At 38.2% G+C, this 288,358-nt stretch overlaps 1 protein-coding gene and 2 long non-coding RNA genes across 3 annotated transcripts; 1 reads left to right on the top strand and 2 right to left on the bottom strand.

The window, feature by feature from the left end:
• Nucleotides 1-57,531: 57,531 nt before the first annotated feature.
• LOC131684390 (uncharacterized) lies at nt 57,532-208,374 on the bottom strand. Its single transcript, XM_058967236.1, has 3 exons — nt 206,773-208,374; nt 72,496-72,797; nt 57,532-59,889 (listed from the first exon to the last, which is right to left on the bottom strand). Exons 1-3 carry the CDS (start codon nt 207,485-207,487, stop codon nt 58,348-58,350), a joined length of 2,559 nt encoding a protein of 852 aa, XP_058823219.1. The 5' UTR covers nt 207,488-208,374; the 3' UTR covers nt 57,532-58,347.
• Nucleotides 80,008-86,243, top strand: LOC131684391 (uncharacterized). The gene is made up of 4 exons (XR_009304648.1): nt 80,008-80,462; nt 80,520-80,860; nt 85,685-85,966; nt 86,024-86,243. It is a non-coding gene; the product is annotated as an uncharacterized LOC131684391 (long non-coding RNA).
• LOC131684392 (uncharacterized) lies at nt 84,098-84,546 on the bottom strand. Its single transcript, XR_009304649.1, has 2 exons — nt 84,413-84,546; nt 84,098-84,353 (listed from the first exon to the last, which is right to left on the bottom strand). It is a non-coding gene; the product is annotated as an uncharacterized LOC131684392 (long non-coding RNA).
• Nucleotides 208,375-288,358: the final 79,984 nt, after the last annotated feature.

The following is a 288,358-nucleotide window of genomic DNA, read 5'->3' as shown; positions in this document are numbered from 1 at the left end:
AGCAAGAAACGACCCACAAAAGGGAACATCATTGGTTAACCCAGGGGAATCCAGGAAGAGGAGAAATCTAGCCTCCCCTAAATTGCCTCGTAAGGGTGCCAAGGTGTCGTCCCCTCAGAGTGCGCCAACTACAATCAATAAATCCAACGGAAGTGATGCACTACAGCTGAAGCAATTTGCTCCAGGACTTGGAAATATTGATTCTAACAAAGAGTACCCACCACTTCCAGGGACACCAAAAACCCCAAGTGTCCCCTTTTTTCAAACAGATACTCAGTCCAGTAGCGGATCAATGAAATTTTCTGAAATAGTGGACTTAATTTTCACAGCTTTCAATGTTACTGATCCTCTTAAAAGCCTTCTGATAGTTTTCTCCCTATAGTGCAAACATTTTTGAAGCAGTTGACTACTAAATGGCCCCTCCTTGCAGCGATCGTATCCTTCGATGGCTAAGTCATCGAACGAGGTCACCGATTCGATCACTGTCCTACAGTGGAATTGCAGAAGTATCCTCCCGAAAATCGATTCCTTCAAATTTTTACTAAACAATTTAAAATGTGATGCTGTCGCATTATGTGAAACTTGGTTAACTTCCGATATAAATCTCAACTTCCACGACTTTAATATAATTCGTCTGGATCGAGAAAACCCCTATGGAGGAGTACTTTTGGGGATCAAAAAGCGCTATTCTTTCAACCGAATTAACCTCCCTTCGACACCAGGCATTGAAATTGTCGCTTGTCAAGTTTTAATCAAAGGTAAAGACCTTTGCATTGCTTCCATCTACATTCCTCCCAGAGCCTCGGTAGGGCACCGAACGCTTTGTAATATCACGGAATCCTTACCGGCGCCGCGGCTAGTTCTGGGAGACTTTAACTCGCACGGTACGGTATGGGGCTGTCTTCATGATGATAATAGATCAACATTAATCCAAGATCTTTGCGACAATTTCCTACACCAAAAGCACGCGCAAGCGCGTTGGATTTATCGCTTTGCTCGACATCGCTACAGTTAGATTGCATGTGGAAGGTGATCCCTGATCCCCACGGTAGCGATCATTTGCCTATCGTGATTTCAATTGCTAACGGTTCAAGACCATCGAAAACAATCAATGCCTCGTATGACCTCACACGGAACATTGATTGGAAGAGTTACGCGACCGCGATATCCGTTAAAATCGAATCCACTCAAGAACTTCCTCCGGAGGAAGAGTACAGGTTTTTGGCTGGCTTGATTCTCGACAGTGCGAATCAAGCTCAGACTAAACCAGTACCCAGCGCGAATACCCATGGACGGTCTCCCACACTGTGGTGGGATAAAGAGTGCTCAGAGCTGTACGCGGAGAAGTCCACTGCATATAAGGCCTTCCGGGAAGACGGGTTACCCGCTAGCTATCAACAGTACGCGTCGTTAGAAAAGCGAATGAAGAGTCTAACGCAGTTATTGGCGCCGGTTCGTCGACGGGTTAACGAGAGAAACAGCGATGAGCACTCTTTGGGGTACGGCTCGACGTATGCGTAACCGTAATAGTACCAACGAGAACGTGGAATATTCAAACCGTTGGATATTCGCTTTCGCCAAGAAGATCTGTCCGGACTCTGTCTCGGTACAGAAAACGTGCCGCGCCGCGTCTCCTCCCGATACCGCGAACGAAACACCGTTTTCGATGGTGGAGTTTTCACTTGCTCTCCTATCATGCAACAATAACGCCCCAGGGTTAGACAGAATCAAATTCAACTTGCTGAAGAATCTGCCTGACACTGCAAAAAGGCGCTTGCTGAACTTATTTAACAAGTTTCTTGAGGGTAACATTGTCCCTCATGACTGGAGGCAAGTGAAGGTCATCGCCTTTCAAAAACCAGGAAAACCAACCTCCGACCACAACTCGTATCGGCCGATTGCAATGCTGTCCTGTATTCGGAAGTTGTTCGAGAAAATGATCTTGTTTCGCCTCGACAATTGGGTTGAAGCAAATGGCTTACTGTCAGATACACAATTTGGCTTCCGCAAAGGCAAAGGGACGAACGATTGCCTTGCGTTGCTTTCTACAGAAATCCAAATGGCCTATGCTAACAAAAAGCAAATGGCTTCAGTCTTCTTGGATATTAAGGGGGCTTTTGACTCAGTTTCTATCAACATTCTGTCAGAGAAGCTGCACCAGCATGGTCTTTCACCAATTTTAAATAACTTTTTGGTAAACCTGTTGTCTGAAAAGCACATGCACTTTTCGCATGGCGATTTAACAACACCGCGATTTAGCTACATGGGTCTTCCCCAGGGCTCATGTCTAAGTCCCCTGCTCTACAATTTTTACGTGAATGACATTGACGATTGTCTTGCCAATTCATGCACGCTAAGGCAACTTGCAGACGACGGGGTGGTCTCTGTTACAGGGCCCAAAGCTGCCGACTTGCAAGGACCATTACAAAATACCTTGGACAATTTGTCTGCTTGGGCTCTTCAGCTGGGTATTGAGTTCTCCACGGAGAAAACTGAGTTGGTTGTTTTTTCTAGGAAGCGTGAGCCGGCGCAACTCCAGCTTCTATTAATGGGTGCAACGATCAACCAGGTTTTCACATTTAAATATCTCGGGGTCTGGTTCGACTCTAAAGGTACCTGGGATGTCACATTAGGTATCTGAAACAGAAATGCCAACAAAGGATCAATTTTCTCCGAACAATAACTGGAACATGGTGGGGTGCTCACCCAGGAGACCTGATCAGGTTGTACCAAACAACGATATTGTCGGTGATGGAGTACGGGTGTTTCTGTTTCCGCTCCGCTGCGAACATACACTTCATCAAACTGGAGAGAATCCAGTATCGTTGCTTGCGCATTGCCTTGGGTTGCATGCATTCGACCCATACGATGAGTCTCGAAGTGCTGGCGGGCGTTCTTCCGCTAAAAAATCGATTTTGGGAACTCTCATATCGATTGCTCATCCGATGCGACATTCTGAACCCGTTGGTGATTGAAAACTTCGAGAGGCTCGTCGAGCTTAATTCTCAAACCCGATTTATGTCCTTGTACTTCGACTACATGGCACAGAGCATTAATCCTTCTACGTATACTCCCAACCGTATTCGTTTCCTAGATACTTCTGATTCTACTGTATTCTTCGACACATCCATGAAGGAAGAGATTCGTGGAATCCCGGACCATATACGCCCTCAAGTGATCCCCAATATATTTTATAATAAATTCCGAGAAGTCGACTGTGACAAAATGTTCTACACTGACGGATCAAATCTCGATGGGTCCACTGGCTTCGATATCTTCAACAATACTATCACCGCTTCATTCAAGCTCAATGATCCCGCTTCAGTTTACGTCGCAGAGTTAGCTGCAATTCAGTACACCCTTGGGATCATCGACACTCTGCCCACAGATCACTACTTCATCATTTCGGACAGCCTCAGCTATATCGAGGCTCTTCGTGCGGTAAAGCCTAAAAAGCAATTCCCGTATTTTCTGGGGAAGATACAGGAGTCCTTGTGTACGTTATCTGAAAAATCTTATCAGATTACCTTTGTTTGGGTCCCCTCTCATTGTTCTATCCCGGGCAATGAAAAGGCCGACTCATTAGCAAAGGTGGGCGCATTAAATGGTGACATATACGAAAGACCAATCTGCTTCAACGAATTTTTTAGTATTTGTCGTCAGAGGACACTCAACAGTTGGCAAACCTCGTGGAGCAATGGTGAACTTGGACGATGGCTACATTCGATTATCCCAAAGGTATCAACGAAGCCTTGGTTCAGGGGGATGGATGTGGGTCGGGATTTTATTCGTGTAATGTCCCGACTTATGTCCAACCACTACACCTTAGATGCACATTTGCGGCGTATTGGGCTTGCGGAGAGTAGTCTGTGCGCTTGTGACGAGGGCTATCATGACATCGAGCACGTTGTCTGGGTATGCGCCGGGTATTTGGACGCCAGGTCTCAGTTAAAGGATTCCCTTCGGGCCCGAGGTAGACCACCCAATGTCCCAGTCCGAGATATGCTGGCAAATCGGGATTTCCCCTATATGTCCCTTATTTATACTTTCATAAAAACGATAAATATCCCAATTTAGCCCCTCTCTTTTTATTTCTCGTTTTTAGAAGTTTCCTCTTGCCGTGTGGAACCGATAAGCTCCAGACTGCCACTATGTAACCGCCGTCGCTCTTATCACTACGGAATCTGAAGCGAGAGCGACTCGAGGTCCGAAGGATTCCCTTTGAAGGATTCCCCGCGGGTCCGAAGAATACCATCCGCCAATCCGACCTACTAGACTGAGGCGCAAATTTGTTTCGCTGATCTCCCGTTTGCCCGAAAGTTGCAAGTTTTGCTCTTCTCTACCGGTCACCATCTACGCCTTCTCTCCCCTGTCCTTGATACAACTACTTCTACACCGATTTTGGAAATGACCAAGCATAAGTATCCGATAAAAAATCAAATTTGTATTCCGTATTCCTAGTTTTAAGATAGTTGTAATTTCTACTCTTTGTTAAAACTATTGTCCCCCATCTTGTAAATAGAATTGTATCCCTAGTTTTAAAACATCTGTGAAATTTTTCATAAATATTTGTTCCCCCTTTTGTGTATCAAACTATATTGTTAGTTTTAAGATAACTGTAAATATTTCCTAAAAAACTATTACTATTGAATTCCTTGTTTTAAAATTTTTCATAAAAAAAAATCTTTTGCCCCCTCTCTTACATAAAGAATTTTTTTTCTAGTCTTAATATAGCTGTAAATTTTTTCTCTTTTATAAAAAAAATATTTCAACATTGTAACCTCCTAGTTTTAAGATATTCAAAATGTAAAAACAAAAGAATTCGGCACCGCCAAGCTAACGCATTTGTGCCTATCAAATAAACGAAATGAATAAAAAAAAACATGCGTTTAATTAATTGTGCTCTAGGAGTTGATTTTAGTGATTTGATGTGTTAGGAATACTTTTTTTGAAATGTAAGCCTCCTGTGATTAATCCACCTAAAAGTGAGATAGAAAATTTATTTCTACCAACTTTCGAGATAGAGGCATGATGTCAATGACAAAGTTGTAGGAAATTTTACTATGAGAAAACTTGCTAAACACGCAAACTCTCCAAAATATAACATTTTGGTGTTAAGATAAAGCGCGTTGTTCGTGGAAGGCATCCAAAAAATATTTTTTTCATTATAACTTTTTTCTGAGATTTTTGCAATTCTTCAAATGTTCCAAGAAGTTGTTGGAATTGAGAAACCACAGATATTTGTCGAAGGCGTCTACATTTTTTATTTGAAAACTTAAGAGTTATTGAATAAAGTAGTTTAAAAATACCGCCATTTTGAACGTCAATTATCAGGAGATGTGGAAATATGTGGAAGACATTTTGATTCTTTGAGAAAGACAATGAAAAGTACTGTAAGAAAAAACTCTAGTCGCTATTGGCATCAACTGGCCTGTATGTAGAAATTACTTTCCAGCAATGCATGTTTTATATTTTGTAACATAATAAAAAGGACTTTTTCAACATAACTTTTTTGGTGATTTTTTCTATTTGTCAAATGTTCTAAAATATCATTGGAAATATCAAAGCAATGGTCAATGGTCCAACTAACGGAGGTCCAACTAAATAGCGGTCCAGGAAAAAAGTGAACAACCAGCGAATCACGACTGTACTAAAAGATGCGCAAATTTTTTTGACTGTAGTAAAAACCATAACAAAAAGGTTTTCATGCAACGATTACGTGGTCAGAATTTCCATTCATTCTTTTGTTTTTCAAATTGCTTTTAATCCTTCAAAATGCATGTTTAGGCACACATTGCGTGATTAAATATTTGAAAGCAACTTTCACTTAGTTGTAATATATATGAAAAAATATTGTTCTAAAGTTTTTCTGGCAAGTCTGGTCCTAAAATGCATCTATGAATACGTAATCGTTTCGTGAGAACGTCATCTAATACTTTTGGTTTATGGTTCTTACTCCTGCAAATACTGTCTAAATTTGTGCACGTTTTTTAGTACATTAGCATTCGAAATTATGTTAATTTTTGAATAATTCGTAACTTTTAGATTACAGAAACTGAGAGTTTTTGGATTCATATGTGTGCTTTGATACTTGCAATGATTTTTTTGAACATTTGACAAATAGAAAATATCACCAAAAAAAGTCCTACTTATTTTGTCACAAAATACAAAACATGCATTGCTGAAAAGTAATTTCTACATACAGGCCAGTTGATGCCCGTTGTGACTAGGATTTCTTCTTATAGTACTTTTGACTGTCTTTCTCATAGAATCGAAATATCTTCCACATATTTCCACATCTTCTAGTAATTGACGTTCAAAATGGCGGTATTTTTAAGCTACTTTATTCAATAACTCTTAAGTTTTCAAATAAAAAATGTTGACGTCTTCGATAAATATCTGTAGTTTTTCAATTCCAATAACTTTTTAGAACATTTAAAGAATTGAAAAAATTCTCAGAAAAAAGTTATAATGAAAAAAATATCTTTTGGGTGCCTTCCACGAACAACGCGCTTTATCTCAACACCATTACATTTCGGAGAGTTTGTATGTTTAGCAAGTTTTCTCATAGTAAAATTTCCTACAACTTTGTCATTGACATCGTGCCTGTATCTCGAAAGTTGGTAGAAATAAATTTTCTATCTCACTTTTAGGTGGATTAATCACATTTCAGTATACATTACAAAAAAGTATTCCTAACACACCAAATCACATTCTATGTATCAGTCAACTCCTAGAGCATAATTAATTAAACGCACGTTTCGGTACCATTGCGACCACTGTGCATTGTCCTCAATATGGAGCTGCTAGTTTTCAATATATTTCGATTAATCGATTAATAGCAAATAGGTTATTTTTCACATAATTGCTAACTGTAATTATTTTCTATAACTTTACTGCATAAAGCTAATTTCTAGTTAAACTAGGGGATTTTTTCAACAAAAATCAAAAAATGAGCCTATTATATATCTTAGAAGGTATTCATGGAAATGGCATTGCGAAATACTTTGCTCTAGAACCACTACTACAGAATAAATAAGTGAACCAGACTAGTGAAATATTGGCATGGACAGTTTCCAGTACACTGCACAAATAAGACTCTCAAATTACCAAATCTTCAGCATAAGTGCCACTCATTTGGTAATCTAATCGTTGTACAGTCTATTATTTCTGCTGAAGATGAAACTGGCGAATTACCCAAAATCTACTACCCCAGAAAACTGGTTCAATTTCCACCTGGACGGAAATTAAATCATTCTCAATTACAATTTTCCATACACGACGCGAGGAGATCAATTTACCACATCCGTCCGCATCCATCCAACGACTCGACCATGGCGCTTGGCCTTAAAAGCGCCAAGATCGATCGACTGGCACACACCCAAACGCGGCCACAGTTTCAAGACCTCGGATCTGCATCATCATCATCATCATCAGCAACAGATTCATCATCATCATCTCTTCGCCAACGACCAATAGTGTTCGGTGAACTATTTTTAAATGGTCATAATCATCGAGCCGTGGTGCAGTGTTGGGGAGAATTAAGGTCACCGAAGCACCACCCGATAATTTCGGTCGTCCCTCAATAGAAACTGGGCCCTCACTGAAATCGAATTTGTGCTGCACCGTGGTTTCAGGGGTACTTCCACTCTACCGACTGCTTCGAAGACTCGCATGGTTGTGGTTTTTCTTTTAATTTCATTTCTGCGGCGGCTGACCAACTGTGCGCCACGACGGTTCACCTAAATTCGAAAAGAAAGTGAATTGATTTAGGCCCCGGGTCGGTCCGAAAACCATCCGCCGGACCGAACCGACCATAAACTTGCGGGACTAACGGTACATCGACAAATTTTAGCGCACGTTTAGCCCGGCTCCAAATCAGGCGGGGTGGGGCGGTTTAGTTTTGTTCCACGTGCATTACAGGGGTTATCGGTGGTGCTGCTTTGGTGCGGTTTCCTAATCAACTTTTCTGGAACTTAGCGGCGCTGGCGAAAATCTCGGCGATCGATTGGTGCGAGACTGTTGCCGTTCAGTCGGAATGCTCGGTACTAAAAGTGTTAAGTCAGGTTTTTGGACGTGGTGTTCGAAAACAATTAATGGGCACATGTGGTGGAGATTTGGCGAAATTATCTCTCAATTGAGACTAATTTTGGACGGTCAAACTGACGATAATACCACGATTTAGAAACAATACGCAACGGGCATAGTGGTCAGTAAATCACGGTAAATGAACGGTGAATTTATTGGATTTTTTTTTAGTTCGTCGATTGTTAGATTTAGTTTCTATTAGACATTATACGAATCACGCGTTTGACCTTCGCACCGAAACACTGCGATAGAGTGTATTTGGCGCTCGGAGCAAAAAGATAAATTTGCCGCGCTTTTTATTTGCAACTTATCAGAAAAGTTCGATTATCTCTCACCTGTCAAATACCAGAAAGTGAATGTCTAAAGCGACAGCCACTCAAGTAGAAAAATAACAAAACCGATTGTTTGCCAATTAGTTAATTTCAACAGAAAAATAAGAAATTTAACCTTAAAAAAGGCAAACTAAAATTGTGACTTCAATAACCATCGCTTTTACGACCCAACGAAATCAAAAACCTATTTTTATCGTTTTATCGATGAGAGAATCGAAAGCCCGAAAACGCTCGATCATTTGTATTCCAAATTCACTTGAACTAGAGAACTGTAACTAGCCGGGCCTCTTAAACCCCTAATGTGATGAGGGTTAATTAACCCTTCTGAAGGCAAGCTAAAATCCTAACTCTCAAAAACAAGCCAGGCCCCTAAGACTCGGTAAAATCTTATCCCCCAAAAGTACACAAAACCCAAAGAATTTCGTTAAATTTTATTAATAGTAATGAATGATTTTTCTACTTTAATCAATTAAATAATGTAATGTCGGCTAACAGCTACTTTCGTCCGCGTCCCTTATCACTTTTTTTATTAGGTGATTCATCAACAATGCTAAAGGTCGAACACGAACTTATTGCGACACATTCAACAGGGCATAACATTTTTTCCATTGGGTAAAAATCAACCAAATTTTGCACACTTTCTCATTGATGTGTATTGTTTATATGCTGTCAAACTCGAAGTCGTGTTTTTCGATTCAACGAAAATGGAGGTGAACCAACGCGAGTCGAGAGAACAAATTCTTTCCAAACACCTGGAATTTCCTGACCTGTCGCACCGACAGTTGGGAAAAATGTTGAACATTCACCATTCAACCGTCTCCAGAGTGTTGAAGCGGTTCCAGGAGCGGTTGACGTTGGACCACGGCAAAGGAGCTGGAAGAAAACCGGCACCGGAGAACAAAAAGACGGAGGGAAAGGTGAAGCGGATGATTAAAGCAAATCCCAACGTCTCAAGCCGTGATTTGGCTAAAAAGATCGGCATGTCGCAGAGCTACGTCCAGAATGCAAAGAAGAGAGCTGGACTACATACATACAAGGTACAGAACTTCCCAAACCGCGATGAGCGGCAACAATCGACGGCTAAAACTCGGGCACGGAAGCTCTACGAGAAGCTACTGACGAAACGTATATAAAAGCCGATTTTAAGTAAATTCCGGGGTGGGAGTTTTTCACCGGCAAGAGCAAGTTCTATGTGGACGACAAATTTAAGAAGAAGAAAATGTCGAAGTTCGCCTCCAAATATCTCATTTGGCAGGCCATCTACTCTTGCGGACTGAGGAGTGAGCCTTTCGTGGCAAAGGGCACAGTAAATGGCGAGATCTACAAATCTCGTGCCTCGGAAAGCGCCTTTTGCCGTTCTTGCAGAAGCACGACGAAGCTCCGCTATTTTGGCCAGATTTGGCATCATGCCACTATTCTAAAAGTGTCCTGGGGTGGTATGAGGCCAATTCTGTCTATTTTGTTCCAAAGGGTATGAATCCGCCAAACTGTCCGGAGCTGCGCCAGGTAGAGCAGTACTGGGCAATGATGAAGCGGGAACTTCGGAAGAGCAAGAAGTCAGTCAAAGACGAGAAGGACATGTTAAGAAAATGGAAAAAAAACTGAGAAACTGGTACCGGATGACACTGTAAAGACTTTGATGGAGGGCATCAAGTGAAAATGCGTTCAATTTTACACTCAAGGCTCCATCGATTAACTTTTCTTTTGATTTTTGAAGTAAATATATGTATAAAACTACCCTAAAATTTTGGTTTGATTTTAAACATTATAAGAAAATTGGCATGACATTTTCGGTGTCGCAATAATTTCGTGTTCGCCCTTTATCTTTGAAAATGAGCCACCTTGATTATGCTACTATTTTTTCCGTTATTGTTTTATTGCAAAGAAGTCTTTATTTTATTGTTTTCAAAATTGCGTATATTTGTAGTATGAAATTCTAAATGTTCGTTAATTTGAAGGTATTGAAAGGGAACACGTATCCATCGGGTGGTGCCAATCTAGCTGACATTTCTTTGGACTGATCAAGTTAATTTCTATGTTTGCTTAGTGTTTATTTGATTAACTAGGGAACTAATTCACAGGGCATTAAATGTGCATATGGAAAACGCATGGTCTTGTCTAAGTCACGGTGTCTTTGTCGAACAACTTTATTAAAAAAAAATTCGGCATCCGTAAAACTTCGGGATATGAAAGAATGGACTTTTTCCTTTTATTTGAAAGTAAAATTTATCGGGGGTCTAGAAAAAACTTTTATTTTAAAGTTTTTTGATTGAAAACTTAAGTTTTTTGATAAATTTAAATCGCATTTTTGCTACTAATTGGTACTATAGAATAATACTAAAAGTGAGAATCTGATGAACAATTCCACTGTCTACAACTTCGTAGAATGCAATGAATCGATATAAAATCACCCGAGAAAGTTATTAAAATTTTATCAGTCTTCAGTGTGCGCGGGGCCCATGATATAAAAAATGTTGGGTTTAAATGAACAGTAAATTCAAATAAATTTCAATGTATACAAAGTCCCATTCTCAGCAGAAAAACTATATTTTCAGATTTCTCCGAGTCTTGGGCGAAAATGACACTTTATGAACAAGGTGGTGTGGAAAGGTGTTGACCAAATTTACTCGATAATCTAACATCTTGTTGATTAATGTAGAAACGGATTATATCATGCCTTTTTCTTTTCAGTTCTCGCTCTAGGGGATAGCTAATGTAAACTAGATAGACCCTTCTTCCTGATCCTATCCTGCCTGGTAAAACACAATTGGATTAAATTTAAAGCTCTATATTTGAATGAACTAAAGTAGACAGTTGGAGTCATTGTAATAAACTACGGATTTTATTGTAATTTTAGGTTGAGAATCCTGTTTGTCTTTATCAACATTAAAAGAAAGATGATTGAAAAAGAAAAAAAGCTCTTCGAGTTTTGGATCCATGTTTGTTATCTTTTGGGGTAGATTCATTTCATCAGAATTTGTAATGCAGGTTTTTGCTTGTCCTCAAATTTTATTTCCAAATCGAACACACTTCACACAATCTTAGAAAAAAGAACAAAACCATGTTTCATAATTTCTTTGAAGAAGAAATTCCGGAGTCGTTACTCGTTGTAGACGGATCAGAAAATGAACAAGAAAGTATCAGGCTGGACCATACATTCAGTAAATTCTCAAAGTAATACAAGTCTGTTTATAGAAGATTTCCCTCATAATATGGGATAAGAGCAAAGACAACATATCAAGAAGACAGAGCTACCAGTTCAGTTCAGAATATCGAGACATTAACAGCAACACGTCTTTCGGGTAAAGGTGATACCTTTTATATCTACTTTTATATTGAGATCGCTATCTTCGTACAATAGACAAAACTTTTATTTCTTATTTACTATTGCGATTTCTGTTCAATGTACAGCCGTTCCCAAAAGTTAACAAACTTGAACATAAATCTCATCGAAATATATTTCTTTCCTTCATGAAACTGTCAATCAGGATTCTCAATCGAAATCAAATCAAATGACTGAATATCTAATCGAGTTTGATCAAATATAAAGTTAAAATTTAGGCCAAATATATCCCACAGGATGGTAACGAGCAAAAAGGTTGATTCAAGATTACATCAAGCATACTCCAGAATGAGTGAAGAAAAAAAAGAAGAAACAAATATATTTGCGACAGAAAAAAACTGTTTCATTCCGCTGCATTACCCAGCATCTTTCAAAAGAGTCTTAATTTCGTTCAAATTTTATCTACTCTTCTCTATATCTCTATGCTCCTAAAATATCATTGGTGCGCATAAAACGGTGGAATTATGCTTTTTACGCTTAAAGGTAGGACTAGTAGGCTAGCATGCAGGTTCTTTTGAGAACACTGTTAAAATAAGGCAATCCATTTTTTTACAAATAAAAATGTTTTTGGAATCAAGCTTCTTAACCAATAGGCCCCGTGCGAATCTAGAAACTTTGATAAAAATTTAATAGCTTTCTCTGGCGATTTTAGATTGCGATATAGTTTTCTACAAAGTTGTACACAATGGAATTGTCCATCAGATTCTCACTTTTGGTAATATTTGAATGTCTAAAGTACTACCTAGGGGCAAAAATGAGAACCAGTTTCATTGAAAACCCCAAGTTTTCAAACAAAAAACCTTTAAAATAAAAAGTTGTTCTGGAGCAGACCTGTGCGCCGCCGCGCCACGCCGCCGCCGCCGGTAATTTTTAACGTTCGCCGACGCCGAACGGTAGATTGGCGGCGCGCCTCCGTTGCATTTTTCCCGCGCCGACAATTCGCGAGCTCTAAAATTATTGGCTCATAATTTTATCCACAAATCTAGGAACATTGTCTATGGACCGAATATACGACGTTAACTGATTCATGATTTATCACATCTTGATCATTATTTGGTATTAGTGGTCGTCAATTGGATTACAAAATTAAAATAATCTTGATATTTTCTCGAAAACCATTACACGACACTCGTTATATAATTCAAAGATCCATTCTTGCTTCGTCAACTGGTTATGATTGTGAGCATATAAGTTTCAATTCACCATTCGTGTGCGTGAAATGGTCCACAAATTAAAAAAAAAACTTCCACTTTCAAGATATATGTGCCTGAAATTTACGATTATGTGCCTGATCCTAATCTTTGCACCTAATCAATTTCACTGGAACGCAGTGTAATATTCATTGATTTTTAACCGATTCTTAATTCCTAATATGCTACACACGATTCACCAGTCGAGCTCGTGAAACTGTTCATGATGTAATTCATGAAGTAATTAATTTTCCACATAATCTTATTATACTTACGTAAACATTTGAGTATAATGTCATCTTTTTTTGCGTGAACTAGTTTTGTGAAAACACAAAAATTATTTTCAATGCGTGGTTTATTTATAATTGATTGAATCGTTACCTATTTTAAAAAAAATTTCCCGAAGAATAGTTGAGCAAAGTGATCTTGACTTTTCGCGACGCTGGTGCACAGATATGGCGATGCAGAGGGTAAGAATGTATGCAATGGATTAGAATTTGTTGGTCCCCGGAACTGCTGGAGAAATTGGCGGGGTGCAGGTGCTACGAAAACTAGAGATACGCTCAGGCCATTTTCAATCAGACTTGTTTAGTGATTAGTTTCAACCTAACAGGAGCTAACACGTCAAGTCGTGAAATGATTATGATTGATAGTAACTGTATATTTAGGTTTCGTCAGGGTGTAGATCTGTATGATTGCAGCACATCGAGCATACTTTGCACTCAAGATAGAAGCAGATCGTACGTTGTAAGAAAATGTAGTACCAGGGAATCGTATTCCTTATCATTGTGGCGATTTTGTACTTACAAGAAGTAAAAGTAAACACCAGCCTGGAAAATGAGATAATGTGTCTACCTTGAAAGGTCCTTACACGATCATTAAAAGTGCCTTTTTGTGCGCAGTAATGCCAATAATAACGCCTCGTGTTAGGGTACCTGATATCTGAGGGATTCTAAAAGAGCGATGGTAAACAACCCAGGGACAGCTTGATAGATAGTGCTTGTTTCATATATGCACCACCGATTTAATGGTGGCGCTAGTATGCCTTCTCTGTATGAGTACCACGAACAACCACGCTTTTCCAGAGAAAAGCGTGTTTCGTTACGTATGTTATGAATGCCGTCAATGCGGCTAAATCAACATTTAGAAAAAGCTTATTCCAAAATGTGAATAAAGAAAACTATTATTAGAGAATAAATTTATCCCTAACTGAAGAACGTTAGCAAAGTTACATAAATCTTATTAATATTTAGCTGGAAGTCTGTTTTTAACAACCGACTCTCTTCCTTCCTAAACATGTTTTGGTTTCCTTGTTGTGTGAAGTTTGAAATCGTTAAATCATTAGTGCTTTTTATCTCGAGAATTGTAAATGAAAAACATTTTGGCCAATGAAAGTACATCACCACCAAGCTTAACAATTCGTTTCGAATAGAATTTGTGTTTTTATCAGAATTCTAGCAGCAAATAAAAATGGTAGAAATGCTTAAATTGATTATTTTCCACAGATATGGAAAACAATAAATGGGATGCGCCTTTTTCAAATTTTGCTCCATTCGAGCCGTCATGACATCACCAAATCACCCCCAAAATTTGCTTATGAATTCAATATATGGGAGCAGTCAATTGTCCCCGGGCTTACGGTAAAGATGACTAAATAGAAACAAAAAACAATGAAACGACAACAACAATTAATTTCCTCAAACAACACAAAAACTGTTTTACCGTTGCTTAATTTCCCAAATATAGAACAATAAATAATTATTATGGGTCATTGAAATACAGTCGTTACTCTACATTCTTCAAATTTGTCCATTGCAATCATTATTTCATGCGAAGTCGTAGTATGCGACATCGACAATTTTTCTATTTCGTTCTTCAAATTTCACAACTGTAAAAATAGTTCCACCTTTCATTTATTATCTTGCATTTGGCAAGCAGGGTGGGCACTATTGGAGCTTCAGTTGAAAAAAATTGATATGGTTGCGAGAATTACATTTTGAGCAATTTGTTCAACAGATGTCGCTAGTACATCGCGGGCGATGATTTTTTTAGATTTTCTTTAAGCTGTAACGTTTGTTTGTATGTTCTGTGAAGTCTGTTACAATAGAAACCGAAAATTTGGGAAAGGAATTGTACAGTCAAGAATTTTTTTTAGTTACATAGGCGTGAATATTCGTCACGCCGACACACGCCGGCGCACCGCCGCCGGTAGGGTCCAACGGCGTGACGCCGCCAACGCCGCCGCCGCCGGCCAAAAATGTCGCTTACGCCGCCGCCGATTAAAAATGCATCGGCGCACACCTCTATTCTGGAGCCCCCGACAGAATATTTTAATTTTACTTTCAAATGAAAGGGAAAAGCCCATTCTATCACATGTTGAAGTTTTAGCGATGCCGATTTTTTCGAATAAAATTGTTCTACTAAATACACCGTGTAAGTGGGATGATGACTCCAATCAGGCCCCTGCTCAAGGGGAAGGTTTAGGGGGTTCAAACCCCTTCCATGAGGGTTTTGAAGTACTTTTAAAAAATTCTTAAGTTCTTGTTCAGGTAAAAAAATATACTGCGAGACGTTTTCACACATAAAATGTCATTTGAGTTGAGTTATTCCAGGAAGAAGTCAGTGCAGAAACCATGAACGAAACCTTGCAAGGGTGGCTGGAAGGGGATGTATCTTAAGTTGGTCTGTTTCTCTGGATCGTTTCACGTTTCGACATATTTAGATATTAGCAGCAGTTGCATGTTGACCAGTTACACAGTAAAGGTTAGTCAGCGGCCTACCATCGGGACCTAGGGAGGAAAATCACGAAGTTGGCGAAAATCGGGATATCGTTGTTTGGAGAAATTCCACCGCCAATGATCGCTCCATCAGAGTGGCTGACAGATAAATGGCTCGCGAAAATGGACATCGGTGTCGAGAGAAATATCGTCGCCAAAGAACTCTCAGCAACAGTGAACAGACAAATATGAACGAGTAGCGCCAGGAAGGATAAGACTCCCTGCGAAAGAGGTTTCAAAGATACGTAAATCATTATGATCGACATCTCCGTATCTTTGTCGTGTCTTTTGAAAATTCCTTCTCGATAACAAACATTGACCCAATTTGTTGTGCTGCGTTGATTGGTGCACAAGACTCGGCCTTCCAGGGCTCGGAAAAAATCTTCAAAGTTTGAGGGTTTCGATGCCTTTCTTTTACAAGAATCGTACAAAAATCAAAACCCTCCCCATAGGAATTTTCAGCGCACGGCCCTGACTTCAATCGTGTATGAGATTTGAAAGATAACAATTCGCGAGAAGGACCGAAAACCAGTTACCAATTCTCTTCAGGCATAATAACACGAAGAACAAATGTTTAATTATCCTGTTCATTGGTTTGGTTTTTGTCTATTAAATCATGTGCATTATAAAACGCCAACCTATTCCCGGCCCGGAGGGCCGAGTGTCATATCCCATTCGACTTAGTGCGTCGAGATCGGAAAAAGTCTGTATGTGTGTATGTGTGTGTATGTATGTGCGTATGAGTCAAAAAATGTCACTCATTTTTCTCTGAGATGGCTGGACCGATTTGCCCAAACTTAGTCTCAAATGAAAGGTGCAATCTTCCCATCGGCTGCTATTGAAATTTGCATCGATCGGAAGTCTGGTTCCGGAATTACGCGTTTAAGAGTGCGGCCACACAGAAATTTCCCATATAAACTATAGGAAAAATTAAAAATAGAATTTTTATTTTTGATGCCAAATGTCTTTAAGGTGCATAAAACGTCGAGATTTGATGCAAACTCAAAAAAAAATTTGACGAAAATTCACTTTTTTAGATTTTGGTTCATTTTTTTGCCTTTCTCATATAGAAAGGTTATTTTTGCCTTTCTCATATATTCTCATTTTTTTTGACTGGCATAAGGTTTCTGGATTTTAACAGGTGCGTGGTTGATGGTATACGGAGAGGGGTTACTCCCCCTCCTCTCTACTGTTCACTCCCCTCCCTTTAAAATCCCCTTAAATCACCCCTCAGACCACCACCCCACCCAGCCCTCATACTCCCTCCCCTCTCAACCCCGTCATCTTTAAACCACCACTATATCACAAAGCATGTAAAATTAAGCTGGGGCGTCGTTCATTCGAGGGATTTCGCCCTCCTCACACGCCCACCACCGCATGACAAAATGAGTTAGCGAACAGATAACATTGAACTAATGCTGATTAGGCTAATTAAGTATGATATTTTTACATTTGAGGGATTCCATGAGGAACCGGCCGACGGCAAAATATGACCATCTTAGATTCGAACGAAACTTTGCAGGTGTGTTCGGTGTATGAATCTCCATGATATTCTCTGGCAATTGGAATATTTTGATACAAGAGCAATTTTTCAAAAGGGCGTAAACGTTTCTACGTGTATAAATTTCAAATTTTTTTTGTTCGTTCACTGTATTATATACAGCAAAACTATCTGAGAACGAGTTACAGGGTATAAATACTTCTATCCAAAAAAAATATACACTGAAAAAAATGTTGTCATTTTTCAAAAAAACAAAAATTTATGTTAAAAATTTAAATTGCGAAAAAACCCATTTTTTTAAATTTTTCTGTTTTGTCTACGAAAACCTAAAGAGAAAAGAAACATTTTGAATGTGATTGCATGATGGAGAACTTATCGGTAGAAAAGTTTTCCTAACAATAACTTCATACATGTTTTAAAATTTCATACTAATTGACATACAAAATTGTAATTTTATCACAGAATATGATTCTAAGAATCATTTAAAATCAAAATGTATTTAACAAAAATCTTACAAAATCCGATAGTTTTCGAGATATTTGGAATTTTGCTCCATCAAAAACAATTAATTCCTGTAATTATGCTCTTTTCAAAAGTTTTTCGCGTTACCCCATCATAAAATGTCAAAAATCTAATGTTTATTGTTTTAAATCGAAATGCTCATAACAAAAAATTTCTGAAATGTAGTATTTCTCGAGATATTTTAACTTTTGTTTCAACAACACAATTATTTTGTTTTATTACGATCTTTTCATAAATTATTCGCGTTTCTCCATCAACAATAATAGGTTTTTAAAAAGGCCCATAAACTTTCCTACAACTTTTCCTTTGACATCAAGGCGATATTGTAAACCATTTGAAAGCTACATGAAAGTAACCAAAATATTATTTAACCATAGGGTCTGATGATTAAACTATATAGTTGAATCATATTTTGGTTGCTTTCATGTAACTTTCAAAAGATTTACAATATCGCCTTGATGTCAAAGAAAAAGTTGCAGGAAAGTTTATGGGCCTTTTTAAAAACCTATTATTGTTGATGGAGAAAGGCGAATAACTTATGAAAAGGTCGTAATAAAAAAAAATTGTGTTGTTAAAACTAAAGTTAAAATATCTCGAGAACTACTACATTTCAGAAAATTTTTGTTATGAGCATCTCGATTTAAAATGGCGTATAGAACCATATTCAAAAAGAAAATTGTATTTTTGACTGCAAATAGTATAAATTATAAAAATATGTCAAAAGTTGTTGTAAAGAAAACTTTTTTATTGAAAGCTTCTCCATGATCCAAATACACTGAAAAAGTTGCATTTACGTTTTTAAAACGATAAACATTAGATTTTTGAGATTTTATGATTGGGTAACGCGAATAACTTTTAAAAAGAGCATAATTACACGAATTAATTGTTTTTGATGGAACAAAATTTCAAATATCTCGAAAACTATCACATTTTGGAAGATTTTTGTTAAATGCATTTTGATTTTAAATTATGCTTATAATTATATTCTGTAATAAAATTACAGTTTTGTATGTCAATTAGTAGGAAATGTAAAAACATGTTTGAAGTTATTGTTAGAAAAACTTTTTTACCAATTTTTTCTCCATCATGCAATCACCTTCAAAATGTTTTCTTTCTCTTTAGGTTTTTGTTGACAAAATATAAAAATTTAAAAAAATGGGTTTTTTCGCAATTTAATTTTTTAACAGAAATTTTTATTTTGTTGAAAAATGACACAACATTTTTTCCAGTATATAATTTTTTCGGACAGAAGTATTCATTCCCTGTAACTCGTTCTCAGATAGTTTTGCTGTATAAAATACGGTAATCGAACAAAAAAAAATTGAAATTCATACGCGTGGGAACGTTTACGCCCTTTTGAAAAGTTGCTCTTGTGTCAAAATAATCTTATTACCTGTGGAAAATGTTTAGTCTTCCATGCCGGTGAAATGTGTCAAGTTTCATCGGAATCTAAGATGGTCGGTCACGATTTTAAAGATTTTCGGACGGATCTTCGTGGAATTCCTCATTTCTTATAAAAGAAATGTATAGAATTCTAATCTACCTAATTTTAAATGAAAGGCCTATCACCCAGACAGAACGCTATTAATTTGTTTTTGATTCTGATGTTTGGTTTCCAAGATATGAATGTTTGAAAGTGTAAAAATGGTGTTTTTTGCAGTTTTTTAAATTATCTGCCGAAATTGACGACATAAATAAACACTTTATATGACTTTGGACATACGAATACCTTTCGAACGAGCTATAGATTGTTGAAATCGGACTATTATCAAAAGAGATATTTGTCATTAAATATGGATGAAAGATTTTTATCATTTCCCATAGCCACAAATAAGATCAAAATCATGCAATCTATTTTTAACGCCAAAACGGCTAATTTTAGGTCAATAGTATCTTCGGAAAATTTAATGAGTGCAATATGGCCTTGCTTTTAGAATTTTTTTGCTGATAAATCCACCTACGAGTGAGATATTTTCATAAATTTTCTTGGAAGTGATTGTATTGAAATGATGTCTTCAGCAAATTTGTAGCTCTTACTTTTGCGAATAACTTTACTGAAGACATGAAATATCTGTTTTGAATACTTTAAAAGTTATGGCTTGTTGTTTGTGGATTACCCTTTGTCGCCTATTTATTGTTCAATATAGTAGTATAGCATTTAAATTCGCCAAATATGATTTCGATAAAACGATTTTCGTATTTCCTTTTTCTATCTACAATCGCTAAAAATAACCGCCGAACAATTCCAAGTTGTCTACATGGAATTTGATCACTTATCGATGCAAAAAAATTCATTTGCGTGAACCTGATGACTGCAAAGTTTCTAAATTATAAACATCGGATCGATCTGAAACATATCTTGGAAAATGAAAAGCTATATAAATAACTCCAAGCAACGGAGTAGCCAAGAGAAGGCTTCAGGATTCAACCGCACCCCATGCCCCCCACCCAAAAAAAATAATTGGATTGATGAGAATAATTCATTGATGCTGACTGACTTCATTCAATATTACAATAATAATTATCAAATCAGTACATTGATAACCTATCGTTTTAAACATCATGAGAACTTTTGAAAAGTTGTGGGAATGAAATCCTGACTGATCTATTGGTCTTGATCTAGCAGTTGTCTAATCGCATCAATATCAAATACCTGCCTGAAAACATTCCAATAGACACTCATTCCAGAGATCTGAAATCAATCATAATCCTCAGATATCCTATCATGTTAAGCTCTCTTTTGAATGGATGTACTGTTATATGGATTAGGGTTTTTTTTAAATAGGAAGCGAAGTTGGAAACACAGAAATATGAAACATAGAACTGCTCACCTAAAAATTGCACAGCATTCAACATTTGCTGAACAGGCCTAGTGATGTCTGATTTTTGCAAATAATCGAGTATCCATTAATCGAATAATTTTTGAGAGCTTGATTAATTCATTCGAATAATCGACCAAGATAATCGATTAAAATCAATAATCGATTACTTTGTAAATCTTAGTTTGTCAACCAAAAAAAAACAAGGTCATTGGATACATTTTGAAAAATTTGGAGAAGTCTTGTCATATTTTTTGTTCTGCGACTTCCATTTTCAACGCTCACCCTTCATTCATTATGCTTGAGCTTGAGCTTGTTCTTGTGCGACCACCCCTGGCTGCTACTCCGTTATCGATCTGGACTAGCTGAAGTTGCACAGAGAATAAGTTAATGATGCTTGGGAGTAGCGAAACATCTTTCAATGTGCAACTCCTGGTAATCCTAATCCTGATCAATACCGGCGCCGGCCAGGCCCGAACGTAGATCGCGGAAAGAAAGGGGGAAGGAATGGTTAGTCCGGTACTTGCTTTTGCTAGAGGCCGTATATACTACTGCGCACTCCACAAGTATCACGGGAGGAGGATATTTTTTTGTTAGTAAGAGTATAGAAGTTGGATCTACTTCTTCTTTACCGACGCCAGAGAGGTGATTCCTCTATCTGGACTAAATATCGATCCATCAGTTTCATGGACCGCGGACCAACGGCTTACTTCCCTTCCGAAGGAAGACGTAACCACAAATTTTTTCAACGACCTCTGCTGGAATTGAACCCATACAAATTGGAATGAGTGGCGGTCACGCTTACCACTCAACCACCGGCGCCGTCCGCTCACCCTTCATTCATTATGCTCTCGATTAATTGATAGCAGCTACTCGATTTGCTCGATTATACCGCAATTAATCGATTATTTGCGTTAATCGAATAAAAAAGGCGTAGAGTTGAGACGAAAACGTAATATGATTAATAACGAGGATAACACTTTCCGAAAGTAGAGTAAAACTTATGAAAAATGTCGTTTTCCGTTCGACTCTAGCACTGCCCATAAAAGCATAAGAGTCCCATATGGATTTTTGTCAAAAATGAGTTATCTGTTGGATTGTATTCTGTTTTACCACGGAATCAACAATGCACAAAAAAGATTATCAGGTTTGTTTGGAAAATATCGAAAAAATACCAAAACATGGTTGTCCCATCCATAAGGTTCAACGAAAATGTAAATCTTCAACAGCGTTTTTCTCGGCTTGCTGTTTTTCAATATGGGACTCTTATGCTTTTATGGGCAGAGCAGGTCCTGATAAATTTTTATGAGCTTTTAATTTTTGTTGTGTTATGAATAGGTAAAATAAATGTTCGCAAACAGTAATTTAAGGTCAAGATTACATCATTTTGCAACCGCCAATTTCGGAGGTTTAGTATAATCGATGAATTTTACAAACGTTGAACAGCACATCATCTGATAAAATACCTTTGACGTTATATTCTCCAGGAAGTATTTATGAAGAATTTACTCTTCAAACAAATCTAGTTTAAGACTTTCATATCTTCAGCAAAATTTTGGGGAGTACTATTAAAAACCACTTTGTTGAAGACATGAAGGCTCTGTGTGTTCAGGGTATCAAGATATTTTAGGCTATTTGTACCTTTAAAATAAATTATTATGATTTTACTGTTTGTGATCTTCTACTATTTATAAACAATAAATTTTACATTTTACCCAAAGCTTGAGTTTGTGAAGCTCACAATAAAAAGTTGTTTAAGAGAAAAAATAGATTAAGGAACATTTCGTAAACATCATTTTAAAACTCGATATACTCCCTACACGTAGTATACATTCCTGCAATAAAGTTGTTTTAAATGATAGTCTTAACAAATTCGCTAAAGAAATGAGCTCTGTTACTATTTTTTGAAAAAATTATTCCTAAAATTTTTAGACTTCAAATATGACGGTTTCGGAATTATGCTATTTGGTCAGTTCAATTTTCACCAAACCCCCACCAAACCGAATTTCTAGCTACGCCGCTGACCCTAAGTAAGTAGAAACAAACTCGTTCTACACTCATCCACAAGAAACTTCTTCGAATACTGCCTATCTATTATAGTACAGTGAAGATCCCAGATTTAGTCCACTCCCGATTTTGGAGGATATTTTTTTCAATTGCATCGAACTACACCGTTTTTTTGTAGTTTTCAAGAGGTTATTTTATCGACTTCTTCCAAAATTTTGGTGAATAATAAAAGTAATTAAAGCTACTTCTGTTGAACTTAATATGATAGTTTATGTTATTAATGTCATTGTACAAGTACTTAAAGTATTTAAAGTACATAAAAGCGGCACTTAAAACATTTTGCGTATTTAAAGTACAAAAGATCTGTACTTAACAACTTTCCAGTAATTAAATTATGGTCAATTTTTCAAGTACTTTTTAAATATTGGCGGTATATAATGTGCTTTATGGTACTTAACGGTACGTATTGAAGATTCAGTGCTTGCCCCTCGGGCCCCCCTTTGAAATAAAAAGTTTTAGTTCCGGCTTATATGAAAATTTCTTATGTGACCGGACGATTCATTCTACATTTCCGGATCCATAGAACCGATCCGTACGAAGTTTCATAGCAGTCTATAGGAATATTATACCTTTCGTTTGCGACTAAGTTTGTGAAAATTGGCCCAACCATCTGAGAAACTGATGTAAGTTTTTTAATTTTGAAAGATTGCCATTTTTCCGTGCACTTCCAGAACCGTCTATGGCAGTCAATGTGGCCAACAAGATGTCGATCGGCCGTCAGGAACCTAGAACTGCAAATGCAAGATGTTTGGTTCCGATTTTAACAAAAAAATCATTTTTGCATTCATGGCGGTATCGGTTTGAATTGGAGTTTTCTCTGTGACCACACTCCGCAACCCGTAACTCCGCAACCGGAAGTCGGATCGCGATAATATATTTAATAACAGTTTTTAGGAACGCAACACCGTTCATTTGAGACTAAGTTTGGTCAAATTTCTTGCTCCTGTGACTCACTCATCTCGATAGATCACCACGGTAAGAATGAAAGTAACAGCTTCTTTTCTTCTTCCGACATGTCACACAATATGATAGGAACTGTTTTTGTCATACTCAGCATACTGAGTAGATATCGTGGACGGTGTCTTTGGTAGTTCGAAATAGTAATCTTTCTCAACATTCTTTCATTAATTTGTTCAAACCAAACAAAATACAAATTTGTTAAGAGTCACCGAAAAAACATGTTTTATCTTAAATTTATTTTTGAAAAAAAAATCGGATGTGCTTTTGCCCCTAGCTCCCCCTCTGGCTACATGCTTGAGTGGAACCTAGAAATAGATAAATATTATAGGGATTGGAACCTATTAGTAAGCAATTTCTACCCATTTTATGGGTACTACACCACTACCGATTTCCTGGGTATATCCAGTTTACCGTGAAGGATGCAACCATTCGCGCAATGACAGCTACTAATGTCTTAATCCGAACAAAACTCAGGATTAAATTCTAGTATAATACCATGTGACGGTATCAACTAGACTAAACGGAAACTCCACCAAAAGCGCCAGAGTACCACGCTACGGCCCTGACTGTTTTGCACGAAAATCTAAATAAACTCGTTGATAATGAGTAAATAACACTTCATTTTTTTGTGATTTTGGTGCCAGAACAAAATTAGTATTAAATTACAGTTTTACTAATTTGGGTTATACGAAGCATGAATCTTCAGTAAAATATAATATTTCTTGAAATCAGCATGAAATTAATCCAACATTAAACGAAACGACTGTTAATTTTCACTCTCAATATTTTCACCAGCAAAGATCAAAATCATTAAACCTCTATACCCTGACCTCTAAATTATGTTCAGCCAATGATTCGTGCTGACCCCTATGAACAAATCTTTTGTGTCTTATCTTTCCGCCGATGAGATCACTATCATTCCGGAAAGTCCAATTCAACGAGATTCATTTCATTTCGAGTTGCTATTTTTTGTTGCTACAAAGCCGGCTCTTACACACTCGGTAATTTCTGGCGTGTGTTTTTTTTTACTTCACCATGAACGGTTCACCTTCTTCGACAGCAAATTATTAAATGCTTATTGTTATTTATGAAATTCGTTTCCGAAAAAGCGATAAATTTCCACGCGAGCACAGGTACGTACACGTAGTTGACCTCGATTTTACGAATGCGCGCTTCGATCCATCCCAACTGTCAGTCCGGTGCGGAGGCCATCCGCGAGTAGCCCCGGCACAGCGCGCGGGATCCGTTTATGTGAAACGAAGCCGGAAGGTATGAGAGTGAAGAAGCTTCTGCCACAATGCTGCAGCAGCAGCAGCAGCAATAAACAAAAAAACACGAACAAGAAAATTATGATAAATTACATTATCGAAAAATGTAGCTTGAGGCCTGCGAAAACCGCGCCTTGGCCCATTATTGGTGGCCAGTTCTTGGCATGTTTGGAGTTTCAACTGCGCTTACGTCTCGACAGTTTTCATTTGTGCGGGATGCTTTATGCAGAGGAAAATTCCCTGTAATAGCAGTTATCGTGACAATACAGTTTTATTGATGATTAATTTCACCTAATAGAAAACTACTTTTGTAATGGTGCAAAATTATGAAGTTTGCATATCTTTTACAGTATATGCCGTATCTGTGTGAATTGCAGCGATTTTATTTCAAAATACATTTCCAAACGCATACATATGCAGAAAACTACCAATCGCAATCAGTTCGCTGGAATCACCCAATTCAGCACATGTCTTCCAATCACTCACGCATCCATTGAACGACTTCGAACTCCGACGCATTGATTGAAGTTTATGGCGTGTGGAACGCGTTTGACCTATTTGCCATTTAATTGTGAACGCACCGCAGTCGCACACCCGAAACGCATCAATAAAAGCGACATGGCAGCCAGCGGTGCAGATAGGTACGCATGTTTCCCTGTCTCATCAAGAAAGCCGTACGTACACAGCAGCATGCCTAGATACAAACTCTACACGCTCTAGATCTTTAATTGCTAGCAACAGAAGCAGCAGCATTGAGTGACTAGAGTGGCACTGCGCTGCTGCTGCCGGTGCTGCTTCTGCTGGCTGTTGGATTGGATGAGTACAAGACGACGAACCCCCTTTTGCCCAGATAGGTGGTGTTCACTTTAATATACAGCTAATTAATCGTGGCTTTCTGCCTTCTCCAGCTTATTTTGTAGAAAACGTGGAAAGAGCAAAAACATGAGGGGGGCTTCGTTAGCATCTGACGATATCGGGGAAACTGTTTACATCAGAATCACTGTCATCATGGACGTGTTGTCGTGGATTAGATTAATTAATTTAGTGATAATGCTTTGATCATTTCAAGCACATTTGCTGAATGAGTGATTGCGAGGAAAATGAGATTTAATCCTACTTTATTTTTTGTACTGAAACATTCCGGAGCTCGTGATACTGTGTTGCATGTAATGCGATGAGTTACGAATGCTTCGGAACGGAAAAGATGGGTTAAAGTTAGTAATTATCATTATTTATTAATTATCCAGTGATAAATTTTGTAAAGTAGGAAAAACGCCTTTTCAGTAACATTTATTATTGTAATCTCTTCTCAAAAAGTTAATGTTGCTAGATGAGAACATTGGATCACACTGGATCGGTTGAGAAGTTATAAATTCGTTGGTTAATATTTGTAGGCATAATATTTCAACAAGATCTTCTTAATTCTTTGCTAGAGGAGGGCAAACTCTGCATTTGAGTTTTCAGATTTTATAACGATTTTAGAAAAAGTAGCGTAGAGTTTTTAAAGAGTCATTATTCTAACTTTGAAAAACGAAAGTTGTTGTTGAAATATGTGTGTTTTTATTTAACAGTAAAAAGATGTCTTGGTAAGATGCGAGATACGAAGCATAAACGCACTGAAGTAGAATCTAGAGGCAGATCACTCTATGAATACCGGCACGTAGCCAGAGGGGGGGGGGGGGGGGGGGTAATTTTTAAAAAATAAATTTAAAAAACCTGTTTTAATCCACCTAGAGGTGCAATTGTGCCTTTCTCATTTCTCCAAACTATGATTCAAAAGCTTGTTCGTACAATATAACATTATGGAAATGTCTTTAATTCTTATTACACTTGGTAAGTATATATAAGAGCACCTTTTTGCATTCATCGCGGTATCGGTTTGAATCGGAGTTTTCTATGTGATCGCACTCCACAACCCGTAACTCCGGAGTCGGAAGTCGGATGGAGATGGAATTTAATATCAGTTTCCGGGGACGCAACACCTTTCATTTGAGACTAAGTTGATCAAATCGTTCTAGCCATTTTCGAGAAACCAATATAACCGTTATTCTGAATTTGGATGCTTCCGGATCCGTCGATGGTGGCCAGTGTGACCAAAGAGACTTTGAATGACTGTTGGTGACCCAGATCTACAAATTCAACAGTTGTGTTTACATTTTGGAAAAAAATTCACCTTTTTACATTCATCGCAGAATTCGTTAGAATCGGGATTTGCTGCATGATCGTACGTATCACCCACAAAATTCAACAGCAGCTGATGGACCATTCATTTAAAATCAAGTTTGTCAAAATCGGTTCAGAAAATTCCGAGATACCGATGTGGACAAATCAACAAATTTTGTTTTGTAACCATACTCTTCAACTCGTAATCCGGAACAAGATGTCGGTTGAAAATGAAATTCAATAGCAGCCTATGGGAATAGTATACCTTTCATTTGAATCTTAGTTTGTAAAAATCGGTTCAGCCATCTCTGAGAAACCGATGTGGACATTTTGTTAACAAATCCGCACATACACATACATAAATACATACATACATGCATACATACATACATACATACATACATACATACATACATACATACATACATACATACATACATACATACATTCATACACACATACATACACACAGATATTTTGCGGGCACACAGACAGCAGTGATACGCTTATCGCCAACCGCAGCCAACAAGCTTATGTCGACCGGTAAGATCAAAATCGGGTGGTCGGTGTACTCGTTGCGATTGATCCCTAGAGCCACTAAACAAATGGAGAGGTGTTTCAGATGCCTGGGTTTGACCATCAGGCAAGAAACTGTAGAGGCCCCGACAGATCTGATCTGTGCAGAAAATGTGGGGAGAAGGGACACATTGCTAGAGACTGCACAAAGCGACCGAAGTGCTTTCTCTACACAAATGAGGTCGGAAAAGACCACATAACGGGAGGTTTCTTATGCCCAGAGTACAAAAAGGCAAAGGCAGGCCAATAATGATGGAGGTTACCCAGCACAATCTCAATCATTGTGACATTACACAGCAACTGTTGTGGCAGTCAACAAAAGAAATGAAGTGCGACGTTGCAATTATTGCAGAGCCGTATCGTGTCCCTCCCGATAACGGTAACTGGGTGGTGAATAGTGCAGGGATGGCGGCAATCCAAGTGATGGGGGGTTTCCCTGTTCAAGAAGTGGTGGATAGCACACACGAAGGTTTCGTGATCGCCAGGATAAACGGCGTATTCGTGTGTAGCTGTTATGCTCCTCCACGGTGGACACCAGAGCAATACAACCGGATGCTGGACGCATTAACCGACTCGTTAGTCGGGCGAACGCCGGTTGTTATAGGAGGAGATTTCAACGCTTGGGTCGTGGAGTGGGGTAGCAGGCTGACCAACGCACGAGGTTACAGCTTATTGGAAGCACTGGCGAAGCTGGACGTACAGCTGTGCAATGAAGGTTCCGCTAGCACATTCCGTAAAGACGGTCGGGAATCCATCATCGACGTAACATTCTGCAGCGCGTCGCTGATGGATGACATGAATTGGCGAGTTAGTGAGCAGTACACACATAGTGATCACCAAGCCATCCACTACACCATTGATCGGCGAAATCGTACGGTGACGCAGAGAGTGAGGACTGGCGAGTGGTAGTGGAAAATAAAGGAATTCGACAAGGACCTTTTTGTGGAAGCACTTCGTGCTGACAGCGCCACTCCAATTCCGAGTGCCGATGAGCTGTCGGAAACAATAGCTAGGGCATGCGATATAACAATGCCGAGGAAAATGGAGCCGAGGAACTACCGGCATCCGGCGTACTGGTGGAACGAAAGGCTAAGCATCCTCCGGGCTACTTGCTTAAAAGCCAGAAGACGCGTTCAGAGACCAAGATCTGAGGCAGTCAGAGAAGAGTGTAAGGTAACATTCCGGGCGGCCAGGGCCGCTTTTAAACGTGAGATAGTGCTAAGCAAGTCCACCTGCTATAAGGAGCTGTGCAGAGAAGTAGACGCTAACCCCTGGGGCAATGCTTACCGTGTCGTTATGGCCAGGATCAAGGGTCCAATGACGCCAGTCGAAATGTGCGGCGACAAGCTGAAAATTATCGTGGAGGGCCTTTTCCCGAAGCACGACCCAACCGCATGGGCGCCTACACCGTACGCTGATGCAGATGGTGGAAATGCAGGTGACAATCGGGTTTCCAACGACGAGCTCCTTATATTGGCAAAAGGGCTGAAAGCGGAGAAAGCTCCCGGACCGGATGGTATCCCCAACGTGGCACTGAAGACTGCGATCCTGGCGTTTCCGGACATGTTCAGGATAGTCCTACAGAAATGCCTGGACAATGACTACTTCCCGAATAGATGGAAGATCCAGAAGCTGGTGTTACTGCCAAAACCAGGGAAACCACCAGGAGATCCAGCATCGTATCGGCCTATATGCCTGCTGGATACTCTCGGTAAACTCCTGGAAAGAGTCATCCTCAACAGGCTGACGACCTACGCTGAAAATGAGAACGGACTATCGCAGAGACAGTTCGGGTTCCGGAAAGGAATATCAACGGTAGACGCCATCCGCATCATCATCGCGAACGCGGAGAAAGCATTGAAGCAAAAGAGAAGGGGTAATCGCTACTGCGCCGTGGTAACGATAGACGTGAAGAACGCGTTCAACAGTGCTAGCTGGGGAGCCATCGCCGTAGCGCTGCATAGAATGCGGGTTCCGGACTATCTGTGCAAGGTTCTGAAAAGTTACTTTCAGAACCGAGTACTGGTCTACGAAACGAACACGGGGCAGAGGTCGATTAGGGTAGCGGCGGGAGTACCTCAGGGCTCCATACTCAGCCCAACGCTCTGGAATATTATGTACAACGGAGTGTTAACACTGGAACTGCCCAGGGGAGTGGAGATCGTCGACTTTGCAGATGATGTTGTCCTGACGATAACGGGCGAGACCCTTGAGGAGGTGGAGATGCTGACGGCAGAGACAATAGGCATCGTGGAAAGCTGGATGGTTAACGTCAGGTTGCAGCTGGCTCACCACAAGACTGAGGTAGTGCAAATCCAGCGTCTCGAGACCAGCGTCGGGGGACAATCTATTCCATCGATGAGCGCGCTGAAGCACCTGGGTGTGATGGTTGACGATCAGTTGAATTACAACTGCCATGTCGACTATGTATGTGAGACGGCTGCGAGGACAACTAGCGCATTGGCAAGGATCATGCCGAATCACGGAGGGGCAAGAAGCAGCACGAGACGTCTCCTGGCGAATGTCTCATCCTCAATCCTGAGATATGGCGTACCGGCCTGGGCTGCTGCGCTGAACTCAAAGCTGCTGTGCTTAACTCAAAGCGGAACCGGACGAAGTTGACAAGCACTTTTCGCCTAATGGCTGTTCGTGTCGCAAGTGCGTACAGAACGATATCGTCGGAGGCGGTATGCGTAATTGCCGGGATGATTCCCATCTGCATCACTCTGGCTGAGGACGTAGAATGCTACCAGCGCAGAAACGAACGTAATGCAAGGAGACTGGTTCGAGCGGACTCGTTGGCTAAGTGGTAGCAAGAGTGGGATTACGCGGAGAAAGGAAGGTGGACCCACCGACTCATCCCAAATGGGTACATACACACCAAAAAAATCTGAATTTAATCGTTGACGTAATTGTAAACATGACTAAAATCAACAAACCGTAATTTACGAAATGACGGAACATTACCGTGTTCCATTTAATTTTACATGAAACATATACTTTACATGCGCAATGACATAAAATTACACTTCCTACCATTCAGAACAAACGCTGTATGTGGAGTAAAATTACATGATTTACGAAATTAAACGTCATGTAAAATTAAAATCAAACGTAAAACTAAGTTATTTTTGATGCTCGTATATGTCAGGGCGTAAATTTACATTATTATTTCTAGGTGTGTAGGAAGCATGGAGAGGTGAACATCCATCTGACGCAGTTTTCGTCCGGGCATGGATGCTTCCGGAAATACCTACATCGGTTTGGACACGCTTCGTCACCCCTTTGCCCGGAGTGTGTGAACGTGCAAGAGACACCGGAACACGTGGTCTTCGAATGCCCCAGATTCGAAGAAGTCCGAAGGGGTATGCTTGATATAACAGTGGATAATATCGTCGAAGAGATGTGCCGCGACGAGCATATCTGGAACGCTGTCAACAGAGTTGTTACGAGTATACTTTCCGAGCTGCAAAGGAAGTGGCGAAGAGACCAACAAAGTAACGACATTGGTTAGAACGCCGCAGTAGAACCACAAATAGGGTTTCGGGAGAAATTCCGCTGCCGGGAAGCTCACCGACGGTGTAGACTGGGTCAACCGCCGGGGACCAGTTGAGTAGTACGCGATGTAGCACCGGACTCGGGTCGTTGGGGCGCCAACGAACCGGACGTCAGGCTCCACCGGAATCGCCGGACCGACCTCGACACTCTACCGGGTAGCTCGTGAGTAGACTAGATCCACCGTCGGGGATTAGACCGAGTAGACCGCGTCGAATAGCCAGAAGTGGGTCGTTGGGGCGCCAGTGAACCGGAAGCTACGCTCTACTCGGAATCGCTGGATGGACCTCAGCATCTGCTGGCTGGCCGTTGAGTAGGATAGGTCCACCGCCGGGGACTAGACCGAGTAGACGAGGCGGGGAGCTTAATGGCTCACAGAAACGTACATCAGTATCAGGAGCGGTCTGCCGCCGGGGAATTCACGATAGGGCTGATTCGGCGCCGTGGACTACCCGACAGAATCGTGACGACGAAAAGGGGAGCTAATTGGCTCACGAAACAAACACCGGTAACGAAAGAAATTCCGTTGTCGGGGAACTCTCAATTGGAGCAGGATAAGCGGTAAAGCTGGAAGATTTTAGTAGAGCTAAATGACTCAAGAAAGCAGGTATCAGTGTCAGGGGAAATTCCTCCATCGGGGAACCATAGGTCGGAGTAGGATGAGTTCACCGTTGAGCACTATCCAAGCGGATCGTGATAAGGCCGGGAGCTGAATGACTCACGGAAACATGAGCTGAATGGCTCAGGGAATCAGCACCTAAACGGCTCACCACAGGGACGAGAAATAAACGGCGACGTAATGGATGGACACAAGAAGCAGGAGAGGAAACCGAGAGTTAAATCAAAGCTCATAGGTCGTGCCACTCCATGAACCAAGCGAGGCTCCGAGATAGAGCAGCAGAAAGAGGAGCGACGAAAGCGCAACAAACCCTCCTCCCCCACGAAGTAATACGATGACGTAGTTCCGTGGGGAAGAAGGGCGTAAAAAGTAAGGAATGTTTTTAGTGGTTAGGCACGAACGTGAGTCGTGAGTCCCACACAGTGCCAATACACTACAGGCCAGGCTTTTGAAGCTTTTTTAACCTTACCATAAAAAAAACTCTCGGCGAACTGAGTCGAATGTTATATGAGACTCGGCCCTCCGGGCCTCGGTTAAAAAGTCGGTTTTTGGAGCAATTGCGTAACCTTTCTATATGAGAAAGGCAAAAGAATAATATTTAATTAGCTTAATCATCATGAGTTCAATGTTATCTTCATGTGATTATATTTTGAAATGTTGGTGGAATGGGTTTGAAAGTGGAGGGAATGGGGGGTTAGTAGAGTGGGAGTGGAGGATGCGTCAGAAATCCTTCATCTTACTTCGGTATATGGGGTGGATGAAGGAGATACGGGCGTGAAGGTGGTCCAAGGGGAGGGGAGTGATGAAGGTGGGAGGTGTAAGGGCAAGGCGGGGGGAGGGGCGGCGACGCAATGCTCAACTGCATATTATAAATTGTGTGAGTTTAAATGACACACACATACACACACAGACATTTGCCGATCTCGACGAACTGAATCGAATGGTGTATGACACTCGGCCCTCCGGGCCTCTGTTAAAAAGTCGATTTTTACAGTGATTGCATAGCCTTTCTTTATATGAGAAAGGCAAAACGTGTTTTTCGGCGAATTTTCGAAACATTTATAGCTCATTTGGTTTGAATAAACTGTTGAGAAAAAGTTGAAGGAGGCTATTTCCAACCACCAAAGACAACGGTCACGAAATTCAGTGTGCTTTATTCTATTGCTAGAGCCTGTGCGAAGCGAACGACAAAAATAGTTATTTTTATATTGTGTGGCTTTTCTGAAGAACAAAAGGAACTGTTACTGTAATTCTTGCTGTAGTAATCTATCGAGATGATGGAGTAGCAGAAACAAGAAGTGGTGCTCCGACCAAATACGGTGATTATAAAATTATTGATGACTCGCGCAGGACCGAGCATTCACATTATGAACATTTTTTGAAGGTGTAAATGGAGGTTAAACTTTCGGAAGCCGCCTTTATTGAGTTCTACCATATCATGCATCCAGCGCTCATAGCGCTAAACATATTAGTCCAGACAAAACCATTCATTTCGAACAACTCAAACATCATGCTTGGGTGTGTCAATACTATAATTAAGATCCTCTTGTATATGGACGCTGAGAAAATGAATGTTCCGCTAAAAGATCGGACGCCGCTTACTTGCAAATTCATGTCACATTTGGAAGAAATAAAATCCATTCCGAAGAGCACGTGTAGAAACTACCTCCCGATATTTCAAATAATGTTTATGTGGTGAGAAGGACGGATGGCCGATCTATTTCCTCCTACCTGGCCATGCAGTACAAAACATAATGCAATAATACCTTTACACAGAGAATTGTTTGTACATATCAAGGTCAAACAATTACGTGCCAGTTCAGTGAATAAAACGGCACATTACGGTCTACCCTGCTTAGAAACATCTGAATGTAAACAATTGCAAAATTTGTGGTAGCTGCTCAGGTAATATTGACAACAGCAAAAGCTGCGTCAAGTGCCTCAAAATCTACAACCAGTACCATCATTGAGAAAGTTCACACTTGTAAGGACAAGAAGCAAGGAAGAAATCAGATATTCGCGAATATAGAAGCAGAATTTCCGTATTAAATCAATGCATACTGTGTACTTTGTACTCTTAGTATAAACACCAGGCAACACATTCAAAATACTGCCGAGAAAACAGTTTTTGCTTCGCGTCATTTCAACGCAATATCATTTTTCTTGACGTACTAACACACTGATAACACTAGTTTACAAAATAAAAATCTGAACTTCAATATTCGTACACCATTCCTGATGAAAAAATGCGTGCTGAATCCGAAAATTAAACTTGCTTTTGTGAAAGTGAATATGGTAACTTGTGTGTACATAGTGCAGGAAGCAATCGCTTAAATTTGTGAGAAATACTTTGCTTTTCGTTGAAAACTTTGTGGGCGCTAATCGCTAATCGGAATATCATTCAGATAAGTATAGTGTGTAGTCATACAGACTATTATTGTTCTGTGATTTTCGGATTTCATTTCGCTGCATCGGCTGGCTTTGTACGTTTCCCAGCAGCGAGGTGACGCAGTGTTATATTTTTTTTGTTTTGTCCCGCTTCTCCAGCTGTTGTTTAATTTGCCTATAATGAGTGGCCTGTGTGCAAAATGTACGGGCACGGTGAGTCTCGCCGAAGGTCTTGTACTATGCCTTTTTTGCGGCGATAAATACCATCAAAAATGTTCCGGGTTAACAAAGGCCATGGTAAATTGGGTGGCTGATAATGCAAGTCTTTGCTACAAATGTGCAAAATGTTTATCAACCCAGTCTTCTGGTGTGCAGGATGTCAGTTCGATAATCATTGAGTTGGATAAGAAAATGGAACAATTCGCTTCCATTTCTGAATCTCTCACTGATGCCCGAAAAAACATCGATGCACAGATAAACATCGCAGTAGAAAACGGAATAGAAAAACTGATCAGGTCTTTCAACAACTCTCTCGAGAGTAAATTGGCTGGCTTGGAAAACAGTGTTGCCAAAAAGTTGGAAGATTTTAAAAGTTGTTTTAATGAAAATGTTAAGCGTGAAATTGAATTAGTTGGAATGAACAGAAAGAGGAATTTTAGTAATACGAAGGTTCATTCTGAATCGGACGGGAATCCCAGTAGAAAACGAAAAATTTTGACGAATAAAGAAGATGAACCGATGTTAATTGAAATAGACGATGATGGAAATAATGACGAGGTTTTTGATAAAAATAGTAGAATTACTTATGCGAATGTTTTGTCGGGAGCTACAGGGACGAATAAAATTAGAACTAGAAGTCAAACGAAACGTAAGGCTCGCCCGGTCATTGTGATTAAACCAGTCGAGCCGTTGCAATCGAGTGACGACACGAGGAATGAATTAAAAAATAAATTAGATCCAAAGGTGCACAAAATTAGCAACTTTAAAAACGGTAAAGATGGCTCGATTATTGTGGAGTGTGCAACTCGGGATAATATTGAGTCGGTGAAAGAAAACATTCTAAGCAATCTGGGTGAAAAGTATAATGCTGTTATACCGATACCCGGTAAACCGAAGATAAAAATAATGGGGATGAGTGATCGATACTCTGAAGAAGTCTTCATTGACTTATTGAAGAGTCAGAATGAGGGTATTCCGTTTGAATATGTTAAAGTTGTTGCCAATTTCCAAAATCCACGCTTCAAATATAACAAATACAATGTTATAATTGAAGTTGATAAGGACACTTATAGCAGCCTGATGTCAGCCCGTGCGGTAAACATTGGTTGGGATAGGTGTTCTGTTTTTGAGGCCTTTAACGTGCTGCGCTGCTTCAACTGTGGAGAATATGGTCATAAGAGCACGGGATGCGTGAATAAAGAAACATGCTCCAGATGTAATGGAGCACATAGAACATCTGAATGCTCGTCAACGGATTTTAAATGCGTTAATTGTATTAAAAAGAATAATGAACGTAAAATGAATTTGGACGTAAATCATGCGGCATTTAGTAAGCAGTGTTCAGTATATCGGAGACTGCTAGAATTGAAAAAAAGCAACGTTTGGTCAAGTGAATAGCAACTAACAAACGAGAGGTTGTCTGAAACATTGTATTTAAATATAGCTGGGTTATCTACAAACTTTGTCGCAATGCGACATCTTGTAGAAAACAAACGTCCATTGTTGGTTTTAATATCAGAAACACATATTGTTGATGCTGATGCATTTGATCAGTATAGCATTCCGGGTTTTAAACTTGCTTTTTGCCTATCTCATTCCAGACATACCGGTGGAGTTGCTATTTACGCCAAAGAATCGATTAAATTCAACGTTCGGTTAAACGAAGCAGTTGATAATAATTGGTTCTTGGGTATATCAGTTGAAAGAGGCATGCAGATGGGAAATTTTGCAGTAGTATACCATTCTCCTAGTTCAAGCGATCGACGGTTTTTAGAAATTTTAGAAAACTGGTGGGAGAATTTCGTTGACTTAAGTAAACTTAATGTAATTTCGGGCGATTTCAATATTGATTGGCTCAATGATCAAAATTCGAATCAGTTGAAGCAGTTGGCAGAGTTTTTCAATTTCAAGCAAACGGTTAGTGAGTTTACAAGAATTTCCAGACACAGTAGAACATTGATAGATCACGTGTATTCCAATTTTGATGGGGTTCATTCGTATGTAGAGGCCGATTGTAAAATTTCAGACCATGAGACAATTTCAATTTTACTGGAGAATGAACCTAACCATGAAGAGGAGAAAGTTAAAATCAAGTGCTGGAAAAGATATTCGAAACAAGCTATGTCTCAACTGGTTTCGAGAAGCATGGACTTTACGGAATTGAATGGAAATTTGGATAACAAGGCAGCTGTTCTAACTGTTAAAAGAGTGTACAAATAGTTTAGTTTCTCAAAAGTTTGTTAATTCAAATAAATCGAACAGCTGGTACTCTTTAGATCTTTTGCGTCTTAAACGTAAAAGGGATAAAAAGTACAAGAAATTTTGCAGAACTAATAGTGAACGTCTTTGGAATGGGTACACACACGCGCGAAATATTTATTCACGGGCCTTGAAGAAGACCAAATGTGAATATATTCAAAGGAAGATCGATCAACATCAAAACAACAGCAAAGAGTTATGGAAAATCCTAAAGAATTTAATTGAACCTAAACGTAGTTCCTCGCAGTCCATAACTTTTAACGGGATAGAAGAACAATCTGAACAAATAATAGCTGAAAAATTGAACAGTTATTTCGTTAACAGTATCCAACTGATCAATCAAAGTATTGAGCTGGTCAGTGAACCTGTGGAAATAACACAGCCGATTAATACTAACTGTAGATTTGACGGATTTCACCCAATCACTTTTGAACAATTGAAAGATATTTGTTTTTCTTTGGGAAAATCGGCTGGTATCGATAATGTCAATGCAAAAGTGATACAGGATTGCTTTCATGTCATCGGACACGATCTGCTGGATCTTGTAAATGAATCGCTACAAACTGGGCACGTGCCGACAGTTTGGAAGGAGTCACTTGTGATTCCTATTCCCAAAGTTACTGGGACGGATAAAGCCGAAGAGTACCGCCCCATTAACATGTTGCACACATTAGAGAAAATTTTAGAACTTGTTGTTAAGGGCCAGCTGATGAGTTATTTGAATAATAATAATTTGCTAATTCCGGAGCAATCGGGATACCGAGAGGGACACTCTTGCGAAACCGCTTTGAATCTAGTGTTAGCAAAATGGAAAGAGAAAATCGAGGTTAAAGAAACTATATTTGCTGTATTTTTGGATCTGAAACGCGCTTTTGAGACAATTTCGAGACCTTTACTTTTGAAAACTTTAGAGCGATTTGGTATCGGAGGGATAGCACATAAGTGGTTTGAAAACTATCTATGTGATAGAACTCAGAAAACTAGTTTTAACGATTTTGTATCTAGTCCTCTCGACAATCCTCTTGGAGTGCCGCAAGGTAGTGTCTTGGGTCCTATTTTATTTATTATGTATATAAATGACATGAGGCGAGTTTTACGATTTTGTGACCTAAATTTGTTTGCTGACGACACTGTTCTGTTCATTGCAGCTAAGGATATAGATGAAGCCGTGGCGCATTTGAACGAAGATTTGCATTCCCTTGCTCGTTGGTTAAAATTTAAACAATTAAAGTTAAATGTTGCTAAAACTAAATATATGATTATCTCTTCGGCTAATACTAGGCCTGACGTTAACGTTAAAATAAATGGTGAGACTATTGATCGCGTTAGTGAATTAAAATATCTTGGAATAATCATTGATGATAAGTTAACCTTTAAGTCTCACATCGACAATGTCATCAAAAAGATTGCTAAAAAGTATGGTATATTGTGTCGTCTGAAAAATGATTTAACAATTAGTAGTAAAATTTTATTATATAAATCTATTGTTTCACCACATATTGACTTCTGCCCGTCCATTTTGTTTCTTGCCAATCAAACACAAATATTGAGGTTACAGCGATTGCAAAATAGAATCATGCGATTAATTTTAAAATGTAACAGATACACTTCCTCTAGTTTCATGCTAAGCGCATTACAATGGCTCTCTGTGAAGCAAAGAATTTATTACTTAACAATGGTGTTCATTTTTAAAATTATTAATGGAATGCTACCTCGATATTTGTGTGATCGAATTGAAAGAGGAAGTGATGTGCATAGGTACAACACTAGAAACGCGTCTGATGCAAGAACACCTAACTTTTTATTTAGTAGATCACAGAACTCCTTGTTGTACAAAGGAATAAGTTTTTTCAATTCGATGCCTAGACATATTAAACGTGCGGCAACATTAGCGGAGTTCAAAACACTATGTATTTCACACGTAAAATCTGCTTTGTAGACAGATTTGTTGAATTTTCATATTTTGGAGTTATTTGAATAACTATGTAATACCACGAAGATTGTATTTTTTTTTCTCTTCTATTATTTGCATTTAGTCACACGAAGTTATTATATTCGCTATGATGATGATGGATTTTTGTTAATTGTTTATTATAGTTTTTAAAAATAATGAGATGTCTACAGAAGTCTGAGCCACGCGCGCGATAAACAGATAGAGACTAACTTGAAATCGAACATGGTGACCAGTACTAAGAGCTCATCGGGTTGAATTGAAGCTTTTAGACTTTTGTTGTGATCAGGGTCTGATTTGATGATGGAGTTGCTTTGCTGGCTTTGCTCGACAATAGAGTTAATCTCGGTTATTGCTGCCATAGCGGCAATAACGGAGTTGGTTCGTTGAGTGGGGGGCTTGGTGATTTCTTCTGATAAAACAAGATATCGGGTTCAATTCCTGATCAATCCAGGGTATTCCCGGAAAGGAATATCCCTGGGTTGCCTTGGGTTAGTGGTACGCAAGTTTCAATAAAGGGGCCTGATGTGGATGATATAACTCGATTAGACTCTGCACTGCCACTAGGCTCGTCACTTCTCACCTTAGCAGGTGGTAGTACCGATGTCTTGGTCAGGCGGGAGGAGTCTTACAGAGAATTATCAGAAATGGAAGCTATTGGGTTCAATTCTCGATTCTATCAAGTATCTTCCCGGAATGGAAATTTTCTTGATGGACCCTGGTTGTTGATGGAATATTCGAAATATATCTGGTTACGTTCTTTTGAAGGAAAGGCTATGTCTGTAAATTGAACCAGTCCGTTTTTTTTGTTAACTGGTCTTGTCATGATTTAAAATATTAATTATCTTCTAGATAACTCGTTCAGCTCACACCTTTGTGGGGGTATGAGGTGGGACCATCATCATCATCATCAAAAATGCGGTCCAAAAAATATACAGTAGAACAGTCTTCGAGTTACAGTGAAAAAATGTATTTTACCTTTAAAATAAAAAATATGCTCAGTAAAATCCAAATATCTTCAGTTGTAGTGCATTGACATGAAATATTATTATGTTGAATTTAAGGTACTTGAATACACTTTTGATCGTCAGAACATTTTGTTTTAAAGCGACTACTGGTTCTGACGTTATTTACGAAACTTTTGAACTTTTTCTCAATTCTTCGTCATTTTTTGAAGAAAAATGAGCGTGTGGTCAATATTTTCTGCAAGAGAAAGCAATCCTAAAAATTATATTTTATGGGAAATTAAAGCCTACTAATAACCAATGAAAACAAGCACTTATTAGTTTGAATCCGATGAAAATTGCGACAGTTATTAAATTTTTTGTAAAATGACAATTTTTGTGTTTCTCTAGGTTAACTTATTGAACCGTCTCGATTCCAATTTTTTTAGGGGTTGTTTAATAATTGAGAGTGACTCTCTGTCAGAATTCTGTTAAACAAGTAAATGGAAAAATTTTGAAAGAATTTAATGTGGGGTAATATTCGAACTCGGTTATCCAAATGATTAAAGACTTCTGATAACAATAATTTCAGGCTCAATGAAATTATAAGTCATCAAATTATTGGTATGCAATACTGCGTGTAATATTTGTAGTGTATTGTATGTGTATTACATAAAATAACACTGTTATGATTCAAAATTCGTTGTAAACTAAACCCGCACACGTAAAAATTCATATTTTGAAACGCTAGCTGCTCAACTGGGTTTTGTATAATGTTAATACAAACAATACGAATTCGTAGAAATATGTGATACTGCATACGTCAAGTATTAAAAATTTAAAAATTTGTAAAACTTTTAATTTTTTTTCCTTCCTAGAACATCTAGCAGTTCGTGTTTTGAAATTATGCAGAACATTGAACAAGACTTATTTTCGGTTTAAAATCTCAAAATCTGAACTTCAGAATGATTTTAAGAACGTAGAATATTTTGAAATTGCACTTGGATGTTTTACGCAATATATTGTAGTATGTTGAAGTTTTGTGAACCAGTACAGTAAAATCGGTACATCGTAGAAGCCAATGTGAATTCAAAATAATTTCAAATTATAAAAATCTAGACGTTTTAATAAGGTAAAATAAATTGTTAGTAGAACAAAACGTGACGAAATAGGTCATCATTCGTGAAGCTAGTGCCCGAATTTAACATTTTGCACCGTCATAAGCTTCCGATGTATGTATCAAGGCGTTGTGGAGCGTGTAGTTTACAACTTATTTTGTACATATACGATTCTGTATGACAATGTAAATATTATGCGTATTTTTAATTCCAAATTTTTGATGACATTACTCCACTGAACCTGAAATTATTGTTATCAGAAGTCTGAATCATTTGAATAAACAAATTCGAATATTACCCTACATTAAATTCTCTCAACATTCTTCAATTTACATGTTTAACGGAATTTTGACAGAGATTATCTCATATATTATGAAACAAACCCTAGAAAACAAATGGAATCTAGACGGTTCAATAAGTTGACCCAGAAAAACTCAAAAATCTCCATTCCACAAAAAATTTAATAACTTCCACAATTTTCATCCGATTTAAACTAATAAGTGCTTATTTTCCCATAAAAATATATTTTTTTCGGATTGCTTCCCGAAAATATTGACCACCTGCTCATTTTACTTCAAAAAATGACGAAAAATTAAGAAAAAGTTCGGTATTAGGTATAGGTGCTATAGTGTTTTTGTATTTCAATAGCACACTATTGAAAAACAAGCACAAATGAATAGATCTCGGAAAACGTGAAAACTCCCATACATCAGTCAATCTATCTCCGGTAGAGCCGTCAATAGGGAGCACATTAGTAACTCAAACGAACACGAAAAATTATAAATAAATATGCCGCGTGCCTGTTTGAATCAGTTGTTGCTTTTTTACCAGACAACTAACATCGTGCCTATAGCGTCTCGTACGGCAGATTTGAGCACCCAGCACACTACGCTTCTATGAATGACGTCATCCTCGACTATTTGAAGAGTATCATTCCTCGAGCGAGATCATTCTCCCGTCGAACGTCGGATCGTAAAGAACAGCAGTAGCAATCAGGCATGTTGACAATGCGTTGCGATGAGTACTGCATTTGATCATTGCTACCGCTGGGGATGGGGCTGGGGACGACGATAGGTCTAGGCATCCAGCGGCCAAGCGCTCGTGATGTCTCCTTTCCATAGCTCTGATTGGCTGTATTGATTTTGCCGAAGCCGTCATCCTCGGATATATAACTTTCAGCAATGCTCAGGCGAGCTCAATCTTTGGTCGAATGTCGGAGTGGAGACGATAGCAGTAGCCTACAGATATATTTAGGGACCATCCATAAATGACGTAGCATTTTTGGAGTGATTTAAAACACCCCCCTCCCCCATCGTAGCATTTCGTCACAAACCTCTAAATACCCCCTGGTAATTACGTAGCTTGACGGTAACCCTGCCCTTCTTGTCACTGTATTTTTTTTTAAATTCTTTTCTATTCCCCTTTAAAAAAGCTACGTAGCATGACATGACCCCCTACCCCCTGTCGTCACACATTATCACAAAATACAAAACTTCCCTCTCCCCCATATATTGCTACGTCATTTATGGATGATCCCTTAATGTATTTACACCGGCACACTCTCTTGCTCATTTCGATTTATTTAGGTACTCGTTCCGCATAACAGATTAAAATTTGTGCGTATCGAAAATGTTGACCGCTAGTTAGCTCGACCCATATCGTAACCCTACCCATTGGGGCCGTACACAAATGACGTAGCTTTTTTTCGGCGAAATTAGACCCCTTCGTCCCCCTCGTAGCATTTTGTCTCAATATTCCCCCTCGTGACACATCGTCACAAATTTGCTTCACCCCAATATTCTAAAATATTTAAAATATGTGCTCGTTTCGTGGCATCAAATAACTCAATTGATGTTCGACAACCCGGTTGTCAACGACTACTGGACAAAATGAATACTTTGTCCGACCATATCCGTGAAGAGAGTAAACTTGTGATATTTCGATGATTGTATCGATTTAGTGGGCTGTTTTCGGCAAATTTAAAACTAAGAAAAATGGAAGCAATGAAATTGAGCGACCGAAAATAAAAGTCGCAAGGACAGAACATGCTTCGTAGAACCCGTTTCTAGTATATTAGGGTATGAAAATCGGATATAAACTTCAAGCATAAAAATAGGACTGGGACATTCCTTTGTAAGAGTCGGGTAAAAAACCTTCAGTAAAAAACCAGAAAAAATACATGCGATTCTTACAAAGCAGTTTTTGCAGAGCAGACTTTTAATCTTGAACATCAAGATATACGGATGCTCCTACTAGCGATTTATTTATTTTGAAATGATTTTTATACTGGAGGTTCATCCTCGCCGAGTTTTACAGGTGAGAACTTTTTAAGCGATTCTTATGATGAAGCATTTCTGTCCGATTTTTATGCTTGAAGTTTATTTCCGATTTTTATATTCTAATATGTTTGAAACGGGTTTTGCGAAGCATGTTCTATCCTTGCGATTTTTGTATGCGGTCGCCTAATTGAAAGATAGGTATTCTAGAGCGCATCAGTTATAAACATAACACGGAAAACTAGGACTAGGAAGGCTCATATGGCCATGATCGAAAGGAAATGTGAAGAATCAATTGCCTTCTGCTGGTAGGAGTTGGGCTTTCCACCCAACTTTACCGCATGGTCGTTGATAGAACATAACTCATCATCATGGTTTACCGCCGACACCGCGAATTATATTGCACACTACATTTTCAATGTCGCCGTGGTCGTGTCCTGCACACATCTCTTTAATTTGTTTATTCATAAACAAACTAATTACTGAGCAGATTAATGTCAACATATTTAACGAATTGACAAAAGTTTTGCAAAAGTTTCACGGGAAACGGATTATTTGCTGTAATTTAAAAACAGTAAACCCTAAAAGAAACCATCTTCGGCAAAGGAGAAGTATGTTCGATGTGTTTTCTTCCATGAGTCGGAAGCAAGGAATGCTGAAATTATCAAGCTCATATTTATAGTTTCTAGTTATTTTGGTGGTCATCAATGTTACATTTAATAATTAAATACTCAGTGCTAAGTGATTTTTTTTCGATTAGTAAACAATTTCGGAGTAGTTTCCCTCAGTTGATTAAATTCTGGGTAGTTTCCATTAATGGATCAAATCATTGAAATATATATTTTGCATTGTCCAGAAAACCCATTAATTCCGAAGTAAAACCTTCGAATATTCACAGATAATATTGGCTTAATCTAGGTAATATTATCGAGTTTCAACGGTTTTTCAAGATTGCTAAAAGTCAAAGAGCTAAGGTTCTTATTCTTCTTTGTAGCGAAATCAGTAGTTTTTTTAATACACTTTACATTTTGACTTTTGCCATAGTTTCAGAGATCTAGAAATTCTTCTGAACTAGAAAAATCAATCAGTGATATTTTTAATTCTTAGTTCCACTGATATAAAAAGTATCAATTTCAGAATAAATAGGATCAGTGAATGAATCTACTTAAATAGATAAATAAATAGTTATTCTCAGTTGTCTGATCATATTGTCGAAGATAGTCTTAAACCCATTCCCCACGAGAGTCAAACGAAAAAATACATTTTTTTTTCTCGGGGTTTTTACGATTATAACAGGATCCGTACCATTCAAATTGAAAAATTTCAAAAAGTTGAGTTAACGCAAACTAAGAGAGAAGTCACAGAACTAGGAGCAAGATGCCTGAGCATGAAAATAGGAGTGGAACCTATTTTCCGCATCTACAAATCGACTGCTTGATTAGAAGATTTAAAGCAAATTTGACATTCACTTTATTCGAACATTCTGTGCAACGGTAAACTTGAATTTCACACTGGTATATTCCTATCCATGGAGATAACCTTGACGTTTTTTTTCGTCCTTCATCACGGCGGAACACGATTTGATTAGCAAATGCGTGTAAAGTTTCGTGGAACGGTTTTTTAGATATTTTTCTAACATATGTTTAGGATTTTAACAGACAACATATGCTTAGAATTTTTAGTGCTTTTTCACTAAGAACTACATTTATGAAATAATTTTTTAGACTCTCCCAAAACAAAAACCTGGCTACGGGCGTGTAGGAATGTATAACAAATTTGCATCAAATTAGAAAAAAATGCATTTAATCTTTAATTAACAAACGTCCACTTTGTTCGACGTTTTGTTGAATGTAGGGCTAGTTCAAAGGTCTTAGTATAAAGGTACGCAAAGAGTGTGCAGAGTGTGAATCCTAAAAAATGTCTACCTATCGAGCAAAATTAGAGCTTTACTGCTGTGGTACGAGAGATGGATTCCAATTGTGCTCGAAAGGTAGACTTATTTGAATTCACGCTACTGTTCTCTATAAACTTTGGGCTAGTTTTTTGTAGGGTTTTGACGTCTTACACGCAACTCAAAATGCATTGCACACAACGCAAAGTATATTATGAATTTCTCTTTTGTTGGAAAAAATGCAGTTAATTTTGAGGTTTTTAAAAATATATCACAAGTGTTCTGCCCCTAGAGCGGAATGCATATTTAAGTCTATTGATTCAAATTCAGAAATTTTCATATGTTTAGGAAGAAATCGATTAAAGTTAGCTTTTTCATCGAAATTTAAAATATATCAAAATATTCATACATATTCTGTTGGTATCCTTGTGTCTATCAGGTGCAGATCCAGAAAAGAATTTTGGTTTGGAATGAATTTGAATTTGATACTAATTTAAAATTGAAACAAATTTAAAATTTTTCAACAATTTGAAAATTTTCGGGGAACGGATCCGGATCTCCATGACCCTCTCCCTAGGTACATCTCAGTTTGCTCTACTCCGCTCGTCAGTAGAGCTGAAAGTTTTTTTTTTAAATTTTTAGTTGTTTTACATATTGTCGTAATATTCATGGCCAGCGGATGACGTGGGTAGTTTGGGTATCCGAAAATATACGAGTGGGTAGTTACTTGAAATTTTGAACAAACCTATAATTAAATAACTTAAATTAGTTCATTGTCAAACTTTGAGCGCGTCGTAGCGCCCACTGCTGCTTCCTTAGCCGCAATCGGAGAAGATTTCCTCCTTCCAAAGAAGCACCGTTTTTGCGAATGGATACACTGGACTAGGGCCAGAGACCCTGGGCTCTAGCGGACCTCTCGCTCAGGATAGACAAAAAATCATCTAAATGGATTGCAAGGGGCCAACACAATATACTTTGATTTCAAGTGATGTCAAATTCGGCCTTATTGAGGAACAAAACGAGACCAGAAGTATTTTTTTCCAGTTCTTTACATCAGGAAGATTATACTGCTCTCGTTCATGTTCATAATAATACTGTTATAGGTTCGGTCGTCTAAGAAATAAAGAATGATTCTTGTGAAATACAATCGATTTGCGACGTTCAGAAGTTCATTTCTATTGCCATATTTTGCTTGATTTTCTAAGATTCTCACTCCAAATTTCACCGCATACAGGGCGCCAACACTTATTGGCTGTGGCTGTGTGGCCCACTTATTTGCCATAAATCCGATTAGAACTCGTGGCACAAAACGGCGAATAGATAGATGAACCTTGTCAACAAAAAGATAGTTAAGGAAAGCAGAGTTCTATTAGTTGTGACTGATGTTGAATGCAATCGTTTACAGTCTTCACTGGCTAAAGTATGGCATCCTACAAATATTGCCAACCTCTTGCTTCAGCAGATTCGTGCAAACCAAATTTATCTCGGTGACCACGACGTCGATCTCAGCTTCTGTTATAGGTACTTATACGCAGTATGCCTTAAGACTAGCTACCAAGTAGGGCTTATCAGGGAGAAATCTTATTTCGGTCACAGTCGAATTTCGTTATGTAATCCTTTTTTCTATTTTTTTCTTCGTTGCGGAAGAAAAATACGGAGGCCAGGACCATAGATATTATTTCCAGCCAAGGAATCGATTTTATTTCAACATCCGTTTGAGCGTGAGGAGGATTATTAGCTATGGAAAGCAATTTTCGAACGGGCCCAGAGAACAGAAACAGAAATGAAGAAATCGGAAATAGGGATGAAAGAGTTCAAATCGAGTGAGCTTGATTGGATAAGAAGTGGTTTAAACCTACTGCTGCATGTTACATATGGCTTCAGAATAATATTGAGTTTTGTTTGAAATGTCCTACTTCAGCGCAAGTGTGTTGAATTTTACTTTACTTGGATTATTGCTTGGTTGCCCTGGTCAGAGGATCAGGCGCGCTAGTATTATACAGTAAGTAAGAATCGGTTGCGAAGTTAGTTCTAACAGAAGGTCAAGTTCCGCAACGTAATGTAGTATCAAGACTTTGCTTGGATTATCGCTTTGTGGGGGTATGTTTCTTTCTAATTTCCTGTTATAAATAAATTTGTGATTAGTAAATTAAACCCGATATTTTATTTATGGTTAGTTGTCCAGTATCCACTCGCACTGAGGGCCTATCACCGACGCCAGAGAGGTAACTCCACTATTAGTACCCAATAAATCGACCCATCAACAGAAAAGACCGAGCCCAACGCCTGACGTGAGCAGAGATTTTTCACCTCCGCAAATTGCAACAACCTGGCTGGGATAGAACCCAGATTTACAGCCCTAACACAATCGAACAATTCCTTCTTGAATCTGTTACTATATCTCATATTATTCACAAAATTGTTGTTTAAGCAATCACAAATATTTACTTACGACTACTTCACTTGACCTCAGGTTTATTATACTACCACTGCATCTCCAGCGATAACATTAAAAAACTCCACTATCAATAACGGGGCCACCCTGGCGCGGATACCTTACGCATCTCGTATCGATACACGGCGAGCCGGCATTGATCTTGCATCTCGAGAGGTAACACGGATGTGCACTGCTGAAGTCTTCCTACCTTAAACCCTTCGCGATCAGATCCGTGCAGAGTCCGTGGATCGCATCGAGGTCGTTGGTGCGTGCATTGACGGTACTTCAGGTGGGCAATAAAAGATGTGTACACTTTGCTGTACACCTTCCACCCGGGTCTACCTCTTCCCCAGTCAGTGTCATCCATTGATGGTTATGTATTGTTTTTATTTTTAATTTGGCGTCCGAGAAAGGGAGGAATTTCACCGCCGCAATGAATGGCATTATGTGTTGCACGTCAATGTTGTGTGCTTGTTATCTTTCGTTCCTCCTCTGAGTACCGGCGGAGGTAATTTATTTAAGATTTAATTTGGGATTTTGACTGACCCCTCCTCTGTTGTTGTTTTCGAGCTATACCTGCGTTAGGTGCAGATAGGGGATGAGTTTACTGTGGAGCTGTATATGTGTAGTTAATTAAAGCAATTATCGACTCGTCAGGTTTGAAAATGAGACCAACTATAGATGCGATGGTGCTCCTAGAATGAACGGGACAAATCTACCTGTGGGGAATGTGTTTCTTAAATTGGTTGATAGTTATTTATTTACGGGAAACCAGCTATCTAGAGAATCGTGATATGTCTATATTATTATTTCTTTAACGAAAATGCCTTCAATGGCGTCACCAGGGGGAGGGTCCTGGGGGTCCGGACCCCTCCGAAATTTTTTAACCTGTTCAAAAGTTTTAAAATAATTTCAATTTTTATTTCGTTCTAAACTAAAAATGATTCCAAATCAGATTCAACCACAAAAAATGATTTTAATTAAATGAAGTTATTACACATTACATATTGCACAATGAATAATTCAAAATCGAAATTTTGGACCCTCACCGAAATATTTTTCTGGATCCGCCCCTGAGTTCCTTAAATGTTTACAAAGTACAGTGTTTTGATCTGAACGGGAAACCGAAACAAGAGCGCATTTTCTCGAAATCTCATTTCGGAAACATATAGATATACAATATCAAAACAAACCTATCCAATATATTGACGTTATTATAGGCTTTTTTAAGGAATCTTGTTAACACAAATATCTTCAAATCTGCTGTTTTATTTTATTTTTGCCAAGTGAAAAATAAACTGGAGGTGGTGCATCGCTGTATCGTCATTTTGCTAGTATTTCTAGACTAAAATTTACCATAATTGATCTAATATACTCTGAAGCTTGCCGTTTCATTCCGCCGAAAAAGTTAACCTTAAAAATACATTTTTTTTTCGGCTTTCTAGAAGGGCGATCCTCCCTAGCAAGTTTTACCTGTGGGTCTGGTAATAGTTAGTTCAACCTTTCGCAATTGTCGGTAAAGCACGAAATAAACAATATTATTAGTCATGAACAATTAACACAAACCTAGCATGTGGAATGTCTAAATGACTAATTTAAAAAAGCTTTCCGTTTTAACGATCATGCTATTCACCTGCTGCTTCAAGTCTGTCGCCTTGCGTCTCCATTATAAAGCAATCAAATAGAATAGCAACCATATTCTCCTTCGTTGATCTGTACTGATGTCAAAGCTTAATGCTATAAACTGAAGTTAACGAAATGAGAGCTTTTCTGCTCTTCCGAAGAAAGCTTTTGAAACCTTGTAACCGATGCAGAAAAGTTTTAACTCAGTAGCTTTTGCGAGGATAAACTTCTTATAGCAAACTTCAGTTTGGATAGATTCATTGCTATAAACGTGGTTTGCAAGACGGATAAGTTGAACACGGGCAAAACCGCCGAAATATATGATTTACATACGGAAAATATACGCTAAAAATTAATTTTTCATAGGGTGACATTAAACACGATACACAGTGCCTTGGAAAAAAATGTTCATATCGCTGGAACAATGGATGGTTTTTTCCAATACGTTTATTTGACATGGCATTTGCAAGAGCTTTTTACGCAGGAGGTTCTTTTTTTATATAGCATGTTACAATAAATTCCTAAGACTAACATATTATCATAATAGTTATTTGTCTAAAATTGACACTGTAATCTTTATCATCACTTTAAGGCCATCCCCAATAAACAAAAACTATACATGAACTTTAACCCATATACCTACACGGTTAAATAAAACAACCTGCAGAATAAGTTCTTTTAACTTACTTTTGAGTTGTGCGTCGCTTTCGCACTTATTAGTGTTGTCAAAAACAAAACGAGAGATTCGACTCAGTCGAGGTCTTCCGTGGAGGAACGTACTTTTGAGTTGTTTGGGGTATACTCAAAATTAGGTAAATTCAACTTAAATTTGAGTATAAAAAACCAATCAATGAGTTGTAATTTTTACCGTGGTTAAATGGAAACTACCTTCAACACGGTTTACCTAATTTTAAGTTCCCCCACGATACCACGAGATTGAGTCAAAGGAACTCAATTTTAGGTAGTTTTTCGTTTCTGTGTAGTGCAACGATTCGTTGCGTTGCGTGCAATGTTTTTGCGTTGCGTGCAATGTTGTTTGCGTTGCGTGTAAGACGTCAAAACTCTACAGAAAAACTAGCCCTTCATTTAACAAAACGTCGAACAAAGTGGATCAGCGTAGGACGTTAGTTAAACAAACTTTTCTGCGAGGGAGTGCAAAGCTGATGCAAAAATGGAAATTAAATGCATTTTTTCTAATTTGATGCAAATTTGTTATACATTCTTAGAGTGATCTGCCTCTAGATTGAGACAGTGGGATACTAATTATTTACACAATTAATTTCCAAATTGTTATCAATGATAACACGGCGCTACAAAATGAAAAAAATAATGAACTTTTAACCCTAAAACGTTGCACCTGCGTTTTCCACCCTAGAACGTTGCCCTGTAGTACAACCCCATGCATTTGATTGCAATTTTTGCAGGTGAAAATGCAAACAAAAGAAATGTATAATACATCATTTCCTTCGTTTTTTAATTGCGAAAACAGCTGTGTAAGTGAATGTACGGAATTTTTAGAATCAGTGATACATAAATTACATAAAGAGAAGTGAAAAAATCGCAGTTTTTTCTCAAACATTACTATAACTTTGCGAATAGGTGGGCAAAGTTGTATAATCGTGCAACATGAGGCCAATCTACGTCGCCATTCACCTCTGATACAGAACTCCTATCCCTTACCTCCCAGCGGTGCCAACCGGGGTACAGAGTACAGACCACCTTTTGTCCTTTTTGCTTAAACTCGGGACTGGGTCGGGTTCTATCACTAACCACTGTCAATTTGTTCACTTGGACAGGATGACGGATTCGAGTCTGTCTCAGTTTCGTTTCGAGCGGGAATGGCATTAGTGAAGATCGTCTAGGATCTGTGGTCGTATGTTGACAGGGAAGGGGGATAATCAACGCGCGCGTGAAACTGTTAGTGTATCCGTTTTGCAGAGTGAATCTTTCGGTACAGTTAATGGTTATGTTGGGCAGCTCAAAATTATTTCTTCGTTTTCTGCTGTAAGTTCGGTTTGTATAAAATCTACGATTAATATTTTTTCTCAATAATAGTTGTTCGGAAATCAGCCCCAATGACGTGTATTTCACAAACAATCCGATTTGGAAAATATGAAACACTTTCCTTGATTTATAACATCTCGAGCTATCATAACTCTGTCTGTTCAACGTGTCACTCGGTAGTTTTCAACCCATTAAATATATCGTAGAAAAGAAATAGCGATTTTTTTTAATGCTTTCGCAATTAATAGTGATACGGCCCATTACGCAGATGAGATTAGCTTTCCTAGGCAATACTCCCACTGTCGGCTGTGTGGAGTTCAAATTTGCTTTGGTTAGAAAACAGGATACTCTCGGTAACCGGCTACCCAGAATTTAAAAAGAACCAAAAACTAAATAAGATCTATTCTTTTTAGAGTGATGGTGTACTCGAAAACCAACTAAACTACAACCTAATAAACCATGTTTTACAGCTCGCATCGCTTGCTTGGAGCGAATCCTAGACCTTATATCCTTCCAAACGACCAACTCCGCGACACCTATGGAAGAGTCTGATGAGTCGTCTACCTTCCGTTAAGTAGGTGGAGCATCAACACTTCCGTTCTATCTTATCCTTTATCCTTCCCCGCGAACGATGGTGATGGGGGCGGCCGGCAATGATGGCTATTGTGCTGTTGAGGTTTTAATATGGGTCGGATTGGTATGAATTCCTACTTACCACTTCCTAAGCAACTCTTATTAGTTAATCAGCAGTCAAACATGATGAAGTCAGTGTGCAATCCGCCAAATTCATCGTCACAACGCAAACATTACTATAACTTTGCGAATTTTCAACCGATTTGAAAAAAATCCAATGATTCCAAAAGTTTTAAAAATGGTCTAGAAACGGTACAAAATGGAAGTTTAAAAAGTTTAAAGTTTAAAAATCGGGTATCGGAAAATACCACGAAATGAAATTGGAAATTGAAATGAAAAAAAAAAAATTCTGGCCAGTAATACATATAAACACTCATAGTAATAGACTCGCGGATGATAAAATCGCGAAACTGGCAACTAGAGAAACAAGCATGTTAAACTGGCATCACCCAAAAATGTGCAAGCTCGAACGTGCTCGATTGTTTTCGATCATGTGTTTTTATCAATTTGTTTTTTTCAAGAGGTTCAAAAGAGAAGTTATACGTTTGATACTGAGCAACAAGAAATTAAGAAAAGTAAAAAAAATCCAATTTCTTCAAAAACCCAAAGTTGATGAAAAAGAGCGTAAGTAAAACGCTTTTTATGTAGTTAGGTAGAACACAATAAATATCTTTCTAAATAACATTATAAAATACTAATATGGACATGACAAGTGAAGCCTACTGTGAATATACATATTTTAAATAAAATCGCAAAACTTGTTCTGCTTGTTTGCATTCTATGACGTAATGCTTGCTTGGCTCCGGATTTTGACAGTTTGTTTGGCTCGATAAAAGTACCTTCGCTGGTCTATTGCTATTGGCGATTTCGCTTGAACCCGAAACTGAGTCAGGTTCTAACCCCAACTGCTGTCAGGTCATACATTTTGACAGCAGTTGGGGTTAGAAACTGGCTCGGTTTCGCTTCAAACAAAAACCACATATGAGTGTCTGTAGTAATTGGTAAGACGCAACGTTACTGTTACAGCAGTTACTGTGCGCAAATTATACTTACGAGCCATTGTTTTGAAAAACTATAAAAAATAAAGAATAAAACAATAAAAAATCAGCGAAAATGAGAACGATTTTCTGTCTACTTCAAAATTAAATTAAATTGAACAAATGATTAAAAACGATTATATAATACTAATAGTTACATACGTAGTAAAACAATCAGTATTTAAACTGGTATTGTCACAAGTCACATTTCCACTGACAGCACGAAACCTGACGAAACGCTAACGGCAACCGTACACTGGGGTACAAATGTACCCCACACCAACTTTGACACCTGCTTCCGCGAAAGCTATAAGCAAACTAGCTATACGACCTTTTCCTACTCTTACTAGGAACTCTAAATTGAATTAGGGTCTCAGGTCGGTAAATGCCGAATTCTCGTCTTCACACGGCTCCAAAGAAGGCGTGGGGTACATTTGTACCCCAGTGCAACATTCTCGCGTTAATGTGGTCTGTTAAAGGTTGTAGGTCTGGTCAAATACAACACAAAGTTACGTTTGATCAATTTATTACATCCAAAATTTTTGTTGCTGTTATTGTTGTTGTTTATTAACGACATTTTACACCGAAGAGGAGCGTTCATGTCGGAAGGATTTTTGTTTTTCAAATTTAACAATTCAGTAAAGATCACAGTTCAAAACAATACACGATCAAAAAAATCTACAGCATTTTATATAAGTTCGTTTTCTAGAGAGAGCTTAGAATATTCTTTTCTGTCGTTGCCTAAATCCAATCGCAGACTCGTCGAATCGATGTAGTGCATCCTTCCAGCTTCATGGTACCTCCTGCAGTGGAAGATCACATGACGGACGTCAACAGTTACCCCGTAGCAGTCGCAAACTGGTGGAGCTTCTTTTTTCAGCAGGAACTTGTGCGTTGGTCGAGTATGTCCAATTCGGAATCGTAGCCGCGGTCAGTCCAATTCACCATGTCAAATTTGATTTCATGAAGCTTGACTTCAGTGGACACTGAAAAGATATAATCAATGGAGCAATGCCCCTGGCTTCTCCAGTGAGTCGATCTGCTTCTTCATTACCGCGGATTCCAGCGTGACCCGGACTCCAGCACAGCTTGATTGGACGGTTTCGAAGCTTGTTCTCATTCTCCTGGATCCACGAGTGCTGGGATGTGCCAGCTTCGATTTCTGATAGACAGCTAACCGAAACTGACATTATTAGCAGGTCTCTGGACGTGTGATACGCAGTTAGCGCTGATCTTATTGCAAAAGCCTCGGCGGAGAAGACACTGCATTGCAGCGGAAGGCCAACCGATTATTGGTAGTGTTCTCCATATACTCCCACGCCTACTGTGTTATTGTTTTTGTAACCATCGGTATAGACGACAATTGAGCGACTTAAGCGATCTGTCAGGATCCCCTGGAGAACTGGACGAACAATTTCCGAAGGGTCTCCAGCTTTTACGTGCTTTTTTACGTTCAACACGATCTGGTGTTTGGGTTCGTACCACTTCCGAGCGGTTAACCGCGTGCGAGGACAAATTTTGGGAAGGGGCGCTCCAACTATCTCGGTCAAACGACCGGAGGCTCGATGCACCAAGGAAAGATCAGCTTTATCTTTCCTTTTTTCTATCATGCGGATAGCCAATCGTACTGTGGTTTGGAGAACGAGTAGATCGAACGGATGAGTACCTGCTTCAGCCATAATGGCTAGAAGTGGGCTCGTGGCATATGCTCCGAATGCGAACCTTATCAGCTTGTTGTATGCAGGTGCGAGAGTTTGGATGACGCCATCGCCTCCTCTGCTTACGAGTCCTATGCCGTAGAGCAGTCGAGAGGTAACAATTGCTGATCCGATTTGCAGTAGAGACGCACAATGACCACGAAGTAACGTTGCACCGACCATCTTCAGGATACGCAACATGGATTCGCACGCCTTCTTCGGCATTTTACAATGCGCTTTAAAGTTGAGCGATCAGTCGAGAGTAACACGGAGGATTTTCTGCAGCGTTTGTGTCGGAACAGCTACACTATCTACCTTTATCGTTTGCGTGGGTTCACGGCGTGCATTCGGGCTGCAATAGAAGATGCTGGATTTCGTTGCAGATATCGTAAATCCGACTTTCACTGCTGACTGAAGTTTTCGAGCAAGATCTTTACGGAATTCGGAACCACGCGAAAGATAGGTTGAATAACCTCGAGAAACAGTGTAACCGAGCGCTCTGAACCCTGTGGCACACCATTTCCCAGTGGATGTGCTGGATGCCATATCTCCAGTTGGTGTCGTATGCCTTAGACAAATCTAGCGAAGCTATTAGGCAGTGCTCGTCACGATCCGGTAGTGACCTCTCCAACGCCGCAAAGTATGTGTCAGTGCCCCAGCCAGACTTAAAGGCACGTTTTTTTAAGACGCCCGTTCGACTCTAGTTCGGTGGTCAACCATCGGTTGACTATTCGCTCAAAAACCTTCGCCATTCGTTCCGTTAAAGTTATTGGACGGAAGGCAGCTGAATCCGCGTCACTCGAGTTTGACCTTGGAATTGGTACAATTATTCCAGTTCGCTAACAGGGTGGGAATACGCTACTGCGCCATATCCTGCTACAGTCGTGATTCGCTGGGCCACAACTCTGTCCAACTAACGAATTTGATTCGTTAGTTGGACCGACTGACAGATGTCAAAAAGTCTCCATAGGAGACGTTAGTAGTGTAATTGAATCTATTCACATCTCTAATAATTGTCAGATTGATTATCAAAGTAAATTTGACATAAGATTTTGACATTCAGATGCTTTTTAGTTGGACAATGGTCCAACTAGCGGATGTCCAACTAAAAAGCGGTGCAGTTAAAAAATGTCCAACCAGCGAATCACGACTGTATAGAGCTCTGTCGAGCGCCCACAGCAACTCATTTAGAATGAAGTCAGAATTGTAAATATCATCGGTATCTGGCGACAATTTTATGCGGATTCGTTCGACCTTTTCCTTCTCTTTCTGGAAGAATGACGAATAGCTGGAGGTTGCGGATATTTTGCTGTAGTGTTGTGCCAGTTCTTCAGCTATTTATTCTGGCTTATTCGTGTAGCCACCGGACCGTTTAATGACAGTTGGGTGATGCTGACGTTTCGCTCTCAACGTATTCATTGTGTGCCACATATCCGACGTAGTTGAACTTGGTGATATCTTCGCGACCAAGTCTTCCCATGATTTTTCTTTGGTGTCATGGATAGACTTTCTCGCTGCCGCCTGTGATTATTGGAAGTTTTTCAGCGCATCCTCTTTTCGAGGGTTTTCTGCTAGTATACGCTTCATTGCTCTAAGTTCTTTTCTCTGTTTTTGATAGCTGCTTTCACCTCCGGAAATCACCACGGAACCGCTTTTGAACCGACTCTACCGGTAGTGCGAGGTATCGCGGTGTTTGCTGCTCTAATCAACCAGTCAGCGAAATAGTCGATTGATATTTCGACGACCGGTCGAATAGCGTTGGGGGTCAATCGCTCGGTCGTAAATCCATTTCGGTCTTTTCGTCGGGATAGTCGACAGCCCGGGAATGGAAGCGAGAATGCGAAAGTTATCACTGCTGTGGGTGTCCGGAAGTGTTTGCCAAACAAATTTCGAAGCCACCGATTCGGAGCAGATCGAGAGGTCAATAGCCGAAGTGATACCAGTAGCTGGATCGACCCGAGGTTGCGATCCGTTGTTGAGGATGAGTAATCTTTCCGATAACGTTTTTTCGGCGATGAAGTGGCCTAGTGCGGTAGATTTCGTGGAACCCCAGCAAGTATGGTGCGCGTTAAAGTCGCCTAGTATAAGCACTGGACTTGGAAGCTTTTCGAGAAAGTCACCCAGCTGTTCTTGACACGGTTGAGTTTTGGAAGAGACGCAGATCGACACCACCGTCATTCGTTGTGGCAGTTGGATCCGAACTGGGATTGCTAGTATACTGGCATCAATTTCGATTTGCTCAAACGGAACACCATCCCGGATGGCAAGACCTACGCCGTGTTGCCAGTATCGACAGCTACCGGTTTTCAGCAGAAGGGTGTAGTTGTTGCCGATGAAATTTGCTGGAACTACTCGGTTGTCCAATTTAGTTTCCTGAAGCGCTATCAGGCTCGGTCCGTACTCACAGATCAGCTCTTTAATGGCGTTTTCGCTCTAATCCGAAATTGAGTCAGGTTCTAACCCCAACCGCTGTCAGTTCATACATTTTGACAGCAGTTGGGGTTACAAACTGACTCAGTTTCAAGCAAAAACGACATAAGCTTGCTGATGTTGGTTCGCAGGCCTCGGATGTTCCATCGAAGTGGGAAGCATCTGCTGCCTCGAATGGCGAAAGTCGCTGATTAATATGTTGATGGCGAAGATGATAGCCTGCGAGTTCTCGCTGGCGTGTTGCGTTGGTACCAGAACGTGGCCGTGCTGATTTCAACAGGGATATCGGTGTCTGCTGTTGTTGTGAAGTATCTTCGCCGGCGGAAAGCCAGGATGAGAATTGCGAGGACTGTATATCCGGGAGGTAGGGACAGTCCTCTTCCCCTCGGTCGATCCCTTCATGATAAAGTGGGGAAGCTACTTTCTTCACTTCTTCTCCAAACCGGTTACTGCTGGTCACATCTGTAACGGTAGAAACTGCAACACAATTCGCTCGGAGATGAATTGAAATTGGACTGACCTCTGGGACATCTAGCCCCACAGTGCCAGCCGCTGTCGAAACTACTACACGATTGCTTCCAGAACTACCGACAGCGACTGGCACTTGGGAAAGACTTTGTGTAGTTTGTTTGTTTGCTTCGACGCTGCAGTTATGGTGATAGTTGTTCCATCTCGAAACAAATATCTCTATGGGCCTTCTCCGGACGATAGCAAGTGGTGATGTGGAAGGAGCGTTCTTTCTGGAAAGGCTAGATCGACTTTCCGAAGACATATTTCAAGATTGAATCAACAACTGCTGAAGATCTGATAAATAAATAAACATCATCATAAACAAAACAACATCTTGCTTTTTCCTATAGTTTATTTTCCAGTTTTCCTTGATTTAGACATTTAATAATATCAACTATTAATAAATATAGTCATCCATATTTGTGTAATTTGTAATCTTTTCATTTAGTATAATTTCACAGTTCTGCAAATTTAAGTCCTTCCGTTCAATACATGTTATAAAGATTCATAATTCGGTTTTCTCCGACGGTCCCAAAAGGTAGATATTTCCAAAACATAAACAATCATGCTGCATGACGATCGTTTTGGTACTAGCGCCTGGATTAGCTTCTATGTACGTACATAAAACAACTTGTACAAATTGCGAATGTTTTGTTTCAGTGAAGGATGTATCTTTTCCACTATATTAACTATGTCCTACGATTACTCAAGAAACTTGAATCTCCCTATCTTTGTTTGACCCCGTTTGTGAGATGTGAAGGCTAATCACTTGGCTCCTACAACATGTACTAATAAGCCCCATTAACAATTAACTACTGGTCTTCTTTCTAAGGAAAGTATTCCGTAAACACTAACCAATATTGTTAGTACAATAAATTATTTGGTATAAGGTTTTCTTTCCTGTCTCTGTGCTCTGGAAGGGAAACAGTTTATACAAATAACAGTTTTAGTAAAGACACATGATTTCCGTATTAACCTGTGGTAGAACCCTGTACCCTACCGTGTAAGGCGGAACTACTAAAAATAATTTGCAGAATAAACGTTTAATTTTTGTTATGATTTCTACCTCTACTCATTTACATCAAACAACACAGAAATAAAGCTAAATCACTAGATCTTTGCTTATGGGCTCAGTACAGGATATTCAGACCTAGGCTTTTACTGACTTGGTCGGTGGTTGATGGTCTTGGAATTCCACGTAACCGGATTCATCACTGAGGTCCGAATCGGAATCGATCGCCTGTAGGTGATTTATCAGTTCTGTATTAACGGCAGCAACCGTCGATTTTAGTCGGCGTGGTGGGATACTTCCGTTGCAAGTTGAGGACGGTTTTGTCCTACCGACTGTCTCGGTGTACGAGTCCAAAGGTTCCTCTTCATGGACAATCATGGAGGTGACGGGGAGAAGAAAACTCGTTTTCACACCAGGAGCTGGGAAGGTAATGCTACGTTTAAATACGTTATTATCGAGACGATGTCTGCTTAGAGGAGTTTTCTCGCCAATCGGTTCATGGATCACTTGATGCTCGGCGAGTTGCTCGAAGCTTCGAACCCTTTCGAGAACGGAACAAGGTTTTATGAGGATGGTCGCTGCGGACTCGTCGGTGTTGGTAGTCACGGTACTGGAAGTTTCACAGCCACTAGAAATGGAACCTTCATCACTGTCCGAGTTACCGGTGATCTTGTTTGTTACGCAGAGTAACGATGGAGGAGCAGTATCGTCACCACCACTGGGGGTTTCCTGGAGCAAACTCATCAAATCAGCTTTCTCGCCGGCGATAAAACTATTTGCCGATTCGGCTGCACTACGAAGCATTTCGAGTACTTCGTTCTGATTGAAGAACACATCGTCTTCCGATTCTTCATGTTCAGGATCCTCCTGGTGGTAAGTGTCAAGGTCGTCCAAACTTAGGGCTAGTCTAGCATCATCTAATCTTCTTCCCGTTTCAGCTTCTTCTTTCAGCTGAAGACAACTCAGGTCATGCATGCTGGAGGCTACCTTTGGGCTTAGTTTCATATCAAAATAAGATATAAGCTCCGACGACAAAGGTTCTTTGGAATTATAATTGTAGTTACGTAGCAGTGTCTCGAAATCTTCCTCTGAAGAATTCGAATCACGTATCTTACTTCTTGTACCTTGACTATCCGTAGTTGCTTCCCCAGCTTCAGTCACTTGTTCCTCGTCTTCCTCCTGTTTAATTGTATCCAATATCGAATCCATCGACTTGTTCATTGGGCTATCCTGTACTATATTTTCATTATTCAACGGTACTTTGGCTTCGACGGCTTTGGGCGACTTGAACGAATTTCTCAACCGGCTCCTCCGGATCGAGTGTCCCCGACGGCACCTTCGCCTACCCAGAGTCGTAGATGGAAACAGTGCATCCTCTTTACAGCACGCTCTGAATTCTTCACCCACAGCTCCAGGACCTTTGGAAGCTTTGCTCGAAGTACCCCCAAGTGGCATGTCGTCCTCATCTTCTTCACCGATCATTTCCTCGATTGCCATTAATTTCGGAGCCGATTTGGACCGCTCCAGTGGGGGCCGATAGTTGTTGGCACCGACACTCAGCATGATCTTGCGCCGAGGCATACTCGGATTGTCGTACACACTGTTAGCCAAACTGAGCCGTGCATTCTGCCGATTCAGTTTGTCCCGTTTGAACTCCTGCAGGGCTTTGGTTAGGTTTTCCTAAAACAAAACAAAAGAGAAACAAGTGGTTAAAATTAGTTGGTTGGAGTGTGAAGATCGTTTGAGGCACTATGTACTGTGTCAAAAAAGCTTCCGTTGGATCGATAGGTTGATATTTAATAGTTTATGTATGTATGTCTTGATATTCTGAAGTAAGGGACCATTCATAAATTACGTAACGCGAAAATTGCCCAAAGCTGACTCCCCTCCCCCCATGTAACAAATTGTCACAAATTTCTTTATCTCCCCCCCCCCTCCCCTATTACGTAACAAATTCTTCGAAAAAAAAAAATGTTCTGTAAAAACATGTTACGCAACGACCTAGCTTACTCCCCCTCCTCCGTATGTGACGTTAGCTCTGAGCACCGAACGGAAGGAAAAATGCGGTCAGAATGGATGTTCTAATAACGATCAGGAGCACAAGCGTGTAGTGAAAGCGTTTAGGCGGTATCCCAATGCTTCGGTCAGGGATGTGGCCAAACAGTTGAATCTGTACAAGTCTTTCATTCAGAGAGCCTAGGACCGGGAGGGGCTGCATACGAACAAAGTCCAGAAGGATCCAAATCATGACGAACGGATAAATACGGTGGGAAAGTCACGGGTCCGGAAACTGCACACCCAGATGCTGACGAAGCCTCATTTTCTCATCGTGGATGATGAGACTTACGTTAAGGCGAACTTCCGGTAGCTTCCGCGGGTACTCTTCTTCACCGCCTAGCACAATTTTGATGTTTCGGAGAAAGTAAGAAAACAGAAATTTTCCAAGTTCACCAATAAATTAATGATTTGGTACACGATCTGCTCATGTGGCAAACGGAATGCGCCGTTGGTGACTACCGGGGGACTATAAACGGGCAGATCAACCTCCTCCGTTGAAGCAACATGGAAGCCCTACGATCTTCTGGTCGGATCTAGCTCGTGCCACTATTCAAATGTTGTTCTGGAGTAGCATGAAGCTTTCGTAGCCAAGGACATGACATCTGAGGAAGACATGAAGAAAAAGTAGGCTTCCGTACAGAAGAAACTGCAGCCAGATGTTGTACAGAACTTAATGAGTGGTGTTAAGCATAAGATGAGAGCGTACGGTTATGATTTTGAAGTTGAATGACATAAATATGCCAAAAGCATCTTGGGGATCCTTCAGTGTATAGGTTAATATGTCTGTTGAATTCAATCAGAAAACTGTTCAAGAGAGTAGTTCTGCATAGTCCAACATGCATTTCGGCTTCCGGAAAGGCAGGTTTTTCAACCAAACGGCTGTGGCAAGCGGAACTAGGTACAGCGATTCCGAATCGAGGAAACGACTGGTTCGATGACGAATGTAAACAGTTAATAGAGGAGAAGAAGGCAGCACGGGCGAGGATGCTGCAGAACGGAACGAGACAGAATGTGGAGCGATACAAACAAGCACGGAACAGGCACACCTCGGTCCTCCGGAGAAAGAAGCGCCAACAGGAGGAACGAGATCGCGAAGCGATGGAACAACTGGTCGGTGTTAAGTCAGACCGGACTAAGTCGCAAATTATAAAAAAATGAGATTGCATTCTATGAAGAATTTCTTTGGCCACCTTCCACTTTTTCCGGAATAAGCATGAATTGTTACAAAAAAAATTTTCAAATTGTAATGTAAAAGATGCTGCGATTCAAACTTTAAACTTGTTTTCTCTAGAAATCAACACAATGTTACTTAGTCCGGTCTGACTTAACACCGACCAACTGTACCGCGTAAACGAAACACGGAAGTTCTGAGTGAAGCAGAACAGTTCGCCAAAGGCTACGGCAAACCGATATGTACACGACACTAACACGATTAGTCAAAGTGACGAATGGATCGGGTGATGTGTGTTGTTTGAGTATCAGAGACACTCTCGAGTCCCTTTAAATCTCGAAGAGGGTTACGGCAATGTGATGTTCTATCGTGTCTGCTGTTCAACGTTGCGTTAAAAGGTGTAATAAGGAGAGCGGAGATAGACACGAGTGGCACGATCTTCAGGAAGTCCGTTCAGCTTCTTGGCTTCGCCGATGACATTGACATAATGGCACGGAACTTTAAGCGATGTCGGAAACGTAACTGAAGGCTGTAGCCAGCAGGATTGGACTTGCCATCAACGTTTCGACGCACATGAGAGGAAGAGTTTCAGAGACGACAATGTGAACCTCCCATCCCGAGTTCGGATTGACGGCGACGAAATCGAGATGGTCGACGAATTCGTGTATTTGGGCTCACTGGTAACCGCCGACAATAATACCAGCAGAGAAATTCAGAGATGGATCAGGGCGGGAAATCGTGCCTACTTTGAACTCCGGAGGACGCTCCGATCGAACAAAATTCGCCGCCGCACGAAGTTGATTATCTACAAGACGCTGATTAGACCGGTGGTCTTCTACGGCCACGAGACCTAGACTATGCTCGTGGAGGACCAACGCGCCCTTGGAGTTTTCGAACGAAAGGTGTTGCGTACTATCTATGGTGGCGTGCAGATGGAAGACGGAACGTGGCGCAGACGAATGAACCATGAGTTGCATCAGCTGCTGGAAGAACCATCCATCGTGAATACCGCAAACTTATGACGTTTGCGGTGGACTGGACACGTCGTAAGAATATCGGACGACGACCCGGTGAAGATGGTACTTGAGGGCGACCCTACAGGAACAAGAAGACGGGGCGCACAGCTAGCACGGTGGATCGACCAGATAGAGGACGACAGTGATGTTAATTGATGAAAAATCTATTGATCAACAATGAGTTACTCTTATGGCGTTTTCGTTTTTTCTTGGTGCTACACCGGTGTAGTGCAAAGAAAGAGATAGACTGATTACACCCAAGTTTGAATGAGTGTAGCACCGACTACACCGGTGTAGTGCACTGTCAAAAACGAATATGCCATTAGTTACGAACCAGAAGAGCTTCAATTTGGCTTGTACCCTTTAGCGGTTTCATTTTGTAGTAGGCGAGTAGTAAGCAACGACATAACAGTTTGTTTTATTTCTTCATTTTCATGCCTTAGATTATCAAAGCTCTATACAATATTCATTCGGTATTGAATGGCAGCATGCCAACAACAAATTGATTAGCTTCACGAGTGAGAATTTAGCGTCGATGAATCAAAAAATTTAATTCGTAATTGTAATTCGCCAAATATCAAGATCAACTTATTATGACTTTTAAACAGTTTGTACTCACAACTATCGTAGACGTTGTGTAGATATAATTAAGGAGTGTGTTTATTTATTTCCCGTCCATCTAAAATCCAAAAATTGATACCATGTTTTTGCATGAGAACTTCTTAAACGAGTGTCTTGTGATGGATATATTTATTGGAACAAGCTTTATATCGAATCAGGAATCAGAACATCTCGATTCAAATTATGTGTTCAGAGATTTCTTGTTTTTATAATATGGACAGCGCAGCTCTGGGTCTACAATAACCTTGTAATAATTTAATATCGATATGTTGCTTCTTGAATATTAGCGCGAAAAAGCATATTCCCACATCGGCCTCCCCGTGTTTCTCAGTATAAAACTTTCCTTTGCCGCTTAGGTAATCGGTGTTATGTGAGATCTATACTAAACTTTGAATGCCCGGGTATTTAAAATATTAATGAATTAATGAGAAAGAACTCAGATGTACGCTACAACTTAGTACACCATCTCCTACTGCACGAATTTCTTCTGCCGAGGAATCGACAAAATGAAATCCCGTAGCTATAAACATTCAATACATGCTTCATTATAATAAATCTCGGATGTCTGATAGTTTCAGGAGATGGTGATTTAGGCGAAGTTATGGGGAAATGAAGAGCTGCTCAGCGATGGAGATATTAGCATGGAATACATCCAGCAGGTGGCGTTAATGTGCACATAATTTTTATTTAATTTTGTGTTAACATCATACTAATTTCGAATGTTGGTTTCTTTGGTTGAGGTCGAAGGCTGTCCGCTGAGTACATAACTGCTGCTAAATCAAAAGTGTATGTGTCTATTTGTTTATTGAATACTATTTATTTCCATCTCTTGAAATGAATTATATTAAATTATATATCATTATATTCCGTTAGTACAATATCTACTACTTTTGGTAGTAAATCTCCATTCATTTTCAAAACCATTATATCTTTTATGGATACTTCGTTTAACCGCATCCGGGAGTCTGAGAGTTCATATTTCAGTTGACTGAAAAGTCGTTCAACAGTTACCTGAGTTGACGGCGCTGATAGCACAACTCTGGCTAATCGAAACAATCGGGGACTGGTGTATTTTCGTTTGTTCCAATATTGAACTATATCAAACGGTGATGTATCCAGATGACCTGCATTGGAAAGTGTGGGTTCGATAGATGATGGTTTATAGGACGATGATTTAGAGTTTTCTTCAAGGCGCACTGCTTCACGAGAATTGGAAAAAGGTACTGTTGTACAGATAGCTATTTTTTCACGAGATTCCAGCTTCATTAAGTCTATCAATAACGAGTCCGTTTGCGATTGGTTTTGAACGATCGTCGCGTGTTGTTCATTGAAGAAATCAGATATATAGTTTTCAACAAAGTTGTTTGACTGGTCAATTTCGTGAATACTATCTATTTGTTCATTTTCCACACCAGCAATATCATCAAGTCTTCTGTTTAGGGCCAACAAAAAATTCTGAAACCGTTCAGATTAGTATATTTCATTAAAACAGTACGTAGAAAACCAAACCTGAGCTTCGATTTTGTCTGCAGCATTTATCCTGCCTGATCCAGCGAAATTAAATCTTGGATCTAAGTATAGACAAGCTTTGAATGTCGGATTATCTTTCAGTTTATCAATTCGTCGTACCATTGCAGCTAAGAGCTTTACAGCTAGAACATTACTACAATCTGTAAATGAGCTCAGTTTTGCTTGGCACACGAGCCAGTCAGCATAAAACTGTGATAGCGTCACGTGGTCCTTTTGAACCCGCATCGTAAATTCGAACATAGGTTCAAATGCATCGCAAAACCTTGTAATAAACTTCCAGTGGAGTGATAAATCTATAAATTATTTAATTATATTAATTAAAAAATATTCAAATAAGTAAATGTTATCATATTCTACTGAAACATTAAAACCATAATAAACTTACTAAATGAAGTATCTTGACGTTGCAAAATCGATAAGAAGGGCATTTCCTTCAGCGATTTTAAATATTTAAGAAGAATGTACCATACATTCCATCTTGTCTCAACCACTTTCGGCGGAAGCGGAATTTTATGCAACACAAAAAGTTGTCTATACTCTTTATGCCGCATGGTGATGCAAACCTTATTTTTGCAAGCCGACTTTTATACAATCGGACCACATCCCAAACAGCCAACTGCGCCGTATGCGCTCCGCATCGTACGCTGTTCAGAACGCCCAAATCGACGCTATTTTCTTCGTCAGCACTTTGGTTAAAACTGTAATTGGTAGTACCTTCTTGTTCATTATCAAAATCGTCGCCAATCTCTTGCAAATTTTCATCATTCCAATCGCCTTCGTCTTCATCACTCAGCGTCCGCTCATCATCACTCTCCTTTTCAGCTTTACACGAGCCATCGATAGCTGACTTCAAAATATCCGATTCCTGCGATAGCATTGAGCTCAAAGGTTCGCTTGTATATTTTGAGTTACTCTCCATCGTTAGTTTTAGCAGTTTTACGGCCGCACACATATTTGCGCCATTATCATGAGCTATTGTTAACAACTGTTTTGAAGATAACCCATAGACCAACATTACCTCTTCCATAACAATTTTTAAATTTTCCTTGGTCTGCCGTTGAATCATTTCTTGCACAGCTAAATATTAAGATATATATCACATTGTATTTACATTCAAATTACTTAAATATGTTTACGATAAACTTGTGAAATCTAGAACATATGTTCCGAATTCTCATCACTACTAACCGAGTTGACGAATTTGAACATGATCTTCTTCATCCATGAACTGTACGTTTACTCCGAAAACCGAGCGAGAGCGTCTAGAGGCTGAGTCAATTTTCAAGTTAACTATTTTGCCATTCATTTCCGCTTTTAGAATACTTCTCATCAATTCAGCAGCCCTTCGAATTACGTGCTTGTTCATGCGTACACCGGCTGCGTCCCAAAGTGGTCCCGCAAGTAGCTTCATTCCCTGCCAGTCAGGATAGCGCAATGGCAAATTGAAGCTTGTAGCGAGTTGTAATATTCCAAGGAAAATATTTTTCTTGGTTGTCTCAACTAACAGTTTTTGTTTTATTTTTTTGGTTGGCGGTTCACTGTAAGTTTTGAGGTTACTTCAGTTTGTTTCTTCTCTGGACTGTACTCCAAACCAAGCTGCCTTGCGACTTCGGCATGATGCGTATTTACGTGGCGTTTAAAGTTTCCTGCGTTGAAAACCGTTTGGACGTATCCACATTTCCGGTCCTCATCGTCAGCAGCAATACAGCGGAATTTACAACCTTCACCGTTCCTTACTTCTTCTATTATCTTCAATATTTTGTTTTTCTGGGAATAACGAAATGACTTCATCCTGCTGTCTGAATGTCTCAGTCGAGTCTGATGATGCTGAGATTATTTTTTTGATTCAATTTTCATCTGCTACAGGGTTCAACATTGAGTGAATCATAGTAGTCTTTAAGACGAAACGAATCAGTTACATCATTAATAGTGTCAAATTATCGAATCTGTGCAACGAACAGGATTTTTTTCGCTGTTATAATTTTCAACAACATCGCGGTTACTAAGGAACCTATATAATCGAAGATTTTTTGAAGGTGTTGGAAAAGGGTGACTCCGATCGTTAAAAATGCATTAATGAACGTTCAATCTGATGAGATTTGTCTTCACTGCTCCAGAGTGTTGAAGCGGTTCCAGGAGCGGTTGACGTTGGACCACAGCAAAGGAGCTGGAAGAAAACCGGGACTGGCGAAAGGTGAAGCGGATGATTAAAGCAAATCCCAACGTTTCAAGCCGTGATTTGGCTAAAAAGATCAACATGTCGCAGAGCTACGTCCAGAATGCAAAGAAGAGAGCTGGACTACATACATAGAAGGCACAGAACTTCCCAAACCGCGATGAGCGGCAACAATCGACGGCTAAAACTCGGGCACGGAAGTTCTACGAGAAGATGCTGACAAAATATGGCTGCTGTGTGATGGACGACGAAACGTATATAAAAGCCGATTTTAAGCAAATTCCGGGCTTGGAGTTTTTCACCGGCAAGAGCAAGTTCTATGTGGATGACAAATTTAAGAAGAAGAAAATGTCGAAGTTCGCCTCCAAATATCTCATTTGGCAGGCCATCTGCTCTTGCGGACTGAGGAGTGAGCCTTTCGTGACAAAGGGCACAATAAATGGCGAGATCTACAAATCTGAGTGCCTCGAGAAGCGCCTTTTGCCGTTCTTGCAGCAGCACGACGAAGCTCCGCTATTTTGGCCAGATTTGGCATCATGCCACTATTCTAGAAGTGTCCTGGAGTGGTATGAGGCCAATTCTGTCCATTTTTCTCCAAATTACATGAATCCGCCAAACTGTCCGAAGCTGCGCCCGGTGGAGCAGTACTGGGCAATGATGAAGCGGGAACTTCGGAAGAGCAAGAAGACAGTCAAAGACGAGAAGGACATGTTAAGAAAATGGAAAAAACTGAGAAACTGGTACCGGATGACACTGTAAAGACTTTGATGGAGGGCATCAAGCGAAAATGCGTTCAATTTTACACTTAAGGCTCCATCGATTAACTTTTCTTTTGATTTTTGAAGTAAATATATGTATAAAACTACCCTAAAATTTTGGTTTGATTTTAAACATTATAAGAAAATTGGCATGACATTTTCGGTGTCGCAATAATTTCGTGTTCGAACTTTAGTGGGATTCAAATGATGATCATGGCCCTAACACCCATTTCGGTATTCGCTATAGGCGATTATAATCCAACGTGTTTGGTATCTTCTAGTTGCTGTACAACAAATGCTGATATTGAAATGTGTAGTGCTGTAATCGAATGTGGTTAGAGTAGCACAAATAAATCTTCAGCATAAACGTACAGCAACCATCACCTTCTGATGATTTCAAAAGGGTTGCATCATACCGTGGCAGAAATGTGGTTTCCCCTCATAATCGGCAGTGATGCAAATGCACACCACAAAATTTGGGGCAGCTCAGATGTCAATCTGAGAGGCACCGAATTAATGGAATACTTAAGTAGTACAAATCTGCACATTCTTAATGCAGGAAACCGCCCAACATTTGCACGAGCTGGCAGAAAGGACGTGTTAGATGTAACTCTCTGCTCTGACGGTATAACGCATGAGCTGGCAAACTGGCTCGTAACAAACGAGCTCGAACCGTCGTTATCTGATCATAAGTACATCGTCTTTGATCATTTAAACGTCTCACTAGATATCGTCACATATCGTAATCCCAACTCAACAAACTGGGACCTCTACGAAGAGGGCTTGGCGACTTGATTTCATGGGTATCTTCCGACGATTGAATCTCCAAGTGACTTGGATGAGGTCGTGGATAAAACAAGCTCATTTATAGTAGCAGCATACCAAGAGGCTTGAGCGCTTCGAGGTTTGCGTGCCTTGGTGGGATACCGAACTTGTTCGACTGAAAAAGTTATGTAGAAGAGCTTGGAATCGCAAACGCAGGGACGGGTCGGAGGCATTTAAGTTGGCTCGCAAAGCATACAGAAATGCCCTTCGATCCTCTGAGCGAAGTGGTTGGAAAAGCCTCTGCACAAATGTCTCAAGTCTCAACGAGACTAGTAAATTAAATAGGTTACTTTCGAAATCGAAAAATTTTCATGTCAGTTTAATTAGAACTGCTAATGGTGAATACTCGTCTGACGAAGACGTAGTACTCAACTGTCTTATTGACACACATATTCCAGGCTGTACGGAGCCATCACTAACGACTGCCCTTGTGTTCTTTACAGGTAGTTCTGATTCTTGGGTATTTGTTCGTAGAATTATGACAACCGAATCGATCAAATTGGCGATTGAAAGTTTTGCTCCGGAAAAGTTTCCAGGAAAAGATGGAATCATTCCAGTTCTACTTCAAAGAGGATTTGAGCAATTCAAGATTTTTGAAAAATGTTCTTACTTATAGTCTTGCAACAGGTTACATTCCTTCAACGTGGCGGGAAATAACTGTAAAATTCATTCCCAAAGGCCGCCTCACTTATGAGGAGACAAAGAGCTTTAGACCGATCAGTCTGATCTCCTTCCTTCTGAAATCAGTAAACGTTTAGTTGACCACTACATTCGGAATGTTAGCTTGGGCGAGCACCCGCTGCATGTAATGCAACATACATATCAGCGGGGAAAGTCTACCAACACCCTATTACACAATATTGTCTACAACGTTGAAAAAGCTTTTTCACAAAAGCAATCAAGTTTAGAAGATTTTCTCGATATTGAAGGTGCTTTTGACAACGTATCTTTCGAATCCATTTTGGAAGCAGTACGAGATCATGGAGTACCTTCATATATCACGAACTGGATACACGCAATGCTTAGCAACCGACATCTGTGCTCATCGTTAAGACAAATAGAGATAAGGAAACTGAGTGTCTGCGGATGTCCTCAAGGTGGTGTGCTGTCACCACTTCTACGGAACCTTGTCGCCGATGGCTTGTTGAGGAAACTTAATGCGCTTAGGTTTCCGACGTATGGTTTCGCCGATGATTATCACATAATGATCACCGGTATTTGCATTAACACACTTTTTGATTTGATGCAACAAGCCTCATGTATTGTTGAGCAATGGTGTTTTCAGGTTGGACTATCAGTTAATCCAAATAAAACTTCAATGGTGCTTTTCACGCAACGAAGGATTACAACCGGAGCTCGTCCATTGCAGTTCTTTGACTCTGACATTATTATCGCAGATCAAGTTAAGTACGTTATGGTAATTCTTGACTCAAAACTTAATTGGACAGCTCCCAAGCCCAAGTACATTCAGTGGATCTACACAACAATTGTTAGACCAATACTGGCATACGGGTGCCTTGTTTGGTGGCAGAAGGGAAGTCATGACAATCCAATCAGAGTTAAACCATCTTCAGAGGCTGGTCTTGATGGCGATGGTGCGTTCTCGACAACACCTACTGCTGCTCTAGAAGCACTCGTGAATATAAAACCACTGCATGTGTTTCTGAAACAAAAAGCACTTTCTTGTGCATACCGTCTTAAAGTTACTGGGCTTTGGAACAGCAACCCAATAGATCGTGCACCTAAACACTCAAGAAAGTGGCCCCAAATGGTTACTTGGGATGAGTATACTAGCTCCCAGTTACCTTACACTCACATGTAGTTTTCCATTTAGAACTTTCAATGTAAGAATTCCTCTTCGCGAGAAATGGCTTTCTGGTTGGATGGAGCGACAACTTGAAGAATACGTAGTTTGTTATACTGACGGTTCTTTGTTGGAGGGCTGAGCCGGTGCCGGTGTCTATTGTCATGAAATGAGATTAAACCAATGTCATTCGCTTGGTAGATACTGTACCGTATTCCAAGCAGAAATCTTTGTGATTCTGTGTGGCGTACAATCAGCACTTCAACAGGGAATTTGCGGTGAAAGAATCTATTTTTGCTCTGACCGCCAGGCTGACCTGAAAGCACTTAGTTCAGCAGATTCGAGATCGAAATTATTGCGATTATGTCTCAAATCTAAGAACTTTGCATTTTAAATGCTATCTACCTTCTATGGGTACCCGGTCATTCCGGTATTACTGGAATCGAATAAGCGGACGAATTGGCTAGAGCTGTCACTGCAACTGACTTCGTTGGTCCAGAACCAGTTCTACCACTGTCGATAACTTGGATAAAGCACGAGATTCGCTCTTGGACTGCATCCGAACATGCCAACCATTGGCGTAGCTTGCAAACTTGCGTTCAAACAAAGACTTTTCTGCCGGATGTGAGTAGGAAAATGTTAATGAATTTGTTGCATTTTTCCAAGCACAACTGCAGTATTCTAGTCAGGGCACTGACTAGACACTGCAACTCAATTATCACAAGGCCACTATTCAGCGCGCTGAGTATTATTCATATGATCTTTGTGAAGCCGATTACGGAGCATCATATCATTTGATATGCAACTTCCCTGTAGTAATTGGATTTTTGGTTCTCCATACATAGATGAACCTATGTACAGTGAGCTGAAACTGAAGGAAATGCTATTGTTCCTAACCCAGTGTGGCAAAGAGCTATAGTTTTAGCCGTATTTGAATGACAGCATCCCCTGATATATCCGCTCGCTGCTTAAAATCTTTCCCATCAGGAAATGGTGAAAAGACGATTCTTGGTAAGGCACAAATCTCCGATAAACATGCGGAACGTACCATTTGAGCCAGACGCTACTGATTCCTGATGATAGCGCAAAGGAGCCGAAGGGCTCAGCTAATTAGAAAGTCTGAATTTTGTCGCCAAAGATTGTCCTCGCAGGGGAAGAGAAGTAATTTTTGAACCACAGCTAGGGGACCATTCATAAATTACGTAACGCTTTTAGGGGGGGGGGGAGTACGACAAGTTGCGACATGTTGTGACATAGGGGAGAGGGGGAGTAAGCTAGATCGTTATGTAACATGTTTTCACCGAAGAAAAAATGTTTTTCAAGGAATTTGTTACGTGATAGAGGAGGGGGATGGAGAAATTTGTGACAATTTGTTACAAAGGGGGGAGGGGGAGTCGATTTTGGGCAATTTTTGCGTTACGTAATTTATGAATGGTCCTTAGCTTTCCTACTGCCATACATGAAATTGCCATGTTGTGTGGATGGTCGAAAACTGGTAGTGTGCCAACACCGTTCTCAATCAAAATGGTCTAGATTCAATATTAAAAGAGGAACCCTATATAATTTTCCGCTTTATGTAAAACCAAACTAAAGTAAATCACTGACTGACAGACCATCGTTCTCTCAGAGCTCATTTGGTCGAGTTGGGAAAGACACAAGAAAGTGCCTGCAGGAAATACCATCGAGCGAAAGAAACATCCAGACAACTGCTAAGCGACTGCCCAGTTCTCGCGAAAATCGAAAGGGAACCTTTGGTAAAGGAGTTTCAGAACCTGAAGAGATCAGAGAGACTTCCTCCAATAAAAATTCATGTAGTGAACAGTCGTTGTTATAAATCAAATCACGATATCTGACAATCCTGAAAACACTTTCAGGCAGTCCTGTAGTATCCCCAACAACTTTTGATATCTATTTTATCCAATCACGAACTGATTCGAGATTGATTCAACAGCTATGACAGAGCTGGCGGATTGTGTCCTATGGTAAAACGTGAAAAGTTTCGGCTGAATCGAAGATGCTCGACTACGATTTTTAACAAGATTGAATCAATCTTAGTGGGATTGCTAACTAGCAACGAAGCGAGCACATTATTAATTTATTGAATGCTGTCTCGAAAACTACAAATTATGCCGATTTAATTAGAAATTCAGATATGAATCGAGAGCTTTGTATCCATTTGATTGTAATTCAATCTGCGAATTCAAAGTTTCATCAAGGACGTCAACTCGACACTTGTCTCGTCTGATTGTACATGCAAATTTTTACTGTCAACGGTCGATTTACAGAAAATCACGAATAGAAGCGATAATTTACAAAAAAGGAATTACCTTCAGCACGGTGCTAATCTCCTGCGCGACCGACTCTTTGGAACAGATGACCGCATGGCAGCGGAACTCGTGCTTCAGCTTTCGACCCTCGTGCCGATAGATCCAGCAGAAGACTCGTGGGTAGTTCTTTGGCGCACAGCAGTAGGTTATCCGGTGGGACCAGTACTCGGTGAGACCGTGCTGCCTGGTGGTAGCTTTCAGCCCCGAAGGACACAGACACAGCTTCATCATTACGTCCGGTTTACTGTTTTGGGTGTAGTTTCGCCACAGCGTGGCCAACGGTTTCTCCACGCAGCCTTCGCCTGGAAGTAAAGGAAGGAAAAATTACGCATTAAGTTAATGAAATGAATTTTATCGACGATTCGAATCTCAAAAAATATATGAAAATTTCTTTGTTAGATTATCTCCTGACTGAACAAAATATGGTTTTCATCGGACCCTTCGAATTCCGCCTAGCCCAATTCAAACAGTATGATAGATGTAGATGGATGGAAAGCATGGCAATCGATCAAATGGTCCCAATCTCATCCTGTCCCGCAGGTTGGCATTCGTTTTATTTCACATTATTTTTTTTATCGAGCGGCAGATGGTGGCAATCGAGGACAAACAGCGTAACCGTAACCATTAGCTAATAGGCCACAGATGCAGATCGTGTTTTGACTTCTATCTGTTCGCCTTTCAAACCACTTCAATGATTGCGATTACAATTTAGCCGCGACGCAAATGTAAATCAAGCCCTAATCGATCAGATTTGCTATTTTCTTCAACTTCCCTCCGCCTCCCGCCACCGCGTACGGCATCCATTAAAACCGTGCGCAAATTTTATGGATCACAGCCAGTCGTCATCGTCGATTGTGGCAGAAATTAATTCAACTACCGGCAACGCACCTTCCGCAAGCCAGCAGTGCGGCCACGGGTGACGCAGTTTCCGCGCGGGAGTGAAAGGCTTTTTCCACTCTGTTTGATCGGTGTGCCAGGCCGGCCGGGCTAATGGATGAATCGGTTGGAATAATTCAGTAGTGATTGTAATTGATATGCGCTGATGGCGATTAGCTTTTCGTTGAATGGGATCGTTTTCTAAATTGGGTAGCTTCCATTAGATCTGCCGGTGCGGTGCGGTAACAGCCGTGTAGCATCGTCATGCAATGACTGTGAATTATTGGAATGTGCGAAGAAAGCAACTCCAGTGCTAGAAAGAACTGCACGCTTCGGCAATAAAAACATGAAACCTGCATCAGCAGTTGCTTCGTAGCCTAAACTTGCTGGTAAGGAACCAACGAATGCTTTAAAAATATTTCATATAATTACAGCCGTGGGCAGCCGTGCTAGATATTTAAAAAACTAACAATAGAATCGACGCTTTGTCATGTGTATGTTATATGTTTGAATCGTTTTGCTACTTTCCAATTGGATAATTCAATCCTGTCCTATTTATATGAAATTATTAAATCTCTCCAGAGTGAAATTTTGGTTTGGAAAATACCAAATAATTCTACGGAAGCCAATTTAACATTAGGGCATTTTTTAAAATCCAACACAATGACACCATTTTAAGTTCATCGTAGTGCAAGGTGAAAGAATATCCATTTTCAAAATTAGCTTTATGTGACAAACAGTGAACATAAAACATTGAGTTTTTGGATCAAGATATTTTTTGGGATATAGGCGGTGGTCAGCTATTTTCGTCCGCGTCCCTTATCACCAATTTTTATAAAATGATTCAACAGCAGTGCTATCTTTGAAAATGAACCACCTTAGTTATGCAACTATTTTTTTCCGATCTTTTTTAAATGCAAATAATTAAGCAATCTTGATTTCGTTATATTCTAAATTGCAAATATTTTGTCGTATTTAATTTTAAATGTACTTTCATTTGATGGCATTGTTAGGGAACACGTATCCGCCGGTTGATGTCAATCGAGCTGACATTTCTTTAGGCTGAGCAAACTAATTTATTTGTTTGTTTAGTGTTTATTTGATCAACTAGGAAACAAATCCACTGGGTCTTTAATGCGTGTGGGAAATACGCATGGTCTTGTCTGAGTGAATGACTTTTGAATTATGTATGAGGGTGGAGAATTGACAATTCGCAAGATCAATTCAAATCTAATTACCAATTTGCGGCAATCAATTCAACACAAAAAACAAATGTTTTATGGTCATATACAATGGTTTACTTTTAGTCCATTAACTCATCAGTCAATTATACTGAGCTAAGAATAAGTACGTACTATTTGGACTCCTCAAGTAGTCTGGCTGGAAATGAGAGTCATCAGTCTGCAATCTACGAAGTATATCATGCTTACGCAACGCAACGCAACGCAAGATATTTTTTTTTTTGGGATATATTCGAGGACTTCTATGTATATAAGGCTTTTCTTGTTCTCAAGTCATATTTTGTTTTCAAAAATAATACATTTCGCATAATCTAGGATCAATTTAGTAACGATTTCTCGCATAATTGATAGGAAATGGCCGTAAAATGCAACTGCCACAATATACTTTGCGGAGAAACTTTGAATAAATCGTTTCACACTAACCACTAATTTGGACAGTTACTGCTGTGGTTTGCGTTCAATTAGAAACGGTGTGTCCCAACATTTCGTCTTGAACGGAATTATAATAGCTGACTTAAACGATCATAACCTAAATTATGCGACGTATGGTCCTTTCTAAAACATAAATGTAAGCAAACCCTTATAACCAAGCAATACCTTCCGATGAATGGTAGTTCCTTCGAACCTGTCGGTAAAGATTACAAACTTGAACCAAAAGCACAAATAGTTTTCTGTTTCTGAAAATTAGGATGTTTGACATCCCAATTTTCAGAAGGTCAATTAGAAATGTCAACGAAGAACTTGTAATGAATCCCGTAAAATATTTTTATGCCACTAAACCCAATTATTTTTTTGATAATGAAATAAGTGCCAGACAATTTATTTCCAAACCACTAGGACTCGTGTGAAACTATCTTAGATATAAATCTTGAACAACTTTTCCGGGTATTTTCAGATCAATTTTTAGTTGTCAACAAACTGTAACTGTTAGATTTATTCCAAAAGGGGGGCGCTCAAGCTATGAAGAAGCCATGAGTTTTAGGCCTAACAGCTTAAGCTCTTTCCTTCTGAAAGCTTTGGAACGTCACTGCGACAGGCTGAGATACGGAAGTTGAGTATTTGCGGTTGTCCTCAGGGCGGCGTTCTGTCACCTTTGTTATGGAACTTGGTAGCTGACGGCTTGTTGAAGAAACTCAATGAGCTTGGATTTCCAACCTACGGGTTCGCTGACGATTACCAAATACTAACGGCACTACTGGATTTTGCATCGGAACAATCTTTGACTTAATGCAACAGGCATTAAGAGCTGTCGAACAGTGGTGTCGACAAGTTAAACTATTAGTTAACCCAAGCAAAATTTCAATGGTTCTTTTCACGAAGAAGCGAATAACAACCGGGGTTCGTCCCTTGCAGTTCTTTGATTCTGAGCTACTGTGTGCAGATCAAGCCAAATACGTTGGAGTCATATTGGATTCCAAACTGAATTGGTCTGCTCACATTGAGTTCAGAGTCAAGAAAGCGTGCATGGCCTCCGAGCAGTGCAGACGAACTTTTGGAAAGACCTGGGGTCTCAAACCTACATACATCTATTGGATTCACACGACAATTGTACGTCCAATACTGTCATACGGATGCCCTGTGCGGAGGCAGAGGGGAGAGGTGGTGACAGTCCAGTCAAAGCTAAACCATCTGCAAAGAATGGCGCTCATGGCGTTGACTGGTGAAAGCACCACGACTCCGACTGCTGCTCCTGAGGCACTTCTGTATATCAAACCATCAAACATACACCTCAAACAAGAAGCATTATCATGTGCATACAGACTGCAGGTTACTGGGCTTTGGAACAGTAATCATGTTGATCTTGCTACTAGTCATACACGATTGTGGTCACAAATGGTTACATGGGGTGAAGATATTCTTGCTCCCAGCGATACTACACTCACATGTAGTTTTCCGTACAGGACATTCCATGTGAAGATTCCTTCACGAGCGGAATGGTTGTCGGGCTATAAGGAAAGACAACAGCACACGCAAGTGGTCTGTTACACTGACGGTTCTCTGATGGAGGGACGTGCTGGTGCTGGTGTCTACTGTCGTGAAATGAGATTGGAACAATCTCACTCACTAGGTAGATACTGTATTGTATCCATGCAGAAATCTTTGCGATTATGTGCGGGGTACAATCGACCCTTCAACTGAGTTTATCTGGCAGAGTTATAAACTTCTGCTCCGATAGTCAGGCTGCAATCAAGGCCCTTAGCTCAGACAAATCCCGGTCCAAGCTAGCGATCGCGTGCCGAACCCAAATCGAAGAACTAACCATTGTCAACACTATCTACCTTGTCTGGGTGCCCGGACATTGCGGTATTACTGGAAATGAATGGGCTGACGAATTGGCCAGGGCAGGTTCAGCGATTGACTTCGTTGGTCCTGAGCCCGCGCTGCCAATTTCGACAAGTTGGATAAGGGAAAAAATACGGTCCTGGGCTTCGTCCGAGCACCGCAATTATTGGAGAAATCTACAAACGTGTCGCCAAACAAAGGCGATTCTAGAACAACCATGCCCAGTGGTTTTGAAAAATCTGCTACATTTTTCGAAGCTCCACTGCGGCATGCTGACCAGCGCTTTAACCGACCAATGCAAACTCAATTATCACATGGCAACTATTCAGCGCGCTGAGTCTTTTTCATGTGATCTTTGTGAATCCGACTACGGAACCTCATATCATCTGATATGCAACTGTCCAGCGGTAGCGCAATTGCGATTTCGAGTCTTCAGCCGTCCTTATATAGACGAAACCATGTTTGGACGACTGAAACTCAGAGACATACTAAAGTTTCTTATCCAATGCGGTAAATAGCTTTAGGCTTATTCGCAGGCAAGTTGAACTACTTGTGAGTTTAACTTACCTGTTGTTTATTTTTCTTTTGTGCTGTTTTTTTTTCGCCCTTCCAATTCTACTTCCCCACACCTCCTTGTCCTTTCCTTCCGCTCAGGAAATGATGAAAGCACATGGCAAGGCACAAATCTCCAACTGCATACGGGGAACGTGCCACTTAAGCCAATATATTCTGATTCCTGATAAACAATTTTTCCGGGTGATTTCAGATCAATTTTTAGTTGTCAACAAACTTGTAGACAATTAAATTATTTCTACCAAATTCTCACTTTTAGTGTTGTTTGAATGTCTAAAGCACTATCTAGGGACAGAAATATGAACTAGCTCCAGTAGTAAAACAAATATTGTTACGAGAAAAACTTAAAAAAAAGTTGCTCTGGACCCCCCGACGGCTTATTTTGATCTTAGTATCAAATGAAAGAGGAAAGCCCATTCTTTCATATTCCGAAGTTTCAGAGATGCTAATTTTTTTTTGCATAAAGCTGTTCTAATAAATACACCGTGATTAATTCTGATGACATCAGATAGTCACTAAAACTGATGAAAGTTTGAAAAGTTCTTAGTAGAAGCAAAAACTAAAAATCCAACAAATTTGTTCCCATTTATAAAAGGACTATAGTATAACGCCGAATCATTAATTGTGAATTTGATTTTTATTTATTTACGAATAACAATTTACTTTAGTTACAACAATGAGTCAAGAGTTCAAAGTAAAGCCGTGTGGTGTCCGGCGGGCTGAAATCTTTTTGCACTATTTCAACCAAGAATAGAACCTCTGGGAACTGCTCCCATATCGTAAGAGGCGACTAACAACATGCTAGGAGTTCCTAGGCCGACGTTTTGCTCCGTACCGAAGACTTAATCTGGACGGACCTTAAGATTTTCCATATTACCCTCTTTCCAGTCTGTATTTAGTGAATCACTGACATATACTCACCTTTTCTGATTCGCCTTTCTTGATTGTGTACCAACGTTTTAAGTTTCTTCTGGCGGTTGTATATTAGCCGTAAATGACGAAATCTAATTCTACACTAAGTAACAGAATATATTAATATACCGGCACTTCCACGCCAAGGTTTAACTTCCAAAGCTTTGGTTTAAAAACCGTTTTTAAAAAATGGAAACTTTCATGTAGGAAATTTATTGAATTGGCCTAAGATGGAGCTGTCGAATTTCACAAAAAGCTTTTTATGTTGCAAGTGATCTGTAGTTGTGTTAAATTAGGTATTTTTCTATTATATTTGGAACCGTCTACCGACAAATCTACATTTACGAATACCTCCAAAAGTGACTCCTTGAGGTCTCATGAAGGCCTGACACTAGCTTTATGATACTTTTGCTTTTCTAAACAGTAATAAAAATCTCAACATTCAAGAACTTCACTTTGTCAGAAAATGTAGGGCCATCGGAAGCTAAAACTTCGTAAAATCGCACTCCTGGTCCTTTTTTCAGTGCAGTACTCTACGTCACTCGTTCAAATTTGCACCGCTCTTATGGTAGTCGGTATTTGCTAGTATTACTGTTCTCCCATCCATTCTGGTAGTCAAACGGTGGGATAGCAAAATTCTTACAAGTTTCCTATCTCATGCCTCCACGCGAGTCTAAGTCTATTGATGACATTTGGTCCTTAGACCGCAGAATGAGAGGGTGCGAACAGAATGAGAGGGTGCGAACAGATCTAGTCGAGAAAACATTGCCGTAAAAATGAATAGTTGATCGGAAATTAGCCCCAATACGACTAATCTGACTAGTATCTATGAACACGGGTCAATACGTATTGAAAATTCGCCGCGTCTGTTTTTATGAACCTAATTTAAAGCTCCGTTATTGCTAACAAGCCCGTGCATCAGGTTAACAATCCTTTATATTCCCCTTCAGTGTTCGGTATTATCGCTCGTATACTTGTATTCCACAAACAATCCGATATGGAAAATAAGAAATACTTTCCTTGATTTATAACATCTCTCGCTATTTTTGCCTGTATAATGTGTTATCACTCGGTAGTTTTCAAGCCAATAAATATATCGTAGAGAAGAAGTAGCGAATTCTGTCCAAATACTGTTGCAATAAATAGTGATCCGGCCCATTACGCGGATAAGATTAGCTTTTCTAGGCAATACTCCCACGGTCGGCCGTGTGGAGTTCAAATTGCTTTTGTTTAGGGAACATAGTATACTCTCGGTAGCCGGCTGCCCAGAGTTTAAAAATAACCAAAAACTAAACAAGATCATCTCTTTTTCGAGTGATCGTGCACTCGAAGACTAACTAAACAACTACCTAATAAAACATGCTTTACAGGTCGCATCGTTTGCTTGGAGCGAATCCTAGACCTGATACCCTTCCAAACCACCAACTCCGCGACACCTATGGAAGAGTCTGATGAATCGTCGTCCTTCCGTTAAGTAGGTGGAGCATCAACACTTCCCGTCTACCTTATCCTTTATCCTTCCCCGTGAACGATGGAGATGGGGGCGGCCGGCAATGATGGCTATCATGCTGTTGAGGTTTTAATATGGGTCGGATTGGTATGAATTCCTACTTTGTAACCTCCGAGTCCGGTTACATTAACTGCTTCCAATATATACGTGCACAATTGGATTAAAAACACATGTAAATAAATCTATTGATGAATCTTATCCTCTATTCCTTAGCTAAACATAAAATTATTTATAGTATTAAACTAGCTTAAACACTAATATTAACATTTCCTATTCCAACATGGTGTCAGAATTTGTCCCATTAAATAAACGCAAATGAATTAAAACAAATGAATTAAATTTATATTAAATTACTTAAGACTATGAATATACCCTATTATTGAATTTAAAATCAAATTTGAACTTGCTATAAAATGTTCCCATACCCCTTGACGCCATAATCCTAACTCTTTGACATTTCCCTGAGTCCCACTACGCAACGGATATTCTCCTGTCATTCGGCACCGACTTTCACATTCAGGACATCAATAAAGATAAATACGGATGGAAGCGATGGATCAGGCCTCATTTTCGTAACAAAAGTTAAGAAATATAAAGTGTGCATATTAAAATTAAAATAATCATTCCAGTGACAAAAGTGACACGTGAAAGCAGAAGCCGACCGACCGACAACCCTGCACTGGGAGAGTTCGATTGTGTGCACGGTGGCCCCAGCTTTACAAAGTCGACCAGTTGGCCCAATCCGGGTGTGGACCTAGCCCGACCGGTTTCTTTCGTCGACGACGAAACAATCGATCCTGCGACCAACATCGAGGAAAGATTTCTGCTGCTGTAGCTGCTGCCGCTGGAGGGCGGTTTGATTTATGTTGCGCCAAATCGAGCAATCGTCGTGACAAGCAGATGGAGACGCCGTTTGCTACTCCACCGACATTGGAGGAATATTGAGGCCGGAAGTAATGGCACAGAAACCGTAAGCGCGTGTAAATCTTTTCCTTTTATTCTTTTCCTTCCTAAAAAAACAAAATTTCTTATTAAAATATTAAATGAATAAAATGGCCTTGTCTTATTATGCATGTATGAACATATTTGTTTAAAATCTGTACTGCCAGAGCCTTTTTCACAAAATATTTTCGGTTGGTTCTGCAGTTAGGGAAGACAGTCCGCAATTCTTCCGGAGCCAATTGCCCCCGCCGGGCAAACAATAGTGATTAGTTACAAATGGCGCCCAACGTGGGGCAATTGGCTCCGGAAGAATTGCGGACTGTCTTCCCTAACTGCAGAACCAACGGCCGGTGGTACGCATTGTCATGTACCATTTTAGAGCTGGCCCTGCGAAAAGGTGAACCGCCGACTCAAACAACTCAGTCTCAGAAACATGTTCGGCCATGGACAATGCTTGCACTATTTCAAGAAACTCGTTAAGTTTCAAACCTTGATCTTCCCCATCGTACTTGTTCATCGCCCATTTAGAAACGGGTAAGCTATGGCGGAAAGAGGTGCCTTGCCCAGCCTGATTGTACGACGCATGGTTTGGATTGGAATATTGTTGAAAGCTAGAGCTTGGAAAGTTTGCCCAAATGTTGGCATTATTTAATGTGGTGCCAGATGTTGGCACTGTAGGATTATTTAGAATATGATTATATCCATATGGTCCATATGTTGGGGAGGGGTTTGGGTAGTTTGGTCGCGGGTTGGCAGAAACCGCATCTGGCTGATGAAATGATAAGTTTTGTGTTTGGTTAGATATAAGATGGCCGCCAAAATCGGCTGGTTTCAAAATGACTTTACTTTCAGGAAATGAGACTTGATTCGGAGTGAAAAGTTGATTTTTGTGAGGGGGGATTAACGATTGGTTTCAATTGGGGAAAATTGTTATGCAAAGAACTATTGTGCTGGGCTTCTTCATTGTCCAGATACCTAACTGCCGTCTGAGTTGCTATATGTCGTTGGTTACTTCGATCGGATAATTCCTTCTCAAGATATGTAATGCGAACTTGAAGAGAACGAATCCACTTAATTATTTGTGGGTTAACTCCAGCCTGATCATTTGGTTCTGTATCCGAATTATCCTCAACTGTATCCAGTAGCTCATCGTTATCTACTTGTTCTTGTTCCTCCTCAATAATGTCCTCGGTTGCAAAGAATTCGAGCCATATGTCTTCGTTTACCTCGACGATATAGTCGTGGTAACGGAGACATTCGAGCAGCACGTGCAATTGCTCCGTGAGATAGCACGACGCCTAACACAAGCAAATTTATCTATAAATTTGGAAAAATCCCAATTCGGGGTGTCAGAAATACCATTCTTAGGATATCTCCTAGGTACAGAAGGTCTACGTACGAACCCGGATAAAATCAGGCCGATCGTAGAGTACGCAAGACCAGATACTGTTACCAAACTTAGGAGATTCCTAGGAATGGCAAATTATTATCGGCGTTTTATTCCTCAGTTTAGTGGTGTTACGTCCGCCCTTACCGATTTATTAAAAACAAAAACTAAGAAAATCTGCTGGACCGATGATGCTGAAATGGCATTCTGTGCCATCAAAGAGCTGTTAGTAACAACTCCTATTCTTGGCAGCCCAAACTTCACCGATCAATTTACAATTCAAACCGATGCCAGTGACGTAGCTGTCGCTGGCATCCTTACTCAGCAACAAGAGGGAGTAGAGAAAGTAATTTCATATTTCTCGCACAAGCTTTCGACTCCGCAGAGAAATTACCATGCTGCGGAGAAGGAGGCTTTGGCCGCCTTATTAGCCATAGATGCATTCAGATGCTACATTGAGGGGTATCACTTTACCTTAGTCACTGATTCATCTGCGCTAACCCACATTTTGAAAACGAAGTGGAAAGTAGGGTCCCGCTGTAGTAGGTGGAGCTTGGACCTGCAGCAGTACGATATGACGGTGGTGCACAGAAAGGGTAAAGACAATGTTGTCCCAGACGCCCTATCACGCAGTACTGCTATTGTCCAAGATTCACCTGCTCCGTCGTGGCACTCGAAGCTAATAGAGAAGGTATTAAAGCAACCCGATCAGTTCGTCGACTTCAAGATAGATGAAGGCCAATTGTTAAAATTTGTGACTGCGAAAAGCGAGCCATTTGACTGTCGGTTTGAATGGAAACAAGTACCCAAACCTGACACCATACCCTCTATTCTCATAGAAAACCATGACAAGGTTCTCCATATCGGGTTTAAGAAAACATTGAATCGTATTCAGAAGCGCTACTATTGGCCAAAAATGGCCGCAACTATACGTGCGTATGTTCAAGGTTGCCAAACATGTAAGGAGGTGAAACCCTCTTACGTACCGGTCATACCAGAAATGGGAAAGATTCGGGAAGCATCCCGTCCATGGCAAATCATTTCAATAGATTTCATTGGTCCGCTTCCCCGTAGTCGCAAAGGTCACCAGCATATGCTAGTGGTGACGGATTATTTTTCTAAATGGGTGATGATTCACCCCATGAGGAAAATTGAAAGCTCGTTGATGTGTAATGTGCTCCGAGACCAGTGGTTCTTTCGGAACTCTGTCCCGGAAATTATCATTACAGACAACGGCAGTACGTTTACCTCCAAAGAGTTTAAGACGATGCTGGATCGCTTCGGAATTACCCATTGGTCCAGGTACCATTCCCAAGCGAACCCAGTTGAGCGCGTAAACCGGACTATAAACGCCGCTATACGTACCTACGTTAAAGACGATCAACGCTTGTGGGACACTAAGCTCTCGGAAATTGAGCTTATACTCAACACAAGTATACACTCGTCCACAGGGTTTACACCGTACTACATAACACACGGTCAAGAATTATCGGAGGATGGTTCAGACCATCGCCTTTTCCGGCATGATCAAATTTTGGCCGACGAAGTGAGAGAAACTAGACGAAAACAAAGGTTCACAAGTATTTACGAAAAGGTCATCCAAAATCTGACCAAAGCCCATGAATCTTCTCGTAAACAATATAATCTTCGGCACCGGCAATTTGCCAAAGCATTTACGGCCGGCCAATTAGTCTTTAGAAGGAACATGAAACTTTCAAACGCGGGAGAGTACTATAACGCAAAATATGGGCAGCAATATCTTCCATGCAAAATTCTATCCAAAATAGGAACCAGTTCTTATGAACTAGAAGATCTTGCTGGGAAAAATCTTGGGATCTGGCCAGCAGCCCACTTAAAACCAGGTTGAATAAAAACACGCACATTTACACTATTTATATTTTAAAAACACATCGATTTTGTCCCAGATCGGTAAAACTAAATAAACATATCGCCGAATATTTATATAATTAACGACGTGCCGCACTTGCCGAAGCAGCAAGCCACTGCACAAGTTTGGAACATTGGCTGGCACTTCTGAGTGACCACCGTAAGTGTATCCAAAATGATTTCGAACGTGCGGCAACATTATCGAGCGCTGAAGATGCATGCACGAAACAGAGCCGTCAGAAATACCCTGGAAAAAAGGACATAAAACATAATTCTTAAATTCTAATGCATGATTAAACAGCTTACCTGTGAAATAAACAACCATCCTCGATTCACGCTTTGAAGAAAATATGATTGTTGACATCTCAGCTCGTTGACAGCTCAAGCAGTTGACCTAACGGGTGATACAAAAGTATTCCCATAAACACCCAGTTGGTATAATTTACCCTCGAATATTTTCTATGTTTTCTTCCAAATGAAATAGGGTAAAGCAGATAATAGCGGTACCATATATTTATCAGATTGTGCAACATGAAACCACAAACTGAACCTGACTTATAAATTAGGGCGCCCTAGAAATTATTAAGATATTTGTGCATAAGTGTGTGAGTGGAAATCATGAATCAGAAGGGAAGCTTGCATGAATGATAGTGTATGAATGAGCGATGCAAATGGTTAGTGGGTAGACTGATCGAGGAAGAATGAGAAAGAGTATGATTGTGAAAGACATGAATGAGAGTATGTAAAGGGAAGGAAAGGAAGAGAAACAATTGTTATTAAATTTGTTTTTGTCTTTGGCGAATGGCTTTAGACAGTATCGGGATAGAAGAAAGACGGTATTAGAGTTTTGTCTTGTCTTCTACGAATTACATAACCTATTTTGTCTGGGCGGCAGCTGTTGACTTTTTATTCTGGAAGAGCATGGGGATGGCAAATGCTTATTTTTTCTGACGGACCCTGAGATAGCTAATTCACATTTCCAAATATGACCAAAATCACAAAAGTAGGCTGAGGCATGGCGAGTCTCACCGTTGGAGATTCACATAAATTGGAAGAAAAGAGCTCCCTAACGGGAAAAATCATTGTTTCAAATTAACTAGTATCTCCGAGGGAAGTAGGCCCATAGTTAAGGTCAATCTCTATATCTGTTTCGAGATTAAAGATTACAAATATTATTACTTATTTTTTTTTTGCTTAATCTATAAAACAATTATTGCTTCGGCATGGCGAGTCTCACCGCATAAGAATCCCATAATGATCTGGAAGAAAAGAGCTCCGTGCTACGGAAAAATCATTGTTTCAAATTAATTGGAAACTTTAGGGGAAGTAGGCCCATGCCAATGAGTCATTAAAAAAAACCTTGTTTTTTTTCATCCCGACTCCGGGAGGATTGTAACCTCCGAGTCCGGTTACATTAACTGCTTCCAATATATACGTGCACAATTGGATTAAAAACACATGTAAATAAATCTATTGATGAATCTTATCCTCTATTCCTTAGCTAAACATAAAATTATTTATAGTATTAAACTAGCTTAAACACTAATATTAACATTTCCTATTCCAACATGGTGTCAGAATTTGTCCCATTAAATAAACGCAAATGAATTAAAACAAATGAATTAAATTTATATTAAATTACTTAAGACTATGAATATACCCTATTATTGAATTTAAAATCAAATTTGAACTTGCTATAAAATGTTCCCATACCCCTTGACGCCATAATCCTAACTCTTTGACATTTCCCTGAGTCCCACTACGCAACGGATATTCTCCTGTCATTCGGCACCGACTTTCACATTCAGGACATCAATAAAGATAAATACGGATGGAAGCGATGGATCAGGCCTCATTTTCGTAACAAAAGTTAAGAAATATAAAGTGTGCATATTAAAATTAAAATAATCATTCCAGTGACAAAAGTGACACGTGAAAGCAGAAGCCGACCGACCGACAACCCTGCACTGGGAGAGTTCGATTGTGTGCACGGTGGCCCCAGCTTTACAAAGTCGACCAGTTGGCCCAATCCGGGTGTGGACCTAGCCCGACCGGTTTCTTTCGTCGACGACGAAACAATCGATCCTGCGACCAACATCGAGGAAAGATTTCTGCTGCTGTAGCTGCTGCCGCTGGAGGGCGGTTTGATTTATATTGCGCCAAATCGAGCAATCGTCGTGACAAGCAGATGGAGACGCCGTTTGCTACTCCACCGACATTGGAGGAATATTGAGGCCGGAAGTAATGGCACAGAAACCGTAAGCGCGTGTAAATCTTTTCCTTTTATTCTTTTCCTTCCTAAAAAAACAAAATTTCTTATTAAAATATTAAATGAATAAAATGGCCTTGTCTTATTATGCATGTATGAACATATTTGTTTAAAATCTTTACTGCCAGAGCCTTTTTCACAAAATATTTTCGGTTGGTTCTGCAGTTAGGGAAGACAGTCCGCAATTCTTCCGGAGCCAATTGCCCCCGCCGGGCAAACAATAGTGATTAGTTACAACTTACCACTTCCTAAGCAACTCTTATTAGATAATCAGCAGTCAAACATGATGAAGTCAGTGTGCAATCCGCCAAAATCATCGTCACAACGCAACGCAACGCAACGCAACGCAACAATGAGTCAAGAGTTCAAAGTACTTAAGGGCTAACCGACTAGGGTGCACGACGTTAGGCATAAATACGTTAGGCATAATGCACGATTGACATAATGTACCTTAGGCATAATGAACGATAGGCATAATTCACAAAAATATAATCGCAAATCTTTCATTATTGTAGGATTCTCAATCTTAAACTCGTTTTGTCGGCTTAGAAAAAACTATGCTTGCTGTACCATGCCTTTTAACGAGAGACAGCAAAAATACCGTCGGTTCTCATGGTAAAGAGGGACAGTCTGTCTTTGCCTTGAGATATGTTGGTAGACTTGAGCGATTCGTAGTAATGCTGCCTAAGCTCGACTCCTGCCAGTAGAAGACAAAAGATTAGTACGTAAGGTTTCAAGCCACTTCTAGTTTTCCGATCTGTATATTTCACATCCTTGCTCTCACTTGAGTACTATGGCTCTAAATTTTCATAACTCTCCATACTTACTAATCTGTAGCTAATTGAAGGTCGTTAAAGGTCGTTAAAAAGAAACTGTGACTACATATTAGTCGAAATAAAAAAGGCTATTAATACATTTGTATCAAAATATTGAAATTGTGAGAAAAACTAACGACTGTTGGTGGGGTTATGTTTGGCTTCCAGTCTTTGAAGTATTTACCAAACGAAACATTTACTTTTCATCCGACATTTCGGCGGCATGTATTGCGCCTTTTTCAAGGAATTATGCTAGTTACCGTGTTTTCGGCAAGCACACCTTCTTATATTGGTGCAATAGTCATATTCATCTATTTTTGCGTATTGCCACAGACTCACGAACGTTGCGGTTTAGTGATTATCCTAAAACAGTCCGTAGCGAAGAAATCTATTTTCTATCTATTCTATCTTTGATGGCTTTAGGAATATAATAATTGATCTGAATAATATTGGAGATAATCAATACAGAAGTTATACTATTCGTATATAAGTTTAATGAATAATAAAATTCATCATTCTTTCTTTCATGAACTGTTCTTCAAGGCATATATTTTTTTTTCTTTGACTTTTGCACCATTCATGTATATAAGAGCTAATCTAAATTAATGTACGTTATTCATACCTTAACCCCTTCATGCTCATATTGTTTATAAACATTGCGAATTGCAATTAATCTGATTGGATTCCAATGAATAAGTGCTGCCAGGGACAGTTAAAGTTGATGACGAAAAATGAAATTTTAGTATATCTTTTTTGTTTTGCTATATTATTAAAAACTGATAAAACCTATCAATTTAGACTGTCTTCAATTACGTTTTCCACGCACTTGGACTATTGTAATTATTCTAACAGAATGGTATTGAGCAGAAGGCAAAATTTGAGTGGCTTCCAGCAATGCGAGGGAAGCACCTATCCTTATGAAAAAAGGTTTTTCATGCTTCTTGACCCCACCCTTTTCAAAAAAAAATAATCTTGGAACCTTATATGCACTATAAAAAAGATGAACATGAAAGGGTACATACATCTGGGATTGATTTTATACAAAAGCGATAAAACTATTTTAATCGTGTGAACTTTATTAGTTGTACGCCGAGAAATTTACGCAATATGCTTTTATTTGAGAAAAGATTCCTTCAAGTATATACAGAAGAACAAAATATTGACCGAGGTTGATCAGTTTCCAGTATAATTCTTCAACATCAAAAAAGTTCAAACATTCATACTCTTACCACCCAATGCCATAATCGCAAAAAAAAAATAATTTAAGTGATACTTCAACATGTTAATTTATACCTATCGCCCATTATGCCAATCGTCCATTATGCCTAACGTCCATTATGCCAAACGTATATTATGCCTAACGTCCATTGATGGTGCTAGACAGTGCTAGGTATTCTAGACTACACGGTGTAAGTAGGGGAATATGGGGAGACTTGACCAAGCGCAAAATTCTATTATTAGCTATGACGTGTTCTATTAGATTCCTAAAAATTGTCCAAAAATATTTTTGTACTTGTTTCGACCCCTTAAAGTAATTTTGAAAGGTTGGAATAAGAAATACTTTCCTTATATAAAATGTTCCGTATTTAATAAATTTGTGTTAAATGATGTATTTTTATCAAACTTTGTATGGACATATCTACACGACTAATAATTACTTTTTAAATACTCATATATCATCTTATTCCTTATGAAATGGTCAAATGGTTTTACATAAATATGAACATTGTATTAGATATTACCAACATTTGCACGACATTTTACACAACAACTAATGTTGGGGAGACTTGACCAAGATTTTATGGGGAGACTTGACCAAGTGGAAATAAGCTGAATAAAGATTCAAAATTTCTGATAGTTACTATGTTGTGGTACCTATTGTTAATGTTAAACAGGTCACAAAAAATCCCACCTCAAACATCAGTCTATATTTTTTAGTACTAGTAAACAAAGTTAGCAGTAATATGGCTGATTTCGTGACGTGTGAACAAGCAATGTAAGCAGTACAGTTAATCCTTAAAAGGAAATGCATCAAAAAATCAAAATTTCTGAAATGCAAACCTTTTTTAGTGGTACTTAAGGATCTCGACAATATGTAAAAATATGAAGACAGCATGTTTTATGTCTTAATTTATTGTTTTGATGTTACAAAATTCTCTTGGTCAAGTCTCCCCAGGCCTTGGCCTCCATGATGGGGAGACTTGACCAAAAAACTCATCTCTGAAAAACTTTTATAACTTTGTAATAGGGGAGAGGGCGTAGCGTATTGGTAAATCGATTGCCTTGTACGCAGCGCACCTGGGTTCGAGTCCCAACCCCGCACATAGGGTTAGAAATTTTTCCTAAGAGATTTTTCTAACCCGAAGAGGCGAATGACCTTATGTTTAAAACCTCTATAATTGAAATAAAAAAAACTTTGGAATAAGTAAACCAAAAATTCTACAAAAAATCATGAATATGCGCAATACTTCTGCGCATTATGTTTAAATGAGTTTTAAAGGATTGAAAAGGTTTTTTGACATTTACGTAGGTTTAACTGAAAACCTGGTCAAGTCTCCCCATGTTCCCCTATACAAGATACAAAACAACGGTTACCGTTCCGGAGAACGTTTAAGAGCAGAGAATGTCGAAATTCGACCTAAAATTTTTGATCTGGAAAACGATGTGGAGAAACGGTTCAACTCTCATTTTTTGATCTAGGGACTTACCCCTAATACCAGTTCTGTGGGATCACGCGAATTTGGCTCTAACTCAAATTTATGATATTTTTAATAAAATTGAAACCACATTCAAGACTTTTGTGTGATTTTACATAATGTTTTCAGCAAAATTGTTAGACAAGTGAGAGCAACTGCTTATTTATTTATTTGAACATTTATATTTTTTTCTCGAGAGTTGTCCTACTGGAGCTGTAGAGCTAGGTTTTCGGAAGGGCTCCCCGTCAGAATCACATACTACAATTTGCAGACGAGACAGGCAATGGCGCGAAATAAAACACTGCTTTAGGCCAATTGTAGCGGGCCGTGATTCTGAATATGATATTCATTGTACGGTTCAGGTATGTGTGGGCGTAGGGACTCGCGATCGCGTATATCATCGCGAAGGTCTCGAGCATTTGTACGTTAACGTGTTCGATCGCGTGTGCGTTTGTATGTCGCGTGTGCTAACGTGTATGTAATTTCGCGTGTATGAATTCGTGTGCCTTTCGCATATTCGCGTGTGTTCTTGGATTGGATCGCGCGCGGACTGTGAATCTAATACTTTATTTTTAGTGTACGGCTCAGATGCTAGAAGAAAGTGTCGCCGTGTGGTCTAGTGGATATGAGCTTTATTTTTTGATTGGTCCTACTGAATGTGTGGACCTAAGTTATTAGCACAGAGGGTAATGTTTTCCGGACGTGACCGATTCATCAGCACGCGAAAACGGACGTTTGTAGTTTCGCGTTTGAGACAGCGTTTGAAACTTCGTAAGTGCTAAAACGTTCTCCTTATTACCGGGGTGTGATAAGCTTTGCGCGATCGCGAATGTAGGTGTGCGTTATTAATCGCGAAGGGCTTAAGCGTTCGTATGTTAACGTGTTTGTTACGTGTGCTCGCGTTCATGTGACTTTGCATGTACAAAACTGGATTTTGTAACCATGGGGCGATTCCTATATACGCGTGCGTTCTTGGATGGTCACGCAGACCTTCATTCTGATGGGGGTCATCCATAAATGACGTAGCATTATATGGGGGAGGGGGGAGTTTTGTATTGTGTGATGACGTGTGACGACATGGGGGTAGGGGGTCATGTCATGCTACGTAGCTTTTTTAAAGGGGAATAACTAACATAGTTTCTAATTTTTTTTTAATTTTGCGGGGACAAGGGGGGGAGAATTACCGTCAAGCTACGTAATTACCAGGGGGAGTATTTAGAGGTTTGTGACGAAATGCTACGATGGGGGAGGGGGGTGCTAAACATCACTCAAAAAATGCTACGTCATTTATGGATCGTCCCTAGTTAATTTTCGGCGTACAATTCACATTCTGACAGGGAGTACCTTACCCCATATCACTAGAGTCGTCGGTCATGTCGCCATGTAACGTGGTGTCCAGTGGATATGAGAGCTTTCTTCTTTTAATTGGTCAATTAAATGCATGGACCTAGTCTGCTGATATCAAGGATACAAACATCCGGAAGTGACCGATTCATTATCGTGCGACCACGGGAGTTTTTAGGTTCACGCTTAAGACCGCGTTTGAAAATTTATAAGAGCTTCGACATTCACTTTATCACCGGGATGTCATCATGTTTACGAGATTGCGGGTGTAGGTGCCGTGGATAGTCGCGAAAGGCTCAAGCATTTGTATATTAACGTGTTTGTGACGTGTATGTAACTTCGCGTGTATAATTTCGATTTTATATAATGGACCGTGAATCTGATGCTTAATTTTTAGTGCATGGTACAGATGGTAGAAAAGAATCCGTTTCCCCATATCACTAGAGATCCAGGTCATGTTACCATGGAATGGTGTTGTTTAATGAATATGAGCGTCACTTTTTTGATTGGTTCAACTGATGGCATTAGTCCAGACTGCTAGGACCGAGATAAGATTTCCGGACGTAACCGTTTCATGATCGCACGGGTAGTGGGTTAATGTTTGAGACCGCGGTTTGGAAGTTTAAAGATGCTACGTTTACTTAACTATCGGGGTGTTTGAATGTAGGCAAAATCGCCTACAGAGATATATTAATATTATTTAGAAGGAATCATAACATGCCAAATAAAGAAAAAAGATGCAAATGTTTGCCGTGCATTTGCCGTGTATGTGGGTGATCGACTTTGATAGTAGTAGGAAGGCAACCAATCTATGATCTAGGATTTTCAGAGGGTGGCTTCGTTAGACCATTCTGGACACCCGCGATATGGAACAACGGTGCCCTTCATCAGTGTAGTGGATGTGAGCCAGACAGTAAGACATAAACAGGATCAACAAGAATCCATTTTCAAAATAGCGACACTGTTTGGATGATTTTTGTAGTGGTAAATGTGGGAAGGGTGGAATGTCAAAGAAAGAAAAAAAAGCCTTTCATGCTACCGGAGCAAATAGACACAGCAGCCTTTTGGTTTTTTTTTGAATAGCTATACAACATATCTTTATTACTTTACTTTAGCTCAACAGAAATCAATTGTCATTGAACTAAAACTCGTTTGCGAATTATTTATTGATTTCCATTATCACCTTGCGCCAAATTATTTGGGTTCATACTTTTAATCTATACTGATTAACCCATTATACCCCAAGGGTTTTCCAAAGTGAGTCAAATGAAGTGGTACCTTCGATTTCACCAAAAGTGTATCAAAGATTATGGGAAACACAAAATCACCACTTAACATGCTTTTGAAAATGGAAACATCTCATGTAAAAATTTTAGTACGCTCAAATAAAAACAACAAATTTTAAGTTGTTTCACACATTTCTTCGGATTTTATGATAGACAATACTTCTTTTACAGCTGTGGTAACCTTTTGTCGCACAATAGGATGATAATTCTAACAATTAAATTCTATTAAACGAATTGCCTATTTTTCAGCCGCCATTTGTCCCAACTATACACAGTTCAAAAGTATAAATAAAATGACAAAAATCGACAGATGTCTTGTTTCAAAAAGAAATATGAGGTATGATATTTCCATTAGTGCAATAATAAAGCAGTTAGTTGTCGAAATTTCACAGTAAATACGCGTTTATCGATGGATAGTTTTGCGTATGAAATATCATACGCTAGGATATAATGGGTTAACACCCTGTAATGAAAATACGCATCCAATCGCTGTTTTCTCTCTCATTTCTGCTTTAGCAGATGAATCAAATTACATATATCGTCGCTGTTGTGCTATCTTATGACAAACGCCATTTTGGGGTAAACTGAGTTAGATATGCCACATTACTTGTCCAAAAAATCTCTACAAAAGTGGCGTTTACAGAATTATGACATTTTACTTGGTCACTGAGATATAGCGAGAAACGTGCTGAAAGTTTCTTTATTTTTTGCTTCAAATGACTGTATCTGGGGATTGGCTCAAATTACCTTAATGTATAAGATGTTTTTATATGTAAAACTATCTGAAAAACACAATGACATAATTATTTTCAAAACAAAAATGTACGAATTGTGAGAAAAATGCAATTTAAGTTTTAAACTGGAAATATAGCATATTTGGCAACACTGTAACAAAAAATAACTATTTTTTCTAGATTCCCTGACTCATTTCCTTCAAAATGCATCTCACCGATTGTTTATAGATCAAATGAAGCCAAATATATGAATAAAAGTTAATAATTGATGATTTTTTTCTATGGAAAATTTTCCATGCACGATTATGACACGCCATACAAATTTTGTCATCAATACACACCTATGACACGTGTGAGCGTGACTTTCGTTTACATTTATAGTAAAAACTCGCAACATAGTCAACTGATCTTCGTAATATTTGAGAGAATAATACAGAATAGATAGAAGCATCAATTGTCTTCTTTGACTAGTTTATACCATTAATAAGTTTCAAGATATTCAATCTCAAACTTTAAAAATCGTTTTTCTCGAAATCTGCAAAATGGCGCTTGTCATAAGATAGCACAACAGCGACGATATGCCATGATACTTTTCTTTTTTCCTTAGTATATGAATTGTTAAGGTTTATTTGTAACATGCCATAAAGATCCATTTAATTTTCCCTTATAACGAATTCTGTAGTCCATATTTTCATTCAGGACTGTAGTACTTTCAACTAGTTAATGTTTTATATTTATCTAGTGCTTACTTAGAGTAACCAGTAGTCTGAATAACAATGAATAAATCGCGCACGGTTGATTGGTTAGAATCGGCATTATATTTGCGATGTAAATAAAACGGTTTTCCATTCCTGTTTTCTTATTATTTTTGCGATCCAATATTAGTAAAAGCCCCTCTTACTAGAAAATCACTATACTTGTGCAATTCCAACTATCCATGAAAATGGAATCTGTCACGAGAAAAAAGAAAATTGTGCGCAAATATCTGTTGTGTAAGATTCAGCACTTCATTCAAACGATCACCGGGAAAAAATAACTTTGGCACGGCAGAATACACGAAAACACGTGATACAAAATTGAACAATCGCTTTATTAAAATATAAGCAAAACTCCTCATAGTCGGCTACCCGGAGTTCAATTAGCTTATTTGACTAATCGCATTAATACAACAAATGATAAATTTCCTAAATTCTTGGCAATCGGCTGCCCAGAGCAATTTTTACATGATAACGCTACTGGCACACTTACTAACAAATTTTCCCCTCCCGTGATACATGTGGAGATACAGAGGATTCCTTGGTCTCTAGCAGCGACATGTATCGGACTAATCTTCCTTCCTTCCTTCCCCAGAAGATTTGCATTCTGACGTGGCCGGCGTCGGTATTGATCAGCATGCGGGGATCAATATAGATTGCACAATGTGGCTCATCGTGTTATTCCCAAGCATGTTGTTCCTATGAACATTTTGCAATCTTAATTGGTTTTGGTCAATAACGAAGTAGCAACCACGGGCGATCTCTTATTATGTGTTAAGTATGCTTAACGTATGCTTAACGTAAATGCCAATACCGAATTAAAGATTTCTAGTAGAATTCAAAGATCTTACGTCTGATTTCTAGCATACTAGCATACTTTTCTAAAATGATATGGAGTTAAACAAACTAATAGAATGAGAATAGAATCGTTCCCGTCGATACATAAGATCAAATAGGGAATGTTGAAGTGAAAGTACGCCGACACAGTGACACTTAACCCTTTCATGCCAAACTTTTTTCTAGTGCATGTAGTGTCTCAAAACTATTTTTCCTTGAAAACGGTCAATTTTTACCTTCTTATGCTCAATGCAATTCTTGTATAATATTTACAATAGTCCAATTGTGTGGAAAACGTAGCCAAAGACAGTCTAAATTGATAAGTTTTATCGTTTTTCACAAATATTGCAGCATAACGAAGATATATGAAAAATTCATTTTCCGTCATCAACATAAACTGCACTGCTACATCGGAATCCAATCAGACTAATTGCAATAACTTCAGTGCTAGAGCTGATCTTTGCAACTGTTAGTACTCAAATGAAAGGCAATAGTCACATTCATTAGTCTTACTTGTTTTTGTGAAGAACTTTTGCCTCAAACAAAAGTTATAGCTGTTTAAAAACGTTGTTGTCCACAAACAACATGGGCATGAATGGGTTAAATATGTAAATACTACGAAATTGGATCAAAGAGAAGGTACCACACTATATTTAGATTGTGGTAATTAAACTCTACTCAACCGAGTACGGAGAGCAATCCCACGGTATATCGTATAATATCTATGAGAAGGTAAACAAACAATTAAAACAGTAGCGGTGTACTTTGAAGTTGTTACCGACAGGTTTATGTATTGTGATTTCAACCCTACAATAAAGTGTTGTATTTTGTAACTATATGGGTATGATAACAAACATTACAATAAAGATAATTTATGGGATGACAAAGCATATTTCTCATTGGATGATCGTGAATAGGAAGCGAATGAATAAACTTTTTGGAACACAATCGTTCTATATATAGCAGCTATATATATAGCAGAACAAACGCAAAAATGGAAACAGCGCTGTACTCGAGAGTTATTTGCTCAATTCCTTATTTACCCGGTCGTTATCACGTACTCAAGAAAAACATTACGATTTTAACATGTAGTTCACTGCTCATCATTCTAAAATCTGCGATAAAAGTGGATTTGCGTAAGTGTGATGAAGCTAGAGGCCATCACAGTTGAGCTGTTTAGGCCTTTACCATAGAAAGCGAAAAAAAATGCATTTTTTAAACATATATTCCTCCTACCGCATTTCACTACAACCGAGTTCGCCGTGGTTCAACTTCCGATGCTTTTGCGTGGTGAATCAAAAACAATCGTAATTACCCTCAGCTGCAGAATATCGTTTTTTTTAAAAAGCACTGTTTGTTTATCCACGCCACAGATACACACACACAAAGGTAGCAAAGAAGCAGACAGCACCTGTACAAAGCGAGGTGTGGTAACGACGCAAGACACTTAAAACAACAGTACGTACGCTGTATCTGCTTCACTGCCGCAGCACGGCTCGGAACCTCCCAGCCGGCTGAACCGTAGTGATTGGGAAGAGGAAACCTCACGCCAAACCCAAACAATGGAGATAGATCGAAGGTGGCTTGCGCGCCTTACCTTGGGTGTCTGGACTAGGGATGGTCATTTGCCGTCCTCATCCAATTCCAATAGAGTCTTGAGACCTAATAAATTAAACCAACATCAATTGAAGTTGAAGCTTTGAAGTGTTGGGAATGACGTTTTTCGGACAATGTTACATGGGAAAGTAAACAACTACAAGACCTAATTGAGAAGTTGAAAAATAATCATCCCTGATTCATCCGTTCGTTGCGTTGCAACGAAAGTACCAACGTATGTATGTAAGTGAGAGTATGAACGAACACTTTACAGACTGCAATGTACTTCAAAGTGAAGTGAAATTAAGATTTGCTAGAGGTTGATGGTTGGGCGTTGAAGTTCAAGGATCTTCGGCACTGGTTAGTGCATCTTTCGTGAAGAGTTTATTAAACTTAGATACATTGATTGGGCTTATGACAAATTAAAATCTGCAACAAGATGATATTAAGCAGAATTCATGTTTATTTAACTGAACAAAGACTAGTTGTATTTTTGGAGTACCCATCGAAAGCACTAAATTGGAAAGAGCTAATGCAAATGCCGTCCCTGTAAAAATTACACACCTTATTAATATACTGGAAAATGAAGAACTTCCCTACCGAAGCGCTCGGTCGACTCCGTCCGCATACCTTTTTCGCCTTTGAGTGCTGTAACAAACCGAAAAGCAGGTCCAATAGATACTGCTCCTTCCCGACGAACAGTTCGAGCAGACAGCGCCCAAGCCCGCACAGCACCGGTATGTATTCTATACCCCGTACCGGTCGTTGTGATCGGATCGGAGATGAAAGGAAAATTGCGATTTAATGCTAACAGCGAATTATGGCTGCAAATTAAATTTATTCCACCTTCACAGTGCATTCGACCTGAACAACGCCAGTGCGCTTCGCAGTACGCGTGCAGCGTGTAAAAATTATAAGCACTCTCGACGTTACAGTTTTACCGACGTTGTATCGCGAAGCGACGAAAATGTTCTGGCGCTCGTTTCGCAAAGGTTGATATACTATCTGAGCTAAGTCGCCTAATTTGCATTGCTTTTTATTATAAGTACAGCAGATTCGATTTACTTTTCCAGTATTACGAATTTAAAGTTTTGGAATACCATCAGTTTTGGACTAATTTCAGACCTTTTATTCAGCTGCTTAAGAACATCGTTGATGGAATATTTGGCAACAAAAAAATTAAGCCAAAAAACAATGGCATCTGCAAAAGAAATACATCTATCATTTGATGAAGAAATATTGGGAAAGTTATGACCCACATATATTGACAAATGTACTTATCTTAGAGCATAGGAGTGAGTGTGAACCTTAACTGTAACTGTAAAGGTAACTGAATTTTACCTTTAAAATGAGAGAGAAATATGATAAATTAAAAATTACAACTAATAGTTTACAAAATCCATACCAAAAAAAAACAAAATTTTGATTCTAAGTGATATTTTTCCTTCTTTATAGCATCGACTGTTCATTACATAATGATGGACCTGATAATTATATTCATTTATCAAAGTTAATTTTTGTTGTGCGGTACAACAGCAAGAAACAATTTTCACACCGTTTTGAACACTTTTCCTTCCTTTAAATGTGAGTTTTTCTATGAGTGTATATCGTTTTAAGATATGAATCGTCTTCTGCAATGAAGATAGAAATGGAAATTTGCATTTGAAGACATGTAGGCTTGAAATTTAACAATCATCAAAGATATAGTAATAACAAAACGCGTGTTTGCTATAATACGATTGAAATATGATGACTTTCACCAGAGATATAAAGACAAATAAATATTAGGCAGAATTTCAAAATTTTGTTTTTTGTTTATTCCGATAATCACATAAAATTTTTTATTCTGCTCAACAAAATGCATGTTCCAAGACTTGCCATTTGGTGTAAAGGTTTAATAGAACTTTCTTTTATTCCACATATAGTAATTAGAAAATATTCTGTCACGTCTAGGAGTAAAACTTTTTTAACAATCCCCAAAAGGTTTTGATTTAACTCGTACCACATGTTCAATTCCCTATTATATTTCAGCAATCACACACCCAGATGAAAGTTGTCAGCTTTAACTTTTCTGATATCACCAAGAGTTTAAAACTATAATTTGCACAATGTAATTTCACGAACATTCTTTGGTTGCTACATTGTCCTAGTGTGTAAGGCGAAGCCAATTTTATGCAGTTTGGCCGCATAATCAAGGCAAGGAATCAGTTACACTTATTCTTTAAAAATACTGAACTAACTATATTTAGTTTGCGGCATGTTTAATTATATTATAATATTTCTTAAGAATATCATTGTTTCATTATAATACGCTTAGAAAAAGAAGATAAATATACCAAAAAATATTTTTCTAGGTTTTAATCATATTTTCAAATACAAAAATTAACCCTACTTTAAAAACTGTCCATTCTTTAAACTACCATTATATGCATGAATCTCCCATGTTCTATGGAATGCACTATATATGGGAAAATTATGCGTTGCACGATAGTAAAATCTTAAGGGGGAACAAGGTTTCCAGTGTAAAAAAAATCAGTTTTTTGTCACATTTTGTTAGAAAGATGGGTGAAGCGAATCAATCGAAACTTTTGTACATTATACTACATCATTTCAATAATATTCTGTAATTCATGCATTCATGCAAAAATATCAACTAGCGACTCGGTGACGAAGCTTTTTGTGGAACGTCTCTGGAAAAACACGATTTGCGGTATTCACTGCGTTGTGCTTTTTTGAAGGACAAGGAAATGCGGATCAAACATCCTATTCCAAATCGCCTGAATGAGGTTTCAGAGGTCCACAGACAGTTAACAGCAGAATGATCTCAGAAAACAGCACGTAAATACATTTTACAAATTTATTTTTCAAATTATAATTACGACGGACCATCCGCTTAAGGCGGAGGGTTGTCTAGCACTGAGGATTTTTATTTTTTATCTTAAGAAATCCCCAATATAATAATGGTAAATTTATAGCACATACACGCATACTTTGTGTTCGCATATGATAACGACGGTAGAACCGAAATCACAGCAGTATGTAAGGGACCCATGAACGGTGTGTTACAACACTACTTGACCGATTTATTTCAAATTTTGCATACACATTCTACGTAAAAAATACCTAACCCCTACGTTGAGTTTTTTGGGATAACTTTTCAATTAAGGGGGCCATAAAATTGCGAAATTATTCTTGAAAAATAGCGATTCTGCCATTTTATTAGTAAAAAAAAACTCTTAATTGAAAAATTATCTCAAAAACTCAACGTAGGAATTAGACAAAACAATTCACATTTTTCACGAAAATTTTCCATTTTTGACATAATTTAGGTAATCCGTTTTCTCATAATCTGAATGCTCTGAATTAAAAAATGTATCAAAACATTGGTTATAATATTTACACACATATTGAGCTTCGCAAATTTTCTACGATTTTTGCATCAAAATTCAATATTTCCGATCAATCAAAAATCCATTCCATCCGTATATAGCAGTGAAACTGCACATAATAAATACACGATTTCCTTTCAAGCTCTTGGATACAAGTTTTTGTTTTTTTGGTTGCAACACTTCGGGATCTATAATTATTGGATATGAAATTTTATGTCATCACCGTTGAACCTTTTGAATGATTTTTTATTCATTGTTTTCAATTACTTATCTCGTTTGTGTAGTACATTCATCATAACCTGCACTTTGATAGACTTTCCGTATAGGGGAACATGGGAAGACTTGACCAAGTGCAAAATGATATTATTAGCTATGACGTGTTCTACGAGGTTCTTCTTGTGTTTCGATCGAACGACTGGTCAGACGTGATATCCCGTCCGAGCAGAAGTTCTGTTTATGCCGATAAGACAAGATAAGATGGCCGATAAGATTTTTATACTTGTTTCGATCCCTTAAGGTAATTTTAAAAGTTTGGATGAAAAATACTTTCCTTATAGAAAATATTTCACATTTTAAAAAATTTCGTTAGATGATGCAATTTTTTATCAAAATTTGTATGGACATATCTACTCGACTAATAATTACTTTTCAAGTTCTCATATATCATCTTATTCCTTATAAAGATGCTGATGGTGAGATGCTCGAACATAAATCGTAACATTTGCACGACATTTTACGTAATAACTGATGTTGGGGAGATGTAATATTTATTACTAGCTCATACTTAAGACACGAACCAAAACGTGAAGGCAAAACATTAAATCTCATGTTGTGTATATTGTGTGCACATTATCGCTTATGGTCTAATCTCCCCGATGCTGACCTGTCGTGCAGAGCTTAGGGACTAAATTTCACAAGTGGTGTCACTCTTAATTGCTACTGTTATGTATTGAGTCCTTAGAATCCATCTCCTCTTCTGCGATTACAAACGCAGCTTTCAAATAAGTTGTACCAATGGCAGAGATTAAGTATACCACTGCTACCAACTGCTATGATTAAATAATTAGGCTATAAAAGGCCATGTGTGGAGACAGTCGGTCTCTTTCATTTACCGATCACGGAAGGTGTAACATTAAATAAAATTTATAAGTAGAATCGTTGTTTGTCAATTCCATAACATATTTTGGCGACGAGGATGGGATAGAAGTGTCGCGAGTGTCCGGAAAAACCTATCGGATCGGTATAACACCACGTGGTTGGCTATTAGAATCAACAGTCGATTCAAAGTTCGTACCTAGTGCAGTCGTGTGCGTGACGGAGTAGTTAACGCGCATGTCGGATTCGAAAGTGCTTGAAGGAAAAGTGAACGTTAAAGTAGAAAAGAATAACAGCGAACAAGAAGGTAGTTCGCCTACAATCGTCATGTCAAAACCGATGTTTGGACATCTGGAACCTTTTGTGGTAGGTGAAAAATTCGATGAGTATGTCAGCCGTCTCGAACAGTTTTTCCTAGTCAATGATGTACCAGCGGCAAAAAAAGTTCCCACACTAGTGACGTTGGCTGGTCCTAGTCTGTATTCAATCGCCGCAAGAATTTGTTCGCCAGATGACCCGTGCACGAAACCGTATAATGAACTGATTCAACTCTTGACAACACATTTGGCTCCAACCGTCAACGTTGTTGCTGAACGGTATAAGTTTCGGAAATGTGAGCAATCATCAGGACAGTCTATTTCGGATTTCATCATCACGCTCAAAGCTCAATCACATTCATGCAGTTTTGCTGCATTTCTGCAAGAGGCCCTGCGGGATCAGTTTGTTGCCGGAGTCCAGAACTCAAACCTGCGGACAAAACTGCTCACAGAAGTCGATCTCACGTTCGAGAAAGCATGCAACATTGCCCGCAGTTGGAAAGCTGTCGAACACGAGTCAAAAGTAATGCAAGGTACGTCAAAGCTTGCAATGCTGCACCGGAAACCACAAAAGAAACCGCAGAAACCATTCCGGATACAGGAGAAGCCGAAACAACAGTCGAAACCAACTATGAAAAATGAGGTTAAGAACACGTGTTTCCGTTGTGGAAGATCACACAATCCAGAATCGTGTCCGGCTAAGCAGTGGACTTGCTACGCATGTGGCAAAGCAGGCCACGTGTCAACCATGTGTCGTTCAACGAAGGAACAGAAAGCAACTAGTCAGAATCGTGTAGCAGAGATGTCGGAGGCAGCGGAAAATTGGAAGTTAAATTTAATGTCGGAAATCGTCGAGTCGGTAAGGGAACCTGAAACCAGCCTTGCAACTCCGGAAATTCTGAGGGATAGCTCGAGGAACGGAGTGCACCAATTGGATGTGCCAGCCCACCTGCAGTTAGAAATCGAAGGAACAGTGGTGAAATTTGAGGTGGACACTGGAGCGTGTGATACGGTAATATCCAGGGATACTTATAGCGAAAAGTTAAGTCATGTGAAGTTGCAGCAATCTTGCAAGTGTTTTCAAACGGTGACTGGTCAAAACATTCGTCCGGAAGGTGAAATTAAAGTACAGGTTAAGGCTAGAAATGGTGAAATGGTTTCACTACCGATTTTCGTAATTCAACCGGAAGAGGGCAGAACCATCACACCTCTGCTTGGTCGCTCTGGTCTGGATGTCCTTATCCCGGAATGGAGAAAAATGGTAAGTCTAGATTTTTCATCCATCAGCACGATTCAGCCAAGTCTTCAGTCGGAACTTCAGAAAAAATTTCCTTTTGTCTTTTCTGGAGATCTCAATCAAACCATTGAAGGGTTTACTGTCGATATTGCTTTGAAACCAAATGCAATGCCAATTTTCCACAAACCGTATACTATTCCATTTCGTTTTCGGGAAAATGTCGATCAAGAGCTTGATCGAATGATTAAAAGTGAAATTTTAGTTCCCGTCCGTTCATCGTCTTGGGCAAGTCCTATAGTTGTTACTCCCAAAAAGGATGGTTCTGTTCGAATATGCCTTGATGGCAAGGCTACATTAAATCGATACCTATCATCTGAGCATTACCCACTTCCTCTGATAGATGATATTCTAGCCAGTCTGGCAGACTTTAAGGTATTTTGCAAGATAGATCTCACCGGGGCGTCTTTGCAGGTTAAACTATCGGAACTTTCACAGGAACTTTGTACGGTGAACACTCATCGAGGATTGTTCAGGTACACCCGAATGCCTTTCGGTATAAGTTCCGCACCTTCATTGTTTCAGTCCATAATTGATCAAATCCTGGTTGGAACGGGAGCCGTGCCTTATTTAGATGATATTGTGGTAGGAGGTAGAACTCCACAAGAATGCAAAAAGAGACTTTTTAACGTTTTAGAGCGATTAAACCGCTACAAAGTGCAAATAAATATGGAAAAATCTAGATTTTTTGAAGACGAGATCGAGCATCTTGGCTTCCTGTTAACCACTGATGGAATCAGTCCAAGTCCGTCTAAAGTAGAAGCAGTTCTAAATGCCCCAGCTCCTCGAGATGTAAGTCAGTTACAATCTTTTCTAGGACTTTTAAATTATTACCACCGCTTTTTACCGAATATATCTACCGAGCTTCGTCCAATATACGATTTATTGAAAAAGATAAAAAATTTGAGTGGTCATCTTCGTGTCAGAAGGCTTTTGAAAAGTGCAAAAGACTTTTGGTTAATAATGATGTGTTAGAGCCATTTGATCCAAAGAAGCCTCTTATTCTAACGACCGATGCCAGTCCTTATGGTGTTGGCGCAATATTGTCTCACCTGGTAAATCAAATTGAAAAACCTGTGTGTTTCGCTTCATCGACACTAGGTCCCGCTCAAATGAATTACGGACAAATTCACAAGGAAGCGCTAGCCGTCATTTTCGGTGTCAGCAAGTTTCACAAGTATTTATATGGTACCGAATTCACTCTTGTCACCGATAGTACCGCGTTGAAGCAAATTTTCAATCCACAAAAAGGAGCATCGTCCGTTGCTATATCACGCTTGCATCGTTGGTCAGTAATACTGTCAAACTATAACTATCACGTGGTCCATCGGCCGGGTAAGTGTATTGGTAACGCAGATGCCCTATCGCGTTTGCCGCTACCCGTACACAACCGAATCGAGCACATGGCTTTGCGGGAAGATTGCGTTCAAAACATTGTCGCGTTAGAATCGATCCGGGAAGCACTTCAGCGAGACGCAATTTTAAAAAAAGTGGTCAGTTGTGTGAAACAGGGCAGGTCGCACATGGTCGATGATCAGTTGATTCCGTATGCAAAGGTATGTTCTCATCTAGAAGTCGAAGATGGGTGCTTATATTTTGATGACCGCGTGGTCATTCCAAAGAGCTTACAAACTAGCATTCTGGAAAAACTTCATGACAACCATGAAGGAATAGTTCGAATGAAAATGGTTGGTAGAAGCTATTTTTGGTGGAAGGGATTCGATGAAGATGCTAAACAATTTGTGAAGTCGTGTGACGTTTGTCAAAAAACTCAGAGAGTCCCCAGAGAAGTTGTAAAATCAAAATGGTCTCCAACCAAACATCCCTTTGAAAGAATCCACTTAGATTTGTTTCACTTTGAAAGTCAATCTTTTCTTATACTAGTTGATTCCTTTTCTAAATTTATCGATGTCAAGATTCTTCGAAGAACGGATGGTAATAGCGTCCTCGAGAAATTAGAAGAAATTTACAGTTATTTTGGCTTACCGGAAGAAGTTTGTTCGGATAATGGCCCACCTTTTAACTCGTCCATGTTCATACACGCCTGTCAACAGAACAATATTAATGTCCTTAAATCTCCACCGTATCATCCGCAGTCCAACGGATTGGCTGAAAGGGGGTACAGACGATAAAGACAATGCTGAAGAAGTGTTTGTTGGATGACAAATTTATACAAATGCCAATTCAAAGGAGACTTAATCGAATTCTTTTTAATTACCGTAATACGCCGTCTACTGCAACCAGTAGCACACCGTCGTGCTTAATGTTTTCGTATGTTCCCCGAACGCTGATTAATGTTAGTAACCCAGTCAAGTTGAAAATTGAAAATGAACATAAGAATTCGGTTAAGAAACCTATGAAAACCTCCGAATCATTCCCAGGAAACCATCAGTATGGAGCGAACAAATACTCGAGAGGTGACAAGGTCTTGTACCGAAATCATCTTGATGATTCTGTTCGATGGATTCCTGCGTTAGTTCTTGAAAAAGTTAGTCCTTATACATATCTAATCAACTTGGAAGGAAACGTGCGTTTGGTTCATGAGAATCAGATTCGCACATCTGATTTATCTGATAAGTTCCATCCTTCCTTGCCTATCCTTTGCCCCAAACCAGGTCCGGAGTGCCAAGCATCCGAGGAACCCGCCCCTGGACCTTCGAAGGAAGGACAGCAACTGCAACAGCCGGTTACCAAAAAGAAAAGCCAGAAAAAGAAAAAATCTGAAAAAAAGCGAAATCGAAGCGATTCCATTTCACCGAAACTTCGTAGATCAAAACGCCTTAAAGATCAAGCTTCGCGACGATAGAGAAATTTACGGATGTTTTTATCTACTACCAAGTGAAAGCTTTTGTAAGATTGATTGTTTTGTTTTCGATTTTTGTAATTTTTTATATTCTGGATATTGTGGTATTATATGCTTAGTGTTACGAATAGCTCAATTAGTATATGGTACTCTAAAGTCTCATTTAAAGCCAGGAGAAGTGTTATGTATTGAGTCCTTAGAATCCATCTCCTCTTCTGCGATTACAAACGCAGCTTTCAAATAAGTTGTACCAATGGCAGAGATTAAGTATACCACTGCTACCAACTGCTATGATTAAATAATTAGGCTATAAAAGGCCATGTGTGGAGACAGTCGGTCTCTTTCATTTACCGATCACGGAAGGTGTAACATTAAATAAAATTTATAAGTAGAATCGTTGTTTGTCAATTCCATAACAGCTACCTACTCACGGCCCATTTCTTGCCGCGTGTGGCACTGCGCGTACCCCTTCGATGGTTGACACTTCGCGTGCTCCTCACACGCTCAACTCCGTTCGTGAGATCGAACTTCCGATCGGCATCATGCAGCCAATATGACACGTCGACTGGTGTGACGCATGCTTCTTCTTGCAGATGGTATCTGGTCGAAGAGTACAGCATCCCCTGCTCTCCAGTTCCCCGCGTGTACGACGTGCTAACTAAAGCCAATCCGGAACCGAGTTGCTTGGTCTCACCGTAGAGGGTCTGCTCCGGAACCGAGTTGCCTCGTTCCACCGTCGTAGCTCTACTCCGTGTACTACAGATCTGCCCGGGAACTTGAGACGTCCGCTCCGAGACGGAGAAATCTGCTCCGGGGCTGGGACGAACTGCTCCGAACGGAAGAATCCACTCCAAAATTGAGGCCCTCTGGTGAGAGCCTTTCTTGTTGCTGTGCGAGGTTATGTTGTGCGGGCACGCTCACGTGCGCTACGGGTATGAACCATGCTCGGTTTTCGATCCTTGGCTTCTCAACCTTCCACCGTGAAAACCTTCCTTGATCGGAGTTTTAAAAGATTGCGGAATCTCACTTGACAATCGTGTTTGCCAACCAATGCGTTTGATCCTGCTGCACGACAATGATGACCCGCTCCGTCGTCTTGGGCACCCGTCGCGCTGATCGAGTGATGAATCTTGTTCGAGAAAATCACACCTCGCTGGTGAAAAGTTCGTCCGATGGTTTTGCCCGTCTGCAACGATGAGGGTCGGATGCGTTTTCCGCTGCTGAATTCCGCCCGAAAATTGATACACGGACTTGCTTACGGCCTTCGGTTTTAGCGGGTTATCGCTTTTCACTCTCTCGGACTTTGCACCGAAGTAGTTTAGCTCGAAGCGCGTGTGGTACGTCTGACCAACTCGATTGTTTTTTCACTCTGCTTTTTTCCGGAAATCGTTCTGTCACTGTCGTAATGCCAGTTGCTCGAGATTTATCGAGTGATTTTCAAGAAAATTCCTTTGTGGCTTTTGATTTTCATGCACCTATCAATCGAGGGGCTTGCGCATGGCACCGTGGTAGTTCCTGCACTATACGAAATCTGCTCTCATTTCTTCGTGTGGCTACCGATGATGCAATTACTAAGCCGTATTTTGATTTCATAAATGTAATTAGGACTACTAACAAACACTAATGCTACAGAGACTTGACCAAGTGGAAATAAGCTGAAGAAAGATTCAACATTTCTGATATTTACCGTAAAATGGGAAAATATTGATCATTTTTTCAACAGTTTTGTGAATAATTATCTTCAATTCAAGTAGATGTAACTGTTTGCATTTTTAAAACAAGTACTGGTTCTCATGAATTGAAAGTATTCGAATTGTTGCGTGTTTATTTCGTTTAACTATAATAATAAAATTACTTTGTTGTAAATGTGCATTCTTTTTTTTTCAGGGTAACTTTGATCAGTAAAGTATGTGTATCGAAATGAAACATAACGCTAGAAATTTTATGTAAATTGCATATCATCAGGCAATAGTTAACAACAAAAATGTCGGATTTTTTAAATGAATTATTGGACAAAAACGGTTTCTAAAAAAGTTATCAGTTCGATTGAAATTGATTCCTTTCATTAACATGCAAAGGATTGTTTGAACAGATTGAAACGACGCATGAGAGTTGCATCATTTTCAATTTGAATTTGTGTTCATAAAAGATATATTAAATGACGAAACAATCGTTGCCGATGGATGAACGTGTTTAGAATATGGTTTGTTTTTTTGTTTCAATGATTTGGTTAGAGGGAATCATTTTATCGTACGTTACTGAAAAAAAGTCTCACTTGATCAAACTTACCCCGGTGATCAAAGATACCCCGTTTTACGGTACTATGCTATGGTACCTACTGTTGATGTTAATCACTTCACAAGAAAATCCCACCTCAAGCATAAGTCTATATATTTTAGTACTAGTAAACAAAGATAGCAGTAATATGGCCGATTTTGTTACGTGTAAACATGCAATGTAAGCAGTACAGTTAATCTTTAAAAGAAAATGCATGAAAAATCGAGATTTATGAAATGCAATCCTTTTATATTTTTTGCTGATACTTAAGGATATGTCAAAATTTGAAGATAGCATTTTTTGTCATAATTTTTTTGTTTTGATTTTTCAAAATTCTTCAAGTCTCCCCAGGCCTCGATCAAGTCTCCCTACAATGGAGAGACTTGACAAAAAAAAACTTCCACAGAATTTTTTTTATAACTTTTGAAATTAAATTTAAAATCCTGCAAAAAATCATGAACCCGCACAATACCTTTGAACATTATATTTTAATGACTGTTAAAGGATTGAAGACGGTTTTAGAGATTTACGCGGGTTTAGCTGAAAACCTGGTCAAGTCTCCGCATGTTCCCCTATAGGAGATAATAGAATTTTGTGAGCAAATTTTGTGCTTGCTATTTATTTGTAAATATGAGTTTTCTAGATGTTATAACTCATTATTGCGAGACAATAAAGATTCTCATATAAAATGGCTATGTGAACCGAGGCAGTGAGAGTATTTGGTACCATTTTACTCAGCTAAGCAAGATGTAGTATGAATCAACCGCTATCATTTGAGGAATTGGATTGTCATTCGGATTCAGTATTTTTTTGTTATGAGCATTTCAATTCAAAACGGCGTTAAGAATCATATTCAAAAATAAAATTGTATTTTTGACTGCAAATAGTTTGAACTATAAAAATATGTCAGAAGTTGTTGTTAGGAAAACTTTTTTATTGAAAGCTTCTTCATGATCCAAATACACTGAAAAAGTTTCTTTTACGTCTTTAAAACCAAAGATGTTTCAAATATAAAGACACGCGGAGAGAAAAACAGTGAATTTGGCTGCACGGTTTACCAAGTTATTGTGTCTGCTAGTTTTGACAACCAAGAATTTTTTTGTAAACGGCGAGTGGCTTGTTGTTTTAATGTATGCTTGACGAATATATTTTGAGAACTATTTCGCAAAATACTCAATTATGGGTCATTCCATGCTAAGTGATCAAGGCACGTGTAATCTACCTTCACGGATTTGAACCAAATTTGGAGGAATTGTTTATCTAGGGCCAATATATAAAAACCCAAATTTTTGTGACAATTGAACCACCCCTCGGGTCATGGGAACACCCCCCGTTTTGGCAAATTGCCAAAACCCTTGATTTTCTTTTGATCATATCTCCGGTTCTATTTACTCCAGTATCAAACCACAAGATGACTTTTGAAGAAAATTATTCAAGGAATCTAGAAAAAATATTATTTTTTGCCGGCAGTGCTGCCAACTATGCGATTTTTTCAGTTAAATATTAAAAGTTAATTTTTCTCTCAATACGTATATTTTAATTTTGAAAATTTTAATACCATCGCGTTCCTCAGACATTTTTATATAAAAAACACTTATCATCCCAATATAATATGAGCGCATCCTGAGATACACCGTTTTGAAAAGAAAAAACAGCAATTTCCCATATAAAATTTCAAGCGCGCAGCACTAAAAAACCAACTTGAGCATTCTGAGTTCAAACACAATTTTTCGTGAAGTAGACGAGAAATGATGAAAAACTACGTTTTTGGTTTGCTTCTAGCAGATCAGGGTCGATTTTTATGACCGTTTGAAGATTTTCTCAATTTTGGCCAATAAAAATGGATTTTTATATGAGAAAATCGGAGTTTTTTCCTTCAAAACGGTATATCTCAGGATGCGCCCATATTATATTGGGATGATAAGTGTTTTTTATGTAAAAATACCTGAGGACCGCGATGGCATCAAAATTTTCAAAATTATTTTAATTATGTTATATGTATTGGGAGAAAAATTAACTTTCAATATTTAACAGAAAAAATCGCATAGTTGGTAGCACTGTCGGCAAAAAATTATATTTTTTCTAGACTCCTTGAACAATTTTCTTCAAAAGCCATCTTGTGGTTTGATTCTAGAGTAAATAGAACAGGAGATATGATCAAAAGAAAATCAAGGGTTTTGGCAATTTGCCAAAACGGGGGGTGCTCCCATGACCCGAAGGGTGGTTCAATTGTCACAAAAATTTGGGTTTTTATATATTGGCCCTAGATGAACAATTCTTCCAAATTTGGTTCAAATCCGTGAAGGTCGATTTCAAGTTTGCATCTTTTTTTATCACTTCGCGTGGAATGACCCTTATACAACATGAAAACTCATTGATTTACGTAATTGAGCATGTGTAAATGTTTTTCGTTACACTAGAGAGGATATATCGAAAATACAGTTCATGAGTAATAGCAATATCGTCGCATAGTTGGCACTTTGCTGATGTCATTAAAAATTAATATGTATGAAGATAATAGAAGAAAACTAGTCGATAAGTTTAAAATGTTCAGACTTTGCTTCTACTTGTTATATAAAATGAGGTACTAGAGAATTGATCAATGGCTTTGTGAAGTTTTTAATATGTGTTTAAATTAATTCTTGCTTTATTTGTAGCATAAAAGTAATTTACTATGTATGTAAATAAAGTTTACACTCTTCGTATGTAAACATAATTACATGCATTTCTTTTTATTTCAGTCTCAATACTCCCCACAAGTTACTTCTAAATCCGCCATATTTGTTTACATTGCTCGTTTGGAACCGTTGTTTTGGGTTGGATTGGAACTTTTGGCTTCAGTCTTCGCGCATCTCCATACAATCATCTCTGTTTGAAACGATAAACATTACATTTTTGTCATTTTATGATGGGGTAACGCGAATAACTTTTAAAAAGGGCATAATTACGCGAATTAATTGTATTTGTTGAAGCAAAGTTCTAAATATCGCGAAAACTAACGCATTTTTGGAAGATTTTTATTAAATACGTTTTGATTTAAAATGATATTTTGAATTATATTTTGTACAAAAATAACAGTTTTGTATGTCAATTAGTATGAAATTTAAAACCATGTATAAAATCATTCTTAGAAAAACTTTAAGTTCTCCATCATGCAATAACATTCAAAATTGAAAAATGACACAACACTTTTTTCAGTGTATATGTTTTTCGCGAGGAAGTATTTATTGCCTGTAACTTGTTTTCAGATAGTAATTTTAAAAGTAGATATTGTATTTATATTTTGAATTATTGCCTTACTACATCAAAATGTTTATGTGCTGCATATTCGGATCATACTGTATTCAGATAAATAGTCGTGTTTTCGATTGAACAGCATTTTTATTAGAAGGGGACAAAAATTAATGTCAACTGATAAAAACTAGACTTTGGTGTACATATTTTTCGCCCGTGTATCTAAATAATTTGAGGTCAAGCACGTCCACGTAACTGTTATTGTTTCTTTTGGCACTTGAAATTCACGACCGTAGCTTTACGCGTTGAGAAAGTTAACAGCTACCAAAGCAATGCGATCCAACGCTCTTGACCCTCTTCGCTGTCTAATGATCTTGATGTGTGCTACTTAAAGCGCTATTAAACGTCACATACTATAGCTATGGTTTTCAAATTTGGCAAAAACATGGCGTAGGAAAATGTACAAAGAATATTAAATATTACCTCATCACGGCTATCATCAGCTTCAACTAACTTACACAGCTGAAAAGTAACTATCCGATGAGCCATTCCATGTTTGAACTGAAATTGTTGAGTGTTGACGAAACGTCAAGATTGTGAATGCTTTATAATTCGAATTTTAATGCACCTTTGCAACGCACCATGACTTATTTTCATACTATTCTAGAGTTCTTCTTCGCCATGAATAGGGTTGCCACCCCTCCGAGTTTGACCCGGAGCCTCCGGTTTTCGGGAGCGATCTCCGGGCCTCCAGGTTTTTCATCATTTCTCCGGGTTTGGTGGAAAGATTGATGATTTCAACTTTTTTAAATTTATGTTTAGACGAGTCCACCAAATATTTCTGATTTCGTACGCGAAACAACGAAAATGAAAAAAACGAATCAAATTTGTTACAGTTTAAGGAAAATAATATTTCGCAACATGCCACAATTAAAATTTTTCGTGCACTAAGTCTCCCAAAAGTTATATCCCTGTAATTTTACGAAATCACTTCGTTGTTAGTGATGGATGAATTTTGTTCTACCTATTCCAACGCGGCAACAGCAACAGCGTTGGAATATTTAGGTAGAACAAAATCCATGGTGAATATATTTTGCGGTGTGTCCTGTCGCCTCGTGTACAAAGAGCTTAAAGTCTAAAACGTCCTGCAATCGCTTTGATTACACTTTTTGTTTACTTTATCTTAAAGTCCTCCATCCTCAGGTCAGTAAAAATCTACGGGTCAACGCCTCTCCAGAGGTGGCAACCCTAGCGATGAATAATTTTCAACCGCTCACAATATAGACATTGAGATATGACATTTCTGTATCCCTTTCGCTTGGCTCGACTTTCGATCCAGTATCGTCCTCTCAGCTCATTAGTCATTCAGCAGGCGCATAAATAATAATTTGTACTGATTTCCAGTGCAAAAAAATGGCTGCGCAGAACAAATCATGTACGACGAAAGAAAGAAAAAAACAGTACCCTACTAATAATTACAAAAGTAGGCTGATTTGCATCTTTCTTTCTTTCCGTCGTCCCCGTTCCGTTCGGTCTCTATCAAATCGACCGAGACAACAACCGCAATAATAATGACGATCGCGACCAATGAACGTGAAATAATGTGCCCTCTATTGTCGCTGCCGGTCTACCTGGAGCAATGCAATGCCGGTCGAGCGCGCGGGTGGAAATAAACAAACACGTGCGACCTCCGATGGAACCGCTTTATCTCCGTCGAAGCTAATAACACAGGGACGGTTGTATTTAGAAAATATCTTGCGGGTTGTGTATCGAAATCCGACCATCAACCGGGCGGCAGCAGCAGCAGCTGGATTGTGGAGAAACTTAACTGAAGTGAGATAGGTATTTTTTGTCCGATCGTGACAGGTTCTCAGTCCAACGGGCACAATGCCGTTCGATAGCGCGGCAGATCGGTCTTTGTTTTATTGAGTATGACTCGAGACTGAACTAACGTTCTCCGTGTTCAATTGGCGTCAGGGTTACGGAAATAAAAACTCATTTTGTTAGAATGACGGTGATGCTCGGTTCGTGATAACCTTGGCAAAGACCTAACCATGTTTGTTTTTTTTATGTTGTTAATTTGTATTTTGGTCACAGCAGCTAAGAATAACTCTTTCCGGTTTAAGATAAACTAATATCGTTTTCGTTTTTACCTTGTACTACGCTGCCCATAAAAGCATAAGAGTCACATATGGATTTTTGTGGAAAATAAGTAATCTGTGCCCAAGTATCAATTGAAGTTTTATAGCAAGCTACAAGTGCAATCTAAGTTTTATAAGCGGCTTTAAAACTATCATAAAACCTAAATTGTTACTAGGGTGTAGTAAAGATAGATAGACTAAGATCCAAGTTTGGATGAGTGTATTAGAGTGCCCAGGAAAATGATGAATTTTTGAAAACTCTGTCGGCCTTGCTCCAAATTTGAAGCAAATCGGACAAGTCTAGCTACCGGACCAACGTGCCTGAAGTTAGTATGGGATTTTTCGACAATTTACATGGAGAAAACACACTACCTCGCATTTTCGCCGCTAGGTGACACTGTATGCATCGTACAATCACTGTAAGTGAAGATAAGAAAGATAATTTAATTGCCTATAACTTTGTCGAAGACTGCTAGTGAATCCGGCTTTGTTAAAAGAAGTTATTAAACTGTTAACGAAGTGATGTCTGAGTCAGTTTTGCATGGGGCCTAGCAGTGCGTGGTTGTGTATCGGTACTCGATTCCCACCATCTATACATTTTTGTGAGATAATAATTAGATTTAGCTGAATAGTATATTTAGAAGAATTATAGTACATGATACGAGTTATGGTTTGGTTAGAAAATTTTAGTTCCATCTGTGACCGCATAGAGGGCGCCAACACAAACTTTTTATAGAAGTGAGATAGAAAATCGAGATGTTCGGAAGAATTATTTAAAAATGCTTGTTCTACAATTTTGTGGAAGACACCAAATCACTATCTCTTTTCTTTGAAAAGTTAGTGTTGGCGCACTCTGTGCGGTAGAATGTGGAACTAAAATTTTCTAACCAAAACATGACTCGAATTACTTACTATAAATCTTCTGAACATACTATTGACCAAAACCTAACCATTATTTCACAAAAATGTATAGTTCGTGCAAATCAAGTACTGATACACAACCATGGACTGCTAAGCCCCATGCAAAACTGACTCAGACATCACTTCGTTAAAAGTTTAATAACTTCTTTTAACGAAACCAGATTCACTAGCAGTCTTCGACAAGGTTGTAGGCAATCAAATGGACCTGAGGACCTGAGTGGACTAGGAATCGACTCAAGTATGGGCCGATATGGTTCATTTTTTTCTGTCACTCTAGTGTAGCACCGACGACACCGGTGCAGTGTAATGTCAAAAGCAAAAAGGCGTGAGTTGAGGGATGAGCTTACGCTCTCATGGGTGGATCCTAAAGTATAATCTGAAAAGCTGTAACCTCACATAAAGATAACGTACACTGAGAAACAAAAATATGCATAGTTAGCATACTTTCTATTGCCGTCTCTTTTATTCTGCTCTGATGTTTATGCATTTTCTATAGAAAAGTATTTGCTTTTGATGCATAAATAAAGTTCCGCTAAGAGCTTGATAACAGTCTATTTTCTTTCTCCGGACAAAACCAGCCTAGATGCCGTGTGGCATCCGGCGGGTTGAAGTATCTCAACCAAGAATTGATCCACTGGGTTCCTGTTCCCATGTCGTAAGGGGCGACTAAAAACAGGTGTCCTCAAGTCAAGGTGTTACTCCGTGCCGAGGACTGAATGGCTGGCAGTCGCACACGGAGTGTCGTGGGTCTTACCCTTGCTGTGTTACGCAAATCTCTGACACAGTGAACGTTTGTTTCTTTGCAAATCGTGAGATTCAAATGATGATCATGTCCCTAATACCCATTCCGGGGTACGTGCTGTACAACAACTGCTGATGATGAAATGTGTGATGACAAATCCACGTGAAATGCCTCGTGCACGTATATTTTCGAATAGTGCCATTGACGCATGTCCTATATCCTACCTCATAACTCACGATATTTGTGCTGTAACGGTAAATACGTCGTTTGTTTGGCATATTTTCCGCATAATGAACCATGCCCTGCTGATGATTCCAAAAGGATTGTATCATAATGTGGCAGAAATGAGTTTCCCCTCCTAATCGGCAGTGATATACTAATGCCCACCACATAATATGGGGCAGCTTAGATATCAATTTGAGAGGCGCCGAATTAATGGAATACTTAAGTAGTACATATCTACACATTCTTAATGCAGGAAACCACCCAACACTTACACGAGCTGGCAGAGAAGAGGTGTTGGATGCAACTCTCTGTTCTGACGGTATTACGCATGAGTTGGCAAACTGGTTCGTACCAAATGAGCTCGAACCGTCGTTATCAGATCATAAGTGACTTTTGAAGGATTCCCCGCGGGTCCGAAGAATACCATCCGCCAAACTGGTACTCGACGACTTACTAGACTGAGGCGCTAATTTGTTTCGCTGATCTCCCGTTTGCCCGAAAGTTGCAAGTTTTGCTCTTCTTTCCCTGTCCCCATATACGCCTCCTCTCCCCTGTCCTTGATAGAACTGCTGCTACACCGATGTTGGAAATAAGCCCCCCTCTGAATATCATGACATAGCATAAGACTACGTTAAAAAAAATCAAATTTGTCTGCGGATGTCCTCAAGGTGGTGTGCTGTCACCACATCTATGGACCATTGTCGACTATAGCTTGTTGAGGAAGCTTAATAAGCTTGGGTTTCCGACGTATGGTTTCGCCGATGATTATCACATAATGATCACCGGTATTAGAATTAACACACTTTGATGCAAAGTTAAACCATCTTCAGAGGATGGTCTTGATGGCGATGACTGGTGTGTTCTCGACAACACCTACTGCTGCTCTAGAGGCACTCTTGAACATAAAACCACTACATGTGTTTCTGAAACAAAAAAGAACTTTATTGTGTATACCGTTTTAAGGTTACTGAGAACTGGAACAGCAACCCAATAGATCATGCACATAGCCAAACAAGACTGTGGTCCCAAATGGTTATTTGGGATGAGTATCCCGAGCAAACGAAAAGCCCATAATACCCCCATGCTCATGGGGTTTGACATGGGTGTTTGAAATGGGTTCAACCCATGAAAACACCATCACCATGGTCCGGTAGACCCATTTAAAATACCATATGTTGGTATATTTATGGGTTACTGAGACCATTTTATGGTGTCTTAATGGTTGTGAATTTTGGCACGGACCATGTTTAAGGTCTTTTCAAGGGGCTATGTGGTGTTTGAACCCATAAGTATTTGCTGGGGATACTAACTCCCAGTGACCTTAATTCCTCTTCACGAGGAATGGTTGTCTAGCTGGATGGAGCGACAACTTGAAGAGTACGTAGTTTGTTATACTGACGGTTCTTTGGAGCGCCGTGTCGGTGCTGGTGTCTATTGTCATGAAATGAGATTAAACCAATCTCATTCACTTGGTAGATACTGTACCGTATTCCAAGCAGAAATCTTTGCGATTCTGTATGGTATCCAATCAGTACTTCAACAGAGAATTCGTGGTAAAAGAATTTATTTTTGCTCTGACAGTCAGGCTGCCCTGAAAGCACTTAGTACGGCAGATTCGAAATCGAAATTAGTAATCGCATGTCGAACTCAAACCGAAGAACTTAGCCTTTCAAATGCATTCCGGTATTACTGGAAACGAATGGGCGGACGAATTGGCTAGAGCTGGTACTGCGGTTGACTTCGATGGTCCAGAACCAGTTCTACCACTGTCGATAAGTTGGATAAAGCACAAGATTTGCTCTTAGGCTGCATCCGAACATGCCAACCATTGGCGTAGCTTGCAAACTTGCGTTCAAACAAAGACTTTTCTGCTGGATTTGAGTCCGAAAATGTCAAAGAAGTTATTTTGAAGGGCTGCTAAATACTACATCACACTCAAAATTATGGAAAAACATAAACACAATACTTGGGAAATCACAAAACAAATCAAAACTATCCTTGAACATTAATGGTGGTCGCATAGATGATAGCAGGATGATCTACGAAGTATTAAACGAACACTTTGCAACAGTTGGTTCAAAACTAGCAGAAAACATCATTCCAACAGTATCAAATCCATTGCGACATATAGAACCAATCGCAAACTCAATTTTTTTACAACCATCATCTGTAAACGAGGTTGTAGTACTAATTAGTGAGTTAAAGACAAACAAAAGTTCTGGTCCTGATCGTATACCAGCAAAAATATTTAAAAATAACGCTCTGTCACTTGCTCGTATTCTGCCGTATTCTGATACTTTTAATCTAATGATTCAAACAGGTACCTACCCAGATTGTCTTAAAACAGCAAAAGTTGTTCCTATATTTAAATCTGGAGATTTAACAAAAACTGATAACTATCGACCGGTATCAACGCTCTCAGTTTTCAATAAAATACTAGAAAAATTATAGATAAATCGCATGGTTCAATTCCTGGACAGTCACAGAACACTTTATAGTTTGCAATATGGATTTCGAAACGGGAGTAGTACGACAATAGCTATAACTGAACTTGTAGACAAAATACTGGAGGAAACGGATTCCAAGCGATGCGTAGGTGCCTTGTTTTTAGATTTGAAAAAAGCTTTCGATACTCTTAATCATGGTATTTTGCTGCAAAAATTGGAATCTTATGGGATTAGAGGAGTATCAAAGGACATTATTCGCAGCTACTTGGAAAGTAGAACACAATTTGTGTCATATGATGGAGAGATAAGTTCCCTAAGACAAATAAGCACAGGTGTACCCCCAAGGGAGTAATATTGGGCCTCTACTCTTTCTCATTTACATAAACGACATTGGTAAAATTCCTCTTACTGGAACTCCAAGGTTATTTGATGATGACACAGCCCTATTTTATCCTAATGGCAATCCAAGATCGATTATTTCAAGCATGAATGATGATCTACAAATTCTCCAGGAATATTTTTGCGACGATTTACTCTCACTTAACTTGCAAAAAACTAAATATAAATATATGATCTTTCGATCCCCAAGAAAAATCCTTCTCAGTGTTCCAATTTTAGTGATGGGCGCTTACGTTATAGAGAAAGTAGAATCATTTAAATATTTAGGTGTTCATCTAGATTGTACCTTGTCTTGGGATAAACATATCAAGGAAATTGCGAGAAAAATTTCGTCTATGTGTGGCATTTTAAAACGTGTTAGTAGCTTCGTTCCACGAAAGGGTTTACTTATGTTCTATTTTGCTCACATTCACTCTCAGCTAAACTATCTAATTATTGCATGGGGTCGAGCCTGTAAATCAAAACTTAAAAAACTGTAAATTTGTCAAAACCGACGTATTCAAATAATATATAACTTACCGTTTCTGTTTTCATCGGTAAGGTTATTCACAGATTTTCCTCATAAAATCCTACCTATTCAAGGCATGTGTGAAGAGCAGACATTGCTTTTGATGCACAATGTGCTACACAACCCAACAAGTATCCACAACTTAATCATAAACGTAATACCTCAGCTGTACAACAACAGAAAAAATTAATTATCTCTCACGACCTCGCACATATTCAAACTTTGGCCAGAAACGATTTTCTTTCATAGGCCGTGCAAAATATAACAACCTACCTAGAGATTTACAGATCATAACTAACCGTTTATCATTTAAATCTAACATTAAAAGTTACTTACAAACCCAAATACCTCAACTATTAATTTAAATTGTCTTATGTTGTCACTTAACCATTAATTTAAATTTTCTTATGTTGTCATCTAACCAATAATTTGAATTGTCTTATGTTGTCATCTAAACATTAATTTAAATTGTCTTAAATCGTCATATAACTTTTTAATTATTAATTTAAATTTAATTATTTCATAGTAAAAATTAAGTAAATTTTTTATATTCATTGTTTTTTCTTATCTGTACTTGTGCTTCTTTAAAAGGATACCGTACCCACTAGAAGCACATTATTTGTTTTGTCAGTAATATTCTATCTCTTTATGTTGATTTAAAATAAAAATATTCTCAGCCATCTTAAATGTAATGTTAAAAAAAAAGAATTTGTTGCATTTTTCCAAGCACAACTGCAGTATTCTACACGGTAAAAAATCGTCACTTTGATGTAAAGTGATTTACTGTCGAATTCGCACTAGTTGCCAAACATTACAATGCCAATGTGCCAATCCATTGGAATAGATCATATCCAAGCACTAGGAAACCAACAGCAAATCACTTCAATTTGGAATGCTTTGCCAATTGCTGTTGAATGATCGTGTATTGAATCTTGTAGATTTCCCTTACGATTTATCTATATATTCCGTTATCTGAAAATAAATAATGGCATAGTAAAATTGACTACAATAAAACCGTATAATACTCACACTCTAGAATAATCGTCGCTGTTGTGCTATCTTATGACAAACGCCATTTTGGGGTAAACTGAGTTAGATATGCCACATTACTTGTCTAAAAAATCTCTACAAAGTGGGCGTTTGAATTTTGACATTCTGCTTAGTTACTGAGATATAGCGAGAAACGTGCTGAGAAATTTTTTGCTTCAAATGACTGTGTCTGGGGATTGGCTCAAGTTATATTCATGTATAAGGCGTTTTTATATGTAAAACTATCTGAGAAACACAATGGCATAATCATTTTCAAAACAAAAATGCAAGAATCGTGAGAAAAATGCAATTTAAGTTATAAACTGGAAATATAGCCTATTTGGCAACACTGTAACCAAAAATAAATATTTTTTCTAGATTCCCTGACTGATTTCCTTCAAAATGCATCTCATCGATTGTTTATAGACCAAATGAAGCCAAAGATATGAATAATATGAATACGCTCATGAAATTGAGCTAAGGCTTTTGAATAATTCATCCAAACATACCAATGTAGTAAATCTAAAATATATAATGTTATTTTGGAATGCTATATGAAATACCATTGGTACACCCGCAGTGTTGGCAATAAAAATTATTTTTGGCATTTAATTTGATGTATCGAACTTTGAACAGCTATAACTTGGCTTAGAGACATTCTAACACCATACATCCTTCGGCAAAGTTGTTCAGCATATCCTGGACTATATTTCTATCTATTTGTTGGCATACTACAAGAAGAATTGTAGCCTGTAGAATTAAAAATGCAAAAATGTAGGTTTTCCCATACTAATCTCCATACACATTTCAAACGCAATGCGCCACGCCGGGTCAACACCAATCGACCCCAAATTTTGCACAGTTGTTTGGGACCCCAAAAAGTACAAAAAAGTGCTGTGCTCGGTTGATGCGGCTATGATTACGTTTTTCCATATAACAATGCCCCACCCTAATACACATCAATCTAATGGTGGATTCCATTGACTAGTTTTCAAAGGCTAAATCACATTGGGGCGGATTGTGAATCATTAGAAAATCGAAACTAAATCACTTCGTTTGGTAGTGATAGAAGACAATATGATTCAAGTGCATCATCCTTTGGATTAAACGTGTCAATTTTTTACCGTAAATTGCAAACTCAATTATCACATGGCTACTATTCAGCGCGCTGAGTATCATTCCTCGTGATTCCGGTTACGAAACATATCATTTGATATGCAACAGCGCTATAGTAATGCAATTACGTGTCCGAATTTTTGGTTCTCCATACATAGATGAACCTATGTACAGAAAGCTGAAACTGAAGGATACGCTATTGTTCCTAAGCCAGTGTGGTAAAGAGCTATAGTTTTAGCCATATTTGAATGACAATATCTCTTCGGGGGTGTTGTCGTTCTGTTATTTCAATATCCCCTCGGGGGTGTTGATATATCCGCTCACTGCTTAAATAAAAATTCTAGTTCTCTCCGGAGGTTGGAAGTTTAATTCCTGCTATTGTAGCACCTGCAGATTGTTCAGCATCCCTCCGGGAGGGAGTGGTACAGAATATTTTATTTGTTCTGTTCGTTATTTTCCTTACCCCCAACCTTAACACTTCCCCAATTCTTCCTATCAGGAAATGATGAAAAGACGATTCTTGGCAAGGCACAAATGCATGCCGTCTCTTTTATTCTGCTGTGATTTGTATCCATTTTCTAACATATACTTCTAGTAAGCATTTAATGAGTGGATAGACCGAATATGTCCAAAGCATACAATTTATAGCAGAAGAAACGAGAGGCACAGTGGCGGATCCAGGGGGAGGGTCCTGGGGGTCCCCCGAAATTTTTTAACTTCTTGAGAAATTTTAAATTTGTTTCTATTTTAAATTCGTTCTAAACTCAAAACCATTCCAAACCAGATTAGACCATGATGTTAATTAAATGAAGGTATTTATTGTACAATGAACATTTCAAAATCGAAATTTCGGACCCCCTCCAAATTTTTTTTTCTGGATCCGCTCCTGGAGAGGCAGATAGAAAAGTATTCTATCGATGCATAAATAAAGTTTTGCGTGTAGGTTAATGCTGGTTGGACACCATTTAAATGCACCTCTTTTTACCTGGACCTCCGCTAGATTGGTCATTGTCCAATTGAAAAGGAACTGCATTTTAATAGCTCTCGTAAAAATAATTTTACCAATCACAGATGGGACAGATGGGAAACTGTCAATCGTTCTAACTTACAAATCGTACTCGATAGTTGAACATAATTGGCGGTCCAAATAGCGAATCACTTAATTAGTAGATGTTCAACTGTGAGTCTGGAGTGACACGTGTTACATATCGGTGAACCCCCTCTGAGAGATGGGCGTGGATGATTTTGGTATTTCCTTTTCTTAGCCGGAACATGAACATGTTCAAGGCAGGATTCTCGGTCGGTGTAGCGTCCGAATTATATGTCACAAACCGCCAACGACACTTAACGGATTCAAGGTTAAATCAAAGGAAAACCTTCGCATATCCAAAAAAATATAAATCTGCTGCAAAGCCTGTCGATACGGACGCTCAAGTACCGTACCAGCTTGAATGAAAACAAACTTAAAGCAAACCTAATGTATGCCTGAATAGCTATTTATACTGGCACTGGCACCATCACAGCAGCAAATAATAGGTGCCTATTCGAATGAAATCACACCGCATCCGTATCGCGTTTCGCAAATTTGCGCTGATGGCATTTTACATAATAAATTATTGCTGGATATATATAAAAGAATAAACATTGATATGTTGACATGACCCGTAATAAGCCAGTATTAGCAAATCTACCACTCCAATGTCGCGAACTTAGCAGTATATCTGCTGCCGCAGCCCGCCGTGTGCGCAGCAGGCCAATATGAGAGTGCTTACTGGTTTATGCCCGTAACAAAACAAACCGTTGATCAATCGTTCAGGCATCTCAGGAATTTCGCGGACAAACAGACACACAACGCAGTATTAATGCCGCATTCCCATCATCACACATCGTGCCGTAAGCGAACGATGGTTCAAGCTACGGTGGTAGATTTTTTATTATTTCGTTTGATTAATTATTGTAAAAATTAATTAAAAACCGGATTTAGAAAACGTCTATTAATATTGTCATATTCTACCGACATAAGTTCGAAACTTGACCGTCGTCCATATAGTTCCTTTCAACCGCGGGTAAATTAGATTGCCCTAGAGAGTGAATTACACTTGAGTGATCATCAATAAAAAAAATTATTAAAAATGTATATCGATTCAGTTGAAAATGTGGAATAATTTACTTTTGTGATGCAGGATGACAGGATAGCTTGTAAGATTCATTGACGAAACGTATCAACGTATCAACACTTCGATATCTTCGAATTATAGTTATCCAAACATTGATAGCTAACCGCTTTGAAAAATGGACCGTGAGACAGAAAACAAAATATAACAACAAATATTCCTCTGAATCAGGGCTCTGAGATCATCGGGAGTTGATAGGATACCCTTTCCAACTTGTAGTGAATATAGTTTAGTATAATTTGGATGAATGAAAAGAATAGAAAACAACAAGGTGTTTTTATGAACAACTCTGAGCATTTTTTTGCCTAGAAGTACTCCCCTCTTTTCCATGAAAAATTCGAATCGAGCAGAAAAAACCTGTTTTAATCCACCTAGAGGTGCAATTGTGCCTTTCTCATTTCTCCAAACTATGATTTAATAGCTGGTTCGTACAATATAACATTATGGAAATGTCTTTCATTCTTATTACACTTGGTAAGTATATATAAGAGCACCTTTTTGCATTCATCGCGGTATCGGTTTGAATCGGAGTTTTCTATGTGATCGCACTCCACAACCCGTAACTCCGGAGCTGGAAGTCGGATAGAGATGGAATTTAATATCAGTTTCCGGGGACGCAACACCTTTCATTTGAGACTAAGTTGATCAAATCGGTCTAGTCATTTTCGACAAACCAATATAACCATTATTCTGAATTTGGATGCTTCCGGATCCGTCGATGGTGGCCAGTGTGGCCAAAGAGACTTTGAATGATTGTTTGTGACCTAGATCTACAAATTCAACAGTTGTGTTTACATTTTGGAAAAATTTTCACCTTTTTACATTCATCGCTGAATTCGTTAGAATCGGGATTTGCTGCGTGATCGTACGTATCACCCTGTAATTCAGGAACCAGAACTCGGATCCACACAAAATTCAACAGCAACTGATGGACCTTTCATTTAAAATCAAGTTTGTCAAAATCGGTTCAGAAAATTCCGAGAAACCGATGTGGACAAATCAAGAAATTTTGTTTTGTAACCATACTCTTCAACTCGTAATCCGAAACAAGATGTCGGTTGAAAATGAAAATCAATAGCAACCTATGGGAATATTATACCTTTCATTTGAATCTTAGTTTGTAAAAATCGGTTCAGCCATCTCCGAGAAACCGATGTGGACATTTTGTTAACAAATCCGCACATACACACACATACATACATACATACATACATACATACACACATACATACATACACACATACGCACAGATATTTTGCGATCTCGGCGAACTGAGTCGAATGTAATATGAGACTCGGCCCTCCGGGCCTCGGTTAGAAAGTCGGTTTTTGGAGCAATTGCATAACCTTTCTATATGAGAAAGGCAAAAGAATAATATTTAATTATCTTAATCAGCATGAGTTCAATGTTATCTTCATGTGATTATATTTTGAAATGTTGGTGGAATGGGTTTGAAAGTGGAGGGAATGGGGGGTTAGTAGAGTGGGAGTCGAGGATGCGTCAGAAATCCTTCATCATATTTCGGTATACGGGGTGGATGAAGGAAATGCGGGCGTGAGGGTGGTCCAAGGGGAGGGGAGTGATGAAGGAGGGAGATGTAAGGGCAAGGCGGGAGGGGGGAGGGGCTCTGATGCAATACTCAGCTGCATATTTTGCCTTCCATTTGAGACTTGGTTTGAGAAAATCGGTTCAGTCATCACCGAAGAACCGATGTGACTTTAATTGTGGAATATGCCCGGAATTCCGGAATCGTCGATAGTGGACAATATATTCAAAGAATGTTTAATTGGCAATCAGTGATCTAGATCTGCGATTAGAAGTAATTTGGTGACCATTTCAATAGTTTTTAGCCTCTGAGGTATTACGATTGTACCGATTTATATGGGAAATACCAGTGTATTTCCCTAATATAACTACTAACTTACTAACACCCCTGTAACTCCGGAAGCAAGAGTCAGAAACGAATGAAATTCAGCAGCAGTCAACGGTATTACTGTATCTTTCATTTGAAATCAAGTTTGTAAAAATCGGTAGAGAATTCGTTGGGGAATGGGTGTGATATTAGCTTTGGAATTTGGCGGGTTCCCCGGGGGCGTCATGAACCGTCATAGGTGTCCAATGTGGTCAAAGCTGCTTTAATTGATCATTAGTGATCCACACCCGCAAACTAGAGTAATGTTGCATCTATTTTAATATGTTTTACATCATTTGAACATCATGGTGGTACCAGTTTATATGGGAATTTGCTGTGTGACCGCACTCTTCAACCCGTAACTCCGGAACCGGAAGTCGGATCAACTAAAAATTCAATAGCAGCTTATGGGAGCGTTGTACCTTGCAGATGAAACTAAGTTTGCGAAAATTGGTTCAGCCATCTCTGAGAAAATTGTGTGAGTTTAAATGACACACACACATACACACACACATACACACACACAGACATTTGCCGATCTCGACGAACTGAATCGAATGGTGTATGACACTCGACCCTCCGGGCCTCGGTTAAAAAGTCGATTTTTACAGTGATTGCATAGCCTTTCTTTATATGAGAAAGGCAAAAACACTTTATTCGAAAAATATCGCACTCTAGTCTGCAATAGTTGCAAAATAACGCGATTTCGAATGCAGAACTATTATTCGCTATGGAACAGATCGGGATAAGCTGTGGAGCATTTTTATCTAATAATTATATATAATTCTACTACCCATGATCGCATAGTTGTCCCGTTTTCTATGGGATTTCCTATCTTTATGGGACTGATATGCGATCATGGGTAGTCTATTGGATGTGACCTGATGACGAGGACTTTCGATGGGATGCAATAGGTTTAAAACCACTGATCCAATCTTTTCTCAGCTTCTTAATCGGATCAATCGTCATATCTTAATTCATTTCGAAAAAAATAACATCTTCCATCAAACAAACCTTCACTCGATATTATGACATAATATAGGTATGTATATAGCATATTATAATACTGAATGAGTGACGGTCAAAACATCGCCGATCCGTATGACAGAAGCACTCGGGGGCAAATATTTGTCGATCGAAGAAGCATTCCACATCAAAGAAAAAAATCTGGTTGATGATCAAAATCACGAAAAGGACCGCCTTAATGAATGCTGGCTGCCATGACGGCGAAACAAGATATTTGGGATCATGAAGTAGAAAATTTATAATAAATTGGGTGACATGATATATCGAGAGTGTCCTTACAAAATTTCAATAGGTGCTATTTCATAGAATCTGGCGAATGCACCTGTCGCCAAGGGGCCAATTCGATGCTATTTTACAAACATTTTTCAATGACGTACTTTTTTCCTGAGTATCTTCTAATTACTAAAATAAATGATGATAACATTTAAAAGCTGAACATCTTCTGGCTGTTATTTATGCGAATGAGCATCTTGATTTGCCGCACTGGACCTGCAGTTACCTCTACTGCATCAATCATTTCTGTTCAATTAGTTTTTACTGGATATCAACGTGCTTGGTAATGTGCGCGGTGTGGCTTTGTGTTCCAACCGATATGACGTCAATTGAGTAGTTAATGTCAAGTCGTGTGTTGTGCAAATTATCGGGTATTATGAAACAAAAAACCAACAGATTTTTTTGTATACATATCAATGGGATCTGACGTGAGTATATTTGAACGTATAGGTTGAAAATTGATATGTTTGAATATGCCAACATCCAACATATAAAACGGTAGTATCAGATTTTGAACAACTAACGTGATGTCCCGCAAGAATCCGGCGCTAGCTTAGTCCCGTCACAAAGTTAGTGTCGGATTATGATGAGACGAAGTAGAAACGTAAATTCCGTAACTAATTTGAAATGTTGTTAATATATGTTCAGTATGTTCAGTTAATCCTAAAACTTTCCGCTGGGGTACAAATGTACCCCACGCCATCTTTGGAGCCGTGGCAAAACGAGAATTCGGCATTTATCGACCTGTCAAAATTCACGTAAAACACTGCTAGCGTTTCATGCTGCCAGTGGAAATGCGACTTGTGACAATGCCAGTTGTTTTATTACGTAGGTAATAATGTGTATTATGTAATCGCCATTTATTCAACTAATTTAATTTAACTTTAATTTAAATTAAATTACAGTGATTTTCATTTCCTTTTTGTTTATAAATTTTGCCTTTCTCCTACAGTTTTTCTTTCAAAAAGAAGCTTGCAAGTATAATTTGCGTTGCGTGTTACCAATGATCCCGAAGTTGAGGATGAAGCGTTGGAAACCGAAAACTTAACCGTGGTCCTCAGTTCGTGGTATTTTCCAAAATCCGATTTTTCAACTTACAATTTACTCTCTTCCAAAATATAGCACTTTAAAAAAAAATCAAAATTCCATTTTCAACCGTTTATAGACAATTCTTTCAAATTTGTAGAATCAATTTTTTTTAATTCGTTGAAAGGTCACAAAAGTATTTGCTATGCTTTTTGTAAAGAAAAAAGTCAAATTCGCGTTTTTCACTTTTTTGTTTAAGTCAATTTATGTATCATTGATTCAACAAATTTCATACTTTCACCTACATAGCTGTTTTCGCAATCGAAAAAAGAAGAAAATGATAGATTAATACATTTCTCCTGTTTCCTTTGTAACAGTGAAAAAAGCGATCAAACGCGTGGGGTGCGTTTGCACCCCAGTGTAACGTTCTAAGATAAAAACCTGTTTTAATCCACCTAGTGGTGCAATTGCGCCTTTCTCATTTATCCAAACTATGATTAGTTCGCTTGTTTTGTTCAATAAAATTGTGAAAATGTCTATTACATTCTTATTTCACTTAGCACGTATCCCACGACTACCACGAAAGTAGACGCAGACTCACTTTAAACAAAAAAGTATAGGGGAGACCGGGGCTAGTTTGCTGTGTTTTCAGTTTCCATTTTTACCGCTTTGATGTAGATAGATCATGCAAAACACAACATGTGGCTGTAGCCAATATCCCTGAATTTTATCAAAGTGTTTGTTGCATTGTCTTTGCTTGTGCTGGTGTGACGCGGAAATCCCGCCAATTTACCCCAGGCCCGGGGTAAGTTGGCGGTATGTATGAATACGCCAGAAAATGGAATGCGTCAGAAATCCTTCATCTTATTTCGGTATACGGGGTGGATGAAGGAAATGCGGATGTGAGGGTGGTCCAAAGGGAGAGGAGTGATGAAGGAGCGTGAGGATAAGGGTGGTGGGGGGGGGGGGGGGGGTGAGTGGCAACACAGTACTCAACCGCAAATGTTGCCTTTCATTTGAGACTTGGTTTTAGAATATCGGTTCAGTCATCACCGAAGAACCAATGTGACTTAAATTGTGGAATATGCCCGAAATCCGGGACTTTCGGAATCCTCGATAGTGGACAATATATTCAAATAATGTTTGATTGGCAATCAGTGATCTAGACGTGCGAATCGATGTAATTTGTTGACCATTTCAATAGCTTTTAGCCTCTGAGGCGTTACGATTGTACCAATTTATATGGGAAATTTCAGTGTAACCTTACTAACCAACCTGTAACTCCGGAACCAAGAGTCAAAACCGAATGAAATTCAACAACAGTCAATGGTATTACTCTATCTTTCAATTGAAATCAAGTTTGTTAAAATCGGTAGAGAATTCGCTGGGTAATCGGTGTGATATTAGCTTAGAAACTTGGCGAGTTCCCCGGAGGCATCATGAGCCGTCATAGGTGGCCAATGTGCTTAAAGCTGCTTTGATTTATCATTAGTGATCCAGACCTGCAAACTAGAATAATGTTGAACCTATTTTAATATGTTTTAAGTCATTTGGACATCATGGTTGTACCAGTTTATATAAGAATTTGCTGTTTGACCGCATTCTTCAACCCGTAACTCCGGAACCGGAAGTCGGATCTACTAAAAATTAAATAGCAGCTTATGGGAGCGTTGTACCTTTCAGATAAAACTAAGTTTCAGCCATCTCTGAGAAAATTGTATGAGTTTAAATACACACATACATACATACAGACAGCCATTTGGTGTAATAGAATGGTACGATTGAGAGTGAACCAGGTGATAGGGTGAGCATCCAAGTTAGCCTCACATGGTATGTTAGAGGCGAGCACAAAAGTAAGCCTAGCAAGGAATGAAAAAGATGAGCACAAAAGTAAGCCTCATGTGGAGTGTTAGAGAGTGAATCAAGGTGTGACAGAGAGAGCACACAAGTAAGCCTCATACAGGACGTATGAACGCGTGTGCGAGTATGAATGAGTACATCAAGTACAGCCATCCCCCCAGAAGTAATACCGAGAGGTAGTCCCTGAGGGGAATAATGGTGAAACCCAATGGAGTTTAGTCGGTATTAATGGCTGCGTCACCATTAGAGCCCGACACACCCCCAGTACACCCCGTGTGGTAGCTTGGTATCTACTAATAGCACGTGTACTAGGCTAGTACGTAAATGTATTCTTCATTGTAAAAAAAACTCGCAGCCATTTGCCGATCTCGACGAACTGAATCGAATGGTATATGACATTCGGCCCTCTGGGCCTCGGTTGAAAAGTCCATTTTTCAGTGATTGCATAGCCTTTCTTTATATGAGAAAGGCAAAAAGTGAGTGAAACGTTCTATGATTAAGTCGTTTTATATTTGTATGATCTTCGAAGCTCCTTCGGAGATGTTGGACCCTTTTTACTTGACGCTAAGTTCTCCAGACTCGTACGATTAGGTAAACCTCGTTTTGAGGGAAAATAACTGACTCTGTCTAATATTTCGTCGAGCTCATCATAGCGACCGTTTTTTTTTTTCAAATCGAGGCCGAATGTATTTAAGATCCGGGTTGCATGTCTGTAATGTCACAGACTTTTTTTTAACAATTTTTCATCCCAATTTTTTCACAGAAGACAGATTTTTGGCATTTTTATGAATATTTCGCGAATTTCGACAGATTTTTGGGAATATTCCGGTTTTTCTCTGTTTTACCTCCTATAGAAACGCTATACAATCACTCTGAAAACCGACTTATTAACCGAGGCCCAGAGGACTGAGTCTCTTATACCATTCGACTCAGTTCGTCGAGTTAGGCAAATGTGTGTGTATGTGTGTGTTTGTGTGTATGTATGTATGCGACCAAAATATGCACATCGGTTACTCGGAGATGGCTTAACCGATTTTTTCGAACTAAGTCTCAAATAAAAGGTACAACGTTCCCATAGGCTGCGATTAAATTTCATTTAATTCCGATTTCCGGTTCCGTAGTTACAGGTTGAAGAGTGGGGTCACGCAAAAAATTCCTATATAAAACTTCATAAAATGCGTTCGAAAATGTTTCAACTTACTGATGCTCAATCAAATTCACGTTGACCACATACGGGAACCTTCGGCGGAACTGGAAGCTTCGGGAAAGTGATTAAGTTCCTGAATTGAATTCACATCTACTTCTCAGAAATGTCTGACTCAATTTTCTCAAATTTGGTCTCAAATGAAAACTACAACATCCCTATTTCATGCAATTGAATTTCCTTTGAATCGTAGTTCTGGTTCTTGTGTTACGGGTTCAAGTATGCGGCCACATGCGAAATTCCCATTTAAACCGGTATAATCAATATATGTATAAATTATGCAAAAATAATTGAAATGAGTTAGAAATTGCTTGAACTTGTTGGCCGACACTCTTATACCGTTCGACTTACTTCGTCGAGTTCGGGAAACGTGTGTATGCGTATATGTGTATGTCTGTGTTGATGTGTGTGACCAACAATTGCGTATCGGTTACTCGGAGATGACCGAACCGATTTGCTCAAAACAAGTCTGAAATGGATGGTGTAATATGGGTCATTCCATGCGAAGTGATCAAGGCACGTGTAATCGACCTCCACGGATTTGAACAAAATTTAGAGGAATTCATCTAGGGCCAATATATAAAAACCCAATTTTTTGTGACAATTGAACCACCCCTCGGGTCATGGGAGCACCCCCCTTTTTGGCAAATTACCAAAATCCTTGATTTTCTTTTGATCATATCTCCGGTTCTATTTACTCTAGCATCAAACCACAACATGGCTTTTGAAGAAAATTGTTCTAGGAGTCTATAAAAAATATTATTTTTCGCCGACAGTGTTGCAAACTATGCAATTTTTTCAGTTAAATATTAAAAGTTGATTTTTCTCTCAATACGTATATTTTAATTTTGAAAACTTTAATGCCATCGCGTTCCTCAGACATTTTACATAAAAAACGCTTGTCATCCCAATATAATATGAGCGCATCCTGAGATACACCGTTTTGAAGAGAAAAAACCGCAATTTTCCATATAAAATCGCAAGCGCACAACACTAAAAAACCAACTTGAGTATTCTGAGTTCAAACATAATTTTTCGTGAAGTAGACGAGAAATGATGAAAAACTACGTATTTGGTTTGCTTCTAGCAGATCAGGGTCGATTTTTATGACAGTTTGAAGATTTTCTCAATTTTGGCCAATAAAAATGGATTTTTATATGAGAAAATCGGAGTTTTTCCCTTCAAAACGGTATATCTCAGGATGCGCTCATATTATATTGGGACGATAAGCGTTTTTTATGTAAAAATGTCTGAGGAACGCGATGGCATTAAAATTTTCAAAATTAAAATATACGTATTGAGAGAAAAATTAACTTTTAATATTTGACTGAAAAAATTGCATAGTTGGCAACACTGCACTATGGTCCCAAAGCTGTATTTAGGAAGACAAAACTGTTTGCGCCTAAACCGTTGGTTTTAGATATATAGTATCTGCGGCAAACTTTGTTAGTATTTTTTTACCGATTTTTTAATATTGGTTGAATTAGGGTGGTCCTTGTGGTTAGGGTGTTCAAAGTATCAACTTCTTAGATATGTAAAATTCAGCTAAATAATGTTCTACAAAGTTATAAATCAATCAAATTGAAGCAACTTTTCTGAAGAAACTATGTGGCTATCTCTAATGGTTCATATGCTATGTTTTTTGTAATATTTAAGGTGGGGTGGCTCTTTAAAAATTGGTTTTCTATTAATATCTTTTTATGTGTTAATTTCTCGCTAATATTTCGTTCTAGAAGTTTTTAGAACTTTAGTAAATACACATTTTTGCCGAAGCAATGAAGTTTCTATATCTTTTGTTTGCATAGTTACAGGCGATTTTAAAGACAAAAATGGTTTTTTTCAAAGCTAAATATCTTCCAACATTGCAAATAGATTTTCAATCTTTTAATTCCATTTGAAAGATCGGAACTTTTGTAGTTTTTGGTAAAAAAACTGCGGGAGCGTTATTTCTGTAAAATAAATAATTAATTTTTGAAAATGGCGTATTTTTCAACAAAAATCGTTCATAACTTTTGAAATAGACGAGATAATAACTTTGTTACTTCAGCAAAAAGCTTCGCCATGCAAAGTTCTAAAAGTGCTGCAAACAAAGTATTTACGATAAATCAATGTATGAAGTGACAAATGAAAAATAGTGATTTTAAGAGGTCACGTTTTCAACGTTCAATCTCTTATGGTAAAATCAACTGAGAAATAGTCAATGTGTGTTATAATGAAAATCTATTGAATATATGACACTGTTTGAAAACACAACATTTTACCGTACAACTACATGTTAGCGTGAATTCACAATAGTGTTAATAGCGTACTATAGTAAACTCTAAATAAAAGTTATCTATCACGAGGCCAATAAAGCAAGTATCGTCATCATGCATTATATAGATGCTAGGGAATTATGCTTTATGAGTTATTTTACCAGTCCGCTGTTAGCGATTTTCAGACCTCTTACTTTTATTGGTTTTGAAGTAACAAAAAATTGAGAATCTTTCCTTAACTTAACCACAGCCGTCATTATAGTAGATAATTAATTTATGCTTTCAAACATTGCATAAATATTGGAAAAGCATACCATAATTTCCGCTGCTATGAATAACAAACTCGTTTCAAGATTTTATTTTAAGATAACAAGACGTGAACTAAAACATTTTCTTTCTAGCACTCGTTTTGAGCACTTGTCCAAACCAAAAAGGATTTACTTAAGTGAGCATAGATAACTTTTATTGGCCGATTTAGAATTAACGATAGTTTGCAGCTAACACTACTGTAAATCCACTGTACTATTTAGATGTACGGTAGATTGTTCTTTCAAAAACGTTTACAAATCCAATAGAATTGCCATGACATTCGGTATTATCACACTCAATGACTATTTCTCAGTTGATTTTTCCATAAGAGATTGAACGTTGAAAACGTGACACTTTAAAATCACTATTTCTCATTTGTCACTTCTTACATTGATTTATCGTAAATACTTTGTTTGCAGCACTTTTAGAACTTTGTATGGCGAATATTTTTGCTGAAGTAACAAAGTTATTATCTCGTCTATTTCAAAAGTTATAAACGATTTTTGTTGAAAAATACACCATTTTCAAAAATTAATTATTTATTTTACAGAAATAACGCTCCCGCAGTTTTTTCACCAAAAACTACAAAAGCTCCGATCTTTCAAATGAAATTAAAAGGTTGAAAATTTATTTGTAATGTTGGAAGATATATAGCTTTGAAAAAACCCATTTTTGTTTTGAAAATCGCCTGTAACTATACAAACAAAAGAGATAGAAACTTCATTGCTTCGGCAAAAATGTGTATTTGCTAAAGTTCTAAAAACCTCTAGAACAATGTATTAGCGAGAAATTAATACATAAAAAGATATTAATAGAAAACCAATTTTTAAAGAGCCACCCTACATTAAATATTGCAAAAATCATAGCACATGAACCATTAGAGATAGCCACATAGTTTCTTCAGAAAAGTTGCTTCAATTTGATTGATTTATAACTTTGTAGAACACTATGTAGCTGAATTTTATATATCTAAGAAGTCTATACTTTGAACACCCTAACCACAAGGACCACCCCAATTAAACTAATATAAAAAAATCGGCAAGAAAATACTAACAAAGTTTGCCGAAGATACTATATATCTAAAACCAACGGTTTAGGCGCAAACAGTTTTGTCTTCCTAAATACAGCTTTGGGACCATAGTGCACTGTCGGCAAAAAATAATATTTTTTATAGACTCCTAGAACAATTTTCTTCAAAAGCCATCTTGTAGTTTGATTCTAGAGTAAATAGAACCGGAGATGTCATCAAAAGAAAATCAAGGGTTTTGGCAATTTTCCAAAACGGGGGGTGCTCCCATGACCCGAGGGGTGGTTCAATTGACACAAAAAATTGGGTTTTTATATATTGGCCCTAGATGAACAATTCCTCCAAATTTTGTTCAAATCCGTGAAGGTCGATTTCAAGTTTGCATCTTTTTTTGATCACTTCGCGTGGAATGACCCATATGCAGTTGGGTGTAGAGTCGACACGTAGCTCATCAAGTTCGTGGCTGACAAGCTATTGTGTATAAGTGCAAAGTATACTAAGAATATAATGGACATTTTCACAATTATGTTAAACATAACCAGTCACTGTGCCATAGTATAGAGAAATGAGAAAGGCACAATTGCACCGCTAGGTGGATTAATACAGGTTTTTTTTTGTAAATTTTACATAGATATTCACAGATTTTTGTTCTGTTTTAGGCATCACAGAAGGTAAAAAGATTTTTTGACCGAAACACAAATTTCAATGTGCCATCCCTGTTTTAGAGATCAAAGTTGCTCGATCGCAGTTTCCTTGTCATTAGGCTCTAGCCTGATTTTCTCGTCTGTTGCTCTTTGGCACATCGATAATGCTGGTATTTCCAATGAATTCCACGTATAAACTAGAGTGTTTCGTCATATTCCATTTTCTATCACGTCACTTTTTGAGTTTCATCTACTGCCCTGAATGACTGTGTAAATTTTGGGGGCAATTTAGTGTTTCCCGGATTATTTGCTCATTGCGTTTAAAGTTTGTAAGGAAATTAATATGGGGAACCATACTGTTTTGCATCTCCACACCGTGAGATCGCTATTTCATTCAAATGCAAGAACCAATCCTATAAAAATTTCCAGAATATGGTTATCAACTTTGCGAAAACCTGAAACTTGCTAGAATTTCTTATACAAATATTAAAACGATTCTCTGCTATCTATAAGAGGATTCCTCTTGTCCGTGCTGGTACGGTGTGCCAAATCATGTAGACGAATTTCCATTTTCATATTCGACGCCGTGTTGCGTGTTGTTCTTCGCTACGGAGCTTTCAGCCTCGGTTTAGGATTTCAACGTTACTGGTATGATGTATCTGTATATTTAAAACATATTTAAGAACAAATTCCATTTTCACCTTGATCAACTGTTCTACTTCGTGCACTGTTTAGATCTAAAGAAGTGCAATTTAACAAAGAACCATTATTTCTAATCCTTCAGGAAAGAGCACGAGGATTAAAAATAAATAAAACATGTAATGTTAGGCAAATTGTAATACATGCTCAAATGGTGTTGTCAACTGAACTTAGAAAAGAAAAAATAATAATAAAAGGCAATGTAAGGCAAACTTATCAAAATTGATCCACTGCTTTTCATGGTAAGATATTATTTTATGATTCCAGTCTGATCTGGTTAAGTTATACCTAAATCAAATATTTATTTTCACAAAACCCGAAATACCTCACAAGGCATTACTACGATAGTGAACGGTTCTGTACACGTTTTTCAATTAGCATCAATGATACCTATTTCACCATTTCACGATTAAAAGTCGCCTGGGAACACATTCAATGTAAAAATCTGCTAATTGGCGGGCGTATCACATTAGTAAGTTTTGTTTAACGACATGATGCAAAGAGGTGCTAAATTGTTTGACACGAATTCAAATTCCGGATGTTGGGTGATATGCATATTATTCATCTATAAATTATTAACCAATGCATTGAATTTAGAAATTACTCGAACTAAAACGTTCAAATTCGTATGGGGTAAGAGACCATTCATAAATTGCGTAACGTAATTGCCAAAAATTGATTCCCCCCTCCCCCATGTAACAAATTGTCACAAATTTCTTTATCCCCCCCTCCCCTATTACGTAACAAATTCCTTGAAAAAAAATATTTTTCTTCTGTGAAAACATGTTACGTAACGATCTAGCTTACGCCCCCTCCCCTCCCCCCTATGTCACAATATGTAACAACTTGTCGAACCCCCCCCCCCCCTAAAAGCGTTACGTAATTTATGGATGGTCCCTAAGAATATGACGGAAACACATCAAACACTCTTATAAAATAATAATCCTAATAACACTGATATAGCAAAGAATTTTGCGAAACCGTCATTTATCTAAAAGAGTCTACTAAAAAATGGTAGTTTCCTCCAAAAATCTTATTGTTTCAGAAATCATAAGATGAATTGAATCGTTTTTTGCGGCTTAGCTGATTATGAGGCTGGTTTAATTGATTGTATTACCAAACATTCTTGTCAGGCGACCCCCGCTTTATGCCGCCTTCGAAATAATAAATGTCCAAGTTCAAATTGATCGACAGAATGCACGTCCATTTCCATCTATGACTATAAATTCTACAACCAACCGAACATTTAGCACGATTGGAACCAGGTTTAGGCCAAGGTCAACCGCGCAAAGATTCGAGATACGAAAGGTGCTTTAAGTTTGCTTTTGTCCATCCCATCGCCGCCGCATGTGCCAGCATATACCGTCGCACAAGGTGAACGTCTAATTGACGGCACACAACACAGGAATCGCACGGCTAGCGTGTGTACATTCAACCTGCAGAAGCCCCTCCCCCCTCCGTTCTAATCCAACATTTGGAAGAGACTGGAATTTTATATATAGATAATACACAAGCGTCTTGCCATGACGAGCGAAAACCAGTACTAATCGGAACCTCTGGTCCAGACCAAACGAAGGAAACAATGATGATGCTGATGAGGATTATGACGAAAATAGCAGAACGCGAAATTGCTGAGATTTAGCGCTAGTCAGCAGGTCGTTTAAATTTATAACACAAAGTAATCAGCCTCAATTTGTAATATTTCCGGATAGCTTTCACCACGCAGAATCATACATGGTTTTATGCTTCTTAGTACGATTTTGCTAGAACTGCTTAAAGTTAGTAAGTCGAGCAATTTGCATTTCGACTTCGTCTCATCAGTATCAGACATGCTGACTTGACTATTGCATTGCTCATCAGCAATCAGCACTTTTGTGCTTCCGGGACTTCACTCGTGTTTGCTTGTAAACACAAATAGTTATCCTTTTTTCAGATTTGACGTCTATTTGGCGATCGAGTTAGTCTGTCATGATGCTGATCAGATGAGGTCGAAACGAAAGTTCCTCGATTTACTGATGTTAGGATCATGCGATGTACTCCTTAAAACTGTTCGAATATTTAGAATTGAATGCGATTGTATGGATTTCAAATATTTACAATGTTAATGTAAATATTGTATTTGCAAGTTTATATCTACTAAAATAATCAACAATACAGATTTCCCATTTTCAATAGGCGTAAAAACATGACTACAATTTTTCATCTATGTCTTCATAATGATCAATTAATTGTTTAAAAGCGACGTTTTCATTCGGGCAATTTTCCATCGAGACAAGTACCACACTCCGTATCGTTACTCTGTGCAACATAATTCAAAACCAGTTTCCCATGACTAATAATCATCATGAACTAACTGCCGGAGCTTCATCAGCATCGTGTGCAGATATGCAAAAGATGACCAGAGGCAACATATCGCCTCGATCAGCGGAATCAAAGTTGTACCCGCATAATCGTGAAACCCGTTCACCTAAAAACGAACCAACCGACCACAGTTGAGCTATGTATGTAGGCACTGGCACTGGTACATAGGCGTAACCAGAGAATCGTAGTGGAGGGTAGGGTGTTAGTGCAATTCGTCGTTTTGTTTTAGAAAATACTAAAATAAAATAAAAATGAATCATTCCGCGCAAAGTGAAATGATGCACAGGTAATCGACCTTCATGAATTTTAATCAAGGTTAGGAAAAACTGAACAGGACAAATATAATAATTCATATTTTTTGTATCGATTTAATCCTTTCGGTCCATGAGAGCACCCCTGTTTTGAAAACGTCGTCAAAAACCATGATTTTGTTTTGAATATATATCCGGCACTATTTGAGCTTGAATTAATCCGCGAAATATTTTTAAAAGAATTTATTCAATGAATCTAGAAAAAAATATTCCTTCTAGTGCTGCGAAATATGCAATTTTTGCAGTTTAAAACTAAAAGTGAACATTTTTCTTCTTCAATACTGGTTGAAAATTCGTTGCTAATTGTATAGTAGTTTGTGATTTAGAAGTATATTTTGTAGTGTTTCGGCTGACTTTATTTGCAATAAATACCTATGACGGGGTAAATTCCATACTGAGTTTTCAATAGTGTGCATTTTGTCCAACTAATTGACACATGAAAATTTGATTCTCAAAAAAACTCAGCGTGGTCTGAACAAAAGGAGTGCATTCAGACACGATTACGAAGGATGAAGTAGCGTGGCCCAAATGCATTTTTACCACACGAAATCCGCTGACCATATCTGAACAAAAACATATAAATTTCTTTTGTAAGTTTTTCAATTTTTCGTTACGCATAATACACCCTAATGTCGAAGGCAAAAACGTAGTCCCACGTCAAAAAAAAATATGATTTATGTTCATGAAATGCATAACATTTACTAAACGAGCATCATTTTCTGCATTTTCATATGTTAGTAATATATTTGATCGTATTACTAATTGCTTGATAAAAATAGTTGTCAATGTTTTGCCTTTCTCATTCAAAGAAAGGCTATGCAATCACTCCAAAAAGCAACTCCCGGAGGGCCGATTTAGTTGAATGTATGTGTGTCAAATAATGTTACTCAATTTACTCAGAGACTGCACAGTAGGGAAAACTTCAAAATGATTTAAACTAGCAGGCACAGCACTTTTTGAGTTCCCTTTGTGGTCCCAAATGCCTGTGCAAAATTTGGTAGCTGTTGGTTGCTTCCCGGGTTTGCGCATTGCGTTCAAAGTTTGCATGGGATTTTATATGGGGAAATCAATTATTTTGCATTTTAATTAATAAAGATCCCTATTTCACTGATAATGAAAATCCAGCTACATAAAACTATAGTTCAAACCTTGGTTAACAACTTTGCTGAAGACCGTAACTAGCTACGAGTTTTCAAAAAAATAGTTATAACGATTTTAAAACTTATGGTAAAATCCAAATGCAGAAATTGATTAGTTTTTCCAACACTGCCGGTGCACCACCGACATCGACATTAAAAACTTAGATAAATGAGAATATATTCATCGCAGAGATTTGGTATCTTTGAATGAAATGTTCAGAATGAATTGCTGAATAAAATAGACGTAGTCAGAAAATGAAAAGAAGCGGGGGTGGGGTGGGGGGCTTGTGTACTCCCCAGTCCCTTTTTAGATTGTTTGTATAAGACAAAGAATCATTACGTCCTTGTAAAAGTCAACGACTGAACTTTCTTAATATTTTGATAGACCCAAATATGAATCATACTACAATCTTTGTTGTGGGAAAAAAACATTTACAATATTTAGGATTTACACCTACAAATTTATGTTATTTTTGCCTGATGCAAAAACTAACTAAGGTCTGGAAATCGCGTTGGGTTCTAACCTGAAGTATATTGCTGGTCCACCAAGATCACCTCTGTTTTGCGTGAACCTAACTCAATTTCATCAAAAAACGCTTGTTTGAAGTAACTATCCTGGTTTCGTTCCTAGATTCTCAAACGAAAACTTCAATAAAAACAATTCCGAGACTTCAAAGAATCTAAGGATATGCATTTTTTTAAGAAATAAGGTTTTAAAATATGTAAAACTTATAAACCGTTGTATCATTTTAAATGAGATAACAGTAGAGCCCTTAAATAGTAGCACTTAAACACGTAAGATTAATTTTTAATTCAACGGTACAAACCTGCGTTGAAGATGTGCTCCTTATGTTATACTAAACTATCTAAAAAGGGAACTGGGGAGTACACAAGCCTCCCCCTCCCTCTTCTTTTCATTTTCTGACTACGTCTGTGTTATTCAGCAATTCATTCTGAACATTTCATTCAAAGGTACCAAGTCTCTGCGATGAATATATTCTCATTTGTTCAAGTTTAAAGTATCGGTGTCGTGGTGTACTGACAGTGTTGGAAGAAATAATTAATTTCTGCATTTGGATTGAACCATAAGTTTTAAAATCGTTATAACTATTTTTTGAAAACTCGTAGGTAGTTACCGGTTTCGACAAAGTTGTTAACCAAGGTTTGAATTGTCGTTTTATAAACCTGGTTTTTCATATTAAGTGAAATAGCGATCTTTATTAACGTGCCGGCGTCGGCGGTAAAACATGATGATGAGTTATGTTCTACCATAGACCATGCGGTAGACTTGGGTGGAACGCCCAACTCCTACTCTGCAGAAGGCAAAAAATTCTTCACATTTCCTTTCGATCATGCCCATATGAGCCTGCCTAGTTCTAGTTTTCCGTTCTAAGTTTATAACTGATTCGCTCTAGAATACCTATCCATCTTTCAATTTCATTGCTTTCGTTTCTCTTAGTCTCAAATTTGCCGAAAATAGCCAACAAAATCGATACAGTAGAACCTTGCGGCAATTAAAACATAGTAACAGATCTTTATTAACGTAAATGCAAAATAATTGATTTCCCCATATAAAATCCCATACAAACTTTTAACGCAATGCGCAAACCCGGGAAGCAACCGACCGCTCCTAAACTTTTCACAGGCATTTGGGACCACAAAAGAAACTCAACAAGTGCTGTGCTGAAGAATGTCATTTTCGAGCCACTCTACTGCACAGCCGATTTGCAGAAACTTGCAGTTTCAAATGAACGGGTATAACGCTGCCATAAGCTGCAATTGAAATTGTAGTTAATCTGACTTCCGGTTCTGGAGTTACGGGTTGAAGAGTGCCGTCATAAAGCAAATCCCCATATAAACTGGTAACCATATGAAGTCCGAATGATGTTATACATATTTAAATGGGTTCAAAATTACTTGAATTTGCGGGTCTAGATCACTAAAGACAAAGTAGCTTTGACCACATTGGCCACCTATGGCGGTTCTTGATGCTCCGGGGAACTCGCCAAGTTCCTAAGCTACTGTTACACCTATTTTCCAGCAAACTCTTGTCCGATTTTCACAAACTAGTTTTCAAATAAAATATAATACTCCTATTGACTGCTACCGAATTTCATCCAGTTCTAACTTTTGGTTCCAGAGTTACAGGTTTGCAATTGAGGTCACGTATGAATTTCCCATATAAACCAGTACAATCGTAATACCTCATAGGATAAAAATCTATCATAATGAACATCAAATTACTTCGATTTGCATGTCTAGATCATTAATGGCGAATGAAAGTTTCTTGAAATATATTGTCCACTATCGAAAATTCCGGAAGTCCCTTGTTCTGGGCATATTCCTGAACTAAAGCCATTCTGGTGATGACTGAAACAATTTTCACTAATCACTAGTCTCAAATGGAAGGTAAAATATGCAGTTGGGTGTTTAGCTCCCCATCTAGCCCTCCGCCATCTTCCTCTCACACCTACTCCACACTCTATCACCCTCCCCTCTCAGACCAGCCTCACACCCGCATACCCTTCGGCCACCTCGTACATCAAAATAAGTTAGGTGCTTCCCGATGCATCCTCCTCCTCCTCCCACTAATTATCATGCGTTCTACCCACCACCCCGCATTTTGTTAAAATTAACATTGACCTCACGCTGATTAAGCTCATTAAATATTTTTGTTTGTTTCAAGTGTGTCAGCGTCGACTTGTTACTCATCAGGTTAATGGCAGTTGAGCACTTATATCTACATAACAAGCGTAACGAGAATGTAATAGTCATTTCCACAACGTTATGTTGCACGTAACCAGCTATTAAACCGTAGTTTGGATAAATGTGAGAGGCAGAATTACACCACCAGGTGGATTAAGGTGGATGTTTTATAAATAAGCAACTGATATGTTTTAGTTGTCGTACTGAAGCTGTAGAGCTGGGTTCGTGGAAGAGCTCCCTGTCATAATAACTCACTACAATTACAAACGAGACGGGAAATGTTACTCCTCTAAAATACTTCTTAAGATTAATTGCAGCGGGCCGTGATTCTGAATGCGATATTGAGTGTACGATCACGTGTATCATCGCGAAGGTTTCGGGCGTTTGTACGTTAACGTGTTCGATCGCGTATGCGTTGGTATGTTTCGCGTACTAACGTGTATATAACGTGCATAAATTCTATTTTATAACCGTGTGTCTTTCGCATATTCTCGTGTGTTCTCGGATGATCGCGCGCGGACCGTGGATTTGATACTTAATTTTTAGTGTACGGTTCAGATGCTAGAAGAAAGTGAATTCTTCCATATCACTATAGTTCCCGGTCATGTCGCCATGGAACATGCTGTTTAGTGGACACGAGATGTTTTTTAATTGGTCCAATTAAAAGCATGGACCTAGACTGCTGATTTCGGGGATAGAGACCTCAAGAAGAGAGCGATTCAAGATTTCACCTTTCAGACTGTATTTGAAAATTTATAGGTGTCGAGAGGTTCATTTTATCACCGGGATGTTACCATGTTTGCCAGATCGCGGGTGTAGGTTTCGTGGTTGATCGCGAAGGGCTCAAGCATTTGTATGTTAACATGTTATAGCGTGTGTGTGACTTTGCGTGTATAAATTCGATTTTATAAGCGTGTGTCCATTCGCACAGTCTGCACAAACACTTTTAGATGATTGTGCGGACTGTGAATCTAATATTTAATTTTCAGTGTTCGGTTCAAATGCTAGTAGAGAGTAAGTTCTCCCACAACACTAAAGTTCCCAGTCATGTCGCCATGGAACGTGTTATTTAGTTGATATGAGCGTCATTTTTTTGTTTGGTGACTTCCGGAGGTAACCGGTTCACGATCGCGTGAACACGGGCAATGGTAGGTTCACCCCTGAGACCACGTTTGTGGATTTATAAGTGCTAAAATGTTCACTTAGTCAGCGTGGTGTTACCCTGATTTCCCGAGATCGCGGGCGTAAGTGTGCATGGATTATCGAGGAGGACTCGAGCGTTTGTGTGTTAAGGTTTTTGTCACGTGTGATAGCGTGTATGTTACTGTTACATCGCGTGTAAAAATTATTTTCTATAACCGTGTGGCCATTCGTATGTTCTTGAATGATCGCGCGGGGACCGTGAATCTGATACTTATTTTTAGTGTGTATAGTTCATATGCTAGATGAGAGTGGGTTCTCCCATTCCACTAGAGTTCCCGCTCATGTCACCATGGAACGTGTAATCTAATGAATATGAGAGTCATTTTTATTGGTCTAACTGAAGGCACGAGTCTAGGTTGCTAGGATCAAGGTAGAGACTTTCGGACCTGACCGATTCATGATCCCGCTGGCGGTGGGTTAAGGCTTGAGACCGCGTTTGTAAATATATAATTGCTAAAACGTTCACTTAATTACCGGGGTGTATTAATGTTGGCGAAATCGCGGGCCTAAGTTATTGTGGATGATTACACTAGCATGTTCGCGATTGTGACCAAGTTTGTGTTATCGCGAAGGTCGCAAGCGTTTGTACGTTTTAAATCAGGGGTATTGTGTAAATGAGTGTAAGTATGAATATAATTTAAAATATAGTAATAAAAGGAAACATAACATGCCGCATAAAGAAAACAAAATAAAAGCGTAAAAATTCATCGATATTATTCTTGGTACACATGATTAGTGGATAATCAAACTACTAGACTACTATATATACTAATGAAGAAGAAGAAATTAATACATGGAACATGCAATCAAACCACTAAATGCAAGCAAATGCGATTTTTTTGCTCATTGTCAGTTTTGTTATTTTTAGCTTTATATAGGTTTTCGGGATCCAATATAGCAACTGTGCTTGGCTAAATTACATGTTATTTAACATTGACCTAAAACGTCTTACAAGGGGATTTTCGGGGTCGCTGATTCTGATTCTGACGTCAAAAATCTTTTCAAAATGGCGGATTCAATACGGCGACCCGTGAATCGAGTTTCATACTGACTGTAACAATATTTGCCAATTTCGTAAAAAATGGTTGCTATTTTATAGGCGCCATTTTGTATTTTCGAACATCAGAATCGTAGTCAGTGAACCCAAAAACTTTCGTAAATCGAATTTTATGCTTATTGTAACAAAATTCGCAAATTTCGTAAAACATGGCTGCCATTGTGTAGCCGCCATTTTGAATTTTCAAATTCTGTTATCAGAACCGTAATCAGCGACCTCGAAAACCACTATTTTTAGGCTAATTGAGAAGTTATCCTTGTCTCGCAGAATCTTTTATAGACCAAGATAATAATAAACTTCATTTTTGTAAATTTTGATAATTTTTTTCAAAAAAACTGACCTACGAAAAATTCTGCAAAAATCTATTATTTCGCTCAATGTTTGAGATACTTGCAAAAAAAAATTTGGATCTCTAGGACTTTCAGTTCAGACTCAGCCGCCTTTATTGTAAAAAAAATAAGATTTTCGAGTTTTAATTGTTTATGACTAATAAGTAACTAACAAATTCACATAATTTTTCATGCTAGTTGTACTCCTTACATTCCTAAGCGTTGATTAAAAGAAAGAATTCGTATTTAGATGTCAACGCTAACTAGAAATCCAAGAAAAACTTAGGAGAAGTAGGTGGGACGTATACGTCCCACTTCCCCGCAAAGGGTCAACGACAATTGTATTCTGATGACTGGAAATGGATGATTCACGTGCGTCGGTAAATTAATCGGACCTTAATTTATCCAATCCGATCATTCCGAACGAAGCGAATCGAATGCACGAACACCGGTTGAAAATGACCAACGAATCCCAAGAACGATTACCCACTATTCTATCATATATACCAGTTCTGCATCCATTCCCCCCCGCGGTCACGAATACTCAGACAAACACATACACAAATAGAGTTACTTCTAGCACATAACAATTGTACACTAGTACTAAAAACTACAATTATTACAACACTACCACTAATTAGCTTCTATCCTTTACACTTCTTTTAATTAGCCTGTGCACGATGACGAAGTCGACCGATAGATCGACACACAATGACCCCCACTGCGAGCCGTGTCCACATTTAAGCTGTTTGCAAACCCTTAAAAAAAACCATAAACCCTCTCGGTCTCCTCGATGCACCACTATCGAGGAGTAATGCAGTAACCATCTCAAAGCAGTTGTCTGTCAGAGATTCTTTAAAACTGATGCACAAATATGCTTGATGATGGTTGCAATAGAGGGATTCCATGAGAAACCGTCCGACCGCAAAATATGACCGTCGATTCGAACGAAACTTTGCAGGTGTGTTCGCTGTATGAATCTCCATGATATTCTCTGGCAATTGGAATATTTTGATACAAGAGTAATTTTTCAAAAGGGCGTAAGCGTTTCTACGTGTATGAATTTCAAATTTTTTTGCTCGATTACTGTATTTTATACAGCAAAACAATCTGAGAACAAGTTACAGGGAAAGAATACTTCTATCCGAAAAAAATATACACTGAAAAAAATGTTGAGTCATTTTTCAAAAAAACAAAAATTTATGATAAAAATTTAAATTGCGAAAAAACCCATTTTTTTAAATTTTTTATATTTTGTTACCAAAAACCTAAAGAGAAAAGAAACATTTTGATTGTGATTGCATGATGGAGAAAAAATCGGTAAAAAAGTTTTTCTAACAATAACTTCGTACATGTTTTTAAATTTCATACTAATTGACATACAAAATTGCAATTTTATTACAGAATATAATTCTAAGCACCATTTAAAATCAAAATGCATTTAACAAAAATCTTCCAAAATGCGATAGTTTTCGAGATATTTGAAATTTTGCTACTTCAAAAACAATTAATTCGTGTAATTATGCTCTTTTTAAAAGTTATTCGCGTTACCCCGTCAAAAATGTCAAAAATTTAATGTTTATCGTTTTAAAGACGTAAAAGCAACCTTTTTAGTGTATTTGGATCATGAAGAAGCTTTCAATAAAAAAGTTTTCCTAACAACAACTTTTGACATTTTTTTATAATTCTTACTATTTGCAGTCAAAAATACAATTTTCTTTTCGAATATGATTCTAAACTCCATTTCAAATTGAAATGCTTTTAACAAAAATTTTGTTGAATGTGGTAGTTCTCGAGATATTTTAACTTTTGTTTTAATAACACAATTATTTTGTTTTCTTACGACCTTTTCATAAGTTAGTCGCGTTACTCCATCAACAATAATAGGTTTTTCAAAAGGCCCGTAAACTTTCGTGCAACTTTCTCTTTGACATCAAGGCGATATTGTAAACCATTTGAAAGTTACATGAAAGCAACCAAAATATATTTCGACCATAGGGTCTGTTGATTAAACTATAAAAAATTGAAATTCATACACGTCGAAACGTTTACGCCCTTTTGAAAAGTTGCTCTTGAGTCAAAATAATCTTATTACCTGTGCAAAATATTTAGTCTTGCATGACGGTGAAACGTGTAAAGTTTCATTGGAATCTAAGATGGTCGGTCACGATTTTAAAGATATTCGGACGGATCTTCGTGGAACTCCTCAATACCGTCAAACCTATTAACCACTTATTTCTAGTCTTCAAATTTCTTTTTACTTCTGCAATTGCGAATTTCCATTATAATAGGTCTCTTTTTGGAAATTTTGAATTGAAACACGAATGTCGTCGTGTATAATGCCAGCTGGTGGTGGACTTAAAACAATGTTTTTCTCCATATATTTCGATAATTTTTCCCATACAAACGTAATTGTTGGCCTACTTGGCTCAAATTTGGAAGAGTCTTAGAGCAATATGGGGAATAATGCTACTATACATCTTTTTCCACCTGTTCAATGATAGGGACCATTAGTTCAATAATGTCCAGGGGACAGAGGGATCTTAGGAAGGCGTAGCACTTAACCTAACTTTAATAAGTCCAAGGGTTTGCGTCTCGACCTCGTCTCTTCAGAATCTGGCTGTTGACTAAGACACCAGACTCTAACATTAGACGTAAGAAAATATACAAATCAGTTTCGATTATAAGTCTGAGTGAAAAATAAAAAGAAAAGAAAAAAAACATTGAACGTCCGATTCAGACTCTGTAAAAAAACGAAAATAGCGTAACTAAAGCCTAGTGGTGCAAAAATAGGTGACGATAGTAAACAACCGTTCATATTAGTACTTCCCATTTAAAAGTTTTTCGCTCGTTAACTTTTTTTAAATGAACCTAATCAAATAATAATCCGATCCAGCTTCCTGAATTATTTTCTTCGTAAGTGTAAATATTTTATTATTTTTTTTATCGGTTTGGAAATTACAATATCAGTTCCTATAAAATTATAAATATAATATAAAGTCCAAAATCGTTATTAGGAAATATATTTGAAAACTACTTTTTTATGATTTAATAATATCGTCGCAGCTTTTTAAACCAAACTCGATAATCTTGGTATGGAGAGGTTTTTAAACATCAATCCCTCCCCCTTGGCTACGACGCTGCACTGGTACGATGAACGACGATGCAAGCATTCCATTTTCCATCAAACAAGTCAACTGCGGTTTTGGCTAAACGAACAAGTGACTCACCAGTGTAATCGTTTATACCTCGGTCACGATCTGTGCCCATAAGTGGTACCTTGAAACGGTGAAAAAGTTGATTAGAGCTTGTACGTTAGTATCGATTACTTGAGAGGAACACCATGCCGAATAGTTTGCGGAATGTTAACCATACATAAATGTACGGTTAACCGCAATGAACCTGTTTGGAGGCTTAACAGCAACGTTAAAAATTAATTTTTGCGTCTTGCAAGATATATTAAAAGAGCTTCAAAATACACATGAATCAGCATTAAAAATCATGTAAAAATATTGGACAGTCACAATTCTCCATTTTATTCGGTTATAAATATTGAATTTTAAATGACACAATATTGAATTTTAAAAGAACATTTAAAACAATCAGAAAAAAAGCATTTCCGTCATATGTAAAATTAATTTATATCTAAAAGTTAATTCTACTCATTCGTGATGGGAAGTATGCAGTCTAATTCGAAACTCTACCGGAAACCAATAATGAGCCTCAAACTGTCATTATTAAAAGCTACTTTTGAAAATAATTCCTAGTGTAAACGATCTATTTCGATTTCCGAATAAGAAACAAATTTAACCCTCCGAAAGTCGCGATTATGGCCTACTGAACTAGCAGCCGCTGGTACCCAAGACGATTTCGCTAGATTTTCAGATCAGCGTGCACTCAGTGCACTTGCGCGACTGCCGGAAGGTTAAACTTATTATAAGATATTATGTTATTTATATCTTGTAATTCAATTGTGCAAAAAGGCCCATCGACACAAAGAAAACCTACAGATATTTGATGGCACACACCAAGTGATCTAAAAATCGCACATACTTCATCCAACTCATATCCTACCGTACTGAAATGTATCCTCGAACCCACTCATGCATCAACCGTTCGTTTTCTATTTTTTTCTGTTTTTTTTCTGCAATCCCAACCACCAACTCCTTCCACCCACAACCACACAATTAGCCAATTGGTGGACGGCCCTTAATTGCCGGTTGTGAGCTTGGCTTATGTATGGATCTCTTTCGAAATCTGCGCGTTCCGTCGCAACCTTCATGGTCTATCGATATCGGTTCTACTCGGCCCCGTTCATCATTAGTAGTAGTGGTAGTAGTAGTAGCAGTAGTGGTAGTAGTAGAAGTAGTGGTAGCACACGGTAGAGTCGCGGGGAGTGATTGCATAAAACCATCATCAATAAAACGGCCAGCCAAATAATTATGCCAATGGACTGCTGGCTCGGGGTAGCGCTGTGGTGTCTCCGTTTACGAATGCATGCAGCTCGCACACGACGGGGCCATCGGGGAGTGTGAAACCAGCTCGCGTATGAGCATATACCGGCTAGCAACTTCATCCTCTCTGGGGAATCGTGTACCACTGCGAGAAAGGAAAAAAACCCTTTCTGATGGTAGCTGGTGTTGTAACTCGAAATAAAATAATTGAAAAGTTTGCCTTGGGGAAATATCAGCTAACGAAAAAAAAAAAAATAGAAATAGAATAAAACATGAACACAACATTTTTTACAGTGCTTGTGTAGCGCCGTACTGTGAATGAAGACGGGTATAAATCACTTATGCCAACAGGTTGCTGCCAAGTAGCTAGCATAAAGTGCTGAATTGAAAGCACGAGCATGAAGATATAACGGGCTTGATGTTGGTTTTAATGTGCATAAGGTTTTGTGCACGAAGAACTAAACAGGCGCTACTAGTTACTGTTTTCGAAAAGTAGATTCCAAACAACTCGATTTCACATTTACTAACGAGAAATCTCCTTTCTAAATATAGTTTGGTAACAAAACCCGATTAAAAAAATATACATTCAGTTACGCATCTGGTGTAAAAAATAGAACATATTTTTTGACAAAAATGTAGATCAAAAATCATTGTTCGCAGTGAAGTTGGAAAAGGGACCAGACTACCGGATTGCTCGATCTTGGGTCGTAACGCTCCAGTTTCCTCATCTTCTACGCTGGCACACAGCCAGCGTATGTGAGTTCGGCCCTGAAGTCGTCGTACAACTCACTTTAGTAAATTGAGAAATAAGCGTTTCGACTTTGTCCCATCAGTATCTGAAAGTGAATTAGCGCCAAATGGACACCAATCCAAAAATAAAAACATCATTTGTGTTTACGATTAATACCTATGCGCTACTTCACTATTAACATTATATCTAATGAAAATAAAATTACCAATACTTGTGTATTACTTTCACTAAATACTGAGCTCGCCTATGCTTTCTGGGGTAGTGTTCATAAACGAAACTGACCAAAATTATGTAAAAATCCTGAACACACACAAAAAGATTGACGGAAAACTGTCAAATGCTGCTTACTACGTTCTGTTTTGGATAACCACATGCAACATGCCGTTGAGCATAATACCTGTTTAAACACGGGAAAAATATCTGTTCAAAAATTCACGCAAAAAAGATTAAAACTCGAAAATCTTGTTTTTTTTACAATAAATTCGGCTGTGTCTGAACTGAAAGTCCTAGAGATCCAATTTTTTTGCATGTATCTCAAACATTGAGCGAAATAATAAATTTCTTTGCAAAATTTTTCGTAGGTCAGTTTTTTTGAAAAAAAAAAAACAAAATTTGCAAAAATGAAATCTATTATTATCTTCATCTATAAAAGGTTCTGAGAGACAAGAATAACTTCTCAACTAGCCTAAAAATAGTGGTTTTCGAGATCGCTGATTACGGTTCTGATAACAGAATTTGAAAATTCAAAATGGCGGCTACACAATGGCAGCCATGTTTTACGAAATTTGCGAATTTTGTTACAATAAGCACTGGGTTCACTGACTACGATTCTGATGTTCGAAAATACAAAATGGCGCCTATAAAATAACAACCATTTTTTACGAAATTGGCAAATATTGTTACAGTCAGTGTGAAACTCGATTCACGGGTCGCCGTATTGGATCCGCCATTTTGAAAAGATTTTCGACGTCAGAATCAGAATCAGCGACCCCGAAAACCCCCTTGTAAGACGTTTTAAGTCAATGTCAAATAACATGTAATTTAGCCAAGCACAGTTGCTATATTGGATCCACCATTTTGAATTTTACATTTTCGATATCATAATAAGAATCAACAAAACCGAAAACCTATATAAAGCTAAAAATAACAAAACTGACAATGAACAAAAAATTCGCATTTGCTGGCATTTAGTAGTTTGATTGCATGTTCCATGTATTAATTTCTTCTTCTTCATTAGTATATATAGTAGTCTAGTAGTTTGATTTTACACTAATCATGTGTACCAAGAATAATATCGATCAATTTTTACGCTTTTATTCGTTCACGATTTAACTAATCTGTATTTCTATTTCGTGAACTAAGCGATTTATGAAAATCGTGACCAAGCTCCTGAAATCATGAATAATAAACCTGGTATTTATGAAACTATTTATGTTTCCAAAAAATAATTATTCGTACCAAAAATATACATGATGTTACATTTTAATGTTTGGTTGGGTTACTGTGGTTGTTCCCTGGACATGTAAATTTGTTGTTGTGATTCTTGGTCTTAATTTGGGGATACACTGCACAGTGGGAAAAATGGACCCAATACACGAATTTTTTTTTGAAAAGGTTGGATGACATTTAACAGGAAAGGTGTATTTGAAAAAAATGCCTGGAAAACTGATTGCTACTATTTAGAATGATCGCACGGTACGCTACCATGCCCATTTTGCCTCAATATCCCCTTTCGTTTATGTTTATGTTCAAGATTGAATATATAACTCGGTAGAAAGTTACTGCTGACCAAATTCAGTATTTCTCATCTAAAAAGCCCAGCGAATCAATTGAAGATAATTAAGATTAATCTCACTAAACGTATACACCCATTTTACCCCAATTCTTCGCACAACTAAAGTTTGAAGTTAATCCTGGCTTTATATTTCAGTAAAAGGCTATTTGCTGCTGATCAAAAGTGGTAATTGTTATGTATAAAAGCTCAGGTTACCTTTTGAATATCGTTAGACTTACCACCCTAAACGTATGTGTTCGTTATACCAAATTCCTCCCAAAACTCAAGGATAAAGTTAGATCTGGTTCTACATTTCAGAAAGAGGCTGAATGCGGCTGATAAAAAAAAGTATTTCTTATGCAAAACATTCTAGGGAATCGATTGAAAATAGTTAGAATGACCGCACGAAATTGTGTACCCGTTTTACCCCAACTCTTCCCATACCTCAAGTATGAAGTTAGTAATTCTTATGTAAAACAATCTTGGAAGATAATTAGAATGGCCGCATGAAACGTTTGTATCGGTTTTACTCCAATTCTTCACATAATACAAGGGTGGAGATACACCGTGATTCACTTTCCAGGCGGCTGATCAAAAATATTTTTTTCAAGTTGAATAGTCCAGGGAATCGATTGAAGGTTGTTAAAATGACCTGAAAAAACATGTTTAGCCTCCTTACCACAAATTCCTCCGACAACTCAAGTGTAAAATTAAACCTGGCTATACTTCTCGGAACGAGACTGAATACGACTGATGAAAAGTAGTAATTCTTATGTTGGAAATTTTTAAATCGGCTGTCTCAGTCTTTTGAAAAATCAAAATGGCGCAAAATGTAGCATTTTATAGAACATTTCAAATATTTTTATGGGGCATTGTTTGATTTTAATTGCTCTTTTAGTACTATTTTAGTGCTCTTTTGCGACTATTTTATGGTTTAATTTTACATAATCTTTGAATCAAATCACCCTTTTTTATGGATCATTCACACTGTTTTATGAATTTTCAGTTTTGTTTTATGGAACATGGACAACTTTTTTATGGATAGTTTTTCAATTTTTTATGGATCATTTTTGTTGTTTTAGCGGCGCAAACTTAGGGCTGCCGGTTTCTTATTATTTCTTATTGGGTAATAAGAAACCGTTGTTTTGACTTTTCAAAAGACTGAGGCAGCCGAAATCTCCAACATAACAACCAGTCGTGATCTACGCAATTCTTTTGTACAAAATTCCGAGGAATCAATTGGAGATAGTCGTAATGACCGCACAAAACGTGTGTACCCGTTTTACCCCGATTCTTCTTATTAATGAAGCGTGAAGTTAAACATGGCTGTTTCTCAGAAGAGGCAGAATGCGGCTTTTCAAAAGTAGCTATTCTTATGAGGAAAAATCTGGGGAATCGAAAAATGATAGTAAGAATGACCGCACGAAACGTTTGTATCCGTTTTACCCCAATTCTTCACATAATACAAGTGTGGGGTTATTTTATACTGGACATTTCAGAAAGAGCCTAAAAGCGGCTGATGAAAAGCATCAATTCTTATGTAAAAAATCGGGGAAATCTATTGAAGATGGTTAGAATAACCACGCGAAACGTGTGTACCCTTTTTACCTCAATTCTTCGCATAAATCAAGTGGAAAGCTAAACCTGGCTATGCTTCTCAGAAAGAAGCTGAATGCAGCTGATGGAAATTGTCATTCTTATGTACAAAAACTTCGCGTTCAGTCTATTTCTGAAATATAGTCAGGTTTAACTGCAAACACGGGATATGAGAAGAAGTGGGGTAAAACGTGTTCACATGTTCCGTTCAGTCATTCTAACTATCTGTAATAAATTTCTTGGATTTTCATTAATCAGCAATTCCATAAAAAAAAGTTATACGATCTCTCAGAATTCTGCAATATTTGGTAAATTCGTTCCTTACCGAAAAATATTAGATGCATATTTTTTTTATTTCGTCATTAGGGTGTCTCTTTCCACGTTAGACTGGTTCAAAATATTGTGATTTTTCAAAAGTTGATTTTTTTTTAAATTCATAACTTTTGAACCGCTGAACCGATTTTTATGGGTTATAGGTCAAATGAAAGGTAGTCAAGTGTAGTTTCATATTGAGTTTTGTACGAACAAAATACGTATTAAATGTTTTTTTTATTTTAACTGCGAGGGTCCTTGAATACTCCATACTTTTATACTTTTATTTGAAAGATAATTCAATTCTACACAATATCTCCAATCATATTTTTGAGTTAGATCTAAAGGTTTCGGAGAAATAATTTTTTGAAAATAAAACATCTTTGTATACACCCCACATGCATAGAAACGATGAAACCACATGGTAGTTCACCATACACCTCCAGCGAGTCACAGCAGCTGTGACTAAAAAAATCTATGATTTACTTACAAGCTGGGTGCAACATTCGTTTCAATCTGGGGGCTGTCCATTAATCACTTAGAAAAAAGTTTAAACATTGCAGACCCTCGTTCAAAATATCTTTACCGAGCGACATCTTTGGTTAGAAATTCCACTTCAATAAAAAATCCTGGTGGTTTTAAAAGGGTCATATTTTGGCATTATTTATTTTTGTATCAAAAATTCAGAAGAAGCATGAAGAGAAATAAGTAAAATATTTTTATAACTTTATTCGTTTTATTTTTGACAAGGCATTTCATTTCTTTAGCTACAATTTAACATATATTTCTTCCGTCGAAAATGAATACCGTTTGACAATAATATAGTTTTCATTTTGAGGCTTAAAGCTAAGGAATGACTGTGTTCCCGAAATTTGCTTTACACGTGTAGAACGATTTTTTAACTTTTTTTCCATTTTATTGTATTCGGATTCCGTGAATGTTTGATTCTGGCTTAGATATCGCCCAATTATAAAGTTCTTGGGCTGTTGTTATATGATGACCTTGCAAACTAGCTTTCGCAGCGTTTCGTTTCAATACTCCTCCCAAAGCATCACAAGGATCCTTTCCATGAAAAGTTGCGAAAAAATTTTGTTTAATGTTTTGATAATGTATACATACGCATACGGTAAATCATAGATAACTTTTGACAGCTGCTGAGACTCGCTGGAGGTGTATGGTGTACTACCATGCGGTTTCATCGTTTCCATGCATGTATACATAGATTTTTTATTTTCAAAAAATTATATCTCCGAAATCTCTAGATCTGACTCAAAAATAAGTTTGGAGATATTGTGTAGAATTGAATGATCTTTCAAATAAAAATATAAAAGTAGGGAGTATTCAAAGACCCTCGCAGTGAAAATCAAGAAAAAAAGCATTTAATGCGTATTTTGTTCGTACCAAACTCAATATATTTAAAGCTAATATTTTTTTTCTTAATACTACACTTAAATACTTTTCATTTGACCTATAACATATGAAAATCGGTTCAGCGGTTCAAAAGTAATGAATTTAAAAAAAAATCAACTTTTGAAAAATCACAATTTTTGGAACCAGTCTAACGTGGAAAGGGACACTCTAATGACGAAATAAAAAAATATGTATCTAATAGTTTTCGGTAAGGAACGATTCTACCAAATATGGCAGAATTCTGCGAGATCGTATAACTTTTTTCATGGAATTGCTGAATAATAAATATTACTTTTGATTCGCCACCCACAGCCTTTTTCTTGAATGCGGAGTAAAAATTAACTTCCAACTAAGTTCTGGGAACTGGGGTAAAACGGGTACACATGTTTTGTGCAGTCAATTTATTTATCTTCAACCGATTCATCGGACATTCTAATATAAAAATTTATACATTCGCACGCATTCAGCCTCTTTCTAAACGAAATTCCAATGTTTTATCTATAGCTGGAAATTCAAACTATGTGACATCTTAGATCTTCACTAAATCAAGCTTTTGGGTTAATAATATTGTTGATATAGTAAGGGAGAGTGAGGAGAAGCCTCTGAATTGTTTTACTACGTGACAGGACGGGGTACCCACAAAACTGAAATGCCATTAACTAAGGCAATTTCTAACCGATTTCTATACTTTTGGGTGTTTTGGGTTCATCGAACTCATCCACTTTTAGATTTGGTAAACATGATTCGGGTTACTTCATTTGGTTTCTGGGAATCCGGACTTCCGGAAGCAAGTTCCAGTGCTGGGATACTATCAGTGAATTTCAATGAAATAGGGGAGAGTGGGTACACTTAATCCCACTTTTGTTTTTTTCTCATAACTTTTCAATGAAATAAAAAATTAAATTGAAAAACTCGCCATTTTGTAGTCAATTTTAATTGTAAGAGCTATGAATAATATGTAAATCCGAATACTATGCCCTGTCAGTAATATAAACAATTTTGAAAATCATGTCAAAACGAGGTTTTTGTAAAAACGTGCGGTAACTTGATCCCCTGCCTACTACGGCTAAATTTCGAAAGTGTTTGAGAGAGCTAATGATAGGGATCAAGTCTACCCAGTGTTATAGGGATCAAAGATACCTAATGTATGAGGTTAACAAAAAAAAATTTTGTATGTGTTGCGAAACTTTTTATTCAAAAAAGCTTTTTTTCTAGAAAAAAGTCCTTAGAAAGTAATCGTACTTGAAAATATTAATATATAATTAGTTCACCGATATCAGACAACCGTTTAAAAAAATTGAAAAAAGATCTTCGAGATGGATTTCAACACATTTTTTCTAAAATATTGCACTACTTTTCCAAACCAAATGATATACGTTAGATTTGTTTTTTAAACATCATAAACTACCAAATATTTCATTTCCTTTTCGTATTGTGGTAAATTTTGACGTATAGATTATGAGATATGGCCAGGGAATCAAATATCCCCAAGGATCAAGTGTCCTCACTCTCCCCTACTGGAAATATGGATATCAAAATTCTTGGAATTGCTTCAGTAGGCCTTATCTCGTGGATTTGGAATTATTTGGAGATTTGACCCAGCAACGGACATTCCGGAGCAGGTTCCCGTGGGACCGTGAGTGGCCATTCCGATGTCAAATTGCTATATGGTCCCGTAACAATAAATAACTGACTTCCGAGACCATTTGAAGAGTTTTGATAGTCATATTGCTAGGACATTATTAAAATTTACAAATCATACCTTAGTACTGGAGCATTACTCCGGAAAATCTGGATTACCAAGAACCAGATACATTCATCCGGTTCAATTTCACAGAATCAAAAAGTGGTCCTGGGTCCAAAACATCTAAAAGTGTCCAAATCGGCTAAAGAAAGCCATAGTTATGAGCATTTCAATTTGTGGGTACAAATTTTCATATCTAACAAATTAATGAAGATCTTCGAAATACTCCTATACACAGTTCGCTGTTTAAGAGTAGTTTAAAAGTTGTGTTGAAATTATATATGTCAGCTACATCAGTAAAATTACAACAGCACACATTACCCCTTTGCGACTCAGTGCGACGTATACGTCCAACCTACTTCTCCTAAGTTTTTATTGGATTTCTAGTTAGCGTTGACTTGTAAATATGAATTCTTTCTTTTAATCAACTCTTAAGGATGTACGGAGTACAACTAGCACAACAAATTATGTGAAGTTGTTAATTACATATTAGTTAAAAACAATTAAAACTCGAAAATCTCGTTATTTTACAATAAACTCGGCTGTGTCTAAAACTAAAAGTCCTAGAGCTTGAGCCTGAGCTTGTGCGACCACCCCTGGCTGCTACTCCGTTATCGATCTGGACTAGCTGAAGTTACACAGGGAATCAGTAGATAATTATGCTTGGGAATAGCGAAACATCTTTCAATGTGCAACTCCTGGTAATCCTAAAGTGTTTTTGATCAATACCAGCGCCGGCCAGGACCGAACGTAGATCGCGGAAGGAAACGGAAGGAATTGTTAGTTCGATACTTGCTTTTGCTAGAGGCCGTATATACTACTGCGCACTCCACAAGTATCACGGGAGGAGGATATTTGTTAGTAAGTATAGAAGTTGGATTCTACTTCTTCTTTACCGACACACCAGAGAGGTGACTCCACTATCTGGACGAGATATCGATTCATCAACTCATGGACCGGGGACCAACGGCTTTACTTCCCTTCCGAAGGTAGACGTGACCACTGACCACAGATTTTTTCACCTCAGAAAAATCTCAACGACTTCGGCTGGAATTGAACCCAGGGACAACTGGAATGAGTGGCGGTCACGCTTGCCACTCAACCACCGGTGCCGTATATGTGTCTGAACTAAAAGTCCTAGAGATTTAAAAAAAATTGCAAGTATCTCAACCATTGAACTAAATAATAGATTTTTTGCAGAATTATTCGTAGGTCAGTTTTTTCGAAGGAAAATTATCAAAATTTGCCTAAATGGAGTTTATTTTTATGTTGGTCTATAAAAGATTCTGCGAGACAGGGATAACTTCTCAACTAGCATAAAAATAGATTATGTGGTTTTTGAGGTCGCTGATTACGATTCTGATAACAGTATTCGAAAATTCAAAATGACGCCTGCAAAATGACAACCATTTTTTACAAAATTGGCAAATTTTGTTACAGTCAGTATAAAACTCGATTCACGGGGGGTTTTTCGGGTTTTGAATTTTACCTTTTCGACGTCAGAATTAGAATCAGCGACCCCGAAAACCCCCTTTAAGACGTTTTAGGCCAATATAAAAAAAATTATTTTAGCCAAGCACAGTCGCCATTTCGAATTTTACATTTTCGATGTCAGAATCAGAATCAGTGACCCCGAAAACCTATATAAAGCTGAAAATAACAGTATTACCAATGAAAAAAAATCGCGTCGCAAAGGGTTAAGGAGCAAATTGTTTTAAAACCTTTTTTGAGCGAGAAGAGCACAAAACCTATAACTTAATGAGTTATGTACTTTGGTTTTCGACTTCGTCTCATCGGAATCCGACACTAACAATAGTGACAGGAATGCTAAACGCTACGGAACACCACGCTTAACTAGGGGTTTGCTCAGTAACACAAATTGTGTCTCCGTTTTTTTTTTTTTTTTGAGCTAGCGTCAATCCGGCGCTAGCTTAGTCCTGTCACTAACTTAGTGTCGGATTCTGATGAGACAAAGTCGAAGCGCAAATTCCGCAACTAATTTATGATATTTTTGATTTAAAATGGCATATATAATCGCATTCTATAAAAAATTGTATTTGTGACTGCAAAAACTACGAATTATAAACTATGGCACAAGCTGTTGTTTGTAAAACTTTCTTATTGATAGCTTCTCCATGATGAAAATACACAAAAAAAATCTTTTTCGTGCTTTGATAATAACATTTTTATTGTTGATAGATCTAGATGGAGAAACTTGAATAACTCATTGACAAGGCACGAATTAAATTATTTTGTTGAAGCAAAACTTGAACTATCACACTTTAGATGATTTGATTAAAAGCATTTTGATTTTAAATCACAGTTAAAATCATATAATACATTCACAGTTATCGACAAACATATAATTAGGGCGTATAAGCCAACCGTCAAAATTTACTTTGAATGGAAATTTCAGCATTGCAAAAATCACTCATTTTTGAATTCTCAAAGTCCTCCCCCCCTTCATATTGTACAAATGTCAAAGTAAGCTCATATTCCAAATTCCACATCACTTGGAAAGTTTTTGAAATTGGTACAATGGGAAAATATGTAGGAAAAATATATTAAATTCAATGACTTTTGAAGTAGCATTAAGAAAAATAAAATTCATACCTCTTTTTAAAGGGAATGTGTAATTTAATGATAAAAATGTGGAATCGAGACTAAATGACAAAATATCTCATGTTTTTGAATTTTACCGATGACGAATCTATTTCTATTTTGTTCCTAAGGATTTTCCACGTTCTGCAAGGTACATTTTATTAAAATTAATAAAAGAATAATAGAGATATATGCATGAGAAAAAGTTAAAATTTAATATGATTGACAAAAGGCCATATAACCCCAACTTCTTGTATTCAGACAAAGATCGCAAATGTTCCCTTCGACTCCGGAGATTTTTTCATGGAGCAGAAAAATTATTCAAAAGAGGGGATTTTGAGGACAAAATGACCGAGAAATTGAAACATTTTTATTCAGTACTAAGACTATTTCCTTTAAAAAGAGGTATGAATTGTAATTCTGATTGCTACTGCGAAAGTTATAGCATTTACACTGTAACCTCAATTTACGAACCGGAGGTTCGTCAATTGAATTAGTTCGTAAAAAACGTGTTCGTTATTTGGAATTTAGTTCGGAAAAAAAATTTGCTTCACAATCTTATTAAAATTCGTTGGTTGAGCAATATTCACGATAACCCTAACAATATGGGTGTTTTTGGAACGAGCTGGACAAGTAGATGATAAAAATAGACAATTGACACCTTTTTGCAACTCAAGATGGCGACTTACGGATAGGCAATATTCACGATAACACTAACAATATGGGTATTTTTGGAACGGGGTTGACAAGTAGATGATGAAAATGGACAATTGGAACCTTTTTGAAATCCAAATTGGCGACTTCCGGGTGAATAATATTCACGATATCCCTAACAATATGGAAATTTGAACCGGAAGTTACCATCTTAGGTATCAAAATAGTTTCAGATATCGATTTTCGTCATGTACTAATCAAGCCCGTCCCAAAAATACCCATATTGTCGAGGTTTGAAAATATTTTATCTAAACCGGAGGTCCGCTCTCTTGGAATACAAAATGGCGCAAGACATCGATTGGAATACAAAATGGCGCAAGACATCGGTCAAGAACTCGTCAACTCCATTCTAAAAATAACCATATTGTTGAGGTTATAGAAAATTTATCTAAACCAGAAATCGCCATCGTGGATTACAAAATGGCTCAAGACATCGAAACCCGTCATGCACTCGTTAACCTTATTCTAAAAACACCCATATTGTTGAGTTTATAGAAAAAATTTCTAACCCGGAAGTCACCATTTTGTTTTATAAAATGACTCAAGACATCGATTTTCGTCATGCACTCGTCAATTCGAATACAAAAATACCCATACCCATCCGGAAGTCGCCATCTTGGATTATTGATACAACCTTTAACGTCATCGAAAGCAAGATAACCATCTTGGATTACAATATGACTCAAGACATAGATTCCCGTCATGCACTCGTCAACCCCATTCCAAAAACACCCATATTGTTGAGGTTATAGAGAATTTATCGAAACCGGAAGTCGCCATCTTGAATTACAAAATGACTCAAGACATCGATTCCCATCATGCCGACCCCATTCCGAAAATACCCAACTTTTATTAGCGACAGTTAGCTAAAAATATGTAAAATTGTATACAACATCTTACTCAAACTATTTTTACGAACTTGGTTCGTAAAAAACAGTTCGTTATTTCGAATTTAGTTCGTAGAAAAAGTTACGTAAATTGAATATTACGCAAGAAAAGAGTTCGTAAATGGAGGTTTCAGTGTAATATATTTTGCTCCATATTATCCTATAGCATCATTTTCAAAAATTTGCCGAGTGGGCAAGTCATTTGTCACAATATGAAAGGGGGGAGGGACTTTGGAAATTCAAATTTGCGATGCCCTAACATTGGTAGTAAACAAAAGAGAAGTTTTCTCATTCGATAACTGATGTAAACTGTGTTCGACCAGTAACGGTTTGTCCAGAATTTCCTTTCAAAGAGAATTTTGATAGTTGTCTTTTACTCCGTAATCAAATGTTTGTCGACTGTTGTAACTAGTATGTTAAAGTTATCGATAGTATAACTTTTTTTATTGATAGTTTCTCCATAATGCAAGTGCATTAAAAATGTTCATTTTCTCCTGAGGTGTTGTTGACATAAAATAAAATGGAAAATATTGATTATTTTTGAAAATAGTTTTTCAATATAAGTTGTTATGAAAACATTCACAACTTTTTCCTGAGTATTTTTTCTATTTCGTGCGGAAGTATTCATTCCTTTAACCCTTTCTCGGATAGGTTGCTAAAAAAAATACGGAATTCGAACTTTTTTGTATCAATCAAAAAATTCTATTCTCCTTATAAAATGAGTCAAAATGATCTGAATGACTGTGGAAAATGTTTAGTATTCCAAGCCGGCGATACGTGTAAAATTTCATCTGAGATGACCGATCACGATTTTGAAAACTTTTGAACGAATCTTGGAGGAAGTTCTCCGTTGTAAGAAGAAGGTTAAACTAGTGGCATTACGTGTGTTTAATTCAGTGGGGCACAACGACATAGCGAATTGGGTCTAGCTAACCTAGATTTCACAGTCGACTCTAACTATTTAAATATTTCGAAGCCCAAAAACATTAGGATGAAATCTTGAACAGCTATATAAGCACTAAACCTAACTTTAAGCTGACACACACCACCCATATTTTGAGTTACATTATGTTGCCAGCAGCTTACGACCGCATCACACTTACTGTTCCCCAATTGTTCGAACGCTGCCATTTACCTGCAAAAAAGTGAAAAAGATATCGAATTAATAACTTACGTTGAAACAATAGAGCGATAAAAGCAAACATTCACGGGTAATCGGTCAATTTCCACCACACATCGTGCGCTGCTTTCGAGTCGGTATGCTTTCCAAAATAAAAACAAAATAAAAATGGAAGTAAAAAGTGCCAACATATGAGGTGATGGGAATCACCGGCCGATGGCAAGCTTCCGGCAACTCGTAAAAAAAAATAAATATCGAACTCAATCCAGTTCACGAATCGCTCACTCACTGGATTGTACCAACCGTATAGCCACAGAAAAGCCAAGTCGTCGCGCATCGCAACAAAGCTTGCGGGAATTATTGAGACATCAAATGTAGGTATTATTATTGTTATTGCAGCAACAATTTGTATGTGCGCTCGGTCAGCGCACATTGCATTGAGCATTAATGAGAAGCCCACGTTCCGTGACTGTATCAAAGTTTATGACTTCCTAGTTTATATTGCGGGCCATCAGCACAGACTGTAGGGAATGGAGCATACTTTATATAGCAGGCGTGTGTGTAGGTATACGGCAAAGCAAGAACTGATGACAACTCAGTAGCTGAAAGGAAAATCACCACATTCACTTTCCCGACGCGGTTTGGGGGGAAAACACCGGTGTATAATGTGTGTTAGGGTGTTGCTGAATATTAATGTTAGGAAAAGTTAAATTTTTCGTGAGGAACCCCCTTTAGGAAGTACCGATTGATAATTAATACTAGTAATTACTGTGATTTAAAGAAAAAGAAGGAAGGTGATTTTTTGAAGTGTTCGGAGCTTCTGATCTCACAGTGTAAAAATCACATCGTGAAACGCAGTAGAATACATTGTTTAAGATATTAAAGATATTAAAATAAGTAGAGTTAGATAATATTTTCAAATATGGGAATTGGTTTTTAACTACACACTATTAAATATTCAGAAACATTAATTCGGCTTTATGGGGATTATCAGATTTATTTCATTAGCATAAGCTACCTTTGAATAACAACAAGCGTAAATCGTCTTATAAACATAACAAATCTGAACTGAATAGTAAAAATACACAACATACTTTTCCATCCGCATCACCCTAAAATGTGCTTCCACTACCTGCTTATCGGCGTTCTACGTAACAAAGAGCAACAACATCAGATAATCCCCATAAAACCGACTCCTCATAAACGAACTGTGTGCAAATCTGAAATCTGCATGCAAGATGATTGTGGCAATGGCGACGATTACGGGCAAAAGTTCGTGATTGTGATTGCGGTAATGAACTGTGATCATATGCAAAAATTTCCCCTAATGATTGCACCCTTTCCGTGTGATTGTTATGGGCGAGCGGACAACGTGCCGGAAGTTTTTCGAATCGTTTCAGTTGGGTCGACTTTACCACCGACTTTGCCGTGACCAATGAAAAAGGGGGGTCTTCAGTAAATGTGAAATTGCAATTCTCTCTTCATAATTTATAATGTATGTTCCGTTTAATTAAATGTGAAACTTGTAACGACCATTGTTTGCAACATAGTGGTACCACAGATAACAGACGTTTAAGCTAGAATAATGTGTTTCGATATTCGTTGGAAATTAGATTAGTCAAATAATATTTTTTTTGTGGAATCGAACAGGGAAACTGATCGAAATGATGAGTTAAATGAAAGAAATCTAACTTTAACTCACCATTTCGATCTGTTGTCCCCGTTGGACCCCATCAAAAATGTTTAAACAAGGCATTGGCTCTTACGTCAACAATCAGGAAAAATATTTGTTTAATTCGAAGGGCGGATTCGCTCCCGTAATACCTCTGCCAACTGGGCAAGGGATCAGAAATCGACAGTCTATATTAGCTCTTCCACGCACCGAAGGCCTATAATAAGATTCCGGGCCTTTGTATCTAGTAGGGAAGTTAAATAGATTAAATGTGTTGAGTAGGAGCTGCGCTTGTGTGTGATCTCACGTGTTCTTAGGCCATCATCATACCCCAGGGATAGTATATGCGTGTGTGCACTGGGCCGGAGTCTCAAGGGTTGCAGGTTGGAATCATACCTCTAGGTTGATTTTCTGACATAATTACTTTCGTTTGATTCATCATTTTGATCTGTTTTCGCGGTTGAATAAGAGTTGTGATCTACTTAACTACTTAAAATTAAAAGGATAGCAAAACTAAGGATGTCCCGCCCTTGTTTTTTATGAATAAGTTGTTAACTATTTAAATAATATAGTTTCCCAAAAAAAATCTGAGACAATATACTTTTGCTGTAACTCTGCTGTTTGTAACTCGACTTTAGTACCCCGATAGACTGATATTTGTAAAGTGATTGTAAAAAATTAGTGGGTCGTAATAAATTTCACAATTCAAACTTTATAATAAAAACTGTCAGATTATTTTCTTAGAATTATTGCCACGTTAGTTAGATTCGAACTAATTTTGATATTTTGATTCTAACTAAATTTTGATATTAAAAAATACATACGCATAACTAATTGAACACAAATTCATCATTACCAAAAAATTTATTTTCTGATATCAATCATTTATCAATTTTAAAAAAAAAAATAGTTTCATAGATCGCCGTACAAATGGGTAATGAAGTGTCCATAAGTTTATAATATTTGATATTTATTTTATTTCCAAAATGGAAAAAATGTTCTAGACTCCTAGAAAGTACATTTCAAAACTTGTCTCGCATAAAAGAGAAGCAAGCTTCCGTTTAGTGAGTGTTTAAGCGATATTGCTTTGTTAGTGATATTTTTGTGCTACCAGAGCCAAAAGAACCCCGAGAAAATTCAAATTTGGAATATCGTTTTATTTGGCGAATTTCAAGACACCCAATTATAATTATCAACGCGAAATCCACTAAATTTTCGTCGGTGGTGTCATTGGATGATTTTGTGTTACTGTAGACTACTAATTCATCCACCGTAAAGTGCGATGTTTCATTGAAAAATAAATTGATCACACAGATGGTATAAAAATAAATTTTCTAGACCTCTCGATAGAAGATTCTGAAGTTATTATCACATGAAAGAGGATCATCTAAGCTTTCGATTAGTGAATATTTCAGCGATTCTGACTTTTTTCGAGAGTTGTCCTAGCTGTAGAGCTGGCATCTCGGCAGGGCTCCCCGTCATAATCACACACTACAATCGCAGACGATACAGGAAATGTCACTCATTAAAACACTGCTTAAGGCCAATTGTAGCGGGCCGTGATTCTGAATGTGATATTGATTGTACGGTTCATGTGCGTGTAGGGACTTCGCGATCGCGTGTATCATCGCAAAGGGCTCGAGAGATTGTACGTTAACGTTTTCGATCGCGTGTGCGTTTGTATGTCGCGTGTGCTAACGTGTTTGTAACTTTGCGTGTATTCTATTTTCCGACCGTGTGTCCTTTCGCAAATTCGCGTGTGTTCTTGGATGAGCGCGCAGATCGTGAATCTGATACTGAATTTTCGGTGTACGGAGAGTGGGTTCATCCATATCAATAGAGTTCTCGATCATGTCCACATGAAACATGTTGTCTAGTGGATATGAGAGCTTTCTTTTTCAAATTGATCCAATTGTAGGCATGGCACAACTGAAGGCATGAGTCTAGACCGTTATAATCGGGGGTAGATACTTCCGATACTGATCGGTTCATGATCGCGCGGTCGGTGCACAGTGGGGCGACTTAGAACAAAAGGTGGACTTAAGTCAAAACTATGCCGTATTTGTTCAAATAGGACGGTTTAATGTAATTTTGGTATGCTCAATTCGATTTTGATATTAAAACATATTAAAAATAAACATTTACTGTGCATTAGGGTGTCTCAAAAATATCTATTTTATCGAAACATTCTTAAAATTTCTGCATATTAATTTTCGTGCGCTACATCGGTTTTGATATTAACATTTGTTTAAAAAAAACCTTTATTGTACATTAGGGTGGCTCAAAAATAATTATTTTTCTGTGGAGGTTCATAATTTTTTTAAAGAAATTTTTGACGCTGAGTTGCTAACTATTAAGAATAATGATTTCAATAGTAATTATGGTAAGCTGAATTTATTTTCCATGCTGAAACTAGTTGAATTACATATCATTATGGTGTTTCAGAAATAATTATTTAGTTTTTAAGGATCAAATACGATGTGTTCGACTAATTTTGGAACGTTCAATTCATTATTGGATTACTTGATGTTAAAATGAAATATTCTTTAATTTTTGACACAAAACTAGACCTCGACTGTGTTCACTAAACTTGACCGTTACTGTGTAAGTGATCAAGAAATAGCTTCAGAAACATTTAATGACATATTTCAATAGATTGACAATATTTACTGAAGTTTAAGCACTCTGAATACCTGCACCATCTAAAAAACCATACTGTCCACTCGGCTCCTTTCTCTTGATCACTAGTAAAACCTTCGTAGATCATGTTTCCAATAGTATTTGAAAGTTGTGCATGTATTCGTGTCATTATTCTAGCTATAAAGTGGTTATTCAAATTTAATATCAGTAATAACCATGCAACTCCATTCATAGTTTTTTAACATTTTGACTGCTTATCGCAAGTTTTCGCAATGCTAGCATAGACTCATTTTAAAGAGAAAATTAAAAGCTTTCGAATGAGTATAGTGTGATCGCGGGCATTCACGGGCGTCATATTTGTTATCGCATTAGAAGTTCGAATTCAATATTAGTTAATGACAAACAGTTATCTTAACAATAACTAAACCAACTAGTGTCTTATTTTTAGTGATTTTATGGTGTAATTTAATCACTTGAATAATTTTGGTGAAGTAATGCAATGCATAAAATCAACCGCTTCTTTGAAAAATGAACATTGTAGTTCCTATGATAAAATTATGCAAAAATCACTTGAGTTAAGCCCTTTAAAAAGCTGTGAAAAATTCATTTACCGTTCAAATTACCTCGCAAAAATGTCACTGATAACTCTGCTGATACGAGAAAAATACTAGTGAGAATATCGCACAACCTTATATATGGACTTAAGTCCGGGCTCGTCCCACTGTACGGTGGTTTGATGCTTGAGACCGCGTTTGTAAATTTAGAAATTCTGAAACGTACACTTAATTACTGGGGTGTTTTAAAGTTGGTGAGATCGCGGGCGTAAGTATGTGTAAATGATTGTAATATAATGCTCGCGCTTGTGACCAGGTTTGTGTTATCGCGTAGGCCACGTTTGAACGTTTCGAACGAGAGAGATTGTTAGTATATATGAGAGAGTAAGCAATTTATTGTGTTAGGGCGTGTTAGTATGAACCTAATTTAAGATATGGTAATTAAAGGTAAAATAGCATGCCGAAATTAAGTAGATATTGATCGATATTATTTTTGGTACAAAGCTAACTAATAGAAGTACAAAATAGACAAATGAAGTAAAAGTAAAAGAGCACATGTAACATGCAATCGAACTACTTGAAATCGTCTAAATGTCAGCTAATGATACTCATTTACCATTAACGACAATTACAATAGATGTTTTTATGCTATGCTGACCGGGAATGGATGATTCACGTGCGCCGGTAAATTAATCATATCATAATTTATCTAATCCCCTCTTCCCAAATGAATCGAATCGAATGCACGAATTGAACACGGTAAAAAGTGACCAACGAATCATAGGAAGAATGTTGCACTATTCTATCATATATGCCATTTCTTCATCCATTCCCTGATCCAGCTGTCACAAATACTTAGACCAACACATACACAGACAGAGATACGACTAGCATAACAATTGTGCACTATGTACCAAAAACTACAATTTTTACAACATAACCACTAATAGGCTTCTACCCCTACAACTTAATTAACTTAATTTTAATTAGCCTGTGCACGATGACGAAGTCGACCGATCAATCGACACACAATGATCCCCACTGTGAGCTGTGTCCGCAAACACTGCCAATTAACTGTTGAACAATATTTGCAAACACAGCCCACAGCAAAAGTCAATCCACGTCAACCCGCCAGTCATAACTCTCCGAGCTCTCGATCGAAGCAGTTCGTTTTCTGGTGCTGTGCATAAAGTGAACAAGAATATATATTGACAGTGAAGGTCAACTATTGTTTGAGGCAGTCTTTGTTCGCCGGTGCCCAGGCTGGTGAAGTGAATACCAGAATTGCCGGACACGCCGCTATATAAGCTAAGTATTATTTTTCTTTCTTTCGTTTCCCTTTCCCCGATCGGTCTACTTTTCCCTTTCCCCTGAATACAAGTATCACCTCTCGTTTACACCACGTGCTATCCTCGTGCCTAAATGGCCGAGGGCAAAGGAACATTGGATGGGAATGATATTCCCATGGATATACCGGATAAACCCGATATTACTCCCTCCCCTGATTCCCCCAGTCCTCCCCGTATTAAAACATACCCAGCCAGTTCAAATGGACCCTGGGTGGTGTATTTCCGACCCAACACGAAATCGACCAATATTCTAGAAATATCACGGGAGCTGACTGCTAACTACCCGGCCGTAGCTCAGATAACACGTGTTCGAGCTAATAAGATACGCGTTATAGTAAATGACCTCGATCAGGCAAACCAGATTGCTCGCAGCGAGCGTTTTACGCAGCAATTCAGAGTGTATGTGCCTTGTAGGGCAGTGGAGATCGATGGAATAGTCGCCGAACCGGGTCTAAAGTGCGAAGACCTGTTGAAGTACGGGGTTGGCTGCTTTAAGGACCCTTCACTTCAAAAGGTGAAGATTCTGGAATGCAAGCAATTGTATTCCGCAAAAACAGAAAATGATAAGACGACTTATTCTCCGTCAGACTCGATTCGGGTGACTTTCTCCGGGTCTGCTCTTCCCAACTATGTCCTCCTGGATAGGGTTCGCTTACCCGTTCGCCTGTTTGTACCGCGGGTAATGAACTGCAGCAATTGCAAGCAACTGGGCCACACAGCCACTTATTGTGGCAATAAAAAACGGTGCGGCAAATGCGAGGGAGAGCATGATGATGACGCTTGCGGTGGAGAAACTGAGAAGTGTATTTACTGCGGGGGCCCTCCGCATGCTCTTAAGTCATGCCCGGTGTACAAGCAGCGCGGGGATAAAATTAAGCGCTCCCTTAAGGATCGCTCGAGGCACTCTTATGCAGAAATGCTAAAGAATGCTTCGCCATCTCTCCTGTCCGAAAATTCCTTTGCTCTTTTGGCTGGCGTTGAGCAAGAATCTGACGACCCACAAGAGGGAACATCATTGGTTAACCCAGGGGAATCCAGGAAGAGGAGAAATCCAACCTCCCCTACATTGCCTCGTAAGGGTGCCAAGGTGTCGTCCACTCAGAGTGCGCCATCTACAACTAATAAATCCAACGGAAGTGATGCACAAAAGCCGAAGCAATTTGCTCCAGGACTTGGAAATATTAATTCTAACAAGGAGTACCCACCACTTCCAGGGACACCAAAAACCCCAAGTGTCCCCGTTTTTCAAACAGATACTCAGTCCAGTAACGGACTAATGAAATTTTCTGACATAGTGGACTTAATTTTCACAGCTTTCAATGTTACTGATCCTCTTAAAAGCCTTCTGATACGTTTTCTTCCTATAGTGCAAACATTTTTGAAGCAGTTGACTACTAAATGGCCCCTCCTTGCAGCGATCGTATCCTTCGATGGCTAAGTCATCGAACGAGGTCACCGATTCGATCACTGTTCTACAGTGGAACAGCAGAAGTATCCTCCCAAAAATCGATTCCTTTAAATTTTTACTAAATAGTTTAAAATGTGATGCTTTCGCATTATGTGAAACTTGGTTAACTTCCGATATAAATCTCAACTTCCACGACTTTAATATAATTCGTCTGGATCGAGAAAACCCCTATGGAGGAGTACTTTTGGGGATCAAAAAGTGCTATTCTTTCAACCGAATTAACCTCCCTTCAACACCAGGCATTGAAATTGTCGCTTGTCAAGTTTTAATCAAAGGTAAAGACCTTTGCATTGCTTCCATCTACATTCCTCCTAGAGCCTCGGTAGGGCACCGAACGCTTTGTAATATCACGGAATCCTTACCGGCACCGCGGCTAGTTCTGGGAGACTTTAACTCGCACGGTACGGTATGGGGTTGTCTTCATGATGATAATAGATCAACATTAATCCAAGATCTTTGCGACAATTTCAACATGACCATCTTAAACACGGGAGAAATGACGCGGATTCCTACACCACCAGCACGCGCAAGCGCGTTGGATTTATCGCTTTGCTCGACATCGCTACAGTTAGATTGCATGTGGAAGGTGATCCCTGATCCCCACGGTAGCGATCATTTGCCTATCGTGATTTCAATTGCTAACGGTTCAAGACCATCGAAAACAATCAATGCCTCGTATGACCTCACACGGAACATTGATTGGAAGAGTTACGCGACCGCGATATCCGTTAAAATCGAATCCACTCAAGAACTTCCTCCGGAGGAAGAGTACAGGTTTTTGGCTGGCTTGATTCTCGACAGTGCGAATCAAGCTCAGACTAAACCAGTACCCAGCGCGAATACCCATGGACGGTCTCCCACCCTGTGGTGGGATAAAGAGTGCTCAGAGCTGTACGCGGAAAAGTCCACTGCATATAAGGCCTTCCGGGAAGACGGGTTACCCGCTAGCTATCAACAGTACGCGTCGTTAGAAAGGCGAATGAAGAGTCTAATGAAAGCCAAAAAACGCAGTTATTGGCGCCGGTTCGTCGACGGGTTAACGAGAGAAACAGCGACGAGCACTCTTTGGGGTACGGCTCGACGTATGCGTAACCGTAATAGTACCAACGAGAACGTGGAATATTCAAACCGTTGGATATTCGCTTTCGCCAAGAAGATCTGTCCGGACTCTGTCCCGGTACAGAAAACGTGCCGCGCCGCGTCTCCTCCCGATACCGCGAACGAAACACCGTTTTCGATGGTGGAGTTTTCACTTGCTCTCTTATCATGCAACAATAACGCCCCAGGGTTAGACAGAATCAAATTCAACTTGCTGAAGAATCTGCCTGACACTGCAAAAAGGCGCTTGCTGAACTTATTTAACAAGTTTCTTGAGGGTAACATTGTCCCTCATGACTGGAGGCAAGTGAAGGTCATCGCCATTCAAAAACCAGGAAAACCAGCCTCCGACCACAACTCGTATCGGCCGATTGCAATGCTGTCCTGTATTCGGAAGTTGTTCGAGAAAATGATCTTGTTTCGCCTCGATAATTGGGTTGAAGCAAATGGCTTACTGTCAGATACACAATTTGGCTTCCGCAAAGGCAAAGGGACGAACGATTGCCTTGCGTTGCTTTCTACAGAAATCCAAATGGCCTATGCTAACAAAGAGCAGATGGCATCAGTCTTCTTGGATATTAAGGGGGCTTTTGATTCAGTTTCTATCAACATTCTGTCAGAGAAGCTGCACCAGCATGGTCTTTCACCAATTTTAAATAACTTTTTGCTAAACCTGTTGTCTGAAAAGCACATGCACTTTTCGCATGGCGATTTAACAACATCGCGATTTAGCTACATGGGTCTTCCCCAGGGCTCATGTCTAAGTCCCCTGCTCTACAATTTTTACGTGAATGACATTGACGATTGTCTTGCCAATTCATGCACGCTAAGGCAACTTGCAGACGACGGGGTGGTCTCTGTTACAGGACCCAAAGCTGCCGACTTGCAAGGGCCATTACAGAATACCTTGGACAATTTGTCTGCTTGGGCTCTTCAGCTGGGTATTGAGTTCTCCACGGAGAAAACTGAGTTGGTTGTTTTTTCTAGGAAGCGTGAGCCGGCGCAACTCCAGCTTCTATTAATGGGTGCAACGATCATCCAGGTTTTCACATTTAAATATCTCGGGGTCTGGTTCGACTCTAAAGGTACCTGGGGATGTCACATTAGGTATCTGAAACAGAAATGCCAACAAAGGATCAATTTTCTCCGAACAATAACTGGAACATGGTGGGGTGCTCACCCAGGAGACCTGATCAGGTTGTACAAAACAACGATATTGTCGGTGATGGAGTACGGGTGTTTCTGTTTCCGCTCCGCTGCGAACATACACTTCATCAAACTGGAGAGAATCCAGCATCGTTGCTTGCGCATTGCCTTGGGTTGCATGCATTCGACCCATACGATGAGTCTCGAAGTGCTGGCGGGCGTTCTTCCGCTAAAAAATCGATTTTGGGAACTCTCATATCGATTGCTCATCCGATGCGACATTCTGAACCCGTTGGTGATTGAAAACTTCGAGAGGCTCGTCGAGCTTAATTCTCAAACCCGATTTATGTCCTTGTACTTCGACTACATGGCACAGAGCATTAATCCTTCTACGTATACTCCCAACCGTGTTCGTTTCCTAGATACTTCTGATTCTACTGTATTCTTCGACACATCCATGAAGGAAGAGATTCGTGGAATCCCGGACCATATACGCCCTCAAGTGATCCCCAATATATTTTATAATAAATTCCGAGAAGTCGACTGTGACAAAATGTTCTACACTGACGGATCAAATCTCGATGGGTCCACTGGCTTCGGTATCTTCAACAATACTATCACCGCTTCATTCAAGCTCAATGATCCTGCTTCAGTTTACGTCGCAGAGTTAGCTGTAATTCAGTACACCCTTGGGATCATCGACACTCTGCCCACAGATCACTACTTCATCATTTCGGACAGCCTCAGCTCTATCGAGGCTCTTCGTGCGGTGAAGCCTAAAAAGCAATTCCCGTATTTTCTGGGGAAGATACAGGAGTCCTTGTGTACGTTATCTGAAAAATCTTATCAGATTACCTTTGTTTGGGTCCCCTCTCATTGTTCTATCCCGGGCAATGAAAAGGCCGACTCATTAGCAAAGGTGGGCGCATTAAATGGTGACATATACGAAAGACCAATCTGCTTCAACGAATTTTTTAGTATTTGTCGTCAGAGGACACTCAACAGTTGGCAAACCTCGTGGAGCAATGGTGAACTTGGACGATGGCTACATTCGATTATCCCAAAGGTATCAACGAAACCTTGGTTCAGGGGGATGGATGTGGGTCGGGATTTTATTCGTGTAATGTCCCGACTTATGTCCAACCACTACACCTTAGATGCACATTTGCGGCGTATTGGGCTTGCGGAGAGTAGTCTGTGCGCTTGTGACGAGGGCTATCATGACATCGAGCACGTTGTCTGGGTATGCGCCGGGTATTTGGACGCCAGGTCTCAGTTAAAGGATTCCCTTCGGGCCCGAGGTAGACCACCCAATGTCCCAGTTCGAGATATGCTGGCAATTCGTGATTTTCCCTATATGTCCCTTATTTATACTTTCATAAAAACGATAAATATCCCAATTTAGCCCCTCTCTTTTTATTTCTCATTTTTAGAAGTTTCCTCTTGCCGTGTGGAACCGATATGCTTCAGACTGCCACTATATAACCGCCGTCGCCCTTATCACTACGGAATCTGAAGCGAGAGCGACTCGAGGTCCGAAGGATTCCCTTTGAAGGATTCCCCGCGGGTCCGAAGAATACCATCCGCCAATCCGACCTACTAGACTGAGGCGCAAATTTGTTTCGCTGATCTCCCGTTTGCCCGAAAGTTGCAAGTTTTGCTCTTCTCTACCGGTCACCATCTACGCCTTCTCTCCCCTGTCCTTGATACAACTACTTCTACACCGATTTTGGAAATGACCAAGCATAAGTATCCGATAAAAAATCAAATTTGTATTCCGTATTCCTAGTTTTAAGATAGCTGTAATTTCTACTCTTTGTTAAAACTATTGTCCCCCATCTTGTAAATAGAATTGTATCCCTAGTTTTAAAACATCTGTGAAATTTTTCATAAATATTTGTTCCCCCTTTTGTGTACCAAACTATATTGTTAGTTTTAAGATAACTGTAAATATTTCCTAAAAAACTATTACTATTGAATTCCTTGTTTTAAAATTTGTCATAAAAAAAATCCTTTGCCCTCTCTCTTATATATAGAATTTTTTTTATAGTCTTAAGATAGCTGTAAATTTTTTCTCTTTTATAAAAAAAATATTTCAACATTGTAACCTCCTAGTTTTAAGATATTCAAAATGTAAAAACAAAAGAATTCGGCACCGCCAAGCTAACGCATTTGTGCCTATCAAATAAACGAAATGGAAAAAAAAAAAACCCGCCAGTCGGGCCACGCAACCGCGCACAGACTAGTGGTTGAGTGTTAGTATGTGCAGGTGCAGGTGCAGAGTATGAAGAAACACAAAACATAAAAACCTGCTTTAATCCACCTAGCGGTGCAATTGTGCCTTTCTCATTTATCCAAACTATGATGTTAATTTAATAGCTGGTTATGTTCAATATAACATTGCCTATTACATTCTTATTACACTTGGAAAGCATATATAAGAGCACGACTGTCACGAACTCGAAAAACTGTCGACGCTGACATACTTGAAACAAACAAAAATGTAATATTTAATTGGCTAATCAGCGTAAGTTTAATGTAGTCTTAATGCCAACATATTTTGAAATGCGAGGTGGCGTCGGGAACAACCTAACTTATTTCGGTATACGGGGCTTATGAAGGGGAAGCAGGTGCGAGGTTGGTCTGAGTGGGGGATGAGAGAGTGGAAGGGGGGGAGAGGAGAAAGATTGTGAGGGGTGGATGTGGGGTGCAAGAGCCAACTTCATTTTATACCTTCCAATTGAGACTAGGTTAGTGAAAATTGGTCCAGTCATCACCGAAGTGGCTTTAGTTCTGGAATATACCCGGAAGCCAGTACTTCCGGAATTGTCGATAGTGGACAATACATTCCAAGAATTTTTGATTCGCCATCATTGATCTAAACCTGCGAATCGAAGTAATTTGATGTTCATTTCAATATATTTTTAACCAATGAGGTGTTACGAATGTACCGGTTTATCTAAGAAAATCCAGTGCGACCACAATAACCAACCTGTAACTCCGGAAACAAAAATCAGAACTGAATGAATTTCAATAGCAGTCAATGGGATTATTATATCATTCATTTCATTTAAGCTTGTAAAAATTGGTTAAGATATTGCTGGGAAATAGGTGTGACATTAGCTCAGGAACTTGGCGAGTTCTCCAGGGGCATCAAGAACCATCATAGGTGGCCAATGTGGTCGAACCTACTTTGATTGGTCATTAGTTACCTAGACCCGCAAATCCAAGTAATGTTGAACCCATTTGAATATGTATTACATCATTCGGACATCATAGGGTAACCATAGGGTTCGTACATCATATGAGAATTTGGTGTGTGTGGCCACACTTTTCAACCCGTAACTCCGGAACCGGAAGTCAGATCAACTAAAAACTCAACAGCATTTTATGGGAGCATTATATCATTCATTTGAAACTAAGTTCGTGCAAAATTGAGTGACATTAATTGACACATGCAAACACACAAATACATACACACATACATACACACAGACATTTTCCGATCTCGACGAACTAAATCGAATGGTATATGTTTTAATCCACCTAAGGGTGCGTTTGTGTCTATCTCATTTATGCAAACTATGACTCATTAGCTAGTTATGTTCAATATAATTGTGTAAATGACTATTACATTCTTATTACACTTAACAAGTATCCCACAACTACCACGGGTGATGCAGCACTCAACTGCATATTATACCTTCCTTTTGAGACTTGGTTTGAGAAAATCAGCACCGAACAACCGATGAGATTTTAATTGTGGAATATGCCCGGTATCCGGATTTGTCGACAGTGGACAATATAATTAAAGAATGTTTGATTGGCAATGAGCGATCTAGACCTGCGAATTGAAGTAATTTAGTGGCCATTTCAATAAGTTTTTAGTCTATGAGGTATTACGATTGTAACGGTTTATATGGGGAATCCCAATGTTACCTTACTAACTACCCCGTATCTCCGGAACCAAAAGTCAGAACCGAATGAAATTCAACAGTAGTCAATAAGATTACTGTATATCTTTCATTTGAAACCAAGTTTGTACAAATCGGTCAAGAATTCGGTGATATTAGCTTAGGAAATTGGCGAGTTCCCTGGGGCCATCATGAACCGTCATAGGTGGCCAATGTGGTCAAAGCTGCTTTGAATGATCATTAGTAATCTAGACCAGAGAATTCAAGTAACGTTGGAACCATTTTAATATGTATTACAACATTTGGACATCTTGGTGGTACCAGTTTATATGAGAATTTTCTGTGTGACCGCACTTTTCAACCCGTAACTCCGGGATCGGAAATCGGATCACGAAAATTAAAATTTATTATCTTCTTCTGTAAGAAGTGTCAATCAGTTAAGTTTTATCTGGAAAATTTTTCTGAAGCTATTTGAGGAAACAAATAATTTTGCGACTCGCCTTATTCTGAAAAAGTTGCACATCGGATAAGCTCCTTCTCGTGTGAGTGTGTCTGATGCCTGCTCAGAACTCTGCTTACCATTTAAAATTTGGTAACATAAATAAAAATTTGCGGCGCGGCGTACCAAAAGTTGTATATCTTTTCTGTAATAATTCTTTTATGGAAATTTAAACTATGACCTAGCAATTTAATAAGCACTTCCAACGAACTTCGCAGTTAATTAAAAAAAAAATCAAGCTTCATGAAATAAAATCTTCAACTATTTTCCAGTGGCATACCCATTACCCCTACTATCACGGCGGTCGATAAAAAAAACCACAAACTAGCTCAGCTGACAGCTCTGACATCGTTTCCCTCATTACACCCGGTCGTCGATGTAGTCTATGATTGCATTCTGCGATACAAACCATCGTGATTAGCATCGGAGGAGGCAAAATCAGCCAGCCGCACCCAAAAGGGTGCAGAGAAAAAAAGAAAGAGAGAGAAAGAAACAGATTCGCAGCAACGTAGCTTGGAAGAAAGCAGATCGACATGCATGCCGGCTAAAGGCGATCGAATTTGATCGCCGGTAGGCCAAGCCCCGGTGTGCTTGGCTCTCGAAAGAAATGGCAGCTAAAAGTAAGTACCTGCTTCAATGCAGTCTGCTGGATGCGATTGTCCACCATTGCCCCCATTGGCAGAGTTGCATGCACGCGATGACCAACTTTTCCCCTGTACCAGCCGACCGACCGTGGAATGCCTCGTCGGCAGTTCGGCCGCTAGAGACGATCATCATTGGGCACAGATGGTTATTCAAGTTTTGAGCGGGAAAAAGTAGATCAATCGAACTAGCTCAAATCGATTAACTTCACAGGAATCGGGAGTGGACTGGAAGCCACATACAAAGGACAGATGCAGTTCACTACAGGCGACACCGCTGCACTAGAAGAATGTTAATGATAGACTGGCTCGGTCCTCGATTCCGATTCAAGGTTCATGATTACTATAATTTTTGTGAAATCCAACAGCATGTCACTGGTCCTAACCTGAGCTTAACCTTACGTCACTTGTGCTTGTGCACTGAGTGCATGCCGCTTTGAAAATCTAGCGAAATTGTCTTAGGGGACCAGCGGCTGCTCGTTCAGTGAGTCATTTGCGCGACCTCCGAAGGGTTAGGGTGGGAGGTCCCAGGAAAATTAATTACCAGTCAGCTTCGGGTCTTACAACTAGGTTATGGTTGATTTAACAATTTTGAGGGAATCTGTTATGTGCTTAATGGTGAGTGAAGATGCCAAAATTGCACTCTAAAACAACAAATTTATCCTTTACACAATATTGTCATTCGATTAGTGAATCAAGACTGTTCGCTTCTCCAACCCATTTCATTGGCATGAAATCGATAAAACTAGGTCAAACTACACGAGAATTTAACACGCAATACACCTGACATTAGCCCCTGTGGAGTCGCAAAAAACATTATATTTACAGCCAATTGGACAAAATAAAATAGTTCTCCGGTGGGATGTGCCATCCAGCGGGCGTTTCATCTCATATGGGAAAAGTAAAAACATGGTAACCGCTCACCGTTTCTGAATCAATCGACCAACCGACCTTGCAGGTCATTACGTAATACAGTTAATATCATTTCAGCATAAATACAGTCTTCTCAGGAATTGTATGGTTTTGTAAATTCAGTTTTGGAAATTATATGCATAGATTCGCGAAGCACAACATCCGTAGCAATTGGATTGCTCTGTCAGAAGCAGAACGTGCAAATTGCACATTGCATACAATAAGTGGAATTTTTAAACTCGAGCTCCAAATAAGTGTCAATACGATCGTAACATCCTGTAACCTGCTTTACTGTAATTAACTTGTACAATATTTAAATGATGGCAGTTGAATTTCATTAAAATATCGACGGATATGTTATGTTACAAAATTAGTTGATTGCTTATTTTTCGTCGATATTTGGACAAAATGAAATCTCCGCATAACCTGAGAAATTTGCAAATCTGGCCAATTCATTCTGCGCTCAAACTTACTTTTAAAAATATTGAAAAAATACGGATTTCCAAAAATATTTTCACGCGGTTACGATAGTAACAAAACATAACGTTCTTGCCAAAAACAAAACAAACTTGCGAATCTTAATCCATTATCTTGAATCTCTGAACCCAATGAGTTTTTAATTTCATTTGCATACACACAGCTAGAGTATCCGAAAGGAAGAAAAAAAACCATCACATCGCAATTACCTACCCCTGTCGCTGCCCTTCCACCAAACATACAACTCGACCCGCCCTGCCCCGGCAAACCATTGTTTGTGTAATTTAATTTTCATTATCGTATCTGCCGACGACACCCCGATGATGCCGCAGATTGGGATCTTCCTTCCAAGAACAAACTCGCAGCTCCAGCTAAATACCCCGGCGTGTTGGGCGTCGTCGTAACCAACCAAAGAGTGTGTGGGATGTTTTCACGCTGCTGTTGTATGGGAACGTAGCCTACCTACACAATCAGCTGTTGCTGACTGGCACACACAAGCTGTGCAGATGGAAAGCTAAATGTGCTCCGCAGCCCGCCTCGCTGCTGCCGTTTGGCTTCGCTGGCGGTGATAAAGTTAATATCGGCAAGCACATGCCAAGACATTGCACGACATCCAGGCCAGCCGATGAACGCCGCGTGACTCGAAGTAAGTGATATTCATTCGTTCGAACTATGCCGGGAAGCATAGCCCCCTCACCAGAAGACGCTGAATTAAAGCTTAATTAAAACGTCAATTATCGTTAACTCATCCTAGCACTTAGTAACAGAAACAGATTCCATCGCCCATCGAGTGGTCCAGATGCAATATTTTGGCCCGCTAAGTCTGCAACAGGTTGAGGTAATATCTTAGCTCAATATTTGCGATGGCTCAACCGCATTGTGAAATTTAGCGCAAGTGCTGTTCGTGCCAATATTTAGGGTACACATTGCGTTCACTTGCGTAAGTTGCCTTTCGGAGTTCGGTTGGTCGTGGCCGGTCACAGGCGATTTCGTTCCAACGAGTAGTAGAAATAGCAGCTTCATTAGTAGCTATTAAAAATCGATTGACCTGAACAAGCAGTGTAGTTGGAAGCGGGGCTGGCCGACCGTTTTCAATTCGTATGGTATGGAGAGACATGCGGCGATTCGAAGGCAGCTTGTCCATCAAAGGCGCACGATTTGGGGCGAGCTTGGGAGCTTCATTTTGTACGAGATGGACTTTTGCGTGTGTTTGGCGGTTGGCAACAGTCTTTGCGTGCACAGTACAACCAATATAGCATGTCAGTGTTGAATAGATGTGTTAATGCTAGATGTCTTGCTTTCATAGCCATTGAGACGTAACATTTGCCAAATCTTGTAAAAGTCGATTGTGCTATCATTGTCTCACATTGTGAGATTTCCAACACCAACCAATTAAGGCAATAAACGAATAATAACAAGTTCAACTGTATCCAACTGAACTGCACTGATTTCAAAATTTAAAAAAAAACAAAAATGTTCGCAACATTTATCACTTGTTTTCTCAGTTTCGTAGAAACATGAATGGGCAGGCCTTCTTAAAGGTCTTGGAGTAGGCCGTCCTGCACTAAGTTGAATCACTAGTTGGAACGTTGAGTCACTTTAGGTTTTGGTATTCCTGGAAGTGCTCGGTTGATCACAAATGTCTAAGACCAGAGGATTTTTGCTTCGACTTTGTGTCAGTGCTTCTTCGAACTATTATATTTGGCGTCCAAGCAAGAGAAAAAAAATCTCATCCGCCTATAGTTTATAGGAGCAGTAACATATATCCCCACAAGGGAATCGTCAGAGTCGAACTCTTCCTGAACCAAGAGAACATAAACGAACAGACATACTAACTTCGTCGAACAAGGCGTAAATAGGCAAAGCTCACCCGATATGAGTTTGAAGGGACATATAATGTTTCCCCGTTTTATGCAATTGCCATTTAAAATTTTAGCTGACTAGTGCAAAGGGTTTTTCGAACAACCAATGTCGTGCTTCAGTAGATCTATGCACGAAAAACTCGAATCGATGACCACACCATCGATCTGAACTTTGTGGGCGGGTATGCAGACACGATAGTCCTTCATAAAATACTTATCGTCAGTAGTGTCATTTGTTTGCTTTAGGCAAGATATCACCATTCTGAGCGAACTTTTGAGATATCTGGTACTCAGTTCTCTTTGATCCAAAAGAACATCAGAAATAGTCCGATTGAGTTCAAGGTGCATGATTATAAACAGGAAGTCAGAGCCTTGCATGACGAATCTTGTTCGACATCCATTCGACATCCGATCAGCTGGGTCTTTTTTTAGAAGAGATCATTTATGTATGGGCCTAGAGGTGGTGAAGCACTCTTACTCGATGTATGGCTGGATGCCCAACTATTTTCCTAGAAAATGGTAAAAAGTATGTATGTTTATTTATATATTTATTTTTTTATTTATTTATTTATTTATTTATTTATTTATTTATTTATTTATTTATTTATTTATTTATTTATTTATTTATTTATTTATTTATTTATTTATTTATTTATTTATTTATTTATTTATTTATTTATTTATTTATTTATTTATTTATTTATTTATTTATTTATTCATTTATTTACAGTTAATATCAACAGACACAATATGGTTCTAATAATAGTCTGTTAAAATATTTAAAAATTAAAGGGTTGTGTACAGGACACGAGCACGGTGACATTAAAAATTAGCTTTTTTCAAGAGCGTGCAAATGTATTTTATCTATCACACATATCGACTCAAGTTCTTGCTCACTCGCCTGTTTTTTATGTTACAATTTGCTATATACCCTCCCCATTAAAAAATAATTTATTGAAGGTCTTTTAACGGTAATCTATTAATTAATCAAGTATCTCACTAGGTGATTGGCATTATTTGGCTAATCCATCTAGTAAAAATAGGCTGGTCTGTCCAGAAAATATATTTAAAAGAAAAGTTCCATATTTAGAACCGTGACGAGGAAGCCCACGTCCAGCAACGGAAATATACAGATTCTTCATGAAATATGAAATTTCATTTTCCATTTAAATTTTCAATAATGTATTAATGAACTTAAGTAAACAATCTTAAGGTTAAGTATTTCTTGATCGATTAGTGGTGAAAAAAATGAAATTATTTGATAAATTACATTGTTATGCAACGTTCGCACTACCAGTTAAAACGGGTTTTATGCTATCTTGGTGACATTTTCTCTTGTTGCTAATTATTAAAACGTGTTATAACTCTGTAGTGTAAACATTGTATTATTAAACCAATTCTGCAGCGTTTTATGTTATATAGGTGTTTTATGTGGTAATAGGACTGACATAATTATATCTTCAGTACAGCGGTTTGTTGCATAATTTCAAACAGACATATTTTAAAATTTAAATTAGTATACCTAACCGTTCAATTTGTTGTATACTTTAAAACGCAATTAGAACTGTGTTTTAACTACATAGGGCAGGACAGATACTCTGACTGGATAAACTGGGAAAACAATTTTAAGTCCAGTAACGATTAAGACATGGCTTGAATTTGAATCGAAAAAGAACACCCGCCTAATCTGCTGCTGGGACGGTAAGTTCTGTTTTAAAATTTTCCGTTGTGTACAGTACGAAACAAAAGTGTTTGAAATTAGAAAACAAAAAGTTCTGCTGGGAATGTGATTGTTTCCGATGCAATTACACTCAGGTTTTTTTACGCAGGGGATACAGGCCGTGCAAATGAAAACCGCCTAAATTTAAAAAAAAAACGCGTAAATGAAAACCGCGGAAATTTCAAAATTCGCGTAAAAAATACCGCGTAATAAAACCTGAGTGTACTCCCCTATATAAAATACTACGCTGCTGAACAGTGCAATAACTACAGAAGCACGTTGTCAGATGCCTTACTGATAAAAAACATATAACCAAAATATGAAACATATGAAAACCAATAGGCTCTTTACCCTAGGCAGCTACAATGCGCCGTAAACATGGATTAACAAGTTACAACGCACACGCATGCATAAAAATAAATATATTTTATTCAAACGCAACACTCTTAAGCAGCACACACCGTATTGAATTAAATCCAAACCACCCCACCCACCCACTTTGCAAATCATTCTGTGACACCGTGCTGGTACCCGAAAAATCCACACACGGCAACCGCTGCCGAAAATGCATAGCGTCTACCGCTTATTGTAGTGCCCACACGCTGCAGCCATGATCTTACCCGTTCGACATAAGAACAAAAACTGATTCAAACGGGTACGCGTCACCTCTATTTATAAACTAACCGTATATGGTTTAGTCACATAGGTGCGAGCAGCGTTGCCAACATTTTTTTCAAAAAAACTGGAACCTTTCTAGAAAAAAAACTGGAAAAAAACTGGATGCTCGAAAAAACCTACTATACTCTTGTTATGTTTAAGTCAACGATTCAATGAACGTAATTTTAAGTAAACACGTATGTTCCAAACCTTTTATTGAAAATTTGAGTCAGTTTTGGATATTGTTGTCCAAATTTTAAAAAGTATTAAAACATCTGAATTTGAATGTAATTCAAATAGTTCCAGTCGAATTTTACTGTTTTGAAGATTTTCAATCTACACAAAATCCACAAAATCGTAAATTTAAGACCCTTTACTAAACTTGAGAATGCGCTTAATCCTTTCTTACGATAGTATAGCAACTAGCTGCGAATACAACAAATGTTCATGTAAATATTTGACACAATGTACTGCCACCTTTATGTTTGAGTAAAATTCATTTGAAATCGTATCAAAATGTACATTCTTGTACCGTTTTACTCACAAGTAGTATAAAAAGAGTTCAGGTCACGGTGGATTTAAATCTTATTCTGCGGCACTCTGCATCATCCCATCGCTTGCTTGAAAATTCTGTGAATCGAGTTACAATTTGTGAGAAAGAAAACTAAATAAATGAATATTAAAAAAAAACTGGATAAAACTGGCTAAAATTTCAAAAAACTGGAAGATTTTTCCGATTGGCTGTTTGACTGGATGTTGTAAAAAAAACTGGAAGAATCCAGTTTAAACTGGAAGGTTGGCATCGCTGGGTGCGAGTGTGTGCAAATGCCAATGTTGCCGAAAATCGATAGCGCTTATTGCATCGCCCGGAGACGATGTTGTTCGTATGAGACAAGAGCAACAACTGATTTAAACGGACATGCGTCGCTTCTATTTATGACTTTTCGTGTTTCATTGAGTCACTAAGCTGCCCTCTTTTGACGGCTGTGTCTGAGAAATCTGCCTCACGAATGGTAATTTTCCCGTTTTTCGTGAACTTTTTAATTTTACCAATTTCCAAAAGTCTACTTTTATTGGGGAGATATTAAATTATGACCAATATTTAAGTAAGGTGTTTCTGAATCGGTTGGTGTATGAATGATTAAAATCCATCTAGTAATATCGGAGTTATAAGCGTGCAAACCTTACATAGTTTCGTTACATGGGAGATAGTTTAGATTTTAGAATGACACCTAGCCCCAGATAGTGGAGTAAGACATTTTTAATGTCAAAAAAAATAGTTTGTATTCAACTACGCGGGATGTGAAAGTCAAATCCGGATGTAACTCTGTTGAAAGTCCGCTGCAAACCAACGACGGCACCGTTGGCTCCATAGTTAGTTCGACGAGGGGGTTCAGACCCGCGGGGAATCCTTCAAGAGTCATCGGACCTCGAGTCGCTCTTGCTTCAGTTTCCGTAGTGGTAAGAGCGACGGCGGTTATATAGTGGCACTCTGGAGCTGATCGGTTCCACAAGGCAGGAGAAAACTTTTAAAAACGAGAAATAAAAGAGAGGGGCTAAATTGGGATATTTATCGTTTTTATGAAAGTATAAATAAGGGACATATAGGGGAAATCGCGAATTGCCAGAATATCACGAAACTGGAACATTGGACGGTCTACCTCGGGCCCGAAGGGAATTCTTTAACTGATGTCATGATAGCCCTCGTCACAAGTGCACAGACTACTCTATGCAAGCCCAATACGCCGCAAATGCGCATCCAATGTGTAGTGGTTGGACATAAGTCGGGACATTACACGTATGAAATCTCGACCCACATCCATCCTCCCAAACCAAGGCTTCGTTGATACCTTTGGGATAATGGAATGTAGCCATCGTCCAAGTTCACCATTGCTCCACGAGGTTTGCTAACTGTTGAGTGTCCTCTGATGACAAATACTAAAAAATTCTTCGAAGCAGATTGGTCTTTCGTATATGTCACCATCTAATGCGCCCACCTTTGCTAAAGAGTCGGCCTTTTCATTGTCCGGGATAGAGCAATGAGAGGGGACCCAAACAAAGGTAATCTGGTAAAATTTTTTAGATAACTTGCGCAGAGAATTCCTGTATCTTCCCCAGAAAATACGGGAATTGCTTTTTAGGCTTCACCGCACGAAGAGCCTCGATAGAGCTGAGACTGTCCGAAATGATGAAGTAGTGATCTGTGGGCAGAGTGTCGATGATCCCAAGGGTGTACTGAATAGCGGCTAATTCGGCGACGTAAACTGAAGCGAGATCATCGAGCTTGAATGAAGCCAGTGGTCCCATCGAGATTTGATCCGTCGGTGTAAAACATTTTGTCGCAGTCGACTTTTCGGAATTTATTATAAAATACATTGGGGATCACCTGCGGGCGTATATGGTCCGGGATTCCACGAATCTCTTCCTTCATGGATGTTTCGAAGAACACAGTAGAATTATAAGTATCTAGGAGACGGGCGCGGTTGGAATTATACGAAGAAGGATTGATGCTCTGTGCCATGTAGTCGAAGTACAAGGTCATAAATCGGGTTTGAGAATTAAGCTCGACTAGCCTCTCGATGTTTTCAATCACCAACGGGTTCAAGATGTCGCATCGGATGAGTAATCGATATGAGAGTTTCCAAAATCGATTTTTCAGCGGTAGAACGCCCGCCAGCACTTCGAGACTCATCCTATGGGTCGAGTGCATACAACCCAAGGAAATGCGCAAGCAACGATACTGGATTCTCTCCAGTTTGATGAAGTGTATGTTCGCAGCGGAAACAGAAACACCCGTACTCCATCACCGACAACATCGTTGTTTGGTATAACCTGATCGGGTCTCCTGGGTGGCCACCCCACCATGTTCCAGTTATTGTCCGGAGAAAATTGATCCTTTGTTGGCATTTCTGTTTCAGATACCTAATGTGACATCCCCAGGTACCTTTAGAGTCGAACCACACCCCGAGATATTTAAATGTAAAGACCTGATTGATCGTTACACCCATGAGTAGAAGCTGGAGTTGCGCCGGTTCACGCTTCCTAGAAAAAACAACCACCTCAGTTTTCTCCATGGAGAACTCGACCCAGCTGGAGAGCCCAAGCAGACAAATTGTCCAAAGTATCTTGTAATGGTCCTTGCAAATCGGCAGCTTTGAGCCCTGTAACAGAGACCACCCCGTCGTCTGCAAGTTGCCTTAGCGTGCATGAATTGGCAAGACAATCGTCAATGTCATTCGCGTAAAAATTGTAGAGCAGGGGACTTAGACATGAGCCCTGGGGAAGACCCATGTAGCTAAATCGCGATGTTCTTGAATCGCCATGCGAAAAGTGCATGTGCTTTTCAGACAACAGGTTTAGCAAAAAGTTATTTAAAATTAGTGAAAGACCATGCTGGTGCAGTTTCTCTGACAGAATGTTGAAATAAACTGAATCAAAAGCCCCCTTAATATCCAAGAAGACTGATGCCATCTGCTCTTTGTTAGCATAGGCCATTTGGATTTCTGTAGAAAGCAACGCAAGGCAATCGTTCGTCCCTTTGCCTTTGCGGAAGCCAAATTATGTATCTAACAATAAGCCATTTGCTTCAACCCAATTGTCGAGGCGAAACAAGATCATTTTCTCGAACAACTTCCTAATACAGGACAGCATTGCAATCGGTCGATACGAGTTGTGGTCGGAGGCTGGTTTTCGTGGTTTTTGAATGGCGATGACCTTCACTTGCCTTCAGTCATGAGGGACAATGTTACCCTCAAGAAACTTGTTAAATAAGTTCAGCAAGCGCCTTTTTGCAGGGTCAGGCAGATTCTTTAACAAGTTGAATTGGATTCTGTCTAACCATGGGGCGTTATTGTTGCATGACAAGAGAGCAAGTGAGAACTCCACCATCAAAAACGGTGTTTCGTTCGCGGTATCGTAAGGAGACGCGGCGCGGTACGTTTTCTGTACCGGGACAGAGTCCGGACAGATCTTCGAAAGCGAAAGCGAATATCCAGCGGTTTGAATATCCCACGTTCTCGTTGGTACTGTTTCGGTTACGCATACGTCGAGCCGTACCCCAAAGAATGCTCATCGCTGTTTCTCTCGTTAACCCGTCGACAAACCGGCGCCAATAACTGCGTTTTTTGGCTTTCATTAGACTCTTCATTCGCCTTTCTTGCGACGCGTACTGTTGATAGCTAGCGGGCAACCCGTCTTCCCGGAAGGCCTTATATGCAATGGACTTCTCCGCGTACAGCTCTGAGCACTCTTTATCCCACCACAGGGTGGGAGACCGTCCATGGGTATTCGCGCTGGGTACTGGTTTAGTCTGAGCTTGATTCGCACTGTCGAGAATCAAGCCAGCCAAAAACCTGTACTCTTCCTCCGGAGGAAGCTCTTGGGTGGATTCGATTTTAACGGATATCGCGGTCGCGTAACTCTTCCAATCAATGTTCCGTGTGAGGTCATACGAGACATTGATTGTTTCCGATGGTCTTGAACCGTTAGCAATTGAAATTACGATAGGCAAATGATCGCTACCGTGGGGATCAGGGATCACCTTCCACATGCAATCTAACTGTAGCGATGTCGAGCATAGTGATAAATCCAACGCGTTCGCGCGTGCTGGTGGTGTAGGAATGCACGTCATTTCTCCCGTGTTTAAGATGGTCATGTTGAAATTATCGCAAAGATCTTGGATTAATGTTGATCTATTATCATCGTGAAGACAACCCCATACCGTACCGTGCGAGTTAAAGTCTCCTAGAACTAGCCGCGGTGCCGGTAAGAAATCCGTGATATTACAAAGCGTTCGGTGCCCTACCGAAACTCTAAGAGGAATGTAGATGGAAGCAATGCAAAGGTCTTTGCCTTTGATTAGAACTTGACAAGCGACAATTTCAATGCCTGGTGTCGAAGGGAGGTTAATTCGGTTGAAAGAATAGCACTTTTTAATCCCCAAAAGTACTCCTCCATAAGGGTTTTCTCGATCCAGACGAATTATATTGAAGTCGTGGAAGTTGAGATTTATATCGGAAGTTAACCAAGTTTCACATAATGCGAAAGCATCACATTTTAAATTATTTAGTAAAAATTTAAAGGAATCGATTTTCGGGAGGATACTTCTGCTGTTCCACTGTAGAACAGTGATCGAATCGGTGACCTCGTTCGATGACTTAGCTATCGAAGGATACGATCGCTGCGAGGAGGGGCCATTTAGTAGTCAACTGCTTCAAAAATGTTTGCACTGTAGGGAAAACGTATCAGAAGGCTTTTAAGAGGATCAGTAACATTGAAAGCTGTGAAAATTAAGTCCACGATGTCAGAAAATTTCATTAGTCCATTACTGGACTGAGTGTCTGTTTGAAAAAGAGGGACACTTGGGGTTTCTGGTGCCATTTGAGCCAATATATTCTGATTCCTGATAGAATTAAAGTTTCCAAGCCCTGGAGCAACTTACTTCGGATTTTTGGTAGCACTTCCGTTGGATTTATTAGATGTTGTTGGCGCACTCTCAGAGGATGACATCTTGGGACCCCTACGAGGTAGTCTAGGGGAGGCTAGAGTTCTCCTCTTCCTGGATTCCCCTGGGTTAACCAAAGATGTTCCCTCTCGTGGGTCGTCAGATTCTTGCTCAACGTTAGCCAAATCAGCATAGGGATTTTCGGACAGGACAGATGGCGAAGCATTCTTTAGCATTTCTGCATAAGAGCGCGATATTTAAGCGTTCCTTAAGGGAGCGTTTAATTTTATCCCCGCGCTGTTTGTACGCAGGGCATGACTGAAGAGCATGCGAAGGGCCCCCGCAGTAAATACACTTTTCAGTTTCTTTGTCGCAAGAGTCATCCTCATGCTCTCCCTCACATTTACCGCATCGTTTTTTATTTCCACAATAGGTGGCTGTGTGGCCCAACTGCTTGCAATTACTGCAGCTCATGACCCGCGGTACAAACAGGCGAACAGGTAGGCGAACTTTGTCAAGGAGGATGTAGTTGGGAAGAGAAGACCCGGCGAAAGTCACCCGAAGCGAGCCTGATTGAGAGTAGGTAGTCTTACGTCCCTCGGTGTTTGCGCTATACAATTGTTTGCATTCTAGAATCTTAATCTGTTGGAGTGAGGGGTCCTTAAAGCAGTCAACCCCGTGCTCCAACAGTTCTTCGCATTTCAGGCCCGGTTCGGACACAACCCTATCGATTTCTACGGCCACACAAAGCACGTACGCTTTAAATTCCCGCGTAAAGCGCTCACAGGAAGCAATCGCGATGGCCTGGCCGAGGTCATTCACTAGAACACGTATCTTGTTTGCCCGAACACGTGTTATCTGAGCTACGGCCGGATAGTTAGCAGTCAGATCCCGAGAAAGTTTCAATACATTAAACGGTTTCTCCCCGGTCCGAAAGTACACTACCCATGGCCCAGTGGAATCTAGAGGGTACTGTTTTATACGGGGGGCAATGCGCGTGTTAGGGGAATCAGGGACTTCCATGAGAATATCAGATGGTATTTCGCCCTCGGCCATTTAAGCACGAGGGCAGAGCGTTGTATATACAAGAATGTGTCTCATTATTAGATTGCAAGGTAAAATAAAAAAAAAGAGAAAAGGAAAGAAAGCAAACGAGAGGAAAAAAACAGACAAAACTTATCTGCAGTAACGTCGATTGTTCCGCACCAGCGAAAACAATACGCTGGACTTGCCACCGGCACCAGCAGAACGGCAGCCAACAAACGAACAAAGGCTGACCTTCACTCACTGAAACTTACTGAAACTTACACACCGAACACCACTGTGAAGTATAACGATCTGCTCCGTTGAAAGGCTCGGAAACAACTGATATGGATGATCCCTTTGAAGCCAATCCATTAATATATCTTTTTAAATATCTTTCTGACAAGTTCAGATAACTCAGACCTTTTGCTATGTTCCGAAAAAAGGACTGAATTATCAAAATAAACAATTCTCTTTATTACAACAATGGCTTATTTCGTATATTTTCAAAGTAATTTGAAAATTTCTGAAAAATAAAGTGTTTCAAATAGTTATTGGTTGTTAAAGTGGAAACGGCTGAGCTTACGTCAAACAACTCATCAAAAACAGTAAGATTTGTCATTTGCTGCTATGATCTTCGTGATTAATCCACCTATAAATGAGATTTTTCAGTATTTCTTGCTTGGTAAAAGAAATGAGCTAACGTGTTTAAAAAAGTTGCGGAGATTTCTTCCACGAATATTTTTGCTGAATACACGTAGTCTCTTCTTTAAATGCTTAAGAAGTTATAGCTCGTTATATTTGGATGTCCCCAACAATTTTTTTTAAAATATTTTTTCAATTATCATTTCTACGGATTTCGTGTATTCCACGAAATTATTTCCCTCGTCAAAATACACACATTTTAAAAAAGCATGATTTTTCTTATCTCGAGTATTTTCGGAGATGATGGACATTTTTTGAAAAACTACAGCTTTTTTCAAATCATCTATAGCTCTACTGGATACAACGCGAGACAAGACAACTCTATTGAGTTTTATAGTAGACGAATTTCGCGCCAAATCGTATTCGGAGTTGGCAGCACCCTCTCAGATTTTAATGAAACTTTCTGTACATGAAGACTTTGTCACAAAAAGCCACTTTGCATACTTTGTTTTTCCAAAAATGATCTAGCCTATCTTTTGAAACTTTTTTTTACCAATTTTTTTCAAATAGCTATAGTCTAAAGAAGACAAATCCTACAAAAAAATGTTGTAGGAGTGATTTTCACAAAATTAGTCAAATTTTCAAAAAAAAATATTGAAACAATTCTTCATTGAATCCTATACTGAAAAAAATCGATTTTAAAAATTTAAAGTCGATTTACAAAAAAACCATTTTTGATTTGGATGAAATTTTGTTCCAAGATAGATAATCATGTTCCCTACCTACCGTCAAAAATTCAAGTTGGGCACTTTCAAGGAAATAGAGTTATTTAAAAAAAAACTTTTCCTTGTCCAAACTGAATTTTTTTTCTTCAGTTTATTTTTATAGAAAACTAAACCAATGAAAGTCATAATCATCTCAGAATCCAAAAAAAACTTAGTTTGTGAGAATATATTGACTAATTTAGCAACCAAGCATATTTTTATTAAGGGGTTAATACTTTTTCATTTTTCATATAATCGAATTATTTTTTATCACTTTATCTGAAAGTACAACTCCTTGAGAATGTTTTCCCAAATTTTTATAGAGATCCGAGAAATAGATTGAATGTTACAGCGCTTCCAAGCGCGCTTAGTCTACCAAGAGCAATAGTAATGTCGAAATACGTCTTACTAAAAATGGTTTTTCCGTGATCACGATTGCCGAAAAACTACTCAATCAATTTTCTTTATTTTTTTTTTCAATTGATCGTAATTTATTTTTCTCGTATTTTAACGATTCCTTTTTTATTCATAAATTTTTGCTTCATGGATAAGAATTCTTAATACAATTTTTAGAGATAAAAACAGCGATTTTTGACTGCACACGTTCTCGAATGCAGGAAAAAATTATTATTTATTCAACTAATCGTTAAGGTACGAGGAATACTCAAATACTATTTTTTTGAATTTTGGGATTTTAGATAATCTATTGGACTACAATCGTGATCACCGCAAACCTCTTAAATAAAAAGGGTTTCTGGGAAAAAGCCATAACTCCGCCAATTATCAATTTATTTTTATAAACTTATGCTTGTTTATTTCACTGAAAAATGTACTACCAAAATTATTATAAGTTTAATGTAATGAAATCATTGCTTTATTCCTTTACTTAAATTTAAACTTTCTTGATATTTCTTTCATTTGAATTTAACATACTTATTTATTTATTTTTATATACAACATTTGTCTTAAAACTATCTTCATGCATTCTATTTTGTATTATTTCTATACAAGGAAAATATTTTTGGTTCATCTTCTGAATTAGAATACCTTTTCGTCTCTACTTTGCCACCAGGAATAGGCACAAAACTGTTGGAATTTTTGAGTTTCGAATATTGTTTTGGCGTTACTATACAGCTCTTCGAGTTCTTCTGACATTTTGTTGTACTGTTCAGTGAATATGTAGCAGAAAATAAATTTTGTGATGTTTTTATCAGTTTGTTCAACTGCCCAGTTATATAACTCTCGGGGAGTTGTTATGGTATTTCCATACTCGCGAGCAGGACTGGCTCTTTTTGCCATTCGCTTTAAAGTGCCACTAATAGCATCACAGGGTCCTTTTCCATGGGGTGCTGCAACAAAATGCCATCCTGCGCTTAAATCATACTTTGTCTGGAATCTACACAAGCTTGCAAAGTTTTGCTTATTTTTGTATTGTGCTGCTGCTCCATCAGACATCATAAAACATTCCAGAAGACATCATTGCTGTACGCTTTACTATTTTCGCGTGAATAATTTTTCGCACGCTTTTGGCGTAAAAACGCTGCTCTGGTTTCTTGCCATAAAAATGGAAGCCTTCCGACTACAGCTGCAGATTCCCTGCCAGATCAACAACTTATCGGCAAAATTATCCACAGAAACCAATTTATATTTCTTGGTAACATCTCAGCAACCCCCTGGCAACATAAAATTTTTGTCTCGGAAGCTGTTTGAAATCCAATTTGAAATACATGTATCATCGGCCATAAGGATGCATCCATTTGATTTAATCAGCACCTAGTCATACAGCTTTCGGACCCGCATGTTGGCCGTAACTTTACGATCCGGCTGCATAAATTCCGAATATGCATACGCCGAACTATACAGCATATAGTTTGTTGAACACAACCACGTTCGACGCCTTGATTACAATTTCCGGCAAACAGACGTTCCTTGAAACATTTCACAACTGCACAGGCGGTGGTTTCGGCTATATTCAATTCCTTTACAATCCTTGTACCGGACCGTGTCGTGATTTCATTACTTTTAGGCAGAATTAATTCGCTCCTTTTTCATTGCGTGGCAATATGAGAAAAAAATTTGCACAGGATTTCAAGATGAAAACTTAGTGAACAGATTGCGATGAACAGCTTCTATAATCACTAGCGAACCGATTCCAAATATGCAAAGCTTTATAGTTGAATCCAAATGAAAAGAAAACGCAGATCATTGGATGCACCAATATATTTCCCTAGAAATGTTTCAACACTTTCAATTGAATTTTTAATTTCAAAAATCATAACTGGAACCTTGTTCAAATTATTCGTTATCACCAAAAATAGTTACAACGCGGCATAATGGAGATCAATTTTGATAACCATAACTCGTTACTTTGAGGGATTAGTGTTCCCAACGATTGGGGTGAATGTTTATAGTATACATCTTGCACAAGATAATAAATGAACATGTTAGTAGAGATTCTGATAAAATTAAACACTGTCGAAAATTGAATTCGCACCAAACCACGTATTGCGCATACGTCAGATTGAGAACATAAAACGCACCAAATCTGAGAAAATCAGGAAATCTGCGAAAACCTCGCTAACCGCGTAACCGTATTTAGATGAAATTCCTATCAGTCACACCTTTTCTTCTTCCCTGCCAACGACGCGCTAAACCTGCACAGCTCAGCAGCCCGTTGCAGCGAGTCTGACTGTGTGGCAATCTTGGTGCACAATCGTAATGAACAAACGCGACCTCTAATCGGAACGGGCGAAAGATCCGCCCAACCCTGACCTATAGCTTGTATTGTTGTTCGAACTGGTAATCACAATTGCTAACAGGGTGTGCCACACGCCGCCTGTAGCCTGTAGGGTATGGGCGAACCTATGGAGGTGCCCCCGCACACATCGAGCCAGCACGTGATTCACATGCCGGAAAGGTTAGAATGTCAATTTCAATTAAAATAATTAATGCTTCGTCTTCACCGGTCGCCATCTCTCTCTCTCTCTCTCTCTCTCTCTCTCGGTTGTTGTTCGTTACTTGCACGGTCCAAACTGGTTAACCGGGCCTAGCCTCGAACCAATCTTGTTCGATCGAAGGAACCGCACCACGAACCGCCCTGTAGCTGCTGCTGTGCGGAAGGTAATTCAGGACAGATCACAGTTAGATGAAAATAGTTTGGTTGCTCGGTTACGGGTGAGAATTAACCGGATATGCAACGGTACAGAGGGGTGCAGCAGTAATGCACATCATCATGACATCATACCGATGATGACAAGTGCAGCGACGCGACGATGAAGATGCTCGGCTCGTTGTTCACAAGAGTCACGAGCAGGCGTCGGTGCTGAAAGCCCACATATTAGCAGATAGGTTATTACCTCTTGCCAACTGGCAATTGCTACGGATCGTACAGTTACAATGACGAATTGATAAAATAATTTTATCAACTGGTGCAAATATCATGCTGGCAAACGATGCAGGTGCAAGTGCAAGTTGTTGCATTTCCCACAACTGTCTGTCTTCCGGATAGGTCTGTATCGTTGTGCACTCAACGATTGTAGTAACACGTTTGGCTCTAGTTGACAATCAGGCGAAAGGGTCTCTATTGCATTTGATGGGTAAGCATTATCATAGCATTGGCACTGCTGAAAAGTAATTACCCGTAGTAGGAAGCCTTTGTTTGCTGCTCGAGTCAGGTATTTGCTTGGTGGAGACAAGTGAGAAGAAAAGAATGAAAGCGCTCAACCGCAATATAATACCTCACGAAGTGGAGCACGGGTGATCGCGACTGGCATCGGCCTCGCTGGCACTTTTATGAGGAATGTACCTATGCGCCATGTGGTGGTGGGGTCGGTTTGGCAACGGCACGACGCGGTGGAATTTTAATTGTCACCATCCAAATGCAGGGAGCACTTTTCTTTCTTTTTCTAATTCGCTGCAGTCGGCGTCGGTGTGACAATGATTCAACTATGTTGGAATTCGAACACGGATCGTTGACTTAGTTGAGTGCTGTAGATTGCATATTTGAACATTGATTGCTACAGCTGGTATATTGTAAAGACAGTAATGTTATAAACCTCATTCTATTTAGGCAACAAACTGTGTGACGAAGCGTAATGTGCTACCTGTTCTAGTTTCCGACAGGTGTAGGAACAGTTAGAAGAAGAGAAAGAAGCCGGTACGTGTAATATTGCAGTCTATAATATTGGAATTGTTCTCATAGTTATGCTCATTAAATATTAGGCTAAAGAGCCTATTTCCATTGCATTCCTCTCATCACTCTACGAATTGAAGCCGTTTGTTGGAGCAGCGTTTGCTATTTTTTCTACGTGTTGCCTGAAATGACTAACTGAAAATTCAACAAGCGATTCCAATTTTCGTTGTGCTCAAAAACAAGTATTTCGCACCACGTTCAAGTATTTTTATTTTTTTACACTGGTTCTTAGAAACGAAACAGAGACAGTGTTGCCAATTTATAGGCATTCCATCGATTGAACGTCTAGTATTAGACGAAATAGTGCGGTACTCTTTCTATTTTTTAGCGTTGTTTTACTGGAGTTCGCTGAAGGGCTCCTTCTGATGATTTCAAAAGCGTTGTAGATACATTCCAGCGTTAGGGGACAACGTTTGCACTTATCATGCAACTGTTAACAGCTTGTCGTTTGAAAAATCCTACGATGTACGCTCAAAACACTTAATTGAATACTTTAAAAGTCCTAACGCAACGTTAATGTTATGGGTTCGATATTTTTCAGGTTGTCATTTCATCTGCGAGGTGAATATGTCGCGTTAGGGGACAACAGAGCAAAATATTGATTTTCCAGCCTACACTTGTATTTATCAAAAAACCTGCTCTATCTCAAACTTTAGAGCATCCATTTGTTCTAGGAATTTGATCATCGATAGCCACAGAACAATGCTGTATACTTAGATTTTCGTGCTTTCATGAAATTTTTTTCACGACCGTTAGGGGACAACACCAAAATGAACACAAACGGTCGCATATGAAGTGTTGTCTCCTAACGCGACCAAAGTGTTTGTTGAAACTCAAACAAAGCGAAGTATATTACCTCTATACATGTAAATAACTCAAAATAAAGATTTGAAATGCCAAACTAGATGTATTTCTAGTTTCACCTTCATGTGTATTTGACAAATGATATTTAGAAATCAAATTAACATGGATTGAGAACAGGCCACACTGCATACCACAGTGTGGCCCGGTATAGAAGAGATTGTAGACCACAATCGCCACTTTCTAATGATTCGAAAAAGGTGGTTTCAAGTAGTTTTGGTAAGTTGAATACATTATTGACATCGGAAAATATATTAAATAAAATTAACCGTTCATTAGGGTGACTCAACATTTTTTTATTTTGTAGACCACATAAGTTTTTTTAAGCAATTTTAATGCGCTGACTTTGTTTTTTGACGTTATAAAATCTTGAAAATAAAATTGACTGTTGATTAGGGCAGATCAAAAATTAGGGTGTCATTATTCAATATTTATTTTCTTGTTACGTTAAAAATAAACAAATGTGACACTGAAGCAACTCAGCAAAGGTAAGACTGTCAAACGATTATACTCAGTCCAGCAGTTATGATATTTACATATTGTATACAATGTCGCGAAAAACCAGTAATACAGTTGAAGTAAAGATTTCGAAATAGAATATCGCCCTTCCGGATCTACCTCTGGCGTTTGTTCAACCGTTTCTACTCATAGCTCTGCAAGAAGACACCTAATAGTTATGAAAGCGGAAATTAATCAAAATGCACCCATTTTACGCGATTTTTGGAAAATTTAGATATATTTCAGTATAAAAAAATTGCTAAAAATCTGCACTCAATTGCGGTCTTATGGGTCAGCTGGCCGGCTTGTCACTGAATTATCTAAATGATAGAAAACTGGAGAATTTCGTGAAATTGTATCTTTTGTTTGCGAATTCTGAGAAATGCGCATCCTCGATAAAATTTTGACTTTAACGTGCTATAAAAACATATAAAAGCTGTGTTAAACTACGATGTTAGGTTCATGTAGAAGAAAATCAATTCCGAAAAGACAAACCGTGGTTTGTTCCAAATGGTCAATAATTATAAACTGTGAAGTCCCGTTCCAATTTTTTTCAAAAATTTCTCCACAACAAGTGAGTGTTATTCCCTATAACCAAATTCTTCCGTGCGCTCTCATACTTGTTTGGCATATTGCGTTCCATTCCATATCTTTGAAACCTGTTCTGAAATTGTTGATTTATCCTTAGATAGTTTATCCATTGATAGATGTAATAAAAACTCGATTATTTTGCGATATTATAAGGTAGACCTGCCCCTTAATAGCATAACCCCCCCCCCCCTCTCTTTCCACCTCTTAGGCCACTCATATCACTGCATGGCTGCGCTATTTCTGAAATAGGTTGCTTATATCTTTTATGTCTGTATCCTGTTCTGCAGGCTCCCAAAGTATCTCTGCAAAAGGATTTACCGTACTATAACGGAAAGCGTTGGGGGACAACACATCAGTGCACCCCTATGAAAGAACGATTTCAAAGTTTGTTATATACAAAAAGCACATTTTTAGAAAGGTATTGATGAGTGCTAATAGCTTCTGAAAATATTTCATAGATATCGTGCATTGTTTTCGTGAAAAATTGAAAAAAACATGATTTTTGCGTTAGGGGACAACGCACAAATGGTCAATTTTTGCCCCCCTTTTATCCGGCAGTCCATTCACTCAAAAAATCTGCGTCTAAAGATGAAATCTTTGAACAATATGTGTATAAATAAATGGCAATTTAAGATTACTCCAAATTAATATTATTACGAACATACCGGTGTGGTAGGGGAAAATCTATTCAATTATTAAAAACGAGTCTTAAATGTATTACTGGTTTTTATTGACGAGCCTCATAAAATTCTTTTAAAAAATTTCTATATATCTATGATTTGGGAGCCTTAAACCTATACCAACATATTTCAGAACAACTTTTACTTATATCGTCGCTGTTGTGCTATCTTATGACAAACGCCGTTTTGGGGTGAACTGAGTTAGATATGCCACATTACTCGTCTAACGAATCTCTACAAGATGGCGTTTCCAGAATTTTGAAATTTTACTTGGTTACTGAAATATAGCGAGAAAAGTGATTAAAAATTGTGAGTTTTTTGCTTCAAATCATTATATCTTGGGATTGCCTCAAGTTATAATAAAATTTTAGTTGCTTTTATGTGTAAAAATGTCGTAGGAACACAATGGCATAATAATTTTCAAAAGAAAAATACATGTATTGGGAGAAAAACGCAGTTTTAGCTTTAAACTGGAAATATTGCCTATTGGGCAACACTGTAACTAAAAATAACTATTTTTTCTAAATTTCCTGACTCATTTCCTTCAAAATGCATCTAACCGATTGTTTATAGACCAAATGAAGCCAAAGATATGAATAAAAGTTAATAATTGATGGTTTTTTTCTATGGATAATTTTCCATGCACCGTTATGACACACCATAGAAATTTTGTCATAAATACACACCTATGACACGTGTGAGTGCGACTTTTGTTTATATTTTTAGTGAAAACTCGCAACATAGTCAACCGATCTTCGTAATATTTGAGAGATTAGTACAGAATAGGTAGAAGCATCAATTTTCTTCTCTGAATTGTTTCTACCATTTATAAGTTTCATGATATTCAATCTCAAACTTTAAAAATCGTTTTTTCTCGAAATGTCAAATGCAAAATGGCGCTTGTCATAAGATAGCACAACAGCGACGATATTATCAAATTTATTTTCATGAGGTAAGCGATACAAGTGCGTGGAATATGTCTGTATCATATTGTAGCATAAATGGGCTTCAGCTCATTATCGGCAGTGATGCAAATGCTCAACACATCAGGAGGCAGCTCAGACATCAATCTGAGAGGCTCTAAACTGATGAAGTACATAAGTAGTACAATTCTCCATATTATGAATGTGGGAAACCGACCAACTTTTGCGAGTTCTGGGAGAGAGGAGGTGTTAGACATAACGCTTTGCTCTGAAAGAATTTCGCGTGAACTGGGAAATTGACAGGTTCCAAATGAAACTGAACCGTCTCTATCGGATCATAAATATCTATTTTTCAATCATTTTGGGGCCCTATTCTCACAGTCACGTCACTAGGTGACTAGAAGGAAATTTTCTTCTAGTCACTGGGTGACGTGACTGTGAGAATAGGGCCCTTGATGTCACCTTCAATGTAATAACATATCGTAATCCTAAATCTACAAACTGGGACCTCTTTTTGGAAAATTTGACGACTAGTTTTCATGGATATTTTCCAACAATTAGTCAATTAAACGACTTAGATGACGTCGTGGATACGACAAACTCATTCATACTAGCACCCTATAAAGAAACTTGTCCACTTCACTACTGTTAAATCGACTAGGAGAACCCCTTGGCTGAACTTGTTGCTGAATGAAGAAGGATATGAAAAGAGCTCGGGATCGGCGTCAGCGTGATGACTCCAGGGCTTTCAGGTCAGCTTGTAGTGCAAATAAGAAATGTCTTAGATCTTCAGAGCGGGCTGGCTGACAAAACCTACGCACTAATGTATCTAGTCTGAGCAAAGCGAGCAGATTAAATAAAATCCTCTCGAAATCGAAAGATTTTCAGATGAACTCCTTAAAAACCAGAGATGGTGTTTATGTTACGGACGAAAGAGATGTTCTTAATTGTCTCTTCGACGCACACTTTCCTGGTTGTATCGATCCGGAGCTGAACAATGTTCACAGATCTCATTCTGGTGATTCGGATTCGTGGGTGTTAGCACGCACATTGATTACCACTGAATCGGTCAAGTGAACAGTTGATAGCTTTGCCCTATACTAATCAACCGGAAAAGATGGAATACTTCCGGTGCTACTGCAAAAGGAATTTGATATTCTCAAACATGTCTTGAAAAAGATTTTGCTTTCCAGTCTTGCTACCGGGTATATCCCGAAAGCATGACGAGAAATTACTGGTAAATTTATTCCCAAAGGGGGGCGCTCAAGCTATGAAGAAGCCAAAAGTTTTAGGCCTCTCAGCTTAAGTTATTTTCTACTGAAAGCTTTTGAACGGATAATCGATCATCACATCAGGAACGTTAGTTTAGTTGAATATCAACTGCACAAAATGCAACATGCATATCAGTGTGGGAAATCCACGATCACTCTGCTTCACGATGTTGTTTACAACATTTACAAGGCCCTCCCGCTCAAGAAATCTAGCTTGGGTGTATTCCTAGATATTGAAAGTGGTTTTGGCAATGTGTCCTTCCAGTCTATTCTGGAAGCGACGCGCGGTCATGGAGTATCTGCATGTATCTCGGGTTGGATAAACGCAATGCTTAGTAACCGCATTTTTTGCTCGTCACTGTGCCATGCTGAGATACGGAAGTTGAGCATTTGCGGTTGTCCTCAGCGTGGCGTTCTGTCAACTTTGTTATGGAATTTGGTAGCCGGCAGTTTGTTGAAGAAACTGATTGAACTTGGATTTCCAACCCACGGGTGTGCGGACGATTACCAAATACAAATTACTGGACTTTGCATCGGAACAATCTGTGACTTAATGCAACAAGCACTCAGAGCGAATCGAATATTGGTGTCGACAAGTTAAATTATCAGTTAACCCAAACAAAATTTCAATGGTTCTTTTCACGAAGAAGCGAATAACAAACTGGGTTCGTTCCTCGCAGTTCTTTGATTCTGTGCGCAGATCAAGTCGAATACGTTGGAGTTATATTGGATTCCAAACTGAATTGGTCTGCTCACATTGAGTTCAGAGTCAAGAAAGAGTAAATAGCCTTCGGGAAGTGCAGACGAACTTTTGGAAAGACCTGGAGTCTCAAACCTAAATACATCCATTGGATCTACACGACAATTGTACGTCCAATACTGTCATACGGATGCCTTGTGTGGTGGCATAGGGGAGATGTGATGACAGTCCAGTCAAAGCTAAACCATCTGCAAAGAATGGCGCTCCTGGCGTTGACTGGTACTTTCACCACAACTCCGACTGCTGCTATTGAGACACTTCTAAATATCAAACCATTACACATACACCTCAAACAAGAAGCACTATCATGTGCATATAGACTGCAGGTTACTGGGCTTTGGAACAGTAACCATGTTGATCTTGCTACCAGTCATAAACGATTGTGTTCACAAATGGTTACATAGGGTGAAGATATTCTCGCTCCCGGCGATACTACACTCACAGTTTTCCTTACAGGACATTCCATGTGAAGATTCCCTCACGAGCGGAATGGTTGTCGAGCTATAAGGAAAGACAACAACACACGCACGGTTCTCTGATGGAGGGACGTGCTGCTGCTGGTATCTAATGTCGTGAAGTGAGATTGGAACAATCTCACTCACTAGGTAGATACTGTACTGTATTCCAAGCAGAAATCTTTGCGATTATGTGCGGGGTGCAATCGGCCCTTCAGCAGAGCTTGTCCGGAAAAGTTATAAACTTCTGCTCTGAAAGTCAGACTACAATCAAGCCCTTAGCTCAGACAAATCACGATCCAAGCTTGCGATCCCGTGTCGTACGTAAATCGAAGAACTAAGCATTGTCAGCACTATCTACCTTGTCTGGGTGCCCGGACTTTCCGGTATTACTGGAAATGAATGGGCTGACGAATTGGCCAGGGCAGATTCAGCGATTGACTTCGTAGATCCTGAGCCCGCCCTGCCAATTTCGACAAGTTGGAAAAGAGAAAAAAATATGGGCCTGGGTTTCGTCCGAGCACCACAATTATTGGAGAAATCTACAAACGTGTCGCCAAACAAAGGCGTTTCTAGAACAACTACACCCAGTCATTTCGAAAAAGCACCACTGCAGCATGCTGACCAGGGTTTTAATGGGGCACTGCAAACTCAATTATCACATGGCAACTATCCAGTGCGCTGAGTCTTTTTCATGTGATCTTTGTGAATTCGACTACGGAACCTCATATCATCTGATATGCAACTGCCCATCAGTAGCGCAATTGCGATTTCGAGTTTTCGGCTGTCCTTACATAGACGACACCATGTTTGGATGACTGAAACTCAGAGACGTACTAAAGTTTCTTATCCAATGTGGTAAAGAGCATTAGGCTTACTCGCAAGCGAGTTGAACTACTTGTGAGTTTAACTTACCTGCTGTTTGTTTTTAAGCTGTTACTTGTTCTACTCCCTCCTTCTTCTTTCCTTCCGCTCAGGAAATGATAAAAAACACGGCAAGGCAAAAATCCCCGACTACATACGGGCAACGTGCCATTTGAGCCAATATATTCTGATTTCTGGGTTCGCGGAAGGGCTCTCCATCAGAATACCTCACTACAATTGCAAACGAGACGGGAAATGTCACCCATTAAAACACTGCTTAAGGTAAATTGGAGCGGGCCGTAGTTCTGATTGCGATTTTGAGTGTACGGTTCAGATGTGCGGTGTAGGAGCTTCAAGATCGCGTAAGAATAGGCCTATGTTTGTATGCGCTTGAGACCGCACTGATCAATTTATAGGTGAGGTGGCGTTCACTAAATCATCGGGGCATTTTTTGGTTCTTGAGGCATAGTTGTGCGTGGATGATCGCGAAAGACTTAAGCGTTTGTATGCCAACGTGTTTGTCGCGTGTGCTAGCGCGTACGTGACTTCGCGTGTTGAAGTTCGATAATAATCATTGTGCTTGCGAAGAGGGAGCCAAGTTCCATCGTGAAGCCAGCGCTGATTTCCGATAACAAAAGCTTCCTTATAACTGAAGATTTTTTCGGGGTTCGTAGAAAATTACATTCTAAGAATAACCTAAAGCTTTATTTCATGAAGGGGTTATACCACCGCAGAATACGAAAAATTAGGAGACATATATCGGATTTTTTTCTTGACGCAATAAAGAGGTGAATCGAGATCTTGTAATATTGGAAGAAACTTAAAATTAAAGTTTTTTTGATTTCTTACAACAAGCAAGCGACATACGTAGGAATTTTTGATATTTTGTTTGACGCGAAAATTCACTGCCTAGTAAATAAAACATCGCTAGAGAATTCAATTTTTAATGTAGTGTAGAAATTTCACAACAATCAAGAATGATTTGTCCGAGCGACGTTTCCGGCCAGCTCATAATGTGTGATTTCGAGAAAAAAGCGGTTAAAGTTTTCAGTAAGCTGACGATGTTCATAAGAGACGATTCGGCAAAATTGAAAATTTGTGCATTTTACTATTATTTTTGGCAAATCACTTTCAAGATTTCAAAGCACATTTTAGACCAATAAATCAAATTCGATTTATCAAAAATTCTACGGGGGTTATTGCATATTGTAGTATCCTGAGTTTCGGATATATTCTCTGAATTTAGTACACCCAAAATCCGACGGGTATGTTTCTATTACTTTTGGGTAAGATTCTATTGTCTTTTCGGTAACAGACCATGCAATTGCACATTGTGGTATTAAACTCATATTCCCGCAAAGGTAGTAAACGGTGGAATGACGAATTTCTGTTCTGGACCAGTAACCGGATCTGAACCAGTTACCGGATCCGGACCAGTACCCGGATCTAGCCCATCCCCTTTTTCCCTTTCCAAGTCCGGACCTAAACCAGGCCCAGACTTGGTGCTTAGATCCAGACAAGTGTCTGGATTCGGACCCTCGGTTCGGATACGTGGATCCAAACCATAGGTTTTGCTTCCCGTACATGACGGGAAGGACTGTTCATGTTTTGTGTAGCCGATACCTTGCTGTTAACGTCCGTGATAGAAAAGAAATTTCAATTTAACACCGGCCGAAGTACCCCACCACTATTCCGAGTCGTTTTTTTTTCTGACTGTGCTTTGAAGCTAGCCGAGTGTGAGCCGATCTTCCAATACGAATGCGTCGTGTAGTAAAAATCGTACCTCGTCTTTATCCCTACTATGTTCCCTTCGCTTGATGCACAATACAATGACAAGCGAAGTGCTACACACTTCCAGACAATCCGACGCGTTAATATTTATTGTATAAGAATTGATGAAACATGAGTGCGACGCAGAGAAGATTTGAATGGTATTGCCGTTTGGGGCATTTCTTATTGGGACCGTTTTAGCATGAAACGTCTTGCTATTAGAGCAATTTTTTCTTATTACTGTAAAGGTATTACGGCTGAGTTTTGGGTGTAGAATTTCCTTCAGCATTTCCCAAAATTAATAAGCCTTTTGCTGGACCTTCTTAAACTTCGTGAAATCTCTTTGAAGTTCCACAACTATCCTGAATTTCTGAAATTATCGAGGATTGCTTGAAATTCATGGAAATTCTCCGTAAACATCCTTCAATTTTAGATATTCATTAACTTCATATGAAAGCGGTCGTCTAGAAAGCAGAAAAAGTTGTATTTTGATTTGTTTTTCTAATTTTTTCGAGTGTTGTCGTACTATAGCTATAGAGCTGGGTTCTCGGAAGTACTCCCCATCAGAATCACTCATTACAATCGCAGACGAGACGTGAAATGGGAACCCACTAAAATATTGCTTAAAACCAATTGTAGCGAGCCGTGATTCTGCTTGTATTATTGAGTGTGCAGTTCAGATGTAGGGCGTAGGGACTTTACGACCACGTGGGCGTTTATTTGTGCTCGTTTGAGACCGTGGTAATTTGATTATAAGTGCTATACCGCTCACTAAATCTACCGGGTGTTTTGCTGTGCGAAATCATGGGCGTAGTTGTGCGTGAATGATCGCGATTGCATGTTCGTCTTTGTATATCATCGCGAAGGGCTCGAGCGGTTGTAAGTTAACATGCTCGATCACGTGGGCATTTCTATGTCGCATGGACGTTTGTATGTCGCGTGTGCTAGCATGTATGCGACTTTGTATGTATGAATTCCATTTTAGGACTAGTCTATTGGCGTGTGTTCTTGGTTCTTGGATGATCGCGCAGACCATGAATCTGATACTTAACCTTCGATGTGTACTGATGCTAGAAGAGAGTAGGTTCTGCCATATCACTAGAGTTCCCGGTCAAGTCGCCATGGAACGAACATGTTGTCTAATAGATATGACCGTCATTTTCTCTGATTGGTTCAACAGAAGACATGGAACTAAGCTACTAGGACCGAGTAGGGACTTCCGGATGTAACGGATTCATGATCGCGCGAACACGGGCGTTGTAGGTTCATTCTTGAGACAGGGTTCGTAAATTTATAAGTGCAAAAACTTTCACTTATAGTCAGCGGGGTGTTATCCTTTTTGCAAGATCACAGGCGTATGTGTGCGTGGATGATTGCGAAGGGCTCGAGCGTTTGTATATTTACATGTTTGTCGCACCTGCTAGCGTGTATATAACTTCGCGTGTATGGATTCGATTTTACAATTGCGTGATCATTTGCACATTCACGTGTATTCTTGAATGATCACGCGCGGACCGTGAATCTGATACTTAATTTTTAGTGTATGGTTTAGATAATAGAAAAGAGTAAGTTTACACACCAAAGTTTTCGGCCATGACGCTATAGAACGTGTTTTCTAGTGGAAATGAGCGTCATTTTTTATTGGTCCAACTGTGTGATAAAACATTCACTTACTCATCGGGGTGTTTCATGTTTGCGGGACCGCCGGCTTTGGTCGACATGTGTGATCGCGAAGGTCTTAAGCGTTTGTATGTTGACGTATTTGTCGCATCTGCTAGCGTGTATGCAATTTCGCGTGGATGAATTTCATTTTATGGATATTTGCATATTCGCATGTGTTCTTGAATGAGAGCACGAACCGTGAATCTGATTCTAAATTTTCAGTGTACGGTTCAGATACTAGCAGAGAGTTTCCCGATAGCACTGGGGGTGCCGGTCGGTCATGGTCATGGAACGTATAGTCTAGTGGATATATGGGACAGTTTTTGATTGGTCCAACTGAAGGCGTGAGTCTAGGTTGCTAGAAACGTACGGACTTCCGGACGTAACAAATTCATGATCACGCGAACTGTGGGTTAATGCTGATTACGTTTGTAAATTTATAAGTGTTAAAACGATCACTTAATTGCCGGTGTTTTAATGATGGCGAGATAGCTGTAGTATGATGATTGCAATTTCGCCTTCGTAACCAGGTTTGTGTTATCGCGAAGGTCACGAGCGCTAGTACGTTTGGAATAAGATAAATTGTGGGTGTATATGCGCGAATATGCAATTGATTGCGTTAGTTATTGTTAGTAGATGATCTAGATTTTGTAGAGTAATACTGCCTAGTGTATCGCCAACAATCGAATACTAATTAATACCTAATTGCAGCTTCGTGAATTGTGTTAGCGGCACTGATCGATAATTACACACTACGCGCGAAGGCTCTAGTGCAGGCTTGTAGAACACAAAATTCCAACGCAAAAGGACGTCAACGTTGTTCTTATAAATCTGCTTATACTTCACTTCGTATCTAGTACTGTTTCGCTCTAGAATATCAATCTATAATATTCATATCTACTCCTATTATAAGCAGTAGAACTTTTTAAAAACCGTTTTTTTTTATTTTCCTAAAACATACTTTAGGGTCTTAAAAGTTATTACTTAAAAGTTAAAATATGGATGGCGACAATAATATACAGCGAAGACCCGTTTACATTAGCCATATTAGCTTATATTTAATTCTGTTTTCTCCATCGACGTACGTAGGATTTTATTTTTTCATTGGGAATTTAATAAGCAAATTCATGTCCATTTTTTAAAACATTTTCAGATTTTTTCTATTAAAAAGGTACCATTTTGCAAAAAAATCAAAATATCGAAAACGTATCGTACGTCGCTTGCTATCGTTCTAAGAAATCGGAAAAACTTCTGTTTTTGGTTCTGAAATTGCGGAAGATAGATGTCCGACTGTGGACCATTTCAAAAAAAATCGCGGCGTGAGAATTCAGCACTACCACTATCTTGTGATTGAATTACTTGCAAACATTACTTTTTGTTAATCACAACTATTATTATAAATCCCAATTTAAAGGGTCTCAAATCATCTCTTAAGGACCATCCATAAATGACGTAGCATTTTTGAGTAATTTTAACACCCCCTCCTCCATCACAGCATTTCGTCACAAACCTCTAAATATCCCTCTGGTAATTACGTAGCTTGGCGGTGAAACTCCCCCCTTCCCCTTGTCAACGTAAAAAATTAAAAAAAAATAAAAACGATGTTAATTAGATGAAACGGGTAAGATTGTCGTGACATCCGGTCAACCCCTATTCCCCTTAAAAAAGATACGTTGCATGACATGACCCCCTACTCCCCTGTCGTGACATCATCACAAAATACAAAACTCCCCCTCCCCCATATAATGCTACGTCATTTATGGAAGGATCTTATTTGGACCAAGAAAATTTTCCGACGTATGCCAATTTTTTCGTGCTCTACAGTGGTACCTTCGCACTTACACGTCAAGCTGCTTCACTTAATTGGGTATTTTTGTCGATTCAGACCAGTTGAAATTTTACCAAAGTGAGATGTTGCAGAACATTATGTTGATCACGTTTCAGTTTCCCAGCTCATTTTGAACGCACATTGAATCTACTCTTTTGGTGCCTACTGTTAAGCCAGTTTGCGAAGTAGTGCTCGCCTTGCACTCTCCACTACTATTCAAAACTGAAATAATTTTTCATCGATGAGACCACAATTGATATGCTAGAAATTGATGAAGAAAGATTTATCTCTAACATTAATCCCACCCATCACGCTGATTTCAAATGCCCAGCATGAACTTAACAAACTCGAGATGAACTAGCCAAACGCGGTCAACACCGGCTGGTTTATTGCGTGATATCGAATGTCCCTCCAAAACCAGCGAACCTGTGCCGAATTTGAAACATAAAAAATAGCCATTTCGTTGCACAAAGTTCCAAAACGAGGTCGCACATATGTCACCGTTAGAGTGGAATTAATTTAAGTCGAGAAAACGAAACGAGTTGGATGCCACCTTGAACAGCAAGCCCATGAAACGGTTGCATCAACGCAACCGCGTTTTCGGTTTTCGGATGATGGAATAATTGACCGATTGTCGTTGGAAATGATTTGCCATAAATCTAAGCTAAAGCAAGACCTACCTTTCGCCCATCCGGTTAGCACGTTCCCCAGGTAGGACACCTTGAACTCAGGGTCCGGCCGGCTAATGTCGATGCTGTGCGAGTTCCTCCTCAGCAGCCGCCCCAAGCCTCGGGTGATCGATCGGATAGCCTTGGGCCCACTCTCACTATCGTTCACATAACAACCGTCGCCGATTTTCGGCTGCAGATCGTTCGAATCACTTTCCGCTGCCGTGACCATCGAATCCTTTTTCTGGTGGAATCGTTCACTGCTGAGGAAACTCCGCTTGAACTGCTGCAGTTTCAGCAAAGCGCCACTGTCCTGTTCGCCCTTTTTGGTATTGTAGTTATTTCCGAAGATCCGTGCGATCGATGCACTCTTCACGAAACTGTGTCTTCGCTTTTTGGTGCAGTCAGCGGCAGCTGCAGCCGCGACGGCGACCGCATGCTGTTGGGCATGTTTAGCAATGGTTCCCGTTCCGGGATCACTTTTCGGTCGCCTTCTGAGGTGGAAAATGTTAAACTTATCCAGTGTTTTCCCATGTGAGCAATTGTTATTCATCAATGCGCCACTTGTTTTTTGGTTCTTGCTACAGGCCACACATGCTGCTGCCGTGTCCACCGGTGAAACTGCGACTTTGAGGGCAAAATCAACCTCATCCTTGCCACCTTCACTGACGTCCGGTTGTTCCCGGTTTGTTGTTCCATTCGACGTTACTTCGTCACTGGAAGCCATGTTATGTTTCAACTTTTCACAAGTTTCCGATTTCGAAACGGAAATTACCTCCCGATTGGATTGCTGTGATGCTAGCTAACTGGTTATCTGCCAGCGGATTTGCATGGTTCTTGCCTACATGCACTAATAAAATTACACACACTGATTCGACACGGTGCCTCACTGGTATAAAATGTTGCAAGCAAAGGTGCAGTACGATTCGACCATGACTACAAACTCTCACATTCTGCCCAGTTTCCTCGACCACTTTTGGAACGGAAAATTATCTAACGGAAATTAGCCGCTTGCAACTTGTTTCTTCTCGCTGATTTTTACGTAACTTGAGCTATCATGCTGTTTGCTTAAGATACACAACACATGCTCACACATACGCACACTCAAATACTGCGGGGCGTTTCGCGAAAAAATAAATCAACAGATCTAGATTTAATTACGCGTAGCACTAGTAATGGCGATGCATATCAATCAACACGGGCACTTGCTTCTAGTTGTTGCTGTTTTAGTGATTCTTCAGCAGCCCTTGCACTGGCTGGCACTGCATTCACGCACCACTAACTGTTGCCTGCCTGTATGCTCGTCAGGTAGAGGTACCTCACACTGCAAAAGTGCGGCCAGGTAAGCCTTGAACTCGATTGCTGCCTCTGTTTGTCTTCGGGTGGACTTCTATATGCTGTATACACTAGCTACTATTGGGTGCTGTTAAGCGTTCGATTGGTTTTTGGTCGGTTGATTGGTGGGTCCGCCGCAGAATGCTACTCTAAGCCTGTCAGAAGGACAGACCTCGCTGTCACGGTTTCACCTCAGTTGCGGTAGCTTCTGTTGGGTCTCGGATGGTTTTCTTCAGATAGTCGGAATTGGGTGTGTTTGTGGGGTGGTAAAGCTCCAATCTGTGTGTGAAATTGCGAAAAAAAAGTTACGTATTAGTATATGCGGCACTTTCGAAATAGAAACAGATATTGCTGGTGGGTAAGAAACAATAAGGTAGCGAGGAAACAGGGGGTTTATCTCTAGATCAATAAAATGTTATGACTGCCTCGAGGGACACTTTAAATTGGAAAATTTGTTCCGCTAGAGGTCGTCGGTGAAGTCATTTCGGAAGTCGTGGTGTGTTTGATTTATTGCAATTGGAAACCAAAGATTCTTGTCAACCCTGTGTTACGGACTGAGATATCTCAGCGAACAATCAGTGAGTTCGAGGTGTTGTATATGCAGCTTGAACCCTCTGCAGCCCAACTCCGCCTTTTGACAGGTAATGAAAAATTTGATGTAAAATATGCAAAGCATGATTGCGTGTTGAGTCACTGTTGACACTACTACGAACATCTTTTCAAAAAATTTCACGTTGAATTTGAGGGAAACATAAAACAAAACTATTTTGATAATTCGAATTTGCTATATTTCGGATTCTTCTTGTCAGTAGCTAAGAGTTTACTGGGTTATTAGCTGAACATTAAATCCAAAAATTACACGCAACTAATCGGGACTGATGTCCTGGTTGCTTCTAAAGTTCTGAACGATTTTGTGCATTGCAGTGCAATGCAGTTAAATATTAAATGCACTCCTGATTTTTCTTAAAAAAATAAGATAACAGACACATTTGGGAATTGCTAAATAGTAGTACACCACTTTACTGCCGTTATAAGCATATTCGTCCCATATTCTATGAGATCACTTTCGATATACATGGAACAATTATACGAGGAAATGCTCTGTGAAATTTATTGAAAATTATAGTTATTAAATAACAACAATACAACAGCTTTTTTAGCAAAACAGAAATTTGGACAGCAGAGGGTTAAAATAAATATTTTGCCCCCCCATAGCAGTGCGGTTACCATGCATAACAATGATGGAAGGAATCTGCTTTGGTTGTACCTTCGAACCTTGTTTAACTTACAAACAGCTGATTTTTAAAGCATTTACAAAAATAAAATAAATGAATGTCGCACCTTGCCTAAATGGTTGGAAATAGGCAAATCACTGTGTCTACATGATTTTTTGTTTAGGTTGTTAATACAATATAATCATCGTCGAAAAAAATATCCATGAACTGTCATCATTATAAAGCATGTGTCGACGGGCTTATATCACGATAAAAAGTAGAAATATGTCCGTATTATTTTATTAGAAGGATTCGTTAATATTTGTTCTATATTTTCACTAAAAAACAGACCTTTTAATTTATTAATATTCTAATCATAAGGATTACTACGTGAATACCAAAGTGTTGCACATAAGATACCGCGAGATACCGCAAGCCAATATGTATTAGTTAGTTGCTAGGAAGTCCAAAGATGCTACTTCAAACAAAAATTGGGCGGGATGGAAGTGTAGAAAAACATCCATTTTTTAAAAATTATTTTAAAAAATTGTTTTTTTTTCATCTTACTTCGGGTTTAAGTGGGGTAAATGGCACAGTAAATTATTCACTAGGATATACGAAGGAAAAATGTAGAATAAAGATATAATAATGGACTGAAGCAAAGTGTGTTATGGGTAGAGATATACTAAGGAATTCCACGAAGATCCGTCCGAAAATCTCTAAAATCGTGATTCCAATGAAACTTTACACGTTTCACCGTCATGCAAGACTAAATATTTTCCACAGGTAATACGATTGTTTTAACTCAAGAGCAACTTTTCAAAAGGGCGTAAACGTTTCTACGTGTATGAATTTCAATTTTTTTTGTTCGATTACTGTACTTTATACAGCAAAACTATCTGAGAACGAGTTACAGGGAATGAATACTTCTGTCCGAAAAAAATATACATTGAAAAAAATTTGTGTCATTTTTCAAAAAAACAAAAATTTATGATAAAAATTTAAATTGCGAAAAAACCCATTTTTTTAAATTTTTTATATTTTGATACCAAAAACCTAAAGAGAAAAGAAACATTTTGAATGTGATTGCATGATGGAGAAAAAATCGGTAAAAAAGTTTTCCTAACAATAACTTCGTACATGTTTTTAAATTTCATACTAATAGACATACAAAATTGTAATTCTATTACAGAATATAATTCTAAGCACCATTTAAAATCAAAATGCATTTAACAAAATTCTTCCAAAATGCGATAGTTTTCGAGATATTTGAAATTTTGCTCCTTCAAAAACAATTAATTCGTGTAATTATGCTTTTTTTAAGTTATTTGCGTTACCCCATCAAAAAATGTCAAAAATTTAATGTTTATCGTTTTGAAGACGTAAAAGCAACTTTTTTAGTGTATTTGGATCCTGGAGAAGCTCTCAATAAAAAAGTTTTCCTAACAACAACTTTTGACATTTTTTTATAATTCTAATTATTTGCAGTCAAAAATACAATTTTCTTTTTGAATATGATTCTAAACGCCATTTTAAATCGAAATGCTCTTAACAAATTTTTTTTAATATGTAGTAGTTCTCGAGATATTTTAACTTTTGTTTTAACAACACAATTATTTTGTTTTATTACGACCTTTTCATAAGTTAGTCGCGTTTATCCATCAACAATAATAGGTTTTTCAAAAGGCCCGTAAACTTTCCTGCAACTTTTTCTTTGACATCAAGGCGATATTGTGAAACATTTTAAAGTTACATGAAAACAACCAACATATGATTCAGCTATATAGTTTAATCAACAGACCCTATGGTTGAAATATACTTTGGTTGCTTTCATGTAACTTTCAAATGGTTTACAATATCGCCTTGATGTCAAAGAGTTGCAGGAAAGTTTACGGGCCTTTTGAAAAACCTATTATTGTTGATGGAGAAACGCGATTAACTTATGAAAAGGTCGTAATAAAACAAAATAATTGTGTTGTTAAAACAAAAGTTAAAATATCTCGAGAACTACTACATTTTGGAAAAATTTTGTTAAGAGCATTTCGATTTAAAATGGCGTTTAGGATCATATTCAAAAAGAAAATTGTATTTTTGACTGCAAATAATTAGAATTATAAAAAAATGTCAAAAGTTGTTGTTAGGAAAACTTTTTTATTGAGAGCTTCTCCAGGATCCAAATACACTAAAAAAGTTGCTTTTACGTCTTCAAAACGATAAACATTAAATTTTTGACATTTTTTGATGGGGTAACGCAAATAACTTTTAAAAAGAGCATAATTACACGAATTAATTGTTTTTGAAGGAGCAAAATTTCAAATATCTCGAAAACTATCGCATTTTGGAAGAATTTTGTTAAATGCATTTTGATTTTAAATGGTGCTTAGAATTATATTCTGTAATAGAATTACAATTTTGTATGTCTATTAGTATGAAATTTAAAAACATGTACGAAGTTATTGTTAGGAAAACTTTTTTACCGATTTTTTCTCCATCATGCAATCACATTCAAAATGTTTCTTTTCTCTTTAGGTTTTTGGTATCAAAATATAAAAAATTTAAAAAAATGGGTTTTTTCGCAATTTAAATTTTTATCATAAATTTTTGTTTTTTTGAAAAATGACACAAATTTTTTTCAATGTATATTTTTTTCGGACAGAAGTATTCATTCCCTGTAACTCGTTCTCAGATAGTTTTGCTGTATAAAATACAGTAATCGAACAAAAAAAATTGAAATTCATACACGTAGAAACGTTTACGCCCTTTTGAAAAGTTGCTCTTGTATCAAAATATTCCAATTGCCAGAGAATATCATGGAGATTCATGCAGCGAACACACCTGCAAAGTTTCGTTCGAATCGACGATGGTCATATTTTGCGGTCGGCCGGTTTCTCATGGAATCCCTCTTGCATTGTTAGTACCTTTGTTAGAGTTGCTCAGAATTGCATTGCCCAAAATTTCTTCAAAAGCATTAAAATTAGGCGAAGCGCTATCCGAGCTTCGAACTACTTTGCTGCAACTACATGATATGGCCTAGATACTATGCATCGACTGTGCCGAAGACATTTTTTTCCCGAGAGTTGTCCTACTGGAGCTGTATAGCTAGGTTCTCGGAAAGCCTCCCCGTCAGAAGAACATACTACAATTTGCAGACGAGACAGGCAATGGCGCCTAGTGGCTTTAGACCAATTGTAGCGGGCCGTGATTTTGAAGGTGATATTCATTGTACAGTTCAGGTATGTGCGGGCGTGGGGACTCGCGATAGCGTGTATCATCGCGAAGGCCTCGTGCATTTGTACGTTAACGTGTTCGATCGCGTGTGCGTTTGTATGTCGCGTGTGCTAACATGTATGTAACTTCGCATGTATAAATTCTATTTTGTAACCGTGTACCTTTCGCATATTCGCGTGTGTTCTAAAATGATCGCGCGCGGACCGTGAATCTGATACTTAATTTTTCGTTTATGGTTCAGATTCTAGAAGAAAGTGGGTTCTTCCATATCACTAGAGTTCCCAGTCATGTCGCCGTAGAACTCGTTGTCTAGGCGATATGAGCTTTATTTTTTGATTGGTCCAACTGAATGTATGGACCTAAGTTGCTAGAATGAAGGCTAAAGATTTCCGGACGTGACCGATTCATGTTCGCGCGCGTTTGCGGGTTCACATTTGAGACCGCTTTTTTAACTTCGTAAGTACTGAAACGTTCACATAATCACCGAAGTGTTATCAAGTTTGCGCGATCGCGGGCATAGGTGTGCGTGGATGATCGCGAGGGGCTTAAGCGTTCGTATGTTGACGTGTTTGTAGCGTGTATGTGACTTCGCGTGTATAAATTCGATTTTGAAACCCTGCGGCCATTCATATATTCGCGGACCGTCATTCTGATATTTAGTTTTCGGTGTATCACTAGAATTCCCGGTCATGTCGCTATGGAACGTTTTGTCTAGTGGATATGGGAGTTATCTTTTTTCTTAATTCTTCATTTTTTTTATTAATTAACATGAACCTAGACTGTTGGTACCGAGGATAGAGACTTCCGGATGATCCCGATTCATGATGGTGCGAGCGCGGGTGTTTGTAGGTTGACGCTTGAGATCGCGTTGGTAAGTTTATGAGTGCTGAGACGTTCACCTTATCACCGGGGTGTCATCATGTTTGCGAGTTCGTGGGCGTAGGTTGCTTGGAAAATCGCGAGGGGCTCTACCCGCGATGCATAAAGTTGTGGAGCAAATCGATAGCATTATCGAGTTCGCAAATGCGAAACAAAACATCAGCAAGGATCTGAAACAAAGCCTGCTGGTGCTCCGCAAAGCAGTTCGAGTCGCAAAACAGGAACAGGAGGCATACGTCAAGGGTAAAAGGAAGAGAGAAGGCCGACAGAGGAACCCAGACAGGGGCCTCCAAGAGGGTGGAGCGAAGAGAGAATGCCGACAGAGGAACCCAGACAGGGGCCTTCCCCTTCTATGGAGCAGCCAAGTCTCTCCAAGCGGCTGCTGAGTTCCCCTCGAAGGTCAGGGGCAAGCGCAAGACGGCGCCGAACTTGAAGCGACCTAGGAAGTAACCAGGCGAGGGTGCAAAAAGCAACGCCAAACAGCGTGTAACCGTGACGGCCAAACACCGTTTGGGCGATGTAAACCGGGGTGCAATTGACCCCACCGGGCAAAAAAAAAGGAACCAGCAACCCGGCACAACCGGGACAGGGGGGCGAAAACCCCTGCAAGTTGGTCAGTAGAAGGCAGCCGACGCCGAACGCACCTCGACCCGCAAAGAAGGCCAAGGACAGAGGCGAGGTCTTGTGGGTAAAGACCGACGAGGACAAATGTGCTGACGCCCTTAAGTCAATGCGGGCGGCCGAAAGCCTCTCGGCCCTCGGGCAAGACGTGCGCAGCGTGAGATGCACCAATACCGACGAAATGCTCTTGATGCTGAAGCGAGGCGCACAATCTAGTGCGGTATACAAGGCCTTGGCCCAAGAGGTCCTGGGTTAAGGCGCCCAGCTGAGATCTTTAGGGGCGGAAATGACTCTCCAGTGTAATCAACTGGACGAGTTCACGACCGCAGATGATGTCGTCATGTGGCGCAGTAATCGAGCGGGCCTCTGTGCGGTTGAGAGCGGGCCCCTCTGGCACGCAAATAGCCTGTGGCAGTCGGTCTCGGAGTCGAGGACGGATGTCGCCCTCCTATCCGACCCGTATAACATCCCTGCCGGCAACGGCAATTGGGTGTCGGACGGGTCTGGGATGGTGGCAATCTGTACAACGGGATGGTTCCCGGTTCAAGAGGTAATACACTCCTCCACCGAGGGTGTTGCGATTGCCAAGACCAATGTGTTCTATTGTAGCTGCTACGCTCCACCAAGGTGGCCCATGAAACAGTTCAACCAGATGATCGACAGGCTCTCGTCCGACCTAGTGGGCCGGATACTTTAACGCTTGGGCTGTAGAGTTGGGCAGCCGCTGTACAAATAGCAGGGGCCAAGCGCTACTGGAGGCGCTTGCGAAACTCGACGCTGTGTTAGCTAATAATGGCTCCGCTAGCACATTCCGTAGAAACGGAGTTAAGGCATGGATTGATGTAACGTTTGCCAGCCCGGGTCTGGTTCCAGGAATGGAATGGAGGATAGACGAGGGTTACACCCATAGCGATCATTTAGCAATTCGCTTTTGGATCAACTTTGGTGTGCAGCATCCGAGGGCGAGAGATCCCTGTCAGGTACGCGGTTGGAAGTCTAATCACTTCGACAGCGAAGCTTTCACCGCGGCCCTGGGACTGGAAGCCAACACCGACAGTCTAAGCGGGGATGCGCTGGTAGTCGTCCTACCACGCGCGTGCGACGCCACTATGCCGAGGAAAACTCTGCCAAGAAACGGCAGACGCCCGGTATACTGGAGGAGTGCTGAGATTGCAGCTCTACGATCAGCCTGCCTCAGAGCTAGACGTAGGATGTAAAGAGCCCACACCGAGGATGCAAGAGGAAACCGCCGTGAAGTGTTTCGAGCTGCGAAATTGGCCCTTAACAAGGCCGTAAAAAGCAGCAAGAGAGCGTGTTTTGACAACCTGTGTGAGAGTGCCAACGCGAATCCGTGGAGTGACGCCTACAGAATCGTGATGGCCAAGACCAAAGGGGGCTCTGCACCCCCAGAACGGTCTCCGGACCGGTAGGCGACGATTATCGAAGTACTCTTTCCGTCTCGAGTCACAAGCCCCTGGCCACCTGCATCACGAGACAGTTTGGGCGCGGCCGAAATGGTGGCTCCGGTAACGAATGAAGAACTACTCGCAGTGGCTAATTCCCTAGCAATGAACAAAGCTCCAGGGCCGGATGGAGTTCCAAACAGCGCTCTCAAGGCAGTGATCATAGCGAACCCGAACAGGTATTCAGGCTACCTATGCAGAGATGCCTTGACGAGCGCCGTTTCCCCGATAGATGGAAAAGGCAGAAATTGGTGCTGTTGCCGAAGCCCGGGAAGCCGCCAGGCGACCCATCGGCGTACAGACCAATCTGTCTGATCGACACGACTGGCTAATTGCTTGAGAGGATCATCCTCAACAGGCTAACCCCGCGACAGGGGTGTAATAAAGTGGTATGATCGAGAACGAATCAGGTGATAGGGTGAGCATCCAAGTCAGCCTCACATGGTATGCTAGAGGTGAGCACAAAAGGAAGCCTCATGTGGAGTGTTAGAGTGTGAATCAGGGTGTGACAGAGCGAGCACCAGCGAGCAGCCTCATACAGTATGTATGAACGCGTGAGCGAGAGTGAGTGAGTACATCAAGTACAGCCATCCCCCCAGAAGAAATACCGAGAGGTAGTCCCCGGGGGGAACAATGGCGGTGCCCAATGGAGTTTAGTCGGTATTACCTAGTCATGGTGTCACCATGAGAACCCGACACTCCAGTACACCCCGTGTGGTAGCTTGGCATCTACTAATGCACGTGTACTGGGTTAGGTTAGTGCGTAAATTGCATTCTCCATTAAAAAAAGACAGTACCGTCGGCCACTTTGCACACTTTAGTTTTTCAATATTTACTAACAGACGCGCGTTTATTAGTTTTATTATACTTTTGACATTTGTAGAGCCATGTATGTTAACCATGTTGCATAAGTCTTTTGTCATTTGAACATCTTGCTGACTAACCATTCTCATATACATAACTTTAACTCTAATGTATATATCCGAATTCGTATTACATGTTCATCATTCGATTCGATTTAAATTTGTAACGACCGGGCACGAAACGGTGTCTTTGTTTTCATTGATTCATATCAGAAGGTCATCCGCTCAGTCATTGATCCTAACGGATGAGTCGCAGTAGTGTCTCTTTGCACGCAACCCTTTCGAAGGAAATTTCCATTCAGCTCAACTTCGCGGCAACTTTTAAGCAGTGTCACAAACTAAAACTGCTTGACGCTAATAAGCTAGTAAGACAGAAGGGTTGTCTAATGATGTTACCTGTTTACGTGGTAAACAAGAAACAAGGTGGCAAAATCTTGATTAAAATTCATGCCGCAACGAACGGAACTATACCCCCCGACGCAGGCCAAGCCCGAGCTGTTGTCGGTCGTAGAACACCCGTCAAGGTCCCCCAGCCAAGTTATGGCGAAGTTAAATTGTTCTCTGCCGCTGCTTTAGTTTACCGTTAATTCAGCACAATGTCAGTAAACTAATATCATCACTTGGTGGCCGTAGTGACTAGTCATAAAGTGATTAATTTAAAAAAATAAAACGAATTCGACAGTGTTTGGATCAAAGGTTTAATTGCTATGTTGTGGGATTCGGAATGCCTGGTTACAGCGCATGGCAGGGAAGGTCTCAAACGTGTCCTACAGTATTTGACTGAGAAGCTATATAAATTTTATTTTCTGAATTTTAAAACAGCTAGGGATACTTATGAAAAACGAATGGCATCAACATGACACGCTGTAAAGATTACCAATTAAATGTAATCACAATCTAACCCAGTGTAATCTATAGAAGAAATTATATAAAAAAATCAAACACCTAGTTCAGTCGTGCTCACCTCATGAAATAAGACGTAATATTTCCACGATTAATAAATTATTAGTTGAAATACTAATGCGAAAACTGAGCGCAAGAAAGTTGAAAAAGCTTTTGTAATCTGGGTGCAAATTAACAACAATCCTCAGAATCATAATTAGCTTGATCCAGCGCAAGATATTGGCCCCCTTGAGCTAAAAATATTTTCACTGTTATTTCGATTGCAATCAATTTTAGTTCCTTCTCACTATCGCCAGCAACCGTTGCCCCACTAATCTAACCACTGATCTAGGCCACAGGTTATCTCGCTGATGGGAAAATGCATCCGCTGCGTTGTCACATGTCGTGCAACATGTCGTCGTCGTCGTCGAGAGAGAGAGAGAGAGATAGATACCCCATCCTGGCCTGGATTGTGTAAACTTTGCTGGAAGAGGTTTGCAGTCAGTTACGCAAGAACAACAACTACGCGAGCGAATGATGAGGTGTTACCAGAGGTCATTTTGTCTCGTTAGACTGTATATTGAATAAACTTGGATCGCTTCGTGTCGTACCGTCGATCAGACGGAACCTAGCGAATCTTCTACCTACTCTATTCACGGCGCTGCCACGTGACTCTGGTGCCTTAGTCAGAGTCATACGGGAAGGACCATGTTTTGGGTGTGTATCATTCGAAAATAGTTAATTGTGACGAGTTGTCGAATGAGGTGAGCAATTAAAAGCTGAGAAGATCAGCTCACGTACGTTTCCCATCAATACGGTGTTCAATACGGTACACGTGCTTATCCCAGCCTCGATCTGTGCTAGCTATCGGGAACTAGTAAACTTAAAACCAATTCACAGAACACCATCCCGGGACGACGGCGTACGTGCAATTCTGCACTCGGGAAATGCTGGCACACGTTTGTGTGACAAATTGCGGCGAACAAGTCTCATTGCTCTGCTGCGCTGACGACCTGCCATTATCTCCAATGAGAATCACAATTTATTCAAATCAGGTTTCGCGGTACTATTTCCCCGACGAGTGACCGGGCCGATATCGGATAAGACCTTGGCTTGCAACTCTCACGTTTGTGTTGTGATGTCACAATAGTCCCCGGCACCCGTTAAAGTCAAAATGCGCAGATGTACCTCGCTGAAGTGAATTAAATATGTTTGGTCACTCAAGTGAGTGTTCAGAGCTTCGTGGATGCGAAATAGATGGATTGGTTCCACGAGCACGCGCTCTAAAGCTTGTTTTTTTAATGTTTGCCCCGAAAGATAGCCCCCGGGCTGCGAGTTCATACGTAACCTGTACAATAGTTAGTCTGTTAGGTTCAACTCGGTCGGCTTGTAATTTGCATGATCATTAGTGACAATTGCTGTTCATTGTCTCATTCGAGAGCTCCGTCCATAAAATCGCCGGGTTTCTTTGAAGAGGAGCCTTCTCGATAAACACACCTTTTCTGTTTCGCCTTACGTAAAAAAAATGTCGGGCTTTTCCATTACGAGCCTGCGCCCCCTTGGTGTCACCGATTCCGCCTTTGGGTACCGCTTGTGTGTGTGTACGTCGTGACTGTCTGCTATCTGATTGTTTTAAGTCGGTAATTTCTTCCCGCTCGGTGATTTTCCCTACCGGTAATTGTACAACCAGAATTACCCCTGCTTGACCAGATGGCACGATCAATTGTGATCCAAGCTTTATTGCTACGGCAGCAGCGATTCAGTGTATATAATGCGAAGAATGCAGCTGTCTAAAATTAGGGGTAGGGAGGTGTTGGGTGACATGTAATTTTTTTTACGGAAAAGTACTGGAGCTTCCAGCTTGATCATGACGAACAGCTTGACAGCAGTATACGAAACTCAAATTCGACCGGAAGCCAACAAACCTTGTCTGTTTCAATCAAACGGGCCAAAATTCACAACATGACGTGAAGGTCATCCGATCAGCAAGAAAAACCCGTTGGCTATGTGTGTTTGTCATGTAAATAATGATTGATATCGTTAACAAAATTTGTTTAGACTACACAAGTTATCAGCTTACTTTGCAGGTGAGGCGCTTGGAGTGGGCCTTTAAAACCCGGTAACTTAAACAGTCTGACAAGTATTTAATATCAAAGTAGCTGACCAAGTCAGATGTTGATCAGACTGTGTAAGAGGGTGGTAGTTATTTTTGCAATTTTGAAATACTATCCATCGCTGGTCAAATCAATCAATCAATCAAGGAATAAAATATTTTTGTCAATAATTTTAGTGAAACAAATACTAATAGATTTTTTAAGAAAGTAACTCCATTTCCATAACTAATTTGTGTTTGCAGGCCCATTCATTCAAGATCTAAATTTTAAAATACACTGTTAAAAAATCTGATCAATCGGTTCATCGGTTGCAGAGATATCATCACTAACGCTACCGTAAGGAAAACTTCGGGTAAACAACCAGCAAATTTATTAATTTTAGCATGAAAATAGGAATATTCTTTAGCAGTGACTTTAATAAGGCTTAGACTACATATTTGAAAAAAAAAATCACGAAAAAATATCAGCGAGCTTAAAGATATATAGTCAATTGATCTGAAAATCAGTTGAAAAAGCATAATTTGTATTCACTACTCACTCCAAATATTTGCCGGTCAAGAAATTTCCTACAGAATATCGTTTGCAAAACATAAGGCTTTTGAAATAAATTGAAAGTCCTTTTCCCGGGATTCCCGAATCCCGGGAATAAGGAAACAAAATTTCCCGGGAATCGGGAATCCCGGGAAATCCAAAAATCCCAGAATACCCGGGAAATAAATTACCGGGATTGAAGCTCTAGTGGTATGAGATCGCACCTGATAAGGAATATCTTAAATTTATGAACTTGTTGAAAACCGACCATCGACAATTCGAACGAAACATTGAAGTTATGTTCGGTTTATGAATCTCCAATATTATCTCTGACAATTACAATATTTTGATACAAGAGCAATTTTTCAAAAGGGCGTAAACATGTGTACGTGCATTAATTTAAATTTTTTTTGTTCGATTACTGTACTTTACACAGCAAAACTATCTGAGAACGAGTTTCAGGGAATGAATATTTATGTGAGAAAAAATGTACACTGAACAAAATGTTGTGTCATTTTTCACAAAAACAAAAATTTGTGTTAAAAATATAAATTGCAAAAAACACATATTTTCTAATTTTTTATATTTTAGAAACAAAAACCTAAAGAAAAAAGAAAAATTTTGAGTGTGATTGTATGATGGATCGGTAAAAAAGTTTTTCTAATAATAACTTGATACATGTTTTTAAATTTCATGCAAATTGGCATACAAAACTGTAATTTTATTACACAATATAATTCTAACTTTCATTTTAAATCAAAATGTATTTAGCAAAAATCTTCCAAAATGCGATAGTTTTCGAGATATTTGGAATTTTGTTCCAACAAAAACAGTTAATTCGTGTGATTAAGCCCTTTTTAAAAATTGATCGCGTTACCGCATCACAAAATGTAAAAAATCTAATATTTATCATTTTAAAGACGTAAAAGAAACTTTTTCAGTGTATTTGGATCATGGAGAAGCTTTCAATAAAAACCTATTTTAATCCACCTAGCGGTGCAATTGTGCCTTTCTCAATCATGAATCACGAGAATGTGTGCGTTGTTTATATTCATTAAAAACTTTTAAATGCATATATTACATTTTATTATTATACATCACATGACAACTATATTCAGGAAAATAAATCATTATTCGAGTTCTAAAATTTTGAAAAAGAAAAAACAGCCATGGTAATATTGAACTGAAAAAAGGTGCGAAATCGGCAAAGTCCCAAAAAGTCGATTTTTAGAAAAAAAAATTTTTTCGAGATAACATAAAATCTCGACGTTTCATGCATTTTAAAGATGTTTGGCATCAAATATACGAATTCGATTTCTGAAATTTCATGAGGTCCCCCCTTTGAAAAAAAAAAAATTGAGTTCCGGCTTATATGGGAATTTCATATGTGACCGGACGATTTAGTCTATATTTCCGGACCCATATAAGCGATCCCTGCGAAATTTTATTGACATCTATGGGGATATTATAGCTATCATTTGGGACTAAATTTGTGAAAATCTGCCCAACCATTTCCGAGAAACTGATATGAGTTTGCTAGTTATGAAAGATGGCCGCTTTTCCCGGGCACTTCCGGAACCGTCTATGGTGGTCAATGTAGTCAACGAAAGTTTGGTTGGCCGCCGGTGACCTAGAACAGCAAATTTAAGTTGTTTGAGAGACATTTTAGCGAAATTTTTACCTTTTTTGCTTTCATCGGAGTATCGGTTTGAATCACAATTTGCTATGTGATCGCACGCCACAACCTGTAACTCCGGAACCGGAAGTCGGATCGGGATGAAATTAAATAGCCATTTACGGGGACGCAATACCTTTCATTTGAGACCAAGTTTAGTCGAGTCGGTCTAGCCATCTCCGAGAAACCGATGTGACTGTTATTCTGAATTTAGATACTTCCGCCGGGGCTTCCGGAACCGAAGATGGTGGCCAATGTGGCCAAATAGACTTTGAATGGATGTTAGTGACCTAATACTACAAATCGAAGCAGTTGTGGTCATATTTTGGAAAAATTTTCACCATTATACATTCATTGCAGAATTTATTAAAATCGACATTTTCTGCGTGTTCGTACTCATCACCCTGTAATTCCGGAACCGGAAGTCGGATCCATTAGAAATTCAATAGCAGCCTATGGGAACGTTGCACCTTTCATTTGAGACTAAGTTTGTCAAAATCGGTTCAGCCATCTCTGAGAAAAATGAGTGACATTTTTGGTCACATACACACACACATACGCACATACACACACATACATACATACACACATACATACACACAGACATTTGCCGAACTCGACGAACTGAATCGAATGGTATATGTCACTCGGCCCTCCGGGCCTCCGTTAAAAAGTCGGTTTTCAGATCAATTGCAATACCTTTCTATTGAGAAAGGCAAAAAGTTTTCCTAACAACAACTTTTGACATATTTTTATAATTCATACTATTTGCAGTAAAAAATACAATTTTCTTTTTAAATATGATTTTAAACGCTATTTCAAATCAACATGCTAATAACAAAAATTTTCTGAAATGTAGTAGTTCTCGAGATATTTCAAATTTCGTTTTAACAACACAATTATTTTGTTTTCTTACGACCTTGTAACTTTCTCTATGACATCAAGGTGATATTGCAAACCTTTTGAAAGCTATACGAAAAATATGATCGAACTATTTAGTTTAATCATAAGACCTTATGGTTGAATAGTATTTCGTATAGCTTTCAAATGGTTTACAATATCACCTTCATATCAAAGAGAAAGTTACAGTAAACGTTATGGGCCTTTTGAAAAAGTTGTTATTGTTGATGGAGAAATGCGAATAACTTCTGAAAAGGTCGTAATAAAACAAAAGAATTATGTTGTTAACACAAAATTTGAAATATCTCGAGAACTACCACATTTTAGAAAATTTTAGTTATTGGCATTTTGATTTGAAATAGCGTTTAAAATCATATTCGAAAACAAAATTGTATTTTTGACTGTAAATAATAAGAATTTAAAAAAAATTGTCAAAAGTTGTTGTTAGGAAAAAAATTATTGAAAGCTTCTCCATGATCAAAATACACTGAAAAAGTTTCTTTTACGTCTTTAAAACTCTAAACATTACATTTTTGAATTTTATAATTGGGTAACGCGAATAACTTTTAAAAAGAGCATAATCACATGAACTAACTGTTTTTGTTGGAACAAAAATCCAAATATCTCGAAAACTATCGCATTTTGGAAGATTTTTGTTAAATACTTTATGATTTAAAATGAAAGTTAGAATTATATTCTGTAATAAAATTACAGTTTTGTATGCCAATTAGCATGAAATTTAAAAACATGTATCAAGTTAGAATAACTTTTTTACCGATAAGTTCTCCATCATACAATCACGTTCAAAATGTTTCTTTTCTCTTGAGATTTTTATTGACTAAATATCAAAATTTGTTGTTTTGTGAAAAATGACACAAAATTTTTTTCAGTGTGCATTTTTTTCGCACATAAATATTCATTCTCTCAAACTCGTCCTCATAAAGTTTTGCTGTATAAAATACAGTAGTCGAACAAAAAAATTGAAATTTATGCACGTAGACATATTTACGCCCTTTTAAAAAATTGCTCTTGAGTCAACATAATCTTACTGCTTGTGGAAAATGTTAAGTCTTCCATGCCGATGAAATGTGTAAAGTTTCATAGGAATCCAAGATGATCGATCGGGATTTTAATTCTTTTCGGACGAATCTTCGTGGAATTCCTCTTATCTATTATCAACATATTATTTAAAACATTTTTATCAACAATTTATAAAAACAATAAATGTCTCGAAAATTTCATTTCGGCGGAGAGTTACTAAAAATAGGATATCGTCTCAAGGACTTTTACGGGAATCAAAAATTTCATTTTGAGTGCAAATAATTTCAAAATACATTTTTGATACCTAAAATTAATGATAAATAAAAGTCTCGAAAAACAACATGTACTAGAAGACAATCTTTAAAAAAATCTTCCTTGGCCCTTTTTTGAACCTTGAAACTTCTAAACGACCTGATCTACGGAACAGAGTGAAACCAAAAATTACCAAGGGTTTAGGGTTTGTACTAAATCGTTGTCAAACAAATTTTGGTTTTAAGATGTGAGGCCACGTTCCTTTTTTTAAAGAAATTCAAACCGAATTTTTTTGTGGTCCTAAACTTCGGATTTTATTCAACCTCCAATTTTTTTTCGATTTGGTTTAAGGGAGGCCTTTGGGCCCTATGGCTGGTTACGTCCTTGAGAAATCTTCTATAAAATGTTAATTTTTTTTTGATTCTCTAAGTCCCCTAATTTTATATTGTGATAAATGTCATAGTAAGCTCAGTTGCCAAATTTCTCATCATTTGGACACTTCGATTAATGTTTTTGACATTGACACTATGGGGAAATGTTAGTAAAAAATATGTTAAATGCTATAAATTTTGAAGTAGTATCCGGAAAATCACAGTTTATACCTCATTTTAATGAAAACATTCTCAATATTTGAACGAAAATATTTTTTTTTCTCGAAAAATGCTGAAAACTGGGGCTTTGAGGCACTATGTCCCCAAAATCCTCTATTTTTAATAACTTTACTGCGTCTATGCTGCAAATCCAACATATTTTGCAGTTTTTTTTTCTAATCAAAAAAAATATCTCGAATCGAATGGGACTTTTACGACCTTTGTCCAAATACGAGAAGTTGGGGTCATAGAGCCTTTTGTCATTAATATAAAATTGTATCATTTTTTCGTGCATATATCTCAATTTCTCTTCAATCAATTTTTACCAAATGTACATTGTTGAATATGCATAATTCTCAGGAACAAAATAGAAATAAACGCCGTACCGGTAAAATTCAGAAACATTAGATTCTTTGACATTTAGTATCGATTCCTTATTTTTATCATTAAATTGCACATATAAACTCCATTTAACGAAAAATTGTAATTTAAATTACTAAACTTTATATAAGAAAAGTTTAATTTCTGGAAAAATACGGAAAAACGGCGTATAAGAGGATTTAATGAAAAAATGAGGTTTGTAGACTAAATCTCAAAAATTCTGATGCATTTGAATTTTTCTGGTAACGAATTTATTTTTGTTTTGTTTCTGAGAATTTTTTACGTTTAACAAGGTAAAATTTAATATGAATGCCAAAAGAACCTATAATCCCAAATTCTTGAATTTGGGTAAAGGTCGCAAAGGTTCTGTTTATTTTTTGAGATTTTTTCACATTATAAAAACTGCAACATATGTTTGTTTTGCAGCAAAGAGCAGAAAAATTATCAAAAATAGGAGGCCTGGGGACAAAATACTGGTTCACACCCCACTTTGCCGTATTTTTCGAGAAACGAAGATATTCTCATTCAAGTATTTGAATGAGAATGTCTTTTAAAAGAGATATAAACTGTAATATTCCGAGATCTACTTCAAAAGTTATAACATTTAATATAACATTTGAATAACTTAAATACCGTATAAACACTTGCTTCAAATTAAATGAAGTTTTATACGCAAAATATATATATTTTTAGTTGTTTCATTTGAAATGAAATATTAAAAAAATAACTTGCAATTTCCGGGATTCCCAAGTCCCAGGAATTCATGTTGACTGATTCCCTCGTTTGGAGAATCCAGGGAAACGCCTTTTATCTTTTTTGCGATATTTATATTTTTATTCAGCAGTGAATATCTGCCAAATTTTGATTTCAGCGGTAGTGGTCAATACTACGTTGGTAACTGGTACGAATAAAGTTGGCACCGTCAAGCAAACGCAGTTGTGCCTATCAAATAAACGAACTGAATAAAAAACCGACTCAATTTTCTTTAGGATAATTCTTTCGTTTCTTGAGCTTCCATGAAGTAGGCATGCAACTAGAGGTAGGGTGAACACAGGTTCTAGTCCTGCACTAATAAAGTATGGAAAATCAATGAAACGAATGATATTTAAAAAAAATTCAAAATAAAGGAGAAAAAACAGAAATCTAAATCATAAAATGAATTGAATTATTAGTACAAATCAAATGAAATAAGTCCAGCTCACTAAACGAAATTATTTTTTTATTTCGATTATAGATATTATAACCTTAAGGTCATTCGCCTCTTCGGATTAGAAAAATCTCTTATGAAAAATTTCTAACCCTATGTGCGGGGTCGTACAAGGCAATCGCTGTGCCCGCCCTTTTCAAACAAAAAATTAGCAAATTATTAAAATTTTAAAAAACCGAAATAAAAATTAACAAAATTAATAAAATAAAATAAATTGAGTCAAATGGGATGAAGTAAATAAAAAATGACTGAACAGAATAATAATATCAAGAAAATGAAGAAACTGTATAAAATGTATGAACTGCAAAAAATAAAATGCAAAAATAAATGAATTAAGTGAATTAAATTAATTAAATACATTAAATGAATCAAATGATTTGAATGAATCAAATGCATTGTCGGTTCCGACAGCATAAGTCACTACGCCTTGACCAGACATGCCGTAGAGTCAGGTAATTCGCAATTAAAAGTGCCAACATATGCTGACTTCTGCGGTAGAAGACAAAGGGTTAAGTCGTCGGAAAACTCAAAGCTTGCTCATATGACCCCCTCATATGACTAAATATTGCAAAATATTTCACACCTTTCAGTTCTTGTTACAGTGCTGATAATAAAATTTCGTTACAACATAAAAAACCTGTTTTAATGCACCTAGTGGTGCAATTGTGCCTTTCTCATTTGTCAAAACTACGATTCCATGGCTGGTTATGTACAATACAACGGTGGAAATGAATATTACATATTCAGTACGATTTGCACATACATACAATGGATCGAGAGCCACGATCTTGAGATGATATGTGTCGACACTGAAACATCGCTTAAAACCAGCGGCGGATCAAGGAAGAAGATCCGGACCCTACCGAAAATATTCAACTTGTTAAGAAATTTTAAACTAGTTTCAATTTTAAAGTAGCAACCCTCACTGGATACTCCTACCTGCGCCTAAAAAAGTAAAAAAAAATCGGGGTTAGGTTGACGATTTTTAGAGTGATTGCATAACCTTTCTATATGAGAAAGGCAAAACAAATGAATTAGGTTATTTAAATGAATTAAGTGCCTTAAATTAATCAAACGAATCAAATGAATAAATTGAACTAAATGAATAAAATTGAAAAAAAAATAGCGAGATGGCTAAAATGAATCATTTTTTAATATTATAGAGGTTTTAACCTAAGGGTCATTCGCCTCTTTGTCTGGTGAGAGAAATCTCTTTTGAAAAATCTCTAACCCTATGTGTGGGGCTGGGAATTGAACCCAGGTGAGCTGCGTACAAGGCAATCGATTTACCAACTACGCTATCTCCACCCCATGAATTGAATCAAATGAATACAACGAATAAAATGGGTAACATATATAAAATGAATAAGATGAACGAAATGAATAAAATGAATGAAATAAATAAATAAAAATAAAATAAATAAATGTAATGTATGAAAAGAATAAAACCAATAAAATAAATGATTAAAATGACATGGATATAATATAAGATGATTTCGCTAGATTTTCAGAGCACTAGCGCGACTTCCGGAAAGATATGGATAAAATTAATGAAATCGATAAAATAAATAGAATGAATAAAATAAACAAAATTAATAGAATTGATAAAATGAATAACAAGAAAAAATAAACTGCATAAAATTAACTAAATGATTAAAATGAAAAATCAACCAATGTTAAAAAACTTATATAATTAATAAAATAAATTAAATTATGTTAAAATACTAATTTGGATGAAATGATTAAAATGTATGAATGAAAAAAATTAAAGGATTATTAAAACGAAGAAACTGAAAAAATGCATGAACTGGAAAAAACGGAATGCATAAAATGAAACAGTGAGTAAAATAGGCGAAGTGAATAAAACGAGTTCTGTTCATTTCAATGAATGAATAAAAAGAATACTGAATGAAATAAATGATTAAAATGAACTTATCATACACTAAAAAGGTCAAGTATTCAAAATAAATAAAATAGACGAAAAAAAAATCCATGAAATGATTAAAATGAAGAAACGACTTTATGGAAATGTTTTTTTTTCAGCATTGTCCTACTGGAGCTGTAGAGCTAAGTTCTCGGAAAAGCTGTCAGAATCACCCACTACAATTGCAGACGCGATGGGAAATGTCGCCCACTGATACACTGTTTAAGACCAATTTGCAACGGGCCGTGATTCTGATTGGGATATTGAGTATACGTTTCAAATATGCTGGCGCAGGGACTTTACGATCGTGTGGGAATGAGCACATTCTTGTTCGCGCTTGCGACCGCGTTAATCTGATTATAAGTGTTCACTAAAGCATCAGGGCGTTTTTGGAATCATGGGCGCAGTTGTGCGTGGATGATTTCGATTGCATGTTCGTCTTTCCGTATCATGGTGGGGGGCTCAAGCGTTTGTGTGCTATCGTATTCGATCGCATGGGCTTTTGTATGTCGCGATTGATAGCGTGTGTGTAACTTCGCGTGTATACATTCGATTTTATAACCGTGCGACCTGTTGCATATTTGCGTATGTTCTTGAATGATCGTGAGGACCGTGAATAGAAACATGATCTTCGATGTGCGGTTCAGATACTAGAAGAATGTGAGCAATCCCGTATCACTAGAGTTTCCGCACATGTCACCATGGAATGTGTCGTCTTTGTGTAGTGAATATGAGCAGTGTTTTTGGATTCGTCCAACCGAATACATGGACCTATGTTGCTAGGGCCAACGGTAGAGATTTCCGGATGTGACCGATTCATGATCGCGTAAACACGGGTGTTTCTAAAATCGCGTTTGTAAATTTATAAGTGCTAACAAGTTCATTTCATTACCGGGGTGTTATCAAATTTACGAGATCTCGAGCGTAAGTGTGCGTGGATGATCGCGAAGGGTTCAAGCGTTTGTATGTTAACATATTTGTAGCGTATGCAAGCGCGTATGTGACTTCGTGTGTATAAATTCGGTTTTGTAACTATGTGGCCATATGCAAATTCGCGTGTGTTCTTGAATGGACACGCTGACCGTAAATATGATGCTTAATGTTTTGTGTGCGGTTCGGATACTAAAAGAGAGTGAATTCGCCCGTATTACTAGAGTTCCCGGTCATGTCGCCATGGGACGTGATCTCTAGTGAATATCAGCGTTATTTTTATAGGTCCAACTGGATGCATATGGACCTATGATCCCAGGGCAGGGGGTAGAGACTTCCGGACGTGACCGATTCATAATCGCGCGAACACGGGTGTTTGTAACTTCACGTTTGAGACCGCATTTGTAAATTTATAAGTGCTAGGTAGTTCACTCTAAAACCCGGGCATTATTTTGTTGGGGAGATCGCAGGGGTGCGTAGATTATCGTGAAGAGTTTTCCGAAGATCGTCTGGTATATTGTTATCTTCGGGAGTCCTGCCATTGGACACTACAGTCCCAAACCAGGACTGAACGTTAAACCCGGGGCACCTTCAGAGAGAGAGAGAGAGAACGTGGCTCTAAACCAACTTTGTAACAAAGGGCGCCAAGTTAAGTACTAAATTTGATCACAACGTAGCTTAACTAAGAAACAGTAGTCGTAGCCAAAGTTTCTACGTGATATAATCACTGTAATACTTCTTTAGTGGATAAATCCCCAGACAGGTACAGTGTCACGCCGAGGACCTGCTTAAACTCTATGTTATTTATATAAAAACTTCCTACAAAATTTATCTAATCTATCCGCACGAAAAAAATCTTTCACAAACGCAAAAATGAACAAAAATGTGCATCTAAATGTGAATGGTGCCGACCAAGGGTCAAGCCCCAAACTTTTAGCCCGAGTGTGAACCCTCTGAAAAGTTTAAAAAATTGTTTCAAAATCCTGCACTATACTACCTACGTTATCCGCCAGACCAGCGCAGACAAGCGTTGCAAAAACAAATACACTCTACGGAGCGAGTACGCAAATAAGGGTATATTTCCACCTAGTGCTAAATTGTTGATGAGTTACAAAATATACTTATCGCCGCTATCTCGAGCAAATGAAAAACCCATTCTTCTCCCATGGTCATGGTCTAATTTCTCCTCCATCTGCATGGTGTTTTGATAGTGTTTTGAATGGGATCGACCCATAATCATGGGCCGGTAGATCCGATATAAAAACCATATTTTAGAGCATTTATGGATTATTGAGACCATTTTATGGTGTTTTGATGGGTGCGAAATTTGGCACGGATCATGATTATGGGTTTTTTAAGGGGTTGTATGGCGTCTGACCCCACGAGAATTTTCTCGGGATGCTAGTGTATGTAGGCGTAATTTTTTTAAATGGTTCCACTGAAAGCATAAGCTTAAAGTATTAGGACCAAGGGTAAGGGCTCTGAATGTGACCGATTCATTATTGCGTGGCAACTCGCGTTTATATAATCGCACATATAAAATCGTATGCGTTAAATCGTTTACTTAATTATAGAAGTGTTTTATGTTTATGTGATCGCGGGCTTTGGTTCGCGTTGATCATCGCAATTACACACTCGCGTTTATGACCAGGATTGTCGCGCAAGACACGAGCGATTATATGTTAACGCGTTTGATCGCATGAGAGGGTGTGTAACTTCGTGTGCATCGATTCGTTTATTTAACCATGTCATCGCTTGTATATTCTCGAGTGCTTTTGAGTTTACAGTTCATATTTAGCAGAGAGTCACTTGATTTCCTGGAAATGGTGCCATTAAACTTCTAGCGTGTTCTAGTTCGCTTTTTTTTATTGACCAAGACTGATGGCATGAACCAAAGCTGCTAGAATCAAATGTAGGGATTGCGAGATGTGACCGATTCATGACTGGTATAATCGAACCGCGTTTGAAAATTCGTTAATCTAGACTTATTCGCTAGGACGTTTTTATGATTATGAGATCGTGGGACCAGGCATGCGTAAATGACCGCGTCGTATTAACGCAAAAGCCTCGAGCGTTTGTGTGTTACTATGCTTCTTTTTACCGTATGGGCGTTTGTATATCGCGTATTCTAGCGCATTTGAAATTTCGCGTGTACTTATGCCGCAAGGTTCTTAGGCTACTTAGCAGAAGGCAAAAGACTCTTCACATTTCCTTTCGATCATGTCCATATGAGCCTGCCTAGTCCTAGTTTTCCGTTCTAAGTTTATAACTGATTCGCTCTAGAATACCTATCCGTCTTTCAATTTCATTGCTTTCGTTTCTCTGAGTCTCAAATTTGCCGAAAATTGCCAACAAAATCGATACAGTAGAACGTTGCGGCAATTAAAACATAGTAACATTTGGTTAGGTGTGGGCAGAGTTACAGAAGCATGTAAAAGCACTAAGTCCTCCCGGTCACCTCGATTCATCACTATAAATATATCGAAATGATAATGTACAACCTGAAGACCTATAAAAAGCCAGAAAATCGCCAAATTAAGTGCTGAACAAAACCAACGTGCTGCACCAAAGTACGTTAGCGATGCGGATAGGAGAAATTTTCTTGCAAGGTGCTGGTATGACAAACAATACGTTTCTGCAGTTTGAAGTCTACCATTTTTTACACCACTGGAACTATAAATGCGGAAATCTATCAGTCTAATTATTCGCAGAAGAGGTTGCAGCCTTTATACGAGAATAGTACCCCTCCTCTGCATTGATCGAAAATAGAAAATAGAAAGAAATCAATCTACCAAATTACTCGCAGCTTCGGCCTATTAAACGTTACTGGACGATTGTGTAGAGGTTATTCAAAAATACAAGCAAAGCAGCTGGGGAAAGGCAGAAGTTCAACAAAAACTTGGGCTATGCATCCTAAAAATTTAATGAAACACTTGGCCGGAAGATGTTGAAATGTATTTGACCAAACTCTTAAAAATATTTGTTAAGAAATAACATTAATTTCATCTGGTTTGACTCTTCGAAAAAAATCATTTTCTAATCTTTTATCTATATAAAAGTTAATGTTTGTATGTATATGATATAAAGACTCCCAAACGGGTTAATCGATTGCCGTAAAAATTTGTACATAGTAGGCATTTATTATGGAGCGTGTTTGTGTGCTATTGGTTTAGGATTGTCTGCCGGCCAGATGGCGCTTCAGAAAAAAATTGTTTTCCTCCTATTTCGTTGAAAGTCGCTGTAACGCGCGATGACTATTAGCTAGTTATCGATAAAAAACGAATAAAAGATCAAAAGCAGCAGTTTGTAAGTCTTTTCGTTTTTCCACGCTTGATGTTCCGCCGAATCCAGGAATCCCTTAACCATCTTTGTGCGTGAAGAGCACAAAATCTATAACTAGACTAGTTATGAAATTTGCGTTTCGACTTCGTCTCATCAGAATCCGACAATAACTTGGTGACACGAATAAGGACGGATTGACGCTAGCTCCAAAAAACGAAAAAAAACTATTTGTATTTTTTAGCAAACCTCAGACTTAGCGTTAGTTTGTCAAATAAAATAGTTCGATCTCATATATTAATTTTACACACTTAGAAAAAATGAAAGTTAAATTTGACGTAAACAACATTGCGACGAATTTTGCTGTCTGATAATGCAATTTTACATGTTTTGATATGTGAAATAAAATATTGTGTCTCTTTTGATGTAGAACTCTGTTGAATAGAGATGGAGAATTGTGAACAAAGCGCATTTTTACATGTACTTGAATGTAAATTCCAGTGAATTGTGATGCTCCTTTTATGTGCATCTTGCGAGATGTAAATATTTTTAAGTGTGTAAAGTATCCTTAGCAACCCTATCATAGTGAAAGATGATGCAGATAGTTGATGTATCAACACGATAATATTGAATTACTTGAAGAACATCAATCGTCTAAGTAGAGAGCACAGTGCTGTTCGAACCAGTATAATAAGAAACAATGTGTCGTGAGTCTGGTTCATTATCTATTGCTATACATAAACAGAATACACAATAACTAGACCTTATAATGCGTGCTACGAGTCATTATTGGTTACGTTATAAACGCTATAATGCACTATGGCAAAAGAGTGAAAGAGCAAAAGGGCAAATATCAATCTAATAATCATTCATATTTAACTAATTGACTTTCTATATTGCCAGCTCGGTGTCTGGTCCACGGAAAAAAAACTCAACTCGGCTATGACAACGACAATACAAAGCCGAAGTCCTATACTATTTTATGAGATCCCATTGACCCACTCGCTATTGCTTCGAACCTGGTTGGAATTGGTTGAATAGCTTTGCTGCTTTCCCAGTGATTGACAGTGGCATGTAGGTACTTTGCGGAAGTTGAAATGTCGTTGGACTAACGCGCCAAAAGGGCGCAAAGGTTCCGACAAGTATTGAACTCATTCAAGTGTTACATTATGAGTGTATTTCCGCATGACGTATCGGTTTGTGAACAGTAGGAGCGGCTTCGCAACGGCAACGATTAGTAGTTGACTACGTTTAGCTAATGTTGATCGTATACGTTGAGAAAGATCGTTCGTAGACGTTAGTTAAAAAGCAATTCAATAGGTATTCATCCGTGAAAAAGGTTAAAGAGACTATTGCAAACGACATTCCGCTGCAGAGTGAGATATTTTGAGAGACACACTTTAACCCTCATCGTCAACCTTCGTCGATCTTTGATTTCGGCATGCACGTTGCATATCGCATATGGTGCAAGAATGGAATCGGATGCTGATACAACACTTCTCAGGTGATGAAACTCAGGAAAATTCCATTTGATTTCCAGAACAGGCTTTTGCTGTTGTAATTATCCTCATCGAAATATCAGTTATCCAAGAACATAGATTAATAATCCATGGATGGTATCCAAGCGTTAACACATATTTTCTAATTCTAACTCCACTGATACTGATTTGTTTCAGCTATGTAAATAAACAGGCAAGATTTTTTGATTTAACGCTCAATATTAAAATTACATTAAAATATTCCTGGAAGGTAGTAAACTTATATTGTTCGACAGAATGTTTAGTCATCGTTCACATTTTGCTTAGGTAAACAAACCTATAAAAGAAAACAAATTTATTTGACAGCGATAATGTGAGGCACCATGTTCCGTTTTACTGTTCATTAAAAACTCCTAACACATCAATAAAAATAAGTAATAAAACATTGGTGATTTAATATGTTTACGAAGAATTGGAAAGATTAAAAACTGCAACAAGGTAAGGCAAATGACATTGCGGTAATATTTTTCTGTGTTTAAAAAACTCTTTGAACTTTGAAATACTCGAAGACTCTACCTTCATTTTGGCCCAAAAAACAAAATGTTTCTGTTTCAACATTCCACAACAGCTGTCCCACAGCAACACACAAATACTTAGCCCAAAACATGAGCGTATTTGGCTTCCAGTTATCGACTGACGTAATGTTTTTTTTCGCCAACTTGGAAACAATATTTGGATAAGACCGGTGTTTCTCGAATTTTGGCGACTCGCGCTGCAAACCGGTTTCATTTGTTGACAATTCCAAACTACTTTAGGCCAAGGGGCGGTAGACGAGAGAATGAAATATTAGGTAGATATTGGCCGATGGTGACAGTGGATTTAGATTTACACTCGATGGAATATTCCTACGTTAAACAGTTTATGGTGATTGAGTGGGTAAACTACGAAAACGGCCAGATTGTATCGGTTCGATACTGTAAAGCAAATAATTATGATTGCGAATTTCATAATCGCCTAAAAAGCTAAACTTAAGAACATTTCCTTCTGAGTTGTTAGAATCTCTTTTTCAACTGCTTAAAATTTTCAATATGCTGTTGAGCCTTAATATGATAAAGAAGTAGAATGAAAAGTGAACTCGGAGATCGGCTAACTAATTCTATTTTCCACTACACTTTTTGTAACTTTCCTTTTTTATTTTAAATAAGTTTTACCTTAGAGAGATTTTCATAAACATACAAAGGGTTGGGGCACCCGGATAGAATTTTACAATAGCATTTACCCTACAAACAATCATAAAACAATAAATATTATAGTTATTACTGTTTCAACATTGTTCGATGCCACGTTCTCACAATAGATTTACAATAAAATTTCATGTAACAATAAATTTCACTGTTCAGCAAAAAACTGATACAGTGCATTCACATTAAATTTTACTGTTTTCGAGAAAAAAATGTATGGAGAAAAACTGATTTTTTTAATGTTAAGATGCATAACCACCCCCTTTTTCACCGCAAAAGTCCATTTTACATTGAAATTTACTGTAAAAACGATAAAGTTTATTGTTTTTGTATTGTAGCATAACACTAAAACTTACTGTAAATTATTGTAAAATTACTGTACTGTCACAGTGAAAATCATGGTGTTGTTGCTGTACATTTCTATTCGTGTGGGCAGTCAGCGCTCCTCAAGTCTATTTTTGCCTAAAGTTGTTGAAAAAAGACACAATTTCAGCATCTCTGAAGCTTCAGGATATGAAAGAATGAACTTTCCCTTGTAACAAACCTCAAAATAATCCATCGGGGGGCAAGAGCAAATTTTTTTCGTGAAAACAGGTTTTCCAATGTAATTAGTTCACATTTCGGCTCCTAGATGGCTCTTTGGACATTCAAACAACTTTGTAAACAACTGAAAATCGATCTGATATCATCCGGAAAAGTTGTTGAAGATTTTAATAAAGTTATGTTTAAATGAGTTTCGTGGGAGACTTGGTGGTTTGTAAGTCAATTTACACAAACTTATCTTTATTAGTTGAACGGTGCATTCAGCTGAATTTGAGAACTTGGAAAGTCTCAACTTTTAGCGGAAAATTATAATTGCGGACTCCAGCTCATACAGGGTGTTTGATTCATGATTGAGAACCTCTCGAAGAATGATTGACAGTCATATTTAGGGGAAAAATTCATTCTACAAATACCCTCAAATCTCAACCATTACAGAGTTATTGAACTTTTTGTGTAAAAAAACTTATTAATTATAAAATACCTCTAACTCGAAAAGTATGCTTCGTATTTCAAATCTTTTAGTTCCATTGGAAAGGTGGAAAAATTTCCTATTGAATGGTGTTCTCATATCTTTCAGTTAGTTAGTTTTAATTACCTTTGAATTGTAAAGCAGTTAAAAGTTGGTGTTTTTGATGAGGTTTTTGTTAATTTTCTAAAAATAATGGATTATGATTATAGCAATATCTATGACCCAAAAGTTAGGACTTAGGATTCATAATTTGTTCTTCAACATCATATTCCTATCTCTTTTCGCTTCTTTGTAATTTCATTGGTAAACTTTTCCTGTAATCGACTTGCAAGTGCTTAAAAGAAGCTAATCTAATACATATGCTTTATATCGTTATTTCCAAGGCTTCATTGACACTTTTTCCCTAACACTTTTCATTTCGCTGCAATTTATGCAATGACAAATGTAGTGGGTTCGAAATCGTTTTTGCATATGAAACGAGGTAATAAAAAATATTTTACTTCGAAACTACAAGAGATAATTGAATGGAGTCAAAGAAAGAATTGTAGAATTTGTTGAGATGCATTAATTCCATGATAATAATGGTGATGTTTATTATTTACTATTTTTAAGAAAACAACGAAAATGTTAATAATAAATTTTTCTCTGCAAGATTTTTCTGGCTTTCGAATAAAAATAAGAAAAGGTACAATAAGTGCCACACTTTTTCAATAAGAGCTAGTATAAGGGAATCAGATAAAAATATCAAAGTTCAATAACTCAAACCAATGAAAACAAGAAAAGATAAGTGTATCATGTCAAAGAACAAAGTATGCAACTTTTCAAGAATAATAATCTGAATTATTAAAATGGTGATGTTAACTATTAAGATTTTCGCGAAATGAACGTAAAATCGATTAAAATGGTTAAATTTTAAATAAATTATTGTGAAAAGGTTACTGAGCGTCATTAACTGAAACATTCAATGGGAAATTTTCTCACCTATCCAATGGATCTAAAATATTTGAAATACAAAGTATACTTTTTGAGTTAGAGCTATTTTAAGACAACTAAGTTTTGAACACAAAAAGTTCAACTTCGTAACGGTTGAGATTTTATAGTATGTGTAGAACGATTTTTTCTCCAAATATAGCAGTCAATCATCCCTCGAGAGGTTCTTAATCATGAACCAAACACCCTGTATAGGGCACCATTGATGTCTTTGGGATGAGGAGACTTGGATAAGTGTTGACCAAAATTGAACGACATTGAAGATCTTTTCGAATATGCTGAGTTTTTTCAATCATGTCTGTCTTCTTTATCATTTTTTCCCCTCTAGGATGGTTAATGTAACTATTCTTGAATGAACCTCCTACTTTATTAGCTTCTTGTGTGTGTGTGTTAACCATCCTAACTCCCACTAACTGGTAGTGATTTACAGAAAAAAGATGTTTGCATGTATTTTAACATATCCATGCAAATAACTTGGTTCAAGGATTTAGGTAGGTGTTAGCTCAATTGACTTTCCGATGACCCATTTCGTGTACAGCGCCAGACATGTTCCGAGGTCATCGTTCCATCAACCAGCCCCGCCTTACTGTAATGTTTGTATCAAATGGATTATAACATTACAATAAGACTTTCGATTCCTTACATGAGGTAAGAAATCGACGTGTATTTATTTGATTTTTGTATATATAAATTAGAATGTCTGTAGAAAAATATACCAGTTTTTCTATTTCCTTCCTCATTTCCTACTTACGCGAGTGACTGATACTTGCTTTTCCATTTTTCGTCCCATTCCAAACCTTCTCCAGATATCCTCAAAATCTCCAGCTTCTTTCTCACGCATCAAACAGCCCGAGCAATCCTTTCTCTTGCTCACGTTTGCAAGTACAGCGCAATTTATCAACAACAGTATGCATGCAGCAGATACAGAATACTCCACTGGCCACGCACGTGGTCCTGACCCGTAAAAGGTTTGGAAAATGTCGGAAGAAAAAGGAAAACTGACCGGCAGGTTTCCGAATGTGGAACTAAGAAATTGGTGCGACACCTATCGGGCGATAGCTACGGGTGACGCGGTGATAATATGGAATCGCCACTTTTTTCAACAAGTGACGCCGAAAAATTTTCACTTTTTGGGAAAGATTTATCACTGGGAAAAAACACTTTTTTGTGAGTTTTTGATCTCCACTATTATTATTTACGTTGTTAAAACACTTTTTTCTTCCCCGCATCGGGAATAGACGGCCCGTATTGCGGGGGAGCACTTTTGACACTAATGCTGTGTGGATTTGAATCACTTTACGCCGGGATAAAAAACTCCAAAAAAATTACTGAATTCCACTTCCGATTTACGAAAACTGTTCACCGAGTCGTTCTTCGTATTTAAAAACACTTTTGTTTGATAATCCGTACCGAAAAACTACGATTTTGGACCGACTAGCGAGGAGCTCCAAAACAGTCGACCGATCGCGGCTATGGTACACACTCTCTCCTACTTTATTAGCTTCTTAATATAAAATTCAGTTGGCATGAACTTCAACCTTTGTATTTTAACAAACTCGATTAAACTTTTAACGCCATTGCATAATTTAACAGATTTCATCGCAACGCTTAGTCTAGAACTCTGCTTATCTTTTTCGAAATTAATGCAATATGAATGACAATGAACAAAATTTTCTCGGATTTTTTGAATGAAGAATATTTTTTGGGATATATTCAAGATTTTTCTAATGCTCAAATCATGTTTTGTTCTTAAAAGGAATACATTTTACATAATCTTGGAATAATCGATACAATTTTTCGCACAATCTCTTGGAAATGAACGTAAAACTGCTACAATATGCTTTGAAAGGAATCATTACACGATAATCACAAGATAGGTCATTTTTTAGATTTACAACTTAGAGGCATAGAAAATTTAAAAAAACGCGCTAACTGCCCTGTGATGTGATACTTTATCATTTTCATAGAAAATAGCTTTGGATCTTTTTACACATTTATATGGGCCCTTTAGTTCAACAGCCTATAGGGGCTCCGAGGGGTCTTAAGACAGCCCTGCGTTATATTGAACAGGATGTTTTAATTCTTGCACTATTCCGTGGATAAAAATTCAATGAGCTTGAACTAAATTTAATTATTTACAACTAATATAAATAACGAAAACATTGACAGTCTTGGAATCTTTTTTTGAGGCGTTCCGAGTGCACAGAACAGGAATGTACCGTGGTGTGCATAGAGGAGGGTTAGCCAAACCACATAGGGCAGGCCAACTGCAAAATATGACCAGTTTTCGAGATATTTGGAATTTTGTTTCAACCAAAACAATCAACTTGGTTAATGAATGGAAAAACAGACCGTTGGGAAGAACAGAATTCTGGCCAAACTTCTAAAAGTCGAGACTGACCGGCTGTACGAAGCAAGCCACTAAGTGATCGGGATGATCTGAGTGGAAGAAGAAATGCGCTAGGATTAGTTGGATAGCCTCATATTCCCTATCTTAAAGAAGGGCCACGAACAAGAGTGTAATAACTATGGAAGCATAATGATCCTCAATTCCGCCTACGAAATACTCCCTCGTGTTCTACTTAGGAGACCGCACCCGTTTGCTAAATCCTTCATCGGAGGAAAACTATATTTCGAGAAGGACGATGAACGACGGACCAAATATGCGACAATTTTTGGATAAAGTCCGTGCGGACTCACCATGTGTTTGTGGATTTCAAAAAAATTTGTGGTTCAGCAAAACGAAGCGAACTATGGCAGATAATGCTTGAAAAGGACTTTACAACACTTTTTAACCCTCCAGTGCTCAAATTTTAATTTTGCTTGAAAAAAATATTTCTAGATGGTGTTCGTGATGAGAAAGAAGAGAGAATTGTTAATAATTCTTGCAAGTAATTGATTTTTTTTTCAATTAAGCTTTAAAATAAGTAAGCCACCTAGAGGCGGGATAGGGTAGCTGGGCGAACTAAAATCAGGAACTTTTCTCTTAGTTTTTTAAACAATAACATGTATAGACGCCTATATGTAAGGATCCGCTAAGTTCTTTAACTGTATGGAGTAATTCTCTAGTGCTTTGATTGTTTGATCCCAGACTTCTAATTTATAAAAGGAGCCAGTTGGCGATGTTTTCACTGTTCATTTTTATTCTTTTAATTTAGATAGATCGTATCGAACTTTACATAAACGAGCAGCTGCAGGCTGCATTTCAGAGTTTTATGAACGTTACTTCCGTTTTGTATATATAAATATGTGACTCGAAAATCTCGCCAACTTATGGCTCTGCGCCCAATGATGCACCCCTTGGATCAATAGTTGGCCACGAACTGAATACACGCAATGCTTAGCAACCGACATCTGTGCTCATCGGTAAGACAAGTAGAGATAAGGAAACTCCAGTGTCTGCGGATGTCCTCAAGGTGGTGTGCTGTCACCACTTCTATAGAACCTTGTCACTGATGGCTTGTTGAGAAACTTAATGAGATTGGGTTTCCGACATATGGCTTCGTCGGTGATTATCATATAAAGATCACCGGTATTTGCATTAACACATTTTTTGATTGGATGCAACAAGCCTTATGTGTTGTTGAGCAATGGTGCCTTCATGGTGGACTATCATTCAATCCTAATAAAACATCAATGGTGCTTTTCATGCAACGAAGGATTACTGCAGGAGCTCGTCCATTCTTTAACTCTGAAATTATTGTTGCAGTTAAGTACGCTGGGGGTGATTCTTGACTCAAAACTTTATTGAAAAGCTCACATCGATTTTAAATTCAAGAAAACTTGCATGGCCTTCGGTCAATGTAGACCGACTTTCAGTAAATTTTAGGAACATAAACCCAGGTACATTCAGTCGATCTACACAACAATTGTTAGAGAGTAGTCACGACAATCCAATCAAATTTAAACCATCTTTAGAGGATGGTCTTGATGGCGATGACTGGTGCGTTCTCTACTACATCTACTGTTCAGGAATCAGAATATATTGGCTCAAATGGCATCAACTGTTGCTCTAATGGCACTTTTAAACTTAAAACCATGCTTTTTCTGAAACAAGAAGCACTTTCTTATGTATACCGTCTTAAGGTTACTGGGCTCTGGAACAGTAACTGGAAATAGATCGTGCAACTAGCCACACAAGGCTGTGTCACTTGCTCCCTGTGACCTTACACTCACCTGTAGTTTTCGCTTTAAAATTTTCAATGAGAGAAATCCTCCTCGTGAGGTATGGTTATTTGGCCGTATGAAGCGACAACTTGAAGTTGCAAATAGTTTGTTACACTGGCGGCTCTTTGTTTTGAGGCCCGAGCCGGTGCTTGTGTCTATTGTCGTGAAATGAGATAAGACTAATCCTGTTCGCTTAGGAACCGTATTCCAGGCAGAAATTCTGTGCGGCGTGCAATCGGCACTCCAACAGGAAATTGGCGGAAAAAGAATTCATTTCTGCTCTAACAGTCAGGCTACCCTAAAAGCACTTAGTTCGGCAGATTCGAGATCGAAATTAGTAATCGCATGTCGAATTCAAATTGAAGAACTTGGCATTTCACTGGAAATAAATAGGCGGACAAATTGGCTAGAGCGGGCGCTGCGACTGACTTCGCCCTTGGCCTGCATCCGAACATGCCAACCATTAGCGTAGCTTGCAAACTTGTATTCAAACAAAAGCTTATGCGCCGGATGTGAATCCGAAAATGTCAATTAATTTGCTGCATTTTGCAAACACAATTGCAGTGTTCTAGTCATGGCACAGACTGAACATTGCAAACTCAATTATCACATGGCTACTATTCAGCTTGCTGAGTATAATTCGGGTGATCTTTGTAAATTCGATTACGTGACTTCATTTCATTTTATAGGTATCTGTAGTAATTCAATTGCGTATCCGGATTTATGTATCTCTATACATAAATCCTATGTACAGGGAGCTAAAACTCAAGGATATGCTATTGTTCCTAACCCAGTATGGTAAAGAGCCATAGGCTTTATCAGTAGGGTTCATTATTTTGTCGGGAGTGAAGAATCCAGGCTACTTATTGTTTTGTGTTGTGATTGTATTGTGTTGTCAGTTTTCATTTCCCTACCTGTTTTCTTTAACCTTCCTTTCCCTTCCATCAAGAAAGTCATGAGACGACATGACAAGACACAAATCTCAGAATAACATGGGGAACATGCAACTTGAGCCAATATAGTCTGATTCCTGATATATGAATGCTTATGAATGTCTAAACAATACCTGTTGGATTGGAATTCCTAGATCACGACGTAAAACTCATCATTGGCGACACAAATGCACAAGTGGAGAAGGAAAAAAATTGTCTGGTTATTGGTGTGGAGACATTCAACCACTAAAGACAACGGTTCAAAGTTGAAAAATCTCGCAGCAGCAAGAAGCATGGCATGGACGTAGACTATCGAGTGCTCGTGGGGTTTGTGAGAAGAATACTGCAATCAATAGTCAGTGGCCCAGCAGAAAATCGAGAATGGCGCAGACGCATGGACCACAAGCTATAATAAGTGTAGAAACACGCTAACATTGGAAGACTAATACAATATGGCAGATTACAGTGGACTGGACATGTAGCGCGAACGCCGGGAAAAAAGACCAGCAAAAGTTATGGTCAGCAGAGACCTGGAAGAGGCACTCGCTGGCTGTGTGCAATCGAGGAAGATGCGTATGTGGTGGGCATTCAAGGAGAGTGGAAACTGTACATTCGGTTATGATTCGCAGTACCCGGGTTGTTCGGCCACGATGATGATGAAGCAGCAGTTGGTGACCCTGTAAATGGATCCCCTCGGAAAAAGAAGATCTCCACACAAAATAACAAATCACGTGTGTAAGATCCAACAAGCTTCATTTTTTTATATATTTCTGAATTGTAAATATAGACAATACCCACGACTCAGTTAAATTAACGCACACCCTCCCCAAAGAAAGATTTCAAAAGGTTTTTCTATATTTTCTTTCTTTTGGGTGATTACAAAATTAGCGTCTGAACAACTAACCGCGTTAATTCCCTAATCAAAACACCAACTAAACGCATATTCACATCTCATCAATGTGTGTTAAGTTGCATTCAAGGCACCCCTCTGCTTCACGGAAGAACACTAGATTTGTAATTATCTATCTTAGACAATAAATTAATGATAATCAGTGAACCATCCACGTAAGATACCGTTTCCATTGATAGCCTCACAATATGCTGCAATTTCTCTAGCTTGACGGTAGCAAAGCACAGGTCAAAGAATTGCAGGGTGTGAACAAAATAAACAAAAGAAAAGAAAACAGAGATCCCATCAGCCATCGGCGTTTATGTGGGGGAAAAACGCAAGAATGTTTTCAACTCTCGCGCTGCAAAAAGAAGAAAAATCCACTTCTGCTAGTTGGTTGCACAACATTTCCGGTAGTGCCTATAGGTCTACCTAGTGCATTGGTTGATGCAATTGTTGGAAATAATTTTAATTAGAAATTCCATTCAGCCATCGGCGGTTTTCTACGGCGCTGGTTTAAGTGCAACTTTTTTCAACTTCCTATACTTTGATCGCATGATCTGCTATTGAATAAACTGTTTATCTGATATTAGAAGTTTGAGCTTGTAAATGAAATAAAACGCAATAACAACGGGGCTACATAAGCAGAGCTAACCCAAATGCGACCTGTTATTTTGGATATCCCTCTATGCTGCTATTTGATAAACGACAACTTTCATCGCAATCACGAAATCGGACATTCACTTGTTGGTTGAGCGAGGGACACTGCTGAATATTAAACTTTTAGCAATCAATTATTCCGGACACATTTTTTTGCGATGACCATCACCACGACGAAACAGATTGACAGCAGATTTTTAAAATGGAAAACTTCAACACCAATTTACATATGCCTCGGTCGGGCATCAGGAATTAGTATCCAATGATGGGGTAGAATGTGTGATGAACTAAACCGAAAGAAGCGATCATTCGATGCAACTTCGACTGAATGGCATATAATCGAATGATATTAGTGGACTAAGGCTGTATTCTAATATAGTTTTTTGAATATTGGACCAATTTGTATGCAAAAGTAATCAATGAACAAAGGATATTTCTTCAAGATCAAATATTATATTGTATCTAGTGGATATTGTATTTCCGGATAAAAGATAACAGATTGTCCAGCTCACTTCACTAGGGAATTTTTACAAGCTCTTTATTTTCACTCCCGATTATCAAAGGTGTTCACAGAAATTTCTGTTCGGGGCCTTAAAATGTAAACACCAATTGCCTGGTTGAACGGTTTCGTCCAGCTTCAAACAGCCGCTCAATATTCAATCGAGACCAAATTAGCCTGGCAAATTTTGATGAGACGCTGTTCCACGTGTATTGCCTGGATAACTTTATTGTTACATTTTCAGCCTGGCAGTGGGTATGCTCCCCTTTGCCATTTTCACGCCCGCACGATTCGCAACTGCGGTCAACAAACGGTACTGTCACTCGGCCGTGTTGTGCTCAAGTTGGCTTTGTATGTTTAGCTGAACGAATTGGACGCGATGGACGAACAGCAACAACAACAAACAACAAAAAAAACAATACCTGGATACTGTTATAGGCTTAGATATCAGTCGAAACAATCCCCGAGCAGGTGGTGAGAAGAAAGCAGTTGCTTATAGATAATTATTTCGACTCGACCGTGATAGGGATGCCCATGGAATGGGGATATCCTCAGTTAAGTGATGGAACAACAACAAAAGGAAATGTAATGAAAAAAAAACAATTGAAAACGACCATCCCAAGTTCACGTACAATTGGCGCGCATATCATTCCCATATACACAACAGTTATCCGACGGGGCGTTGTAGCTTTTTAATTTCCCGGACATCCATCTTCTGCTTATGAAAACAACTACGGCTGTATGAGTGAAATGTATGATGCTTGATGCTACCACTTGACACCCTGTCTAAATTATAACGAAATTGACGATTTGTTGGCGTAAATTAAAGATGATATTCTTCTGATGGTTATCTGTGGTTGAAAGACTTGGCGGAATTTTCGGTAGTAGGTTTTCCAAATCTTGATTGTTTCAAGTGGGAACGTGAAATGGTGAAAAGGTTTCTCGTAAAGCTATATCTAATCATGGTAGAATAATATTAATTTACAATTTGCTACAGCAGGCTCAATGTGAACATTCAGTTAGTTGGAAGAGAAACTACGCTCTTTGATATACGATTTAAATCAAACTCTTGACTCATCAGGCAAAACTGAACACCTGCAGGAAATAAAAACGCTTTTAATCCACCTAACAGTGTGATGAGACATTTCTTATAACTCTTATCACTCTCTTCGGATATTATATCGTTTGAGAACATTTAGAACGTGATGCTTCGCGATGTTTTTGATAACACATATTACATGGGATAGTGGCAGGACTCAAAGAATCGCTCAAATCAGCATAGGACAACATCAGTGCTAGAAATCTCAAACCAAATCAATGGGAAAGCGAAAAAATGGCCCATAAAATATCTAAATATCTAAATTGTGGCGGGAAAACTAAATTTATATATTGTACTGAGCCAAAAAAATCGATTTTTTTTAATCGATTTGAAGTTTATACTTTACTCAAATATCCAACGCGACTGAGAACTAAGAAAATTTAATGAAATCGCAGCTCCTGATATCACGCTATCTCTGAAGTGCATGCGTGCATAGTTCCAAATTTTACTTCGACATCGACTTTTTCTAAAGGTGACTTCCCAGTAGTATCCTTGATTTGAATTATTATCGCTAATCCTAATGCCAAAGAACAAATAAAAACCTCTCGAAAACGAACCGTTTGGGAAAATCATCATCATTACTGAAATTTTCATTTTCGCGAAACTTTTCGATAACCTTCCGTCACTTGCGTTAATACACTGGGTGCACAGTGCTCTGAAAATCTAGCGAAATCGTCTTAGGGCACCAGCGGGTCTAATTCAGAGCTATCTGCGCGGCGAGTTAAATCTGTAAAGAATACTAAAAATTAATTTCTATTCCATAATTTTCAGTTCAGCAATTCGAGAGATCGTGCTCACCGCAAGCCATGAGAAATAGACTACGTTGTGAAGCGATGGTCACTATTTATTAAAAAATCACGGTTAAATAAAAAATAAAACTATTTAAAAATTTCAAATAGTTTATAATTTTCACAAACTTATTAAGAAAAATTGCTTTCGTAATATTGTGTAGGAAAAAAAATTCAGTATTTTCTCTATCTGCAATATATAAACCCTTAAGTATACCGATTAATTGGTATACGAATTGGAATAGGTTCGCCAAATTTTGGAAGAACCCCTTGAAAACTACCTAAAAATTGTTGTAGTTCGATGCAATAAAAAAATCCCCAAAAGTGAAACATACCTATTAATGTGAAACACAGTGAATAATACATGCAATAAAGACCCATTTTTATCAGTCTCATGGTGTATTTTAGGCTGACAAAATGGGTACATTGACTAAATCGGGAAATTTTTTTCTTTATAATAAACTGAAGCTGTTAAAATATTCTTCTCGTCCCTTGATGTAGTCTGATAACTATTTCTGATTATGATGAACTTTTTACTTTACATATTTCCATCTCCATGATAAGGAAAACGTGCTCAAGAAAGGATTTACTCGAATTCAGTCTTGTTCGTCTGCTAGAGCCCATCAAACATATGTTCATATTTGGCTGATAAAATCGGGGTTTTAATGTATTATAATAGATATTCAGCATTCGAAGACGTTTCTTGTGAACGAGTGTAGAACGACTTTGTTTTTACTTACTGGAAGTCAGCGGTGTAGCCAGAAATTCGGTTTGGTGGGGGTTTGGTGAAAATCGATCTTACTGTCCAAACGGCATAATTCCGAAACCGTAATTTTTGAAGTTATAAAATTATGCAGAAATAATTTTTCAGAAAATAGTAACAGAGTTCGTGTCTTTAGCGAATTTGTTGAGACTTGTCATGAATATTAACCCGAGAAAATTCACCATAAATACTTCTTGGACGATATATCGTCAAAATTATTTTATCAAATGATGCGCTGTTTAACGTTTGTAAAACTCATTGAAGATACTAAACTTCCGAAATTGGCGGTTTCAAAATGATGCTATCTTGACCTTAAATTACTGTTTTTGAACATTTGACCTATACATATAATTGGTCATACAACAAAAATCAAATGCCCATCAAAATCGATCAGGACCTGCTAGAGTCGAATGGAAATCGTCATTTTTCATAAATTTCTCTCTACATTCGTAAAGTGTTATCCTCGTTATTAATCATATTACGTTTTCGTCTCAACTCGACGCATTCCCAAAATAAAAACCTGTTTTAATCCACCTAGTGGTGCAATTGTGCTTGTCTAATTTGTCCAGACTACGATTCCATGGCTGGTTATGTTCAATACAATTGTGGGAATGAATATTACATGTTCAGTACGATTTGCACATACATACAACGGATCGACAGCTACGATCTTGAGATACTATGTGATACTGAAACATCGCTTGAAACCAGCGGCGGATTATGGAGAAAGATCCGGGAGATCCGGGTCCTGCCGAAAATTTTCAACTTGTTAACAAATTTTAAACTAGTTTTAATTTTAAGTAGCAACCCCTCACTGCATATTCTCTCCGGGCCGGTATCATTGCCGATTTTTAGAGTGATTGCATAACCTTTCTATATGAGAAAGGCAAAAATGTACCAAAGTCCAAAAAAGTCAATTTTTGTCATGCATTTTAAAGTCATTTGGCATCCAAAATACAAATTTGATTTTGAAAAATTTTCAGTTCAGTTTATATGGGAATTTGCTGTGTGATTGCACTCTTCAACTCGTAACTCCGGAACCGGAAGTCCAATCAATAGAAAATTTAATAGCAGCCGATGGGAAGGTTGTACCTTTCATTTGAGACTAACTTTGTGCAAATCGGTCTAGCCATCTCTGAGAAACAGAGGTCAATTTTTTTTCCACATATACACATACACGCATACAGACATATACATACACACAGACATTTTCCGATCTCGACGAACTGAGTCGATTGGCATATGACACTCGGCCCTCCGGGTCGGGATTAGATTGACGAATTTTAGAGTGAATGAGAAAGGCAAGAACATTTTTAGCAAATGTTGAAAGTTATGCAATGTTTTGGTGAGCAGTTCTATGTTTCATAGACATTAAATTAATTTTAACTTCGCTTTCTATTAAATAAAGACCCTTATTACAGTACATCTCTACAAAAGCGAGCTCAATTTGAAAAGAAATCTGAGGATTATTATTGATTACAGAACTCTGGAATTTTCTATTGGAATGTTTTCAGGCAGGAATTTGATATTGATGCTATTAGACAACTGTGAAATCAAGACCAATAAATCAGTTATCAGTTACATATCAGGACCCCATTCCGACAATTTATCAAAAGTCCTCATGATGTTTACAACAACAGGTTATCAATCTACGGATCAGATAATTGTTATTGTATTATTGAATTAAATCAGTCTGCATCAATAAATTTTCAACTTCAATCCAATATTTTTTTTTGGGTGTGGTGGGGGAGGGGGGTTGTATGGTGTTAAACTCCAAAACCTTCTCTTGGCTATGCCGTTACTTGGGGTTATTTATTTCGCTTTTCTTTTTTCGATATGTTTCAGATCGATCCGATGGTTATAAGTTAGAAAAATTGCAGTCAGAAGGTTCGCACAAATGAACATTTTTACACTGATAAGTTATCAAGTTCCTTTCAGACAACTTGGAAGTGTTCGGTGATTATTTCTAGCGGTTGTAGATAGAAAAATGAAATAAAAAATTCGTTTTATCGAAATAATGTTTGGCTTATTTCAATGGATTATTACTATATTGAACAATAAATAGCCAACAAAGAGTAAGCAACAAACAACAACCCATAACTTTTAAAGTATTCAAAATAGATATTTGAAGTCTTCAGTAAAGTTATTCGCAAAAGTAAGAGCTACAAATTTGCTGAAGGCATCATTTAGATATAATCACTTCCAAGAAAATTTGTGAAAATACCTCACTCATAGGGGGATTAATCAGCAACAGCACAATACCAAAAGAAAGGGCATATTACCTCCATTAAATTATCCGAAGATACAATTGACCTAAAATAAGCCGTTTTGGCGTTAATAATAGATTATATGTTTTTGGTCATATTTCTGGCAATGGGAAATGATAAAAATCTTTCGTCCGTATTTAATGTTTAATATCTCTTTTGATAATAGTCCGATTTCAACAATCTATAGCTTGTTCGAAAGGTATCCGTTAAAGCTGTCTAAAAACATATAAATTGTAATTCTGTCATGTCAGTTTCGGCAGATAATTGAAAAAAACTGCAAAAAACGCCATTTTTACGCATTCAAACATTCATATCTTGGAAACTAAACATCAGAATCAAAAACAAATTAATAGCGTTCATACTGTTTTTTAGTTCTTTCATTTAAAATTGGTTTGGATAAGATCGGTTCAGCCATTGCTGAGAAACACGAATGAGAATTTGTCCGTTACATACACACACACACACACACACACACAGACATTGTCCCAAATCGTCGAGCTGAGTCGATTGGTATATAAGACTCGGCCCTCCGGGCCTCGGAAAAAATCTTGAAAGTTTGAGCGAATTCTATACATTTCTTTTATAAGAAATGTAAAACCGGATAACGGCATTATTTCTTTATAATCCCGGATAGAGTTTTACAATAGCATTTACCCTACAAACAATCATAAAATAATAAATATTATAGTTATTACTGTTTCAACATTGTTCGATGCCAAGTTCTCACAGTAGATTTACAATAAAATTTCATGTAACAATAAATTTAACTGTTCAGCAAAAAACTGATACAGTGCATTCACATTAAATTTCACTGTTTTCGAGAAAAAAATGTATGGAGAAAAACTGATTTTTTTAATGTTAAGATATATAACCACCCCCTTTTTCACTGTCAAAGTCTATTTTACATTGAAATTTACTATAAAAACGTTAAAGTTTATTGTTTTTGTATTGTAGCATAACATTAAAACTTACTGTAAATTATTGTAAAAATACTGTACTGTCACAGTGAAAATCAAGGTTTTGTTACTGTACATTTCTATTCGGGATAACAAACGTCTGATGGCGTCCATATCAACATGATTGGGTGAAGAGACAATTTTACGTTCTAGACTATTTCGTATTTTGCTTCTTGTGACTAATACACCCCTATGTTTGACTGGGATTGTTCGAGTGAGTATCTGCATGTGTCAATTTGGTATTAATTGTTGGCGAAATGTATTCGAAACATATTCGTGAGCTTGCTATCATATTTTCCACGCGGACTAATAGAACTAATAGTCATTATATTCGTATTTTTTCTTTGCATCACCGTGGAATTGTATTCTATTGGGATTCCACACTGAATAACGTGGCAATTTGTGCTGGCCCATAAAACTGTAATCAATCAGCGGTATCTTACGGTTTAGCGAGCTACTTCAAGCATATGAATTTTAAATCGATAGTGTTTTTTGATGTTCAGTGCACTATTGGGAAACAACAAAGGAACAACTTGAGTTCGCTTATGCTACGCTGAATACGTAGTGAATGCATGTCTTCAACAAAGTTGTTTGTATTAGTATTTTCAAAAACTCTACTAAAGACACCAAGCCTCCCATTAGATTAGTTTGAAAAGTTCATTCTCTATAATTACATGTAAGAGGGTTAATCAACAAAACTATTTTATTAAAAGACGCGTTGTTTTATGTTGTAAAACTTCTTCGAAGTTCTTGAATCTCCGAAATTGGCGGATTAGTACTATACCTAGGTAAACACAAGCATTAAACCGTTGCGCATTATTGTCTATACGTACAATTAAGCTAATGTGGCATAGATACCCCATTTCAGTACTTGCAATGCAATCAACCTCTACAGTAGCATAGCAAATGCATCGTAATACAGCCTGTATACATAAAAAAGCTGATATAACGCATACATGCTTCAAGGAGTTTTTAAGTGCGTATGCTTTACGTACGTATTTAGTGCTAATATAGAGCAAATTTAAAGGTAATATAATGCTAATGCAATGCTATTCGTTATGCATCTCCTCGTGAGAATTGTACTTGTCATATAGCAATGCATTCGAACATGCAGTATAGGCTGGGTAACAAAAGCAGTGCTCTTGCTGTGATTGGAAACAAAGTACCTGTTTTTGAGACGTAAGGTAATTTTTTTAAAACATTATTCATATTGCAAGAGAACTAAATTCTGATTAATACTATGTTCACGCTACAGAGTTAAAACATGTTATAATAATTAGCAACAATAAAAATGTCATCAAGATAGCGTTAAAACACGTTTTAACTCGTAGTGTGAACGTAGTATAAGTTGAAATGTTTTTCACATTTTATTATAGGAATTATTTTCAGTTTTACAGTATTTCAATTTTCCTCCTTTTTGTTCGTCACACCGAAAACAAAACATAAGAAAGTGTTACAAATATTTTGGAACATGACAAATAATCAAAATGACATGACAAATGGCATGCTGCAGCCGATAACAGGCTTTTAAATTAGACTGTTGCACATGGGTGCTATTTAAAAGCATTAGCTAATAATAAGTTGTCAATCTCTGCCCCGCAATAAAACTTATTTCGACTTTGCTGGCATTATATCTGCATTAAATCAGTAAATAGAGTATGGGGCCATGCATAAATGACGTAGCATTTCAGGGGGTTGAGAGGGGGGGGGGTATACTAAATTTGTGACGAAGTGTGACGAGGGGAAGGGTAGGGTCAGAAGTTGCGCGACGTAGCATTAAGATTTTTTTACAGGAATTAAAACCCATTGATTAGAAAAAAAAATTAGATGTTCCTCCATTCCCAAGAGAAATAAATTTAAATTCACACAAGTTACTTTTCAAGGAATGTTTAATGTGGTAAGTTTGCGTGTATGCGGATTTAACTTGCTACATTAGTTAGCTAATCTTACTAACTAGTAGACTTAGTTTGTTAGCCGAATTAAGTTTTCTCTTCGGATTGAACTAAACAAAATTTAGTAATTTTGTTGAATGTATGCTTCTTAGAATCATGGGATGCTGCAGCATCGTGATCTTTTGCTCATGTTCCATGACATATAAAACTCAAAATAAATTATTAACGCGATATTTGTCATGAAATGGGTTTATTTTGTTCGAAATTTGCTATTAAAATGAAAATGTAGATAAAAGCCGTCAAACATTTTGTAAATACATGATTTTAAAAGAATTGTAAAACATATTTAATTTTTTTTTCATCCCCGGTCGCGTTGGGAAGGTGGGGGGGGGAGGTTTGTCAGAAATACTGCGTTATTTACAAGGGGGAGGTGAGTGTTTTGTGACAAAATGCTACGAGGGGGGAGGAAGGGGTCGAAAAACGCCGAAAAAAGCTACGCCATTTGTGTACGGCCCCTATGCAAAAATAAATCCAAAAAACAAAAACATAGATTAATCCAATTTATACATTAACGATTAATGCTTCAAGGGTCATTTTTGTAAAAAAAATTGGTCAAGAAAACAATGCGACAGCAACGTGGTCATTTGTGTTTATTAAGTTAGGGGCAGGCATTGTAATTCTCTCTCACTCACGCGAGAAGAAGCCTATCCGAGGTCCAACTTTTCCGAGATAAAATGAGTCGCAAAATTCTCCGTCTCCCCAAATAGCGTGAGAATGATTCTCCGGATAAAATTTATTTGACTTTTTCCTTCTCACCGGAGAAGGTGATAAAATTTTAATTTCGTGGAAATCAATAAAAACTTAAAAAAATACATTTAATTACAAAGAAAAGCGGTAAAGAAATATGATAGACTTGTTTTTTCGTGTTTTGGAATAACGACAGGAAAGCAGCGAGCGAATGAAGAATATCGTGACAAACTCATTCTCTCATTCTCCGGCTGTTTTATTTATCCGGAGAAATAACACGTTAGGCACGTTCTAAAATCCACCATCCACTCATCGGTATTTTGATGACTTTTTGTTGCGGGAGAGTAAAGCGACGCGCTGTGACACCAGTGTGCAACATAAACAAAGCTTGATTATGTTGCGCGAGAGAGAGATCATCACATCAGACAGCTCAACAATCCATCGTACGGTGAGGGCCGATGATTAAATCAATTCAATTAAATGACCAAATTTTGGTCAACAAACGGCATCGAGAGGAAAGAGACTTTTAAAGTACACATACCAATACACCAGTTATTTGGCATGCGCTAGTATTGAATTGCTGGTGAATAAGTTTCACTTCTGCGTGTCAGTCGAGTGAGCAGTTTAGAAACTGATTGGACTTGCGCCTGTCGTTTTTTTCCTATTTTCGGCCTGGGCAACTTATGCGCATCTTATGTACATTTTAGTTAATAAATTGCTTATCCTAAACACTAGTTGCGCACTCTGAAAATAAGACAATAAACAAAGACCAAGTTCACTATCTCGCTTTTCAATTGCAATCAGAATACTCTTCCTTTATGGACTATACTTTAAATGCATTTTTTTAGCTTCCTACAGCTAATTATATAGCTATTTGAGAGTTTTTCGTGTTGGGTCTACTAAAAAGGTCTATATGTACTCGTCTCAATGCTTCAGGCATTAATTGAGATGAAACCAAAACTGTTATTAGCATTTATAATTTAAGTTTGATTCGGTGGTAAGTAGTTTCTTCAAAATTGTTCGCGCTTTTGAAGATTCAAAATTTGGATATCTCATCTTCAGTTCTGTGTTTTCCGCACAGCTGAACGGTCAGTTTTTTTTTTTCAATTGATAGTTCAGCAGCGTGGCTTCAATTTACTGATTTTCAGTAATATATTTCCCGAATTTCAGCAAAACAAACGTCACTTGTACTGAGATCTTGGTTAGCTTGGCTGTATAAAACTTGGTAAAAAGTTGCGGAAAAGTGAGAGTCGGTAGAACAAAATTAATGGTGTAGCTTCCAATCTGCTTATTTCGTTGACGTTGCAAAATGCCTGTATATTTTTATGAAAATATAAGGTAATGAGCAGATTTTCTCCTTGTTTCTATTATCACCCTACCTGTTAGATCAGAAAAGCACCTAAGCCTAAACAAACAGCATATTTACTGTTGGAAAATAATTCAAACAATAATACGTTCAATATTGCTGATGTATACCAATCACTTCCCGATCAGAATGAAATAACAAGATTATAACAGAACACAATTTTTGTAACATATTGTGTTATAAATTAGGTCTCGTTAGTAGTTAAAATAACAGAAATTTATAACAAGTAACAATGCGAGAGATAGTTGTGAAATATTTCTGTTATGTGTTTCTGATCGGGTTAAGGGACCATAGATGTTTTTCTACGTTTTCTGACCCGTCTTAAAAAAATCATCGAACGCGAGAATGTAAAATATATTGAGATCTCTTACGTAGTTAAAAACACACTTTAGTGTTTAAATACAATATTTAGCGACATGCAAAAACTGCTTTACTGCCCCTCTTCGGTACCTTGAAGTTGTTTAGGCAAAACAGATAAAAAGCGCAATAGTTGCAATGCTATTTTGAAAATACTTTCGAGAGTCCACAGAGTTCCAGAACAAAGAATAAGCCAGCGGTCACTGCTTGATGAATGTAAAATTCACAAATTTTACATTAAATGCGGTGTTGTTTTTGTCGAAAGGAATTTTTTAACTTTAATTGGAACTAATTGGAATTTGAATTCGAGTTTGTGTAAAATTGGTCAATTCATATTCTAGAACTTATATGGACCTTAATCCAGTCACCAGTATATATTAATATCAGTAAATCTACTAAAAATGCTTCCGAAAAAAACTCTCTGAGTTTTAGTACTGGATTCATGAATTTATCAGTTATACGGATGCTCTGGATCTCCCGGGAGATTCGGCTGTAGCTACGAAAGTGAACATTTGAGTGAACGTTTCAATTTTATTTTAGTTGTGATTTTCTACATGCCTTAAAAATTATTACGAAGGTTTTGAATCAGTTTTATCGATTGACCACATTATCTTTGTACAGTATTGCTGAGGCCACACATGATCTACTTTGGCACCGATTCCTGTTGGCCAACCGCATCAAAGACAGTAATACACTCAGGTTTTTTTTACGCGGGGGATACGAGCCGCGTAAATGAAAACCGCGTAAATGAAAACCGCGTAAATTTCAAAATCCGCGTAAATGAAAACCGCGTAAATTTCAAAATCCGCGTAAATGAAAACCGCGTAAATTTCAAAATCCGCGTAAATGAAAACCGCGTAAATTTCAAAATCCGCGTAAATGAAAACCGCGTAAATTTCAAAATTCGCGTAAATGAAAACCGCGTAAATTTCAAAATCCGCGTAAATGAAGACCACTTAAATTTAAGAATCCGCGATAAAGGGAACCTCATTGATGGATACCGCGTAAATTTCAAAATCCGCGTAAATGAAAACCGCGTAAATTTCAAAAACCGCATAAATAAAAACCGCGTAAATTTCAAAAACCGCGTAAATGAAAACCGCGTAAATTTCAAAATCCGCGTAAATGAAAACCGCGTAAATATCAAAATCCGCGTAAAAAAAACCGCGTAAAAAATACCGCGCAAAAAAAAAACCGCGTAAAAAAAACTTGAGTGTATTTACCAAACTCTGAATTTCTAACAAACAATTTGGTTTCAAAAACATTTAAATATGGCTTAAAATAATTTCGAAATTATTCGTTACAAAAATGTTACACCTAACGAAGGCTAACATTTTTCTCGTTGTTTCACTTCATATAGTTTCGTAGTAAGTAGGGGAAAGTGGTCGGTTGCCGTCACTGGTCGGTTGTCGACAATTGATTCGTAGGTTCTGTACTACAATCAAAATATTTGTTGAACAAGTGAAAACCTGCTTAAAAGTTTTTTTGATCAGTTGCTTAGTGTTATAGAAAGAAGCAGATCGATCGAAAAAGTATGCCCATAGAATATTTACGAGGTGAATTAATTTTATATTGCGGTTTAAAAATTGAATGCAACCGAAACGTTCGCCACAATTGTTTTATTCTGCTTTTAAAAAGGTTACTAAATCGGTTGTCGGTTCCCAAACATGGTCGGTTATGTGCACCCCATTTTTGTGGCAAGTGCTTAATTCTCTCTAACCTAATCAATATGGGTATTTTCGGAGCAGGCTTTACGAGTAGATAGCAGAGATCGATTTTGGACGCAATTCTGAAAACCAAGATGCCAACTTCCGGTGAACCGTTTTTGATAATTTACATGGGAAAAGCCCATGGGTCGTGTTTTCACCGCTGGGTAGTACTGTATACACCAAATTGTCACGACCAGAGAGTCAACCATTCATAAACCACGTAGACCAAAATTTGAGAATTTGATTGCTTTGCTTGAAAATCTCCCATCACGGTATTACACTTAAATGACAGCAATAGGAGCACGTCTTACCTGTGAGGCAATCGTAAGCAAAAAGATGGCCGGTCGAGGTTGCTGCGATCAATGAGCCCTTTGGCTCGTCGTTGCACGCTGGTGTGCATATACGAGCAATGCATTAATGGCTCAAAAAATCGTGTTGCTCAAGGCATTTAGCTGAATACAATGCGGTCGTCCCGATCTACCATGCCAAACTTTGTAGCGGTAATATTTTATGCTGGCGGCCATTTTGTTTTAGTCTTACGATTGATTATATGCAATTATGCGATGTCATTATGCTAGAACAAAAGGAAAAATATTTGTTTTGTGATTTGAATATAATGTGGTTGTCCCGAACCGTCATGCCTAGTTTTCATTGCGGCAAGGTATTTTTTGCTGATGCGAGAGCTTTTTTTATTCAATTGCGATGTGGCGTACTAAAAGGGGCCATTCATTTACCACGTGGACAAAAAAACCTTTTTTCTGACACCCTCGTGGACAAGTGTGGACAATTCCTAAACCCCTACCCCTCCCTACGGTGTCCATGTGGACTTTAAAAAAAATGGGTAGTTTCATAAAAATGGGATTTAGAAAATTTTCCCATGTGGAAGACTAATATGTAGCAAACCTTATGAAAATCGTTCAAATCTTAACGACTTATGATATTTCAAAGATTCATCACAAAATAACCTTTGTATTCTTGAATTGTTTCGTAATTTCAACCTCTGGTTATGAAATCCAAAATTAATGTGATTAGATCATGTTACAGATGATTGCATCAAGTGATTTAAATAAAAAATTCTGATTCTTTTTCGTGCGATTTCTTATGATTTTTTCGATGATAGTTGTCATAGATGTTTTAAATTTTCACACGTGATGCAGACGCACATACTATGCTGTTATAAATAGAGGTGTGCGCCGCGCCGCCGATTTCAGGTAAAAATCGGCGGCGCGCCGGCTTCACACCGATGTGCTTACTATTTTTACATGCAATCGTCGGCGTGGCGCGCACCTCTAGTTATAAGCACTTGGACTATTTAAAAATATTTGAATAAAACCGCTCGCACCAATGACAATACAAATTTGTTTCATTTTTTTTTATAAAAGACAAAAATATGACGCCGTGGACATTACCCATACCCCCACCCCCATCCCAATGGACAAGCATGGACTTTCTCGTGACCTCTACCCTTTCCTAAATTGTCCACGTGGTATATGGATGGCCCCTAAGGTGATTTTTGCGAAATATAATATATGCATGCGGCTGTTGAGTTTTTTCTTTGCAGACTACAAAGCAGCCATTTTCGTGACAGGCGATCAAGCAGGAATTTTGCTAGTATGAAAAGGCACGTGGTTTACAAGCTTTCACAATTCTTTTTTTTTTCGAGTCGCCATATTGTTTTTGGGAAACCTTTCAGTTTACACGCTTTCACTCTTTCCTTATTTTGGTTATTGCGTGGGGGATTCTAACTGGATTCTTTTTACAATAACCGGCAGGATCGCCAATGTAAGAATTTGATTTTGCCAATGCTCAATCTACTATTAAATTTATTCTACATCATTTTCACATCAATTTGAAAACACGCTTGTTTGGAATTATTATTATTTTTTATTTGTGATCATTTATCATTATTCCCGAAAATGTGGTGGGAGAGCGGAGTTACCCTTTAGACTCCCCCTCCTTCCCTCTGGCTACGTGCCAGCGTGGACTTCAGTCTGACTTGTCCTAATCTTTAGTTAACCCTCCGGAAGTCGCGCATATGGCTTACCGAACGAGCAGCCGCTGGTCCCCTAAGACGATTTCGCTAGATTTTCAGAGCAGCGTGCACTCAGTGCACTAGCACGACTTCCGGAAGGTTAAAATATAGGTTGCCTGAAACTCACTCAATTGCAATGAATGCGATCCGTCAGTGCAATAGTAGTGCGTAATATTCACACCAGTTTTTCACATAGGCACATATATTGTGCATCTAATGAAGAATAATGTTCAAAATGCCTTTGATGGTAGTTGAAATGAATAAATTTCCTTTTTTAATGCAAAAGACTTAGATGTTTTTTGAAAAAAAAATTCTAAGTCCTTTGAAATGCAAATAACTTAGAAGAATTTTGGCCGTTAATTTTTTGCGTGGATTTCGAAATTACCACGGTTTTTTCAAAAAAATATTCTAAGTCCTTTTGAATGCAAAAGACTTAGAAGATTTTCGGAAAGCTGGAAGAGACGGGTCTGGAAGATTCCTCATGGCCCGCACCTCAACAATATGGACATTTTCGGAATGGTCTTGAAGTAGGTACCAGAAATTGATTTTTGACGCCATTTTTAAATCTAAGATGGCGACTTCCAGTTTAGTGAAATTCGCCATAACCCAATCAGTATGGGAAGTACAAATAGCTTTAATTAATCAGTTGAATTTACTTGAATTTTAGCAATGTGTTTAATTTGAATCAATTAAAACCCCCAACTCACATTACATACATCTCACATAAAATCACATAAAAATATTTTACATTTCGCTAGTTTATGATTAGATCTTATATTCGAGGATGTTTTGGATGATCGCCCAGATTCTTCATTCGGGAATTTCGGTTAACCGGAAGTCGCCATCTAGAATTTCAAAATGACGTCAAACATCGACATTTGTTGCAGAGAATCTCGCTAAGCCGGAAATCACCATCTTGGATTTCAAAATGGCTTCAAAAACCATTTTTTCATGGACAACCTTGCGTTGAAGATGCTGATTTATTTATTTATTTATTCCTGGCACCTACTCGTTAAGACCATTCCGAAAATACCTATATTTATTGGGTTACAGCGAATTTCGCTAAACCGGAAGTCGCCATCTTAGATTTCAACATGGCATCAAACATAAATTTCGCTAAACCGGAAGTCGCCATTTTGGATTTCAAAATGCCGTCAAACATACATTTCTGGCACCTACTCGTCAAGACTATTCCGACAATACCCATATTGCATGGGTTGTAGAGAATTTCACTAAACCGGAAGTCGCCATCTTGGATTTCAAAATGACACCAAAAATCAATTTCTGGCACCAACTCGTCAAGACCATTCAGAAAATACCCATATTGTTGAGGTGCGGGACATAAGGAGTCCAGACCCGTCTGTTCCATCTTTCCGAAAATCTTCTAAGTCTGTTGCATTCAAAAGGACTAGGCAAATTTTTTGCAAAAAACGAGATAAAATTCTTCTAAGTTCATTGGATTTAAAAGAACTCAGCATTTTTGTAGGAAAAAGTCTAAGTCTTTTGCATTCAAAAGGACTTATTTTTGCAAAAACCGTGTTAATTGCGAAGTCCGTGGAAAAAAAAACTTTTAAAAATATTCTAAGTCTTGTGTTGAGAGTTTTTTTAGGCGAACTTTCGAATTAACGCGGTTTTTTTACGAGGATTTTCGAATCAACGCGGCTTTTTACGCGGATTTTCCAATTAACGCGGTACGTATCCCCCGCGTAAAAAAACCTGAGTGTAATACATTTTCATTATACATGACATGACAACTATATACAAGAAATCAATATTCGAGTTCTAAAATTTTGTAAAAGAAAAGACCAAATCGATAACTTGAACCAGTAATCAGCGGTTTGAGTTTGGTCGTCTTGATCAGCTGGTAGGAGAAACAGGATAATGTTCGCATAATGTATAGGAAGGATGCCCATATGATCTAAACACCAAAAATGGTTTGGTTAAAATCTCGATGTTTCATGCATTTTAAAGATATTCGTTATCCCAAATTCAAATTCGATTTCTTAGAATTTTTTAGTTCCTTCTTCTGTGGGAATTTCATGTGACCGGACGATTAACAGTTTATATTTCCGGAACCATACAACGGATCCGTACGAAATTTTGTAGCAGGAAAACATACCTTTAATTTGAGGCATTTGTGATAATCGGCCAAACCATCACCGAGAAACTGATAATAGCAAAAATAGGGTGACCATATCAGACGAGTAAAAAACCAGGACAGTCGAAAGGGTACTGATTCCTCCCGTTACCTCTCAATCGACATTGACTTTTCCGCATGTGCCAGTTAAAAAGTTATGGGGTCTGGCAGGCAAAGCTTGCACAGTAAAAAAGTTATGGGAGTCTGGGAGGAAGAGCTCTGCCAGAAAATCTTTCATCGGAATTCCACAGTGGCAGTTCTTGCTACACCACCATAAACAAACGTTTAATGCTGAGATGGTCTGTGCAGTACCGGCGAGGAGTTTCACAGTGATCACAAGTCCCTGCGCTATGCCTGGCAATCTTCATTGACAACCATTATCTCTCGACTTGAGAGCTGCAAAACCTACCGTTGTTACCACAAATATCTCCGTTTAATCGATTGTATGAAAACTGGCGGTGTAAATAATATCAGTTTGAGCCCGAGCTTGAAAAAATTGACATCCCTGCGTGAATTTGAAAGAAAACAAAATTCAATTCATGCACGTCGCGATGAAAGAAATGTTTGGTTCGTTTCCCTCGTTTTCGTTCACGCTATTCTCGCTGTTAATGTTGTATGGGCTTTCACGATTACCTGGTTTGAGTTGCTTGTGGGGCCTACGGGCCACGATCGCGTATCTGTGTTCTTTGTTATTTACTTTAATATCGGTGGTGCTGTCAGTTGTTTGGGAAGTAGTAGGCACATCACAATGATCGTTCATGCTGTGCGTACGTTCTGTTGTTCCAGTATTCGTTGGTCCCTGAGCTGCAACTCCGGTGGTTTGTGATTTAGTTGATGTTGATGAAGGGCTGTGTGATGGGTATGCTTGCAGTTTATATTGCTTCGTTAGAGGTTTGTGTACATGGTATCTCGTAGTGTGTCTTCTTGTATAACAACGTAGGACACGCAGGAGTCTGTCCTTCATACGTGCACAGCGGGATTTGAGATTTGGTCACGCGTTTTGCTTTGAATTGAAAGTTCAGATATGAAGGAATAGGTCACTCGCATTCTCACGAAACAAAAACCGTTGGAAATACCTAAATTTTCTCCGGGTTTCAAACTTAAAGGATTCCACCGTTACGTATTCCGACATGATGGTTGTAATAAATTTATTAATAGTACACAGGTGTTCATCGTGCAGACGCATATCAATCTTATCATTGTCAATATAAATGGGTATCTTGGTCCTAACATTATCATGCTCAACGGCGTATTGCATGTTGTCATCCATTGCGTAGCTTTCCGTTATAGCCAAAATTTTGAATGTTATCAGTAATGAGTGTAGTGAGCTTGTATAACGACGACTTCCGTTAGTCTAAACTGCATTTGCAAATTTGCTGTTGAATTTTGCTGTTGAGTTTCAAACAACTTGAAATGAATGATCGATATCGTATCGATGAAAGTAACGGTGCTTTATTGTTCACACTGGCTTTGGACGAAATTTATTATTCGATTGCTTTGCTTGTTTATAGTACTGGCACGGTACATATAGACAGCAGAGTTTAGGTAGAAACATTCGTTTGATTCACTGCACTGTTGACAAGCAGAGCGACTGATTAGGTGCTATTTTTCTTTTTATGGAATGGATTTCCAGTAAGACAAGCCACTAGCAAGAGAACTCAAGTAGAAGCAGAAGCACCAAAATGCCGATGTGTCTTTTCAGAGGTTCGAAAGGGAATTATTCGAGTCCCGGATTGAATGACGATTTAAGCCAAGGAAAAGCGCTGTTGTTTCATCGATATTGACGAGGTACTCTTGGGAGATTTAAAAAACCATCGAAAGGTACAATTGGGAGATTCGACTATATTAAGTTTTGTTTGTCACATTCCGATTGAGGATGAGTATACGTTGCAGTTATGGTTGCGGTCAGTCGTTACTGCGACCTAGAGCATAGTGAAAATCGAAGACTGATTAGATAGAAATATATTAGGCTTACAGGAGAAAAACCAGGACAAATCCAGCATTTTGCTCGACTTCCCAGGACACCAGAACAGACAATGCAAAACCAGGACATGTCCTGAGAAACCAGGACGTATGGTCACCCTAGCAAAAATAACCCGAGAATAGTGAAAAACTTATTTGAGCGCAATGAAAACTTGAATGCCCTATTTATCATACAACTGCGCGCATCAATTAGCAACCATCCTACCAGATGCGAGCCCAAGGGCACACTGACGCCAAAACTTCGTTGACGGTGGTACACGCATTCTTGAAAGAAGCTTATACAACAGGTAAAAGAAGCGAAAGAGATAGCATGTCTGGGTGCCGACCACATGTTGTGAGAATGGGAATTTATTTCAGCCAAATGCATGCCCCCACCATCATTTCAAGAGCGAATGAGAAGCGCGATTGACAGATCTGTATGCGTACCGCGCAGTGCTACCAAAAGTACAGATGTTTCTATAAAGCTGCAGATTATTTGAATTGTATAGGTACAGATTAAAATGATGTGTAAGGAAACTACAGCATGGTACATATTTTTGGAGATAAAATGGTAAAACAATAGTTTTATTTGACATTTCTAATACCTAGTAATATTGAGAAAGTGTATATAGGATATATAAATTTACGGAAACTGTTTTTCTTTGGTGTGTAATACAAATATATTTTGTAATTTGACTACTCCAAACAAATGATTTGCTGGCGAATGAACTTATTATTGAAACCTTAACAATAGAACAAATGATTTTTGCACTAAGAACTCAGTGTTTTTTATTTATTAATGACGGAAAAATAAAGCGAGATTGGAAAGGTTGATGTATAAAACACCCAAATTAACCAAATATTATTCAACTAGCAAAACGTTTGCATTAACTTATTGCTGTAAATTTCGGTACAAATTTTCTGAAAAAGTAGTGCGATTTTTTTATTCCCGGTAAATAATATAAAATGTGGCATCACTGGTACCAGCTTATTTTAGTTTCTCTTTGCCGCTCAGCAGCGAGAGGGGAATGGGTGTCGCAGCTCTCCAACGTGCAATGTTGCATCCGAAGTTTTGTATCACAACAGAGCAAAACTTTCTTTTTGCTCACCGAAAAAAAATCGCGGCGGCCATGTTTAACTCAACAATTTGGTCATCGATGACCAATTGTTGAGCAATGTTGAATTTCGATACACGCCTGTTGTATTTATCCGGAGAAGTTGTGTGAGTGCCAATAACTTTTCGTGTGAAAATGTGAGTTTTTATTGTCGCAGTAGCAAACTATCCGGGCGCATTTACTCATATGAGCGATAAATGCAATGCTTGGTTAGGGGAACCGTTAAGTCTGACACGTTAAGAGCAATCATTGTTCCACAAAGCTCCTAAATTTGGATTAATTAAAAATTATTGCTTGCCATTCTAATACGTGGTGATATAAATAAATAATATAACGTTTGGTTTATATTATGGTATGGATTTTCTCAAGTAATCTTCTCGAGCTTTATTGTCACTTATGAAGCCATTCCACAGTGGCACGACTTAGAATTAAAGGGGGACTAAAGTCAAAACTTTGCCATTTCGATTCAAATAGGCCGTTTTTTTGTAATTTTGGTGCGCTCAATTCGTTTTTGGTACTAAAACATATTAAAAATAAACATTTACTATTCAGTAAGGTGTCTCAAAAATATATATTTTATCGAAAGTTTGTTAAAATTTTTATCGGTTGTCAGCACCCGTATGTAGCTTTTGACAGAAACCAACCATGGACATTGGACATTCTGATAAATATTATTTGTGTGTTATATTAACACGATCTTTTTGTGCCGATTGCTGAAGCAAACAAACTCGAATGTTCTCTTCTATAACCAATATATTTTTTGAACAAATGAAACTCTACTTAAGTTTTTTTTATGATTTGCTTAGTGTTATAGAAAGAAGTAAGTCGATCAAAAAAGTATGCGCATTGAATATTTACGATTTGAATTTATTCTATTTTGTGATTCAACATTGAATGGCACCACATTTTTTTTTGATCAGTTTTCAAAAAGGTAAAATCGGTTGTCGGTACCCCATTTTTTGTGCCAATTGCTCTCAATAACCCAATTAATATGGGTATTTTGGAGCGGGCTTTACGAATAGATACCAGAGATCGATCTTTGGCACCATTCTGAAAACCAACGACTCCAAACCCACTGCATTTGTGGTGACGTCAGGTTGCGTTAACTATTAAATAGCAGCGAAACGAAAAGAGATATGGATAAAAGGTCAAATAACAACGTTATGGGCACCAAATAAACAATAGTAACGATAAATTTTGTTGATTAATAATCAGAATAATTATAAAAGTCCTCTACAGCTAAGTATGAGCTATTTTACTAGTAAAAAGTCATTTAGTACCCATACCTAAGAGGTATTTGCACATAGAAAATTTTCTCAGTTTTCCAACGAAACCATAGAACCAACTTGCAAGTCGATTACAGGAAAAGTTTAGTAATGAAATTACAAAGAAATGAGAAAAGATAGGAATATGATGTAGAAGAACAAATCGTCCTATAGCACAACTTTTGGATAATAGATATTTCTATAATCAAAATTCAGTTTTGAGAAAATTAACAAAAACCTCCCAAAAACCACTAACTTTTAACTACTTTACAACTAAAAGGTAATTCAAAAAAAATTAACTGAGAGATATGAGAACACCATTCAATAGAAAATTTTCTCACCTTTCGAATGGAACTAAAAGATTTAAAATACAAAGTACACTTTTTGAGTTAGAGGTATTTTAAGACAAATAAGCTTTTTACGCAAAAAGTTCAATAACTCTGTAACGTTTGAGATTTGATGATATGTGTAGAACATTTTTTTTCCCCAAATATAACAGTTAATCAGCCCTCGAGAGGTTCTCAACCATGAACCAAACACACTGTATACACCGACATCTTCATTTCAACGTTGTTACTTTCAATCACATGTTTTGGTTGCTCCGTAAAACGAATCTTTTGCTTGGTCTAACATATTGAATGATATCAACGCTGCTCTGCGCAGGTGCTGATGCTGCAGATAGGCGACATCAGTAAGCCAAAGCATCATTTTTACCCTCAGAAAATATTCCACCTCACGAATACTCGGTCGTGTAGAACAATATTTTCAAAAAAAATTTGTTCGATTACGCTTTTTATACAGTAAAACTATCTGAGAACTAGTTACAGGTAATGAACACTTCTGCATGAAAAAAAATATACACTGAAAAAAAAATTGTGTCATTTCTCACAAAAACAAAAATTTATAATAAAAATTAAAATTGCGAAAAAAACATTTTTTTCTAATTTTTTATATTTTGTCAACAAAAACCTAAAGAGAAAAGAAACATTTTAAATGTGATTTCATGATGGATAAATTATCAGCAAAAAAGCTTTCCTAACAATAACTTTATACATGTTTTTAAATTTCATACTATTTGACATGTATTTTTTACAGATTATAATTTTAAGTATCAATTTAAATCAAAATGAATTTAAGAAATATCTTCCAAAATGCGATAGTTTTCAAGATATTTGGATTTTGCTCCAACAAAAACAATTAATTCATGTAATTACATCCTTTTTAAAAGTTATTCGCATTACCCGATCATAAATTGTCAAAAGTCTAACACGTTTTAAAGGCATAGAAGAAACTTTTTCAGTGTATTTGGATCAAGGAGAAACTTTTAATAAAAAAGTTTTCCAAACAACAACTTTTAACAAATTTTTATAATTCATACTATTTGCAGTCAAAAGTAGAATTTTATTTTTGAATATGATTCTAAAGGCCATTTTAAAACAAAATGCTTATAACAAAAATTTTCTGCAATGTAGTAGTTCTCGAGATATTTAAAATTTTGTTTTATCGACACAATTATATTGTTTTATTACGACCTTTTCAGAAGTTATCCGCGTTTCTCCATCAACAACAATTAGTTTTTTGTAAGGCCCATAATATTTCCTATAACTTTCCTATTGACATCTAGGCGATATTGTAAGCTATTTGAAAGCTACATGAAAACAACCAAAATATAATTCAACTATATAGTTTAGTCATCAGATCCTATGGTTGAATAATATTTTGATTGTTCTTGTATAGCTTTCAAACGGTTTACAATATCGCCTTGATGTCAATGGGAAAGTTACAGGAGATATTATGGGCCTTACGAAAAACGAATTGTTGTTGATCAAGAAACACGAATAACTTCTGAAAAGGTCGAATTTAAACAAAATAATTGTATTGTTAAAAGTAAATTTAAAATATCTCGAGAATCACTACATTTCAGAAAATTTTTGTTATGACCATTTTGTTTTAAAATGGTGTTTAGAATCATATTCAAAAATAAAATTCTTCTTTTGACTGCAATTAGTATGAATTATAAAAATTTGTCAAAAGTTGTTAATAGGAAAACTTTTTTATTAAAAGCTTCTCCATGATCCGAACACACTGAAAAAGCTTCTTTTATGTCTTTAAAACGATAAACGTTAGACTTTTGACAAATTATGATGGGGTAACGCGAATAACTTTTAAAAAGTACTAAATTACATGAATTAATTGTTTTTGTTGGAGCAAAATCCAAATATCTCGAAAACTATCGCATTTTGGAAGATATTTGTTAAATTCATTTTGATTTAAAATGATACTTAAAATTATATTCTGTAAAAAATACAGTTTTTTATGTCAATTACTATGATATTTAAAAGCATGTATAAAGTTATTGTTAGAAAAACTTTTTGCTGATAATTTTTCCATCATGAGATCACATTCAAAATGTTTCTTTTCTCTTTAGGTTTTTGTTGACAAAATATAAAAAAAAATAAAAAAAATGGGTTTTTTTGCAATTTGAATTTTTAGCATAAAATTCTGTTTTATAAGAAAAATGACATAACATTTTTTTCAGTGCATATTTTTTTCGTGCAGAAGTGTTCACTCCCTGTAACTCGTTCTCAGATAGTTTTACTGTATACAATAGTGTAATCGAACAACAAAAATTGAAATTATTGCACGTAGAAACGTCTACGCCCTTTTGAAAATTGCCCTTGTATCAGAATATTGCAATTGCCAGAGATTCATTACATTCATAACACAAATGTAAAGTTTCGTTCGAATCGACGATGGTCATATTTTGTGGTCGGCCGGTTTCTCATGGAATCCCTAAGTCAAAAATCAGTTTCTGGCACCTACTCGTCAAGACCATTCCGAAAATACCCATATTGTTAAGGTGCGGTCCGTAAGGAGTCTTCCAGACCCGTCTCTACAATCTTTCCTAAAATCTTCAAAGTCTTTTGCATTCAAAAGGACTTAGAATATTTTTGCGAAATCCGCGCAAAAAAACTGCCAAAAATATTCTAAGTCTTTTGCTGAAAGTTTTCTTTTAGGCGGATTTTCGAATTACGCGCTTTTTTACGTGGATTTTCGAATTAACGCGGTGTTTTTACGCGGATTTTACAATTAACGCGGTTTTTTACGTGGAATCTGCGTAAAAAAAACCTCGCGAAAAAAAGGGGGAAAAAATTGGGAGTACTTCATTTCTATTTCTCATCACTCTAACAACAGACAGCCTAAACTTTTTGAAAATAGTTACCAACTAAACCAAAGGAAACGGAGGGCTGGTTGCAGGTTGTAGTACGACATGACGTATGTGATGGAACTAAACAGCTTGAATTTGAGTTTTATAGACAAACAATTAAGCTATCAGCTATTCTGGTACATTTTTGCAACCACCTAAATTCACATCGGCCATGCAGAGACGCAGCAAATAAATAACCTCACTATAACTGAAGATCACCTGAATCTATCCAATCCTCACCGTAGGACCGAGTATATCTGAACTTTTATTTGGATACTGATAGCACAGGATACATGTATCCAAGGTAGATAGTTAATTGTATATTTCTTCCACTTGCTTTGCGAATTTTTATGACCGTTGTCTTTAGTCAATGGAAGCACACTAAAATGCCTCTCGACATACTGCTACCTGATGTTTTCATAGGATCTTATTTTGAAAGTAGTTCGCTTGAGGGTTCAAAAATTTTGTCAAAATAAATTCAGTTTTAAAAAAGGCTACATGGAAAACGGGAGATATAAATTCTTTTTTCACATGTCGAAAATCCTGTTCAAAATCTTTAAATCAAGTTCACCAAAGGAAGGCAAATTATTGTATAAATGAATGACGATGCGATTAAAGCAGCTGGTGAAACAAATGTTTCATATGGTATGACGAGATGTTAATGTTCGTTTTGCTGATCTATTTGCTTGGATTCCCATGATTTCGCAAGGACTTTAAGCCGTACACGCAAGAGTCTTTGAAAAATCCTTACCATTAGGTCAAACAAAAGATTGTTGAAGATTCGGTGAGATTCAACAAGCTACCTCTACCAAGAAGTACTTTAGTGGAGCAGTGACAATGGTGATTTCATCTAAACGAAATATAAACTAATTAAGCCTCAATCGAAAATCATTAAGCCATGTTTAGACACAATTTGAAGATGGCTTTGGTTGCAGTAAAAATATTCAGTCGCTGCAATGAACGAGCAGACGATTACTACCAAAAATAGCAATAGAGGCAATTTAAAAAAAGTTCAGTATTAAGATACTGACGCTAGTCGCATTGATTCCGTCATATTTCTTCTGAACAAACTATGAAAATAGAGCTCAATTTGTTACAGCTTGCGTTTTTTTCCTAAACAAACATTAAATGGATTCAAAAATACCTACACGAAACTCGGCCTAGCGATACTATTATCAACTGTATGGACCAGAAAAGTGTAGACCATAACCTTGCGGCTTCATATCCGCATTTGTGTTCACGTTATTCTTAGCTACATATTTGCATAGTAAACATTCAAACCACCGTAATTTCAACTGTCCCTTTTGCAACCACTCTGCTGTTTACCGACGGCGAACACAACCAACAGTCTTTATTCGTCACACCGGAAAATCTGTCTGGTGAGCCAAGCATATAAAAAATTCGTCCCTTTAGTTTATTCGAGTTAGTAAAAGTCACAAAAGGTTGGTAGGTTCTACACTTACCCACCAATTTAATTGAGTTTCGGCATCTCACCTGAAAAAAAGAATAAATAAAATCGTTAAGTTTAAAGGATAAAATATCTGAATTCTAATACACAACAATGTGAGTCTTTCTGATTTGCATAGTTTTCGTCAAAATATCCATTGTATTGTCCTTTCTTTCGATTCTTACGAATCTGGAGTGTAAAGCACGTAATACCTGCGAACCGACCGGTTCATTCAACCTTACAGGAGCTCTTAAGCAACAATAATAATAGTGCGCTTGCAATTTGTTCATGGAAAACAAAAAAACCTTAGCATAGACAAAATAATTATTAGATTAACATGTTTACCTAACATAAGCGAACTCCCATCCGAACAATCCTAAATAATATACTTTCACTTTTTTTCTCTCGAGTGTATAAAAAGCTGTAATTAAGCTTGTGCACTTTCGTTTACTGTATCCACGAAATCGAAGATGCCAAAAACGTTTAGCATCAATAAAGATTTTCCACCAGCAAGCCGCAAAATAATCTGATACAAACAAAAAGCCAGCAACCAAATAAGATTATCCCAATCTGCTTCTTAGTGACCACTTCGACTCACTTTGCACTAGCCCAAACCAGTCTAGGTCGTAGATAGTAGATAGGCAGGTAGCTACAAACATACTACCGAGCAAGGTTCGGTTTGCGTGATTCAACGATTTTCTTTCCGCTCTGTTGCAACATTTATGTATGTATCGTTTTCCCATTCTCAAGAGAGGAAATTTGCGTGGGCGACTGGATTTCATGTTAAGTAAATTGCCACGTGCTTACGTAAGACATAGCGCTGAACTGGATGTTCACATGGGATCATTTACGACAGCCATTTCATTGGAGTAGATACATATAGTGGAATCAGCGCCCACGTCCGGGTTAATGAATCACAAAATAGACAGAACACTAATAGGCAGTCGTGGGAATATGTAACTTGATAGAAGGGACTCATTGGAAGAAGAGCCGAACGAACTGGGCTAATTGTTGATAGGTTGAACGAAGCTGCCTTCAAAATAATGATATATTATTTAATAATTCATTTATTTCATCGAGTAAATGAAGTCAACATAGGATGTTCATGTAACCATATTACTTGGATGACACATTATTTCTACTGTAAGAGTGTAAGGTTGTTAGTTTTCTAGACATTGTTTTGTAAATTAATTCGTAATTTTCATCATGACTATTTATGCAATGGACAGGGTAATTTTAACGTAGTTTCCCCTTAAATGATTTTTCGTGAAATAATTGAGTTCTTAGGTGAGGGCAATGCGTAATAATTTTATTTGTTAGTTAGTCTTAAACGGATTTTTTTTACATTGCCAAACAATAATTGGATTTACCTTATTGGTATGGTATGATATGAGAAGATACGCCATCTCTTGACAGAAAAATGTTGGTACTACATTTCACTGTATAGTGAGATATAACGATTGAAGAAATGCAAAAAGTTTGTTCAACAACTTAGGAGAAGACACATAATTTCTATCTCTCTCCATAGTGGTCCCATTATGATACACTAAAACCTCCATTTACGAACCTAACCAGGAGCTGGTAAATTGAATCAGTTCACAAAAAAGACTTCGCTATTTGGGTTTCATATATTACAAATTTTCTTTACATTGTTATCATGGTTCTGAAGGAGAAATAACACTTCAAAATTTTATTACGAATCAACGATTACATAAGTAGATAAGTGTTCCAGGTACTTGACACTTAGTTCAATATAGTATTGCGTTCAACGAATGTTATGTTACGTTATAATCAGAAGGGTAATAGGTGTAAATCAAAGGAATTTAGAAAATTTTAGTTTCAATGTAACTTTGCTAAACTATAGAAAGTTCAATTAATTTAATATTTAATAATTTAAAATTTTTCTCACGGTCAAGATCGAATAATTTCGAAGCCATCCACTTTGAAGATTTAATAACTTCGAAGAAGTTTTCCAACATAATCTTAAGCATCTCCTGATATAATAGTTTCAAAAATGAATTCTCCTAGACATGAAAGTGTGAAGAATTAACTCATCAAAAAATACTAAAACACTTCGTTTCTTCAGCAAAATTGTTAAACGTGTAATTTAAAACAACTTCGTTAAAGATATAAATATTACATGTATGCAGAATAGCGAGAGATAAGCAAATATTTATAACATTTTCTTAAATCCAATACTCTTTAACGCACTTTTTTGCTGTAAGCTTCAGATAATGATGTGTTGGATAAAATGTGATTTTTATTGTTTATAAATAGCAGAAAAAAATTTCAAAAACAGAAGTCTGATAATTTTTATTATTTAGTTGTTTTAAATGGTTTCATTCACATAGGGGTCATCCATAAATGACGTAGCATTATATGGGGGGAGGAGGAGTTTTGTATTTTGGTATTTTGTGATGATGTGTGACGACAGGGGGTAGGGGGTCATGTCATGCTACGTAGCTTTTACAGGGGGAATAGGGGTTGACCTGATATCACGACAATGTTACCCGTTTCATCTAACTAACATCATTTTTTATATTTTTTTATTTTTTACGGTGACAAGGGGGGGAGCTTTACCGTCAAGCTACGTAATTACCAGGGGGGTATTCAAAGGTTTGTGACGAAATGCTACGATGGGGCAGGGGGTGTTCAAAATCATTCTAAAAATGCTACGTCATTTGTGGATGGTCCCATATAGTTTAATATATTTCTATATCCTGAAGACATGAAGCATTCATGTCTGCAACAACGTTGTTTGCAATAGCATTTTCGAAAATGTTGCTGAAGATATTAAATTTTTGTACGACAGTCAATTCAGCACTAAACTTGGGATATTTTTAAATTTTAGATAAAAATTTTGAATATAAATATAAATAGTGACTATTGATGCTCAAAAAAGCGATCGTGACCTGCTGGACATAAACGGAAAACGCCATTTTTCATCAATTTCTACTTTCCCAAAATGATATTCTTGTTATTAATCATATTGAGTTTTCGTCAACGCATTCTAAAAAAAACTTTTTAGGATATGTAAATCTATGCCATTATCGGTCAGTAATTCTATGTTTCATAGACAATATACCTATTCAAACTGCGCTTCCCATTAGAAAAATATTCCCTAAGCCATATTTCGGTACATTCAAAAGTGAGCTCATAATGATTGGAAATCTGATGGTTATGATTGGTTTCAGAACACCGGAATCAGCTTCTATGTGAGTGTTTTCGTGCATGTATTTTATTTGATATATATGATACCCGTCGCGCAATGCTGCGACTTTCAACGAAATAAGAGGAACACACAATTTGTTGCGAAGCGCCGTCTGGCGGGTAGATAATCCCCACCGATAGCACATTAGCACGCTTCATAGCAAATACCTGCTATGTATACATTTTTATGGCTATCGGTTAAACCGTTTGGGAGTCCATAAATCACATAAATACAAATATTTACTTTTATATATAGAGTAGAGTAGAGTGAAATAGGTCAGTTTTCGTTGGTTCAGATCGTGCGATGGTATGTTTGCACTGATTTTGACAAACAAGCATTCGTTGGAAAGGTTATACATCTGGCAACGTTTTGACAATATGATTTTATGCCTGCCTAAATATTGTTCAAGCTAAATCCAATAAGGCGAAGGTACTTTTTTTTTCTATCTTTTTAAAACCTGAGAATACGATAGGTCAGTATATTCGAGGTTAAATAAAACAATGTACACGGTTAGAAAATCAGCAGCTCATCTTTAATTTGAGGAGTATGAATACTGCAGATTATTTAAAAATTATCAACAGAAATAATACATGCAATCCATTTACGTCATTCAGATTAGAAAATGAGAAAGTGGCAAATGTGCAAAATCATGAAACCACGGAAATGTTGAAAAAACACGTTTTTTCAGCAGCTGCGTCTGGCTTTGTACTTGCGAATGACTTCTTCGCTGTCCTCGTCGTCGCCAGAGTGTGGAATTGAAGTTGTGTATTCCGGCTCAAGTGGTTGCTTAGCTATGCGACGATCACCTTTGCGCTTCGAAGCATTTATTTTTGACATCCTTTTCCTTCTCTCTTTCGATCAACTTTTTTTCGATTATCTACATCAGCAACACCTTACATTATTATATCGTTAACTAACGCGAAATATCTGACTCGCTTTCATTCATGACGAGCACTTTCCTTACACACAAGCATGTAACGTTTTCAACGGAGCCTTGAATTGTTTAGAGGCTGATCGAATACTGGCGCCATCTTTTCTCTACCGTGTATCTAATTCACGCAACATGAGCGACCTCTGCAATAACATAGCACAGATAATGCCCTATACCTATTGTCCCCATATTCTACTCTACATCGATTGGTACTAGAGAGTGATTGAATTTTATTAAGAAAAGGGAGACCAAATTTAAAACAATACGCTATGAATGAAACGATCAGACAATACAGTTCCAGAATTATTATTGTAGTATTTCAATGCTGACTCACAGCATCAATTATTTTGTTTCTTCAATTCAATTATGGGGGCGGGGGATTTTACTCCCAAAATCACCCCCTGGTTATACTACTGGGCTGATAGCATCAAGTCGTCGCCAGTTTGAGAATCAACTAAACATGCTTGGAGGCATGAGATAGGAGACTTGGGAGGGATTCCATAAGAAAATTGCCGACCATAAAATATGACCATCGTTGATTCGAACAAAACTTTGCAGTTGTGTTTGGTTCATGGATCTCCATAATAATTAAAACATTTCGGCACAAGAGCACATTTTTAAAAGGGCGTGCAAGTTTTGCATGCAGCATTTTTAATCTTTCGCCAACAACAATCTAAAAGGAAATAAAACATTTTAAATGTAATGCATTATGGAGAAACTACCAGTAAAAAAGTTTTTCTAAGGATAACTTTAAACATGTTTCTAAATTCCATACAAATTGACAGACAAAATCATAATTTTATTATAGAAAATTATTATAAAGATATTTGAAATTTAGTTTCGACAAAAACTATTAATTGGTGAAACTATGGTCTTTTATACGTTATTCCCGATTCATGAACTATCTACAATCAAATGTTTATAGTATTAAACATGAAAAAGATTTAGCGTATGTTTAACAGAAAAGTTACATGAAATTTTATGAGCATTTTTGAAAACCTATTGTTCTTGATGGAGAAAAGCGAATAACTTATGAAAATGTCGTAATAAAACAAATTGATTGTTTTTGTTAATACAAATTTTCAAATATCTCAAAAAATACCGCATTTTCGAAAATTTTTGTAAGAATCTATGTATGAATCATAAAAAAATATTAAAAGTTGTTGTTACGAAAACTTTCTTACTGATAGCTTTTCTATGATACAAATACATAAAAACATGAATATTTGATTGTCGATAGTTTATGATGGAGAAACACGAATGACTTTTAAAAAGGGCATAATTTCACGAATTAATAGTTATTGTTGAAATAAAATTGCAAACATCACGAAAGCCACCACATTTTGAAACAATTTAGTAAAATCATTTTGATTTGAAATAACATTTAGAATGACATATTATAGTACAATTATAGTTTTATCAGTCGATTAATATAAAATTTAACATCATGTTTAAATTTGTCGTTAGATGATGACGGTGGTCCCACCTCAAAAAACTTTTGTGCTGATCGTTTCTCCATAATGCAATTGTAATTTAATTTTTTGAACATTCATTTTTGGTGTTGTAGAAAATGCCACAACTTTCTTTACAGTGTACATTTTTTCGTGCAGACGTTGTCATTCTCTGTAACTCTGTCTCCCTTGGGCAAACAAAATACGAATATGATTTATTTGAGCCAAGGGTGACGAGCCTATTTTAGTCATGTTTCTATTTTCACCAACGCATTTGAACCTGTTGCTTCGGCTAAAATGATGCGACGAATGTGGAGGCAGTCGTTGGGAGTTTCGTTTCACATTTTTACCCCAGTTCGGTTATTGTACTGTTTCACGAGATAAAAAAACAGATTTTGATATAATTATATGCGCTACATGCGTAGTATGTCGAGAAGTTAATATAAGCTGAGTTTTTGCCATTTCAAGCGTTCGGTCTGCTTCTTTTAGTCGAGCATAAATGTCTTCAAATTTAAACTGCAGAATAAAATGTTGATCGAGTTCGGCCAGCTTCCAGTATAAATCTACAAGATCAAAGAAGCGCAAACATTCCGCAAAAATTAACCCACTGACGCTCTCGCCCAAGCAACATGATTTTCTTTAACCCTTAAAGGTGAAAATCAAGGAAAGGATCAGTATTTTAGGAACAAGGGATCAGTATTTTAGTAACAAAAACCATATTCGACGAAGATGTGCAATTCAAAATTAGGAAAAGCGTGTTTGTTTCGATATTTTTTCACGAGGATCATCTATCCCATTCTGATATTCATAAATGGATTAGTTATGGAATTTACGATTCGAGTTCGTCTCATCAGAATCCGACACTAATTTAGTAACAGGTCTAAGCTAGCGCTAAATTGACGCTAGCTCGAAAAAACAAAAACACGATTTGAGACTCTGAGCAAAGCCCTAGTCCTGCACGATGTGCTGCAAGAAAAGGAATTCATTTTAAGCTGATGAGCACTAGTGACTTCGAGATACTTGGTTTGGCTTAGTAAACCAATGCACTGTGCTATTTGTCTCCTTAGTGGATAAAATTTAAGTGAAAGCTATTTTTTCTCTACTAAAGTGAAAATTGTTTAAAATCACATGTTCGTGTTTTCGTTTTTTGGAGCTAGCGTCAATCCGTCGCAGGCTTAGTCCTGTCACTAAGTTAGTGTCAGATTCTGATGAAACGAAGCCGAAATGCAAATTCCCTAACTAATTTAGTTATACGCTTTATGCCCTTGACGCACAAAGGTAGTTTTAAACAATTTCGGAGTGGAAAAAATTGTTTTTATCTAAATTTTCTCCACTAAGGAGAAAAATAGCATAGTGTAAAGAGTATCGACTTAAATCAGACCCCCTTTTCACGCAAAAGCAAAAATAATTTTTGGAATTAGCGTCAATCCGGTACTGGCTTAGTCCTGTCAATAAGTTAGTGTTGAATTCTGATGAGACGAAGACGAAATGCAAATTTTTAAACTATTATTCCTGAAGAGCATTGTAGTTAAAAAACACGAAAAACCTGTTTTGATCAAGATAAGTGCTTCGCTATCTGTGCTACCAGTTACTCAATTTTTACTTTCTGATGCTTAACATAAATCTCCTAGAATATTCACAACAGTTCGATTGCATGGACAAGATAGTCGAAGACTTTCTATATTGGTAAGTTTAATCAGTTTTCAATAATATTGCAAGACAATGAAATTATATCCAAATCATATTTGTCATCGTCAATTTAAACTGGTCCTGGCAGCACTGCTTCAACGGAATCCAATCAGTCTAAGTGCAATAGCTTCAGTTCGAGTAATAATACTAATAACTTTAGTTGCTCAAATGCAGTTATCAACCTTACTTCTTGCTAAAAACAAATCTTACCGAACCAATAGCTATAGCAATTTAAAAACGTTGTTGTGTATAAACAACATGGACATGAAGGGGTTAAGTACATTTCGTTGATGCTTTTGTCTCTTGCATATTCTCTGTGTCAATATGCATGCCCTGGTGATTGGCAGCACCCGACTGTCGAAATGGAAGCGAAATTGTATACATACACATTTCTGTTTTGTTTCGTCTTTTGGTTGGCACGATTCAGGTATAGTGAACACAGGTGACACAGTTTTCACTTTTCACTTTTTCACTTTTTCGGTGGTCAGCGGCATGCGACCATAGTTCTCGTTCGCCATGTTGATTTGAATAGATTGCGGTTGTCTTTGGTGCAGATCTTCAATCGCGAATTGCCTGAATAATTATCAACTAAGTTCACCAACCTCAAAACAGGAGGAAAACTGAATATATTTACTTAGCACGTAAACACGTTATGGTTTCAGAAGTCATGGCAAGATATTCACGAATTTGGGAACACATTTCCGTGATGGAGAAAAAGAACAAAATATTCCACTCACTGACATTCCTTTTCATATGGATATGGGTCACGTTTCCGCTTCTAAATTTTGACACCCGGTAACTCCATGTGCCTGAATACAATAAATAAAATTGGTTCAATAATTTCTAAATCAATCACCATGAATATGTGCTAAGTGGTGAAATCAATTGGATAACAGTCAAGAAACGGTTTTACAGCTGTGCTGTTCGTTTCATACGAACACAATAATATTTGGATTGGTAAAAGTAGTTAGCAGGGCTCATGAATGCAAGAGAGTATAACGATAGCAACTGAGAGAGTTAGATTTGAAATACACCACAAAAAAGATCCTATTTGTTAACCACCTCTCGCTATTTTGACCTTCGATTATTTTTGTACTGAAATATCCGAATGATAATCGATTATCTTTTCTTCCTTTTTTATTTCGACTAATATGTAGTAATATTCTCTTTTTTTTGCTTTTTAACAACATTCAACTAGAGATTACTGAGCAGAGAAAGTTATGAAGATTTGGATCCTTAGTACTCAAGTGAGAGCTAGGATGTGGAGTATATAGATCGGAAAATTAGAAGTGGGAGGGTCATTAGAAACAGGCTTAATACCAGCATTACTACGAAGCGCTCCAGTCTGCCGTTGAGGCATGATGGTATACTTGAGCGCTTCGTAGTAATGCTGCCTAAGCTCGACTCCTACTAGCAGAAGACAAAAGGTAAGATTTTAAGCCTGTTTCTAATGACCCTGCCACTTCTAGTTTTCCGATCTGTATATTTCACATCCTTGCTCTCACTTGAGTACTAATTTTTTATAACTTTCCCTACTCAGCCAATTTCTAGCTAATTGAATGTCGTCAAAAAGAAAAAAAGATAATCGATTATTTTCCTTTCGAACCTTAAGATAATCGTGTTCACATTCAATATTTCGAAACCAACAAATTAATATCATATATGAGCTACATTCTTACTAACCACAACAAAACGGATCGCGTTCCAGCCGAACAATGGTTAACGAATATGACGCGGACCATTCCCAACCCTTTCTACCCGGCAAGGGTTTCGATTCATTGTGGGGGTACAGATGAAAGTTTTTTTTTTCATTTGTTTTGGACACATGACCCATAGATTAACCGTTGGGCTTCCATTACACACCTTTACATCCGGCTAAATCGACCGTTCGCCCATTCCCATCAGATGCATGTATGTACAACAGACCGAGGGCTATTGTTGTTTTCACTCAATAGAAACCTTCTAACTGACGAGATTCGCTTACTGCTGCTGGTGCCGCTGTCATGTCCAACTTTTCCTTTCAATTGTACTCGACGCGACCCCCCCACTCAATAGATATGGTTTGCTACAAACAAACAGTATTTCCACTATATACGCTTTGAATGGAGCAATCGGTGACCAGACTGCTCGAGGTGGGTTGGACCGGTGAAAATCAAAGCCCTTTTCGCTTTGTTCCCGTTTAGTGCCACTGCCAGTCGGTGCTTATTACAGGAGGGTTAGTGGGAGTTTTAATGTCACCCACATTCCGTAGATGGGATGCATTCAAATATTAAAACCAAACAGTTGGGGTACGCACACTGACTGATTGGTCGGTTGAGCCGGGGGAATTCTTTTGTGGCGAATAATACTGCCCATTAGCTAAGTTGAACGGATTTATGGCAACGTTGTAACAATGATATTAAGTGCACTGAGCATATCTAACTATCTGCTCGGTTCTACGATTGCCATTGAACGTCAATCATGCGCAAATTTTCATAATCGTTATAACGCTGCATCCAATCTATTCTATGGAAAATGCTGATCGTGTGAGTGTAGTTTGCAGCCGATGCAGTTCGAAGAACGACCGGTGCGATTTGATACTGCTGCATTCGATATTGCGTTGCAGTTTTTTTTCTTCAATTTATATTTACTGAAAAGGTTGTTAACACATGTGCAGAACAAGTAGCGAAACAATGCTGTTTAAGCATAAGTAAATTGCAAGTGTTCGTTCAAATGTTGGGCCAACAGCTTGGTAAACAAGTTACACGCGAACAAACGAAAAATTCGACTCTACCGTGTTGGTTGGTCAAATCGAAATATATTTCTTGAACCAGACAGTGTTTTTTTCGCACACACAAACATGTTGTCTAGTAGCTTTCGTCTGTATGTCTGGTTAATAGGATTTAGATTAAATATTTGACCTTGATCTGACACTAAATAAATGAAAGACACAACCTGTTAAGAGTTAGCATGGACCGTGACTGTGGTCCACTAGGAGGTTGATAACAATCTATTATCTTCTTCCAGACAAAACCAGCCTAGACGTCGTGTGGCATCCGGCAGGTTGAAGTGCTACCATGTCGTAAGAGGCGACTGAAAATAGGATTCCTCAAGTCAAGGTGTTTCTCCGTGCCGAGGACTGAATGGCTGCCAGGACTAAAATATGCCAGTCGCGCACGGCTGTGTTAAACGAATTTGTGGCGCAGTGAACGTTTGTTTCTTCTGAAAACGTGCGATTCAAATGATGGTCATGTCCCCGATACCCATAACGGGGTTCGCTATAGGCGATAATAAACCAACTTGTTTGGAATCTTCTAGTTTCTGTATAATAAGTGCTGATGCTGGAGTGTGTAGTGCTGAGATCGAGTATAGTTAGAGTGGCACAATCTATCACATCTTTAGCATAAACGTACAGCAACTATGAATATATATTGCTTTATACAGGAAGAAAAAGTTTCCATAGCTTTGGTTCAAGAACCGTATTTTCATAAAACCCACTTAACTCCATCTTCGTAGCTTTTAACAAAAATGGCATGACAAATCCACGTGAAAAGCCACATGCATGTATACTTGCAAATAGTGCTATTGACGCATGACCTAACAACTCGCGATATTTGTGCTGTCATGAACCATAACCTTCTGACAATTTCAAAAGAGTTGTATGGCACTGTAGCACAGTTATTTTCAACCGGGTGTGAATTCAACCCCAGGGGTGAATTGGGCTGGTGTAGAGGATGAATTATGCGGGGTAAATTTTATCTTGTTATCCTAACATTCCCGTCCATTTTCTATTTGACGAATTTCGCGCCAACTCGAACAAATGTTGGCAGCACCCTCTCAGATTTTAATGAAACTTTCTGTACATGAGACTTTGTCACAAAAAGCCACTTTGCATATTTTGTTTTTCCAAAAATGATCTAGACTGTCTTTTGAAAAGGGTCAAACTTTTTTTTACCAATTTTTTTCAAATAGCTACAGTCTAAAATGACAAATCCTACAAAAAAATGTTGTAATAGTGATTTTCACAAATTTAGTCAAATTTTTGAATAAATTTGATTTCGATGAAATTTTGTTCCAAGATAGGTAATTATGTTCCCTACCTACCGTCAAAATTTAAAGTTGGGCACTTTTAAGAAAGAGAAGTTACTATGAAACATCTTTTCCTTGTCCAAACTGATGTTTTCCAGTGTATTTTTAACGAAAACTAAACCAATGAGTCAAAATAGTCTCAGAATCCAATTTTGCAACTGCTAGTAGCCTGATTGGTGCAAAAAATATTAGTAACGAATTTGGTATATATTCATAACAAACTAGAATGAAGATGGAAAGACTGGAAGACTGGAAGACTGGACGACTGGAAGACTGGACGACTGGAAGACTGGACGACTGGAAGACTGGACGACTGGAAGACTGGACGACTGGAAGACTGGACGACTGGAAGACTGGACGACTGGAAGACTGGACGACTGGAAGACTGGACGACTGGAAGACTGGACGACTGGAAGACTGGACGACTGGAAGACTGGACGACTGGAAGACTGGAAGACTGGACGACTGGAAGACTGGACGACTGGAAGACTGGACGACTGGAAGACTGGACGACTGGAAGACTGGACGACTGGAAGACTGGACGACTGGAAGACTGGACGACTGGAAGACTGGACGACTGGAGGACCGGAAGACTGGAAGACTGGAAGACTGGATGACTGGAAGACTGGAAGACTGGAAGACTGGAAGACTGGAAGACTGGAAGACTGGAAGACTGGAAGACTGGAAGACTGGAAGACTGGAAGACTGGAAGACTGGAAGACTGGAAGACTGGAAGACTGGAAAACTGGAAGACTGGAAGACTGGAAGACTGGAAGACTGGAAGACTGGAAGACTGGAAGACTGGAAGACTGGAAGACTGGAAGACTGGAAGACTGGAAGACTGGAAGACTGGAAGACTGGAAGACTGGAAGACTGGAAGACTGGAAGACTGGAAGACTGGAAGACTGGAAGACTGGAAGACTGGAAGACTGGAAGACTGGAAGACTGGAAGACTGGAAGACTGGAAGACTGGAAGACTGGAAGACTGGAAGATTGGAAGACTGGAAGACTGGAAGACTGGAAGACTGGAAGACTGGAAGACTGGAAGACTGGAAGACTGGAAGACTGGAAGACTGGAAGACTGGAAGACTGGAAGACTGGAAGACTGGAAGACTGGAAGACTGGAAGACTGGAAGACTGGAAGACTGGAAGACTGGAAGACTGGAAGACTGGAAGACTGGAAGACTGGAAGACTGGAAGACTGGAAGACTGGAAGACTGGAAGACTGGAAGACTGGAAGACTGGAAGACTGGAAGACTGGAAGACTGGAAGACTGGAAGACTGGAAGACTGGAAGACTGGAAGACTGGAAGACTGGAAGACTGGAAGACTGGAAGACTGGAAGACTGGAAGACTGGAAGACTGGAAGACTGGAAGACTGGAAGACTGGAAGACTGGAAGACTGGAAGACTGGAAGACTGGAAGACTGGAAGACTGGAAGACTGAAAGACTGGAAGACTGGAAGACTGAAAGACTGGAAGACTGGAAGACTGGAAGACTGGAAGACTGGAAGACTGGAAGACTGGAAGACTGGAAGACTGGAAGACTGGAAGACTGGAAGACTGGAAGACTGGAAGACTGGAAGACTGGAAGACTGGAAGACTGGAAAACTGGAAGACTGGAAAACTGGAAGACTGGAAAACTGGAAGACTGGAAAACTAGAAGACTGGAAGACTGGTATACTGGAAGACTGGAAGACTGGAAGACTGGAAGACTGGAAGACTGGAAGACTGGAAAACTGGAAGACTGGAAGACTGGAAGACTGGAAGACTGGAAGACTGGAAGACTGGAAGACTGGAAGACTGGAAGACTGGAAGACTGGAAGACTGGAAGACTGGAAGACTGGAAAACTGGAAGACTGGAAGACTGGAAAACTGGAAGACTGGAAGACTGGAAGACTGGAAGACTGGAAGACTGGAAGACTGGAAGACTGGAAGACTGGAAGACTGGAAGACTGGAAGACTGGAAGACTGGAAGACTGGAAGACTGGAAAACTGGAAGACTGGAAGACTGGAAGACTGGAAGACTGGAAGACTGGAAGACTGGAAGACTGGAAGACTGGAAGACTGGAAGACTGGAAGACTGGAAGACTGGAAGACTGGAAGACTGGAAGACTGGAAGACTGGAAGACTGGAAGACTGGAAGACTAAAAGACTGGAATACTGGAAAACTGGAAGTCTTGAAGACTGGAAGGCTGGAAGACTGGAAGACTGGAAAACTGGAAGAATGGAAAACTGGAAGACTGGAAAACTGGACGACTGGAAGACTGGAAAACTGGAAATTTTATGAAACAATTGACAAACTTTTCTAAAATTTATTTTATGTCTGATGGAGCAGCAGAACAATACAAAAATAAGAAAAACTTCGCAAGCTTGCAGTCTTCCCATGAACATCGACAAGTTTGCACCCGTGCACAAAATTTCGTGCACGCGTTCAACCTAAGACATGCCTTGTCTTTGTGTACAGATTAGCATCGAAAACCGAACTCAAGCGAACGATGTGCAAACTTAGGGTTAAACACCGTGAACGTACACCGTGTGCGTACACAAGAAAGGCAACCACAAAACAGAATGTGTCAATGCTAGTGATGATGAGTGAGAGAAAGAGAAAACTAGTACCAAAAACCTATGTGTACGAACACCGCGTACGTACATGGGGTTCGGTTGTGCAGACGAACATGTGCTCGTGTTTTGGTACGCATTAGCGCGGTCGAGTTTGCACACGAAATGTGAGTATAAGATGAGCACAGAACTTGAGCGAACATGGTGTTCGATGTTCATTTGGGAAGACTGCAAGCTTGTGTAGGTTCCAGTTAAAGTATGAATTATGCGCAGAATGGCATTTTTTGCAACATTCCATGGAAAGGACCCTATGATGCTATTGGTAGCACTCTCAAGCGAATGATAAAAAGAGTCAGTCTTGCTCGCGACTATGGCAATACCATAACAACTCCACGAAAGTTATATAACTGGGCAGTTGAACAAGCTGATAAAAATATCACAAAATTAAATTTCTGCTATATATCCACTGAACAGTACAACAAAATGTCAGAAGAACTCGAAGAACTATATAATAACACCAAAATAATATCTGGCACTCAGAAATTCCATAGTTTTGCGCCTATTTCTGGTGAAAAAGTAGAGGCAAAAAGGTATTCTAATTCAGAAGATGAACCACAATTTTTTTCCTTATATATAAATAATACAAAATAGCATGCATGAAGATAGTTTTAAGACAAATGTTGTATATGAAAATATATAAATAGTTATGTAAATTTTAACGTTTTGGTGGTTATTTCTTTCCCTGATCCTTCCCCAGAACTAAAGAAGAAAATAAAGAAGTAATAATGGAATATTCGTTTCATGACATGAACTCTTTTCAATGGGATTCTTGATTAATGAATATATACTTAGTTGCTAAATTAGACAACATGTCCTCACAAACTAAGTTTTATTGGATTCTTAGATGATTATGACTTCCATTGGTTTGGTTTTTGATAAAAATACGTTGATAAAAAATTCAGTTTGGACAGGGAAAAGTTTTTTTCAAATAACTTGTTTTCCTTAAAAGTGCCCAACTTGAAATTTTGGCGGTAGGTAGGGAACAATTAATTACCTATATTGGAACAAAATTTCATACAAATCAAAGAAGGGTTTTTTTGTAAATCGACTTTAATTTTTAAAATCAATTTTTTTCAGTGTAGGAGTCGATGAATATTCAGTGTAGGAGTCGACCTATATTGGAACAAAATTTCATACAAATCAAAGATGGTTTATACTTAGTTGCTGAATTAGACAACATCTCCTCACAAACTGAGTTTTATTGGATTCTGAGATAATTATGACTTTCACTGGTTTGGTTTTCGATAAAAATACACTGATAAAAAAATTCTGTTTGGAAAAGGAAACGTGTTTTTCAAATAACTTTTTTTCCTTAAAAATTGAAATTTTGACGGTAGGTAGGGAACATAATTACCTACATTGGAACAACATTTTATACAATTCAAAGATGGGTTTTTTTTTGTAAATCGACTTTAAATTTTTAAAATCGATTTTTTTCAGTGTAGGAGTCGATGAAGAATTTTTTCAATAGTTTTATTCAAAAATTTGACTAATTTTGTAAAAATCACTCCTGCAGCATTTTTTTGTAGGATTTGTCATTTGTAGACTATAGCCATTTGAAAAAAATTGGTAAACAAAGTTTGACCCTTTTCAAAAGACAGTCTAGATCATTTTTGGAAAAACATAGTATGCAAAGTTGCTTTTTGTGACAAAGTCTTCATTTACAGAAAGTTTCATTAAAATCTGAGAGGGTGTTGACAACTCTGAATACGATTTAGCGCGAAATTCGTCATTTCTATTAATTGCTTCAGTGTGTCAAGAATTAAGGTGTTGACTCAGGAAGTCAATAAACAGGTTTTTCATTGGAAAATATGGTATTCATCTATTTATTTTTTTCACAAATACAATGTGGTAAGTAATTTTTCATCAAGTGGTACACGGCGGTGATCAATTTTCGGAAAGAGATAAATGGAATGAAAAAGGTCGAAAACTGCTGCTGTAGTAGAAATGGGCTTCCCCACATAATCGGCAGTGATGTCCACCACATCATTTGGAGCAGCTCAGATATCAATTTGAGAGGCATCGAATTGATGGAATACTTAAGTAGTACAAATCTGCACATACTTAATGGAGGAAATCGTCCAACATTTACACGAGCTGGCAGAGAAGAGGTATTAGATGTAACTGTCTGCTCTGGCGGTATTACGCATGAGTTGGCAAACTGGCTCGCACCAAACTGATTTGGGTTTGGCTGGTAATTGTGAAAAGTTATCAGCTGTAATATTTATAAATTAAATTATATTTTTATAGGGTTATGTTTCAACGTTCAATCTTTCGAATATTTAACAAACGGAATGTTCACTCTCCATGCAACGTTTCTATTTGTTATTCGTTTTATTCATTTACTTCGTATTATTTATTACATAAATTTTATTCAAGCAAATTGATTTTTGCAGTTTTATCGCTCATTTAATTCGTTTGTTTATTTCACTTGGCTTATCTATATTATTCTTTTTATTTATTTAATTTATTTTATTTTTATTTTTTCCTTTTTTATTTCGACTATGTAAGTCGCATTTTCTTTTTTACATTTTAACGACATTCAATTAGCTAGAGATTACTGGGTAGGGACAGTTATGAAAATTAGAGCCATAGTACTCAAGTGAGAGCAAGGATGTGAAGTACACAGATAGCAAAACTAGCAGTGGCAGGGTCATGAGAACAGGCTTAATATCGTACGGGCTTAATTTTTGTCTTCTGCTAATGAGGGTCGAGCTTAGGCAGCATAACTACGAGTCACCCGAGTTCACTAGCATGTGTCCTGGTATAGATAGACATGTCCATCTTTACCGTGACAACGGACATGGCATGTACTATGGCTGTAATTTTCATCACTTTCTCTACCCAGTAATCTCTAGCTAATTCATCAATTCATCGACATTCATCGTTAAAATGTAAAAAAAATTAATTTAACTTATTTTTATTATATTTTTTATTTTTTTTTTCATTTAATTTGTTTTATTTATTTTGTTCATTTGACTTATTTTATTTTAATTACTTGCTTTTTTATTTTATTTATATTGTTCCTTTTATTTATTTTATTTATTTTTATTTATGTCATTTTTTTTTATTTTTTTTATTATTATTTTATTTATTTTGTTTATTTTATTTACTTTATTCATCTTATTTATCTCTTTTTTTATTTTATTTATTTCATCTTATATTTACTTATTTCACATTTATTTGTTCATTTTGTTTATTTTATTTGTTTCATTTATTTTATTTACTTTATTTATGTGTTATGTTTTGGGGGAGACTATCAACTGTACTGGTTTAATCAGTGTTTGAATAATAGAATATGGGTTGGTTCAAGTCGGACCATTTTCCGTATATACGACTGATACGCGATAGCGAAAAACCGTTTTAGAGGAAAATTTGCGCAACAGGTCGAACTTTCAGGAAAACATAAGTTTTCGCAATTCATTTGACAGACTTCGACGTTATAACCCATAACCTATTTTCAGGTAATTTGGCCCAACTCTTACTTTTTATTGTATATTTACTTCATGGTTTTACATATCAAAGAGAACTTTTCGTTTCAAAAAGGAATAACTTAAGCCAAAGTAGAAATTCAGTTATATTGTATTTGTGAATCGGCTGATACGTTCCAGTTCTATAGCTCATAAACTCTCCGAATTGACCCAGTTCCCCCTACATTTTATATATTTTATTTACCGTTTTCATTTATTTTTATTCATTTTGTCTATTTGAATAATATATTTTAGTTTCTTCGTTTGATTCATTTTGTTCCTATTAATCACCTCCAACATTCACTTTGTTCATTTTATGCACTTTTCGCTTTTCGTGTATTTGATTATTTGACTATGTTTCGTTTCTTTAATTTATTTTAACGGCTTGTTTATTCATGTAATGAATTTCAATTATTTTATTCATAGTATTCATTTTAATTGTTTCATACTTATTCACAACTTTGCTGATTTTATACATTTAATTTAAATAACAACTTTTAATTGTTCAATTCAATCTATTGCTGATATTATTATAATATAATAGAATATTATAATTCGGTAATAATTTTGTTTATTTTACCTATTGATTTACTGCTTTTACTTCTATTTGTTTCATGTATTCAATTCATACATGTTTGTCATTACATCCATTATATTCATTTTATTAATTCATTAATATAGGGTAAGGTGGGGCAAATCCGACTGTTGGGTAAACCCGACCCCCCTCTGTTATCAAAAAACAGAAGCACTACGCAAACTAATATCAGTGTTGACGTGTATAGCATCGAAAATAATCATAATAGTGCCATGACAGCATTTTATTAGTCTACATTGAGGTGCTCAAACGACATTAAGTGTGTTTTTACATCTTTTGATTTGATTTTTGGGCATCATTGACTACAGGATATTTCTGACTGTTAAAGTGATTGCATAAAAAATGGAAGTGGATTTAAATTCTTTGATTAAAGTCTTACAAAGTGCATGGATGAATTTAGTCCAACTTTTTTCATATATATTTTTTTTAATTGCGTCGTAATGAAAAATTACGCGGTGGGGCAAATCGGACCTCTAAATAGCGGGGTAAATCCGACGGCCTTTTTTACTAAGAAAATGTTTATTTTCCAAATTGAAATATATTTTTATTATTTTTTAGCGCAATGGTAATTTGCTTTTATTAATTTTTTGCACAATGGTTCATAATTACAAACGAAAACGTGATCAATATAGTATTCGTCGAGCAAATGCTCCGATACAAATGGGAATATTATTACGTGCTACTGCTCGTGATTTTGACATTCCAAGATTGACATTGAATTCCATATTCTTTTATTACCATTCAATAACATAACATTCATTGAATTAGCATTGAAAATTTTGGGTTTGTATTTGGGTAATTTTTGTACTAAATCAACCAAAAACATGGGCGGTCAGGTTTACCCCACGATTTTTGAAAACAGCAAAAATGAACTTTTTCGTAAAACACTTGTATCACAAAATTTTCCCAAGATGTGAGTAGAAAGTTGCGCAGAAGTCTGACCTTTAAATTGGTCTATAATACGACTTGATCCGATGTAAAATGAGCATTTTACAGCCAAAACCATTTACTAGGTCCGATTTGCCCCACCTTACTCTATTATTTGCATTTGTATACACAACACACATTTCCATAATATTCATTTTATATATTTCAATCATTACGTTACTTTCATTCAATATATTTTTATAAATCAATACATTCGATTTGCTTATTTCATTTGTTTTATTAATGACATAAAGTTTGCGCGTTTATTCATTTCATATATTCAACTGATATTATTAACTTAATTCAGCTAGTACAATTTTCGCATTTTGTTGAATTTACTCAGATTAAT

The sequence above is a fragment of the Topomyia yanbarensis genome, chromosome 2 (assembly GCF_030247195.1).
Source record: "Topomyia yanbarensis strain Yona2022 chromosome 2, ASM3024719v1, whole genome shotgun sequence".
NCBI lineage: Eukaryota > Metazoa > Arthropoda > Insecta > Diptera > Culicidae > Topomyia > Topomyia yanbarensis.
This window is presented reverse-complemented; position numbering and strand designations above follow the sequence as displayed.

Bases quoted from the DNA above. Each gene is read 5' to 3' on its own strand.
- LOC131684390 (XM_058967236.1), bottom strand. From the start codon at position 207,487: ATGGCTTCCAGTGACGAAGTAACGTCGAATGGAACAACAAACCGGGAA. The intron at 72,798-206,772 runs GTAGGTCTTGCT...CTTTACTTCCAG, and splicing joins GCTAACCGGATGGGCGAAAG to GCGAAGGCTGCGTGGAGAAA. The intron at 59,890-72,495 runs GTAATTCCTTTT...GTTTTGTTTTAG, and splicing joins AGATTAGCACCGTGCTGAAG to GAAAACCTAACCAAAGCCCT.